Raw genomic sequence first — 278,958 nt, forward strand, 5'->3', positions numbered from 1 at the left:
CTGGTACCACTCCTTCTGAAACTATTCCAAACAATCCAAAAAGAGGGACTCCTTCACAAATCATTTTATAAGCTCAACATCATCCTGATACCAAAACCTGGCAGAAACTCAACAAGAAAAGAAAACTTCAGGCCAATATCCATGATGAACATAGAAGCTAAAATCTTCAATAAAATACTGGCAAACCAATTGCAACAGCCCATCAAAAAGCTTATCCATCATGATCAAGTAGGCTTCATTCCAGGGATGCAAGACTGGTTCAATATAGGCAAGTCTATAAACGTAATTCACCACATAAACAGAACCAAAGACAAAAACCATATGATTATCTCAATAGAGGCAGAGAAGGCCTTTGACAAAATTCAACAGCCCTTTATGCTAATTTTTAAAAAGCCTTTTTTTAATTGTTTTAAGATATGTTCCTTCGATACCTAGTTTATTGAGATAAACTAGGTATCGAAGGAACATATCTTAAAACAATAAAAGCTATTTATGACTAACCTGCAGCCAATATCATACTGAATGGGCAAAAACTGCAAACATTCTCTTTGAAATCCAGCACTAGACAAGGATGCCCTCTCTCACCACTCCTATTCAATATAGTATTGGAAGTTCTAGCCAGAGCAATTAGGCAAGAAAAAAAAATAATGGGTATTCAATTAGAAGAGGAAGTCAAATTTTCTCTATTTGCAGATGACATGATTGTATACTTAGAAGACCCTATCATCTGATCCCAAAATCTCCTAAAACTGATAAGCAACTTCAGCAAAGTCTCAGGATACAAAATCAATATGCAGAAATCACAAGCATGTCGATACCCCAATAACAGACTAAGAGAGCCAAATCATGAGCAAACCCCCATTCACAACTGTTACAAAGAGAATAAAATACCTAAGAATACAACAACAAAGGATGTAAAGGACCTCTTCAAGGAGAACTACAAACCACTGCTCAAGGAAATAAGAGATGACACAAACAGATGGAGAACATTCCATGCTAATGGTTAGGAAGAATCAATATCGTGAAAATGTCCATACTGCCCAAAGTAATTTAAAGATTCAACACTATCCTCATCAAGCTACCAGTGACCTTCTTGACAGAACTGGAAAAAACTGCCTTAAACTTCATATGGAACCAAAAGAGAGCCTGCATAGCCAAGACAATCCTAAGCAAAAAGAACAAAGCTGGAGGCATCATGCTACCTGATTTCAAACTATACTACAAGGTTATAGTAACCAAAACAGCATGGTACTGGTACCAAAACAGAGATATAGACCAATGAAACAGAACAGAGGCTCTGGAGGCAATACCCCACATCTACAACCATCTGATCTTTGACAACCCTCACAAAACAAGCAATGGAGAAATGATTCCCTGTTTAATAAATGGTGTTGGGGAAACTGGCTAGCAGTGTACAGAAAGCAGAAACTGGACCCCTTCCTGACACTTTAAACTAAAATTAACTCCAGATGGATTAAAGACTTATGTAAGACTGAACACCATAAAAACCCTGGAAGAAAACCTAGGTAAAACCATTCAGAACATAGGCATAAGCAAGGACTTCATGACTAAAACACCAATAGCATTGGCCACAAAAGCCAAAATAGATAATTGGGACTTAATTAAACTCCACTGCTTCTGTACAGCAAAAGAAACAATCATTAAGAGTGAACCAGCAACCAACAGAATGGGAAAAAATGTTTGCAGTCTACCTATCTGACAAAGGGCTAATATCCAGAATCTACAAAGAACTAAAACAGATTTATAAGAAAAAAAACATATAAACCCATGCAAAAGTGGATGAAGGATGTGAACAGACACTTTTCAAAAGAAGACATATATGAGGCCAACAAACATATGAAAAAATGTTCATTACTACTGATTATTAGAGAAATGCAAACCAAAACCACATTGAGATATCATCTCACATCAGTTAGAATGGCGATCATTAAAAAATCTGGAGACAACAGATGCTGTAGAGGATGTGGAGAAACAGGAACACTTTTACACTGTTGGTGGGAGTGTAAATTAGTTCAACCATTGTGGAAGACAGTGTGGTGCTTCCTCAAGTACCTAGAAATAGAAATTCCACTTGACCCAGCAATCCTATTACTGGGGATATACCCAAAGGATTATAAATTATTCTATTATAAAGACTCATTATTATAAACACGTATGTTCATAGAGGCACTGTTTACAATAGCAAAGACCTGGAACCAACCCAAATAGCCATCAACGATAGACTGGACAAGGAAAATGTGGCACATATACACCATGGAATACTATGCAGCCATAAAAAATGAAGAGTTTGTGTCCTTTGTAGGGACATGGATGAATCTGGAAACCATCATTCTCAGCAAACTGACACAAGAACAGAAAATCAAACACCGCATGTTCTCTCATAGGCAGGTGTTGAACAATGAGAACACATGGACACAGGGAGGGGAGCATCACACACTGAGGTCTGTTGGGGGGGCCAAGGGAGGGACAGCAGGGGCTGGGGAGTTTGGGGAGGGATAACATGGGGAGAAATGTCAGATGTAGGTGACAGGGGGATGGAGGCAGCAAACCACCTTGCCATGTGTGTACCTATGCAACAATCCTACATGATCTGCACATGTACCCCAGAACCTAAAGTACAATTTAAAAAAAAAGATAGGATATTTCCTTAAATTCACCTTGAATCTCTTCACCCAAGTCTGTACACAACGTTGGGACTTTTTAGGTCATTCAAAGAGCCCTTATGGATAAGGCCCCATAACAACCCTCACAGGACAGCTCTTATCTTCCTGCTTGTAACTCTTTAAACTGCCACCGTTGCCCTCATACCCCCTGCTCCTACTCCTTGTCCTACATATAGCAACAAAGTCATGAAAGAAAATAAAGAGGTATGTTTGATAACAATTGCTCGTACAATTGTAATTGTCTCAAGCAAATGGAGAGGTTTTCTTTCTTTTCCACCTGGACTAATTCATCCCCAACTTCTCCATATTCTTACTTTTTGATACTTTGAAATGTAAATATATTCCTATGTCTACTCTTTAAGCATTTGTTCCTTGAAGAGAAGTTTTCAAGCACCTATGATGTGCCCAGCAGGGTTACTGGGACCGGACCAGCAGCGGAGCCAGGCTGTAGCTGTGCCGGCCGTGACGGTGCTGACACTCTGAAGGTTACGAAGCCATGCTGTAGCTGTGCCATGCTGTGATGGTGCTGACACTCTGAAGGGGAGGCGGGCCAAGGGATGGACAGTCATGCAAATAGGTGTGTATGTTTAGATTGTACTGTGAGTGTAAAGCAAAAGCACAAGGGACGTGAGAATGAATGCTGTGGATATCCTCTTTAAACGGAAGTGCAAAAAAATTACAGCTTCTTTCCTGTGATTTTATAATTTTTCTTTTTGACAAAATTTGTACTTTTCCAGAGGGATGTTACTGTTCTCTCAGAATAAAATTTTCAGAAAAAGAGACATAAAATCATGTCTCCACATTGCCTGAACTTCCTCCTCTATAAAATAGGTCATCATAATACTCCTCAGCCTACTGACCTCACGTAGGTACTTGGTGGATAAAATAAGGCCATAAATGGGAGGTTGCCTCCAACATTTCACATATTATTTAGAACTACTACTAGAATTTATATTGAAGTAGACTTTAAAAAAAATAGTAAGAATAACAACAATACATTTGGAAACATCTCAACAAACTGAAAGAAATGTTATGTCTCACCACAGGTTTTTATGGCAATTAAAGATGCCCACTTTCTAAAAATGTAAAAAAAACTTAGGATTTCCAAGTGAGCCAGCAAATATGCCCCTTTTAGCTTCTGTGCCAGTATTCTAGACTCTGTCTTTAATTTTGTTTAACTGTAATAAAAGCTTATCATGCAGCCAAATCCCCACAGCAATGGACTCAAAGGTTCTGCATGTGGAAGCCTGCTACCTTTCAGCTTCTCCGTTAAACACCTGTTCTGGGCTTGGGCCATGCTTCTGGTTTCTCATTCAGGTGGAGAGTCTTGCTTAAGGGGACAGGCAGGTATTTTTGCTGTCACCAAAGACAGCTAATTTGGGAAGCCTAATCTCCCAAAGGGGCCAAGTTTCAGCTCTCAGAGTGTTAGGTTTAGAGTAGAAGGAACTCCGCCCAGAAATGCAACCCGAACCCTCCCCCTTTGCCCCTCCCCTGTCATTGCTGAGAATCCTCTAAATAACTGACACGCTTTACAGATTTCAGGCAACCAGGCCTGCAGTGGGTAGCTCCCATTCTTTCCTGCCACCTGACAAATTTAATTCTTTCCTCCTCAGGTGGATATAGGACTCTTGACAAGCCGTTGCCTTGTGGTTTATTCCCGTTAATTCAAACACAATAAGAAGTTGATAAATTCGTTCTGGGGATTGAAGGAAGAATTTTACAGGTGTGAATTTGTAACCATGTCCCATCCGTATATTTCCAGGGGAATCATGCTAAGCAAATTCCATCTCCCCACCTTCCAGGACCCTGTATCTCTTCATAGAAAAAGATGTCTTTTACAGGCAACAATTTTGCAATTTTGTTTAACCATAAGGATGAATCTTTGCCTGCCCTCCTTTCCAAATCACTACTATAGAATAAAAACCAAGTTTCATTCAACAGTTTATCCGATAATAAGGGCTGGTGACGCCAGTCGCTGATTTCATTTCCAAACTGCGACTTAAAATGCACAGCAGTGCTGGCAACTGTTGATCACCTTAATGCTGGTGAGAAGCAAAGGCCATTACGCTCTGTCCCAGACCATTTGGATTTTAGAATGGGGAATTCTGTGCATAAAATATTAGCTTGAAGGATTTTGTTATTAAAGTTTTGGAGAAAGAGCAAGTAATGTCTCGAGTACCTGCCTATTCAATCATAATCACTATTTCAGAGGTAGGGAAATAAAGTCTCAAAAACTTGTGCATGATTTTTATGGCTCCCCAAAAATTTTGATGGAGGATTAGCCTTGAGAACAATTACAACTGAGAACATGGTTGGACTCTAGATATACATTTATCTACTATATTCCAGGAACTCTGGATCATCTGTGAACAAAACAAAGATTCCTGCCTTTATAGAGCCTACATTCTTGTGGTTTTCAGGAATAATGTCAGTATATTTTTAGGTAAGCATGTTTCTATTAACTGTTTCACTATGTGTTTTGGTCCAACACTTCAGGAAGATCAAGCCAACACCCCTGAAATTAAACATGTGTGCACATGCACACACACACACACACACACACACACACACACAATGCACTAAGTACACATGAGCATGTTTATAAGAACTGGAGTAAAACTGGAGTGATGAGAACCTCCTAAAATTAATCAGGAAAAGTCACAAGGTTTAGCAAGGCTCCATCCTCTGGTTTGTTGGTTTGTTTGTTGTTTTAAGAAACAGCTATTAAAACAGGCAGGAAAGAGAAAAAATGTCCCAGGTGAGGAAACAAGAGGAAGCGCACACAGATTGGAAAGAGCACAAATCTAAGAAACAAAGGTAACTATTTACAGATAAAGCCAGAATTCAAAAACAACCTGTTGTGGAACTTCACCTTGCCCCTTTTCTTTACAGAATAATTAACAGAAACTTTATATATCGACAAATTATAGGAAGTCTTTTTAAGAAAAAAGTATGTTTCCCAAACAGCAGACATGGTAAAAGCATACGTGGAGGTCAATCACAAGTCAACAACAGGCTTTTGTGAGATTAGAGAGTTTTCTGGAAGAGTTAACAAATCTTTGTTGTCTTCTCAGGCAATTAGAACTTAGATTTTGATTATTTACCTCAGTCGTTTATTAAGTTGAAAAGATTTAATATGCAATGAAAATGTTTTAAGGTACCTAATACGTGTGTTGTAGGGTCACTACAAGAGATGTTTTCACAAAACGTTAACGTCACCATCCTGCTAACCAGGGAGATGCTTCATAAACGGTGATCTGTAAAAGGTATCCCCAGAGTCCACTGGCCCTATCGATTATCATCAAGTAAGCAGATGCTTGAGAAATTGCCAGTGATTTTTCTATGTTTCCAACAGACCAATCCTTTTTAATTCTAAAGAAAGCACCCCAGACCCCAAAAATGGCAGCCATTGTTTGATCATGACTATGCAGACAGTATGTGGTGCTTGTGTCTATTCCAGAAGCCCACACTTCTGCTGTAGAGACATGGAAGCCAGTTAGCGGACGGTGGCCTCTCGCCCACCCCACCTTTCTGGCTATCACAACGTTAGCACAACTATGTATCCGGCATAAGCTGTTCTGCTTTTATCTGCTAACTAGGAACGCTTGGGATACACCAAGTAAAGGTTCATTGGTATATAAAACTTGATTTTCTTATCCCCGATTATATAAACATCTATTGAATAAAAAAGAATTTTTCCTGACCCAGGTTTTGGTTTTAAAATGATGTTAAATAGAAGCCCGGATGGATGGTTCATTCATCCTAAAAATACACGTGAAGGACACTGTGTCTTCTGTGCATTTGTATTTCCAATAGTTTTTACGAGGTTACCTAGGTTGTAGAAAGATTCAAATCTTTACAAAATTTTCAGAAAGGTTCCAACACCATGTGACGAGACTATCACATGGTATTTCAAGTTATTTCCTAGAAAGGCCAAGCACCCTATGGAATGTCTCTCGATAATTTTTTTTAAAGCTGTGTGTTCAACTCTGTAGCTCCGCCTCACTCCCTAATGTGTTCCATTCTGCCGATTCTCTTCACTGTGGCCTGAAGCGGAGGCAAAGGTGAAGGCTGCGGTCTGGTCCTCAGGGCCCACTCTACTATTCACTATTTATGTATATAACGTCGACTCTCTCTCTTTCTCGCAATCCCTCTCCCTGTCATCAACCCTCAAATGGCATCACAGTGAATCACATCTGGAGCTCTTTCCATCTCTGCTGCTAACAGCCTCAGTGTACATCCCCCTACGGGTCGTGGAATGGAGACTCAGGATTTCCTCCTGCTCCTACACCACCCTGGCTCTGTGTCATCAGGTGGGGGCAGATTTTTTTTTTTTTTTTTTTTTTTTTTTGGCTACCAAGGTTCGCTCTTTTGCCCGTGCTGGAGTGTCGTGGCTAGATCTCAGCTCACTGAAACCTCTGCCTTCTGGTTTTAAGCGATTCTCCTGCCTCAGCCTCCCAAGTAGCTGGGATTACAGGGGCCCAGCACTACACCTGGCTAATTTTTGTATTTTTAGTAGAGACAGGGTTTCACTGTGTTGGCCAGGATGGTCTCGAACTCCTGACCTTGTGATGCACCCACCTCAGCCTCCCACAGTGCTGGGATTACAGGTGTGAGCTGCCGCACCCGGCCAGGGGCAGATATTTACCTGCCAAACCTCCCCTCTCCAACACCTCCCTCGCTAATTTAAAAATGGTAAGCCTACTAGGAAAAATTAGAAAAAATAAACAACAATATAAGTGATATCTCACTAAAGCTTAACACTCAGTGCAAAGTCATCTATGTTGCATTTGAATCCTATAATGATTAGTATGTTTTTAACTTTATGATTGTTGCAGATAAGCAACTCTATTCACCTTATTAGGCACCCCCAGCTTCAGCTTTCAGTTGCAAAAGGGCACATGAGCAACCGAGTTGGGCCATTTCTGCTGAGTAACATTTGCTGTCCTCTCATGATCATGTTGCTGTGGCCTTGCCATCCCTGATCACGACAAAACGGTGTCAGCTCACTGAAGAAAGGACCATCAAGCAGTACTCCAAGCTACGTAAAGGAATTGTTCAAAACTCCTTTAAAACCAAGTGAGCCGGACATGAGGGCTCACATCTGTCTGCCATCCCCGGCATGTTGGGAGTCTGAGGCAAGAAGACTGCTTGAGCCTGAGTTCAAGACTAGCCAACATAGCAACACCCTATCTCTACAAAAAATAATATTTTTAAAAAATTAGTTAGGCATGGCCATGTACCTATGGTGCCAACTCAGGAGGCTGTGGCAGGAAGATCGCTTGAACCTCAGCGATTGAGGCTGCAGTAAGCCATGATTGTGCCATTGCACTCCAGCCTGGGTGACAGAGTGAGACCCTGTCTCAATCAATCAATTAAGCAAGTAATCAATAATCTAAGTGAAGGAGAATAATAGAGCACCACATGTTTTTTTTTATGGCATTTTAGGTTTTGGGGTACATGTGAAGAACATGCAAGATTGTTGCATAGGTACACACATGGCAGTGTGATTTGCTGCCTTCCTCCCCTTTACCTGTATCTGGCATTTCTCCCCATGCTATCTCTCCCCACCCCCCCTACCCCCCTGTTTCTCCCTCATTTCCCCCCAACAGACCCCAGTGTGTAGTGCTCCCCTCCCTGTGTCCATGTGTTCTCATTGTTCTACACCTGTCTATGAGTGAGAACATGCGGTGTTGGATTTTCTGCTTTTGTGTCAGTTTGCTGGGAATGATGCTTTCCAGGTTCATCCATGTCCCTACAAAGGACATGAGCTCATCATTTTTGATGGCTGCATAATATTCCATGGTGTATATGTGCCACATTTTCCCTGTCCAGTCTATCATCGATGGGCATTTGGGTTGGTTCCAGGTCTTTGCTATTGTAAACAGAGAGCACCATATCTTAAAGAAGGGAGCTACAGTCCTGTGTCACAGATCAACGTTAGCTGAGTGTTTGGAAGCCACTGGACTTATGGGAAAGCTGTGAGCTTAAGACAACGCCTAGCTAATGTTAAGTTCAAATATGAACATGTTTTAATGATATTGTTTGCCCCTATTCCTTCTATGTTCATGAAGAAAACTCGCTGTAACTAGGTAAGCACCCGTAGTGCCATTCAGATGTCTTCAAAGAAAAATCTAGAAATTACACTTAATTGCTCTCCCCCTCCTCTCCACCTGTTTAATTAAGTCTTTAATTTTTAGTAAGGCACCTCCCTGGCTTTGTCTTTCTGCCCCAGGACATCCTTGAAAGATGTAACTACATCTCAGAGGAGGTTCCTTGGCAAAGTATCAACCCAGGGACTAGCATTTCACTTTCTTTCTTTCTTTTTAGGTTCCTTAGGAATTGAGCTGTTTCTTGCTCCCCTGGAGCTTTCACCCACTGCTGACCGCTGAGGGACCTCAGCCTGGCTCTGCAATCTAGAGAAAGAGACTGCAGGAAAGCTCAGGTCACGGTGGGCAAAGCACCACTGTGCAATGGTGTAGTCTGGAGAAGGATCCCTCCTCCTGCAACAAAACCTCAGGCCAGTCTGTTGTGACTGCCACAGAGTTGATGCCACCAAACAGACTGAGGAAAGAGTTGGCCGCCCCAGTCTCACACCAAATGTCTACTCAGTCTGCCAGAGACCCACAGCCCACGGGAGCAGGGAATGACAGTGGAAGTAAGGATACATCCCCTTGCCCCTCTAGATCTCCAGCTAGGATGCCCAGATACTCAGGCTGCTGAGTTTCTTTAGTTTTGCCTTAACCAAGACTTTCTACGTCTAAGAAAAGGTGGGAGAAAACTGCCAAAGACTTTTTGGACACTTTAGACTCTTATGAAAAATCCATTTTATGGTTAAGTGTAAATTAAATAATGGAACATGTGGCTTGAATTTTCCTTAAAATACACAAGGGTTTTACAATTAAGTGGAAAATTCTCCTGCAAAATGCATTTAGAATTTTTTTTTTTTTTTTTTTTTTTTGCCATGGTCTAAATATTTGAAACAGGGAAAGGTCTGAAAACATATTTAAAACTTCCAAGAAACTCAAAACAGAACTTTATTCTGGCATCCTGGTATTAATAATTCTACTACTACTCTTTAGAACATAATACTGAAGCAATATTCAAGAGTCTTGTTGTAATTCATTATGAAATTTAATTATGCATGTATTAATTTAACAAATCTTTACCAGTCACTTACTCTGGCTCAGGCACTGTCCCAAACCTTTTCTATCCAGATCTATGAGGTGACATTGCATCCTAAGAGTATTTTGATGTTGGAATTTGCTCTCAAAAGGATGAATCTAAAAGATGTACATTAAATACTGGAGTAAGTTACAAAGGGACAGGGGTTGTGGTGTTCTGAGAGAGCTTTGGCATATTTTGAGAAACCTTTGGTAGATTTGGTAGAAACTATCACTTTGATAAAGAAAGCATTAGGTTAGAGGCAGGGAAATAGCTAACATGCAATTTTCTTGCTTTTTTTTTTTTTTTTTTTTTTGAGACAGAGTCTTGCTCTGTCACCAGGCTGCAGTGCAATGGCACGATCTCGGGTCACTGTAACCTCTGGCTCCCAGGTGATTCCCCTGCCTCAGCCTCCCAAGTAGCTGGGAATACAGGTGCACGCCACCACACCAGGCTAATTTTTGTATTTTAGCAGACACGGGGTTTCACCATGTTGGCCAGGATGGTCTTGATCTCCTGACCTCGTGATCTGCCCGCCTTGGCCTCCCCAAGTACCAGGATTACAAGCATGAGCCACTGCGCCCGACCATTTTCTTGCTTCTTAACTGCAACTGCCGATGACTCTGACAAGGGAACAGATCACTTGCTGTGGTCAACACAGAGATGGACCACTCAGAAACCATTTCAAGAAAAGTGGTTGGTAGCCAGCTACAAGCACGATGGTGAGCTGACACCTTCTGGCTGGAGGCTTCCAAGACTGGCCCAAGTGTTAGAGCTGAAGTCACACTTCATTTAGGGGTCCCTTGGCCACTGACTAAGGCAGTGACACGAGGTCCTGGGCCAGTAAGACAAATTTCAAGTGGGACTCCTCTGATGTGCAGTCTCTACTCCAGAGCTCCCTGCTGGGTTCACAGGGCCTCTGTCAGGCTCATGGCACAGTCTGATGCCTCCCCCTGCCCACACCTGCTTCTCCCTTTCCTTTCCCAGGGTTGGCTGCCTGGAGAGCCCATCCTGCAGCACTTCAAAATATTTTTTGTTTGTCAAAACAGATATTTAGGGTCCAAATCCTAATAAAACTGTTGTCATTAAAGAAAATTTCATTCCCTACCCTGTAAGCACCACATTTCTGTGTTAGAAATTAATAATAGATACCCAAGCATCTGTTAGATGGGGGTTTTTCCTTTGCATGTCTCTGATGTGCAAAGGAGAAATTCCAGGACTAGCATTCAAAAAACCCAGCACTAACCTGACAATGACCACGTGGGCAACTCAAAAGAGTATAAGAAACAAATAAACCTCTCTATTTAGTCACATATTATGATTCATAGGAAAGACGAGGAAAGAGAAAAGAGGGGGAGAGGAAGGACAAAGAAATCGGGGAGGAGAGAGGGAAAGAGACGGGGAGCACACCATGGTCAGGAACACAAGGAACTTGTATTTTTCTTCTGAATTTAACAGGAACTCAGGCCTATTATTTTCCTTTGCTTGTCATAATTTCTTAAAAGTGAAAAACCTGTACCTTCACTGTAAAATGTAATGAAAGAGTAAACCTTTTGGCTTCCCTGGGGCAAGTATTTTATATGTCTTGTAAGACATTTTACGTAACTATAAAACATGAAATTAGGCCTTTTTTTTTTTTTTTTTTTTTTTTTTTTTGGAGTCTCACTCTGTTCTTCAGGCTGGAGTGCAGTGGCATGATCTCACTTCACTGCAACGTCAAGCAATTCTCCCACCTCGGCCTCCTGAGTAGCTGAGACCACAGGTGCGCACCACCACACCCAGCAAATTTTTGTATTTTTAGTAGGGACAGGGTTTCACCATGTTGGCCAGGCTGGTCTTGAACTCCTGACCTCGTGGTCCTCCCACCTCAGCCTCCCAAAGTGCTGGGATTACAGACATGAGCCATTGTGCCTGGCCTTATTAGGACTTCTTAAATTGCCTTTAATACCACCTTGAAGTCACGAAACATATAATACTGATCACACTTATACAATCTTGCACTAGTTGTTTGAATTCTTCAGGTAGAGCAGAGGGGGTGAAGGACGGGTTGATAACGTTACCTGCAATTCATGTCTATCCACATGCAAATGACAAAGACAGTAAGTCACTGACCTCCTCTTATTCGCTCTTTACTTTCTCTTCTGTCAATGATTCTTCTCAACCTTTGCACACTAAAACCGCATTCAGGGGATAGGCGGTATCTTAGAAAATGCAGATGCCTTAAAAGGGCCTGAATCAAGGTGTCTTCAGAAAAGATATACAAATGGCCACCAACCACATCAGATGTTCAACACCATGACTAATTACAGAAATGCAAATCAAACCACAATGAACTGCTACCTTAGACCTACTAGGGTGTCATAATTTTTTTAAAAAAAGGACAATAACTGTTGGCAAAGATGTGGGAAAACTGGAACCCTGGTACACTGCCAGTGGAAATGTAAAATGCTTCCAAACCATGGAAACAGCGAGAATTCTTCAAAAATAAACATAGGATTAAATAAATTAAATAAATAAATAAATAAACATAGGATTGCCATATGACCCAGCAATTTCACTCCTGTATGCCCACGACAATTAAAAAACAGGCTCCCTTTCCTCAAGGGTCCCACATCCACCGATCTCTCCTCCCTGGCCGCCGCGTCCTTGGCTGGCGTGAGAAAAATGGCTACAAGCTTCCTAGTACAGGAGAAGCTCTGGTTCGACAAGCTCAAATATGAAGATGCAGAAAGGAGATTTTACGAGCAGATGGACGGGCGTGTGGCCGGCGCCAGCGTGACCCTCCGCGACACTGCAAGAGCCAGAGAGAACAACCAGAAATTCGTGGCCAGAAGCTCAGGCCCCGGGGCCTCCAGTGGCCCCCGCGGAGACCACAGCGAGCTCATCTTCCGCATCGCGGATCTGAAAGTGGAGAACCAGAGCCTGGCGCCCCGCGGCGTGGTGCAGGAGCCGCAGCAGGCCGTCTCCAAGCTGGAGGCAGCCTGAACCTTCTGGAGAGGAGCTTGCCCGACCCCCGGGCCACAGCCCCGCAGACCCAGCCACGTGTCTCTCACGCATGCGCCAAGTGGAGCCCCCCAAAGAGGCAGCCACAGCAGCAGAGGACGAGGACATTGACTCACCTGGCAGCGAGGATGAAGAGGAGGAACAGGAGGCAGCACAGCCGAGGGAGGAGCGGCTGCCGCAGTCCGCGGAGAAGGCCAAGAAGCCTGGGCTGGTGGCCGAGTCCTCCATCCTGCTGGACGTCAAGCCTTGGGACGATGGGACGGACATGGCCCAGCTGGAGGCCCGCGTGCGCTCCGTCCAGCTGCACCGCCTGGTCTGGGGAGCCGCCATGCTGCTGCCTGTGGGCTACGGAATCCGGAAGCTGCAGACTCAGTGTGTGCCGGAGGACCGCAAGGTGGAGACACACTCGCCGGAGGAGGAGGTGCCGAGTTTCAGGAGCACGTGCAGTGTCCACACCGCAGCTTCCAACACGATCTGAAACTTCAGTACGTGCGAGTGTGTGTGCGCAGGGGCGTGAGGCTCTGTCATGATTAAAAACCGAGACCGGCAAAAAAAAAAAAAAAAAAAAAAAAAGGAATTAAAAACAGGTGCTCAAATACATGAACACACGTGTTCACAGAGGCACTCACTAATTACAACAGCCAAAAGGTACTCATAGCCCAAATATTCATCAACAAATAAATGGATAAACAAATTATAGTATATCCATAGAATAGAATAGTATCCAGCCATAAAAAGGAATGAAGTGCTGATACGTGATACAACATGATGAGCCTCAGAAAGATGATGCCAAGTGAAGGAAGCCAGACACAGAAGGCCACATATTGTATGATTCTCTTTACACAGAGTATCCCAAAGAGGTAAACCCATAGACACAGAGCGCATGTTGGTGGTTGCCTGCAGTTGGGGGAGGATGGGAATGAGGAGCATCTGCTTAACGGGCCTGGGGTTTTATTTTCTGGTGATGAAAGTGTTTCAAAACTAAACAGAGGGGGTGGTTTCTCAACATTGTAACTATACCAGATGCTACTGAATATTTCACTTCAAAATTGTTAATTTCATATTATATGAACGTCATCTTAATTTAAAAAAAAAAAGAAAGAAAGAAAAAGGAAGAAAGGTGAGCAGTTCAAAAAGCATATATGGGTTCCTGGTTCCTGCCCTGGATGAAGTTAAGTAAAACCTCTTAAAGCCTAAAATTCAGTAATTCAAAAAGTTATCTTGGTGGTATTATTGTGCAGCAAGGGGTGAAACTGGCCTTAGTTGTAGATTTATTAAGATGACTCGCCAGATATTTGAAATCTTCAAATTTTAGATTTTGAAGGTTACTTTTTTGGGTCATTTATTCAAAAAATTAACAGAGCATTTACAATGTGCATCACACTACCTGGTACTTTAGACAGATACCTACAAAGAAAGAAAGTCAGAGAAAGAGAATTCTCTTTGTGCTTTCTTATTAAGCACAAGAGTTTTATTAAGTAAAATGACTACTTATACTATTTATATACTTCATTAAATATTATCTCAATGAGTCCAACAGTTACAGTTACTTTGGGAGTCACTGAGCTAATATTTAATAAAGTACATAAATATCAGTAAAGTAGCTCTCTTCACTGATCAGGAAAAGGAAGCTCAAAGAAGTTATATCATTTTACTAGGGCCCACCATCTGTTAAGGGACAAAGGAGAGGTTACATTCCATTCTTAAGTGTGTAACTAATAGCATCCAGAGGCTCCTGGCACAAAAGGAGGTCTATATCTACCTACCTGGGGAGTCAAAGTCCCTGTGAACTGTGGATGAAAGCAGAAGCTCTAGAGCAAAACAGCCCTGGATTAAAACCCAGGTCTGCTTCTTATTCATCCACCATATGACAGGAGCCAGGCTAAATAACTCAGGTTTAAGGGGATAATAATTTCTACCTACTTTATTGTTGTAAAGATTTAAATGAGATAGTATCTGTAAAGCACTTGACACACAGCACACTCTGTATAAGCACTCAATATATAGCATTTCTTATTTTTTAATTTAATTTTTAGTAATGCTGCTTCTAGTTCCTAGGGAAGAATGAACTCTGACCCCCTAGCCATCCCTTTTCATAGTGAACAGTCAGTGTCACCAGAAATGGACACTTCACCATCCCACTTATTTTCTTCAGGACAGCCTAATACTATTGTTCTCTCCTATTGTTCTATCCAAATGCTAATTTCTCAGAGACTTTAAAAAATGTAAATAGCAGAATTTACTGGCACAAGTTGATCATAAATTCAACAGACATAGGAACTAAAGACATGCATCTATTTTAGGGATAAACAAGCTAATTCTAGCCTAATTTTGCCCATTCTTATAAGCACACTTTTTTTTTTTTTTTTTTGTAATGCGAACAGATGAATTTTACTGCAGGACTCATTTTATTTTCTTATTAAAGTTTTTTTTTCTTTTTTGAGATGTGCTAAAGGACACATTCCAAGAAGCAAGAGTGTAATTACAGACTTAGCATCTCCTGTATGGCCTGACAGAAGTCTCCCATCAGTTAGGAAGCCATTACAGCATGTACTTAATGTCAGCTTGAAAGAAAAAGCACTTTCATGGGTTCTCTTTGATTGACACATTTGAAATGACATCAGTTTCCAGCTTTAAAACCTACTGTTATTAGGTCTCTGTTGCTATTTATGTTAGAAATATGTGCACGTGTGTCAAAACAATGTATCAACTTTGCTGATTGGCTGCACCTAGATTCTGTTGCCAGGGGTAACAGAACAATTGCTTTTAATCTTTCCAAAATTGCTTCATGTGTGTGTATGTGTGTGTGTTTAATACTTGGGGATTTCAGGGTTGTTGTTTTTTTTTCACCCCAGAGCAAAAATAAAGAAATTCTGTCTAGCGAGAAATCAAATACACATTGTCTGTTTGTACCAAACAGAAAATTAGATACAAAAAATGTAGTTGTTATTATGTGCAAATTTGTATAGCCATCTATTATAGATACTGTGATAGTCCTAAATCCTTAAAACTAGATTGACTAGGAAAAGGCAATCTTTTCTTCCAAATGATCCAGCACCCAACCATGTGCCCCTCAGGTTCAAGGTCTTTTCTCTTATGGTGGAAGGCCAGCTTCATATACTTTATTGAAGGGTAGGAATGTAGATGAAATAAAATAATGTGTCTTCAAAGCTTTGCACCATCTTTCCTGCCTGATTGACTGAGCAAAGGGTCATGAGCAACTTCTTATTGATTATGAATCCCAATGCCAGCCTCCGAATGTTTAAAAGATGGAGAAAATTGATCTACATGCTCGCATGCCTGTACATGGTATGCCTCTCGACTAACCAGATTATTCTGCACAATGTTTTGTTGTTTTAACAGCTCAGACTTCATTAGGGTATCTGTTAGAATGGTCCTGAATATCAACTTACACTAATTTGGGATCACTGGGACTGTGATGGGGCCCAGGAATTTGCGTTTTAACCATTGATTCTGAGGCACATAGTCCAAGGTCTATGCATGAAGAAATACTGCTTTGCTTTGCACTTTCCAAATAGCATATACTTTCCTAAAACAATTGAGCAAAGGCTCCAATTACTATGCTTAGTCCGGTGCTTAGGCAAAACGACAAACACCTTCACAATAAGATTCTCTCAAAAGCACCATCCCCTAGCCCTTATGCCTAACCTCTCTCCTGAAAAATTAATCAACTCGATCTAAATACCCCAAAGTATCTGCTTGATGGTCTCTCCCATCCATTTTTGCAATATTTGAGACTTTAAGAAAATGCAAGTAGGCTTGGGAGGTATAACACCTCAAGGTATGATCTATCAGCCTCCCTTGAATGTGTTAGAGGTCTTGGCATAATAAAGAAAGATGACAAAAAAAACATAAGAAAACTGGATACCTGATGCTGTTGGTTAAATTGTGCCCTCCTAAAAACATGCTGAAGTCTTAACCCCCAGTACCCAAAAATGGCATCTTATTTCCTTACTTTGAAAACAGGGAGATTGCAGATGCAATTGGTTAAGATGGGGGCCATTAAAATGAGCCCTAATCCAATATACCGGTGCCTTTATTAAAATAAGAAGTGTGGACCATGCTTATCTATAGAGAGGGGAAACAGTGTGAGGACTCAGGGAGAGTACCATCTACAAACCAGGGAGAGAGGTGTGGAACAGAGCCTTTCCTCACAGCCCTCAGTAGGGACTCACACTGCTGACACCTTTAGTTTGGACTTTTACCCTCCAAAATGGTGAGAATAAATTTCTGTAGCTTCAGCCACCCAATTTGTGCCGCAACTTAGTGGCAGCAGTCCCAGGAAACAAACACACCCGAGACAAAACGTCAGCAGAGGAAAAGCAGAGCCAGGGATGACTGCCTGTGAAACGAACCCTTCCTGTTTATGCTGTCGCCTCTGCCTGTAGCTGCCTTGCTTAGCAGAGTGAAACAAAAACAGCATTTCTAGTCAGCTTCCCCCATAATCCTAGAAATGGGGAAATTCCTTCTTACCAAGATGTAACCTAAAAATCGTAACTTTAATAAGTTATGTATTTCCTTGAGGGTGATAACTGTCCAGGCCATACCACCCAAGGCAGCATTTTAAGATATTGGCAGCCAGAGTTTCATATAAAAATAAAACAAGTTGTTTAAAATCTGGTGAAGGCATGGGCTTTGTAAAAGAGAAATAATTGCAAACACAAGCTGCAGGAACCAGATTCTCATGGCAAACATTTCATTTCAGCAAACACTGAAAGAAATCATTTGGAGTTTCCAGGGTATCTCCACAGGAATCAAATTTCTCTGAAATTGTTGTTTGTGTTGCCAAGTCTGTTTTTAATGCTGTCTCACCACTGCTTCTGCTCCCTTCCCAGATATGTCTGTTGTGGCACAATACTTGGCTTACTTGGCCAAGAGCTGATATAATCTCAACCACCAAACTCAGACTGTGATCCGTCTGCATAAACTTTCAGACAGAATGATTTCAGGAATAGTTTACTGGGAAGGAAGGGGGAAAAAAAAGAAAGCAAAGGATTGAGTTATAGACTTAAAAACAAAAGAGGGTATAAGATATGCCATCACACATTTCACCAGTGAAGTAATCAATGTGAAAACCTGGAGTGAGAATCCTTTACTGTGATAGAACGAGGCAGAAGAACTGTGGTAATGGACTTCCTATTTCCTAATAAAAAGAAGAAAACAGTCTAATCAATCTGATCAACATGCAAAGAGTGATAATTAAAATGTAATCACATGTGGTCTTTAATTATAATTTGAGGAGTTGAATGGAATAGAGGACCAATTATATATTCAACAGAGTAGTAAAAAGATGTCAAGCTTGGAAGAAAAAGAGAATTTAAGTCTCATAAAAAGAAGAAAGTGATGAGGAGTGAGAAATATGCTAAAACATTTGTCCTGTTTCACAAGCTTAGAACAGTTCACAGCCTTTTTATTATACCCCCAGATGTAACTCTGGTGTTTGGGGCTCAGAGAAGCAAGTTAGTGTCAATGCTCAATACATTTACACTATCACCTTTGCATGTGGCATGGAGTCCATTCCAGAAAGAAAATGATAAACCGTGGTATTTAGTTTTTATGTCCACTACTGAACTGCAAAGAAATAAAAAAGAACTTACTTAACCCCTTCCTACTACAGAATTAATCCTAACCATTCAAATAGAAATCTTTTTCCCTTTTTCAGAAATTACATTAAAAAAAATAATAACCCGAACACCTGGAGACTCTTCCTTTTATAATCAATTTGATTTTGTTGCTCATTATGGCTTATTGTGGAACAAGATCTAAATTACATTCGGCTGGAACAAGTTCTTTGACTTTATTCCCCCTCTCTGCCTGTCAGTCACTCTCTCTGCTCCTTCCTCTCTTTCTGGCACTCCCTCCTTTATTCGTCCCCCAAATTCACCTTCAGATTTTAAACTTACCCACGTGGCCAACATCATAAAGGACCTTCTACTCAATCTCTAGTTTTGTGGCTGAGGGTCTCAGTGGCACAAGGTTGTCATGAGGATTAAATAAATCCTCATGGCACAAGGTTGTCATGAGGATTAAAATAAATAATGGATAAAGTGTGCCATGTAAAGCTTCCACAGTAGAAAAAGCTCTCAGAATTATCATTATCGTTTCGAGTTTTGCTTTCTCTAACGTTTCCCTCCAATGCTTGAGTTTGTTTCTTCAGATCCAGGTTTTGTGATGTTTGCCTGAGACGTGGACTGGGAGGGAGTGGGGAACAGGAACAGGCCAAGCAAAAACGCCGTCACGCAGAAGGGGGAATTGTTCAGTTCAGCTATTAAGGCATAAAGCAAAGCCAGCCAGAAGCAGGCACAGTGAACAGAGGCAAGTGACCAAGGCAGGAGCCAACGTTGGGAGCTGCTGGTCAGAAAGAGACCACAAAGGGTCTGATGGGCTGGGACGTCGTGATTCATGGGAGACAGAGGAGGCAGAGGTAGGAGCAACAAGACTAAGTTTTGAGGTAAAGCCTGAAACATTAATTTTTAAAAGCATGAGTCCCAAGTCTTCGCTATTGTGAACAGTGCCATGGTAAACATACGTGTGCACCAGTCTTTATAGCAGAATGATTTATAATCCCTTTGTGTATATACGCATTAATGGTATTTTTAGTTCTAGATCCTTGGGGAATGGCCACCTGTCTTTCACAATGGTTGAACTAATTTACAGTACCACCAACCAATCTATATGCCCATCAGTGATAGACTGGATAAAGAAAATGTGGTACATATACATCATGGAATACTAGGCAGCCATAAAAAAGGATGAGTTCATGTCCTTTGAAGGGACATGGCTGAAGATGGAAACCATCATCCTGAGCAAACTAACACAGGAACAGGAAACCAAACACCGCATGTTCTCACTCATAAGTGGGAGTTGAACAACAAGAACACATGGACACAGGAAGGGGAGCATTATGCACTGGAGTCTGTCGGGGGTGAGCGGCAACGGGAGGGACAGCATTAGGAGAAATGGCGAGTTGATAGATGCAGCAAACCACGATGGCACTTGTATAGCTGTGTGACAAACCTGCATGTTCTGCACATGTACCCCAGAACTTAAAGTATAGTAAACAATAAAAACAGGAGTTGCACCAAAATAGATATGCTCTGAATGTGACCTTTGAGAAGAGTAATCCAGGGCTTCTTGGGGCCCTCCACCCTGGGCATAGAGGACTCCAGGCCCTGGGCATAGAGGTCTATGCTCACTGGACATCTGCTTCTGTTGTCCAAAAGCTTGATTATTTTTCAGTCTTTTATTCAACTCTGAAGGTAGAGTGTCCCAAGTCCGTCTACCTCCTCTACACTCCATACCCTGTGGGGCCTTGACCATAACCACTTTCCTTGTTAAATATTTGCAGTGTCTGCTAATACCTGACTCATAATGTGTGGTCAGAAACAGTGTTCGAATGAGCGAATAAATGGACATCATGAAGTCCTTCACACATTCCTCTTCTCTGTTCTATTCCTCTTTTTTTGATAAAAATCTAACGCAATCTCCAAAACCCTCTAAGCATCAGCTTAAGGAAAGGTAAGCTGTCTTTCCAGGCTATGCCTCTGAGTCCCTGAGGGGAAAGTGGTGTGGTCAGTTGGATGAGCAGAAACTTTGAAGTACTCACTAATACAGAGTCCTACCTCTTAACATGTTCTAACATTAAATTCTCTCATCATCTCTCCAATGTTGATAAATTTTCCCATTTTTACATATTGGAATATGCAAGAAAAAGGAAATTAAATAAATTGTTCAAATCCACACATTTCATGATAGAGCCTTTGGGGAGTAAAATGAGGAGATTAATAAAATCTGTTAATATGTCAAAGATCATATCACATTTTAGAGATAGACCTGCTTAATCGGGGGAAAATAGGCTTGCAGCAAAACACAGAATCAATACTACAAAGACAGAAAAACAAGTAAAACAACAGGAACAGCCCAGTAGCTTAGTGTGACATTAATCTAGACACTGACCTTACATCTTCCACAAAAATCAACTTAAAATGGGTCGTAGACCTAAATGTAAAATGCATAACCATAAAATTGGACTATATCAAAATTGAAAACTTCTACTCTTCAAAAAACACGGTTAAGTGAATGAGAAGAAAAGCCACAGACTGGTAGGAAATATTTCCATAACAGATATGATAAGGGATGTGTATCCAAAATATACAATGAACTGTCAAAACTCAGCCAAAAGAAAACCCAATAAAAAGTGGGCAAAAGACTCGAACAAACACAAAGAGGATAGACAGCAAATAAGTGTAGGAAAAGCTATTCAACAACGTATGTTATTAGGGGAATAGAGTTAAAACAACAACGAGCTATCACCACATACCTATTACAATGGCCAAAACTGAGAATGCCGGCAACCCCAGTGCCGGCGAGGATGTGGAGGAACAGGAACTCTTGCTCATTACTGGTGGGAAAGTAAAACGGCACAACCACCTTGGAAGGCAGTTTGGCAGTTTCTTACAAAGCTAGACATCGTCTTACCGCATGATTCAGCAATCATACTTCTAGGCATTTGCCCAAATGAATAGAAAGCCTATGTCCACACAAAAACACCTGCAAATTTTATTGCGACTTCATTCATAATGGCCACGAAATGGGAAGAAACACAGGCAACCTTTCACAGCAAATGAACAAACAAGCTGGGAAACATCCGAATATTAGGATGTTATTCAGGAACAGAAATAAGAGCGCTGTCAAGCAGTGAAAAGACACGGAGAAACTTTAAATGCTCGTGGCTTCGTGGAAAGAACAAGTGAAAAGATCAAAGGTTGCCCGGGGCTGGAGGAGAGGGAAGGGACAAAGAGGCAGAGGGGGATGTTTAGGGCAATGATTCCTTCTGTTTAATACTCTAATTATAGACATGACATTATGCTTTCCACAAAGCCCACGGAAGAACACAAAGAATAAACCCCAATATAAACTGTAAACTTTGGTAATGGTAATGGTAATGCATCAATGTTGGTTCATCACTTGTAATAAATGTAGCATGCCAATGCAAGGCATTAATAATAGGGAAAACCGGTGAGAGAGAAGAGGGAGAATATGAGAACTGTCTGTACTCTTTACTCGATTTTTGTGTTAGTGTAAAACTGCCCTAAAAGAAATACCTATTGATTTCAAAGACAGAGAGAGAAACCAATTGGAGTTAAAGCCTAATTTCTTTTGCTCGATTTCAGTTCTAGACAGATAATGCGGTTTGCAACACTTGAATGGAATAAGAGCTAATACAAGATTGTTATTCAGTAAGTTATCAAAAACATATCCAGGCTGCCAGATCTCTCCCCATGTTCTATTAGAATAACATGGTGGGCCAGGCATGGTGGCTCACACCTGTAATCCCAGCACTTTGGGAGGCTGAGGCAGGCTGATCACCTGAGGTCAAGAGTTCAAGACCAGTCTGGCCAACATGGCAAAACCTTGTCTAAAAATACAAAAATTACCTGGGTGTGGTGGCAGATGTCTGCAATCCCAGCTACTCGAGAGGCCAAGGTAGGAGAATCGCTTCAACCTGGGAGGCAAAGGTTGCAGTGAGCTGAGATTGTGCCACTTCACTGCAGCCTGGGTGACAGAGCAAGACTTCATCTCAAAAAAAAAAAAAAAAAAATGAATAACATGACAATACATGATGTATAAGCAGAGGCCTAGTACAAACCCGGAAGCAGACATTCCTACAGGACTATCTACAAGTGGTATAGGAAGAGGAAGTAAGGCGAGCAGGAGCTGGGCTGTGTATGTGACTTTCTGGAATTCAAGATTCTGCTGAGGTCACTGCTGGGCATAACTGCACAGTGGAAGCCTTGGCCTGAGATGGGCAGGGCTGGCTCTCCTGGCATCCATATGTACAAACAGTGTCCTGCACACAAGGATATACAGGACACCCCGGCAGGTTGCTGCTGAAACACATCTTCCTGTCCTCATCATCCTCATTGAGGGCTGGGCCTGTCCAGAGTTGGGGACAGAGCAAAGTGCCAATAAGGCAAAGATTGAAATCTGAGTTTCTCTGAGCCTGAAGCCCTTGCACTTTCTCTCTCAACAGCTTTCCTCTTTGGGGCTCTGTCTTGAGCCCTCTGTGTTTCTCCTCCCCATACCACACCCAACCAACACGAGAGAGGCCCACCTCTTTCTGTATCTCTCCATTACATGGTTTTAACATTTAATACTCCTTTATTAAGTAGTAACTTTGTGCCAAGCCCTGTTAAGTGTTGGAGACACTGAAAGAGGAATCCGATTAGACTCAAGGATCTCACAGTCTAGAGATAAAGCGAGACACGTTAATTACAGAGGAAGAAGCTATTAAGTGCCATAAATAAAGGGGAAAAGTTTCTTGGAACCACAATAACCCAGTACTTTGACCTCTACTGGACATTATGGAACTCTGTTAAAGTCCACATCGTCTACATTCTTTAGTACTTCTCTATCTTCCTATTTGCCAGAGCCTCACATTTAAAACTCCTTTTAAACCTCTCCCTCCGATTCATATTCTTCAGTCTTTTGTTTCTTCCTCAAGATGGCTAACTCTTGCTGATTTTCCGGTTTAGTCAAACTGCTAGGCCACTTTATGCACATTCATCCAACATAATCACTGTGGTTCTTTCACCTGCAGGAAAGGAGAAATGAGCTTTACCCAAGGCACACTGTCATTAAGCAGGGGGATTACCAACGTGCCACCTCCAGGCCGCATTCCACAAGGAGGGTGATGCAGCCAGAAGCGAACATGGCGCTGTGGAGTCTAGACGACGGAGCCGGCCGGCTCTTTCCCACTGCCAGCCCCTGTGTCAGGGCCAAGCTCCAAGGTGGCACAGGGCAGGTGAAGAGCAGTGGGCAGCTCATCACAAGCCCCACGTGTTGGGGCTTTTCTCTGCTGGCAGACAGGACAATGAGCCAGGTGCTGACCGCTTCCTGCTGCTCACAGGCAGGCCACATCACGCTCTCTTGTCTTGGCACAACTTATCACCAAACGCCTCGCACAGAACCTCTGCCTACTTCTCTGCATTCCTTTCCTGCTCCTGACCAGATCCCTAGTCTGCATTTTAGTCATATCAAGAGAGGAGCTGCTCCTCACAGCCACCCTGGATTCCTGGCTTTCTGCCTCAACTCGAGCTTTTCCTTACCTCCTGGGAGCTCCAAACCTTCTTCTTCACCTACCTTAACCTCTACTTCCTATTCATCTGGCCTGATTTAGATCTCCTGGGATCTTTCCTCAACCATCTTCATTCCCACACATCCTTCCTGTATAATCTCTTTGTAGTGAATTAATCTGTTTTCAGTTCTGAGCCTTTGCTAGACTGTGGGCAGTTTCTAGTCAGGAGAATTTTGTCTTCCCATTCCTAATGCCTAGCAGCACCTGGAATTGTGTAGACAACAATATATTTGTACTACTGTCTCCTTCCTAATGTGTAAATGTGTGTGATGTGGCACACAGTGAAAAGTACACGTTTCTGAACTATCCCGCCTAGGTTTGAGTCCTGATTCAGCAATTTACTAGCCATTTACTCTGGATTTGGGGGCTGCACCTAATGTCATTCCTCCTCAGTGTCCTCAGATGCGAAACAGATAGATAGGTTTTTGAGTGCTACCTGTCACATATTCAGAGCTGGATAAACATCACCTACCGTCACTGTCGTCATTATCATCAGCAGGTTTGCAGTCCTGACGATAGAGCACCGCACAGCAGGGCATAGAGCTCTCGGTTCCTCACAGTGCCTTTCTGGAGATTTCCAAAATACCTGCCTAGATTTATCTGACTTCCAGATTATTCAGAATAAATGGCTAATACTGACCCTTCATGTTCAGAGCTGCAGACACAGCTCTGCTCCAGAGAGGTTTCTGCTGATTTAAATGAGTAGAACAATGTTGAACAATACCTTAGACAAAACGACAAACACTTCTCTCAAATAGCATTCTTATTAAAGAATAACTAGCTATTTATAAGGAGGGAAAACCACCAGAATAGAAGATTTTTTTAAAAGAGGGGAAAAAGAGAAAATTGCGTTATTATTGGTAATGACCTTGGAAAGATAAGAAATGTTTCTTAAAAGGAAAATTCGCGTGGCTGTTAATTTTAGAATATTACATTCAAAATGCTGAATTTCTTTAGAATGATACAGTTTTTGAAAAGAAAAATGCTAAAGAGAAGAAAAAGAAATTTAAAAAAAAAAAAAGCTATCCAGGGAACTGCAAGAAACTCAAGAAACTCAAGCCAATATGTAGCTTGCATCTGCTGGCAATATCCCCATCAAAGAAGGAACTAAGATACAAAACTGAAATTGCTATTCAAAGAAAACTTGATAAACAAAATAATCCATTCAACATAACAGATGTCTTCACAATAATATGTGCCATGACTAAAATATCTGACCCACCCACCTACCCACTGGCATTGCTACCAAAAACATCTCTTTAAACTGGGCAACCTGAAATGTGCAAAATAAAACTGCTGTAACTACCATGTCCGCAAAATACATTCACGCTGAAAAGAATGGAAGTATTCAAAAGGCGTCATCTAAAAAGTGTGCTTCCAAATGCCATCCTCTCTCTCCTTGGCCAAGGTAAACACTCTGTCCTTATGACGTTTTTACCTCTAGCTCAGTTAAGTGGTTCTGTAATTTTAACAACCTAAAGGAAGCTATGCTCAATCTAGTTCACCTCAAGAGATATTTGTTAATTCTCCTGTCCCCCCGGGCCAGGGACAGGAGAAGATTGCTGAAGATACTCAAACAAATGAGACATGTTCCAGGTCTGGAAGAGTTTACACTCTAGTGCCATATCTGCTCAGGAGGAAACTAAGCATCATTTTGAACCTATTTGAGTCTCTGCAAATCTGGAATCACTAGATGAATGGTTCGTATTGATCTCTTTGATGGAAAACAGTCAGATGTTCTGGACTATCATATTTACATTAAGAACATGAATGCCAGGTACCTAGTCAGAGGTTGCTATTATAGACTAGTCTAAAAGATTTGGTATAAGCCAAGAAAAACTTTATCACTTTGTAATCCAAATCTGATCAGTAGGAAAGTTCCTTTTTATTTTTCATGTTTTCATATGCAGAACTGAGACTTGAACAGTGGCTTTTTACACTCACTGTGCCTTTCATGGATACTGTGAATACTACCAGGGTGAAGCAATTGTCACATTTCAGGGGGAAAAAAAAAAAGACAATGCACAAATAAAAACTGTCAAAACAAAACAAATCATCACATTTTTCTGTTGCCTAATTTCTTGATTAACTTCTGATGGCCCTCTGAGACAATGAATAAAAATGCTCAAACATAAAGGACCTTAGAAGAGGTGAACTTTCATTGCACGGTATTTCTGACAGCTTGCTCCTAAGCAAAGCAACTGGCGTCCCTGGGGACTCATTCAACATTCATTCGAATCATGGAGAAAGAGACCCAGTTTAGAAGATGTTTTTCTGCAGTACAGAGGGGGACTTTGATCCTAGCTCAGATAACAGCTGCTATCCCTGAGAGGATTTTCTCGTTGTTCTATCCCTCAGGCCAGGTAAGTCTCAAGGGAGGTGTCTAGTTGACCTCAGAGCTCAGCCAAGCAACTGATACCTGAGGGAGGGTCTTTGAGTGGGCAAGGGAGCCTGGCATCGAGTGTTACCATTCTGTCGGTCTCTCCCCCGGCTGGAGGCAGAGCACACAGGAGAGGAACTCCTAACCGGAGTCACAGCTCACCTGGATTTTTCCCCTCATTGTAAAATTAAAGGAAGGCAGGAAGCCAAAATACCATGACGGATTTTAGTCTCTGCCATTATGTTTTCTCACTATTCCGGAATTGTAGCAAAGTGTTTCCTTTGTAATTCCTGACCCCTAGCTTTTAAATGCAGAAGGAAAGGTGAATATGTTTGATTAGCCTCTTAGGAGAAAATAAAATGTGTTGTATAGTTAACCAAGTAGCATGGAAGAATATAAGACTACATCACTGCATCACTTCATCACCTTGTAGAAAACCGTTTTTCTTTTTCTTTTCTTTTTTTTCTTTTTCTTTTTTAGAGAGGGGTCTCACTATGTTGCCTAGGCCGGCCTCAAACTCCTGGGCTCAAGCAATCCTCCCTCCTCAGCCTCCCAAGTAGCTGGGACTACAGGCATGCATAACTGCACTTGGCTCATTTTTCTTCCAGAATTGGCTGTATTTGAGAAATAATTGTAGTATCCCCTTTAAAATTTAAAAAATTAATCTACCTATTGGCACTGTGAGGTAAAATTACATCTTGGTCATTGTATTAATGATATGGAACATCAGGGAAATCACAGAAGTTACAAAGACATTAAAAAAACACTTTTATGATAATCTGTTTGAAAAGGTGGCTATCAAAGAAAACTCCAGGGTTTAATAAGCCTTTATTTTTCATTTAGGTACTCCTTTAATAAATAAGGGAGTTAAGCACTTATTTGTTAAGCATTTATTATGTGCAAAGCATTGTTTTAGATGCTATAGGGAATAAAGGTATCTATCATGGTCCCTATATTTAACAGGGAGATTAAGACTGTACCTGACAGAAAATGGTAAATGCCATAGAGATGACATGAACTAGAGGAGTTTAAAAAGTCTCCCAATGACCACCAGTCCCATACACAGTTTTGATTTCAACTATTAATTCAATTCAAAGCTAGTTTCAGGATATTTAGCCAGTATCTCCTCCATCACAGAGGGAAAATGAATCTTGTACAGCCAGACTTGATGGAAATAAATGGTCCACTGTAATCAGTTTGCCACAAGGTAGCTGGCTGATCGCCCCTGGGAATTGTGCCATATTGGGGAATCAGTGTTAGTCTTTGTTGCTGGCAGACTGGGCACTCAGCAGTGGGCCACAGTCAGACTGGCCTTTGAGAGTAAAAATCCATGTTGCTGAGCTCCATTGATTGTTTACAAGATGTTTGTTTGTTTGATTGTTTCTTTGCTTGTTTACAAGATATGCCCTGGTCTTTTCCTTGTCTACTTTTGATACTTTGTCCCATTAAGTTTTTTTTTTTTTCTCTTCATTATTGCCATTGTCAAGTTCAGCTGGTAAGTTCAGTGATCACCTTCGCCATCCCACCTCAGGGCTACCACAACTCTCCAGCCAGCCTTATGTTATAGTTTATTTCACACGGGCTTTCCCTCTTCCCATCGCAGGACATCACCCAGGTCCATGACACTGACGACATTATGCTGATCAGACCTTGCACGTAAGACATGTCAAAGGGTGGGAAATAAAGCCTCAAATGCAGAGGCATTCCACCACACTCAGATTTCTAGGGGCCTGGTGGTATGCAGCATGTCAAGATATCACTTCTCAAGTGAAGGATCCGTTGTTGTGTTTGTCCCTCCTACAACTAAGAGAGAAGCCCAGTGCCTACTCGGCCTCGTTGGATTTTGGAGGCAACATTTTCCTCATCTGGCTGTGTTACTCCAGCCCATTTGCCAAGTAACCCAAAAAGCTGCTCGTTTTTAGTGGAGCCCAGACAAAGAGAAAGTTCCGCAGCAGAGTCAGGCTGCTGTACAGGCTGCTCTGACACTTGGGCCACATGATTCACCAAATCCAGTGGTGCTTAAAGGGTCAGCGGCAGATAAGGGATGCTGTTTGGAGCCCTTGGCAGGCCCCATATGTGAGTCACAGTGCAGGCCTTAGATTTTAGGGTAAGACCCTGCCATCATTTGCAGAGAGCTACTCTCCTTTTGAGATACAGGTATTGCTCTGCTACTTGGCCTTAGTAGAAACTGAACATTTGATTGTGGGCCATCAAGTGACCATGCGACCATGAACTTGGTGTTGTCTGACCCAGCACGCCATAAAGTTAGACATGCACAGCAATAGTCTATCCTCAAATGGAAGTGGTTCACACATAAGAGGGCCCAGCAGACCCTGAAGGGACAAGTAAGGGGTGTGAAGAAATGGCCCAAGTGCCGGGAACCCCACTCCTGCTATACTCACTTCTCTCTCCCAGCCTGTGTTTCTGGCCTCATGGGGAGTTCTCCGCAATCAGTTGGCAGAGAAAGAGAAGACTTGGGCCTGGTTCACAGACAGCTCTCCACAACAGAAGGCATCACCCGGAGGTAGGCAGTTGCCACAAACACTACAACCATTCTCTGGGCCGTCCCTGAAGCAGAGCGGTGAAGAGCAATTCTCCAGGGGGCAGAATTTGGGGAGCACACCTGGCTGTTCACTTTCTTCAGAAAGAGAAATGGCAAGACATGCAATTAGGTATCAATTCATGCGTTGTGGCCGCTGATTTGGCTGGATGGTCAGGGAAACGGAAGGAACATGGTTGGAAACTGGTGACAAAGAAATGTGGGAAAGAGGTGGGTGGATACACATCTCTGAATGCACAAAAAAATGAAGGTATTTCTGTTCCATAAGAAATGCTCACCAAAGGGCGACCTCAACAGAGGAGGGTGATAATAATCACAGGGATAGAATGACCGTTCTACGGATTCCAGTCACCCTCTTTCTGCAGCCACCTCTGCCACTGCCCAGTGAGCTCATGAACAGACTGGCTGTGGTGGCAGGGATGGACTTTATGCATAAACTCAGCAACACGGACTTCTACTCCCAAAAGCCAGTCTGACTATATGGCCCACTACTGAGTGCCCAGTCTGCCAGCGACAAAGACTAACACTGAGCCCCCAGTACAGCACAATTCCCAGGGGTGATCAGCCAGCTACCTTGTGGCAAACTGATTATAGTGAACCGTTTATTTCCATCATAGAAGGGGCAGAATTTTGTCTTTACTGGAATAGCCACACTAGATAGAAATGTTTCTTTCTTGCACACAATGCTTCTGCGAAAACTATCACCACGGACTTACAGAATGCTTTATTTACTGTTGTGGTATTCGATGCAGCATCGTTTCTGATCAAGAAACTCACTACATAGCAAAAAAGAAAGAAGAAAGAAAGAGAAAGAAAGAAAAAGAAAGAAAGAAAGAAAGAAAGAAAGAAAGAAAGAAAGAAAGAAAGAAAGAAAGAAAAGAAAAGAAAGAAAGAAAAAGAATAAAAAAGGTGTGGCAATAGACCTATGCCTGTGGAATTCACTGGTCTTATCATGTTTCCCATTATCCTGAAGCAGGCCAGATAGAACAGTGGAATGTTTTTTTGAAGATTCAGTTAAAGTGCCACCTAGGAGACAATACCTTCTTGTACTTGGGCAAAGTTTTCCAGAAGGCTGTATATGCTATGACTGACTCAGCATTCAGTACGTGATGCCGTTTATCCAATAGCCAGAAGTAACAGGTTCAGGGATCAAAGAGTGGAAACAGGAGAGGCACCACTCATTATTATCCCTTGTGACGCACTAGCAAACTTGGGCTTCCTATTCCCATGACTTTACACTCCACTGGCCTAGAGACCTTAGCTCCAGAAGGAGAAATGCTGCTAGCAAGAAACAGAATAATTCCACTGTGCTGGAAGTTAAGACTTTCACCCAGCTACTTGGGGCTCCTTAAGCCTCTGAATCGACAGGAAAAGAAGGGAGTTACGGTGTTGGCCTGAGTGAATGATCCAGAGTATGAAGGGGAAACTGGACGACTCCGCCACAAAAATAAGGAAGAGCATGTCTGGTAAACAGGAGATCCCTCAGGGAGTCTTTTAGTATTCCCACACCCTGTGGTGAAGGTCAATGTCACACAATAACAACCCAATCTAGGCAGGGCTAGTAATAGCCCAGCACCTTCAGGAATGAAGGTTTGGGTCACCCCATCAGACACAGAACCATGACCAGCTGACATGCTTGCTGAAGGCAAAAGGAATACTGAATAAACAGTAGCAGAAAGTAGTTATAAATACCAGCTATGATCATGTGACCAGTGACACAAATGAGACTTTGAGACTTTATCATAAGTATTTTCTCCGTATTTTTATGAATACCCTTGTGTGTATACATATACGTACATACATTAAGCAGATATCTTTGTTTTCTTTCTGTTCTTATTCCCTTATCATGTAACATAAGATGTATTGACTTTACAGCAGCATCTAATTACTGTTAATTTTATATTATTGTGTTTAAGGGATATCAGGGGAAGAATAAACACCACTCAAGAACTTTTACTTCCTCTTTTGGGGAAGAGATTACTGTCAATACCTTTTCCCTTGTATTCAAGATATCATGTTAGGCAAAATAATGACCTTGTTATTATCTTTATTTGGAGATTAAGCATGATTTACAGAGATGCACGTGGGTACCAAGTTGACAGTGGGTGGACTTGTGGTGGTTAATTTTATGGGTCAACTTGATCAGGCAAAGAAAAGCCCAGGTAGCTGGTACATTATTTCTGCATGTGTGTATGAGGATGTTTCCAGAAAAGGTTAGCATTTGAATTGGCAGACTGAGTAAAGACCATCCTCACCAATGTGGGTAGACTTGACCCTGTCTGTTGAGGGACTGAATAGAACAAAAAGGTGGAGAGAAGGTGAATTTCCCGTCTGTGCCTGAGCTGGAACATTCGTCTCCTCCCTCTCTTGGACATCAGCACTCAGGGCTCTCAAGCCTCCAGACTCCGACTGGGCCTCCCACCATCCCCTCCCCTGGATCTCAGGTTCTCAGGCTCGGACTGAAACTGCACTACTGGCTTTGCTGGCTCTCCAGCTTGCAGACAGCGGATTGTGGGACTTCTCAGCCTTCAGAATCATGTAACAATTCTTCGTCTATTTATCCACCCATCCATCTGTCCATCTATCTACCTACCTATCGCTCCATCTGTAGTCTATTGACTCTGTTTCTCTGAAGAACCCTGGAGAAACCTAATGTACCTTTTATAAGGGTGTTACTTTTCTTTTTCCCTTTCTAACATGATCCTTCTTTCTGGAGAATTTCAGTGTAAATATCTTTTTAAATCACACCTACATCACAGCGCTTTTCCACATGTGTTCACCTCCCTATATCTACATACATGTAAAGGTGTGCGTGTGTCTGTCATGCTATGGCTGCAGTATCAGCATTACCCTTTATTCTGTACAGACTCCTCTTGTTACACAGCCAAACAGAATGTCCTTGATTGCTTTCTAGTATGGATATCCGATGGATATGTAATATATTGCATATAATTAGGAGTATATGATACATATAGCATATACAATGTTTTCAAGATGTACCCTTGCCTTCCTTTTCTACTCTGTCTGATTTAATTTTTTTTCATGCCAGTTACGGTGGCATGTGTCTGTAATCCAAGCTACCCAGGAGGCTGAGGTGGGAGGATCACTTGAGCTCAAGAGTGCAAAGTTGCAATGATCTATGATCGTGCCACTGCACTACAGCCTGGGCAAGACCTTTTCTCTAAATAAATATGTATATACACACTCACATAAAATATTTTTTCTCTACTCTCTGTCACTACATTGTCAAGTTCAACTCTATTTCTCAGCATGAGGTCACCTTTTCTTAATTTGTCATTAGTAATATGTATTAAGGAATTACAGTGTTTACAAAAGTGACTCTCTAACATTTTTAGAGTGGGCATTAATAAAAACATTTCTGATCTGATCTATTCTTTGATATTGTTCAACAAAGTACGATAATGAACAGATTCAATCCTCTGAAAATTCCCCTACTGGTCTGTTTGCAAAGATAGCCCATCCCACACTTGGCAATGTGACTTCACCTGCGCCTATAGCAAGGTGAAATCCCTTTCCCCCTCTTTACATCTGGGCGGGCCAAGTGGCTGGCTTTGGCTTAAACACTGCAAGTGTCTCTGTGCAGGCTTCTGGGCTCAGCTTCAGGAGACCTTGTGACTCCCGCGTTCATTTGCTTGGAACTCAGTAGTTACTATGCTGTGAAAAAGACCTGAATGGAAGACCGTGTGGGAAAGGGAAGCCAGCGGCCCCCGTGATTCCAGGCATTGCAGATGATACTTCAGACATGCGAGTGAGGCCCTCCTAGACTTGCTGAGCCCCAACTGAGCCCCCATCTGATTGCGGTCACAAGAATGAGACCAGTTGAAAAAAGCAAAACAGCCTGGTCACCATGCTGAACAATGAGAAAAAATAAATTGCCATTGTATTAAGCAGTGAATTCTCTGGTGGTTTGTGACTCAAGAATACCTAATTGATATAATCTTCATTACACCTAGGACACTACTAATTCACATTAGGTACTCATAAAACAGGATTGAAAATATGTATGGTAAACAGGCCACTAGAGATGAAAGGACCACTACCTTTGAGTTTGTTCATTTAATAGTTATGGATCCATATATATGTATCCATAAATACATTGATATCTGATGCATACATTTATATAACATATCCATCATATACAGATACATATATACATTGACATCTGATGGACATATTTATATAATCAATAATATATAGTACATATGATATATACAGTCATATATACATATAATCATATATATATATTAGTTATATCTACAAAATCAGGCCCAGTCCTCACGCTGGAGTACAACACAAATAAAATTATGTCCTTGCCATCTGAAGTCTTATGATCTACTGGAACGTGGCACAAATGAAATGAGTAATTATACAGCTCCATAGAAAAGTCTGGCAGAGTACTACAGGAACACAAAGAAAGGAGTGATTAATCCTGACTGAGAGAAGAGAGGTGTGGGTAGGAAAAATTGAGAAGAAAAAAATCACAGCATAGTTACTAAGTTAAAAGCGGAGACACTGGCACAGCGTGGAGCTCAGAAACATCCTTAGGGGAAGCAAAATGTGCCAAGCTGCTGGTCCACGCACCACCTGCTGCCATAAGGACTCGGAGTCGAACTATTTGAAAAGGAAATCACCTGAACTTCTTTTCATGACATCTTTGCCCTCTCTTCCCTTTCCTATTTCAAACTTTATTCCTGCAAGCTTTTTTTTTTTAAATTATTTTTCTTTTTTTAAACAGAGTGTCACTCTGTCACCCAGGCTGTAGTGTAAGTGGCATAATCACAGCTCACTGCAGCCTCAACCTCTCAGACTCACTTCCACCTCCCTAGTAGCTGGGAATACAGGTTTGTACTACCGCACTGGGCTAACTTTTAAAAATTTTTTAGTAGAGACAAGGTCTCACTATGTTGCCCAGGCTGGCCTTGAATTCCTTGGCTCAAAAGATCCTCCCTCCTAAGCCTCCCAAAGCACTGGGATTACAGGCATGAGCCACTCACAAGCTTTCTTTAACACAATATGATTTGCTTCTAATACTAACCAGATGAATCTTGCTATTGGTTAGTACATATTTTAATACAAATTTTCCATAATATAATATGCATCGATTTATCCAATTGGTATGCTAGCTATGTACTGCATCAGGTACCCAGTTAGGCCACAAGTATCTTGAACTCAACATGTCCCAGACTGAATTTATTTTTCTCTAAAATATGCCCTTCCAATTTTCTATCACTGTAAACAGCAGTACTACCTACACGGTCACTCCAGCCCATGAACCTGAGCTTGTCCTGAACTCTTCACTTACAAGTTTCATCCCCATGCCAGGGTAACTCTGACATCTGATAAATCATCATTTCCGGTTTGTTCCTACTTCCTAAATACCTCTCAAGTCTACCACATCCTCTGAGTTCAGGACTCCTGACTGCTTTCTTGGGCCATTGCCACAGCTCCATGATCTATCATTCGGCTTCCACTTTTGCTTTCCTCTATTCCATCCACCACACCACCATCGGAGGCGTCTTTAGAAAGTGCAGATGGAATCATATCCGTTCTCTGCTTGAAGGCTTTCCATGACTCCCCCTGCTTCAGAATAAAATGCAAACTTCTAGGCATAATACACGAGGTCCTTTATGGTAAACCTTCCTTTATGATCTCAGCTTTCTACTCTCCCATCCCCAGCATTCACCCCTTACCTTCCAGCGATATGATTATTTGCAGCTCCCTTTGCTCGCTGAAAAATGGTTCAAGCTACCACTTAAGCCTCTACATTTTTCACATCAGCAACTAAGTACTATTTATATATTTACATCCTGATCTAGGTACAGAGCAGCAACTCACTGTTGGAGGTGTGTCCACCTCCTCTGGAAGCCTCTCCTCTGCCTGCGGTCCTCATTCCTTTGGCTCAGTAGTGCAGAGTGGACCACTCCTGCCTCTGTGCCCCAATTTTCTTCTGAACATACTTGTATCATAGCACACAGTTAGATTGCACTCCATTCCCTGTATTTGTTTATGTCTCTGCTTCCTTCCCTCCAATCCTGCCAGCACCAGACTGACCACATCTTTCTAGACAGAAAACATCTTTTATTCCTTTGCTATTTCCATTATGTCACACATTGCCTGGCTCATAGTAGGAATTCCATAATGAAGATGAATATTTTCCAAATAATTTAAATACAATAAATTCAGACAAAATTTAAAACGATACCAAACAGAACTTAAATTTGCTTTCTTAATTGTGATTTTGTTAGCATTATTTTAGTTGCTTGGATTACAAAAGGGCTTACATTTTGGACACATGAGAATTTTGTTTCTTTTCCAGTTGGTATATTAACCAAGTCTTTATACAATAAGCAAGTTAGTGCTTCTGTGGAATAGAGATTTGCAAGATTTACAGTTACCATTTGAGTGTCCAGAAACCAGGTATCTGGCAAATCAAAAGCCACCAGCCAATGCATAGCAAAATGTCTCAAAATTCTTACACTAAAACACACGCATAGTAAACCACCCTCTTAGAACTTTGTATTCCAAACCTGCAACAGAGTACAAGCAGCAAATTAAAATGAAAGCAAGGAACTGCTACCAGTAAACCCAAAAGCTATAGTACAAAATGACAGCCGTTAGCCAGGGAGAAGACACAAAATTAAGAAAAGCAGATCTGTGACTTCAGAAAGGACAGTTATCCAGCGCCAGTGAAAGTAGGATAAACAGTAGCCTCTACCTTAACTAACCTGTGAACATTACTAAATTATTCCACACAGTTAGTATACAGCACATAGTGTATGGTTATTTACATTGACTATACTGGGGACCATAATTTTTCAATTAAAGTTATGTGCAATATACTCTACATAAAAAAGAGGAATTATGTAAACAAAATAAGAATTTTTTAAAAAAACTATTAAGAAAACTCTTTAAATCTTTATCCAAGATATTCAGAAATACCCATCTTTAAGTCTTTAATATGACTAAATACTAAATAAAGGTACCATTTATTTAATGACTTAGAGCTATACATGCTACACTTTACACAAGAGCTTAAAGGATAAGCCTTATTATCTCCATTTTATAGATGAGGAAACCAAGGCTCAGAAAGATGAAATAAATCACCCAAGATCATATGGTCAGTAAACAGCTGAATAGACATTCGATACAAGTTCCTTAGCATTCTGGTAATCATTGACACTTCAATGACTGAGAGTTCGTAAGATTATTAATAAATGGATCTATAGTTCATCTTAAGTGCTTACCTTCCATTCACAAATCTGCACCACAACTGAGTGTCCTTTCACAGCGAAAAAAACATTTAAAATAATTTCTTTACCAAGATAACCTCAGCAAAAGCAGACATCATCCAGGATGAAATGTTTATTACATAATGCCATGCCTACTTACTAATAGGGATATAAGCATTTACTGGAGTAAACTGTTACAAAAGCTCATGTTACTACATAAAAATATTGTCCTTTCTCACAGGCAGTCAAGAGTTGAACAGATTTCATAGTTAAGGTCTAAAAAGTTATAGCCACCTAGAAACTACCATCGTTTTTCCAAATAAAGACGTACAAAATACACTAGTGGGAAACATATAAAAGTCAAAGCGGCTGCTATAACTGGTATCTCTAAAAAAATGAGGGGTGGGTAATTTTAATTTTAAAAAATAGATGAATATTAACCTTTTAAACTGTTAGTATAATAGTTAAAACACAAGAAATGCCCCCAAGAGCTATTTATTTAAGAGCTCTGTTCTTGAAAGTCATTACATTATTCCAATAAAGATGAAAGAGGTTATTTTATCTAAATTATTTAGTTGTAAGAGTTAGCCTTCAGACAGGTGTTCTATTTATGCAGATGGCAAAATAAATTATTCAGAAATAGAGACAGGTAAAACAGATGGAAAAGCAGGGTAAACCAAGGAAGCCGTGAGCAGCTGTCTAATGGGCCCCCAGTAAAGCACCCAATTATGTGCCGTGGTCTGAGTTATCTTGTTAGGAACAGCTCTAGATACATATACTGTCATTCACATCTCGAAAATGCCTTTGGGATCTTGTATCCACTTCAGTGATATTGTTCTTGTTATTGTTATTATTAAAATAAGTCATCTAAAATCCTTTATGAAAACTTAATTTTAAGTGTCTTCACCTAAGCCATAAAACATTCCCTTGGGCAGTTTTCCTACCAGATCTGAGAGTGAGTTGCATTTCTAAATTACTTGAGGCTCTTTTTAAAAAGTAGTTCTTAAATTCCAAACAAGAAGAACTATATTAGGCTTCCTCCTAGCATCTTTCATAAACTGATGGAGTTGCCTTTTAAGATCCCCTTTTAACAATCAAGGTCTGTTCTTACTTCACTGATTCATCGATTCAACCCCTACGGGTAAGATTGCCAGAAAGACCTACTTTTTTGGTAAATTCTGCTCTAGGAGAATATTACAGTGGAGTGCCATTATACAGCATGGTTATCTTCTGAAGAAATTTGGGGAATAACTGTTTACAAAAAGGAACCATTAAGGGGAAAAAATGTTCAGGGTTGTGTGTCCCTGCCTTGGTTTAGTTCACTTAATAATGCAAACAATTTAGAGACTGCCCACTTAAGGGAGGAGGTCAATTCAGGCATGGGGATTACAGGAACAGAGAGGAAGGAATGCAGCAGGGAAGAGCAGCAGCATTCCCCAGAGTGATGCATTCTAGCCTGAATGCCAGGAGACCTGGCTCCTAGTTCCCACTCTGCCTTAATTTGGCCTTAAGACCAAGGCAAGTTAACTTCTCTCAGCTCCAGTGTTTTTATTCACTGAATGAGAAAGTCAGAATATTACCAAGGTCCCTTGAGCTCTTGTGCTCCATAGGTCTATACGAATTTGGAGACGGGAAAAAGGTAGTCATACATCCATAAATAAAAGCACTTAACGTGCATTGCATGCATTCGTTTTTAAACTAACGGTTATTCCAGAGGACAAATTTTTAGTTGAAAAGAAACAATTATACATGCTTTTCACAAATAGAGATAAGAAGAGGAAGGCTATGATGTAAGTTAAAGATTCAGTCTTCTAAATGGTTTCTATGAGTTGGATGTTTGGTGCTGAGAAAGCTGACCATTCAAAAACTTGACTGAATTTTTCACTTTGTACTGAAACTTTTTTTGTATGATGTAGGCATTGCCTTAAAAAAAAAAAACCTGTTTTGAATCAATGTCCAAAATGCATGTTTGAATACTCACTGACATATTTCAAATGTTGCGTATTAAAGATATCTTTATTGTTATTGCCATGTTGTCTAAACACCATCTCAGCAATGAAAACTATCTGAGGTCCTTATCTGGGCAATATCCAAACTGAATATTTATGACTTCACTCACCCCCAAAATATTTTAATTTTAGCACATGGCCAGCACTGTGAAAGGACCATTACTTCACTAGAGGAACTAATGGTCTAAGAGGAGAAAAAAAGATGTAAGCAGAAAATTACAACTCAGTGGGACAGGTGTGATCATGGTGCTGGCTGTGTGATGCCTTTAGGTCTATTTCTGCCCTTATTTAATGTTTGTCTTTAAATAAACTTGCTATTATAGCCTGATATGTTTACCTCAGAGGTATATTTTATATCATTTCTGCATATGGAAAATCAATAATAACAAGTCATATACATTAAATATATAACCACTGAAGTAAATATATTTGCTGGTAAATCACCACAAAACCTCCTGTACACTGCCGGCAGAATTCATAGGACAGAGATTGGCCTTACTGATCATGCTAAAGGTCCTGGGCTTTTCCTTAAAAATATTCTTTCCTTCATTTAAAGAATAGATATTGAGTACTCATTAGGTGCCAAGCACTATTCTCTATGGTGATAACAATCTATTTAGGGTCTTCAAACAGCAAAATAGAAACAGTTCTGCATTTAGACAGTTCAGTCTCTAATTTGGTTTGGAAGATGTATTGAAAGGACGTTGAGACTAAGAGGCCAGGGATTAGTTAGGTGCGTATTACAAGTCCAGACAAAATAAAGACCCAAATAATGAAAGTGATGGTCGCCATGGAGATGGAGATAATCACTTCAGGGTATGAGTAGGAGGTGAAGTCAATAGGACTTGGGGACTATTTAGTTGCAGCGAGTAAGGAAGAGGAAGGCGTCCAGATGATCACCAGGTTTCTGGCTTCCCTGAGTGAGTGCAGCCTGGTATCACATTCCTGACTCATCTCGTAGTTTAGTGGATCATTAGAGGTTGGCAATGTTTAGTGGATCATTAGAGGTTGTAATCTCTACCTTAGAGATTTACTGATGAGATATTATGGTATTAAGTTTGCTATGCACTAGTATAAGGGTAAGTCTACCAAAATAACTATGTGAATATTGGTGGGTTGGGCCGGAAGATAAATGGAATCAATTGTCTTAAGACATGAAGTAGACTCCAAACTGCATTTTGGCTTTCTGAAAATTGAATTCACTCAAAGACTTTCTGAAGAAGCCATCTAAGATGGCCAGAGACTGAAGACTAAACTCACTGGACTGTCCACAAAAAAAAACAAAAATCCAAGACTAAATAAATAATGTGATCTTTGACTTGCTCATTCTCCTTTTAAAGAAAAAATACAAATTGTTGCAAATGATGAGAAACACATGGTAAAATCATCAATATTCCAGATAATGTCATCAGAAGCATGTCCGCATCCTTCAGGTGTAGCCTCCACTTCTGCTGCCTCGGTCAACAATAGGTATTCCTGGTGAGGCAACCAAAGGTATGAAAACACCTGATTATTACTCAGAACAGAGATGTCAGTCAACACAGCAAAGAGAACCACGTTGACCTTCCGTCAACATGAAGAGAATCCTGTTACACTCGCTCTTTCCTGCACAGTCCAGCAGGTTATGATCCAGCCATTCTTTAGGGTAACAGGAAACAAGTCAAAAAACGGCCACTTTCAGCAAATTGACATAAATTACGGGACACTATGTGCATACTCATAAGGTAATTACTTCCATCATTGCAAAAGCATCCTTTATACTCCCCTAGGTAAGGGATATTGAAAGTTGGAGATGTGTGGACACGATTGATAGAGTGGAAAGTCACAAACCAGGAGAATGCTAAGGCTGTTTAAATGTTTAGGATCTCAGTATTTCTGAAAGGCTTTTTCTATAGAGATGAGATCCAGAGAGGATAAATGACAGGTATAACTAGGAAGTGGCAAGATTTGGGGGGAAGACCCAGACATGCTGACTTCTAATTCATTTCACACTAACAAAAAGTGGTTTTCCTGAATGTCTCCAGGCATGCATCCAGCTTCTAGCAATTAAATTCAAACATATATCTACTCTTTAGGAAGACCGGAGCCTAAACCCATTGCCCCAGGCAGTCATCTCTCACATATGGCTCCAATAGCATTGTTGGGAAAACAGCTCAAAGCGCCAAAGACATTTAGGCAGGATCCAAAGCCTCGCCTTTATATAGAAAGCACAATGCACTGAATTTTTTAGTGTATCTATTAATTTCGACAGGGAGTTCTTAGAATTTCATTGTAACAAAATCGACACTTCACCATTAATGTAAGAATGACTTTTAAGTGAATCTTTGATCCAGGAAAATCATTCTGGTTCTGTGAAGGAGCTCGTGTGCATAGGTTTACAAAAATGAACCTGATATTGAAACACTTCATAGAATCTCACTCCAGAAAGTGGGGCTCAAAGTGGCTAATCAGAAATGTTTTCCTCCCATAATTGCCTTTTAAAGAAAGCGAACCTCAGTTTCCACCAACTTTTTAATGCTAATATAATTCAGAAGCTCTTCTTCTGCAGGAGAGTTAGAAGTCTATCTTAATAGTTCCTGGGGCTAGGGGGTTTAGAAATTAAATGTTATTTAGATACCTCTGTGAGCAAGAAAAAAGTACTCTAAATACCCAACTGAATTTTTTTAATCTTTGAAGAAATGTATGAGTCATAGCAAATGCATGTATATGAGCTATACATAGGTATACACACACACACACACACACACACACACACACACATGCACACACACACACACATATAAATTATATAGTTACATAACTACATATATAAAAGATTCATTAAATGTTGTTAGCAATTGATTCCATTTATCTTCTGGTCCCAACCAATATCCACAGTTATTTTGGTAAACTTACCGTTATATTAGTGCATAATGAACCTAATACCATAATCTCATCAGTAAATCTTTAAGGTGGAGATAATAATCTTTAATGATCTTAAAGTTATATATAAAAGATTATATATGAGATATATGTAAAATTGTATGATTATGCTATATATTTGTAACTATAATTAGGCTATCTATAGTTATACTGTATATCTATAAATATACAGTAATGCTATATATGGTATGTATATTTGCTACAACTACCGATGGTTATAGATATGTACATAGCATAACTATATAAAATTTAATATCACAGTTCTTAGACAACTACAAAAGCTAGATCATATCAGTTTCATTTTGTTGAATCAATGTATGAGAGCCTAGTATGTGCCAGTCCTGGTGCTAAAGAATAATAGAGAAATCAAGAAACATGATCACCAACTCCCAAAGCCTTTACAATGTAATGGAAAAGGCAGCCATGGCAATAAGAAATAGAAAGAGTTACGAACACGAAAGTGTTCACATTCTGCCCTAGATCCTTATTAATGAGACCTCTCTTGATCTGGAGACTGGAAGAAAGTATTTTGAAATCCTCTCTATGTGCAATAAGTCATTTGTTCAATCATTTAACCATTCTTTGAGCAAATATGTATTGAAGATCAACTACATGAACAAAATGAAGTGCCTAGCCCAACAAAGCTTTATTGCAGTGAAAAAAGACAGATGATAGGCAAGCAAACAAAACAAAAGACAAATTATGTGAATTTTGTTTTCAGTAACAATATCACGGAAAAACGTCAATAGGGCAAATAGGATATACAGCACGCAGGAGTGTAAGAGCAGGCCCCATGCCGAGCCCTGCGCTGAAGAGGAGCTATCAAAGGAGCCAGCCATGCGGGGATTTAGGAAAACGGTATTCAAAACGGCAGGTACAATAGCCCAGGGACACATCGGGAAGGCCCATCTGTGTGGTGCAGAATGAGCACGGAGCAGAGCGGTGGGAGGTGAAGTTAGGAAAGTGACTGGAAAATTTACACATCTTCACCAGCAAGGGCCACTGACTTGAATATTAGGTCATATGTTTACCTGGATTTTCATTATGCCTGGTAGGCAACCGGTAAATTGGTAAAATCACAACAGATATGCTTAGAAGACTTCAGGGGAAAAGTACATCAGAATTAATATTTTAGTCCCTAACAATCTAGTTGTCCCTTATAGAAGAGTTGACTAAGGAACAATGATTAATAAACATAGACAGAAAAAGAAAAAGATGAATAAAATGTGATGCCAGCTTTCAGGAAATTCTCAGTTCAGTAGATTCCTCTAACCCTTACAACCACCTAATGAATGAAGTATTACTACCCCCATTTTTAACTGAGAAAACTGGTATAAGTGGCATGCTCTAAATTACACACATGATGGACAAACCAGAATTTAATACCAAAATCTTTAATCTCCAAGTCTTGTGAATATTCATTCTAAAATGACCTACTTAAAAATATCACTTTTTCTCTTGGCCCTACCTTTGTAGAAATTGATTTAAACCAATTCACCTTGAAATAAAGTCTTGTAAAACATAACTTCTGTAACTGTGTGCTTGTTTATAGAAGAATGAGAACTAAAGGTAGAATGTTTTAAATTGTGTCTATAAGATCTTAGTTTGACACTGTGAGAAAAAAAGCCTCTATATTACATTCAAAAGTACCCATAATTTGTTGCAGAAAAGTTTATTTTATTATGTAAGAAAAAAAGGTGGGAATTTTTAACTGTCTAGCAATTTTCATTGGTTGAGCAATTTATATGGAATGAACTCTTTTTCAAAAAGAAAAACATTCAAACTAGCAGAAGTCCACTTTCCCACTATCTTTTTTAAATAATCCCTAAGATTTGCTTTTAAATATCAAGAAAACTGTTAAATAATTATTTCCTAATATTCTGTGCTGTCCCACAGAGGACCTGATTAGAAGGTTTCAGAGAGAAAGCAAGTAAGTGAAATTAAGAATGAAGGTAGATTTTACTTAATAAGCTCATTTCTTATAGTCTATATTATTGCAACAATAAAATATGTATAAAGTTAAAATTAACCTTCTTCTGTGCACCTTCCTGCAATCTCATGGGGCAGGGTGCCTCAGGAAGAAGACATCACTATCTTTTTTAAAAAAAATTAATTTTTTATGTATGTGTTCATTCACAACTGTTACGTCACCAGCTCCTCCCTTGAGTAGCTGCAATCTCCCCTGCAGTTAGATGTTCCCCTTCTCTTTCACGCTTTGTCATCAGATAAGCAAGGGAGAACACAAATGTTCTATCCCAGTCCCGGGGCTGTATCCGGGCGGAAAAAAAGCTACTCTCTTTGCTTTAGCTTGCCATATGCATTTTCACATCATGAGTTCTTCACTGCTGGAAAAATTAATGAAGGTGAGTTCCTTTAACTGGCCCTGACTGGTTGAATTCAGGAAAGGCACCAATGACACAATATTTCTGATTTACAGAGTTCACAAAGTACACATTGTCCGAGAAACAGTCACATTTTATTTTCTGGTTTGCTTTTAAAGATGTATATCTCTAAGCAATAAAAACATCTCAGGATATTTTTATTAGGTGGTCCTTGACTCATTAAATGTGTTTATTGTTCAGAACGCCGTAGAAATACTGGCTGGGAAAGGGAGGACCCAAATTCTAGTTTCCTCATGGTAAAGTTAGTGATGGCGGCAGTGGTACGTCTATAAGGCCCTCTCCAGATCTAAGATTCCCAAAGCTGTGCTGGCCACTGATGAGCTTCTTGCTCTGAGGTCTAGCTTTGCCATTTAACTATAGCATTATCATGAAGCAATGGTGAACTGTTTTACTGAATCCTTGTTCTAGCATTTCTGGAGACTATTCCAGTTAAGCGGCAGTACCATTTAACAGGGAAAAGATGTGGCTACTTGCTGTTATCAACTTAGAGAATTTATTTTTATTCAATTACTTCCTAAGATGATACGCACTTCTTTCTAACTTTGGGAAGGGGGATATAGAAGAATAAACCTTATATTTTAGCTTTTAATCCCTCCAAATGTAAATGTAGGCACATTTGTATCTCTGTAAACTTTCTAAAAAACATTCTCATTATTTCCACAATTTAATTTAAAATATGTTTTGGGGCAACTGTTCCAGATATGACAAAGTTTTCAGTCATTCTCTGACATCTTCAACAAGCGTACACCCACAAGGAAGGTTGAATTTGGCGTACTCTTTTGAAATCACAGCTGTCTTGAACATGCTTTAAATCACCTTGACTACACAATGTCCTAGTGCAATGAAGTCAATTCTGCAATCCCAGTGAAATGTCCAAGTTTTCTATCTTCTTCTAATCAGCTTTGAAGAGCCGTTTATATTTTTTAAATGAATAGGTGACTTTTTTGGCCATTATTATTATTATTGCTTTATAATCAGAGAATATGGTCTATATGAGTTCTGCTTTCTGCAATCAATTGAGATTTTCTTTATAGACCAACAGTACATGGCTAATTTTCTTTGCTATTTATGTTTGACAAGACAGTATATTCATTCCTTTTTGGATACAAAGTTAAACATTAAACATGTTAACAGTGTTATTTAAAACTCTAGAGCCTTTCTTGTTTTTATCTAATTGTTCTGTTATTTTCTAGGGCACTATCTTTCACTATAATAGAAAATTCATCATTTTTTTTCTTTGTATTTTTAGCTGCTGTTGATTTACCTCCTTTAAAGCTATACTGTTAGGTACAAAATGTCCATGACTGTTATATTTTATTGGGGATTTTTCCTTTCCTCTGCGTGAAATAACCATTTGTCACTTCGGCTTTTTTACCTGACTTCTGTTTTGTCTTATGTTAATTTAACAATACTAAAACTTTACTTTTGTTAGTGTTAACCTGGCATGTGTTTCCCTTTTTTTCTTTTATTTTTATTATTTTTTAAATATATATATAAAATTTCACTTTCGGCTCTGGGGTACATGTGCAGAACAGGCACGATTGCTGCATAGGTACCTACATGGCGATGCGCTTTGCTGCCTCCAACCCCTGTCACCTGCATCTGGCATTTCTCCCCATGTCATCCCTCCCCACCCTCCCCACCTGCTGCTGTCCCTCCCCTATTCTCCCCCAACAGACCCCAGTGTGTGATGCTCCCCTCCCTGTGTGCATTTCCCTTTTCATTCTTCTAAGTGATCTATTTTGGTTATCTGTTATCAATAAAATATAGATTTTTTTAAAACTCAAACTGAGAGTCAAAGTAATAGGAATACATTTAGGATAATTTTTATGTGCGGACTTCTTGCCATAATAATTTAAATTTTGTTTGTCATGTTTTGTTGTGGATTGGATTTTTCTCCATATTGCTGTATTGATTAAAGCTGTTATAAATTATTGTATTGATTTGGAGATAGATTTGTTTTACTAGCTTTTCTACATGGTTCAAAGATTATCCATTCTATTTCAACGTGTCCAGGCTTTACCCTTGTATTTCTAACATATATACTCAATGTATATTTTCTATCAGTGGCAAAATTTAATTATAAGTGAGAATCTTAACATACTTTCATGATGCTCTTCAGGTCATCTTATTTTTTTTTTTTTTTTTTGAGATAGAGTCTTGCTCTATCACCCAGGCTGGAGAGCAGAGGCATGCTCTCGGCTCACTGCAACCTCCGCCTCCTGGGTTCAGGAGATTCCCCTGCCTCAGCCTCCTGAGTAGCTGGGACTATAGGTGCAGGCCACCACTCCCGCCTACTTTTCTTTTCTTTTCTTTTCTTTTCTTCTTTTTTTTTTTTTTTTTTTGGTATTTTTAGTAGAGACAGGGTTTCACTATCTTGGCCTCCCCAAAGTGCTGGGATTATAGGCATGAGCCACCACCCCTGGCCCAGGTCATCTGTTAAGTTTTTTTATTGTGACCTCAATTTTGAAACACTTTTATTTTTTGAATTGATAATATAGCACATAGAAAAAATTTAAAAGGTACAAAGAGGAATAGAATCAAATCTGTCTCTCTTCCGTATCTGCCTGTAGCCTTCCAGCTCACTTCCCCAGGGGTGATGACTACTACTAATTTCTTGTGTATTCTCACAGAGAGAGTTTGTGCATTTACAGCCTTGTAGTCAGGCTTTTATTTAAAACAAAACAAAACAAACCCAGTGGTATCATCCTCTTTTGTGTATATATTCTGCTTTTGTTTTCAGTTAGCAACATATTTTGGGCATCTTTTAATGTAAACACATAGGAAACCCCTTTTTTAGTCTGATCATTTTTTGCTTTTCATTTAAAAACTGTTTTCAAAGAAATATATTTATTAAATAAGTAAGACATTCATATGTTTCCTTTTTAAAAAATTAAGACACGCAGTGAAAACGCTAGCTTGTACTCTCTGTTTGTCTACTTTCCAGCACCAAACTAGGAAATCACTATTTTTATTTTTTTGCACTTTTCTGTTATTCCAGAGTTTTTCTGCACAACTATAATAAAAATGTATATGATTTCCTCCTCCTTCCTCACAAAAGATAATGTAATAGAGTTGCTCTTTGAACAACATAGGTTTGAACTGTGTGGGTTCACTTACATGCAAACTTGTTTCAATAAATACATAGGAAAGCTTTTTGAAAAATCTGTGACAATTCAGAGACTTGCAGACAAATCACATAGCCTAGAAATATTGAAAAATTAAGAAAAAGTTAAGTGGTGAATGTACAAAATATACGTAGAAACTAATGTATTTTATTACTAACATACACAAATCTATTAAATTAAAATTGATCAAAACTTATGTCCACAAACACCTACCATACATAGCACCATTTGCAGTGCAGAGATATGTGAGCAAATATAAAGATGCAGTGTGCAATCATAACTGCATAAAGTCCACCACAGTACACACGGTACTGTTGTGATTTCGCTGCGACCTCCTGTTGTATTGTGGTGCACTGAAGCTGCTAATTACTGGTATTTATTTCAGATGCTGTGTGCTGCATGATGCTAATCATCTCCACTTGAAAAGTTCCTCCCTCCACTAAACAGTGTGTTGGAATAAAAAGTGATCTCTCACAGTTCTCAGGTATTTTTCTTCATAGTTAGTGCAATACTGTAAACTTTGAATAACACTATGGGACCCATACAAAGTGCCACTAGTGATGCTGGTCATGCTCCCTAAAAGCAGACAGAAGTCACGACATTGCAAGGAAAAGCCCTAGCAGACATGAACTGGACGGAAGTTGAGGCTGTCAGCACGCTACCGATGAATATCACACAGTACTGTAAACATGTCTTCTCTTCCTTGTGATTTTCTGGATTACATTTTCTTTTCTCTGGCTTATTTTATTGTAAGGTTACAGTATGTAGCATACCAGGTATGTTTTAGTTGATTCTTGATGTGATAGGTAAGGCTTCCGGTCAATGGTAGGCCATTAGTTATTAAGTCTTGGGGAAGCCAAAAGTCATACATGGGGAACAGAAAACCAAATACCTCATGAACTCACTTGTCAGTATGAGCTAAACACTGAGTACGTATGGACACAAAGAAGGAAAGAACAGATACTGAGGCCGACTTGAGGGAGGAGGGTGGGAGGAGGGAGAAAAACTACCTGTTGGGCATTGACATTCCCTGGGTGGTGAAACAATCTGTACCCCAAACTCCCACCACACCCAGATTTTTTTTTTTTTTTTTTTTGTATTTTTAGTAGAGACAGGGTTTCACCATGTTGGCAGGCCTGGTCTCAAACTCCTGTCCTTAGGTGATCCACAGGCTGGAGTACAGTGGTGCACTCTCACTCACTGCAACCTCCACCTCCCAGGTTCACGGGATTCCGCTGCCTCAGCCTCCGGAGTAGCTGGGACTACAGGTGTGCCGCACCATGCCCGGCTAGGTTTTTTTGGTTTTTGTTGTTGTTGTTGTTTTGTATTTTTAGTAGAGATGGGGTTTCACTATGTTGGCCAGGATGATCTCAATCTCCTGACCTCATGATCTGCCTGCCTTGGCCTCCCAAAGTGCTGGGATTGCAAGCATGAGCCAGCCGAAAATAAAAATAATAAAATAAAATAACGTAAACACACACACAAAAGTTATTTGTGGTTTTTCACCTGTGTGAGGGGTTGGTGTCACTAACCTTCATGTTGTTCAAGGGTCAAGTGTATATACTTACCTTTTCACATACAATATATCTCCAGAGAACATTCGCTATTTTACCAATAGAGTTTCTACATTCATTTTTACAATGGCATGGCACTTGATCATTTCAGTGTACAATGCTTTATTTAATCAGTCTGCTATTAATAAACCTTTGGTTTTTGCCTAACATTTGCAATTATAAAAATGCTTCAATAAATACCTTTTTTACTTTACTCACTTTGCAAGCATATCTGTGCAAATAAATCACTTATGTGCAAGAATATCTGTAGGATAAATTTCCATATGTAGAATTGTGCTATCTTCTTAATGCACAGTTTTTATTTATACAAATGTTCTGTAATTTACTCAACCAGTTTTCTACTGATATATACTTGGATTGCTTTTAATATTGGGCTAATATTAAAAATAATGCAATAAATTTCCTTGCATATACACAAGTGAAATTTTATTTGCATGCATACATGTCTGTAAGGTAACTTCCCAGATGTATGATCGCTGGTTCAAGGTCACTGTGTGACCTGATGTGTATTGCCTAACTTCTCTGACTGCTCTTCATATAGACTTTACTGATCTTACTCTCACCAGGAACATTTAGGAGGCTTATTTTCTCATTCTTTCATCAAATCAGTGTGTTATTAAAGCATTTAAACTTTTTAATCTTACAGGTGAGGAGTGTTATCTAACTGTAGTTTTACTTTGCATTTTTCATAGTATGAATAAAGTTGGATATATTTTCAAATATTTAAGAATCACTTATATATTATTCTCCTTGCCTATTTTTCTATTACATTGTTTGCCTTTTTAATAATTTGTAAGAATCCTTCATATATCCAGGATATTGATCTTTTGTAACAAATATTTAATCTACAAAATCTCTTTATTTATTGTCGATAGATGAAATACTTCCTTCAAGCTCTCTAATATTAATTGTACTATCTTAAATTATTCTTCTATTTGTTCTCTTACTCCAAGAATGCGGGCCAGTCTTTAAAAATTCCTGTTTACCGAAATAAGAGAGGATACAAACAGATGGAGAAACATTCCATGTTCATGGTTAGGAAGAATCAACATCGTGAAAATGGCCGTACTGCCCAAAGTAATTTACAGATTCAACGCTATTCCCATCAAGCTACCAATGACCTTCTTCACAGAACTGGAAAAAAAACACCTTAAACTTCATATGGAACCAAAAGAGAGCCCGCATAGCCAAGTCAATTCTAAGCAAAAAGAACAAAGCAGGAGGCATCACACTACCAGACTTCAAACTATACTACAAGGCTACAGTAATCAAAACAGCATGGTACTGGTACCAAAACAGAGATATAGACCAATGGAACAGAACAGAGGCCTCAGAGGAAATACAACATACCCACAACCATCTGATCTTTGACAAACCTGACAAAAACAAGCAATGGGGAAAGGACTCCCTGTTTAATAAATGGTGTTGGGAATACTGGCTAGCCATGTGCAGAAAGCAGAAACAGGACCCCTTCCTGACACCTTACACCAAAATTAACACCAGATGGATTAAAGACTTAAACATCAGGCCTAACACCATAAAAACCCTAGAATAAAATCTAGGCAAAACCATTCAGGACATAGGTGTAGGCAAGGACTTCATGACCAAAACGCCAAAAGCAATGGCAACAAAAGCCAAAATAGACAAATGGGACCTAATCAAACTCCACAGCTTCTGCACGGCAAAAGAAACAGTCAGTAGAGTGAATCGGCAACCAACAGAATGGGAAAAAATTTTTGCAGTCTACCCATCTGACAAGGGGCTGATATCCAGAATTTACAAAGAACTAAAGCAGATCTACAAGAAAAAAACAAACAAGCCCATTCAAAAATGGGCGAAGGATATGAACAGATACTTTACAAAAGAAGACATACAGGAGGCCAACAAACATATGAAAAAATGCTCATCATCACTGGTCATCAGAGAAATGCAAATCAAAACCACATTGAGATACCATCTCACACCAGTTAGAATGGCGATCATTAAAAAATCGGGAAACAACAGATGCTGGAGAGGATGTGGAGAAATAGGAACACTTTTACACTGTTGGTGGGAATGTAAATTAATTCAACCATTGTGGAAGACAGTGTGGCGATTCCTCAAGGACCTAAAAATAGAAATCCCATTTGACCCAGCAATCCCATTACTGGGTATATATCCAAAGGATTATAAATCATTCTACTACAAGGACACGTGCACACGAATGTTTATTGCGGCACTGTTTACAATAGCAAAGACCTGGAACCAACCCAAATGCCCAACGATGATAGACTGGATAGGGAAAATGTGGTACGTATACACCATGGAATATTATGCAGCCATCAAAAACGATGAGTTCACGTCCTTTGTAGGGACATGGATGAACCTGGAAACCATCATTCTCAGCAAACTGACACAAGAGCAGAAAATCAAACACCACATATTCTCACTCATAGGCGGGTGTTGAACAATGAGAACACATGGACACAGGGAGGGGAGCACTACACACTGGGGTCCGTTGGGGGGAAATGGGGGAGGGACGGGGAGGGTGGGGAGGTGGGAAGAGATAGCATGGGGAGAAATGACAGATACAGGTGAGGGGACGGAAGGCAGCAAACCACACTGCCATGTGTGTACCTATGCAACAATCTTGCATGTTCTTCACATGTACCCCAAAACCTAAAATGCAATAAAAAAAAAAAATTCCTGTTTACCTGTGTCCTGCGTTTACTCTAAGCCAGCTCAGTGATTACGGAGGAAAGAGACTGAACTGTCAGGTACTATTTTGTCTCCTGGGTATAGAGGCTCCACGTCCTTCCTGGGGGGAGAGAAGTAAATGCCTTGGGGAATACTCTGCCCCTCTGGGCCCAGAGCCCCCTCACTTTAGCCTGTGAGTCAGTTCAGCTCTGCCTACCTTAGCATACACGGGTAGGAGAGAGAAGAGCCAGGGACTGCTCCGCCCGTTATAGATTCTGATGTGTGCCTGGGGACCCGTCCTTTTCCTTATAACCACGGACTCTGAGCTTGGGCTTCCGCAGAATTGTTACTACCTAGGGATAAGTACGGGTGTACCTCTTCTTAGTGTGTTTTGCTTTATTGTGCTTTGCAAATGCTGCATTTTTTATAAATTGAAAGTTTGTGGCAACTCTGCACTGAGCAAATATATTGGCACCATTTTCCCAAGAGTAGGCACTGGCTTGGAGTCTGCGTCCCTTTGGCAGTTCTTGCGATGTTTCAGACGTTTCCATGACCAGATCTAGTGTGTGGATCTGTTATCAGCGATCTCTGATGTTACCACTGCAGCTGTTTCGGAGTGCCAGAAGCCATGCTTGCACAAGGCAGTGGACTTAATAGATAAATGTCGTCTGCATTCTGACTGCTCCCCAGCTCGCCCCCTTTTCTTGGACCTCCCTATTCCCTGAGAAACAACAATACTGAAATTAGCCCAACGTCCTCTATGTCTTCAGGTGAAGGAGGAGTTGTACATCTCTTACTTTAAAGCAAAAACTGTGAAGTAGACATGTCAAAAATGAGGCTGAAGGGTAGACCACCAGCCAAAGATTATTATTCACTGAAGGTTCAGACAATCTTTAGCTTTTTTGTTAGCAATAAGGTTTTTTTAAACTAAGGTATGTACTTTTTTTTTAGACATAATGCTACTGCTCACTTAATAGACTATAGTACAATGTAAACATAACTTTTGGAAGTGCTGAGAAACAAAAAAAATGTGTGTGACTGACTTTATTGTGATATTTGTTTTATTGCAACGGTCTGGAACTAAACCCACAGTATCTCCAAGGTGTGTCTCTTCTCTTCTGTGCATGCTTTGGGCCACATTTTCTACAGCTTATTTCTCCCATGATTTTATCCTATACAGTCATTTTGTTTGTTTGGTTGAGGGGTGTGTGTGTGTGTGTGTGTGTGTGTGTGTGTGTGTGTGTGTGTGTTTGCTTTAATATCTAGGAAGCCTCAAGATTTATGGTCTACTATTATCACTTTCTTGATAATAAAAATAAATCAGCCTAGTTACTGATGTTTCAGTCTGAAATACTGCTTCTCTCATTTTGTGTGCGTGTGTGTGTTTTTGGTTTTTTTTTTTTTGAAAACAGGAAAGATGTATGCTTAGGATGCAACCTTAATAAAACCTCCCCAAATTATCTTGAAAACTCAAAAGGTGGAAACAGGACCTACCTTTCCAACTAGACAGCTTTGCTCATTCTAGGCTTCTTGAGGTCAGAGTTGATAATACCTACAACTTGGGATTTACTTAACATAGCGTCTGGCTCATAAGAGAAATTCAATAAATGTTTATTGCATGATGAAAGGAAGGAAAGAAGGAAGGAAGAAAAGAAGAAAGGAATTTTAAGAATTATTTCTATTAGGGTCAACTCAACATGTTTTTATTGAGTATATTACTACATAGTATTTTTAAAAAGTGTTTTATTCAGATACATAATACTTGTGCACCTTTAAGCACAAGTGTTATAAATCTGAATAAAACACATTTCTTGCCCTTCTAAAGCATGTGTGTATGAGCAGGGGGAGATTAGAAGCATGCTTCCTAAAGTCTAAGGTTAATATCCTCAGGAAAAAAATAACTAATATAAATATGGTGTAACTAAATCAGGCTTTAGAGAACAGAGAAGGCAGTTACTTGGTAATCTGGACAAACAGAGAAGCTTATTTCTAAGTGACTAAAACTAGAGGCAGAGGAGGGAGAGAAGAGAGTCTAAAGTCTAAACCATGTGTTTTATTACAGGCACAGGAAAGGTTTTGCAGATGTACGGCCAACTTTTCCATACACTCTCAGTCATAAAAAAAAAAAAGAAAAGCAATAACTGCCTATTTTTAAAAGATGGCTTAAAAGTAAAGTTTCTTGGAAATACAGATGACAGATAAACTAGAGCAGGCAAAAATCATTTCAAATATTAAAATGATCTTTTGAACTTGGTTAATTTTAAAATAAATGTTGCTGTTGAAACACGTTAGGCTTGTGCTTTTAGGAGTGACTCAAAACTAACAAGCAGGAGGTTTGTCCTTCTGGGGGGTGCTCCAGTCTGAAAAACTGAAGGGTTCACTTCTGTTCTCCACCCTGCATAAATTCTCCAGCGTGAACAGTTCTCACCTGCATAGCCTGGCACAAGAGCAGGGACAGGATGCCTGCACCCGGATACTGGGAAGCGGGGGGCGGGGTGGGGGGTAAAAGGAAAGCAGGCAGCAGGGAAGCCCAGATAAGAGAGATTCTCGCTCACCCATTTGAGGTTGATCGTATGATCGAAACGGTGACAATGCCCCAAACTCTAAAAGTGTGCTTTCCGACATCCTCTAAATGCTGCCTTCTCATACTCTACGCCATGTGAGACTGGGTTCCTTCTGAAAAGTAAGCCTATCAGCATGCACAGCCAGATACTGAAAAGCCCAGCAGCAAGGCAGCGGACACAGCTGTCCGGCAATTGGCCATCTCTCTGCAGGATGGTGTGAGATGGGAACAGAGAGGAACTGTAGGTAGGGGGTGGCCTAGAGAACCAGACATCCTGAGGAGTGTCATTAAGTGGCCTGGCCTCTTTCTGCCTCCGCTTCCTCACCTACAACATGGGGGTAATAATGGTAATTAGCTCTTACGATTGTGGTCAGGATTAAACAAAATCACGTATGTAAAACTCTCAGCATAGTTCTTGGCACACAAGGAACATCTGATAGTGTACTCTTTTTATTATGATTAATTTCTTCATACCACCTGGCTGTAATACCTTAAACAGGTCATTCTTAAAGAACATCCCAGAAGGTTCTGGAATGTTCTCAAAGGGCCCACAGGTCAAAACAATTTTTGTATAGATATTATTTTCAAAATAATATTTTCATCATGACAAAAAAATATGACTTGCCTTTTTACTCTCATTCTGGTATGAATTTGCAGTGAAGTTTTCCAGAGGCTGCATGGTACATAATGCCACAAGAGATTGACTGCAGGGGCAGACAGGAGGATCTAGCTTCTTTCTGTGAAGTCAGACATTAAAGAGATTTGCAAAAAATAGAGAACAATGTAACCCTCTGACTAAATGCTTTTGTTTTAGGAAACTATAGTTACTTTTCACGAAAATATGTTACGTTTGCTACTATGGAGGCTGAGGCAGGAGAACCACTTGAACCCAGAAGGCGGAGGTTGCAGTGAGCTTAGAATGTGGCAGGGCACTCCAGCCTGGGCAACAGAGCAAGACTCCGTCTCAAAAAAATAAAATAAAATAAAAAATGTTGCATGCAATTAGTTTATTATTATTTTTAATGAATTAGTAAACACTTTATAAATTTCTTAGTTTAAATGTCTAATACAGTAAATATATCTATATGGAACCTACATAAAACCTCTCTGGAATCCTTAACAATTTTTTTTTTAAGATCGAGTCTCTCTCTGTGGCCCAGACTGGAGTGCAGTGGCATGATCTCAGCCTACTGCAACCTCCACCTCCCAAGTTCAAGCAATTCTCCTGCCTCAGCCTCCTGAGTAGCTGGGATTACAGGTGCACACTACCACACCTGACTAATTTTTGTATTTTTATTAGAGACAGGGTTTTACCATGTTGATCAGACTGGTCTCGAATGCCTGACTTTGTGATCTGCCTGCCTCTCCCTCCCAAAGTGCTAGGATTTACAGGCATGAGCCACCTCACCTGGCCCAGAAGCCTTAATAATTTTTAAGAGTGTAAAAGGGTTCTGAGACCAAAATATTTCAGAACTTCTGCCATAAATCTCACAGGTAATCATCAGGATAATTCCTTTTTTCACTATTTTTATTGAGTTTTAAACTTTTTTATTATTTACAAAGGTGATAGGAAGATTTAGAGCATAAAAATAAGTGAAAAAAAGGATTAAACATCCTATAATCAAACCACTCAGTGACAGGCATTATTAATATGTTAGCCTATATACTTTTGGTGTTTAATTCATGAATATATCATGCATATACAATTAAAATGGAATAATATGGTACACAATATTTGGGGACTTATTTTTAGTTAAGATATATCATAAACATTAACCTATGTCATTAGCTGTTATCCTACAATATCCTTTATAATAACTGTATTATTTATTTAATTAAGCTCCTATTGGAGCCATTTATAGTGCTCACTTTTTTTACATTAAACAGAATGTTACAGTGAATATCCTTTATATGCATACTTGATAATTTCTTAGAATAAATTCATAGAAGTAGAATTTTTGCATCAAAAATATGCTTTTTTTTTTTTTGAGACAGAGTCTTGCTCTGTTACTAGGCTGGAGTGCAGTGGCGTGATCTCTGCTCACTGCAACCTCCACCTCGTGGGTTTGAGTAATTCTCCTGCTTCAGCCTCCCTGGTAGCTGGGACTCCAAGGGCACGCCACCATGCCTGGCTAATTTTTGTATTTTTAGTAGAGATGGGGTTTCACCATGTCGGCCAGGCTGGTCTCGATCTCTTGACCTCGTGATCCATCTGCCTCGGCCTCCCACAGTGCTGGGATTACAGGCGTGAGCCACCAGTCTCGCTCTGCTGCACAGGCTGGAGTGCAGTGATACAACCTCTGTGCATTGCAACCTCCTCCTCCCTCCCAGGTCCAAGAGATCCTCGCATCTCAGCCTCCTGAGTAACTGGGACTCCAGGTGCTCACTTCCATGCCCTGATAATTTTTTGTATTATTTTAGAGATAGGGTTTCACCATGTTGGCCAGGCTCATTTTGAATACCTGAGCTCAGGTGATTTGCCCACCTGGGCCTCCCAACGTGCCGGGATTACAGGTGTGAGCCACCTCGCCCGGCCAAGAAATGCATATTTTAAGGTTCCTGGTATCTGTTGCCGAATCACTCTTCAGAAATGTTGTACAAGCACCTATATTGACAGTTTATACTTGACATCCTTGCATTAATTCGTATCTTTGCCAATCTGATAGATGTAAAATATCTCATTTTTATAATTTATATTTCTTCAATTACTAGCACATTTGACTATTTTTTTCACATTTATACTGGCTTTTTAATATTTTACTTTCTATAAAATGCTTATTAGAATAATGAATTTTTATCGAATTGATGTAACTTCTAAAAGTTACTCACTTCCTTCAAGTATTATATACTGGGTTACACACTGGCTTTTAAAACACCAGTGATGACATAACTATATGATTTTTATATAATTATTAATGTAAGTGAAATCCTGTAGGGTGAATTCAGTTGCCACAAACCCTCCTCACTGTGTTTTGTCTCTATGAAAATTTGAATTTCAAAAAAAACAGGTAACCATCTATTTATATGACCTAAGAATTAGGAGTATTCAATGGAACTGTATAAAATTACAAAATGCTCTTTAAAAGTAAGTCAAATTATTTTCTACTTTTAAAAATTATTTTTCAATATCTGAAAATATTCAAAAGCAAATAAAAATAAATATATTTAGTTAAATGATTTTTGGCCACAAATAATTTCCCAAGCCTAGGATGATATTATCCAAGTCAGGCAACGCTCCCAGGAACGTTAACTGATGAGAAAAGGAACCTCGCCTGGGTAGCACAGGAAAGAGACAGATAGTTAAGGATGGGAGGGTGCAGGGAAGATAACGTTCGTTAGACCCCCAGGGCACTGGCTAACAGTATCCACAGAGGGCTGGATGAGTGTGGGCTGAAACAACAAATTGTCAGACAGTGGGTTAAATCTGGGCTGGCTACAGCCTTCTACTTCCAGCATGTGTGCCCCTTCTCGCTCCTCAACCCCTGCCTGTCCACTATCTGAGACCAAAGTAAGAGAGCCAGGATTATGGAGAAGTCACTGGAAAGAGCTGGGCAGAGCAACAGCCCCCAGATTAACAGGCTCCAACAGGAAGAAAAATCCAGGCTGACTGTCCGGCTCTGTCCACGCATCAGAGGCTAAAGACCTCCGTGGAGCTTGGCTCGTGCCTCACACCAAGTCAGCAACAGCAAGCCAAAGATCCTCCCTGCCCTTGTTAAGAAGAGCTAAACAGGTAGGTTAGAGCAAGGCTGTGAAGAGCTGAAGGAACAGACCGGCTGAACACCAGGTGCTTCTAACTGTAATGCCACTAATCTCAGTGTGTCCCTGAAACGCCAGGCACATCCTGCACACAGTGGAGCCTGCAAATTATGTGGTCAGTGTTCCTAAGAATTTTTGTTAACTCTTCAAAACAAGGATTTTGTTTATTAAAAATAGTGGGGAAAATGAAAGCTTTACTCCCATTTACGTCACTGATCATTTTCTCTACAGCGGGGCCTGCAAATACTTGATCAGTATTCCTAAGAATTCTTGTTAGCTCTTCAAAACAAAAACTTTTTTAACCAAAAAATAGTGGGGAAAATAAAAGCTTTACTCTCATTTATGTCACTGGTCATTTCAGCTGCTTAAAGTTTCCTACTGGGAATCCTCGTAAATGTTTAAGCCATTCCGATCTACCTTGCCAGTCGGTACTTAGGGAGAATTAAGCAGTGGATTACAAGAATAGTTTCTTCAGAAGCTTTGAAGTCTACTGTTTTAGGCTTTACAATCACAGGAATGTCTCATCTACTTCCCTTTCTCCTTTCTTTTTTAATCTTTTGTTTTTTTTAAAAAAATAGCTATAAACACACCAACCTATGTTGCTATAATGATTTTCTTAGTGAACACTGTAGTTAAGGTTACATGCAGGCTTTTATTATAATCCCTCATCTTCACTAGTTCCCAAGTTTTTGAACATATCCCTTTAACCTAAAATTTTCCAGGCTTTGTTCCTTGTTCAGATAAGCTTTAAACTCAGTCTGTTCAGCTACTTCTGAGAAGGGAAAAAACCAAGAGTGTAATGTTCTTTCCATGAGTATTAGAAAGCCTAATTCATAAAAGTTGACATACTCATCAGGGCCACTCATTACTTGGGAAAGGGGTCATCACTCAGGGAATTACCAAAGAATTGAAAGAACAGGAGAGAATATTCAGGTGATGTGTGAAAGGCCAACCGATTTGGCTGCTACTCAGATGATCACAATTCAAAATATATGAAAACCAGCCTATTGATAAGTGGGTATTCCAGATACCAGAAGTTTCTACTCTAAGAATAAATATCATTAACTGTGAGTTTCTAACGCACTTGAGAGTGGCTTTTGTGTACAGCTACTACTATTCAGTGGCTTACTTTGGTTTAAAAATTAATCTTCAATTCACTATGGTTACAAAATCCAAAATTCCTTAAGTATTAAGGAATATTAATGTAAGGCCCGTAAAATGTTTACTAAAATTTTAGTAAACATTTTACGGGCCTTACATTAATATTTTCTCCTTTCTACAGAATTGATTAAATGCCTGAAAATATTCTTAATTGTATTTATAAATTCAATATATCCAATTTTCCTTTAATGATAGCCTTTTGACTCAATAAGCCTTTCCAAAATGTTTAAATAAATCATTTAAAGATAATAAATAAATGTAACTTAAAAATCTCAAACCTAAGCCAATTACCTAATGCCACATTTAAAATTTGAATCATAAGTCTGACATTTACTCTAAGAAGCCAAATTTTCTTTTTTTTTTTTTTGAGGCGGAGTTTCGCTCTTGTTACCCAGGCTGGGGTGCAATGGCACGATCTCGGCTCACCGCAACCTCTGCCTCCTGGGCTCAGGCAATTCTCCTGCCTCAGCCTCCTGAGTAGCTGGGATTACAGGCACACACCACCATGCCCAGCTAATTTTTTGTATTTTGAGTAGAGACGGGGTTTCACCATGTTGACCAGGATGGTCTCGATCTCTTGACCTCGTGATCCACCCGCCTCGGCCTCCCAAAGTGCTGGGATTACAGGCTTGAGCCACCGCGCCCAGCTTGAAGCCAAATTTTCTTAAACTGTAAATGCTTAAATTAGTAACTACGCACAGATTTATTTATGCAAAAATGGTAATACTATAGGTTTGGATTTTATAAACACTGTGTATTTAATTCTGTATTGAGGGGAGTTAAAGGTTGTTTACCAACTAATAAGTAATTATGTCACCCCAAGCAAATGTTAGGGTTACTTCTCAGTCCCTCAAACCCTTGTCTGCTTCCGTTATGCTAATCATTCTTCTTTTCTGAGTTCCTTTCTCCATGTCTTTTTTTCTGGTTATAGTACCCCCCTGCTGCTACCAAAAATCCAGTTACCATTAATTTCTTAATGCAAAGCAATTTAGCCATTCTGGCTAAATTTATCCTAATTGGATTTGGCCTAAGAAGGTCTTCTTTTTCATCCCAAAACTTTTACCGACTTTTTAAATATAATAAGCTTTAAAAAAAAAAAATCCAGTGGTCCTTGAGATATCTGGTGCCTTAACTAATGCTCCCGTTCTAGAATGTGGAAGCAGAGTAAGATGTTTCATTCTAAATAGCATTTATCTTACTTCCAGGTTAATTAAGTGTCACGTGTCCTAAGAACCAAGATTATGATTTTTACTTTTTTATTTTTGTTACCTATTTTTGCAGACAGGGTGTCATGTTTTCCAGGCTGGAGTGCAGTAGCTACTCACAGGCACAATCCTAGCATGCTGTAGCCCTCAACCCCAGGCCTCAAGTGCTTCTCCCACCTCCGACTCCTGCGTAGCTGGGATTACAGGTGCATGCTACCACACCTGACTTTACTGTACTCTTTTTAACTCCACACATACAATTGTCTTCTGACAATGTTTCTGTTGGTTCCTGCAGGCCCAGAAATCATCATGGTCTCTTTTGAGAGCAAATGTAGCAAATTAAAGATAGGTGCAAAGTTTCTGCTACTCATCCCATTGAGAAGTGGGGGCTATTTTCCCTCCCCTTGAATCTGGGCTGACCTTCGTCACTTATTTTACCAACAGAGTGAAGAAGAAGCAAAGCTAGGCCAGCTTTGGTACCTGGCTTATTTCACTTATCCCCCAGGTTCATCTATGTTGCCACAAAGGCAAATGGCAGAATTTCATTCTTTTTTATGGCTGAATCATATTCCATTGCGCGCATATATATATATATATATATATATATATATAGGGCTTTTCTTTATCCGTTTATTTGTTGATGGACACTTACATTGATTCTATATCTTGGCTGGATATAGTACTGCAATAAATTTAGGAGTGTAGCTATCTCCTCAATATACTGATTTTCTATCATTTGAATATATATACCCAGTAGTGGGATTGTTGGGTATATATATGGTACTTCTATTTTTAGTTTTGGGGTTTTTTTTTTTGAGGAATGTCCATGCTGTTTTTGTAATGGCTGTACTAATTTACGGTCCCATCAATCTGTATCTAAGAGTTTCCCTTTCTCTTCATCCTCACCAGCATTTGTTATTTTGTCTTTTTTATAATAGCCGTTTTAACGGGAATGAGATAATAGATTGTTGTGGTTTTGATCTGCATTTCTCTGATGATTGGCGATATCAAGCATTTTTTCATGGACCTGTTGGCTGCTTGCATGTCTTCTTTTGATAAATGTCTATTCAGATGATGTGCCCATTTTTCATAGGATTATTTGGGGGGACGGTTGCTGTTGGGTTGCTGGTTTTTGTTTCTTATATATTTTAAATATTAACCCTTTGTCAGATTAATAGTTTGCAAATATTTCCTCCTATTCTGTATATTGGCTCTTCACCCTGTTGTTTCCTTTGCTTTGCAGAGGATTTCTAGCTTGGTGTAATCTTATTTGTCTATTTTTGCTTTTGTTGCCTGGGTTTTTATGTTCTTACTGAAAAAAATCTTTGCCCAGACCTATGTTCTCAAGTATTTTCCCAATATTCTCTTCTAGTAGTTCCATAGTTTCTGGTCTTACATTTAAGTCTTTAATCAATTCTCAGTTTAATTTTGTATCTGGTGAGAGCTATGGGTCTAGTTTTATGCTACTGCATATAGATATCCAGTTCCCCCAGCATTATTTATTGAAGAGACCATCCTTTCCACAGTGAGTGATTTTGGCACCTTTGTCAAAAATCAGTTGGTTGTCAATTCATGGATTTATTTCTGGATTCTCTCTTCTGTTCCACTGGTGTTTGTGTCTTTTTATGCCAGTACTGTGTGATTTTGGTTACTATAGCTTTGTAATATATTTTGAAGTCAGGTAGTGTGCTGTCTCCAGTTTTGTTTTTTGCTCAGAATAGCTTTGGCTATTCAGGGTCTTTTGTGGTTCCTTACAAATTTTAGGATTGTTTTCTGTAAACAATATCAATGGAATTTTGATAGGGATTGCATTAAATCTGTACAGTATGGTCATTTTAACAATATTAATTCTTCTGGCCCATAAACATGAAATACCTTTCCATTTTTTTATGCGTCCTCTTGAATTTTTAAGAAGTATTTTATAGTTTTTATATTAGAGATCTTTCATCTCTTCAGTTAAATTTATTCCTAGAAATTGTGTTTGTTTGGAAGCTATTATAAATGGAATTGCTCTTCTGATTTCTTTTTCAGATTGTTTGCCATTGCTGAATAGAAATGCTATTGACTTTTGCATCCTGATTTTGTATCTTGAAACTTTACTGTATTTGTTTATTAGTTGTAAGAGTTTTGGGTGAATTTTTAGGCTTTTCTAAATATTAAATTATGTCATTTGCAAACAAGACAATTTGACTTCCTCTTTTTCAATTCGGATGCTCTTTATTTCTTGTTCATGCCTAACTGCTCTGTCTAGGACTTCTAGTACCATGTTGAATAAAAGGGGTAAAATTGGCCATTCTTGTCTTGTTCCAGATCTTAGAGAAAAGGCTTTTATCCCATTCAGTATGGTGTTAAATATAGATTTATTATACATGGCCTGCATTGTTTTGAGATATGTTCCTTCTATAACTAATTTGAGACTTTGTATTGTGACACGATAATGAATTTTATCAAATTCTTTTTTTTTTTGCACCTATTGAGATTATCATATAGCTTTTGTCCTTCATTCTGTTGAAGTAATGCATCACACGTATTGATTTGCATGGGTTAAACCAGCCTTGCATCCGTGGGATAAAACCCCCTTGATCACAGTGTATAATCTTTTTCATGTGCTGTTAAATTTGAGTTGCTAGTATTCTGTTGAAGTTTTTTACATCTGTGTTCACCAGCGATTGACCTATAGTTCTGGGGTCTTTTTTGTTTGTTTGTTTGGGGTGTGCGTGTGTGTGTGTGTGTGTGTGTGTGTGTGTGCGGTGGTGGTGGTTGTGGTTGTGTCCTTCTCTGGCTTTGTTCAATCAGGGTAACACTGGCCTCCCAGAAAAAATTTCGAAGAATTCCCTCTCCTTCCATTTTTCTAAAAGTTTTATAGAATTTAGCAGTGAAGCCATTTAGTTCTGGACTTCTCTCCATTAAGAGATGTTTTATTACTGATTCAATGTTATTACTTTTTCTTGATCTGTTCAATTTTTCTACTTCTTCAGGATTTTATCTTGGTGGGTTGTATGTGTCCAGAAAGTGATTCATTTCTTTTAGGTTTGCCAACTTGTTGGCATATAGCTGTTTGTAAGTCTCTAATTATCCTTTGTATTTCTATGGCATCAGTTGTAATGTCTCCTTTTTCACCTCTGAATTTATTGATTTGAATCTTCTCTCTATTATTCTTACTTAGTCTAGCTAAAGGTTTGTTGATTTTGCTTATCTTTTCAGAAAACAATGATTTAGTTCATGGATCCTTTGTACTTTTGTCTAAATTTCATTTACTTCTTCTCTGATCTTTATGTTTCTTTTCTTCTAATAATTTTTCATTTGGTTTGTTTTTGCTTTTCCTTTCTCATGAAAATGGAAATCATTAGGTTGTTTATTTGAAATATTTCTATTTTTTATATATTTGTTTATTGCTATAAACTTCCCTCTTAGTACTGCTTTTGCTATATCCCATAGGGTTTTGCATATCCTGTTTCCATTTTCATTCGTTTCAAAAAATTTTCAAATTTCTTTATCAATTTTTTGATTGACTTACTAGTCATCTCCAAGCATGTTGTTTAATTTCTATGTATTTGTACAGTTTCCAAAATTCCTTTTGTTATTGATGTTTAGTTTTGCTCTATGGTGATCAGAAAGGATAATTGTTATTATGTGAATTTTTAAAAATTTTTAAGCCTTATTTTGTGGCATAAGAATGTTCCACGTCCTAATGAGAAAACACGTTCTGCAGCGGTTGGATGAAATATTATGTAAACGTCAGGTCTGTTGGGTCTAGTGTGTTGTTTCACCGTAATGTTATATTTTTATTTTCTGTCTGAATGATATGTTGTTTGCTGTAAGTGGAATGGTAAAGCTCCCTACTATTATTATATTGCAGTCTATCTCTTCCTTTAGATCTATTAATATTTGCCCTAGATACTTAGGTGTTCGGTGTTGGATGCATATATATTTACAATCGTTACATAACCTTGTTATATTGATCCCTTTACCATCATATAATGACCATCTTTATCTTTTTTTACAGTTTTTGACTCAAAGTTCATTTTATAGAAGTATAGCTACTCCTGCTTTTTTTCTTTTCTTTGTTTTTTTTTTCATAGAACATATTTTTCTATGTCTCTCTCTTTTTTTTTTTTTTTTTGCACAAAATTCATGCTTATTCCACCTTTGTGTCATATTCCTGGATCCTTCACCAATGTTACACAAGGGAAAAAAACAAAAGCAAAACAAATGAAAAACTTAAATCAGAATCACTAATGTTATCAAGTAGGAAAACAAATAAATTAAAATCTAGCAGCCATCAGCAAGAGTACAGCAAAGACAATGCTGTAAAAGAAACAAAGAAAATTGCTAGAAAACTGTATGCATCATCATCTTCCAAACCAGAAAAATAGGCTCCTGCATCCAATAGAACGTCAACAGAATTTTTTCTGTAATGTATAGAAATGCCAAGCTGTTTTTTGAATATTGTGGATAGGTAAAATGCATATGTAATTAATGGTAATTCTACTTAACTATTAGATAATGGGCCAGGAACACATTTATGGGTTCTGGGGATGTTTACCGTGATTCTTTGATTGGGAGAGTGGACACTGTAGCCAAAAAAAAAAAAAAAAGAAAGAAAGAAAGAAAGCAAAAAGAACACAGAAGTACAAGACAAAGGTGAATGAGACTTCTCTTAGCAACATCTACATTGAAATCAAATTTTAATTCAGTCCACTCTGCTTTTTGAAGAAGCTTTTGTTCAGCTCCCAAATCTCAACTGCTTGACACAGTCTCCTATGAGAATACTCAGAAGGTGTCTTCTTAAAAAAAAAACCTATTTTTAGCAGTGGAGCTGCTGCTGTGTCTGTGTGGGACTGATAACCAATCACTATCTTTGAAGGATCCTAACCTTTCCTTATATACCCTCCCTACCTGTGTAACAGCTTCTCTGTTTTCCCATTCAGTAATTTACATTGCCATCTTATCACCTTTAGCTCTATCATCAACAACAGCACCACATACATCATCACTGTAGTCATCGAAAGATTCTCCAATAAGGCACAGCAGTGTCTCTAGCCGAAAACAACCAAGGTCACTTGGTCTCTGCTGTTTGCTCAATGTAATTAGCTATCATCCTACCTGTCTGTTTTCTCATCTTCCCACATAGGCTCAATTCTGTCCTTAAAAAGTGAGTAGTCACAGCCAGGCATTGACTTACTAGACAACTGGATATGGTTGTACATGGCCCAAAAATCTTTAACAGCATCAAACTCAGAGATCAGCCACAGGTTTGCCTGCCAAGTTTTACTTTCATCATTAAAAAAAAAAAAAACGGAGCGCCCAGACAGGTACAATGGCTCACACCTGTAATCCCAGCACTTTGGGAGGTCAAGGCAGGCAGATCACAAGATTAGGCATTCGAGCAGCCTGGCCGATATGGTGAAACCCCATCTCTACTAAAAATACAAAAATTAGCTGGGCATGGTGGCGCATGCCTGTAGTCCCAGCTACTCAGGAGGCTGAGGCAGGAGAATTGCTTGAACCTGGGAGGTGAAGATTGCAGTGAGCTGAGATTGGTGCCACTGCACTCCAGCCTGGGCAATAGAGTAAGACTCCATCTCAAAAAAAAAAAAAATACAAATACAAAAATTAGCTGGACATGCTGACATGCACCTGTAGTTCCAGCTACTCCAGAGGGTGAGGCATGAGACACTTGAACCCAGGAGGCAGAGGTTGCAGTGAGCCGAGATCACACCACTGCACTCTGACCTGGGCAACAGAGCAAGACTCCACCTCAAAAGGAAGAAAAGAAAGAGAAGGGGAGGGGAGGGGAGGGGAGGGGAGGGGAGGAAAGAAAGAGAAAAAGAAAAGGAAAAACCAGAGTGCCCAACTGTTCTGTGGAGGATGTTTAATATAGTGTTCTGGATTAGCAACCTCCTGAGTAGATTCCGTTTTCTGCCCTTCTGCAGTACGGGTGGTTTCCAGTTCCACAGTTCTCTTCTTTGATCACTCTTTCTCTTCATTTTCAATCTGTGTCCTTACAGGTAAGGTAGTGCCTCTTGTAGGCAGTATATACTTGGGTCTTTTTTTTTTTTTTTAATCCATTCAATTACTCTACACTTTTGTGGTTGTTATTGTTGTTCTGTGAGATGGAGTCTCCCTCTGTCTCCAGGCTGGAGTGCAGTGGCCCGATCTCGGCTCACTGCAACCTCCACCTCCCGGGTTCAAGTGATTCTCCTGCTTCAGCCTCCTGAGTAGCTAGGATAACAGGCGCCCGCCACCACACCCAGCTAACTTTCATATTTTTAGTAGAGACAGGGTTTTACCATGTGGACCAGGATGGTCTTGAACTACTGACCTCAAGTGATCTGCCCTCTTTGGCCTCCCAAAGTGCTGGCATTACAGGCGTGAGCCATGGCACCTGGCCTCCATTCAATTACTCTGCACTTTTAATTGGAGGATTTAAGCCATTTACATTAAAATCCATTTAGTCCATTTACATTTACTGATAGATATGAACTTATTCTTTTCAATTTGTTAATTGTTTCAAGTTGTTTTGTAAATCTTTTGTTCACTTCTCCCTCTCTTGCTGTCTTGCTTGTGGTTTGATGACCTTCCATAGTGGTATGCTTTGATTCTTTTCTTTTTATCTTTTGTGTATCTATTACAAGCTTTTGCTGTGTGGTTTCCCTGAGGCTTACATAAGACATCTTATAACAGATTTATTTATGCTTAGAACAGCTTGATTTTGATTGTGTACACAAACTTACCACTTTTACTTCCCTTCTTTACATGTTTTATGGTTTTGATTTCACACTGTATATCTTTTTATAATATATTCCATAGCTAATTATTGTAGCTTTTTAAAAATAATGTTGCCTTTTAACCTTTATAATACAGATACAAATAATCTATCCACCCATTATAGTATTAGAGTGTTTTGTATTTGACAACATACCTACTTTTACCAGTGACTTTTATACTTTCACATGACTTTATGATACTAATTAGCATCCTTGTCCTTCAGCTTAAAGAACTGCTCTTAGCATTTTTTTGTAATGCAGAACTGGTGTAATAAATTCTCTCAGATTTTGCCTGAGAAAGTTTTTATCATTCCCCTGAATTTGAAAGACAAGATTGTCTGAATATAGTATTCTTAATTGGCAGTCTTTTTCTTTCAGGATTTTGAATACATTATTCCATTCTGTTCTGGTTTGCAAGGTTTCTGCTGAGAAGTCCATTGATTGATTTATAGATCCTCTATATGTCATAATTTGTTTTTATTCGTGCTGCTTGTAATACTATCTCTTTGATTTTGTTGACAATTTGACTATGATATGCTGTGGATCTCCTTAGGTTTGTCTTATTTCTCATCCTTACAAGGGTTTTTTAATCTGTCTTTCTAATTTATTTTATAGACTTAGGAAGTTTTCTGCCATTATTTCTTTGAATATGTTTTGTGTTCCTTTCTCTCTTTCTTTTACTTCTGGCACACCAATTATGCATAAGTCATTCCTCTTGATGGTGTTTGATAAATCTCTTAAGCTGTCCTCACTCTTTTTCATTTGTTTTTCTTTTTGCTCCTCAGATTGGATGATATCCAGTAATTGGTTTTTAAGTTCACTGATCCTTTCTTCTGCTTAACCTAGTTTACTACTACCATTGAACCCCTCCATTGGATTGCTCAGTTCAGCTATAGCATTCTTCAGATCTTTAATTTTGGTTTAGTACTTTTTTATACTTTCTATCTCTTTGTTGAAGATCTTTGTTTGTTCTTGCACTGCTGTCTTGATCGCTGTGAGCACCTTTATGATTGTTATTTTGAATTTCCTGTCAGGTAAATCACAAAACTCCACTACATTTGGGTCAGTTTTTTGAAGACACATCTTGTTCTATGGTTTGGAATATATTCCCCTATTTCTCTCTTTTTTCTTTCTTTCTTTTTTTTCTTTTTCTTTTCTTTTCTTTTTTTTTTTTTTTTAACAGTCTCTGTATTAATTTTCACTGGTGCCGTATATTCCCCTATTTCTTATTTTACTTAATTCTCTGTGTTGGTTTCTGCACATTAGATAAACACCTACCTCTCCATCTTGGTAGACTAAACTTGTACGGAGAAGGTTCTCATCAATGAATCCAGCCAGAGATTTTAAGATGTCTCTCTAACTCTTGTGTTTGTCCACATTGCTATCTCTGTTTTTGATGGTCATTGATATGCTTTGGCTGTGTCTCCACCCAAATCTCATCTTGAATTCCCAAGCATTGTGGGAAGGACCTGGTGGGAGGTAATTTAATCACTAGAGCAGGTCTTTCCCATGCTGTTCTCATGAGAGTGAATTAGCCTCACGAGATCTGATGGTTATATAAAAATGGGAGTTTCCCTACACAAGTTCTCCTCTCTTTTCTTCTGCTATGTGAGATGTGCCTTTCACATTCTACCATGATTATGAGGTCTTCCCGGCCACATCAAACTACAAGTCCAATAAATCTCTTTCTTTTGTAAATTGTCCAGTTTCAGGTATGTCTTTATCAACAGTATGAAAATGGTCAATACAATAAAATGGTACTGGGATTGGGGTGCTGCTGAAAAGACACTTGAAAATGTGGAAGTGACTTTGGATCTGGGTTACAGGCAGAGGTTGAAACAGTTTGGAGGAATCAGAAGAAGACAGGAAAATGTGGGAAAGTTTGGAGCTTCCCCAGAGACTTATTGAATGGCTTTGACCAAAATACTGATAATGATATGGACAATGAAATCCAGGCTGAGCTGGTGTCAGATGGAGATGAGGACCTTGTTGAGAACTGGAGCAAAGGTGACTCTTGCTATGTTTTAGCAAAGAGACTCGTGGCATTTTGCCCCTGCCCTAGAGATTTGTGGAACTTCGAACTTAAGAGACATGATTTAGGGAATCTGGTGGAAGAAATTTCTAAGTAGCAAAGCATTCAAGAAGTGACTTGAGTGCTGTTAAAGGCATTCAGTTTTAAAAGAGAAACAGGGCATAAAAGTTTGGAAATTTTGCAGCCTGGCAATGCCATAGAACAGAAAATCCCATTTTCTGAGGAGAAATTTAAGCTGGTTGCAGAAATTTGCATAAATAAGAAGGAGCTGAATGTTAATCACAAAGACAATGGGGAAAATGTCTCCAGGGCATGTCAGAGGTCTTCATGGAAGCCCCTCCCATCATAGGCCTGGAGGCCTAGGAGGAAAAAGTGGTTTCCCAAGCAGGGCTGTGTGCAGCCTAGGGAGTTGGTGCCCTGCATCCCAGCCACTACAGCCACTACAGCCATGGCTGAGAGGGGCCAACATAGAGCTTGGGCCATGGCTTCAGTGGGTGCAAGCCCCAAGCCTTGGCAGCTTCCATGTGGTGTTGAGCCTACAAGTACAAAGAAGTTAAGAATTGGGGTTTAGGAACCTCTGCGTAGATTTCAGAAGATGTATGGCAATGCCTGGATGCCCAGGCAGAAGTTTGCTGCAGGGGCGGAGCCCTCATGGAGAACCTCTGCTAGGGCAGTGCAGAAGGGAAGCCCTATACAAAGTCCCCACTGTGGCACTGCCTGATGGAGCTGTGAGAAGAGGGCCACCATCCTCCAGACCCCAGGATAGCAGATCCACTGACAGCTTCCACCATGCACCTGGAAAAGCTGCAGACACTCAATGCCAGCATGTTAAGGCAACCAGGAGGGAGGCTGTACCTTCAAAGCCACAGGGGCAGAGCTGCTCAAGACCATAGGAGGCCACCTTTTGCATCAGTGTGATCTGGATGTGAGACTTGGAGTCAAAGGATATCATTTTGGAGCTTTAAGATTTGACTGCCCTGCTGGATTCTGGACTTTTATGGCCTGTAGCCCCTTTGTTGTGGCCAATTTCTCCCATTTGGAATGGTTGTATTTGCCCAATGCCTGTACCTTCACCTGTACCTCCATTGCATCTAGGAGGTAGCTAGCTTGCTTTTGATTTTACAGGCTCATAGGTGGAAGGGACTTGCCTTGTCTCAGATGAAACTTTGGACTGTGGACTTTTGAGTTAATGCTGAAATGATTTAAGGCTTTGACAGACTGTTGGGAAGGCATGATTAGTTTTGAAATGTGAGGACATGAGGTTTGGGAGGGGCCAAGGGTAGAATGATATGATTTGGCTCTGTCCCCATCCAGATCTCATCTTGAATGTTGTGGGAGGGACCCAGTGCAAGGTAATTGAATCATTGGAGCAGGTCTTTCCCATGCTGTTCTTGTGATAGTGAATAAGTCTCATGAGATCAGATGGTTGTATAAAAATGGGACTTTTCCTGAACGACCTCTCTTCTCTTGTCTGCCACGATGTAAGATATGCCTTTCACCTTCCACCATGTTTGTGAGGCCTCCCCAGCCACATGGAACTGTAAGCCCAATAAACTTTTTTTTTTTTTTTTTTTTTTTTTTGTAAATTGCCCAGTTTGGGGTATGCTTTTATCAGTAATGTGAAAACAGACTAATACAGTCCCCTGAAACTTAGGATGTACCATGTCTTGTCAGTATCCCAAGACCAGTTTGAGAGAAGCCAGACCCTTTAGATATAGCTGGAAAGCTTGGGGGATTAGTGTGAGTTCCAAATCTTTCTATCTCACAGTGAGGCTGGGTGCAGGTGTCTGTATCCCACTCTGTCTAGACTAATCCAGGAGAAGATTGGTGGCAAATGCCTGGACTCATGTCCAGGCTGCACCTTCTGATCCTGGAGAGAGAGCTTCTGAGAATAGGCCCATTATACATCCACCTGTTTGTTTTCTATGGCCTTGGGTCACTCCAAATGGCAAAGTTCTCTGAACTTCCAGAGGACGTTTGTTCAGGAAACAGTCCCTTGGGTGGGAGCTATGGAAGTTGTGGCACATGCTGCATGGCCAAATTCCTCCAAGGAAGACTGGATAGGACTGAATTTATCTCTGTGGCAAGCCAGGGAAGTAAAGGCCAAGCTCTGGCTTCAGCTAATGGAGGGCTACTGTTTGCTTGCCTCACTGGCTCCCTGAAGTAAGTTTATTAGAGGCCAAGCTGTCAAGTAGCCACTGAGTGTGGGTGTGGTAAGCCCCTTATGAAGAGAAAGGGAGAGAAGCATGTTCCTGCTTCTTTTCTGCACTGCCCCAAGGGGTTATAGCCCCTGGAAGTATTTGGAAGCCCATTTAAAATCACCTCTTTGTTCTGGGATCAGAGAAGACTCACACGTTTATGTCCTTCTGTTCCCAGAGCTATTAGGTTTAGGATGGAGCCCTTCAAGAGGTAGCTTTAACAACTGTGGCTCTCAGTGTGTGGTCCTAAACCCCTTCTGGTGGAGAAATAGGAAGTTGCATTTTTTTAGGCCCCTTCTCTCCTCCACTCCAGAGGGATGAAGTCCCTGATGGCGTTTGCACGTATGTTTAAAGACACTATCTTTTTCTTGCTATCTGGGGAGATGCGTATTATGCTAGTGTCACCTGGTCCAAGAGCCATGAAATTAATGATACAGTCTTTTAGGTGGATGTGGTAAGAGCTGGGATCCTTAGTATGGACGCAAACTCCTCTGTACTGGCAGTGAGTTACTAACTGGTTGTATCTCTAAATCTACAATGCAAGTTAGTTTGAAGCCAGGCCACTTGCCTGCTTGGCAGCCACCAAAAGACTGTTTGAAGGTGAGAGCAGGCAATGGAGGGCTGTGGGTTTTTTAACACCTTTTCCATGCACTGCTCCTGGGGGATGAAATACCTGGAGGTGTCTGGACACCCATGTAAGACCACCACTTTATTTTCTATAGCCTGGGGGCACACGTGTGTGTCTAATCCCTGCTGTGTGTAAAACGACAGGGAAGCATGAGGTCAAGGCCTTGTATGTGAGGTCCAGACGCTCTTCTCCATGAGGAGAAACTGGGCATTGGAGACTCCTTTTCCAGTTTTATGGCATAGTGCCCAGGGTGAGGTCTGTACCCAAGTGTGCCTTGGCGTCTCCTACCTGTTTTATGTTGTTTTCTTAGTTGCTCAGTGGGTGGGCATCTCTCAACTGGTCTCTGACTTTCTCTCAGAGGGAACTGATCCAAGGATAGATGTTTATTTCATGCATCTGTGGGTCGAGGGAGAGTCAGAAGCTTCTGTTTGCCATGCTGGTGGTGTCACTCTTAGGACTATAGTTTTAAACCTGAACCTTTGGCTTTACTTGGGCCGAAGCCAGTGCTCAGTTGTTGAAATATGCTCATAGTACATTCAGAAAAACATTTGCTTTCACGTGGCCTCTGGACCGTTTTATACTTTTATTCAATGCACCCTGGTACCTGAAGTCTCTTTCTCTCCCTTTCTTTTCTCTCTGTCATTTTAAAATCATTTCGTTTTTTTAATGTTTTTCTTTCTTTCTTTTTTATTCTTTTTTTATGCTTTCCTCTCCTTTCTGTTATCCTCTTTCTTCTATGTCTCTTCCTTCTGTCGTTTGTTAGTATTTTCTTTTATGGAGACAATTCTAAGAAATGATGTTTTTAAAATAAGCAACATTCGCTCTAGCAACATGCTAGTTACCACTGTAGCTAGCATGAATTGGGAACATGCTAAGTGCCGCCATTATCTCATTTATCCCCATTGTAACCCAGTGAAATAGGTGTAAGTAATATTTTCATGTTAAAGGAGAAAACTGAAGCTTGAATTATCATCTGGAATCTTGAAGTTAATCACTCCACAGCGTCATGATGGCATCTTGGAGCCCCTGGTACAAGAGACAGCTTAGTGTCTCTTTATCCAACTAGATGCATTCTCAGTATTCTCTTTTCCATAGTGTGTATTTACTCTTTTAAAGAAATTGGCCCAAGACCATCTCACACTGAGTCCAATGGGCTCAAGTATTTACCCTGTGGTAATTTCTTCAGTTCCTAAGTGCATATATTTATCCTTTTAAAAGGCCTCTCATTGGTCCCCTGACCTATTAAGTAAGAGTTATTAAGGTAAAAAGCACCAAGTGGAAGCTCCCATAATTTCACCCCATCCCTTAGCTAAAATAGCAAACTGGAAGCAACCATATGATCCAGCAATCATGTTTCTTGGTATTTATCCACTTGAACTGAAAACTCATGCCCAGGCAAAAACTTACATATGAATGTTTATAGCAGCCTTATTTATAATTGCCAAAACTTGGAAGCAATAAAGATATTCTTCAACAGATGAGTGGATAAATAAACCGTGGTACCTCCAGACAATGCAATATTATTTAGTGCTAATTAGCTATGTGCATAGCACAGGTAGAAGAGGAAGTCTATAAAGATTCAGGGGTCTGACCTATCAACAAAAGTTTTTTCCTATTATTTTACTATAGACATTTCAAACATACAGAAAAGTTGAAATGGTTTTACAGTGAACTTCTGAGTATTCACCACCTGGATTTTTATTTTGTTTTAATTGTACTTTAGGTTCTGGGGTACATGTGCTGATTATGCAAGATTGTTGCCTAGGTACATACTTGGCAAGGTGGTTTGCTTCCTCCATACCCCTGTTACCTGTAACTGGCATTTCTCCCCATGTTATCCCTCCCAGCCTTCCCACCCTCCGCTGTCCCTCCCTTAGCACCCCCCGGCAACCCCAGTGTGTAATGCTCCACTGCCTGCACCACCTAGATTTTATTGAGAATTTTAAAATTTAAAAATTTTTTAAAAATTTTTATTTCAATAGGTTTTTGGGGACTAGGTGGTGTTTGGTTACACGAATAAGTTATCTAGTGGTGCTTTCTGAGATTTTGGTGTACCCATCACACAAGCAGCTTTCACTGCCCCCAGTGTGTAGCCTTTTATCCCTAGCCACCCTTTCCCCTGCGTCCCCAAAGTCCAATGTATTCTTCTTACGCCTTTGCATCCTTATAGCTTAGCTCCCACATATGAATGAGAACATACCATGTTTTCGTTCTTGAGTACTTCACTTAGAATAATAGTCACCAATTCCATTCAGTTTGCTGTGAATGCCATTATTTCATTGCTTTTTATCACTAAGTAGTATTTCACGGTATGGGTATGTATACACATAGCACATTTCCTTTGTCCACTCATTGACTGATGGGCATTTAGGCTGGTTACATATTTTTGCAATTGCAAATTGTGCTGCTACGAACATGCATGTTCAAGTATCTTTTTCACATAATGATTTCTTTTCCTCTGGGTGGATACCTAGTAGGGACTGCGGGATCAAATGGTAGTTCTACTTTTAATTCTTTAAGCAATCTCCATGCTGTCTTCCATGGTTGTACTGTTTTACGTTCCCACCAACAGTGTAAAAGTGTTCCCTTTCCACTGCATCCAGGCCAACATCTGTTATTTTTTGATTTTTGATTATGGCCATTCTTGCAGGACTGAGGTGGTATCACATTGAGGTTTTGATTTGCATTTCCCTGATAATTAGTGATATCAAGCATTTTTCCATTTGTTCGTTGGCCATTTGTATATCTTCTTTTGAGAATTATCTGTATATGTCGTTAGCCCTCCTTTTGATGGGACTATTTGGTTTTCTCTTGCTACTTTGTTTGAGTTTGTTGTAGATTCTGGATATCAGTCCTTTGTCAGATGTATAGATTGTAAAGATTTTCTCCCACTCTGTGGGTTGCTGGTTAACTCTCCTGATTATTTCTTTTGCTGTGCAGAAGCTTTTTAGTTTAATTAAGTCCCATCTATTTATCTTTGTTTTTGCTGCATTTGCTTTCAGTTTCTTGGTCATGAAATCTTTGCCTAAGCCAGTATCTAGAAGGGTTTTTCCAAAGTTGTCTTCAGAATCTTTATGGTTTCACGTCTTAGATTTCAGTCTTTGATCCATCTTGCGCTGATTTTTGTGTAGGGTGAGAGAGGAGGATTCAGTTTCATTCTCCTGCATGTGGCTAGCCAATTATCCCAGCACCATTTGTTGAAAAGGGTGTTCTTTCCCCACTTTATGTTTTTGTTTGCTTTGTCAAAGATCAGTTGGCTGTAAGTATTTGGATTTATTTCTGGGTTCTCTATTCCAGGTTCTCTCTATACCAGGATCGTGCTGTTTTGGAGACTATAGCTTTTTAGTATAGTTTGAAGTCAGGTAATGTGATGCCTCCAGATTTGTTCTCTTTGCTTAGTCTTGCTCTTGCCATCTAAATTTTATAGTTAACATCCTACTACACTTGTTTTATTTATCTGAAGAAGCATTTAGGGGTCCAAGAATCTGGGACATGTCACAATAACCTCTCTACAATAAAAAATAAGTTGTTTCATGTCGCATTCCCCACCACGAAGAAAAAGAAGGAAAGCTTAGTCATCTGTTTTGGATTAGGAAGACCACATGTACTGCTCTTAGGAGTACTACTATTTATTTGGTGGGTAACTTGGAAGGCTTACAGTTTCAATGGAGTTCAGAGCCAAAAGAAGGCTCAACAGTAAATCTAGGTAGCACTGCAAGCTGCCTTACTCTTCAGAATATACAATCAACAGAATCCATGGCACTGCTGGTAACCATGGTGAATATGTTGATCCATAGTAAACACGTGTGTAGGGTTTCTAGAAAATGCCAATACAAAACACAAAACTAGAGCAGAAAGGTCATTTATATTTTGAAGCAAAACCCCATCTTTGGTGGCATAAAGTACATGCTTTTTTTTTTTTCCCCAAGCAGCCCCTGACTGCTACTGAGCCTTAACAGAGACCAAGTGCCTCAATGAATGGCTATGTAAGTTTTGCTGCCCATGAAGAACTGGCATTTTAGACCTACCAAGTTATGTCAGCCAAATATAGCAGCAATCCATCATAGTATAGAAATGGTTAAAAATCCGGACAGCAGAGCCAAGGAAAATGCTACATACACAGGACTTCTGGTTCGCACATCACCTAGCTCTGTGTCATCAATGCATAAACATCAACGCACACCTAAAATCTTGCTGAGGGCATGGGAAGTATTTCTACAGCCAGCTGATGGAGGAGAAAATATCTTGGCCTCAGTTCACAGCTGGGTTGCATACACTATGTCAGTACAAACTGAAAATGGACTTCTGCTGCACTATAGCACCACTTGGGGATGGGTCTAAATGTCGGTTGTGGGGGACAGTCCTTCTAGTGGACAGAGCTGAGAGCTATACATTTGATTATTTACTTTTTAATGCAAGGAGAAATAAGAAGGATATGCATGGACTCCTGAGTATTGGCAAATAGGTTGGTTGGTGGGTCAGGGTCTGGAAGGAACCAACTGGGAAGATCAGAGAGGAGAAACTTGTCTAGAGAAGAAGCAAGCGCCAGACCCATTGAAGAGGGCACAACGTGGGCACAGATATCATGCTACCGCCCACCAGAGAATATGAAAGTCAGAGGAGACACCAAACAACCAGGATGACTAATCCCATGGATGTCAGAGAGCCACTGTCCTCGACCACCCAATCTGCTTATCCAGTAGGTCCAATAATGAAGTCCCAACCATAACAGGAATAGAGGCTGTGCATGGAAGGACCCAACGATATGGGCTTCCACTTGTTAAGGCTACCATTCAATACCCAACCTGCCAAAGTGTTAGCAACCTGCCATGGATCCTTTGACAGAACAGCAAAACCTAAGGTCAGCCAAACATTCAGCAGCAGGTTGATGACATCAGACTCCTTCCACCCTGGAGGGAGCAATGATTCAGCTGCACTGGAATGGATACTCACTCCCACGTGGCTTCAATATGCCTGCCTGCCATGTCTGACAGCACCACCATTCAGAGGCATATAATGTACCTTCTTGATTATACAGATTCCCACATCTTATCAGTAAAAATCAAGGGCTCCATTTTACAGAGAAAAGTGTGCAATAATCAATGCATAACCAAAGGATTCATTATTTCTGTCAATTAGAGCATCACCTGAAAAAAATTCACCTGCTTATGATGATGGACTTGCTTATTAAAAGTTCAACTCAGGTGCAAACTCAGGGCAAAGACCTCTGTGAAGTTGGAACATTGTCCACCAAAAACAAGTACATAAATTAAACAGATAGTGCTGCTATTCCCCCAGTAACTAAAAGAAACAGGTCTACATAGTTGTTTGACCCTCTCACCATTACTCCCAGTGGATTCTCAGTCGTGTACTTACAGAATCTGTGCTTCTTGTCCCTGCACCTTTAGGTTTTATAGAATTCAGACGTCCCGATATCCAGAGGAGTACTGCTTTCACTACAGGAAATGGGAAGCGTCTCCGTGAGGCAGAAACTGTGACTACTACCTCTGCATCGGGATCCTCGTGCCAGTGACCTAGCAGGTAAAGAAAGGAGTCAGTAAATTTGCGGGAGGTAATCAAATGTAATAATCTTCAGGAGTAGGGTTTCTTGCCTTATAATGAGAACAGAGAGAATCTGGAATACAGGGATTCACTGAGGGGTCTCTGGGTACTTCTGTGCAAGGTGATACTGGTCAATAGCCAATTTTAGCAATCACAACCCAGTAAGGACAAGAAGCTAAGAGCTCAGATCCCTCAAGGGTGGAGATGGCATGCCACCAAGAAAGCAAACTAGAGGAACTTCAGTGCTGGGCAAGGAAATCTAGAGGAAAATCTAGAATAGGTGTTGGAGAAGCTAGATGATGAGTACCAATTACAACCTCAGATTCAGCCGCGGCAGTGAAGATTGCTGCTTGTTACACGAAGCCTTTGCACTACGCTCCTTTATGGAGTGATTGCAGCTGCCAACACTTTGAAGACTCAGTGACAAATTGCTCTTAACCTGTGCAGAGAATGGACTGAATCCAATGCTTCTTGTGTTCTTCTCTCCCCACTCAGTCTTACCTCTGTTGCCATTTACAGCTGTGGCTGTGGTGAACAGCTACATGGTTAAAGGGGTGAAGAGTTCCAGTACTGACCCCATATTTCCTCAGGCATATCATTGGCCTGCTGTGGCATTTTCCTGGTGCTGAAGAAGTGGGATACCCACAGGAGTTTCCTGGGCATGGATGCACGCACAGCTCAAGTGCAGAGGAGATCACACCACCCAAGGCAACCCTCAGTGGGAGACGTGAGCCAATGACAAGTGCTTCTGCCTATGGATTCCGTGGGTCACTTCCCGAATGAACTATCTGAATGCAAGCTCTTTTCTCAGCCTCTCTTTGCAGGATAACCCAGGCTAAGAAACAAGCCAATGAAAGTCTGCACAGCTCTTGCAAATAAGACATAAAATGCTGCAAAGCTGAGCACCATGGCTCACGCCTGTAATCCCAACACTTTGGGAGGCTGAGGTGGGAGGATTGCCAGACCCCAGGAGTTCGAGTTCAACATAGTGAAACCCCATCTCTACACAAAACAAAATTTAAAAATCAGCCAGGCATGGTGGTGCACGCTTGTAGTCCCAGCTATTCGGGAGGCTGAGGCAGGAGGACACCTTGAACCCAGGAGGTTGAGGTTGCAGTGAGCAATGACTGTCACACTGCACTTCAGCCTGGGTGACAAAGTGAAACCCTGTCTCATAAATAAATAAAAAATAATAAATAAAATGCTGCAGAAAACCAATAAGAACTTTCATTCTGCAAACGTGCTGGTTTCAAGGGTAACAGAAAATATAATTTTTGACTCATTCCAGCCAATTCTTCTATTATTATAAGCCAAAAGTTAGGATAAATATATTCCTTTACACATTCTTCCTCACCAAAAGTTATTAAAGAGAAATTACTAAAGGAAAGAGAGTATATTTTGCATTTCTTTTCTATTGCTGCTGCAACAAATTACCACAAACTTAGTGGCTTAAAATGTAATTGATTATCTACAGTTCTATAGGTTCAAAGTTCAGCACAGGTCTCACTGGGCCAAAATCAAGGTGCCAGCAGACGTGAATTCCCTTCTGTAGACTCTGGGGGAGAATATGATTTTTCCCATTCTAATAGCTTATGATGCCTCCCTCCATCCTCAAAACCAGCAACGGGAGATCTAGTTATTTTGCCAGATTACTCTGACCCGTCTTCAATCTTCTTCTTCTACTTTTAAAGACCCTTGCAAGTACACCAGGCCCACGCAGATAAGCCAGTATAACCTCTCAATCATAAAATCACCAAATTAGCAACCTTCATTTTAGCTATAATTCTTAATTTCCCTTTGCCATGTAATGTAACATACTCATGGGTTCCAAGGATTAAGACACAGACATATTTGGGGTAGGGTGGAGAGCGTAATTCTGCCTATCACAATATTAAAGAAAGTTTGTAAATTTCCTGTTAGGTCTACTCTCATATTTACTTCAGACCCAAACTGTCATTCAATTTAATCCGACTTCAATTTCTTGGTTGTATTTAAATTGACTTACAACATTTGATTATATCAGGTCAGTGAGTTCATTTTCACTTGTAGGGGAACAGAATGGGATATGAAAAGCCAGAAATTACTCCCAAAAAAGATGGAGAAGGGAAGGAACGAAGGAGTGAGGGAGAGAGGAAGAAGGGAGGGAGGGAGGAAGACAGGGAGGCAGGCAGGTAGGGAGGGAGGAAGGAAAAAAGAAAGGAAGGAAGGAAGGAGGGAGGGAGGGAGGGAGGGAGGGAGGAAAAAACTTGGATTTTATTTTCAGGTAAGAAAAATATGCTTAGCTACTCAACCCTAAGGTCATCAGGTTGGAGAAGGCTGTCCCAGGAAGAACCACTCATCTGCCTGAAATTAATCTCTTTCAAACTCAAAGTTCTGATGAGAGATCCTGGTTGTCACGTTGAGTCAAAACTCTAGTCAAGTAGGAATTTTTACTAGGATTATTTGTTAAAAATCGGAATGTAAATTACTTGCATCTTGTTTATCCAGTTCAGATTTTCCTGATGCAACTCTTTTTTCTTGATCCTGATATTATGGACAATATTAGAGGGTAGATGGTAGACCATAACATCTATCAGAAAAACAAAAGGTCATGAACTGATCAAATGTATCTTACAGGCATCTTCAGTAACTACCATTCATTGTTCTCATGTGAATTGTTCATACTGTATAACCTCCCAAATCCTTTCTGTTAGATTAAATGTGATGAAATGTTCCAATTGACAACATGTAATATTTTATTTTACTATTGATCTCAATCCATGTGATTAAGAGTAATTTTGTCAGACATATTTCTTTTGAACTAGTAAATCCAACAAAAATGAGAAAGAAATGGCAGGGAGGTGACATCCCGAATATGCATTTGGCACTTCAAAACAAATGGATTGTTGAAAAGTTATTTGAGATTAGTCGAGCATGAGTAGGTATTTATTGCTTTTTTCTTGGCCAGAAACTTGTTAGCGAAATAAGACCCACGGTAGAAATATTTCCTCTTGTAAAGCATAATCATCTCTTCTTGAGAAGATCGGTTTTAAAATATCCTAGTGCTTTTAGATATTGTACCTTTTTGGTTATGCCAAATATCAGTTCACCTTGGAAAGCCAGGTATATGAATGATGATGTCATTCACCATTAGTACAGAGGATTAAAGAGAAAACTGGAACAAGAAAGATGTTTCAGAAAGGGAAATCAGTGTCTGAGTCTACGTTGTGCTCTGCCATCCCCCACCTAATTAAATGATTTAATTCCTTTTGAAACTATGAATTTCCACTCCAGAAAGCATCTGTTTATAAAGAACCATTTTTTTCTGCCTCATTCTCAATTTCTTTGGTTGTCCTTATTTCTATTGGCAAAAAATATCTATTGATATTCAAACAACATTAAGACCAAAGAAAAGTGTTGGCCATATTTACAATTAATCATACTTGTAAATGGGAATTGATGGAGACTACCTGAAACAAAAAGTATTCAAAATTCGAAATTTGGAGAGTTTTTTTTTATGATTTGGAGGATCAGGAAGGAAACTCTTGGGGAACTATATACATGCACAATACAAATGATCTTTGGAGCCTATATTTACTATTCCATTCTTAAAGAACATTTTATCCTTAAAAACATCATCAAATAAACATAGAAAGCAAGCAGATCCATTTCTTATTTACTTAAGGGTCAAGTTCTTAAAACGTGGAAAAAATTAAATTATAATTCATTTTTTAGGTTAAATAAATGTAAAACAGGTAACATTTCAGTTGAGGACAGTGTGTATTGTCCCATTTTCCATATTTCCACAATATAAGCAGTAACAGGTTTTAGAGAAAATAAAATCATGAAAAGATGTGTCATAAATTACATTTTAAAAGTCACTGGTAACGTCTAGTCAATCTGCAGACAACAGTAGCAGCTTTAGCTCTTTCACTTTTCATCATATCCATTAAAGAAATTCTCAAACATGAAGTCTTGACATATATTTGTTCATCAAATTCTAATGAGTATCCTTAGGCACAATAAGTAGGACACTACAATGAGGAGATGTATTTTACCCAGGAAGAAGGCAAGGTACATGAATTTCTTACATGCATAGTGCTCTGTCCACAGAACCCTCTAATTTCCAAATCCTACTTGGCACATTCTACAAACTTGATATCACCATAAAGACACCCCCATTCATAACCACAAAAGAAGCAAGTGAACTTAAGAAGTCTTAGTTACAGCTGGGAGCGGTGGCTCACGCCTGTAATCCCAGCACTTTGGGAGGCTGAGGCAGACGGATCACAAGGTCAGGAGTTTGAGACCAGCCTGACCAACATGGTGAAATCATGTCTCTACTAAAAATACAAAAAGTTGCCAAGTGTGGTGGTGAGCACCTGTAATCCCAGCTACTCAGGAGGCTGAGGCAGGAGAATTGCTTGAACCCAGGAGGTGCAGGTTGCAGTGAGCCGAAATGGCACCACTGCACTCCAGCCTCGGTGATACAGCGAGACTTTGTCTCAAAAAAAAAAGTCTTAGTTACTTACGAAATAAGTCACATTTAAATATGAAACCTGTGTTTTATCCAACTCACTGGGTAATTGCTCAGAGAACTCATTATCTAAAGACACAGTAGCCATTAAAAACACAAACACACCTTAAAAAGGCATAGAAAAAAATCGTATGTAACAAACCCCTAATGGGTGTTGTTTTACATGTAGCTATTTAGTTTCTCCTTTAACATAAAAATAATTTCCTTTATGAGATATTTTTCATGTTTCATAGTAAAAAAACAATTTACCATGTTCTGGTAAAAACCATTACATTTGCCATGTTTATGTTTCATCACTTTTAGCAGGAGAGTTTTTTAAATGTAAGAGACACACATTTCTTGTGGTGAGGAAGAAGAAAATTACACTACTATACATTCTTGATATATTTATTTGAATTAATCATAGTGTATTAGTAATGTGAACATGAAGGATGCCTTAATACCAATACTGACATCTATCATAATATCTGCACTGTATATAGGGGCTTGTCTGAATGTAAAGATCTAATATCATAATCTTCATGGATTCCCATTTCTATTAGAATTATCAGATTAGGAGGCTGGCTGATTTCCATTTCCAAACATCTATGTTAAAAAAATATTTATACATTATGATTACTGCCCTTTGCGGTTGTAAGTTTTAAATTCAGAATAGTATCACCAAATCCCAGCTAGCCAAAACACTGAAAAATGCACACTGCTCTCTAGGATTAATAATCATAAATTCCACGTAATGAGTGTCTTTTACTGAGTGCAAACAGTAGTCAATTTATTTCATTTAACCCTCATGTCCCTGAATAAACTCCATAAGTAGGTATTACTATCCCATTTTACAGATGATAAATATAAAACTTAGCAAACTCATGTAACTGGTCGAAGAATATACAACTAATAAATGTTGAAGCTGGCATTTGACCAGAGTCAGGTAACTCAAAATTCCTGAACCGCTAGTTTAAATTATTAAAAACAAAATTAACATTTCAACAGTTATCATAGAAGCTTTTATAAGAGTTTTATTTACAATACTAAAATGTCATTAGTGTAGCAAGCCCAATTACTTTGAATTTCTCTGCAAGTGTCTTTTACACACTTTGAAACTATCCTCTCTTCTCAGAAGATAGCCTAGTCTGTCTGTATTTTGTTTAAATGACAAATCACGAAAGAACTTCCAAACATTGCGTTCAAAACCGTGTAACAATAGGCGAAAGATATCTTGGCACACATATATAATACACAATACTGGCAGATAGCATTAAACTGCGTCTCATAGTGAATCACACTGATATTAAAGAGGATGATCAGTTGAGAAGGATACAACTCTGCTTTCAAATCACGGAAAACCCATCAAATGACTGCATGAAGGTTTTTGGTTTTTTGTTTTTTGTTTTTGAGACGGAGTCTCACTCTGTCACCTAGGCTGGAGTACAATGGTGCAATCTCAGCTCACTGTAACCTCTGTCTCCCAGGTTCAAGCGCTTCTCTAGCCTCAGCCTCCTGAGTAGCTGGGATTACAGGCATGCACCACCACACCCAGCTAATTTTTGTATTTTTAGTAGAAACGGGGTTTCTCCATGTTGGTCAGGCTGGTCTCGAACTCCTAACCTCAGGTGATCCATCCGCCTCGGCCTTCCAAAGTGCTGGGATGACAGGCATGAGCCACCACGCCCAGCGACTGTATGAAGTTCTGTAGCAAGTGACTCTAAGCAAGATAAAGCATGACCAACCTAAAGAACCCTCAAACTAAATTTCAAAATTAAAATAATCCCAAAGCCCCCATTAGTTGAAGACAGGAACACAGTTCAGCAGAATGAGCAACCAGAGTCTTACCATTCAGTGACTTATTTTTCAGATTTAGAAAGTATAAAAAGATTAGCAATGGGTTTTTCACTCATTTTGAACTGCAGGCCCAGTGTTATGGCTGGCAGGTGTCTCCACGATAGGCATGTGTGAGTTCCACAGCCCCAAGCCCAGACAGCCATACTGCACCTGGCTTTTTCCTCCCAGTGGAGATGAGTGGCGTCTCTCCCGAACATCCCTGAAGATAAGCTCTAGTCAACTGCTGGCCTTAAGTTCCCACTTGGGGGGATGCTGAGGCCTCCCACAGATTGCACTCTGGCCTAGTTTTAAGTAGAAATCTGGAGTCAACACTGAACCCCAAAGACACCTGAAAGGGGTAAAGGGAAAGACAGGGGCAGATGATCTAGGCTCACTTCCTGCGCCTGCCCTTGCTAGTGCTCGTTTTTGGAGAAATTACCCAACTCTTCAGAGTATTTGTTTGCTGCTCTGTAAAATTATAACTGAGTAATAAAAATATAAATGGTATTGTGAAGCTGATCGAATGCCCAAAGACTTGTTCTCAGTGGTTTTTCTTTCCTTCCTTCTTCCTCCTGTCCTTCTTTCCTCCCTCCATACCTGTCACTATATCCAGGGCTCTCCTCCGACCTGCTGGGTGGTAGGACCCAGAAGCTTTAAAGAAAGCACTCTTCTTTCATTTAAACCTTGCCCGCCTCAACCTCCTCATTTGGCTCTGTGTCCACGATGGCAGTTTACCTTTACTACTTCTAACCAAGGAAGTGAAAACCGGCCACCCTCCTTCTCAGTCTTTTCTATGGAGCCCTGGGGTCACTGTGAGCAGGCCTGGGAGGATTTTTTCACTAATGCTGAACTAAATGATGCATTAAATTGGGTGAGGGCTGCCTTCAGGTGAAGATGAAAAGTACCCTGGCTGCCCTAGGAGAGAATGCTTCCCCCAGGATGTTTTCAGCTGCGTTTCCATTCCACTTTAAATAGCACAGGTGATGAGGACTTTGTGTGCATAACCCTCTGAACCAGCCCAGCAGCCCAGTGTCACCTTCCGCTACAGAGAAAGAGAGAAGGGAAGGTTGTGCGAGAAGAGATGCTTTAGCTTTCCTTTCAATTTTTTTTCCTCCTCACTCCCCTATTGGAAGGAAAGAAAATACAAGCACAGAGAAGCTACCACTTATTTTACCAAAACTTCAAAAGGCACCAAATCCAGGTCTCCAGGTAAGTTTCTGGAGTATTCCAGTTATCTATCTTTGATTATAGTTCCAATTAGGATAAATTTTGCTAAAATGAGTTAGGTATTTCTCTGTGCCTGCCGTGGTCCTATAACGGAGATAATCAGGCATTTACTGTACACATCAGTGCAGGACTGAGAGAGGGCTTTTAGAAGATGTGGGACTCCATCTTTCCAAAGGGTCAAAGGGCAGATAATTTCACAATAAAGGGCAGAGAGACTTGGACCTCAAGGTTATGGGAGAAAACCTGCTATCTGATCAGAGTGCAAATTGCTCTAAGGATTGGCTGTCAATCACGGAAGGATAAGTAGACCATTATATTTTACTGTCTGCTGCTTGCATAGACTAAATTAGAGCAGGTTGTATACTTTTTATCACTTTCTTTGTACTTTATGCTGTTAAAAAAATGAATATAGCATATATCCAGTTTTGCCATCAGAGCTTCAAATACAAAGAATATTAACAGAATATTTTTTGTAATTTTAAAAAAAAATCTTCCCTGGCTGTGAAAGAGATAAAGCTGTTTTGTTTTGTTTTGTTTTGTTTTTTGAACCATACAAACAGAGATTACAGAAATTAGCCATAAAAATATGGATACTGCCTACTTCAAGTTTACATATTTCTACAGGTAACTGGTAGAGCAGGGCTTAAATGTGGTTCTGTCCGAATTCATACCTCACAGAAAACTGTGAAAATTAAATATAACAAAATCTAAAAACGAACTTAAAGCAGCACCTGGCATGCAATAAACACTCAATAAAGAATGCACACACACACACGCACGCACGCGCACGCGTGCACACACACATGCACGCGCACACACACGCACGTGCACACTCACATGCACACGTGCACGCACACGCACTCACTCACATGCACACACGCACACGCGCACACGCGCACACACGCGTGTGCATGCACACGCACACACACACGCACATGCGCACATGCACACATGCACACACACTCACACTCACATGCAGACGCACACACACGTGCATGCGTGCACACGTGCACACACGCACACTCACACACATGCACACACACACACACACACTTCACTTCTGCACCTGTTGACAGGGCTCTACTCACTATATACTCCGTAGACATTAAATACAACTACTTAAGTGACACTGTAGCCCACCAGCTGGTCAACCATCAGCAAGTAGAAATGACAGAAGAATGGACAAAGAGGATATAGAGACAGGAAGGAATCGTTTTCAAGGTGTGCGAGCTGGAGAAAAAGAAGGCTCTGTGAGGTAGCCTAGATGAGGACGGGGGAAAACGCTCGTGAAGAAAAACCGCAGGTAAGGGAGGTGGTACCGGCTTACTGGCAAGCAGGAAGATTACAGGATGCAGCGTGAGACTGAGTTCTGCCAGACACTTACAACAGCCTGTCTCTGAGTCTCTTTTTCAGCAGATGGAGGTCATAGGTGAAAAGAGGGTATGTTGAAACTCTAAGTAGAGGCCGGGTGCAGTGGCTCACGCCTTTAATCCCAACACTTTGGGAGGCCGAGGCGGGCAGATCATGAGGTCAAGAGATTGAGACCATACTGGCCAACCTGGTGAAACCCATCTCTACTAAAAATTAAAAAAATAAAAAAATAAATAGCTGGGCATGGTGGTGGGAGCCTATAGTCCCAGCTACTTGGGAGGCTGAGTCAGGAGAATTGCTTGAACCCAGAGGCAGAGTTTGCAGTGAGCAGAGATCGTGCCACTGCGCTCCAGCCTGGGTGATAGAGTGAGATAGAGTACAACGGAAGTAGGAACAAGGTCTCCTCTGTTTGCCTTGGGATGTAGCTGTATTTCCTTCTGACCATATTCTCTGTCTGACTTGCAGACTACTGTACAGTGTTTATATTTTTTTCTTCTGAAATGACTCACAAATGCTATATTATTTTACCTTACACAAATTGCTTTCCATAAGCCAAAAAAGGGGGTCTTGGAGCAATATTATAAACATGGCACATCTGTTTTTAATAAATGAAGAAGTATTATAAAACCTTTACTTTGGGGAAACATCCAGAATTTTATCCTGAAGAAAAATTGTATCCATCTGGTCCCACGAGAGCTGGATTTTACATTAAGGAATATTTGTTGGTTGGGTGATTGGAAGGTGGGAGTGGGGAAAAGGGGGAAGTTGTTAGATCCAACATTCATCGTTAAATGGAGTTAGTTTCTAAAAATGTAGCATCCAGAAACTGGTGAGTAATCCTTCTTCGTAGTGCAATATTATGTCACTAGATCTGCTGAGCCAATGCACAATAAAATTAATCCTCCATTTCTGCAAATGCTGGTGATATGGCAATCACAGATGTGCTGAAATAGAAGCGTTCATGCCAGGCAGAGTTCACGAGCCACAGATCTAACCAGTTGTCACATTTCCGGCCCACACTTCACTCCAAGCCCACGCTATCAGAAGGGAGGAGGGAGTGGCTGAACATCCACTTGCCAGCTTTCCAACCCTATGTCACCTCTTTCTCCAGAGTGGTTATTGCACATTTTTGCACATTATTTTAAAATTTCCAGCCAACTTGGCAACATGCTAGTTATGAAGACAGTGCGTGGTGGGGTTTGGGCAGGAGAAGTGAAAGTAGGGAAGGGCAAAGAACTGACATTCATGCACATGGGCTTTAAATGGGGCCTTCTCAATTTAAACTTCACCAAAACCTTGTGGAGCTGGTGTTACAATTTTAGGCTGGAGGAAACTGCCCACCGAAATCTGTACAAACCCCAAGCTCTTTCCACTGTCTCATGTGGACACGGGCAGCATAAGTCTGTGGTTACATTCTTCTTCTTAATGATCCCTACTGAGTTCCAGAAAGGAGGCACTAGGCGAAAGGAATTTAGGGTCAATATAGTTTCATAGCCCAGTCCAAAGAACGGCAAAGTAAAGCAAAAGTTAGTCTTAACTCACTGGTCCAGTCCATTATGGCTGTTCGTGACTATTATGTGACGTCAATGTGGTCTTCTTTTCAGAATCCGGCCACATGCTCATGGAATCAACACCCAGCACCTCAAAACTCCAGGAGAGAGATTCTGATTGGTGAAACTTGGGTCACAAGCCCTCTTCCTGGCTAGAGAAAGACAGAATCCCTTGAGCAATATAAGACCGTAAGCCAGGAAGAATTGGGTTGCTGTTACCAAAAAGCCAAAATAAAAGCCACTGGAAGGTACTTTTAGAACCCTGCGGTCACCCCGCCTGCTGTTTGAAAGTCGGGTTACCTCTCCCTCTCGACAGGAAAATGGGAAAGTAAACACCAGGAGGCAGAGGTATTGTCTCTCTTGTTCCTCTCTGGAAAGCAAACTTAGCACAGAGCCTGGTACGTGCAGGGCACGTAGTAGACACACGTCTATTATTCGAATGGGTCAGGCAAGATTTACATGGTGCCTGAAAGTCTCATCCTGAAACACTAAATGAATTGAGTCTGGTGCTTACTTCAAAGCAAGTGACTTGGAGGGCCCCTGTGAAACTCATTCTTCTATCAGCTGAATCTCAAAATTTATCATAAATCCTAGCAGGCCCAGCAGCAGTGAGGAAAAGCTCTAGCCCTTCCACAGAAACAACCCTCACCGATTCTGAGGGCTTGGATGGCCAAACCCCCGCCTCACTTAGGGATTTCCTCTAACTGTTTAGGGGGAAGTTCTCATTTCACCGAAAATCATTAAACATCCTCTATTTTTAAATAACTTCAGAATCTTAGCGACCACAAACAAGGCGATATCTCTGTCTCATGTATTCATGACTGCTTTAGCTTGTCTCTGAATGTCACAGAAGAAAACCTCTTATAATTGGGAGGCTGACATACTTTTTAAAATGAAAATCAGAAAGCAAGGATTTCCCCCACCTCATTTTTATCAACCCACTACCTACCGAAAATGTCATGTTCATGTTTCTTCTTACTGCCTTGCTCTGACGCTCTTTGAATTAACAGAGAATGACTTATTTGCTGTTCTATCCATAGCACCTAGCACAGTGACTGGCACACATCTGATGCTCAATAAATAGTTGTATTTCATGAATAACAACATCAGTGTGCTTTTTCTTTAAGTCAGTATCCAATATGTACAAGAATTGTTGAATGCCAACTCCGTGCTGATCAGGGCACTGTGAGGAACCTAGAGAGAATGTGCACTTGACATTTTTGTTAACCAACATAGCTTTTTTTCCTCAAAGACACCGTCAGTAGAATCTACAATGAGAAACATTAGTAAGGAAAAGAACAGGTTTTTTTCCTTACTAATGTTTTCTTTTACTAGAGAGTGCTTTTTACTGGCCTCGGACTCCCAAAGTGCTGGGATTACTGCAATTACTGCAGTCCCCAAATGGTGCTGAGTGGGAGTGCTTGGCAGGTTACATGTCTAGCAAAGTCATTTAGCTTGCCAAGCACTCCCCACTCAGCGCCATTTGGTAAGTGGCCTCTGGGGCAGGACCGTCATAGGATGACTTTCATGGGCTCTAGGCATTCTGTCATCGTCCCTTCTTCCAGAAAATAATTAAAAGTTATACTCTACAACTGTACTAGTGTAAAGATGAATATAAACCAGGCTGAATTCATCATCATATATTTATTATTATTAGGTTCATTTCTTTTTCTTTGTTGTAAATGTAATTTAAAAATTAAGTTGGGTGCGGTGGCTCACATCTGTAATCCCAGCACTTTGGGAGTCCGGGGCCGGTAAATCACGAGGTCAGGAATTCTAGACCAGCCTGGCCAACATGATGAGACCCCAGTCTCTCCTAAAAATACAAAAAATTTTCTGGACATAGTGGCAGGTGCCTGTAATCCCAGCTACTCCGGAGGCTGAGGCAGGAGAATTGCTTGAACCCAGGAGGCGGAGGTTGCAGTGACCCAAGATTGCACCACTGCATTCCAGCCCGGGGGACCCAGTAAGACTCCGTCTCAAAAAACAAAAAAATCAGAAGTATCACGGACCCCTTCTTAGACACTGCCTGCTGCACCTAATGGATAACTCAGCCCTGCTTTGGGGGTCGCTGGAACAGTACTATTTCCCAACCAGACCAAGTTCTCCTCCTCCCACCTTTTCTGATGGAATAAAGTTTCAGCCCAAGGAGCTGATGTGGGCTTTCTAGCTGGAATCCCACAGAAACTCAGAAGACCTCTCCTTTCCTTGTCTAACATGAGAATACTAGGCTGAGACCTACAGGGGAAAGCCCTGCCTGCATTAACCTTCTGCCAGTCCCGAATCATGCTAACTCTTATCTTTTCTGTTGCTAAGCTGTGGGACTATTATGCCTCCCCAACTCCCCAGAGCCTTCCTCTTGTTTATGTAGACTCCAATTAAGCCAGAAATAGAATTTCACCCTGCAAACGTCGTTTAAAAAAAATGTTAAGACATTCAGGCCTGTGTTCCTGTTCATTATTCTCTGCTGAAACCTAATATTAGTAACAGCATGTACCAAGGATCTGGACCAGGAATTAAAACTGAAGTGCTTGTACTGGAAAATCTGTGAACACCTAGCTACTTTATTTGGCAGGCACCTGTGGGAACAGGAGTTTGCTCTGTCTTAGACAGCACTGTCAGTGAGAGTTTCGCAGGAGAAAACTAGAAATCAGTTCTTCCCAAAGGATTACCTGCAGGGGAAAAGATAACCAGACGTTAACCTACCACCCACACTCCTCCCTGCTCCGCTGCCATAGACACAGGGCCCCTCTGAAAAGTTCTAGTCCAAAAGTTCTTCCCTCAAACTTTGACTTTCTTCAAGTACTTAGTCCCGTGGGTATTTTAACATGTGTAACATCAATTATGTCTTCATCTACTTTACGCCAACACAGATTACAACCTCCTAAGGACAAAGAAAGACTTGTATCTCTATCTGATCTCTAGAAAATGTGGGAGAACAGTTACGAACAGAGTTCCTAGACTAAAGCCAGTGTAGACTGAAATTCTGTCTCTATGGCTCACCACATAATCGAAGTGTGATCGCGAGCAAATCATCTGTCTTCTTTGACCCTCAGTTGCTCCTTCTGCAAAATGGAATCATTACCTTCCAGAGTTAATGTGAGGATCAGGATAAACGTAGCATACTTGGTACAGTATGGTATGCGTGAGCACTGTGGAAATGGTGGCTGTTACCATCATCATCATTCCTCATTACCTTCCTGTATCCCTGTCCTGCAGCATGGTAATTAGCACATACTAATGTTTACTGCATAAGTCAAGGGACACGGTTCACGGAGTTATTTGATCCAGGAAGAAGGATGATTTGCTTTGTTTGTTCGCCTTGGTTTTTGACAAGATTAATTTTCTTTTTTTTTTTTTTAATTGCATTTTAGGTTTGGGGTCCATGTGAAGAACATGCAAGATTGTTGCATAGGTACACAACGAGATTAATTTTCACCTGAGTTTTCTCCTTCTTCAGTGCATCCTCCCTGCTTCCTGAAGCCATTTTTAAATACCTGATAACAATGTATCAAGGATATTTTCCAGTAGATTTTCCACTTCTGATGTTTTTTACTTCGCTGAAACAAATTCCCAGCCAGAAACTATCACAACACCTCTTGTAGCAATCAAGAGAAATGTCAACCTGAACATGAAAATAGGTTTGTGTGCAGAGGTGTCAAGCTTCTGGTTCTGTATATGTTGCTACAACTTTAAGGATTATTTGGTTTATTTCTTGCAAAGCAGCTCACTCACCTGTCCCCTAAGACCAGGTTTTTTGTTGCTTCCTGCACACGTGAAAAGAAAATGCCTTTCTACATCTGCAGAAAACAAGTAGTTGTTGTCATCACTGTACTTGCCCTGTGAAACCTTAGCACGGTGATAGAGTTACACATTCCGTTCCTTTTAAGAAGAGCAGAGCGTTTCAGCTCCAACGATGGGGAGTTGCATCCAGTAGACCTAATAACCTCGGCTTTTAAGTTTTGTGGATTTAGACGTTAAACTATGTTTTAAAATAAAATAATTCAAAAGTTTTAAAAAATATTTGAAACAGTTTTCAACACCAAAAAAAAAAAAAAAGGTAAAATAAAAATTAAGGGGTTAGAATGATCTCTGATGAAAACCAGTTCATAGGGAAAGGTCCAGTTTCTGTTTTCGTTTTCTTCTAGGCTATTACATAACCGATTTGAGTATGTGGTACAGGAAATCATTTTGCCCATGCACCTGCACAGAAACACCCAAATCGACGAGTTTGCTGCAGCCATCAATCTGTGGGACCAAAAGCTAAGCCTGAAAGCAAAGGTGAAATAAAATACGAAAATTGCACAGCAGCCGCAGAGGAGTCAGCTATCCAGAGGCCCTGCTGAAACCCCATCTTTAGGGTAGAGTTTCAGACACATTTTGATGTTTTAGTCACCTGACCCAAGCTCTGGAGCCCAATTGGCCTCCAAATTTACAGGCTAAGTAATGATGTAACTAGAGTGTGTGGGAACCAGGAGGATGAGACAGATACAATTTTTCCCAGTCGTTTATTAGACTTGGCTACTAATTCTGCTTGTTCTTCAGTTTGACTACTGGTTATCAGGAAACTCGAACTCCTTAAAGAACATAATGAGTTCATCTATAACTGGGGCAGAATGTAGTCACATTTGTGTAAAATTAAACCACAGTTAACAGAAAATAGTAATTTGTGAAACTCAACTATTTATAGTTGAATTTGATAGCAGACATATTTTAATGTATCTATATTTTGTTTTTCTGTACTCTTTCTTTTTAACTAAACATTATTTACAATATCACTTATAATATCATTCTTATGTTGCCTATGAAAGAAATCCATCAAAATAAATGTGTTGGTTTATCCATGATTTTTCTAATCCTTTCCTTAATCTTACAGCATTTTTGTCCACACAGAATAAATGTTTATACTCAAGTAATTTGTCACTATGGTAACTTTGGCCTTTAAAATGCTGACACTATATCAGAGGCAACCAAGAGAAAAAATTATCCTTGTATGACAAGAATCAGCAGAACCAGTTTGGCAAACTCCAGGATGCCTAGGGATGAAAAGCGTTTGTTGTTCTAGCAAATACTACCTCATGTCAGGAAAACGAGAGCATATCCTGGTTTCATGACAGAAACAGGAGCTCTATTGCTGACAGCAAAACTTCAGATTTAAGATGTTTTTCCTCTAAATTTCCTATAACACTTCCCTCCCCACCCTCAAGAAACCATGTAATTTCTAATACTCACACAATATTATCTTTCTTATGCGTAGATGCGAGTTCGTAATAACTTTTCTGACTCATAATCCTACATCTCTTGAAGATAATCGCACAGTTGTACCTCGCAAGACCTTATCCACAGTTTTATAACAGAAAACGTCTCCAAATGGAGACATTACAAATGGCTATTTATAATGAACTCCCTGCATACTTTTAAATTAATTGAGGTTATATTTTGGTGGCATTCATACTTATAGAAAGTATTTCCCAATCTCAAAATATTTAATCTAGTTAGCAAATGTCTTTAGGGAAGAAATCTCCACAAATCCTTCTCTAACCTTCTCCTTGTTTAAGTGTGTATGGTGCCAACCACACACACCCGTAGATGTAGTGTCTGACGTCTCCTGAAAGCTGTTGGGGATGATATCAAATATTAATGGGATTAGTGTTAGAACTGGTGTACACATAAAGTGCATACTCACATTTCCATATGTTATGCAGTAAGCGGAGTCATTGAAGAAGGGAGGTACTCAGGGAGATGCTGTTTGGGTAGTCAGTATTTGGCTGGTGAAAAGTAAAGGCACGCTGGATGTATTCACTCCATAGCACCAGCATATAGCTATCTACCTGACCCGTCCTTCGGCTTCTCCTCAAGAGACAAGTCAAGTTTGAGATACGCAATTTCACCACACAAAGCTTCCGAAACATAGATTAAAAAAAATGATTTCGTTCTTCCAGGTGCACCGTAATTCTTGGCAGAAAAAGTTAATTCCAGGTGTGTTATCTCCTAAAGAAATCTGTTGTCAAAGCTGGATAAAACCATCACATTAGAAAAATAAAAGTTCACCTATGAACAAAGTGTAAGGTACAGCTAGGAAAACTCTCTACTCCATGCCGAAATTACAGCATAAAAGTGAGACTCCCTTTTACTTATGTAAACATCGCTGGGGCTTGGGCAGCATTTCAAAAAAGGTAGAGCTGAACATGCAGGAGCATATAGAAATATGACATACTCTTGGTGGGAGGTTTGGGGTGGGGTTCTGGTGCCACGCCAGACTCCAATACACAGACAAAGGAAGAAAGAAGCTGCATTTTATAGCTTACAGATTTTTTTTTCTTTATTTTTTCAAGCCTCTGAACCAACCAAATAATTCAATCAACAACAACTAAACAGAGATGGACCACAGAGTGGAAAATGTTATAACAGCTTGAGTAACAAAGCGGGCCCCAGCAGGGATGGCAACGCCGGTGGACGGTGTGGGGGAGAGACCCCGTGTTACAGAATATTGAAGCTTTGTGATTCACTGCACATTTATTAGTTGGCTTCTCTTTAAGAGACACTTGTTTATGACAGGTTTACAAACAATATAGCATGTACAGCACTGAAGTTCTTCCATGGCTTATTTTTATTTCCATATGTTTAGACAAAATACGCATCACGTTTAACACGGGTACCAGCAGCTCCTGAAGCGTTTGCCAATGCTGCACCTTGGGGAGTTGTTTCCAACAGATTAATATCCTGTGGGTCACTTAATTTTTAAAAAGCAGCATTATAGAGTCATTATGTGATTAGATGTACTGCTTTTACCAGCCAGTTGGGGTGTGTCCTCTGCGTCTGGCTCAGAAAGGCTGGTGAGGAAAACTTACAGAGACCTCCAACCTGGAGTCTCTGAGCATCCAGTGACTGTGCAGACACACGGACAAGCAGAGAAAACCGAGTCCTCTGTCTACCATCAGAAACTGCCTTGAAGACCCGATCTAAGAGGAACAACTTGCTTAGTCAGAAACCCAGCCTGAACGGCTGGCAGGAACTGGATGCTTCCGAGAAGGAAGGGCAGTGCTGTCGTACCCTGCACTGGGCCTGCTCGTCACCAAATGCTCACAGCAAATAAACAGGCACGCTATTTCCACCCCATGCTATCGAAACCAAGTTCTACCCATCAGGGCGTACTTTACTTGAGAATTTAAAATATGCTCTTCGTTTTCTCTGTGAAACACTTTCAGGTCTGAGTATTGGGAAGACCACCCAAAAACAACAGGGAGCATGCTTTCTGAGGGAACAAGAGGAATTTGCCACTGGCTTCAAGGACACTTGGAGCAGGATGCGTAGTATTTCCTGCAGGAGTTTCAAACGGCATCCATCAGGTGCAGAGGCTCCAAGCAGCATGGGAGCATCCATCATCATTTATGGTCTACTCTTGATGACCCACGAGGAGGTAATTCACTCAGGCCAGGCCCAAAGAGGTCGCAGGCTACCAGGAGGAAAAGAAAGCCTCAAAGGCGTCCAGGTGAGATACCTGTATGAGGTAGGTTGTGAGTATCTCTGGTCCCATTCACAAGCAAATAAAAATGATTCCGTCCTCCATGAGAACGAATCTAATTAGAACAAATCCCCATCCTTTACAAATTCTGTAGACTGAAATGCTTGTTTTAAAAATAAAGACATTTGGCCAGGAGTAGTGGCTCATGCCTGTTCTCCCAGCACTTTGGGAGACTGAGGCAGATATATCACCTGAGGTCAGATGTGCCAGACCAGCCTGGCTAACATGGCGAAACCCCGTCTCTACTAAGGATACAAACATTAGCCGAGCGTGGTGGTGCATGCCTGTAGTCCCAGCTACTTCAGAGGCGGAGGCAGGAGAATAGTTTGGAAACAGGAGGCAGAGGTTGCAGTGAGCCAGGATTACACCATTGCACTCCAGCCTGGGTGACAAAGTGAGACTCCGTCTCAAAAAAAAAAAAAAATACAAATACAAAAATTAACCAGGCATCCTGGCATCCACATGTAGTCCCAGCTACTCCAGGGGTTGAGGCAAGAGAATCACTTGAACCTGGGAGGCAGAGATTGCAATGAGCCGAGATCACGACATTGCACTCCAGCCTGGGCGACAGAGCAAGACTCCATCTCAGTAATAAATAAATAAAAACAAAGACATCTGTTCAGCCCTTCAAACTGTCCATGAGTATGTTCTTGAAAAGGTTCTTTGTCATCAAATATAAATTGTAATGATCAAAGGCGAACTACCTATCACTATGTGACAGAAAAAGAATTTGCTAGGAGCCTCCATTGGAGGAGAGGAACTGGACAGCGCAGAGGTGCAGCTCTGGGTTTGTCAACGCAGGAGAATTCTTGACGGCCTCCCCAGAGGTACAGCCAAGTTCTTACGCCCCGGAGCGGGGCGAGATCTTAAAGAGAGGCATCTGCAGGGATCACTTCTGAAGTCCTGTTCACAGGGGTAAGCAGTGAGACTCACACGTCCTTCTGCTCAGATACGACCATCCAGGTTTGCCCATGATTTTTTAAAGTGACACAAACGAAAGAAGCAGGGGTGAGAACGGGAGGCGTAGGGAGGCAAAGCCGCTCACCCTGTCCTCACCGTGTCCTGTTCTGCCACTTGGCACGTTTCTAAAATACCAAGATTCCTGGGCATAAGAGGATGCGTGAACATTTTGTTCTTTTCTTTTTTTACTCAGTACTAATAATTCCCAAGAGCTGAATCATTACTGAAACGATTTCCAGTTTCTCGGATTTGTAACTTTAAATCGATAACGGATGGAGACCTGATTCGAACTGACCTAGACACTTAGAGAGCCACCCCCAAGTAGGTCACAGAGCTTCTCTGTGTCCGTTTCTCTATCTGCAAAATCATATTGTATCACCTGTCAGAATCACAGATGGTTAAGAATTAAGTAAGTTCATGACTATGAAACACCTTTAAAACTATGAAGCACTAAAACCAATTCAGTGGATAGTGGTGGTTACGAAGACGATGATGATGGAAATGACAGAGAAAACAAATGAAAATTCTGTACATTTATGAAATTGTGGCTTAGTATTTGTCATCTGAGAATTTCAGTGTTTTTGGATATGCAGGACTGGGATAATAAAAATTTATGAGCATAATGGCAATCCTCAAATAAAATCCGTTTTAAATGCACAATGTACGCTCTCCTAAAGAAAGTTTGTGATGTGCATATTTATATATTTACTAGCACTATCCAAAGTAGCAAAGGCATTAACACTAAGCGCTGGGCATTCTGCATATTCTGGAAGCCATTCTTCCCTGCTTTGCCTACAGCAGTCACCTCCCTTGAATGCTACTTAGGAAGGCCTGGTCACGATCATCTTTAGTCCTCTGATCTGACTGAGATAATGTCTCCGATGAACGTGCTGTGATTTCCGTCAAAGGGTGGAATAAGCATTTTTCTCAGTATTATTGTCCAAGAGATTTTACGTTGGACACTCTGGGTCTGTCTCAAGTGTCTGCTAGGTGGTGGAGGCTGAAGAAAAGGACAGTGTAAAACCTGCGGGGAGAATCAAAAGTATTCCCTAAAAGAAGCTAAGTGTTTTGGGGATGAAGATAAAGATTTAATTTTGCAATATTAATTTCTACTGCCAATATAAAACTTTATCTTTCTAGGTATCCATACATGTCTCTGTCCAAAGTACCCTCCTGCTACTAAGGCAAAGGAAAAGCATATTGATTTTTCGGCAAACTCCCATACTTTTCTTTCAAGTTGGCTGCTTGGAAATCTATTCCAGTTGGAAACTATATCCCGTTTTGGTAGCTGAAGTTGACAGCAGAGCTTTAATTAATAAGGCATTCAAGGACAAATGTAGCAGGCCCAAACCAGATGCAGGGGCATCGTCCTGTGGCTCTGAGAAGAACAGCGATCATTTCTCCTCTACCTTGGTGCTCAGACAGAAGAAATAAGGCTAGAGCATGAAAAGCAATGATATCTACCAAGATATGAGAATTATAGCGTTCTGGATGAACAGAGTGGTATTCTCCCTGCTTTCAGATAAGTAAACCAAGAAGCAGAGAGTATGAATCACTCTGCAAATGGAGGTGGAAAGCGTGTGCCCTATTTTCTCGTCCATCTTCAACATCCTGCGCTGGGATTTCAAGAACACTTGAACACTTGAAATCCCCTTGCTTTCCCCCTTCTGCCCATTATACTCCTTATCTACAGTGGGCATTTTCAAAGCTGCCAACCGTGCCTATGAATCTGCGTTCTAAACGTCAGGCCTGCCAAGGTTTGTTCACCGTCCGGTCTCCCCCTGCTGGCGGATTTCACTACAACCCGAATTCAAAACTCAGCGGGACACAGTAGCTGCTGAAAATGTTTTTCAGGTTAATTCACATCATAAAAGAATAGGTCCGAAGAAGGAAGAAAGCTAGAAGGTGAATTTCCATTGAGAACATAACTCACCGTAATATAAATAAACTGGAGGTCTAATTTTTTTTTTTTAACCAGCCTCTGGGATCAGATTTGTGAAATATGAAGTAGACACGTTGGAATAATTCTTCCCCGTTCCCTTTATGTTCCCACACTCCTTTTCATTTTTGTGGCTTGTGATATTTCCCTTTGTCTCTAAGCTCTAGAATTCTACTTAATAAGTACCAATAAAGATCGTATGTTATCCTTAAACAGTGGTAGCATTCCCCACCTGCTAATTGCTTTATTTGTACTCACCGTTTCCGCCCTCTCATCAACAGGGGCTTTAGTAGAAAGGGCAATGAGGTAGAACGTGATGAGGCGAACAGGAGCCAGCCGATGAATGCTTCTATAATTACACAGTAGCCTGGAGTAGCTCTTCTCAAATCAAATTATGAGCCTGGATTACCTAAAACTCTCAGGACACAGCCCGAGTTTTCACTTGTCTGTAGGTTACAGTCGACAAGCAGCCTTCTTTCCCCTCGACATTATCCTTCACAGAGACGATCAAAGCTCAACGCAAGGGGATGCCACAGACAAGGCCATTTTCTTCAGTGGCTCGCCTGACCCCATGTGCTTTACAACTTACGTTTTTTTTTTAATTTAAAATAAACTTTTTAAAATGTTTATAACTACCTCTGTCATTTGCATATCAAAGTTGACTCCCAGCTGAGCTTACTCATGATTCTTTGGCAAATATTTATGCCTTGTCAATGTCCCAACCGCCCATAAGGCAACAGGAACAAGAGTCAACGTTTGGATCCTTGTTTGAACACCTGACTATACCCTCGGAACTGTGCACTGCACTGGAAATATCATAAAACGAGAGGACCAGACTCGAGGTCAGGCCATCGGGAACAGGGGCACGGATCTGATGCTGGCTAGTTGTGTGGCCCCATAACACCGTTCACTTCCCATTTTCTCCCTCTGAAAGCCAATGCAATTGAACTAGATAATCTTGAAGGTACCTTCTGGTTCTGTGGTTACATAGACTCAGCACAGTACTGCATGGATCACGTGCACAGGAGACAGCACGTATTTGATTGCAGTAGCTAAGCAAAGCAAGATAGCAATCTATTTCTCAAGTGGTTTAAATGTTCATTAAAATCAAGATTTGATGTGTCCAAGATTTGGTCAAAAAGCGAACAAAATATGGTAAGCTTTGGTTGGTTAATGCCTCCTAGAGAGAAAATCCAGGTTCAAATCTTAGCTGTGTGCAGTGTTGGGGTCAGTCTATAAAACTTCTGAGAGGCGGGTGTTGAACAATGAGAACACATGGACACAGGGAGGGGAGCACTACACACTGGGGTCCGCTGGGGGGAAATGGGGGGGCGGGGGGGTGTTGAGGTGGGAAGAGATAGCATGGGGAGAAATGACAGATACAGGTGAGGGGACAGAAGGCAGCAAACCACACTGCCATGTGTGTACCTATGCAACAATCTTGCATGTTCATCACATGTACCCCAAAACCTAAAATGCAATAAAAAATAAAAAATAAATAAAAACTTCTGAGAGGGAGGGGCTCAATGATCTCTAAAGTTGCTTCCAACCTTGAAATTACAGCTCAAAAAGATAAAATTCAAGCCACCAATTCCTGTATGTAATAGTCAGTGCACTTTATTTTCTTGAGAAAAAAATGGCTATTTTTATGAATAATTGTTTTAAAAATTCTCGATTCTGTAGCATTCTATATTAAAGATTTTTCATTTGGTTTAAAATAAGTATTTAAAATGGACATAGTGATAGGGAAGACAGGTAAAAGTATAACCATCATGAAGTTAAGATAATTTTTCAGATATAGGGATGTACTCTGATATCACATGCCAATTTGTTCAGATGGCATTGAGATATCACCAGAAAGGTAATGAGACTTTTGTTTTCATGGATAATATCTTAATTTAGAAAGTTATACCACACCGAAATTAAAATACTATTCATATTTTAATTTTTTAAAAAAGTCATGTTTCCCATACTTTAAAAAAAACTACTCATTAGCAAAAATGTTACAAAGTAAACTGTTTTACATTGTTTCCACTTGAGAACTAAAGGACTTTGTTAATGATGCAAATTTAATTTAGTTTTATATATTATTTTTCTTAACTGAAAAATTATAAGCCTAAGTGATAGCACCTTCTAAGTACTTCTGTACTTTCTTAAAATACAAGTTGTATCCACAGGACTAACCCACCCCACAAGTATGGTATCAATAAAATCACAGTCTTTTTTTCCTTTAATGAGCCAGAGTCTTGCTCTGTCACCCAGGTTGGAGTGCAGTGGTGCAATTTCTGCTCACTGAAACCTCCACCTCCTGGTTCAAGCGATTCTCACGCCTTAGCCTCCCCAATAGCTGGGGTTACAGGTGTGATCACCACTCCCGTTTAATACTTTTTTGTATTTCTAGTAGAAATGGGGTTTCACCATGTTGGCCAGGCTGGTCTTGAACTCCTGACCTCAAATTATCCACCCATCTCATGCTCCCACAGTGCTGGGATTATAGATGTGAGCCACCCATTTGGAAATGCATTAGATAAATAGATTACCAAAGAATTCTTAACTTCCAAGTGCACACCTTATACACAAGTGAGAGGCATTTTAATTCTGGTCGTTCAAGGCAAACTTCAAGTCCTTCTTCCAAAATGTTCCTGAAACATTTGCAAAACCTTTAAACCTACTTTGCAAAGTTAAAAATTTACAAAAACATTGAGATTCGTTCATTTGGGTTTGATCTTAACCAATGTTTTTCTCCTTTGCTTATGGTTGGAGCAAGAAGAGAAAATGAATTTTACCAATAATTAACTACATACTAGTTGTTGCTTTCCAATTATAATATCCTCTCCTTTTACCTTATTTACTTGCCATTAACAGCACGATATCTGACTTGGTCTCATAAACTGCTATGCATACACACACACACACACACACACACACACAATTTTGCATATATGTGCATATATGTACTTAAAATATGTATTTTGTACATATAAAATTATATGTAATATGTATTCAACATTCTGCGCCTACCTACACACAGGCAGCATGCAAAGGGAAGGACTGCTTGGTTTTCAGGTTATTCTGGTTTTTAAAAACAATACAGGGCCGGGCACGGTGGCTCAAGCCTGTAATCCCAGCACTTTGGGAGGCCGAGGCGGGTGGATCACAAGGTCAAGAGATCGAGACCATCCTGGTCAACATGGTGAAACCCCGTCTCTACAAAAAAAAATACAAAAAATTAGCTGGGCATGGTGGCGTGTGCCTGTAATCCCAGCTACTCAGGAGGCTGAGGCAGGAGAATTGCCTGAGCCCAGGAGGCGGAGGTTGCGGTGAGCCGAGATCGCGCCATTGCACTCCAGCCTGGGTAACAAGAGCGAAACTCCGTCTCAAAAAAAAAAAAAAAACACATTGCTTTTTATACCTCCATTTCTAACCAGCAACTTACTCTCAAAACTTTCTTCTAAGTGCGCCTATAAAATATTCTTGTATGAAATACTGGTTATGCACCCAGTGTCTGAAGCCAGACTATCTGGGTTGCAATCCTGGTTTACTTTTCTTTGTCTGGATAACCTCAGGAAGCTGCTTGACTTCACTGCATCAGTTTCCTCATCCATAACATGGAGACCACACGGCATCCAGTTCCTAGGATTGCTGTGAGGATTTAATGAGTTCATAGGCATGACCAGTTTAGAATAGTACCTACCACATAAGCAGCAAACAACAAGATGTTACTATGATTGTTGCTGTTGGTTTAGTTAATACCATGTGCCTACAACTAAACTGCTTTCTTGGTGAAAGATTTTCCAAGTACATCTCTCTTTCCCTTTACCTCCACCATTTTTCACTAACATAGAACAAGGTTTTCATTACTGTTATTTTCCACAAATACTTCTACCAAGCGAAGTTCTCTCAACACGGTTATAGGGAGGCACTGCCCAAGAGAACTCTCTTTGCTGGAGGAAATATGCCATATCTGCAGTGTTCAACACCAGTCACCAGCCACATGTGGTTAATGAGCACTCGAAGTTTGACTAAGGAGTGGAATATCTCATTAAATTTAATTTTAATTTTAATTAAAAGGGCTGTAAGGGCTAATGGTTATCATATCGAACAACACCGTTATGGAGGATCTTACAGTCACACCAAGACAAATACGTGGTTCTGCCCCTTACCAACTCTGTGACATCTCACTTACCAGAGCCTCCGTTTCTCAATATGTAAAACAGAAAGAATAATACGTATCATCTAGGAAAAATGCAATCGTTATAAAGAGCCTAGTTTAGTGCGATTTCTATTAGTTTTCCCATCTTCCTACCCTCTGCTAAACTGGTATTATTTAGTGGCTCTTAGAACAGCCAGACACAGAGCAGAAAGATCCACCTTTTGGCTGTTTTTTGATTTCAAAATCAAAAGCAGTTGCCTCTCCAGGTTTTCACTTGCTCCACTGTAACTTTCAGTCTTCAGTGGAAATGTGATGTTGCCTTTTGTCAGAGGTCCCTGAAAATGTCTGAGCATCTCTCAAACAGCAAGGAACTAAGAGAATCTTCAGGACACTCTCGCACTCAGAGCTGCCTGTGGGGTCCCCAGCAGCTGTGGTCATGGAGCGCTCATCTGCACAAGCTCCCCTAGATGGTACACGACGATCCAGCAGCTTCTTGTTGCTTGAGAGCCTCTGTTCCTATCACCTTGTGATCTGGCATCAATATCTTCCATTATGGAACCCAACTCAGAAGATTGGGGGGCTTCCAGGAGATCCTCTTTACACTGAAAACTCCTCAGAATTACGTTTTTTAAAGGTAGCAAAAGAAATTTTCATGTATCGTGGAAAGAGAAGTGCCATCTCTCCCAACGTCTTCAAGGACATGGTCATATGGGTCCGGGAGACACAACCTCGGGACAAATGTGAGCAGAAAATCACAATCCAGGTCTGCTGTGAGAGGCTTTAGGAGTACAGACTGAAGCACTGGCACTGCTAAAATTGGAACTTGATTTCAGAAGGACAGATAGAGTCTAACCGACTTTATCAGCTGCCTTAGTCCTTTTCTAAAGTTTTAGCCTCTCTGGTGAGAAAACCTTTTACTATCCAACCTCCTCATTGATGCTTTAAAAATGTCTGCCAAATTAGCCTTTTACCAGGTCCTGAGCATAAAGACTTTCTGGATTTCTACAACTGTATCAGAACGATATGTCATGATTATACCAAAAATAGGAAGAACCACACAGCCACCTAACCATTATAACCTGTATGGCCAATGAATTGGGGGTTAAGGGACTGCATGGGTGAGAAATACTGATTTCATCCAACTCTGAGATAATCTATCCTTAAAGAAAAAAAAATGTTCAAATTATGTGAGGTAGCATGGTGCTGTGGCAAAGCTGTGGCTTATTGTCATGAGACCCACTCCTTATCACCCAGGGACTTGACTTGGGATTTGGGTCTGGTTGCTTGACTTTTTAAGCCTCTGGGTCTGTAATACGTGAATAATACTACTTTTTTTTTTTTTTTTGAGGATTGTAAGGATTAATTAGACGACGTTGGAGTGCTTAGCACAATAACTACTATGGGTTGATAGTCAACAAAGATTTAATTTCTTCGCTCCTTAAGATATTTTGAAATGTTATTATGATCATTCGGTTTAGTTTCCACAGCTAGCCCAGTCTATCCAAAGGTATTCACTTTACGTTTTATCCAGATTTCAAAAATGGGTTAATTATATATTAAGCTGGGATATCCATGTCAGCGAACTTTGATTAAGATTTGGGATTTAGTGGTCCTAAGCAGGTAATAAGGATTCTGTTTTTCCCTGAGGCATAAATGAGAGGAGTGAAATGTGCAACATCCAGGCCTTGGGCACCGTTTGCCAGGATTAACACAGTTTAACACAGTTTCTCCACGGACCTCCAGCCCCTCATTGTCGTTACTGCAGAGATCATCGCACTACGGGTTTTGATTACATCAACCCCATTCTCCTCTAGGGCCTGCTGAAGCGGACTGCAGGTGAGGAACCAGATCCTTCTGAGCAGCTTTGGAGCCTCCTCTGGGTCGTGATTACATCCAAGGAAGGCCTCCCTTCCCGCGTCTCCTTCCATGTCCCTTGACAGGCTCCTCTCCTGCTGGCTTGATCAACGTCTTATTCTCCACAAACAAACCCCTGCATTTGCCTCAGTTTTTAGGTGGAATTAAACATACAGTGGGAAGGATTGGAAACAGAATGATTTTTCAGGCCCATTCCAACTCTGCACTTTTGCAACTTTAAAGTTATAAAATCCAGGTTTCTCGGCCATCACCTGTTCTCTCTCCCGTTACAGCTCTCCTATTCTTTTCAACAACTACCAAAATGGGAACACACACCCTCCCCTTGTCCCCATCCTATTTCCTCCACAAAGCTTTATCCAGAATGGAAAGTAAACTTTAGTTTCTCAACTTAAAACTGTAATCAACAAAAAAAGAAATCCTTCCTGATTTCTAGCTATTTAACTCAGAGAACACCCAGACACCACAAATACCTGTTCACCACAAATACCTGTTAATTGATTGACAGTGTTAATATTATCATTCTTTTCACTTCACACACGTGTTCAGTGAGTTACCTGTTGTCTATTTATCCTCCGTGCCTTCTTCCATTGTTGTTTTCTCTTAAACTACAAGCTGCAAACTATAGAAGGCATGTTTCTGTGACTCAGTGTGGATAATAGGCTGCAGAGAGATGCTTAAATGAGCTTTTCAATTGATTGATTAATACAGCGATTGACGGATGGATAGAGGAAAGGGTGAATGCATTACAGCATTCTCCATGTGCTATTCCAACAGGCTAAATTTACCAAAAGGGTCTGGCTCTGACTCTGCCCCCTGAACAAAGCGCCAGAGGTAGGTGAGTTAGAAGGTCAAGGAACAGCCATCGCTACGGCACAAAATAGAGGAGGATGTCTCGCAGAGGATGCGGCTGCTTTGGCTAATTGCTGCAAAACATCTTTTGAAGCAAAGTGGTTATTTTCTATTATCCCTTGGTTATTTTTTCCCAGGGTAATTTGTACTTTTTAAATTTAAAAAAGAAAGAAAAAAAATCCAATGAGTCCTACATTTTTTTTAACCCCACACTTCCTAACTTCGAGTCACATTAAGTGCAGCTGATTCCCCTGCCGTTAATAACGGATTTATTCATTTTGTTTCCTAGAATAGTACACACTCCATCCACAGACTGCATAGGGTTTACCGGTTTTTTTTTAATAGGTTCCTTAAACCTATAAAAAAAGGAAAAAAGAGATAAGTAAAATATTTCATTCTTTAAACTGCCAGATTTAATTTAGCATACCCGTTATTTGCAAGTGCAAATGAAGGATCTCGGGACTCAAAAAGTTTCCTTTTTTTTTTTTTTTCTCCCTTTTGACCAAATTATTTTGACTAAAGAGAGGAGCAGGCAGGACTAGACACATAGGAGCAGAAGACAGATCGCAGGATTTTTAAGAATTCTGGCTAGAAATATGAAACCATGTCTCTGCTCATGTGTGTTACATCCAATGCAACATTCAAGAGAAGGAGTTTCTTCTGGAGATACGTCCCTGTGGGCATTCCCGGGGCACTAAAAGTCTATTACTCTCTCTGCCACTCAAGAAAATGCAAACTAGAATATAGTTAAGTATATTTTTAAATTGTTCATTCATTCCTCTGTTCCACAAATATGTACTGTCTCTTATGTGCCAGGTATGATGCTAGGTACTGCCGATACACAGGTGAAAAGATACAAACTCCCTGTTCTCATGAAGTTTACAGTCACATTATTTGAACCTTTGTTTGCTAATGGTTAATTAACTGGACACAGCATACTTTGGTTATTCTCATTTCTTCTCTTCGGCTCCTTGGCACTGGTCTGTAGACTGTAGAAAGAAGAGACAGAAGCAGGATGTAAGCTAATGGAGGGAGGTAACTCAATCCTCAACAAACTCTCAAAGTCCACTGGGTAGGGAGGAACTGGCCAGGATGGAGCCTGTGTCCATCCCTTCAGCACTGGGGCCATGACAGTAACGTGGCTCTGTGGTCACTCTAGACATCGTCATTAACCATTCATGGTCAATGGAGACTCATGACTCTCAGTCATCATATGCTATTGTAGAATAATATTTCACAAGTTATGGTCAGATAGATTGTTAACTTTATAAAGCAATTTATAAAATATTATCTGCAGTATGATACCATTTCGGCTAAAAGAAAAAGAGTGTCTCTGCACAGAAAACGATAGCTAGAATATATGGCAACATGTTGGCACTGGATATGGCTCTGGTTAGGACTGTGGGCGCTGTGTGTGCACGTGTGAATGTGCTTGAACGTGTATGCACATGCTTTCGATGCTTTCTAAATTTTCTGCAAGGAAAATGTATTAAAGTATGTAGTGATGGGGAGAAAACTTGTATGCCTCTCCCCAAAAATCTACATCAAATATTAGTGCGACAGAAGGTGGGCCCCAGTAAAAGAGGAGCCAGGCGTCTATCTAGGCAGCCCCCATTGGGGCTTAGGAGGTGATATTGCTTGGCCTGTCCACACTTGGAAGTAAAGCTCTGAAGTTTTTCTTGTCGAATTTTACTTGGAGCTATTAGCCCACAGCAAGGTAGTAACCACAATCTTTCAAACCCCGCTATTAGGTGTAGTGTGTGAGTGGTATTTCATCGCCTATGAATAGTTGGTAATTTTTACAATAACACTTATTCTACCGAAATAAATTATACATGTATCAAAAATGTCATTAACAGAAACTTATCACAATGCTATCAAACACATGACCTTTCAACAAGTAAGATATATATGTGATATATATATATATATATATAATACATATAGCATTTCTAAATCAGCCAAGGTATTATCCCAGCCTAAGACGTATTTATTAAAAAGAAAGAGTGTACTAAAACGAAAACAATGGCATAGCACATTTTCTCCCATTTAACTCGTTTCTTCCAGACTGAATCCCCACACGCTTTGCTTGGAGGAAGTACAAGCCATTCTCCAGTGAGGGAAAAATAAATGATTGTGTAAACTCAGAATCAGCTTGTCACAAATTGGCAAATACAATTAATGGTTAGTTAACTGCAGAGACTTCAGTTCTGTCACTTTTCAATTTTCTGGTCAGCATTCCAAAAAAGAACCAACTCTAATTAGTAAAATCATTCTTCAGGTCTTTATAGAGCCGATTCTCTGCAAAGCTCTGGGGAAAGCATATTTTTGTTTTGTTGTTTGTTTTAAAAGTTAATATAATTCCCTTTCTCCAATATGAGAGACAAGAGCCCTTGCATACTTAACCTACCTTCTAACTAGAAAAAATATTTTCAAAGAGTACTATTTTTTTTAAGCACACCTCTAGGCCCACTGAGTTTCTGCTGCCGTTAGGTAATCTGTGCTGAATGGTAAAAAGAGAATGTAGACTTCACAGACAAAAATCGGTATTCGAAAGCTAATATGAGATTGGCTTCACCCATGTGAATCATCTCGGGATAATAAAAGAATCGGATTGAGAAGATGGTATGTGTAGCTAGCACATAGTCAGAATTACAGACGTACATGTAGATGGTTAAAATTAATTACCGGTTCCATTTAGAAAAGAATCTCCTCTGGACAAAAGAGGTTTGAGTACATCTCCCTGTTCTTCACTCCTCTACCTTTGAGCTTTTGGGGGGCCAGAAACGCTAACCTTAATTAATGGAAGACCCACTAGACCCCAGGCAAGGGTTTGGGTCCCAGGCCCAGGTCTCCCCCTGCGCCTCTCCCGGGAGTAACGAGCAAGCGGGCTTCATTACTGGCAGCTGAGGGGAAGGGTCACTGGGAATGGATTTGCAGGGCCCTCATTGAGCGATCACTCCATGCTGAGAGGAGCTGGCCGTACTCTCGGACACCTGGTCATTAACATTGCTAATTAGCAGCCATTAATCAGGGCGCTCGCTTTTTTTTGTTGTTGTTGCATGTCACCGGCTCAGAGGAACCAAGTGAATAAGAAGATTGTTTCATTACCTCCACAAGAGGTAGAATGAAAGCAGTTCCCATCAGCTCAAGATGAGATGGATTAAGGGAAAGGTTAGACAACAGTTTGAGATGAGCTGGGGAGGGGGCGGACGGAGGGGGCCGGGAGACCTGAGCTGTCTGCTCAGGGAAAATCAGTCACCTATAATTAATGAAATCTTCTGCAACCTAATTCTAATCACCGTGTGAGCGGTTCTTCAGCGACCAAATTTTCGTATTTTAAGAGCTTTATTTGTTTCTGTTAGTACAGGGAATTATCTTTAAGTTATTTTAATTCTGTTTGATACTCACTAGGCTTTAAAGTTGGGTATTTTCGGTCTTCTCATTCTAAATGCTTCATCTCCTTCCCAAAGATTATGAAGTCATTTAAAATTTTAAATAGTTTTAGCTAAAACACTTTTAGAATATCTTCGCTACTTTATGGCTATTTTCCAACCAATGGTCAAAAGTAATTTTTTATATAATTTATTCTACGGATTTTAGAATGGGAATAATAAGACAAAATGGTTTATTCTTACTACTAACTGCACTCAAAAGTCAAAAGGGAATTAAAAGACTATCGATTTGTATGTAATAATACTGAGAATAACATGTCATTAAAAAGGGCCATGGAGTGTGTGTGTGTGTAAATAAGTTGGGTTCTTCTTAATTCAAATGTAATAAATGTGCTTTAATGGAATGTTTCTCTTCTGGAAGGCAGTGCTGTGTGTATATACCATATTACATTTAGCTTAATTTCTGGAAAATGGAAATCTTGGTAACAGGTTGCATATCTCACAGTTGCTTTCGTTGTCGTTTTCTATGTAGAAAAAATGCTGTGAGAATACTTATTTAATTAGCAGCTAGTTAGCTGTTATGAATTCATTCTTTTATTAAAATGTGTTCACCCAAGAACTGCAAAACAGATCTTGACTTACGTGGGAAGGTCTCTTTATTAAAGAAACAGTGAGCACTTTATCCAGCTTTTTGCTGTTTCGCTCTGAGTTCTGTGGTGGGTCACAAAATGTGGTTTGCAGGTGGCATTAAGTGACTAGAAAGCAGAAACTGCCCAAGTATTAGTGTTGTGGCCTCATTTGGACATGTGTAATAAATATATATTTGCACTTTCAAAGCAAAATTATTCATTTAATGTGCCCTACATTTCAAAACAATGAAAGGCTAAACCTGTTTTTTATGTACTCGTTTGCTCTGTTTATGAAGAACTATGAAGTTTTTTGGGGGAAGGAAGCAATATGTAAAATTAATCTGCGGAGCATTTCAATTGGGTTGGAAATCTGTAATATGATTTCTAGGACTTCATGGGAAAGTTGAACGCTCAAGGGGAAATTACACAAAGAACAGCTGAGAAAAAGTTGCATTCTGGCACAGAATCATGCAAATGGGGCACATTCTTCAGTTTTCTCATGACGGATTGCCTCTGAAACCACTGAGCCAAGCTGCAGCAATGCTAATGAGGGAGACGCATCAATGAACAGTGTCATCCCAGGGGCTGCTAAAGGGGACAAGGGGGGAGTGAGGAAGACAAGAGGGACTTGGAGAAGGAGGAAGGAAGAAAGGAAGAAGAGAGGGACACACGGAGAGGGAGAGGGAAAGGAAGGAGAGCAACTGAATTTTTAATAATTAGGCCTAGGTCATTAAAAAACAAAGCCAACTTAGCAGGTAGGATAGAAGGTAGAAAATGAACAGTACTATCATTCCATCCCCTTAAGATTTGAAGGATTTTAAGAAACAAAATAAGATGGGAAACAAAACTTTTTAAACTATCTGCCTGTTGAACAAAACATGAAATCAAAGTTGGAAGCTAAAATGCTTCTGCCCAGAGAATAACTGGTGTGCGGTTTCTTTATTAAGGCTTCCAGACTACAGTGGAAAAGACTAGGGGATCATCTATGCCAGGAAAAAAAAAAAAAAAAGTAGCACTGTTTCAGTCTACACTTCTTTGTGGTTGCAGATTTCTCGCTCAAATATTTTTTTAATTGTAAAAGCATACATTTGTAGCTCATTTACCAGAAACGAAAGACAGTTTGCTTGTCATTTCAATGGTGCTTTGAAAGATTTTTCATCTTTAAAAGCATACACAAAAAGATTAGTTTTATTTAAAGAAGATTTCTCTTGAGATTAGCAAATGATTACTTTTGTAGAGTTCTGTGAGCAGATAGATCTTTCTTGAGTTGCCAAAACCATTCATATCACTTGCTTCCATACCCACCTCTTAAACACAAAATTGATCATTTACTTTGCATTTTACTTCTATTCTGGACTTGGAATGCAGTATGTTTCTGGTGGAAATTAAATCAATAGCTATATATCTAAGGCACTTAAAGGTATTTTTATAAAGAAACTTAAATATATACATAACACAAAAGTTTCAGACCTTTAAAGTGACATTGAGTTTCCAAACATTATGAGTTAACTCCCTTTATAATGACATCGCAGTGACCACAGCCAATTTAGTATTGATATGAATTGCACAGTTTACTTCCAAAATGTCCCAATGAAATGTATTCAGTGCTGGTTCGATCAAAAGTATGGTTAAAATGCATTCTTGTTTTCTCTTCGATATCTTATTTTACGAGCATCTAGCTTTTTAAAAATGTGACCATCAGCTGCGCTCCCTGCTTTCTAGCACTGCCATTTCAGATCCTTTAGCTAAGTAAATAAAAGATTAAAAAAAAAAAAAAAAGACTGCTGCAAATTTAAATTGTTTAAGTAACAAAGAGTATATAAGGAACTCTGCTCTAACACATCAGTATAAGTCGATGCTAGAATCGGATCCTTTTTATTATTTTGCTTAATTTCAACCAATAGGAGTTGCATGATTCAGAATTAAAGCTAAAAAAAATCCCCAACTCGCTCTATTGTGTATTACAGTTCATATGGTATAGTTTCCAAGACCACCCACAGTTCTGAGACTGCTTAATGGAAGATTGTATCAGCTGCTGTACCTAATGACAACTAGATGCGTTAAGAATGAAGTGTTAGCATTCATAGTACTTGTGGGCATAAAACAGATTACTCACATCATTTTAAGGATAACACACTTCTAATCAAGTACATGATCTATTAAAATTAGCTCAAAAATAAATTTCTGAGATAAAAAATTAAAATCTATTGTATTAAAGGATCTGTTAACATGTATTTAGACAAATTTAAATTATACATTAACGGAAACTGCATGTTTCTGCTGTCTCATGAAGTTATTTAACAGCATAATTATGGACCCTGTTATTAATTGATAGTTCACTATTGTCCATCACACTTCTAAGAGATCCCAGAGTGTCTCAAAAAAAAAAAAAAAATTGCCCTCTGGACAACTGCCCTCTCTCTAAAGAAGAGAGAATACATTTAAACCATAAGACACACGTGATAAAGGCGGAGACACTCCCTTTTCTTGCTCTCCTGCCTTCTTTCCAAGAAAAGGCATTTCTTTGAAGTTTCCTGTTTTGTTTATTAAATCCTTGTGGTTTTCCTACAATGTGGCCATGTTAGGTTTCACATAAAAATGGTTTAAATGACTAATTTGCTTGCTTGCTTTTCAATCTTAAAGTAAAAATGATACTGCATTGTGTTAATTCCGCTGGGGGACCCTGTTTTCCAGGGTGAGCGGGTGTGGCCATCAAGCTTTCCTCTTGTCAGAACAAACTCTGGTCCAAAGCCCAGCTGCAGACCCACTGTGTGGCTTTGGGCAAGTCTGTCCTGTGTCTGCTCTGGTTCTCAGTTTCCTCATGTGTCAAATGAGGGAGTTAGATTAGGCATTTGATCTGTAAACGCTTTTCACTATTCAGATGTTGGAATAATTCTGGTGACACATTTTTGGTTTTCAGCAGAGAGGAATGGCTACTAAATGATTCGGGTAGATTAACTCTGTGAATCTTTTCCAATTTAAGGATTTTGAAAGTGTGTGGCCTCCATATGTGAAATGTAAGAATAAAAGCCTACTTACTGTTTTAGCAAATTTAATTCTCCAAAAGTTTAAGTATCAAAACCTGGAAAAAATCCTCCTTGTATATCGTTTTGCTTTTGCATGTTTGGTAAAACCGAGTTAAATTTGAAACGACTAGTCATAACTCTTCATTCATCAAATCTTTTCCTGCAGCATAATTCCAAGAGAAAGATGCAGAAAGAAACCAAAGGACTTCTAATTCTTTCTTTGTTCATTTAAAAAATGTCTAATTTGTACACAGTTAATCCTTAGACTCAGTGTCCAAAACATCCTTAACTATGGCAGTCTGGTTTCTAGCTCAGGCTCTGGAATCAACCCTGGGTTGAAATCCTACCGCTATTATTTAGTTATGGTGTCATTTACCTTCTCTAAGTCTCAGTATTCTCATCTGTAAAATACAGATAATAATAACAAGACCTCATTGAGTCTGGGGGAGAAAACATGAGATAATACATGTCAAGTGTTCTGCACGGTGCTTGCTCCAAGGCAGGTACCTCAATCATGTTACTTTTATTAATACCATTACCAGATGGTGGGAACTGATGCTCCCCTTAACATTAAAGGCTCGTTGTCAAGGTAAAACAGGTTCATGAAGCATATTGGACATTTATAATAGGAAAGTAACTCAGCTCACTTAGCCAAATGTTGTCCAAAAAATACCGTCTTTGATTAAAAATCTTCAAAAATACTGTCCTCGATCAAAAACCAAAGGGCTTCCATACTTCCCACCCCACTCCCTGCAGGCTCTCACCCAAGCCATTACCATGGTGCACAGTCCTCTCTGCTGCAATGGCGATGACCTGCACTTTTGCCGTCAGTCCCTGGGGATCATTGCAAGGTCACTGCCTGTCCTAGCTGGCCCAGTGTGACCCACCCTCCGAGCACCCTCAGGCTCAGCTGGTCAGACTCCTCCTCACGCTTCGCCCTCCCCTCTGTGCCATCACCTGTACTTCCACCTCCCCTCACTCCTTTCCAGGGCGGCCTTTCTTCCCAGACGTCAGTCTGGCTCTCCATTTCATCCAGCATCAAATCTGAACTTCTTCACCATGGCCCTTCCACGCATCCTCAGCTTCAGTTTCTGCCTCTGCTCTCCACCCACCTCCCAACCTCCAGCCCTGGTGAGCTACTTCAAGTTCTCAAAACTCCCCATACATACCTTACCTCCAGGCCTTCAGGGGTCCTCTCCTTCCCTGAACTTCTCCCTTTAGACTCCACCTAATTAATTCCTATTCTGGCCTTAAGTTCTCAACCTATGTGGAAGCCTGCGCTGACTTCGGAAGATTTGGTTAGGTGCCTGCTCCAGCGTTCTGTGAAGTTCCAATCCTTACCCTTACGGAAGTTTTTATTAAATATCGTCGCAATAGGCTATGTGTTTGTACCCTCAGCACAGAGATTTTCACATAGTAAGTCCTGAGTTAAATATTTATTAAGTAGGTTTCGTTCATTTGTTTGTTTTTTAAGACAGAGTTTTGCTCTTGTTGCCCTGGCTGGAGTGCAGTGGTGCAATCTCAGCTCATTGCAACCTCTGCCTCCCAGGTTCAAGCAAGATTCTCCTGCCTCAGCCTCCCAAGTACCTGGGATTACAGGCATGCACCACCATGCCTGGCTAATTTTTTGTATTCAGCAGAGACAGGTTTTCACCATGCTGGTCAGGCTGGTCTCAAACTCCTGATCTCAGGTGATCCACTAGCCTCAGCCTCCCAAAGTGCTGTGATTACAGGTGTGAGCCACCGCACCCAGCCTAAGTAGTTTCTTTTATATTTGTCAGAGTACTTAGAACAATGCTAGGATCATCTTCACTTACCAATATAAAACAGACGCATTGATCATAGAAGTCATCTTTAGTAAGCTTCATCAGGCCAGGCGTGGTGGTTCATGCCTATAATCCCAGCACTTTGGGAGGCCAAGGCAGGCAGATCACCTGCGGTCAGGAGTTCAAGATCAGCCTGGCCAACATGCCAAAACCCCATTTCTACTAAAAAAAATACACAAATTAGCTGGGTGTAGTGGTGCGCACCTGTAATCCCAGCTATTCGGAAGGCTGAGGAAGGAGAATCGCTTGAACCCAGGAGGCGGAAGTTGCCGTGAGCCAAGATTGTGCCACTGCACTCCAGCCTGGGCGACAGAGCGAGACTCTATCTCAAAAAACAATAATAATAATAAGCTTCATCAACTTTAGAAACTGCCATTAACTAGCCAACCACGGAACAGGTAACAGGCCTAAAGCAACACATCAGCCCTCATCATTTTACCATATTGTCCGGGACAGTAAAATCATGGATGTTGTAAAAAGGACATTTGACTAATTTTCTACTGAAGAGACATTTTCCAGCTGATTTATGCATCTTTACAGCTGTCCCTTCCATCTGAAGGCTGAAGAACATGGTGTGAGGAGAGTCACGGGGAGCTTAAGACCATATAACCATGAAGAATGACTGGACAGATTTACACAGTGAAGTCATAATGGGCTTGTGCAAGGATTGGGGACATAAATCTTTAGAAAATGTTTTATTTATGGTTAAGAAAACCTGTGAGGTCTACTAACCCTTTTACCTCTGTGGTGTGTGTGGGTGTGGGTGTGTGGAGGTGGGCTGAGCAGTTCTCACCTTTGTGTTTTATGACTCGTGCTCATTAGCTAAGAAGTGCTCTTCTTACTCTACGCTGATTTCACCCAGCGTTTCACCCAGCCACTCTCTCTTGGAGTCACCTGCTATGACACGAAACTCTCAAATGCTTCAGCAGTGATCACAGCTGTTTCTTTTCTGGAATACCCAACTCAGTCCATTTCTGACCGTATTTCACTTTCTCCAGACTTTTGATCCATTTTGGCTCCGAGCTTTAGTTCCCAGTATTGCCGTTTGGATCCTAGAACGTGTTTCTCCTCGCTTTCCCCTGGATATGCTTTAGAACTTTGGTTCCTTACACCTGGTATTTGACTAATCTACGACTAGACCCCAATTCTCCTGTAAGAGCAATTGTTTTTGTCTCTCTCGTACCAGAAATACATATTTCATACATACCATGAGCCAACTTAAAAAAATAAATAGGCCGGGCGCGGTGGCTGACACCTGTAATCCCAACACTTTGGGAGGCCAAGGCAGGTGGATCACGAGATCAGCAGTTTGAGACCAGCCCGGCCAACGTGGTGAAACCCCGTCTCTACTAAAACACAAAATTTAGCCAGGTGTGGTGGCGGGTGCCTGTAATCCCAGCTACTTGGGAGACTGAGGCAGGAGAATTGCTTGAACCTGGGAGGCAGAGGCTGCAATGAGCCGAGATCACATCATTGCACTCTAACCTGGGAGACAAGAGCGAACTCCATCTCAAAAATAAATAAATAAATAAATAAAAATAAATTGCCATCTAGAACCAAATATTCATGGTGGACTTCGGGCCACATAAGCCACAAACAACACAGTGGACTATGTATCCCAAAGCGCAGGGTGTGCACAGCGTGGGGATGTGGCCCGGGAGGAGAGCAGTGTGCAGGGGTACGCGGGCATGGCGTTAAATGCCGCTGGTCCCCAAGGCGAGAAAGTTGTTCTCTCCTCAGTTCTCTTGCAGCCTTTCTGACCACTGTAAGAACACTCTCAGCGCCCGTCATGAATGCCTTTCCTACACTCATGACACCTCTAACACAAAACAGTTGAACACAGTTGTTTGCATTTATTTAGTTTTTATAGTCACTTTGTCTTTAAGGTAAATTGTGTTTGTGTACCATCTACAGAAGCGATGTTTTTGTAGCAATTGATTTCTTTTGCAGGTAGATGATATTTAACAGGAAAGTCCATGTAAAGAAAATACTATTTAAACAACAGCTCAGGTATTGGTAGCATGTGGCTGTGATAAAAATCATGATGGAGGTTATGGATAGCTGGATTTTGAGAAATAATGAAAAAGGCCAAAGTTGTAGATCAAAATTACAAATTATACACAAGTGTCAGTAACGGTTTAGATATTTTCTGACTCTCAAAATATCAGATTTTTTAAAACCAGCAATGTAAGTAGTTTTGATTACTTCTCTAAGCATTTTTAATGTCATGAAAAAAATCGACTCTCCCCATGTTTCCATGCCTCCCCCTTTCATCCTCAAAACCGTGAAATGATTGTTCATAGACTAAAGCACTCATGGGTAAACCAAAAAAAAAAAAAAAAAAAAAAAAAAGAAAGAAAAAAGAAAAAGGATCTTTTAGTCTCATAATTACCAAAGGAATAAGCAGAAGCTTGAGAAAACAAGCTGGTGTGCAAGAAAATAATTTCCATGGCCAGCACCCAGCCACCGGCCCCTTTCTTAAGAAGAGGATGAGGCCCACAGGGTAATAAAAGGCCCTATAGAACCACATAAAAGTTCCACATGTGCTGCTCCCTGAGTGGCCTTCAAGGGGGTTAGGGCTGGAGGGGGCCAGGGGACGGGGCTCAGAGCAAGACAAAGAAAAAAAAAATCTTGCTTCCAGAGAAGCAACTCATGTTACACAAAAACGAATTAGCATGACGGTTTCCTGTTTGCAGAAGATATTGTTATCGGCGAAAAACAACAACAATAATAATTGTGATAATAATAATAATATGAGCCCTAGCAGTTGGGGTTTCTGCAATTACAGTGTGAATTGCATGAGAGGATTATATGAAGTGCTCTTGGCTTGGAGGGCGAAGTAAGACGCTTCAGCTTGCAAGTCACAAGCAGCTGCTTGGGGGCCGTGCACCTGCCGGTTCCAAGGCTGTTTTCACCTCGAAAGGAAAACAGGCCCCTTCTCTTTCCCATTCACAAGCCCCAATCCAAAAACCACAGCAAAGAAGGAGGGAGAAATGGAGAGGAAAATGGAAAGGAGAGAAGGGCAGAAAAAATAAAATAAAGCTCAAGATGTTCATCCACAGCAAGCAAGTCTCCCCCACTCAGGAAGAAAATTGTGGGGCTGGAGAGCAAAGGGAAGGGCAGCAGGGAAGGGGGCAAGTGGGAGGGGATGACTTCATTTTAATGCAGCAACAGACAGAGTGCGATCTGATATTGGCAAAGTTTCAACGAAGATGGGGGGCGAGGGGGTGGGAGGAGAAGAAAGGACTCTTTTACTGTTTCATGCTTCAAGTCTTCCCGAGAAGCATAAGCTCCGCTCGACATTCTGGGAATAGCAATGAGGCACACACAACAATCAAAACACACTAAATCTGTTTGATGATTCAAACACATCATGCATCTGCACCCACAAAATAGGACTTCAATTAAATAACCTTGCAGATTGGAACAGAAAAAGAAGGGAGAGCGTGAGGGTTTGTAATTAGTAACTCCGAATACAAGCAGTTTTGTAGAAATTAGGTGTTTGCACACTACACTCCATTCTAAAGTGAGTTGTGAGCGTGTGCTCCCAGAGAGCTCCGGCAGCTCCTCCCTAACGTTTGCTTGAAGTTGTGTTTTCTGTCCTCACCAAGAAAACTATAGGAAGTTGTTTCAACCAGGCCCTTACCAAAGAAGTGAGAAAAGTCTAAATGAGGCTTTTTTGTATCCACATTCACACAAATAAACACACATACACAGACTATTCCCAGTATTACAGTAAAGCCCTATGTGGTTCATGGAAACAAAACAAAACACACACCCACACACACACAATAAACAGAAGAAGAATAAAAGCCCCACATCTCAGATCAGGTCATATTTAAACCACAATTTCTGTTCCCAAGAATTTTTGCTTCCAGGGATTTCTATTTCCCAGTACGGGCTAAGTTATTTCGTTACACAAATGTGATTTGGTCCTTGCACATGTGACCCATCATATGTGTTTGCATCCACACTGAGCAATGACACACACAGTCTGCTGTTAGCGACGTACTGGAGTGCCCCAGAAAAGGCCTTTTTTTGTTGTTGTTAGAGGAATCCAGATTCACCTGTTTTCAGACTGACCTCCAGATAAGCTTGGCCTGGTCTCTGCTTGCTTTGAAAAAATCAAAAGGAAATAATTCATATTGAAAAGTGGGAAAGTGTTTGTAGGGCTCTCTCTCTCTCTTTGGACTCTTAGAAACGCTTCTCTTTTTTATTGAAAATTTATTCTACCCAGCAACCTAAACAGAAATTTGAAGGAATAGGAAGAAGATTGTGAAACTCGGTAGCACTATGCTGCCTCCTGCAAAATGGCTCCAAATGCCACCATTCTCTGACAAAATGTAAATAAAATTTATTTCAAATATAACCATTTTTCTCAGTCTTCATCTCTGTGATTAATCAAGAGACTGTTTGGCACAACAGGAAAGCCAAATTTGTGAATTATTAAGACATGAGAATTAACTAAATCATTCTTTGGGGTCTGAAAATATAAACGAATCACTGGAAGAGAGGCGAGTTCACGAATGGGAGCACGTAGCTAAAGGGGCTCGGCACACAAGAAATTATTTGAGCAACTGGGGAATTTGAGCTGTGGGGGGGAGGCTATCTTTTTTTAGAAAGCACACGACTTTTGGTCAAAAACAGAGTTTAGAAGGAACTCAAACAAGGGACCTTGAACATGCTCATCAGTCCCAGTGAAAATATGCCCGTTTTGAAAACCTGCGAGCCTTGCAGACCCTTAAAACTGAAAATTTTGTTAATAATGGAAACAAACGTACCTGCACTCATGGGAAGTTAAGGAGAAAAGCTAGACAGCATGTTCTTTTCCCTCTGCCATGATTAAAATCCTCAAAGTGCTGAATCCCCAATAACTCACAGCTACAGTGGAAGCTCTTGAGAAAGGAGAGAGCATGGTCAGTCTACTCACAACTCCTTCCCCCGACTTAAAACCCTCACCCCATAGTAAGGCACTAATGTTAATTGGAGTGTGTCCTATCAGATGGTAGAAGGAAAAAAAAAGATGAAAAACCATGATGCCTCCTTACCTCCCCCCAGCCAGATTTCATCTATCCTGCAAGCTTCCGTTTTCCTGCAAAAAGATTCTGCGGCTCATCCCACATTCATCTTTCTCCTTTTCAAACTGATACCATGTAGAGTTTAGCACTCATCTGGTATTCATTGTACTTTGTGACATATTCAATTTAATTTTATTTATTTCATATTTTTATTTAACTTTTTTTTTAAGATGGAGTCTCACTCTGTCACCAGGCTGGAGTGCAGTGGCACGATCTCAGCTCACTACAACTTCCGACTCCCAGGTTCAAGTGATTCTCCTGCCTCAGCCTCCCAAGTAGCTGGGACTACAGGCACACGCCACTATGCCCAACTAATTTTTGTATTTTTAGTAGAGACAGGGTTTCACCATGTTGGCCAGGATGGTCGCGATCTCCCGATCTCGTGACCCACCCACCTTGACCTCCCAAAGTGCTGGGATTATAGGCGTGAGCCGCCATGCTTGGCCTTTTATTTAACTTTTAAAGTAGCTTTTGCTCGAGTATATTACTAAGTGTTTCTTAACATGACTTTGTGGTCAGAATCTAGGATAGCTCGATTAAACAAAGTTGAACAAATTTTACAGTAAAAATATTTCAGAGCAATTAATTAATAAACTGATGTACATCCTGACACTCCAAGAGGCATAGGCAGCAGTCAGTCTTCCCATGATTATTTAAATTAAAAAACCGAAAAAAAGCCTTTAGCAGAAAAGATTTTCCAATCTCCAGAACAAGAGTTTCACTTAAGAATTAAGATCCAGGCCGGGCGCGCTGGCTTATGCCTGTAATCCCAGCACTTTGGGAGGCCGAGGCGAGTGGATCACCAGGTCAAGAAATCAAGAGCATCCTGGCCAAGATGGTGAAACTCCATCTCTACTAAAAATACAAAAAATTAGCCAGGCGTGGTGGCAAATGCCCATAATCCCAGCTACTCGGGAGTCTGAGGCAGGAGAATCACTTGAACCCAGGAGCTAGAGGTTGCAGTGAGCCGAGATCACACTACTGCACTCCAGAGCGAGACTCCATCTCAAAAAAAAAAAAGCGAATTAAGATCCAAAAGTTTACTTATCTGTTTGATCATTCATGCCACAAATATTTACCACAAATATCTGCTTTGCATCAGGCACAGCTATGCTAGGCGTGGAGACAGCACATGGGTAAGTCCCAGGCCTGCAGTCCAGCGGGGTAGACATAGTAACAGCTATCATAATGCAGTGTGATGAAGGTAGTGACAAGGGCTATGCACAGGGTGATGTGATGTCAGTGGAGAAGTGCCTACCTGGTAGAAGAATGATCAGGAAGCTAGAGAAAGGTTTCGCCATGGGGTGACCTCAAAAGGGGGAATGGCAAGGAGCGACCGAATTCCTGACATAACACTTCACAACGTATAACGTTTTCCTCATAGATTATTACCACTGCCTTTTTCATATCCCCTTGAGCGCTTGCAATATATTTGATATCCTGAATTTATCTGTGCTTTAGCTTACCTTTCCAAGAAGGTAAATTTCCTTTAGTGTTTTCTCATGTATATTTTTTTCTATCTGTGAAATGCATCTATCCAACCTCAGCCTCCAAGCTGAGGTCACAGTAAAAGACAAATTAAGTTTGGGTCTCCCATATATGTCTTTCTGCCGTATATCCCTTAGGGCAAACATTTTTGAGTGCTATCCATTAAATTCTCAAGAAAAGAATAGGGTAATATTTTTTCAAAAGAGCGAGGTTTAAACATTAAAAGGCTGTGAACAGTTTAAATCACATGAAGAAAGTTTGTTTGTTCCTAACGAAGGTCTATTTGGAATTCTGTGGTGAAGTACAAAAGGGGAGACCTTGAACCCCAGAGGAGGCTCACTTGACAAGCACAGAGTAGGGGCGTCTATGGAAACCCTTGAAGACATTGCCACTGAAGATGGCACCGAGACTCACCTCATTGACTAATGGGCATTGTTTACCTTTCAGCCCACGTGGTAATATCATTTACAGCCCGTGTTTCAACCATCCAAATCTAGCTGATAATAACCTGTCATTTATTGACATTCAGTGATACACAGTTATCAGTTCTCATGATGTGTCATCTACAGAGGTGGCACCTCTTATTGCTCCTTTAAAATAAAAATTTAAGACCACCTAATTTTCTTCACTGGCTTGTTAGACTCATGACATAACAGCCTACATTCTTCCTTCTTTAGAATAATTTTTGAGAAAGAATATAAGGTAGGACTTTCCCATCCCTACCAGGTACGGGAAAGAAGGGATCTTTCCCTCTCCCTCAGCCCTGCATGTCTGTGTAGAGAAATCTTCTATAGATTTTTTTAAATCAATTACAGAAACTTGGTGGTGGGAGCATGGGGTGGTGGGAGGCAGGGCGGCATGTGAGGGGCAGAGCGATTGCCTCTGTGCCTGGGGCCACGTCGTTCACTCTGCAGTGACGGGAGCAGAGCTAGAAGTCCAACAGCCTGAGTCCTAGCCTAGCTCTTCCTCTTAGTAACTGTGTGACTGTGTGACCTCCCTGCTCTAAAGCTTCATTTTCCTTGTCTTCAAATGGAATGATAATGCCCTGCCAGCGTCATCCCCGGGGTGCTTAAGAGAGGTTCAAATGAGTCAAAACAGGTGAAAGCACTGTGAAAAGTCTAAAGTGCCAGGTGCTGTACCCGAGGCCTCTCTTGATTATGTGCACTCTTTGGGCAAGAGCTTGGGCTCCAGGGTCGAACCCATCGGAGTTAGAATCCTGGCACTGCCTCCCGTCAACGGCATGACCCTGCACAAGTTTCAGCCTCTAAGCCTCGTGTTCTTCATCTATCAAATGGAGAGCACTCGCCCTCAAAGAGCTGTAAGGATTTAATGAGATCATAAATGTAGCACCCTGACGGTGTCTGGAATAGAGATTTCTCCATGGATGCTGGCTCGTATCATTAGCGAAGAGTGAGTGCCATACGGATCAGATCACCCTTTGCTGCAGCGTGGGGGAATGAGACTCATCAAGTGCGCTTGGAAATCCCATCAGATATAAAATTTACGCTTTACTTACATGTGTCCTCCACTAGACTCTAAGACACTTGATGCTGGAACTCTGTACTACTCATCTCAGAGTCGTTCGTGCCTAAGACAGTGCCCAGCTCACAGTAGGCACAGCTCACAGGAGGCACTTAATAAAGGCTTTGGAGTGGGATATGTGAATACATACTATTCTGCTGTTAAGTCCTCCTTCAGATAAGCGATGGAGGCATCAACACGACGTGGCATGACACGGGAGAAAAGCAACATCCTCAAGGGTCAGTAGAGCATTCTCTGCCACTCTCTGTAGTGTCAACTCAGACAGATCTGGTGGCTCTGCAATGCAGTTCCAGCAAATATTCGTAACTCGATTATTTTACTAGCCTCGTAAAACCAATAAAAACAAAGCAAAACAATGCTGGAAATGAATGTTTAATGTTCAGTTAACTCTGTATTCCTCCAGACTTTGTATCCCTGATAAAATGTCACAAAACCCTAAACTCCAAAAAGAACAAACAAGCTGTCAGAATCAGGAAGCTTAAGGCAGGGGCTGGTACTAGATGAAGGAGCTGTCTTCCCACACAGTGTGATTTCCAGATGTCACCACAAGACGACCCTGGCCTCTTCATCATTTCTTCCCATACATCTTTCCCTACCTTCCTGTCTAGCCTGACGTTCGTTCCATTGCAAGTTTATATGAGTTTGCGTGTATGTGAGGTGGGGCAGAGATGGGCTAGCTGTAGCATCTTCAGAAAACGCTTGCAAAAATGCCCGCTCTCTTCTCACTCGCCTTTTCCCATTAGCATATTAGCATCATCCATGGGAACGTGTCTTATAATCATAACTATTATTACTATTGACACAGAATGATTTATCAAGTCAGCTTTCGGTCCCACTGAAGACAGCTTGGCCTTTAGGGAAAGAGATAAACAGGTGGGTGTTAATCACAGGCCTCAGACTGCTTTGAGCTTAGAACCAGGTGCAGCCTGGAGAAGGCAGACCAAGGGAGAGGCGACTTAATTAGCGCCTGGGCCCTGGGCACCTGGGCAGAAAGCACCATCATGGAATCAATGCTGGTATTGGAGATTGTTGTCCCTTGAGGCTACTAACATTCCGTCTTGTTATTGTTGTTTTCGAGTAAGGCTTCTTGAGCACTGTATGCCAGCACAAGGATGGGCTTTCCGTGCTGTGGAATGAATGCTTCTCTTCTCCTAGGAGACTGACCCTACCACTGCTTCAACCATATGACTGTAATAGATAGTGACAATCACAGTTCCTCCAGCGCCCATTTGGATCAATCCAGTCCCACCTCCAGAGTTCTCTCATTGGAACTCGGAGGGCACTGGCCCCCTCTCTAGTGGTAAAGCTGGGAGATGTGGGCCTGGGAGCAGTAGAAGGTTATGACTCAAGCCAAGTAGAAACGGGGCTGAGAAAATACAGTCAGTATCCGGACGTGGTGGCAGGTGCCTGTAATCCCAGCTACTCAGGAGGCTGAGGCAGAGAAATGCTTGAACCCAGGAGGCGGAGGTTGCAGTGAGCTGAGATTGTGCCACTGAGCTCCAGCCTGAGCACAGAGTGAGACTCTGTTAAAAAAAGAAGAAGAAGAAGGAGAAGGGGAAGCGGAAGGGGAAAGCGGAAGGAAAAAATCCAGTCAGGGATCTAGGAGAAGAGAGGAGAAGAAAGACCAGTAGTGTTCTGGTGACAGTCCTCCAGAGAACCCCCGTTCCCAGGCATCCCCGAGCCAGCCTGCTGATTGGAAAGAGGAAACGATAAATCCCCCTCTTGCCCAAATTAGTTCATGCGGTGGTTTTGCTACTTGGAACCAAATAATCTCCAATATGCTAAATTCGAATGCCTCCTGTGAATCTTTAATCAAGTATAAGCCACTGCACCGGGTTCAGGGTTACTAAAAAAGAAGAAAGAAACAAGCTAACACACACCGAATGCCTGCTGCGTTCTGGATAGTATAGGTAAGTTACTATAGTCTCCTTTACAGCAACTCTAAGAAACAGGTATTGCTTTCAGGAAATTGAATCTGAGTGTGGTTGGTAACTTAGTGTAGAAGTTACCAGCCGCAATAATTCTCACAGAAAGTAAATAGAGACAAAATTTTAACATAGATATCTGATTGTGTATCCGTATCCTATTCCTATTCCTCCACCACACATTGACCTTTATGGAGTCTTATAAAACAATTCAGAAAAGAGGAATTTATGCCAAAAAACGTAATAAGATATGACATGATGCAAATGAGAAGGGAGGAAGCACTGAGTATGCATGGGCCCACTGTCCAAAGGAACACTCAAATTCTAGGTGCCAAATTAGAATCTGGAAGCCCTAGTGCTGCTTTTAAATCTTGTCCTTGCCGCGAACCTACACATGTCATTGTTACGAGACGAGAGCCTTAGTCAAGGCTTTTCACCTAAATATGTTCGGATCTGTACATTGGAGGTAGAAAATAAAATCTTCAAAGACTTCAAGAATTTTATTGGGAGAGGAGTAATGTTTAACCAAGTCGATAATAAAATGTAGAAAGATCAGCAAAACAAGGCCGGGGCGATGGGTCTAAACCAGGCAGCAATCACTTAAGTTCTTCAAATGGGAACGCTGGTGGCTGATAGTGAGAGCCGTTAAACAATGAAATGGGTTACCAGGGCAAGCTAAAGAATCTCCTCATCTGGAGGCCTTTAAAATAGTAAAATTTTCTTGATCTGAATGGCTTTACGTGTGGTCTTCCTTGAGGCGGGGTGGGGTCAGAGAGCTACAGAGGAGGGATGACCCCTCCAAATCCTTTCCCAAAGCCTGGGATTCTCCCTACCTGACTGTCATCACCTTTTGGGGGGGTTTTGCCATTTGTCAACTACTCCCCTTTCTTAGTTCTTGGCTACCTCAGTAATGCACTAATTCACAACTGCTGCAGAAATGATTGAAATATTTAGACATAATAGGGGAAGTTTAATAGGGTCCAGTGGGAAACCCAGGTGTTTAGATCAGCTTAAAAATAATAACCACCTCCCCTGCCGGGGGGTTTTCATTCACAATCAGCTCCGCTTTTATTCTTAACCATAAAGGCTACCTCAGACAGGAAATTATTCACGTGATTGGTCTTTACAAGTGCTGTTGGGTTTAAACTGAGGGCTGTAGAGGTCATTAGTGGGCAGCCATGTGATTAACCTTTGCTAGCCTGTTGCTTTTCACACTTTGTTAACAGCTCCCATTATTGCCCCTCTGAGTCTTGAGGAAGCTGTTTATTGACAGTATTAAAAATACATTGCTACAAATTCTTAAGAGTCTTGTGTTAAAGAAAAAAACAGCCTCCCAACATCTTACAGCCAGCCGACTGGGGAAATGCGAAACCTCTAATTTGCCAAAAAGGTTTATCAAGAAGCACGAAGTAATAGGACATTTAAGCCAAAGGTAGCACCTGACGTCATTTCTTGTCTGCCTTAGGTATATGTGGTGGTGACAACAGAGAATTGGAGGAGTGGGCTGCAAAACCTCTGGGCCAATTGGAGGCTCGGACTCTGTTATTTTGAAGGAATTTAGATTGTACCTAAGTTTGGGGGAGAGGGAGAGAAAGAGGTTTATAAGAAAAAATGTCTCTCTTGAGGAAAAATACAGCCCTTGCCCACTTCAAATGACCAAGCGTTTCAAGAAGAATGTGGAAGTGTGAGTCAGCACTTAACCTGATGTGCGTGAATGATGGTGGTTGCAGTTTTTACCCAACTCCTACCCGGCCATGAAGTGTTTTGGGAGACATTTCCTATAATTGTTTAGGCAAGATAGACCATATGGATGTTCCTCTACCAGTGACGTGCTTAAACCTACTTAAAGGACGGCATTCTTCAAATGATCCTTGCCCCGTGACCCCTCCCACTGCCCCCATGAACTTCCTGTAAGAATTCAGTGGCCTTCCCGTGACCCCCTACCTCAGCATAAGATTTTTTTCCCAGGCACTTTCCTTTTACTTTCTGAATTCCAGGGCAGAATCTGACTCCTTGCTTCAAACGTATCTAAAGCTTTCCCCTCCTACATCAGAGTCCATATCCAAGGAGGTGGAAGTGGATGACCCTGCTGTTACATGCATGCATCTGTACACATACAAGATAGATACATAAGGAATGCATGGGAGAGGAAAACATCAGAATCCCACATGAAACTTCTGTGCTTACAGGATGAAAGGAGACGGTGTACAAGAAGAGAAATCACCAACTCTCCATCCACTGCCCTGACTCTGTTGGTGTTCTATTCTGATAATGTTGTTCCACTCATTTATATGCTGTTTAAAATATGTAGCTACAGACGCAGATATTTTTCCTGGGAATGATGACATGGCAAGTATTATTTCTCTCGAAGAAAAATATAAATTAATGTTCTTAAGAGGAGCACAGGAAGTGAGGCTACTCCGTTCTAATGACCTCTGTGTTTGTGTGAAATGTACAGTAGCTGAGCTTTAGTTCTCATATACACACTCTGGTCAACAAATCCCAAACAAACAGTCACAAAAGGTTCAATTCCCTTTTAAGGTGCCTTTATAGCTTTTTTAACTGACAAGCTACATATTCCTGTATCTCACGATGGAAAGCTAGAGAAGAAATTTTTGCCAGAATAAGATTCTGTATTTTATGTCAAGTTATACCTGGAAGCTCATTTAAAAAGTGGAATTATAAACCGCCCACCCCCCAAAAGCAAGGATTTCAGATGCAAATGCCAAAATAACTTTAATTATAGGTTTGTTGGGGGTGTGACATTAAAATATCAGTCAGCGGAAAACTTCACATTGTTAACACGTCACTCAAAAACTTTGAAATTTGTGTTATACCATTACTATTTATTTGTACATTCTTGGTCTCCAATGCACATACGTGCTATAAAGAGCCCAAGTCATTATAACAAGTGGTCCGACATTTTCACATTTATTTTAAAATTAGAGTTGAATATAAATTGGTGTTGGCTTGTTAATACAGAACCTTGGTTTCACTTACCGCAGATTTTCAAAATTAGGCTGAAATCATATGTAATTTTTTAACATATAAAATAGCACATTTTAATTTGGCCTATAATCTGTTTTTCTACAAAATTTAAAATAATATTGTGGTACTGGGAGAAAAAACATACAGTAACCTCTAACATCAAGCTAAACTTATTGTAGACAATAACTGGTTTTCTCCACTCCATCTTCCAAACTGCGTAAGAAAAGAAACCATGGCAACTGGGCCACCGTAAAGCAAAGCTTTCTAACCTCAGCTGAGCTCTCCCTGAGCCTCAAAAATTGTTTTGCACATCGCTTGTTGACTAATTATTGCAGGGGGCCACAGTGGCTATTTTAAACATTCGTCACCCTCCAGGGCCCACCCCTTAACTTCCTTCAGCTCAGCGTCACTCCTGGGAGATGGCCTACGGGCCAGTTTCACTGAGGAAGGCCAGGCAGCATGAGCTCCTTGTGCTGGTGCCTGACCAATCTAGACCTGGGTTTCGGGCTGGCCGGCTGGCCTGGCTGGGCTTAGGAATATAACCGGCTCAAGTCCCCCCTGCCTACATGCCTGCTCTGATTAGCAGCCTCAGCCTGACAGTTCATCTTTCTTACGGCTCACATCCTGCTGCCTGGTCCCAGCTAACCTTGATGGCGAGTCCATCACAACTTTTTTATTTATTTGTGTGTGTGTGTGTGTGTGTGTGTGTGTAATTGACACATAAGAACCATACACATGTGTGGGGTATGGTGTCATGTTTCAATACCTGTATGCATTGTACAAAAAATCAAATCAGAGTATTTAGCATATTCATCTCAAACATTTATTTATTTTGTGTGTGTGTGTGGTGAGAAGATTCAAACGTCTCTCTTCTCGCTTTTTTGAAGTTTAAAATGCAATACTGTTAACCATAGTCACCCGACTGTGCACTTTTAACAGCATTTTCTCTCTTCTGCCAGTGGCCCCATTCCTGTGTGTGAGAACACGGCCAGCTCTTCCTCATCCTTCCGAATTTCCCTTGAGGATCTTCCTCCACCATCACCTCCGCGGCTCTACGGCTTTACCTTTGGCTTTCGTCCTCAGTTCTGTTTCTTCTGAGGTCTCTGTCTTCACTGTCTTCCATAGAAATCTCAGTACAGATCAATGGCAACATTTATCAAAATGAAGAAGTTGAGAAGAAGCACGAGTCTGATGAGGAAGGAGAATTTTAGCCTCTGGGACTAATTTCTCTGTCCCTAAACTCACGTTTCTCACTTTCAGAGCCATCAGTTAATTCCTCAAACTAAATTATTTTTCCCCGATCAGACTGGCACTTCTTCTCAGCTTCCTCATTTTGATAAATATTGTCACTAATGTTCCAGACCCACCAGGGTTCTTTCTCTCTCCATGGCACTTAAATTTCCATCACACTTAGAACGAAATTCAAACTTCTTTCCACGGCCTAAAGCTCTCTATGCGGTCAGACCCCTTTTCCATCACCTGGCTGGCCATGATCTCGCCACTCTGGCCTTGTTTCTGCTTCGCAAACATACCAAACTTGCTCTCTCCCTGGGATTTCATGTGGCACTTCTCTCCTCCAGGTAATTGCTTGTCAAATGGCCAAAATGTCACCGCGTCAGAGAGATGGTCCCAGAAACTCTGTTACCTCACATCGTTTATACTTTCCCCACCACAACTCTCATGACTGATATTAAATGCTTGTTTATTTATTTTTATTTTTTTATTATACTTTAAGTTCTTGGGCACATGTGCAGATCTTGCAGTACTGTTTCAAAGGTATACACATGCCATGGTGGTTTGCTGCCTCCATCCGCCCCCCACCTGCCGTCACCTACATTAGATATTTCTTCTAATGCTATCCCTCCCCAATCCCCCCATCTCCCACCACACCTCCCCTAGCCCTCCCACCACCCAATAGACCCCAGTGTGTGATGTTCCCCTCCCTGTTCCATGTGTTCTCATTGCTCAATACCCACTTATAAGTGAGAACATACAGTGTTTGGTTTTCTGTTCTTGTGTCAGTTTGCTGAAATGATAGTTTCCAGTTTCATCCATGTCCCTGCAAAGGGCATGAACTCATCCTTTTTTATGGCTCCATAGTATTCCATGGTATATATGTGCCACATTTTCTTTATCCAGTCTATCACTGATGGGCATTTGGGTTGGTTCCAAGTCTTTGCTATCGTAAACAGTGCCACAGTCAACATGTGTGTGCATGTGTCTTTATAACAGAACCATTTATCATCCTTTGGGTATATACCCAGTATTTGTTTTTAGACTTGCTTATTGATCACCTCTCTTCTCTAGAATCGAAGCTCCCTGACACTAGGAACCTGTATGTTTTGCTCACTACTGCAACTTTGTGGACATCGGTGTCCTACAGACCTCAGTAACTCGTTGTTCTACAAATTAATAAATAAGTGAAGTCTGATGGATTCAACTATCAAAACACCTCTCAAATCCATCCTGCCTTTGTCTTCCCACTGATAGCACCATAGACCAAGTCCTCATTATGCAACACCTTGGCCCTGCCTGAGACCTTTCTCCTCTGATCAGCACTCCATGCTACCACTAGGTTAATACATGAGCAGCAGTTCTGATCCTATTACCCTCTTGATAAGTGTTTAACAAACTGAACATTTCATAAACCCAAATTAAGTATAAACTTATCACCATAGTTTGTAATATCCATCCACTTATTCAACAATCATTTTGGGTACAATTATACACAGAAGACATGCTGTGGACTGTTTCACATGTGAAGATTAAGTATGCCACAGTAGAGAGTTCTATTATAGATATGTGCCCCAGATTTGAAGATGAGCAGAAGAGGAAACTCTATTAGCCTGTAGGAAGTGATGCTTCAGCTGACTCTTGACCAGCCAAGCAAAATACACAAGTGCGTGTGTGAGAAGTGGGCAACTATTTTCTAGGAAGAGAAAATAGCATATGTAAAATTGAACATAGCATTATAAAGCTATATTTGATGATTTTGACAATTGGTCCAGTTTGGCAGGGGGTATGGGGAGATTTTATCAGTAGAACAAGCAGCGAAGCAAATTGGTCAGCAGAGACCAGATCAGCAAGGACCTTGAATTCTGTGCTAGCAACAAAAAGGCAGAAAAGAGTAGCAGTTATAAGTATATGCCCTGGACGAAGACTGTCTGGGCTTAATTTCTACCCCAACTGGGCAAATTTATTACCCTTTCTGTGCCCTTGTTTCCTCATCTGTTAAGTGGAGATAAAAATATAATAACAGTTACCTATCTCATAGGATTATTGTGAGAGTTAACATCTGAATTGATATATGTAAAGCAATTAGAGCACTACCTGGCACATAATAAGCATACTATTTTCCATCGTTGTTCTATAAATAATGGGAAACTATTGAAGAATAATATGCAGAAAGTGACCTAACATTAATATGTCTTACAGATCATTGTTACAGTAGTATATAAAATGGGTCTTAAGGAGAAAGAAACTGGAAGTAAAAAAAAATCAGATAGGATTTAAAAATGATGAGTAGCTAAACCACAGCAGGAAAAATGGGCAGGCAAAAGGAAAGAGGGACCTGAGAGTCATTTCAGAAGCGAAATCAGGAGAATTTGGTGACAATGATGCATGTGGTAAAGAGTTACAGAGATTTCCACATTTCTGACATAGGGAATCAAGTGTATGGTAAGCAGAATCAGAAATACAAGAGGAAGGACTGGTTCTAGAGGAGAGACAATGAATTAAGCACATCAGTGATGGGCTGGTGTTGTGATATCCACAGAGCACACAAAAGGCTTCCACGAAGCAGTTGGAATATGGGCCCAGAGCTTAGAAGAAAGCATCTGAAACTGCATGAGTAGAAGACATGGAGTGTGAAAAATAATATCAGAAGAGGTACCTAGGAACCACCAAGAACACCAACATGAAAGGGAAGAGACTCTCATGAAGCAGGAGGACAGCAAGGTAAGAAGGAAATTGTGGAAAGGAGTTTTAAGAATCAGAGAGAGATCAGCAATATCAGACCTTAGATGTGTTGCCTAAAACAAGACCTTTAACATGCTCTCTTTGTGTCATTAGTGAATTCAGTGAAAGCAGTTACAGAGCCAAGGTAGAAGCTCACATCAGACCACAGTGGACTGAACAGTTTAGAAGCCAAATGTGAGGCTAAGAAAGGGACTTCAGATAAGTCTCAGGAAGCCGAGGTATGAAAGAGAAAAGAGAAAGCAATAATTAAAGAGGAATACAGGATGGAGGTAGGTTTTTTCTTTCTTTCTTTCTTTTTAACAATTTTACTTTAAATTGGGGGATACCTTGTTACATAGGTATACATGTGCCATGGTGATTTGCTGTATCCACCAACCCATCATCTAGGTTTTAAGCCGCACATGCATTAGGTATTTGTCCCAATGTTCTTCCTCCCTTTGACCCCCACCCCCACGACAGGCCCTTTTATGTGATGTTGCTTTCACTGTGTCCATGTGTTCTCACTGTTCAACTTCCACTAATGAATGAGAACATGCAGTGTTTGGTTTTCTGGTCCTGTGCTGCTTTGCTGAAAATGATGGTTTCCAGTTTCATCCAAGTCCCTGAAAAGGACATGAGCTCATTCCTTTTTACGGCTGCATAGTATTCCATGATGTATATGTGCCACATTTTTTAATCGTACTTTAGGTTCTGGCGTACATGTGCAGATCATGCAGGGTTGTTGCATAGGTACTTACATGGCACTGTGGTTTGCTGCCTCCACCCCTCCCATAACCTACATCTGTCATTTCTTCCCATGATATCCCTCCCCAACCTTCCCACCCCCCACTGCCCCTCCCCTATTTCCCCCCAACGGACCCCAGTGTGTGACGTTCCCCTCCCTGTGTCCATGTGTTCTCATTGTTCAACACCCGCCTATGAGTGAGAACATGCAGTGTTTGATTTTCTGTTCTTGTGTCAGCTCACTGAGAATGATGGTTTCCAGATTCATCCATGTCCCTACAAAGGACACAAACTTTTCATTTTTTATAGCTGCATAGTATTCCATGGTGTATATGTGCCACATTTTCCTTGTCCAGTCTATCATTGATGGGCATTTGGGTTGGTTCCAGGTATTTGCTATTGGAAACAGTGCCACAATGAACATACGTATGTGTGTGTCTTTATAATAGAACAATTTATAATCCTTTGGATATATACCCAGTAATGGGATTGCTGGGTCAAATGAAACTTCTATTTCCAGATCTTTGAGGAATTGCCACAGTCTTCCACAATGGTTTAACTAATTTACACTCCCACCAACAGTGTAAAAGGGTTCCTATTTCTCCACATCTTCTCCAGCATCTGTTGTCTACAGATTTTTTGATGATCGCCATTCTAACTGGCGTGAGATGGTATCTCAATGTGGCTTTGACTTGCATTTCTCTAATGACCAGTGATTATGAGCATTTTTATGCTTTTTGGCCTCATATATATCTTCTTTTGAAAAGTGTCTCTTCATATCCTTCACCCACTTTTGAATAGGTTTGTTTTTTTCTTGTAAATCTGTTTAGTTCTTTGTAGATTCTGGATATTAGCCCTTGGTCAGATGGGCAGATTGCAAACATTTTTCCCCATCCTGTTGGTCGACAGTTCATTCTAATGCTTGTTTCTTTTGCTGTACAGAAGCTCTGGAGTTTAATTAGATCCCATTTGTCTATTTTTGCTTTTGTTGCCAATGCTGTTGGTGTTTTAGTCATGAAGTCCTTGCCTATGCCTATGTCCTGAATGGTTTTGCCTAGGTTTTCTTCTAGAGTTTTTATGGTGGTAGGTCTTATATTTAAGTTTTTAATCCATCTGGATTTAACTTTAGTGTAAGGTGTCAGGAAGGGGTCCAGTTTCTGCTTTCTGCACATGGCTAACCAGTTTTTCCAACACCATTTATTAAACAGGGAAATCCTTTCCCCATTGCTTGTTTTTGTCAGGTTTGTCAAAGATCAGGTGGTTGTAGATGTGATGTACCACATTTTTTTTCCAGTCTATCAGTGATGGGCATTTGGGTAGGTTCCAAGTCTTTGCTATTGTAAACAGTGCTGCAATAAACATACATGTGCACTTAGCCGTGTTGGTGTGTTGAGGAAAAAAAAAAATGGCAGACTGAGACAGACTCTCAAGTTCTTTCTAACTGACTATCCCAATATTTCCAGCTTTATCTCACACTTCTATCTATCTCACTCCAAATGCTCCCAAACTGGAACTATGACATTGAAAGAAAGCTCTGGAAGGGGAGGAGGCAGACAAGAAACCAAGAATCCCTGCCTCATCATTATGCCTCCAGCCAGTGCCAAATACCTGAACTGCAACTGATGGATGATTCAGCTATTTCTCCAGGTGTGGTGTCACATGTGTACCCCGCCCAGACTGAATGCCATTTGGGATTCAGAGGGTGTGTAAGGAAATGTGCATGTGCCTTGGAAGAGAAAATGCTCTAAGTGTCTTCAACTTAAAATGATGAAGCTTAATCTCTGCCCCTACCACCACAAAAAACTTCTCCATTCTAAACAAACATGTATCTATACATTGAAGATTCTTAGTGCACTTGAAATAAATGCCTAACATTTAGCTACAAAATTATTTAATGCTCATTAATATAATTCCCATTAGGGAAGGGAAAAAAATGAAAGAAAAACTAGTCTTGTCAAAGAAGTCAACCTTCTTCTTTCTTGCTCTCCTGACACCTACGCTTCTCATAAAAGCATTGTAATCTTATAATACTCTTCTACCTTGAGCCTTCTGGAGTTCAGCCTACTTAATTAACTCTGAAATAATAGCTACCAACATGGCACCTGAAGCAGATCACCTTGCTGTATTACCTTGAGCAAGTCATTTTACTTTTCAGGGTATAAAATTATTTAATCAGTCTACTTACAGCTCAGGTACATTGCAGAACAAATCTCACGTTAGATCTTTATCACCAGTTCCACTGCAGGTGAGGCATACTGCAAATCTACTGAAAAAAAAAAATCTTTTAGGATAGGTAGGAGAAAGCCTTTTCCAGTTTCCACGTCGCAGCAGAAAGTTGAAACTTGCAGTTTTTGGGGAGCTTAAAAGGTCATTCTAAATAATGGAAAGATCAAATAATGTTACTGCAAGCTGCTATTGTAATTCATTCTTCCATAAACATTACCTCTGTTGTACTAGCCAGTTCAGCAAGACCTTGGGTTATCAGCCAAATAAATGCCACTCCAGTAAGTTATTGCTGCCTGGGGCCAGCTTTAACTTGCATCGTCAACTTTTTTCCTGTCTAAAGTTCTACTGTAAGTTTTGCATTCACAAACCATGTTCCCTCTTGGCTTGCCCCAGTGACTTTTCCCCTCCTCCTGGTTACTAAAGAGAATCCCATTGTGTGCACTAACACTCAAGAGCTTCACCCAGTGACGTCAAAAAGTCACATTCAAATCATTTTTGGGGACAGAACAAAACACAAAGACCCGTCGAACACTTTCTTACTCTGTGAAAATTGCTGCCTGTATTCTTGCACCACACTGGTGGGAATTTGATTCAAAAGATATGTGTTCAGAAGTATATGACTGTGGCTCCCATGTACGATCATGAGACAGTAGAGGAAGAATAAGCTTTGTGATGATTTCCAGACTTATGGTTCTTTGCAAAATGTACCAACTTTCCATTACTTGAACTGAATTCAGAATGGATTCAGAAAATGTGGGACTAGTCTAAAGGAAAATAAATGATAAGTTTTGTTTCAACGGTCTTTCCCCCCGCCTTTAAATTGATGGTTAAGTGTATAACAAAAGGAGAAGACAAAAAATAACATATATGTACTTGTCTGAAAAGGCCAACAAATGCCACCCACATACACAGAATACCACACACAGTCTCTTTATGAAGAAAAGTCAGATGCCATATAGGGTGGGTAACTATTGAATGTTGATGACATTTTTTCAACTCCATACAAATTAATCCTGCTAAAGTGCATCCAGCTTGTTTTTGTAAGTTTCTCTCCATTTAGTTGTCAAGTGTAGACTCAAGACACATCCTAGGAATGTCCTTCCTAAGAACTTTTCTCTCAATGCCACTTAAACACGTACATGCTCTGTGTCATTGGGCTTTGATAATCAGTAAAGTGTCTTTGTTTGAAGAAAAATGAATAGAATAAGCCTCTTCCAGGAAAAATCAATAGGCATAAATAGGTAGTGGAAATTGAGAGCATAAAGCCCAGAAATCTAATGTGAACTCTCTTTAAGGTCACACTGTTCTCCTGTATTATGAAAATGCCCGACCTTGCCCTAGTACGTCCCCCATGCATCCTAGATTGTTCTAGAGCATCTTTCACTAAGTTACTGGAACTGATGGCTTTAAAGGCATCACCCTAGTCCCTCACGTCAATAAACACAAGCCTGGTTAATCCACACAAGGCAGATTACACTGATTTGAGGAAGGAATTCTTTTGTTGTTGTTGTTGTTTGTTTGTTATTATTCTTTAAATTCTAGGGTACATGTGCAGAAGATTCAGGTTCATTACATAGGTCTACACATGCCATGGTGGTTTACTGCATCCATCCCCGTCACCTACATTAGGTATTTCTCCTAATGCTATCCCTCCTCAATCTCCCCACCCCCTGCTATCCTTCCCCTAGCCCCCTACGCCCCGACAGGCCCCGGTGTGTGATGTTCCCCTCCCTGTGTCTATGTGTTCTCATTGTTCAACACCCACTTATGAGTGAGAACATACTTGCCTGGAAGCGGAGACACCATGATCACGAGGAAGGGATTCTTATATCAAATAAGAGAGTGTGCCTAGAATGTTTGGGAATGGATAACTCAGCAGAGTTCTCAGCAGAGAAATAAAACCATGCTGTGGAGTTTGGTTGTGTTCTCCACTTTGCCTCCTTTGCTTCACGCATTCTCTCTTTCCAGCTCCATGATAAGCATTTATTTATTAATTCTACAAATGTGTATTGAGCACTAACTTGTGCCAGGTACCGTTACAGGCCCTGGAAATACAATAGTGAACAAATAGACAAAAATTTCTGCTTGCATTCTCCACCACTCAGACTTATGCACCAAGCCAAAGCAGAGCTCTTTTCTCCCTCAAATCTTGCTGATCTGCACTTTCCCTGGGGAAGAGGGTGTGCTGTTTAAGAAAAAGAGTGCTCTCATTTATTACACAAAGGTCTTCAACAATTATTCACTCATTCATCCAACAATTGTTGATGAGCATCATGTAGATGCCAGGATCTGGGCTTCATACTGGGAGCAGCAAGATAAAAGATAGTCCTTGGCTTAACAGCAATTATATATAGATATATTTGTAATGTCTTTCATGTGAACAAATTGACCACTGATAGTCTTCAAATTAAATTTGAGGTTTCAAAGTCTGCTGATAGGAGGGAGTTCACTGTTTTTCCTTTTTCCCAGGCCAAGTGTTTCTCCTGATGCACTTAAGTATAGACTCTGGGGATAACAGCCATGTTTTGAAAATATGCTATTGCCCAGCTTGAAAGGGGTAAGTTAGACTTGGACGTGCATCTGAGTGTTCTCACTCCATTTTTATAGTCAGAGCTCTGTCTGTGTTTTCAATTAGCCACAGTAACTAAAAATAATATTGTGTTACACTTTTTTGATTGTGCTTTAATTTAACCAACAATAATAATCAGTGCATAAAATAGCCCTAATCCTTTGTTTAGGATTTGGTGAATAGAACCATATGCCTGACCTCAACCCTTGGGGGAATGGACATTCAGACAGTATTTTCATGGCCCCTCAACTTTTTTGTTATTTTCCTGTTGCTTTTTTGGTCTATGTGACTTTGTTTATTCACTCTATGTGGGAGATGAGGGTGGAATTAGAGGGTTTTACTTTACTTCTGGAATTACAGCATTTGAGAATGCTGCCCATTTGTCATCTATTATTCCTCTTTTCTGCTAAGTGTTTATTCCAGAAGATTTTGGTCAAGTTGTACACAGAAATTAATCCAATTAATCCATTTTTCTTCTCTTTTTTCCAGTTGATTATGGGTGTGTGTATGTATGAATTAGCAGATAAATAGACATACTTCAAAGTGTTGATGTCTAGATATTCCACCTAGAGCAGGTGTTTAACTGTCTATAATCCAAATGTCCTATGGGAGGCATGCAGGACCCTGTTAGAAGGTCTCTGTCATTCCTCACCAGGAGATCATACGATGGATTTCAGCCAGACACTCTTGAGAGAAAATCTTGGCTGTCCCTCTTAGCAGTGTGTGGCTGGTCAAGTTACTTATTAACCTCACTGAACCTGTCTGCTCATCTACACAATGAAAACAATAAATGTTCCTGAGCTTGCTGGCTGGGTTGTAAAGATTAGAGATAACACGTGTGTTGAACACAACGTAGAACCTCTACGATAGGCATTCAATAACTGGCAGGCATCATAAACATTACTGACTTTATTTCCTCCTCTTCCTGCATTCTTTTCCTTGCTCTCATCACCCAACCTCTCCCGTTTCCCTTTTTCTCTTTCTTCTCGCTTTCTCATTATCCTGTTCTTCACTCTTTCCTGCCAGTGTCTCAGCTCTGTGAGTGGTGTCCACAGGCACTGTACACCCACCAACCCAACTCAGAGACAAAGGTATTATGGAATCTATTCTATGTGATCATCCAAAGGAGAAACAGCCAGAGAGAAAGCCATCCAGAAAACATTGTCCTACGTGGAACAATGTCCAATATATTCAATCAAGGCAGCACAGATGAAATTATCCTGTTGCCCAACAATGCAGATTTTTTATATGGGTAATATCAATCCTCAGAAATTTAACTGATTTATTTGTTCATTTATTTATTCATTTATAAAATCTATTAAATATATATGATGTGCTGGATTCTCTACTAAAGTTAAAGCTGTGAAAGGTGCTTTTCTTATTCATCTTTGCATCAACTCACTGTATTGATAGTTGTTGAACAAATAGCAACTGAATGATGAACAATCCAAAGCTTCCAGTTTTGAATACACTAAAGAGAAAAAAGTGAAATTTTTATTCATGAATCTAGGTTATATATATTACAGCTTCTTTTTCAATAAAATGAGTCAGCAGCCTCTACAAGTCAGGCTCTGAGTTGGATGCCAAAATGCAAAGATGAAAAGACAAACATGGTCTCTGCTATTCATTCATCCATTCATTCATTCATTCATTCATGCAGTAAATGTTTTCAAATGCCCACTTTGTGCTGGAATTGAGCTAGGGGCTGCAGATACAACAGCCCTGACCAAGACTGATTGTACCCTGGTCTCATGAATCTTGTTTCCTAGTATGAAAACTGTAAAAGAAAACAAATGAACCAAAACAAAAGAAATAAAAGAATTACAAATTATGAGAGCCATAAGTGAGGCAACAATGGGCTAAGATGGACAGGACATCTCCTATAGATAGCTTAGTAGGACATGGGATGAATTATCTCATTATTATAATTCAGTATTTGTTTCTCTACCTGAACCAACAGGCTCGTGATTCCCTCCTTCACCCTCAAAAAGTTTTGCAGAAGCAATAAAATATTCTAAGTTCAGTAAAGAAGCACACAATTCAATATGAACATGACTGAATGAGCAAACAGAACTGTGTGGGGTCTCAATGTTAACCCAGAAATACAAGACAGCAAGGAATATATTATATTTAGAATAAAGCCCAAAAGCACCAGAACAAAAGGAACAGTAATAGGGGTGGGATTGGTGAGGAGCCATCTTCTAGCCCAGGCCTGTGCCGAGCAGCAGCAGCCATTATTAGATATTGTCGCCAAAAGCGTCACTGCAGCACCAAGACCCTGCATGTGTGATTTCTTTATTTTTTTTCAGACAGTCTTGCTCTGTCACCCAGGCTGAAGTGTACTGGCACAATCCTGGGTCACTAAAACAAGGAACTCAAAACAAATCAGCAAGAAAAAGAAAAAACAAGTGATCTCATCAAAAGGTGAGCAAAGGATATAAATAGACAATTCTCAAAAGAAAATATACAGTCAACATGTGAAAAAAATGCTCAAAATCACTAATTATCAGGAAAATGCAAATCAAAAACACAATGAGATACCACCTTACTCCTGCAAGAATGGCCATAATTAAAAAGTCAAAAACAACAGATGTTGGCACAGACGTGGTGAAAAGGAAACACTTTTACACTGGTGCGGGAGATGTAAACTAGCATAACCAGCATGGGAATCAGTACAAAGATTCCTTAAAGAACTAAAAGTAGATCTACCATTTGATCCAGCAATCCCACTACTAGATATCTTTCCAGAGGAAAAGAAGTCATTATACGAAAAAGACACACACACACATGCATGTTTATAGCAGCCCAGTTCACAATATCAAAGACATGAAACCAACCTAGGTACCGATATAAACCATGGAATACTACCCAGCCATAAAACGGAATATAATAATGTTGTTTGCAGCAACTTGGAGGGAGCTGGTGGCCATTATCCTAAGTAACTCAGGGATGGAAAACCAAGTAATGTAACCAAATTCTAATTTACACATGGGAGCTAAGCTTTGAGGACACAAAGGCATAAAAATGATATACTGGACTTTGGGGACTCGGGAGGAAGGGTGGGAGCAGGTAAGGGACAAAAGGCTGCACACTGGGCTCAGTGTACAATGTTCGGGTAACAGGTGCACCAAAAGCTCAGAAATCACCACTAAATAACTTATCCATGTAACCAAAATCCACCTGTACCCCCAAAAACTATTGAAATAAAAGCAAATTAATTTTTTTAAAGTGTTAGTGTTAAGAGCTACCTGTATGACATATAAACTGTTATATGCCTATTTAGCTATCTGAGACTCTAGACCTCAAATACTAAGTTTGATCAGAAAGGAGAATCTCTCAAACTATTAATCATTTTTTAAATCAAATTTTTAAAATGTAGTTTTTCTTATTATGAAAATAGTATATGCTTATTAAAGAAAATTTTGAAAATACTGGAAAGTAGAAAAAAAAAACAATTACTTTTTATCTCATCACCTAGCATTAATGACTGTTAATCTTTTGGAAATATTTCCTTCTGAGCAAATATGAGCCAAAAGAAGCTGATAGACCTATATGAATCATATAAAATAGACTTTAAGGTAAAAAGCACTGTTAGAAATAAGAATGGTCAATATACAGTAATAAAAGCTTCAATTCACAGGAAACATAACAATTTTAAACTCTTAGGTATGTGTTATGGCTTCAAAATGTATAAACACATCACTGAAATATCAGTTAAGGGAAAGTTATAGGTTCACACACTTTAACACACTTCTCTCAGTAATTGATGGATCAAACAATCCAAAAACAGCAAGGAGACAGATTTGAGCAACACAAAATAACAAGCCTGATCCAAAATAACTGCATCAAACTACTTGTCAAACACACAAGGGCTATTTACCAAAATTAACCATGTATTAGGCTATAAAGCAAGTCTAATAAATTTCAAAGACTCTCTATACATCACATCCTCAGCCCACAATGTAATAAAGATAACTTTCCAAAAAGAACATAATAACAATCTATTTCATTGGAAATTTTTTAATACATTTTAAATAACCCATGGCAAAAAAGGAAATCATCATGGAAATAATACTATTATATAATATTTTAAATAAATTATATATGAAAAATAAACATCAAAACTTAAGGGATACAGCTAAAGTATTTCTTGGAAGAAAATGTATAGTTTTGCATGCCTACAGAAGAAAAAAAAGAAAATAATTAGGTTTAAACAAAGCCAGAATGGAGTCATTGAAAAGACTAATAAAATTGAGAAGTTTTTAAACAATGTTAATGAAGAAAAAGAGAGAACAAATAAATAAACAATACTAAGAATGATGAGGCCATAACTACAGATGTTATATAAATTGAAAATGATAAATTAATAGTGTGATAACTATGCCAATACATTTAAAAACTTAGGTAAAAACCAGGCGCGGTGGCTCAAGCCTGTAATCCCAGCACTTTGGGAGGCCGAGGCGGGTGGGTCATGAGGTCAAGAGATCGAGACCATCCTGGTCAACATGGTGAAACCCCCGTCTCTACTCAAAATACAAAAAATTAGCTGGGCATGGTGGCGCATGCCTGTAATCCCAGCTACTCAGGAGGCTGAGGCAGGAGAATTGCCTGAACCCAGGAGGCGGAGGTTGCAGTGAGCCGAGATCGCGCCATTGCACTCCAGCCTGGGTAACAAGAGCAAAACTCCGTCTCAAAAACAAAATAAAAATAAAAATAAATAAAAATAAAAAATAAAAACTTAGGTAAGACAGATATATTTCTACAAATACATAACAAAAGTTAAAGAAGAATTATTTTAAAGAAAGAAACAGGTAAAAACTCTTAATAGGTCTATAACATTATTACTTACCCCAAAAATGCAAGGTTGGTTTAATGTTAAGAAATATTACATTTCAGACAATGCAAGTACAATAAATGAAAGAGGACAAATAATCTCCACACGTGAAAAATACCATTTGAAGAGATGTAGAATAAATGTAACAGTCATTTATGATTTAGGAAAAAACTCTTAGCAAACTAGAAATAAAAAAGGTCTTTCTTAACCTAATAGCGGATAACCACAAACATCCACTGCAAATGTCATACTTAATGGTGAAACGTTGGAAATATTCCTTTGAAATATGTTCCCATCACTATTGCAGTATTTATCTATGAATTGTAATGACCTCTTTAAGTGTTTGTGTCACCTTCCAGCTCCCGCCACCCTGCCCCCAATGCTTAGTACAGTTCCTGGCACACTGCAGGCATGCCACTCATGTTTGGCAAATGGATGGATGAATGAATAAAGCAGAGTTCTTTAGTGATAATATGCAGGTTAAACAAAGGTTACCCAGTGAATTCTAATATCCAGTTATATCAATTTAGCATTCAAGAGCTCTTTAAATAACATTTGAGAACTGCAAATGTATTTCTTTGTGACACTTAAGACATTCCAGATGACTCTTGTATCTCCCTAACTTTATTGGGTAAACATTATATTCCCAACTTTGTTTTCCTTTACTTCGCCTTTCTGAAAATCCATTCTCTCTCTGTAAATGGGAATAATAATAATAATATAATAATATGCTTGACTCAGAGTTGTGAGAGTTAAATGAATGCTTGTGAAGCAGTTAGCACAGTTTTTGTAATCTAATAAGCATACAGCTTATGTTGGTTTTTGTTGTGTGGTTGCAATTATTAGTGGTAGTTGTGATTATTAGTAGCATTAAGGCTATTTCAGATTTCCATGGCATCTAGTATAATGCTCACTCATAAAAGCAACTTCTCAAAAAATGTTTGCTGAATGAATGATGGATCTGCAATGCTGAGATATACTAATGGCTTTCAAAACAACCTGCATTGCCTCATTCATTCATTTATTTATTCAATAAAAATAAACTGTATGCCTGCTATGAGATGCTATACTAAATACTGAGAAAACAGAGACGATTGATGATTAAGACATGATTCCAGCCTCGGAGGCGTTCATAGCCTATCTAAGAACTAGATAGCATGAATTTATTTTAATTTGAAAAATTGACATTGACAGATCTCTACTTTTATGCCTATCTCTCATGAACAAGATACATTGACCCTTATCAACACAGAATCAGCATGGAGAAAAAGCAAGCTATGTCAGAGCAGAGACCCTCTCAAAATAATTTGATTCCAGTACTAGAGTGACTTCATCTGGTTGAAGTGGTTGATCTTAAAGAACAGAGAATCAAGGACATGATATTCAAAGGGAGTCATAAACTGAGGCATGGCTCAGAAGTTATTAGCAAGTGACAGTTCCCTCTAGAGCAGGCGTCCCCAAACTATGGCTCGCGGGCCACATGCGGCCCCCTGAGGCCATTTATCCAGCCCCCTGCCGCACTTCAGGAAGGGGCACCTTTTTCATTGGTGGTCAGTGAGAGGAGCACAGTATGTGGCGGCCCTCCAACGGTCTGAGGGACGGTGAACTGGTCCCCTGTGTAAAAAGTTTGGGGATGCCTGCTCTAGAGGCTGGGCTGTGGACACTAGCAATACAGAATCCCAAATGGAAGTCACCATTAGAATACACATTCCATGCATTAATGTCCCCCCAATACAGGGGAGAATGAATTTGAGAGAAGATACAGTGTAAGGGGAGTGATAAGGAGTAAGGTCCTTTGTTAGGAAAGAGAGACATCAGAAATGGCCGGAGTGGTCCAACCCCAAATCCCAGAAAAAGCTTTCACATCCTACTATGTTACCAGACAGACTTAAATAATTGGCATAATCAAGATGTATTGTTTAATATTGGCTAAAATTAAAATTGTAATGCTTACAGAATAGAATACATTTTGTCATATTGTCTGTAGCTCGGCTCCTTTTGAGAGTCCTTGTAACATTTGGAAAACTTTCTGCCTTATGAATCTTGACTTCTCAAAGCAGAAGCCAGAAAACAAGTCTCCCCAGCTCCCTGGCTCCTAAGGTGTATGCATGAGACCTAGGATCTGCCAATCAAAGGCAGCCATGTGAGACAAATTCAAAAGTAAACCATGCAAAGAAGGTTTGTGAAATTCACCTTGCAGAGCACATGTGGTAAACACATCCAACTCTTAGAGGGCAGTGGGGGCAAAGCTCCTGGTATCTATTCCCTTATGTTATCAGTGAGAGCTGCCCAGTGTTTGTTGAGTCATGGAGTTGTGGCATGACACGTCAGGAGCACTGTTTTTGCCAGTAAAGGCCCTTGTAGCATAGTTGGTCATTTTTATTGGTTGTGTAGAACTTAAGCCAGAATTTCCACCCCACTAGAATATGGGGGTTCTTTACCAGCCTTACCGGATTCTTGCAAGCAACAATCTTGACACAAACACTGGGTTAGACTGACAACTGAAAAAGGATCAGCCTGAGAGGAACAGACATGGGTACCTAGGGTCACACCCTGGGTCACTAAGTGCCATCTCTCCCTGGTGATAAAGGAGACCAGGAATGTGGTTGTTCTATCAATTGTGCCTTGATCACCAAATTCTCTTTCTGCAAATTATGGCTTAACTTGTGTACTATTTTCTCCTTTCCAGAAGGCTCAGAATTCGGGCTAGCCTGCAGTCTGTTGGTTGAAGACCCAGGAAAAGAGAAGAAAATGAGAACATGGGGAAGTGGGACTAATTAGGGCTCCACCTACCTTTCAGAGCTAGCGAACTTCTCCCCATCTGAATTCTATGTTAATACCTGGAGAGTTCTTCCTGAAACCAGGTATTTCCAGGAAAACTGACAACACTTAGAAAAACAGGAAGAGGAAGAAGAATTTTCTCACTTACTACCAGAGAACTGTCCTTATTGCTTTTAGAAAATTAATGCCACATTGTGATACCATCTCAGGCCAGTTAGAATGGCGATCATTAAAAAATCTGGAGACAACAGATGCTGGAGAGGATGTGGAGAAATAGGAACACGCTTACATAGTTGGTGGGAGTGCAAATTAGTTCAGCCACTGTGGAAGACAGTGTGGTGATTTCTCAAGGACCTAGAAATAGAAATTCCATTTGACCCAGCAATCTCATTACTGGGTATATATCCAAAGAACTATAAATCGTTCTACTACAAAGACACATGCACACGTATGTTCATTGCAGCCCTGTTTACAATAGCAAAGACCTGGAACCAACCCAAATGCCCATCAATGATAGACTGGACAAAGAAAATGTGGAAGATATACACCATGGAATACTACACAGCCATAAAAAACGATGAGTTCGTGTCCTTTGTAGGGACTTGGATGAATCTGGAAACCATCATTCACAGCAAACTGACACAAGAACAGAAAGCCAAGCACTCTATGTTCTCACTCATAGGTGGGTGTTGAACAATGAGAACATGTGGACTCAGGGAGAGAAGCATCACATGCTAGGGGCAGTTGCAGGGGTAGGGGAGGGACAGCAGGGGGTGGGGAGGGAGTGGAGGGTGGGGAGGGATAACCTGGGGAGAAATGCCAGATATAGTATGCGCCTAAAGTAAAATAAGTAAATTTTTTTTACAAAGGAAATGAATGCCTTGCTTTCTGCTTATTCCTGTGGCTGCTGTGAACTTTCAAGATACATTTGATATGATAAACATTGCTTCATTTTCATTTCTGCACCAGCATTAAAAAGCAAGATATCAAAAGTCTAACTGCTTATACATCTGTGATAGAAAGGCTAATGGCTTCCCTTCTTGGAGTAACCCATGAGCTTAACACCGGGATATAAAGATGAAGAAGGCCTAGGTTCTAACTTTTAAGGAGCTGGACTGAGAAGGAGACACATAAATATAATGAAATAAGGCATAATATATACATAGACAAAGTATTATGGAAGCTATGCTTGGCTTCTCCACAAGTGGGGAGGGGAAAGCTTCTGAAGGCTTCACAGAAAGAGGTGACATTTTGGCCTTTATGCATGAATAGAATTTTGATGAGAAAAATGAAGCTGTCCCAGAAAGAGGCGGCAACACAAACATAGAAATGGAAGTACAAAATTGCAAGTAGTTTCCAAGAAACACTGAATACTGTCTGGATTCGAGCATAGTTCATGTTTGCAATAAAGGAATGAAGTGATGGGAAGGACAGACTGCTTCCTTGGCTTCTTTCTAAGTTAGAAAGGAGCTGGACACTACGCTTGTTGATTTTTCTGCTCTTCTCCCTCCTCCCACCCTCCACCTTCAAGTAGGCCACAGTGTCTATTGTTTTCTTCTTAGTATTCATAAGTTTTTTATCATTTAGCTCCCACTTATAAATGAGGACAGGCAGTATCTGGTTTTCTGCTCCTGTGTTAGCTTGCTAAGGATAATAGCTTCCAGCTCCATCCATGTTTCTGCAAAAGACATGATCTCATTCCTTTTCATGGCTGCATAATATTCCATGGTGTATATGTACCACATATTCTTTATCCAGTCTGTCATTGATGGGCATTTAGGTTGATTTTATGACTTTGCTATTGTGAGTAGTGCTGCAGTGAACATTCATGTGCATGTATCTTTATGATCGAATGATTTATATTCCTCTGGTATATACCCAGTAATGGGATTGCTGGGTCAAATGGTAGTTCTGCTTTTAGTTCTTTGAGGAATCGCCATACTGCTTTCCACAATGTTGAAATAATTTACACTCCCACCAACAGTGTATAAGTGTTCCCTTTTCTCTGCAGCCTCACCAGCATCCGTATTTTTTGACTATTTAATAATAGCCATTCTGGGAATGCTGGGAAGATGGCCGCCTAAGAACAGCTCAGGACTTCAGCTCCCAGTGAAAGTGCAGAGGGTGAGTGGACGCCGCACTTCCAGACGAACTCTTATTGCCCACAGACCAGGAGATACCCAGGCAGAGGGGTCGCCAGCGTCGCAGTCCCAGCCGGTGCGGCTGTTTTGGCCCCCGTGGGGCTGATTCCGCCCGCGCGGCTGCTGTGACCACTCCCTGTTGCTGCGGTTCTCCATACAAAAGCCACTGGTCTGGGAGCCCTCTTAGCTGGCGAGCAGAGCCCTGAGACAGCAGAGCTGCCCAGTCAGCTGAAATAGCGAGTCAGGCCAGGAGATTCCTAGGCAAAAAATCCACCAGGAGCCGGCGCCGCAGTTCGAGCCGACTCCGTGAGTCGCCTTTTCAACAAGCGACAGGAACGCGGGGTCATTCAACTTAAAAGAAAAGACTCTGAGTCAGGGAGCCAGGTGATCAGGCTCGGTTGGTCCCACCCCTCCACCCCCAACAACAACGAAAACAAAAACAGTAATTGGAAACCCTCTGGGTTGAGCCCTTCAAACCAAGCACAGCTGAACCGGACGGTCCGGCTCGGTGGGGGAGGGGCTTCCGCCATTACTGAGACTCTCCACCGCTATGGAGGCAGGCTGCCGTTGCCAAGGCAACCCGCCGTTGCCGAGGCAACCTGCCACAACAGAGAGAGTCCGCCATAACAGAGGCGGGGCCACCGTTGCCGAGACAGTTCTAACTACACCCATAGAAAAAGGACTACAGGGAAGAGCTCAGGGCAGCTGGGCGGAGCCCACAGCAGCTCAGCAAAGCCCCTGCGGGCAGGCAGTGGCTAGGCGTGCTGCTAGCTGGGCGGGTCAGACCTGAAGAAAAATCAAAAAAGGCAGTAGTGCAACGGAAACTCATAAAGCTCCAACTCCCTGGGACAGAGACAGACAACAGGTGGATAAACCCACAAAAATGGGAAGAAACCAGTGCAAAAAGGATGAAAACTCCCGAAACCAGAACACCTCTCCTCCTAAAAGGGATCACAACTCCTCACCAGCAAGGGAACCAGACCGGATGGAGGAGGGTGATGAAATGACAGAATCAGACTTCAGAAGGTGGGTAGTAAGAAACTACAATGAGCTAAAAGAACATGTTCTAACCCAACGCAAAGAAAATAGGAACCTTGAAAAAAGATTGGACGAACTGCTGACGAGAATGGACAGCATAGAGAGGAGTATAAGTGAATTGATGGAGCTGAAAAACGCAACACGAGAACTTCGTGAAGCATGCACAAGCTTCAACAGCCGAATTGACCAGGCAGAAGAAAGGATATCAGAGGTCGAAGATCAACTCAATGAAATAAAAAGAGAAGGCAAGAACAGAGAAAAAAAGCACAAAAAGGAATGAACAAAATCTTCAAGAAATGTGGGACTATGTGAAAAGACCTAATCTACGTCTGATAGGTGTACCTGAATGTGATGAAGAGAATGAATCCAAGCTGGAAAATACTCTTCAGGATATTATCCAGGAAAACTTCCCCAACCGAGCAAGGCAGACCAATATTCAAATCCAGGAAATACAGAGAACACCACAAAGATATTCCTCAAGAAGAGCAACCCCAAGGCACATAATCGTCAGATTCACCAGGGTTGAAATGAAAGAGAAAATGCTAAGGGCAGCCAGAGAGAAAGGTCGGGTTACCCACAAAGGGAAGCCCATTAGACTCACAGCAGATCTCTCAGCAGAAACCCTACAAGCCAGAAGAGATTGGGGGCCAATATTCAACATCCTTAAAGAAAAGAACTTTCAACCCAGAATCTCCTATCCAGCCAAACTAAGCTTCATACGTGAAGGAAAAATAAAATCCTTTGTGAACAAGCAAGCACTCAGAGATTTCATCACCACCAAACCTGCCCTACAAGAACTCCTGAAAGAGGCTCTACACATATAAAGGAACAACCAGTACCAGCCACTCCAAAAACACACCAAATGGTAAAAGAGCATCAACACAATCAAGAATCTGCATCAACTAACCAACAAAACAGCCAGGTAGCATCAAAATGACAGCATCAAATTCACATATAACAATACTATCCCTAAATGTCAATGGACTAAATGCCCCAATCAAAAGACACAGACTGGCAAATTGGATAAAAAGCCAAAACCCATCAGTGTGCTGTATCCAGGAAACCCATCTTACATGCAAGGATACACAAAGGCTCAAAATAAAGGGATGGAGGAAGATCTACCAAGCAAATGGAGAGCAAAAAAAGGCAGGAGTTGCAATTCTCATCTCTGATAAAATAGACTTTAAAGCAACAAAGATCAAAAGAGACAAAGAAGGACATTACATAATGGTAAAAGGATCACTGCAACAAGAAGAGCTAACGATCCTAAATATATACGCACCCAATACAGGAGCACCCAGATACATAAGGCAAGTTCTTAATGACTTACAAAGTGACTTAGACTCCCACACAATAATAGTGGGAGACTTTAACACCCCATTGTCAATATTAGACAGATCAACCAGACAGAAAATCAACAAGGATATCCAGGACCTGAATACAGACCTGGAACAAGCAAACCTAATAGACATTTACAGAACTCTCCACCCCAAATCCACAGAATATACATTCTTCTCAGCACCACATCACACCTACTCTAAAATTGACCACATAATTGGCAATAAATCACTCCTCAGCAAATGCAAAAGAACAGAAATCATAACAAACAGTCTCTCGGACCACAGTGCAATCGAGTTAGAACTCAGAATGCAGAAACTAACTCAGAACCGCACAGCTTCATGGAAACTGAACAACTTGCTCTTGAATGTTGACTGGATAAACAATGAAATGAAGGCAGAAATAAAGATGTTCTTCGAAACCAATGAGAACGAAGACACAACATACCAGAATCTCTGGGACACATTTAAAGCAGTCTCTAGAGGAAAATATATAGCAATGAGTGCCCACATGAGAAGAAAGGAGAGATCTAAAATTGACACCCTATCATCAAAATTGAAAGAGCTAGAGGAGCAAGATCAAAAAAACTCAAAACCTAGCAGAAGACAGGAAATAACTAAGATCAGAACAGAACTGAAGGAAATAGAGACACAAAAAACTCTTCAAAAAATCAATAAATCCAGGAGCTGGTTTTTTGAAAAGATCAACAAAATAGACAGACCACTAGCCAGATTAATAAAAAAGAAAAGAGAGAATAACCAAATTGATGCAATAAAAAACAATAAAGGTGGTATCACCACAGATTCCACAGAAATCCAAACCATCATCAGAGATTATTACAAACAACTCTATGCACATAAACTAGTAAACCTGGAAGAAATGGATAAATTCCTGGACACCTGCATCCTCCCAAGCCTAAACCTGGAAGAAGCCGAAACCCTGAATAGACCAATAACATGGTCTGAAGTCGAGGCAGCAATAAAGAGCCTACCACCCAAAAAAAGCCCAGGTCCAGATGGGTTCACAGCTGAATTCTACCAGACATACAAGGAGGAGCTGATACCATTCCTTCTGAAACTATTCCAGACAATCCAAAAACAGGGAATCCTTCCCAAATCATTTTACGAGACAAACATCATCCTGATACCAAAACCCGGCAGAGACTCAACAAGAAAAGAAAATTTCAGGCCAATATCCATGATGAACATAGATGCAAAAATCTTCAATAAAATACTGGCAAACCGATTGCAACAGCATATCCAAAAGCTCATCCACCATGATCAAGTAGGATTCATCCCGGGGATGCAAGGCTGGTTCAACATACGCAAGTCCATAAACGTAATTCACCACATAAACAGAACCAAAGACAAAAACCACATGATTATCTCGATTGATGCAGAGAAGGCTTTTGACAAAATTCAACAACCCTTTATGCTAAAAACCCTCAATAAACTAGGTATTGACGGAACGTATCTCGAAACAATAAAAGCTATTTACGACAAACCAACAGCCAATATCATACTGAATGGGCAAAAACTGGAAGCATTCCCTTTGAAATCTGGCACTAGACAAGGATGCCCTCTCTCACCACTCCTATTCAATATAGTACTGGAAGTTCTAGCCAGAGCAATCAGGCAAGAAAAAGAAATAAAGGGTATCCAAATTGGAAAGGAGGAAATCAAATTGTCTCTATTTGCAGATGACATGATTGTATATCTGGAAGACCCCATCATCTCAGCCCAAAATCTCCTGAAACTGATAAACAACTTCAGCAAAGTCTCAGGATACAAAATCAACGTGCAAAAATCACAAGCATTCCTATACACCAGTAATAGACTTCAAGAGAGCCAAATCAAGAACGAACTGCCATTCACAATTGCTACAAAGAGAATAAAGTACCTAGGAATACAACTAACAAGGAACGTAAAGGACCTCTTCAAGGAGAACTACAAGCCATTGCTCAACGAAATAAGAGAGGATACAAACAGATGGAGAAACATTCCATGTTCATGGTTAGGAAGAATCAACATCGTGAAAATGGCCATACTGCCCAAAGTAATTTACAGATTCAACGCTATTCCCATCAAGCTACCAATGACCTTCTTCACAGAACTGGAAAAAAACACCTTAAACTTCATATGGAACCAAAAGAGAGCCCGCATAGCCAAGTCAATTCTAAGCAAAAAGAACAAAGCAGGAGGCATCACACTACCGGACTTCAAACTATACTACAAGGCTACAGTAATCAAAACAGCATGGTACTGGTACCAAAACAGAGATATAGACCAATGGAACAGAACAGAGGCCTCAGAGGAAATACAACATACCCACAACCATCTGATCTTCGACAAACCTGACAAAAACAAGCAATGGGGAAAGGACTCCCTGTTTAATAAATGGTGTTGGGAAAACTGGCTAGCCATGTGCAGAAAGCAGAAACAGGACCCCTTCCTGACACCTTACACCAAAATTAACTCCAGATGGATTAAAGACTTAAACATCAGACCTAATACCATAAAAACCTTAGAAGAAAATCTAGGCAAAACCATTCAGGACATAGGTGTAGGCAAGGACTTCATGACCAAAACGCCAAAAGCAATGGCAACAAAAGCCAAAATAGACAAATGGGACCTAATCAAACTCCACAGCTTCTGCACGGCAAAAGAAACAGTCAGTAGAGTGAATCGGCAACCATCAGAATAGGAAAAAATTTTTGCAGTCTACCTATCTGACCAGGGGCTGATATCAAGAATTTACAAAGAACTAAAGCAGATCTACAAGAAAAAAACAAACAAGCCCATTCAAAAATGGGCAAAGGATATGAACAGATACTTTACAAAAGAAGACATACGGGAGGCCAACAAACATATGAAAAAATGCTCATCATCACTGGTCATCAGAGAAATGCAAATCAAAACCACATTGAGATACCATCTCACACCAGTTAGAATGGCGATCATTAAAAAATCTGGAAACAACAGATGCTGGAGAGGATGTGGAGAAATAGGAACACTTTTACACTGTTGGTGGGAATGTAAATTAATTCAACCATTGTGGAAGACAGTGTGGCAATTCCTCAAGGACCTAAAAATAGAAATCCCATTTGACCCAGCAATCCCATTACTGGGTATATATCCAAAGGATTATAAATCATTCTACTACAAGGACACGTGCACACGAATGTTCATTGCGGCACTGTTTACAATAGCAAAGACCTGGAACCAACCCAAATGCCCAACGATGGATAGGGAAAATGTGGTACATATACACCATGGAATATTATGCAGCCATCAAAAACGATGAGTTCACGTCCTTTGTAGGGACATGGATGAACCTGGAAACCATCATTCTCAGCAAACTGACACAAGAGCAGAAAATCAAACACCGTATATTCTCGCTCATAGGCGGGTGTTGAACAATGAGAACACATGGACACAGGGAGGGGAGCACTACACACTGGGGTCCGTTGGGGGGAAATGGGGGAGGGGTGGGGGGGTGGGGAGGTGGGAAGAGATAGCATGGGGAGAAATGACAGATACAGGTGAGGGGACGGAAGGCAGCAAAGCACACTGCCATGTGTGTACCTATGCAACAATCTTGCATGTTCATCACATGTACCCCAAAACCTAAAATGCAATAAAAAAAAAATAATAAAAAATAATAGCCATTCTGACTGGTGTGAGATGGTATCTCATGGTGATTTTGATTTGCATTTCTCTAATGATCAGTGACATTGAGCTTTTTTTCATCTGCTTATTGGATGCATGTATGTCTTCTTTTGAGAAATGTCTGTTCATGTCCTTTGCCCACCTTTTAATGGGGTTGTTTGCTATTCTTTTGTAAATCCATTTAAGTTCCTTATAGATTCTGGATGTTAGATCTTTGTCAGATGCAAAATGTGCCAATATTTTCTCCTATTCTGTAGGTTGTCAGTTTACGCTGTTGATACTTCTTTTGCTGTGAAGAGGCTCTAGAGTTTGATTAGATCCCACTTGTCAATTTTTGCTTTCGCTGTGATTGCTTTTGGTGTCTTTGTCACAAAGTCTGTGCTCATTCCCATGTCTGACAAAACTCCTACCTTTGCTTGGTAAACATGAGTTTGTTTGTGTTTTTTTTAAGTGGGAAATTCTTGGTTAAGATTTTTGAAGGTATTTTAATTCAGTAAAAAACTGGCATCATGATGATGGCGAGGAAAGCCTAGAATTGTACCATGAAGAGAAAGAGAAAGAGCTCCTGAAAGGAAAATAATCAAACTCGAAACTCTGGACCCTGAAATGGCTAAATGTTCAGATACTCCAATTTCCTCTTGACTGGTTCACACACTTCTAGTTCCTTCCCTACCTCACCTAAGCCCTCTTTGCCTCCCAGAAAGTGGGAAATGTCCCTCTTAAAGAGATCAAATGAAACAAGAAGAGAAACTATATATTTTGTCTGCATCCCCGATCAGCTCGGAAAGAAGGCAGCGTTGACCTAACTTAGCACCATAAACCTCCCCTCTCAGCCGGTACCTTTGTGCACCCTTCCTGATGCCAGCAACTCAGCCCCTGTGTCCTACTCAGCTCCCCCAGGCTTCTTAGAACTCAGATTCCCAAGACAAAGGACAATTGAGGCCCAGTGAGTGCTCAGGTTTACTGAGAATTAAGCCATAGGCAGATACCATCAAAACACATCTCACTTGTGACCTTTCACAGCCAACGAATTGGAAGGATTTTCCTTTGCTAGGGATTGAATTTAAAACGACTTCCCAGGAGCGAAAGGTCAGCCCATGGAACCATGATATCCAGTTAAACACAGCTAAATAGAACATTTTAGCATGACAATAAATGGAGTTATATTTAGCTGATTTGGGAAACTATCTGGCTGAGGGAAAAGATGTACAGAGATTCTTCATCTACCAGCCCGCTCCCCTGGCTGGGAAAGTAATGGAGTGGTACAAAGAAAGCACAAAGGTGAAGAATTTTACCAAGTCTGTCTAGAGAGACCGTTTTTGCTTTCCCAACATCGACCGTGTTCTGCGTAGGACATGTTGGTCGAATTGCATAAAGGCTATATTGTTTTCTTCATGCACACATGAAATTCTTATTAGCGTGGCTGGAGCAAGATGGGCTCCAAAGGGAGAACATACCCTCAAATAACTCTCCAGGCAGCTTTGATTTCTAGATACGTATGAGGTGAAGGCACATTAGCCAAACTGGCTTTGATAACAAATGCATTCTTCTCTAACAAGGAAAGACGAAAGGGAAAAAATAGTTGGCACCCTTCTCCCTTAACTTGAAATGCCCCATGCCATTTTGAAATAGCCTCATATTTTGCTGTTGTTAACTAACAGATGGTTTTGTTAGCCGGTGACTGTTTCTCTAAATAACTCCTAACAATAAAAGGCTGTGACACATGAGAGCAAAATGGGGACCATAAGTGGTAGCCTTTTACCTCAGAATCTTACCTTGTCGTTCATTCTGAAACTTGATGTGTGTAATTGCAGCCACTGGGAAGGTGGGGAGTGCCATAGCATCACAGATCTGCCAATAGTTAGAATAGATTAAAGGTGTATGTTGTTTTCTTAGAAGGAAAAAAATATATTTAATTGAAACCAATTTAGAAATCAGGATCCCCATGAGTTTAGAGTGAGAACGTTTTCAATGAAACACTGTTTCATCTTGGCTGTGAGAGACTCAGACCCATTCTCTCCCAGGCTAAGTGTGCTATTTGATAGGGAATCCACTGTCTACGCTTGTCCTGCAAGACCCTCTCTAGTGTACAATGAATTGGTACTTTCAGTAAATATAATCCCAGGGTGATTTAGCAAAACCCTTCAGCCTCAGCCTCAGCCTTGTGGATGCCATCTAACATTTAGTTTCATTTGTAGCGGCTGATCTCTTTGCTAACAAAGTCTTTCTCATAGAAAGCTGCCATCTTCCATCTTTTTAAAAATTTCACCTCATCTAGCTATCTGTACCTTTGTTACTAATTTTTTATTCTGCTTTTGGAAAGTCCAAATTAAGCATGACCCAACCTGTTAGGGCATAACAAGGCCACTTTTAAATCTCTAGGTAGGGAAAAGGTATAGTAAAGAGCTTACTGAACTCATAGAACTGATACTCAGGCGTCAAGCCCTTGGCTCCTGAGTGTCTATACCAGCCTAGCCACTTTGAGTCCACTCTCAACCTGGAAAGACCTTGATACCACATAAACAATTCTACAGTCTATACACAACAAACATGTCCTATTTAGAACCTGCTGTTAAGAAAGTAACCATCTTACTTCTCCAGTGTTATTCTGGTCTTTTCTCATCTATTGCTGACCTCCCACAGATCTCTTGATACCTTTACCCAGCCTCTAAAGCATGAAGCTCTATTCTGTTATGCCTATTCTGCTGAATGATTTAATCTCTTATCCTTGGTTCAAAGAGTTCCAGTGAGGACTTTAGTCCGGCACTAAAACAAACTGTGCCAATCTGTACTCTTCTCTAATAGAGAGTCTCTCACCCATTCTGTGGCAACCATTAACAGCCAGTTTCACTCTGCTCTATACCCTCTAGGGCCCAAGTCATCCTCAAAAGCCCTTGGCTCCAAGAGGTCCAGTTATGCATAAGTAGCATGAGCTATTTCCTCTCAGCAATCCCATCACTGAGGTCAGGAGATGATGCTGCACTGAACTGTGGTGGTAGCAGTAGGAAGAGAGAAATACTGTCGTATTCAAATGAGATTGTGACAAAACTGGCTAATTGACAAAAGGAAATAAAAAAGAGGGAGAAATCAAGGGTGACAGTCGGATTTCTGACGGAGAAGGTACTGGATGCTGGACGGGGTAAAAAGAACAAGCAAGTAAATAGTAAAGGAAAACAGTAAGATCGTAAAAAGTAAAGAATAAGCAGGTAAAAATGATAAAATGATTGAAACAAGGGCTACATAGGCATATGTCTTGTTTATATCCCACTATTTATCAAGGCTCTTATTTGTTTTGCCAAGTAGACGGCTCTGTGGAGAAGAGGTTATGATCACTCGCCGGCAGAAATAGCCAAGTGCTTATTTACATCGTGTTCGGTGTGGCATGTGTTTGAGTGAATCTTCTCCAGGCCCTCATCAAGGCCAGCCATGGTTAAGTGGTGGAAAGAGTTCTAGATCAAGTAAGGTAACTCATGGTTTAGAATTTGAATCACTACTTAACGAGCCAGGAGATCAAAGGCATTAAGTAAACAGAGGGTTCAAGAAAGTGACACTTTCCAATTCCAATATTTTATGACTATGATGAAATGCAAGAAGACTAAGCAGAGTTTTTTTAGTGTGCATCTAGTTCTTAGCACTACAATTCCCAGCCTTTGTTTATTTTGTTGCTTCTCTCCTATCTAACTCATAAATAATGAAAAGGAAAATATTTGGGAGACAATGGTGGAGTCAGAAATGGCAGGCCAGTTGGGTGCAGTAGCCTACACCTGTAATCCTAGCACTTTGGGGAGCCGCAGTGGGAGGATCACTTGAGCCCAGGACTTCAAGACAAGCACAGGCAACATGGTGAGACTCTCTCCAAAAAGAAATGCAAAAATTACCCAGGTTGGTGGCATGCACCTGTGGTCCCAGCTACTTGGGAGACTGAGGTGGAAGGATCACTTATGTCTGGAAGGTCAAGGCTGCAGTGAGCTGTGACAGTATCAATGCACTCCTAAAAAGTTTTAGGCAACACAAACACTTTAAGAACTGGGTTCCTGTATAAATAGGATTCACCTGCAGTATTGGCTTTCAGCAAGTATGCACCCACTAGAGAAGCATAGACATACTGTGAAACTCTGTACAAATTTGCAGGACCAGGGCATACTTCATTTCAATAACTACTAAAATGTAGGGCACGGGAATTTTTGATAAAATCTTCATGAGATCACAGAACTTCAAATTCCAGTTCTCTTGTTACCATATCACTATCAACCCAAGATTTGGGTGAACATAAGCACACTTTTTACAAAGCACCCACTGTAGTCCCTGGCACCATACTGAATAAATGGTAGCTGCTATTGTAGTTGTGCTTTGGAATCATATTAAAATCTAAAGATTAAGTCAGGCAATTTAAAAACCAAAAACTGACCAGGTGTGGTGACTCACACCTGTAATCTCAGCTCTTTGGGAAGCCAAGGCAGGCAGATCACTTGAGGTTAGTGGTTCGAGACCAGCCTGGCCAACATGGTGAAACCCTGCCTCTACTCAAACTACAAAAATTAGCAGGGTGTGGTGGCACACACCTGTAATCCCAGCCACTCAAGAAGTTGAGGCAAGAGAATAGCTTGAACCCAGGAGTTGGAGGTGGCAATGAGCCGAGATCATACCACTGCACTCCAGAGCCTAGGCAACAGAGTGAGACTCTGTCTAAAAAAAAAAACCTGAACCAACAATGGAGTGTTGAAGAATGCAGAAGGTACCCAACCTAGACAGTGATCTCATGGAGTCACAATGATTATTTATTGTTTACCTAGCACTTTAGCCCAGCAAAATTCAAGGTCAGTTAATATTGTCTACAGAACAGAGGAAATAAAAATAGCACTTCACAAATGGGAAAAACACAGCCCCTTGCTGGTAGGAGTCATATAGTTCAACTTATACAAGTTCAAACACTCGATGGCCCAAAGCCATTGTCAATAACCATCCCAAAACATCAAAGAAAAACAACCCAAAAGTACCTCTGGCCTTTTCCCCCATGAAGACAGAGGCTGAGTAATGATGTTATAAATACAGGATACGCAACCTCAGATAAACTCCGGGCTAGGGCGGTGAAGTTACGTAGGCTTTTCCCTCCAAGGTGGCCTTATGCTTTCTCTTTGTGAAAATGACAAATTATGAGCAATCTATCATTTTCATATAAAAATAAATAAAACACGTAGAAAAGCAAAGTGAGCTTCAAGAAAAAAAAGAACATGTTTGGTGCATAAAAACAACCCGCATTTTTCCCACACACTTTGTCATTGACTTAAATCTTTGTTCAATGAACTGATGATGCAAATAATTTTCAAAATAATTTGCCATAGTTACAGTATAAGCTATGGACACCCATATACCCATCCACTAAAATGAGTGTCTCAGTTAGAATTCGTTGGTGGGAGGTCACAGAAATGGACCTCAGTTAACTTAAGCAAAGTAATAATGAGCATAATAATCATTAATGATTAAAAAGTTACAAAATCTAAAGAAAAAAGTGAACACTCAGGCTTTGGGAAGAATAAGATCAGAGATACTCCAGGAAATTAGGAAATGGGTATTAAAAGACTATCTCTTTTAGTCTTTAGGGAACAGCCATTGGAAAGACTCCTATCAGCGCTCTGTGTCAATGTCCAATCAGTGAGTGTTGAAAATTCTGAGCAGGGAGGACAGTCTCACTTCAGACATGTGTCTAGGAGGCTGGGGATAGCACACATGACCACCCCGTTAGAAAAGCATGGGGGGAGGGATGAGAAGTCCCAGAATAAAAAATTGAAGTACTACTTACAGAGAAAGGAGGACGGGCTGCTGGGCAGACCAACACTACAGATTCCTTCATAGCTAATCTCAGAAAATATTGGCGCTGGACAGAAACAATCCATGGTTTACAAAATCTACTGGCGCAATTTTATTTATAATGTCCATGCAGCATGAAAACTATGATTAAAATTTTTAATTGGAAAAAAATGTGCCAGAGGCTCAGACTCTTAAAGTTTTTCCCGTTCCTGCCACAACAGCAGCACTTGCACGCGTGACGCGCCGTCAGGAGCACTCGTAAGGCACGGGTTCTGCTTTCAAATCACACTCAACGGAACCAGGACTTCATGAAAAGCACCTGGCTTCATGTTTTAGGGCAGGAAAAATGAGGACGGCAAGGGTATGTCTTGTAGTTATCGATCAGCATTTTTTCTAGGATGACAGGGGATGTGCTAAAAAGACAACAAATCCAGCTAAAGAGCTACTACTCATAGCTAGGATAATTCAAACATCCAAAGCAGACAAAAATATCATGGTGATTATGACTAATGAGAAGTCAAATCTGTGAAAGGTAGAATTCATTATGGCCCTGAAAAGAGAAATGTTTACTTCAAAGGTGTATAAAAGTCATTGTAATATAAAGACGGCATTTTGTTAACAGTGAAATGTTGATGTACATGAACTTTTAATTATTTCCATACATATATGTGTGCTTTTAAATCATAGCTATGTACTTGTTTTTATCTATGTGTACAGGAAAGAGTGAACACAGGAAGCCATGAATAAGTCAAATAGATCCAGAAAAGCTCACAGTACCACCAACAGGACGGGGCTACTTAACACCAGAAGCCACAGATAACAGCCACGCAGGAAAAAGACTATCAGTTGGTCAGTCCCAGAGATCACACACAACAGAAATTCAAAAGAGGCGCTCACAGTGTGTTACACAATGAATAATTAAAACAAAATCCCAAAGAAGAGAATTAACTGAGCAAATTTGATCCCATGTTGTCTGTGGAGAAAACCTCTGGGTGACTACTTACTAAAATCCAATACTTACTTGATATATAATTTGATTCCAGTAGTGCTAAAACTAGATAAACATATCACAATGGTAGCACAATACCGAATTATAAACAGGGAAGACTCCAAATTCCAAGAAAAGTAGAAAGTAAAGAATTTTAAATTTTCTATTATTAACCACCAAGTAAAAACCACCATAAAAAAAGATTTCATCCTAATGATCATAGACTTGAGTTTCATTTAAATTGGGCCATGCGGTTAATTACTGTCTCACTGTAAGAATCAATTTGAATCCTGCAGCCTAAACTAGTCTCAATTTTTTTTTCTTTATTTCTGGTAACATTACTACAACTAGGATGATTACTGCAACCCTAGAAATAGTATCTTCTTAGTTACAGTAACCGGGAAGGCAGTGTTGAGAAAGGTATAAAATTAAAATTAAAAAAAAAAAAAAAAAAAGAATAGGCCAGCACGGTGGCTCAAGCCTGTAATCCCAGCACTTTGAGAAGCCAAGGTGGATGGATCACGAGGTCAAGAGATTGAGATCATCCTGGCCAACATGGTGAAACCCCATCTCTACTAAAAATATAAAAATTAGCTGGGTGTGGTGGTGTACGCCTCTAGTCCCAGCTACTCCGTAGGACGAGACAGGAGGATCACTTGAACCCAGGAGGCAGAGATTGCAGTGAGCTGAGATCAGGCCACTGCACTCTACTCTGGCGACAGAGTGAGACTCAATCTCAATTAAAAAAAAAAAAAAAGAATAAAGAGAGATATAATGGAGAAACAAATGCAAATCCATTCCATGGTATTAGAACTTTCGTAAACACTTTTAGTGTAAGTTTTTACAAGTTTTGTAATCACTCTGATATTTTGTAATCATGATATTTTTCATGTTTGGTTTCTTTGGAGACACGTTTAAAATATTTAAGGGAGTAATATATATTAAATTTTGTAGATTTAATTAAAATCAAAGAATGGGATTAAGTATGTAATTAATTTTTATGGTTCAGTACACTTATTTTGACAAAGCCATAAGTATTTTCATAATAGCTGGGTCAGCAGTGTGAAAATATTTAGAACAGAAGTCAGCAAACTTAGTCTAAAAAGGGCCAAATAGTAAATATTTTAGACTTGCAGGCCAGACTATCTCTGTCACAATTACTCTACTGTTGTAGCGTGAAGGAAACCATCGATAATACCTAAATGAATGGGCATGGTGTGTTCTGATAAAACTTTATTTACAAAAATAGGCAGGAGGCTAGATTTGGTCTTTTGGCTATATTTTTTTCAACTTCTAACTTGGAGGAATAGTAATGATTTTATTTCTTAAATACTTTTAAAATCAATTCAAAACTAGGCATTAAACAAGATACAGATGGTATACTGAATATTTATTCCACATACAAAATTCCCTGAGATTTGAAAAAAATCAATCCCTCTAACCCCAAGTCCAATCCACAGCCAACCATAGATTTTTAGAGGCCCAATTCCCGCTTCGTTCCCACTATCCTGTGTTGATAACGTATCAGCATTCCTCCATTCTGCCCAAGTTATGAGATATGCTTTGCCTGAGATACGCTACTCCGTAAGTCACAGTCTCCAGATCTACTTCCATCCGTGTTTTCTTTCATTATACACATATATTATAAATTATTCTGACAGAGGAAAGATGGATGAAAAGTCAAGGATAAGGACGTGAAAAGAGTTTTTGAGACACCAGTTTGCTAAGAACTGGAAAATAGTCATGAGCTACACAACCTCGTGGAATGCTGGATACATGTAAAAGAATAATAATTTAGTTAGTGCTGTTATCATGTATGTTCTATTCAAAACATCCATTTTATCTGCTTTGTTTATTCCTGTATCGCTAATGTCTAGCACTGAAGTGCTTTGAACATAGAAAGTGCTCAGAAATATTTTAAAATAAGTCAAATAAATGAATGAATTCATGAGTGTGGGTACTTGGGTCCAAATATGCCGTAACGGTTGGTCAATATAGCAGCAATTACAGGAAGGAAAATACTTTATATCACAATGCTGACCTAGCACCTATGAAAAGAAAGCAGGAAGGAAGGAGGTTTGAGTAGGAGAGATTCAAACAGCAGTGTAGTTGGAGAAAGTCCAGCCAGGCCAAGGAAAGCCCCAGAACAAAGACTGCCTTTTAGAGGCATCCCTCCCTGGGCAGAAGCAGCCCATCTCAAAGAACCCCACCTGGGCCCAGTTACTCACCAGGAGCAGCTCTAAAGAGCACAGGCTCAAAGCTGAAGGCTGTGGTGGATTCCAAAGGTACAGCATTTGGCTGATGGTTGCACTCTTGAGCAGGCTGTGTCTGGAGGGAAGGGCTGCGTGGCCCACCTCCATGACCACAGAAACAAAAACCTCCCTCTTTCTAAGGGTGAGCAGATCGGAGCCAATTCCAATATTCAATTTTCTCTTCCACTTTTTACCATGAGCTCTGTGAGCTTTTTCCTCTTGAATATAGGATGTTTCTTGCCACGTGACTTCACCATTGGTGGTGTAGCAACCCTCCAATCAGTTGAAGAAGGGAAAGCCAATTAAAACGGGTGAAGGTTTTCTTAGAGCACAACGTAGGGGCCGGGTGCAGAGGCTCACGCCTGTAATCCCAGCACTTTGGGAGGCCGAGGCAGGCGGATCACGAGGTTAGGAGTTCGAGACCAGCCTGGCCAATATGGTGAAACCCCATCTCTACTAAAAATACAAAAATTAGCCAGACATAGTGGTGCGCACCTGTAGTCCCAGCTGTTCAGGAGGCTGAGACAGAAGAATCTCTTGAACTCACGAAGCAGAGGTTGCAGTGAGCTGAGATTGAGCCACTGCACTCCAGCCTGGGTGACAGAGTGAGACTCCGTCTCCAAAAAAACAAAGCCCACAATTTAGGGAGGTGACAGGTCTAACACATGTCTTTCTTCTCATTCAAATGTAGGCCTGGATTGGAAGCCATCAAAGACTACAAAGCCATTCCATCACCTGTCAATATGCTCCACCTAAATGCTAAGTTTCCAGTAAATATCCACAGCTATCTTGTAAGCCAAAGCTGGCAACCCTTTGCTTCTATACCGAATTCTGAGATACTTCTTCCCCTCTCTTAGTCCAAATAGTGACAAAGTACACAGAAAAGCAACTATATATTTTATAGAAATATAGTTATAAAATTATGCTAAATGTATAACAATCATATACTACCATTATGTGGATAGTAAAAAGAGCTAATGAAATGCAAATCAATGCTATGGATGTTTAAAAAAAAAAAAAAAAAAAAAAGATTATTTCCAAGTGTGAAAACTCTCTGAGGGAGAGTTTCATGGAGAAGATGGCATTTAATCTGTGCCTTGACAGACGAGTGAGATTTGTACACACGAAGATGAGGCCAATGATCTTGACAGACAGAATCACAGACACGGAAGCAAGGAGCCAAAAAGCACAATTTAATTTTAAAAATCAAGGCAAAGTAGTTTTCATGACAGCAGGATTGATTAGCTGATACATTTCAGGCAGCTCTCTGGTTCCTATATTTTAAACCTGAAGACACGGTAGACATGCCAGTCACTGAGAGATACACCATTATTGTTATCTGTCCGTAAGTTTGACATCAGCAAAATTCGCTTGAGCATAGAAGATTGTCTCTTGGCCACAACAGCCATTCCACCTTGAAGATATATTTTGCTAGCAGGTATGACATATGTTAAAACAGAACTGAAGACACTCATAAAGTACAGCTATTGCATGACAGACGGTATTTAAAAATAAGTTTAAGAGGGTGTCATTAGTTCAAGTGGTGGTTCTGACGCCAGATAGCTGCTCTTTGACTGATCTAAGAATGAGCACATTCCCTCTGTACGGTGTTCCATTAGTGATTTTTAATTGCATGCTAAGCTTTATAATTCGTTGCTGTCATTGAGGTTCATGTACTGTACTAATATTTATTCTCCATATTATATAACACCTTATTAAGTTTATTGCCCGCTTTCCATAAACTTTTTCATCTGACTTGCACGTGAGGAGCTAACTTACATATCTATTAAAAGTAGTGCTTCAGTTACTGGTCCTGTTAGTATTCTCAACAGTTTTTTAACTGTTCTAAGTCTCTGAAAGGAAAGAAAAAGGATAATTTGTTTTCTACGTTTTAAAATTAACTATATTTACACTTTATTATATGATATTTATGCTCTCAGGACCACCAATAATATGAATGGTAACTACATAGTTGGCCTTTTACACCCGCTGACCACCCCCACCCCTGCCATGGCACTGTTTCTGACAAACGGGATAAGAATACATACCCTCCTTTAACCCACATCCAGTAAGTGAAGGATGCTTTATTGTAAGTGCCCAGCACAACGTCTCAGACATCGTAGATAATTAAGGTTTAATGAAAGAAATAAAATGCAATATATTAAGAGTTGCTTTCTAAATATCCTCTGCATCACATCAGATCTTATGGTTCATTCTCAATAAATCACAGTAGTGGCAGAGACACAAATCTAGGAGATAATTACAATGCAACAACAAATTCCTCACCATCATCTCACCACGTGTCCTTGCCTCTCCCATCGACCTCCTTAATCCTTTCTCTACTTTTGTCTAAACCTGAATCTTTGAGGCATCAGCTCCTGCTCAACATCTGCATCTCAATATTAAGAAAAATGTGTGAGCACTCAAGAACATTTCTGTGAGGCTTCTCTCTTCTTCCCTCACTTTCCTCCAATCTCCTTCTTGAAAAATATCTCCAAAACATCAGTAGGTGAGTCCACAGATCCTATTCTTCCCACCAGAGAAGAATAGAAATGTTTTTATTCATGATAGGCCAGAGATAATCACCGCATGACATGAGAGTTCTAAGATGATAGGTGGTCTTCCCTCACAAGTATAAGTTTTAAACTAGATGAAAGTCTATGAACAGTAAACACGGTATATTTACGCTCTAGCGATAATGTGATTATTTTGGAGACGCTGATGCAGTGATCACTTTTCCATAATTCTACTGACCTGCTCAAAATATCATTCTTACCTTCACTGACTTGTTTGGCAAAAGCAGGGTTCAATGACAGAGAATGGGCCAGCTTGCATGACTCCCACCAATAAAAACAAAATGTGTCACTGCTTCCCTGGTAATAAGGGCTGTGGGCACAGAACAAATATGGGCTCTAGAGTCAAGTTTACCTGGTTTGAATCCCAGCTTTTCTGTTTAGTATGTCACTCAACCTCTCTGCAACTCTGGTTCTGGAAGGTATGAAATAAGGTAGTAATATATACTTGACAAGGCCATTGTTAGGGTTAAATGAAAAATGTATTATGAAGTGTCTGGCACAGAGCACATACTCAATAAATGGCTGTTTTCATTTTGAAGTTATTTTGTTTCCTGTCCTTATTTTCACTGGATTCCTTTAAAATTGCCCTTTAGAATTGCCTAGAATAAAACCGCCTAGAAATTGGCGCTGCACACGTGCCATGGCAGCAGTCCTGGAAAGCTCTTTCATGTCACTTCCGCATTGCTAGTGTAGCAACCCTCGGATCCGTCAGAGAAGGGACAGCCACTTAAAACGGGTGTAGGTTTTCTTAGAATACAACTTAGCAAGGTGACATGTCTATCACAAAGCATGTGTTTCAGATGAGTTCTACCTCTTCAAAGAACCCAGAATCTAAATTATGAAGAAGATACTGCTACTGAAATCTTTTTTTTAAGTCTTGGGTTTCTTATCATTTCCGACAAATAAAAATGCTAAACAAGTGGAGTGTTGACAGGGAAGAAACTGGATTCATGGCATTAAGTTGTGGTCCCGTTTCCTCTGCTGCTGAAGAGCAAATTCAACAGAGAACAGGCAAGGAAGTACAAGAAGAAGAAGTGCCTTTGACCTCTTGTGGCATAGCAAGATGTCAGTATCTAGCTTATTTTTTTCAAAACTCATTGAAAATACCCATCATTAGAAGATAAATATAGTCTTTATTATCGAGGAACTCATAAGAAATAAATTAATATTTTTGATCAATGTAAATATGAAGATGCGTTCAGTGGAGAAGCCTAGGTTAATTTCTCACCCCCGATGCTGCACACATGATCAGACAGTGGAGAGTGAAACAGAGAATATTTCAAGCCTGGCTATCTTCTCAGTTATAAACCTAGAAGCCTCTTGAGCATGTCATATACTCCAGTGTAATTTCTCCAATACGTACATTCACGTCATGTCATTTTAAATCCATACTAAGCTGCTGAGAGAAACAACAGCTTGGCTTAATTTGAACAAGTCTAAGTTGGTTGATTGTCCTTCCTTGTGCTTTGAGGCAAAAAGAAGAGGCCAGACACAGTGGCTCACGCCTGTAACCCCAGCACTTTGGGAGGCTGAGGCAGATGGATCCCCTGAGGTCCAGAGTTCAAGATCAGCCAAACATGGTGAAACCCTGTCTCTACTAAATTTACAAAATTATCCAGGTGTGGTGGCACACACCTGTAATCCCACCTACTCAGGAGGCTGAGGCAGGAGAATCGCTTGAACCCAGGAGGCATAGGTTGCGGTGAGCCGAGATCGCGCCATTGCAACTCCAGCCTGGGCAACAAGAGCAAAACTGTCTCAAAAAGAAACAAAAAGGTAAGTAGATGTTTGGAAAAATTAAACTAGTCACTAAAATCTTCAAAATGAGACGACTTCATATGTTTGTTATCTTGGTGGTTGTTTTATGCTCCTATTGTTAAAAAGGGAAATCTATTTTTTAAAAGATGTCCAGGATGATCTGAGAGTGACTTAGATCAGTTCAGCTAAGACCTCATTACAATGCAACATAATATCTTCAAAGAAAACTGCCAGACACACCTAGCCAAACCTTAGGGGTTCTTTGTTCCAGAGGGTGGATTTGGCTGTGATGGTAAAGAAAAACAATCTGTATTATCAAGGCCAGTGAAGCAGAGGTGCAGATACAGTTACTGATGTGTTTTTACAACAAATTCTCATTTTTCCTTTTAACCCTACTGAGACCACAGTCATTTCCACATTTCCATATTTGGTGCTAACCTACCAGCTATTGTGTGTTTTCAAATGGAATAGCTAAAGAATTTTAGAATAGAGGCTCTACCACAATGCAGCTTTTAAATATACTTTCAACTATTGTTTGATCTTTTTGCAAGGAAAACTTCTTATGAACTCTAAAGTGTTCTTTCATCTATTCTACTTTAGGCGACCTGTTCATTTTATTTCTACCTTCATAATGCACAGCCATCACCAAAAGTATATGCTTTATTTGTTTTATCAAGTCACAGAATTTTATTTTCAATTGCCTGATTGTACATGATGTAAAAAAAAAAAAAAAGATGTACTAATATTTACATGTCTTACCTGACTTGCAATTAGGGTTATTAGCAGCACTATATTCAAGAAAGATTGTGCGTAAAATAGGTTCTGGGCTCCTGGGTAACAGATTAAAAAAAAAGAAATCCAGGACATTTCCTTCACAACAATCTCCTTCCGTCTTCTTGTCTTTTGTTGGATCTTTTCATTTTAGATTTTCTTCCCCAGATAGTAGGTAGATATGACTGCCAGCATCCCTACAGCCTTTTGTTAATACAGTAATGACAGAAGTAGACCATTCAAAGGTGTGCTTGAAGTATGCAATTTCCAGTTCCTTTTGAATGGTTCAATCTACACCCTTTGCTTTTAATTCAGACTAAACACTATCAAAAGTATACCTTCAGAAATTGCTGATGTTACGCTTTCCAACTCCACATTTCCCATTTACGTTGAACTAGAAATCAGGAGCTTATCAATATTACAACAAGGAAAATGTGGGAAGGAGGGTTTATCCCTTCTTTTAAATAGCATCTAAGAACTCTACTATATTCATGGTGGTTTTTCTTTATGCCATTTTACTAGGATTCCAAACCACCATGATCCTACTTCACTGTAACAAAGTAGCCAAAGTAAGGTGAAGCGTCTAGGAGACACATACTTATTTCATGTTACCAGAGTAATTTTTCCCATCCAACATAGACTTGGAACTGGAGAAAGTAGAGATGGCATGTTGACTCTGAAATGCATTTTGCTACATATTTCTAAGTTCTTCAAAATCTAAGACTTAGTTCTGCAAATTAGCCTGCAAATCATTTTTCATTAATGATTAGAAAGAATACATAATAAATGAATGCAGGATTCACTTTTTAAATCTCTGATTTATTTTATTTCATTTTATTTATTTTTGGTTAACTAGATTATTCTCACATTGAAGAAAATGACACTGACTACTGGGATCCCTAGGAGGTCCTAGGCAAAAATATTCTCCTCTAAATTGAGGTTTAATATTTATTTGGTAAAAGATCCTTCTCCTAGCTCCTCAGTGGTAACAGTTTATACAACTAATAGTCATTAAGACTGAACATGTTTTAGAGGATTTTAGAGAAGATTTGGCAAAGAAATGGGAAATAAAACATGAATGCACTACAAAATCCAGGAGGCCTGGGAAATTGGTGTTGCTGGTGTAGGAGCTCCTTTTTCACCACCAATGGATGATGATGATGATGATGGTGTGTGTGTGTGTGTGTGTGTGTGTGTGTGTGTGAGATCTACCAATCATGACACAGGATTCTCTATAATGTAATGAATAACTAATCCAATATTCTATTTGAATGTTTAATAAAGTTTGCATTTAGGAAATTTATCAAGTCCTGGTGAATTTTAGATTAGCAGTATGTGAGAAGACTAAGGATTGAAGATTATTTAATATCAAGAGTTACTTAATTTTCCATTTATTAAGTCAATTCTGATCATTTAAATTTTCCAAAATGACTGTTCGCTTTAAGATTTCAAAGTTATTGACTTAAAGTTCCTATTAGTCAGGTTTTTTTAGCTCTATAATAAATATCTCAACTTTTGTCCTTAGTATTATTTAACTTTGTACCTTTATCTTTTCATTTTCTTGATTCATTTTTCCTGGATTAGTCTGTTTTTAAAGTATGTACTTATAAAACATAAAATTTCCCATCTAGGTTACATAGGATACAATAAAAGTAGAAAAAATTGATATCATAGAGAAAGTGCTTGGAAAATAACGTACTCTTTGTGAGGTGCAGAAGCCTATTTCTGTATATTACATAAAGTGTTAATTCTATTGTCTGAAAATGCGTTTTGGCCCACTTGATTCATCAGTGTCTGACAAGGATATGGTAAATCTCTCACTCTGAATGAAATTTCCTTTTTAATTTAGTACATACAAGTTCATGGCTAAAATATTTCTCTTACTAGAGTGTTCCATTTATCTTTTGCAATTCCCCTCCCTCTTTTTTTAATATTTTAACACATTTATTTTAAGTTCCAGCAACATGTGCAGGAGGTACAGATTTGTTAGGTAAATGTGTGCCATGGTGGTTTACTGCACCTATCAATACATCACCTAGGTGTTAAGCCCTGTGTGTGTTAGCTCTTTATCATGATGCTCTCCCTCCCCCTATCCCCCTGACAGGCCCCAGTATGTGTTGTTCCCCTCCCTGTGTCCATGTGTTCTCACTGTTCAGTTTCCACTTATAAGAAAGAACATGCTATGTTTGGTATTATGTTCCTATGTTGGTTTTCTGAGGATAACGGCTTCCAGTTCCACCCATGTCACTGCAAAGGACATGATCTTGTTCCTTTTCGTGGCTGCATAGTATTCCATGGTGTATATGTACCACATTGTCTTCATCCAGTCTATCATTGATGGGCACTGGGTTGATTCCATGGCTTTGCTATCATGAATCATGCTGCAATGAACATATGCATGCATATATCTTTAAAATAGAATGATTTATATTCCTTTGGGTATATGCCCAGTAATGGGATTGCTGAGGCAAATGATATTTCTAGTTCTAGGTCTTTGAGGAATAGCCACACTGTCTTCCACAATGGTTGAACTAATTTACATTCCCACTATCAGTGTAAAACTGTTCCTTTTCTCCACAGCCTCACCAGCATCTGTTGTTTCTTGACTTTTTATTCTGATTGGTGTGAGATGGTATCTCATTGTGGTTTTGATTTGCATTTCTCTAACAATCAGTGATGTTGAGTATATGTTTTCTGGCTGCATAAATGTCTTCTTTTGAGAAGTCTGTGCATGCCCTTTTCCATTTTTTAAAAGGATTGTTTGTTTTTTTGTTGTAAATTTAAGTTCCTTGTAGATTCTGGATATTAGACCTTTGTCAGATGGACAGATTGCAAAAATGTTCTCCCATTCTGTAGGTTGCCTGTTCACTCATGATAGTTTCTTTTGCTGTGCAGAAGCTCTTTACTTTAATTAAACCCCATTTGTCAATTTTTGCTTTTGTTGCAACTGCTTTTGGTGATTTCATCATGAAATCTTTGCCCATGCCTATGTCCTGAATGGTATTGCCTAGACTTTCTTCTAGAGTTTTTATAATTTTGGGTTTCACATTTAAGTCTCTAATCCATCTTGAGTTAATTTTTGCATAAAGCATAAAGAAAGGTCCAGTTTCAATTTTCTGCTTATAGCTAGCCAGTTTTCCCAACACAATTTATTAAATAGGGAATCATTTCCCCATTGCTTGTTTTTGTCAGGTTTGTCAAAGATCAGATGTTTGTAGATGTGTGGTCTTAATTCTTAGATCACTAGTCTGTTCCATTGGTCTATGTGCCTGTTTTTGTACCAGTACTGTGCTGTTTTGTTCACTGTAGCCCTGTACTATAGTTTGAAGTTGGGTAGCATGATGCCTCCAGCTTTGTTCTTTTTGCTTAGAATTGTTTTGGCTATATGGCCTCTTTTTTGTTCCATGTGAATTTTAAAGTTGTTTTTTCTAGTTCTATGAAGAATGTCAATGGTAGTTTGATGGGAATAGCACTGAATCTATGAATTTCTTTGGGCAGTGTGGCCATTTTCATGATATTGATTCTTTCTATCCATGAGCATGGAATGTTTTCCATTTGTTTGCGTCCTCTCTTATTTCCTTAAGCAGTGGTTTGTAGTTCTCTTTGAAAAGGTCCTTCATTTCCCTTGTTAGCGGTATTCCTGAGTATTTTATTCTCTTCATAGCAATTGTGAATGGGGGTTCATTCATAATTTGGCTCTCTGCTTGTCTATTGTTGGTGTATAGAAACGCTTGTGATTTTTGCACATTGATTTTGTATAATGAGACTTTGCTGAAGTTGCTGACGAGCTTAAGGAGCTTTTTTGCTGGGATAATGGGGATTTCTAGCTATCCCTATTTCAATAAATGCCTTTGTCTTAAATTATTTTTCTTTTGATATTCATGTCACTACACTAGCTTTCTTTTGGTTGGTTTTTTGGATGTATGTTGTTTAACATTTTTTGGTGCGGGACAGGGTCTCACTCTGTCGCCCAGGCTGGAGTGCAGCAAACCTCCTAGGCTCTTTATTCTTGCATGTCTTTGCTGAAATCGTTTCTTTTCTAATATTTTCATTTGCTTCAAGTGTGTTTGTGGTTGCTTACTGAAGGATATTTTTCATGGCTGCTTTAAATTTATTTTCAGATCCTTCTAACATCCCTGTCATCTCAGTATTGTCACCTGTTCATTGTTATTTTTCACTTAATTTGCGTTCTCCCCAGTTTGTTGTTATAATGAATGATTTTCAATTAAAACCTGGACTTTTTTTTTTTTTAATACAAGGTCTCACCCTGTTCCCCAGGCTGGAGTACAGTGGTCTGATCATGGCCCACTGCCTCCTGAACCTCCCAGGCTCAGGCAATCTTCCCACCTCAGCCCCCTGAGTAGCTGGGACTACAGGCATACACCACCAAGCCTGGCTAATTTTTTGGATTTGTGGCAGTTACAGCCTCTTACTATGTTGCCCAGGCTGGTCTTGAGCTCCTGGGCTCAAGAAATCCTCCTGCCTTCACATCTCAGTGTGCTGGAATTACAGGCATGAACCACTGTGCCCAGCCTGTTTAACTTTCAGCAGGTTTGTGAGACTTTGATTTAATTGTATCCCTTAAGGAACAGGTAAATGGATTTTTTGAAATCTACTTTAATATTCCCTATCTCCTAATATTGAAGTTTAATCCATTAACATATAGTATCATTACTGATATATTTGGTTTTATTTCTACCATTTCATCTTGTGTTTTCTATTCATGATTCTTTACTTTTGCTTCCATTTTTTCCTCCAATCCTGCTTTCTATTAAAGTGATATTTTTTTCTGCTCCTAATGATTTAGTGCTTACTCTTGATTTTTTACTTCCCCATTTAAATATACAATTTTGTAATCATTACTAAATATATTAAACATGCTTTTCACTTTTCCCACTCAGTTATTTATTGTCTTGATTATAAAATACCATTCTCCTGTTGACATTTTATTCGCTAGTGTTTTAGTTTTACACATTTGAGTTGTTTTTGCTTTGTTTCATTTTTTACTTGCTATAAGCTATTAAATTTCCAAATGTAATTTAATCAATGTCTATGTTCATTTTTCTCCCTTGTATCCCAAGCTTTCTCTCTGAATTCACTTTTCTTTTTATGGAAATACACATTTTACCAGATTTTTTAGTAAGGATGCATGGGTAGTAAATTCTCTTGGACTATGTCTGAAAATGTTTTCATTTTTCTCGCATTCCTGAATTTTGTATAATTGAAAATAAATTATAATTTGACTGTATTTTTCTTCATTATTCTGAATATGTTATTGTTTTAAAGACATTTCTCTTCTATCTTTCGTAGTCTAAAGTTTTACTACAATTTGTTCAGGTGTAGATTACATTAATTATATTTCTTGATATTCAGAGGGAAGTTTTAATCTAATGACTCATATCCCTATTCAGTTTGGGGAAAAACTGCATGTGTTTACTCTTCAAATCCTGCTCTTCTGCTTGCTCTTCTGTCTACTGTTCTCTTCTTCTGGGATTTCTACTGTGTATGTATTAAAGATTTTTCATCTGTCCGCCATGTCCCTTTTTTATTTCTTTCCTTTCTCTCTCCCTAGTTCCCTCCTCTGTCTTCTTTCCTTCTTTTTTTAAATCTCCTTTTCTCTCTGTGCATTTTATTGGACAAATTACTCACCAGCAGTATTAGAGAGTTCCAGTTGCTTTACATTTATCCCAGTGTTAGGTATTGTCCAATGTTAAGTATTCTTAGATTTTAATTTTTTTTTTTTTTTAGACATGGGGTTTTGCCATATTACTAGACTGGTCTCAAACTGCTGGGCTCAAGTCAAGTGCCTGCCTCAGCCTCCCAAATTGCTGGGACTACAGGCGTGAGCCACCACACCTGGCCAGCTTTTAAATTTTAGTCATTATAGCAGGTGTGTGTCTTCATTGTGGTATAAATTTGCATTTTTCTAATGATTAATTATGTTAGATATTTTCATTGGTCATGCACACATCTTCATTGACAGTGCCTTTTCAAATATTTTGCCTATTTTATATTGAGTTATTTGCCTTTTTATTATTGAATTGTAAGTTTGCTTTTTTATTTTTAGTTCTTTATATTCTGGTTATGAGCCTTTTTAATGCAAGTTTTATAAAATGTCCTTCCAGTTTGTAGCTTGATTCTTCTCAATGGTGACCTAAAACCAGAAGACTTTCATTTTGTTAAAGACTTTGATTTGAATCATAAAACACTAATTTTATGATTAGTGTTTTTCTACGTCCTGCGTAAGAAATCTGTGCCTATCTCAATATCATGAAGATTTTTGTCTATGTTTTATTCTAGATTTTTTTTAGTTTTAGGTTTTATGTCAGGCTTGTGATTTGAGTTAATTTTTATATACAATGTGAAGTAGAAGTCAAGATTTATTTTTTCCAACAGAATATCCAGTTGTTACAGCATAGTCTGTTGAAAAGACTTCCTTTCTCATTGAATTATCTCACCATTTCTGTCAAAAATCTATTGACTTCATATGTGTATATCTATTTCTATGATCTCTTTTTCTGTTCAGTTGATCTGCATGTTTATCTTTGTGCTAATACTATACTCTCTTGGTTATTTTAACTTTATAGTAAGTCTTAAAACAAGGTAATAAAAATATATCTGCATATCTACATTCATATATGTTTTAGACTCAGTTTGTCAGTTTTTTAAAAAATGGCTGAGTTTGGGGGATCTTTTGTTGAATCTGTACATCAATGTGGGAGAACTAACACATTTAACAAAATTGAGTCACTTGATTCATAAACATGGTATATCTCTTTAGTTAGATATTCTTTAATTTCCCTCAGTAATGTTTTATGGTTTTCAGTGTACATTTTTTAAGAGATCTCTAAATATTTTGTGTTTTTTACCTATTACAAACAATATAGTTTTTATAATTTTCATTTTTAATGATTTGGTTGCTAATATTTTTATATTAAATTTTAATCCATGACTTTGCTAAACCTATTTATTGGTTCTAGCAGTTTTTGTGGATTTCTTAGAATTTTTGCATATATGACCATACCATTCTTGAATTTTTACTTCTTTCTTTCAAAAATATATGCTTTATATCTTTTTTTCTTGCCTGCTGCACTGACTAGAACCTTCAGTAAGTAGTAGGAAAGCAAATGTGTTTGTCTTGTTCTTAATCTTGGGAGGAAAGCATTCATTCTTTCCCCATGAAGTATTATGTTAGCTCTAGATTTTACTAGGTGCCCTTTATCAAGCTGAGAAAGCATGTTCTTATCTTAGTTTGCTAAGAGATTTTAGCCTGAGTGAATGTTACATTTTGTCAAATGCTTTTCATAAATATTTATTGAAATAATTATATAAATTTTCTATTTTATTCTGTTAATATGATGAATTATATTGGTTATTTTTGCATATTCAATTAAATTTGCATTTCTCAAATAAATTCTTCTTTATTATGATATAGTATCAATTTTATATGTGGAAATTCAATGTTAGCTATATTACTATATTTTAAAAAAATTGTTTCATCTATGTTGCAACATAGATGAGAAATATTGACTAAAATTGTCTTTTCTTGTAATGTCTTTGTCTAATTTCAGTATCAGATTCATGTTTTCATCAAAAAAATGTTGAGAAGTCTTCTCACGTATTTTGAAAGTTTGTTTAAACTGATACCATTTCTTTCTTAAATAGAAGGAATTTATCAGTCGAAAGAAGCTAGGTCTGCTGGTTTTCTGATATGAAAAAAATTTAAATCATGAACGCAAATCCTTTAATAGGACTTCTGATATTTTCTAATTCTTCTTGTGTCCATTTGGTAAACTGTGTCTTTCAAGGAAATTTGTTTTTACATACAACTCATTGAATTTATTGATACTATTCTGATTTCTTATTATAATGTTAATGTCTATAATATCTATACTGGTGTCTCCACTTTCATTTTTGATAACTGATAATATATGTCTTCTCTCTTTTAATCTTGAACTTTGCAGTTAGAGTTTACACATTCAAAAAATGTTTTCCAAGTACCAGCATTTAGTCTCATTGATTTTTCTCTATTGTTTGTTATCTATTCACCAATTCTACTACCTTTTTTTCACATATTTGCATCATCCAGAGATTTAACTTTCTTTATTGCTTTCTTTTTCTACACACTTGGCTCTTCTTTTTCTAGTTTGATTTGCTCTTCTTTTTCTAATTGTTAGAGCAAAAGCTTTGAAGCTTCTGCAGCTTCCTTTTTTATATTGTAAGTACTTACTGATATAAATTTGTCTCAAAACACTGCTTTACCTACACCCTATCAATTTTGAAATGTTGTGTAACATCTTACTTCTTTTGTGACTTTTTTGACCCAGGAGTTGTGGAGAAATGTGTTGTTTAATTTCTAAATATTTCATAATCTTCCAAATATGTTTTTGTTATTCACTTTCATTTTAATTCTGCTATGAGCAGATAACATATTTTACATGATGTTAACCCTTTAAAATTTGTTAAAGTTTGTTTTTTGGCCCAGAATGTGATCTATTTTGGTTAACATTGCATATGAATTTGAAAATAATGTATATTCTGCCATTACTTGGTGAAATGTTCTTAAAGTGCAAATTAGTTGATTAGTAGTATTATTCAAGTCATATATATGATTTCTAATTTCTATTTATGCTAGCAGTTACTGAGAGGGACTCTAAAATATTCGACTGTAATTTGGAATTGCCTTTAGTTCCAAGACTTCTTTTATCAAGTATTTTAAAGAACTGTCATTAAGCACATACATATTTAGGCTTTTAATGTCTTCCTGATTAATTGACCATCTAATCATTATGAAGTCTCCCTATTTATTCTTGTAATCAAAGTGCGTAGTCCACTTATTGATATGGCTGGTCCTAAGTCTGCCATATTCCTATTTGTTTTGCATTGATCTCATTTGTCTTCATTATTTATGATTTCTGGAGGATTAATTAGCATCTTTGTGATTTCATTTTGTTCCTCTATTGGCTTCTTAGCTTTAATGTTTTTAATTCTTAATGTTTTCTCTTTTGAAAAAAGTCAAAATACACATGTTTAACTTTTCACAGTCTGCATGCAAATATATTATATCACTTCATATATAATATAAGATCCTTACAATAATAACCTTCCACTTACCACTGCCTTGTCTTGTTTTGTGGTACTGTCATATACTTTACTTCCACATATGTTATAATCAATCTCCTTGATATATTGCTGTTATTTTTGCTTTAGACATTACCTTATCTTTTAAAGAGATTTTAAAAATGAAAATGTCTTTCATATTACCCACATATTCTATTCCTGGCAGAATATAAATTTTAGAACAGAAAATATAAATTCTTCCCTGGTAGAATGAAATTTTCTACCAGAAACAGAAAATATGTGGATAAAAGACATTTTTATTGAAATGTTTCCTTTAATATTTTCATAATGCTCCTGTAATATTTTATAAGGCTAGTCTGGTATCAATTCTCTCACTTTTGATTTTTGAAATATGTCTTTATTTTACCTCCTGTTAAAAGATAGTTTGCTTTATATAGAATTCTAGGTTGGTGTTATGGATTGAATGTTTATGTCAGCACCTCTCCCCCACTCCCCCTGCCACACACACACACACACACACACACACACACACACAATGCATTTGTTGAAGCACTAACCTCCAATGTGGCTATACTTGGAGATGTGTCCTTTAAGGAAGTAATCTAGATTAAATGACATCATAGGGTGGGGAGCCTGATGTGGAATGGCACAAGAAGCACCTAAATATTACAAAATGACACAAGTTACAATGATAACTTTCCCCACTTTATCCCCCAAAGTAAACTAGTACAAGGAAACCAAACTTTGCTTTTAGTCTTTATCCAGTGGAGATCTTTGGCATAAAGCAATTTTAAAATGTGTCATACTAAGTGTTTAAGAAGTGTGCAGACACGAATGTTCATTGCAGCACTGTTTACAATAGCAAAGACCTGGAACCAACCCAAATGCCCATCGATGATAGACTGGAATGTTCACTGCAGCACTGTTTACAATAGCAAAGACCTGGAACCAACCCAAATGCCCAACGATGATAGACTGGATAGGGAAAATGTGGTACATATCCACCATGGAATATTACGCAGCCATCAAAAACGATGAGTTCATGTCCTTTGTAGGGACATGGATGAACCTGGAAACCATCATTCTCAGCAAACTGACACAAGAGCAGAAAACCAAACACCGCATGTTCTCACTCACAGGCGGGTGTTGAACAGTGAGAACACATGGACATGGGGAGTGGAGCTCTACACGCTGGGGTCCGTTGGGGGGAAATGGGGGAGGGACGGGGAGGTGGGGAGGTGGGAAGAGATAGCATGGGAGAAATGACAGATACAGGCGAGGGGATGGAAGGCAGAAAACCACATTGCCATGTGTGTACCTATGCAACAATCTTGCATGTTCTTCACATGTACCCCCAAACCTAAAATGCAATTTAAAAAAAGAAGTGTGCAGAAAAAAATTTATTCTAACATTTGTAAAAGATAAAAAAGTTATGAAAACTAGATCATAAGAACATAAAATTTCTTTGGTTGGAATAAGTAAGTTCTAATGGAAACCGTCAATAATACTGGCAGGGTGGTATGTGTGTGTTTGTATGTGCGTGTGTTAAGCCTGCTAATAATGAACAAATTCCAAGCAATGTCTCCACTGTGACTAGCATGGCTCACTAGCACATGACTAACAGTAACTCCTTAAAATCTTTCAATCATCCCTTGTTTAACACTATGAGAAGCTTTTGTCATATTCATATTTCATCTCTGCAAAGAGTTGTCCATATAAGATCGGAATAAGAAGCAAATGATCAGAGGAAAAGCAAAGATGAAATATGATACTGGGAAGAACCAAAAAGGATAATGAAATATTTTTAGAGATGCTATTTGCTCTATTTTTGAAAAAGTCTGGAAAACCAAAGCTAATTGGAATAATGTAAAAGGTAAACCACCATTTGGGGAAGACTGATAGAACTAGGCTCAGACTATCTGGATTTCAAAGGTTGGCTCTACGTTTAATATTTGTGTAATTTTGGCTGAATCACTCAACTTTGCTTAAATTCTGTTTTTTTATAAAATGATAAAGTAGACAAAGGGCTAGTATCCAGAATCTACAAGGAACTTAAACAAATTTACAGGAAAGAAACAAACGACCCCATCAGAAGGTGGGCAAAGGCTATGAACAGACACTTCTCAAAAGAAAACATTTATGTGGCCAAGAAACATATGGAAAAAAAAGTTCATCATCACTGGTCGTTAGAGAAATGCAAATCAAAGCTACAATGAGATATCATCTCACACCAGTTAGAATGGCCATAATTAAAAGGTCAGGAAACAATAGATATTGGAGAGGATATGGAGAAATAGGAACACTTTTACACTGTTGGTGGGAGTGTAAATTAATTCAACCATTATGGAAGATAGTGTGGCTATTTCTCAAAGATCTCGAACTAGAAATTCCATTTGACCCAGCAATCCCATTACTGGGTATATAGCCAAAGGAGTATAAATCATTCTACTATAAACACATATGCAGACAAATGTTCATTGTGGCACTATTCACAATAGCAAAGGCTTGGAACCAATGCAAATGCCCATCAGTTTAGACTAGATAAAGAAAATGTGGCACACATACACCATGGAATACTATGCAGCCATAAAAAAGAATGAGTTCATGTCCTTTGCAGGGACATGGTTAAAGCTGGAAACCATCATTTCAGCAAACTAACACAGGAACAGAAAACCAGACACTGCATGTTTTCACTTATAAGTGGGAGCTGAACAATGAAAACACATAGACACAGGGAGGGGAACACCACAGACTGGGGCCTGTCGGGGGATTAGGGAAATGCAGAGGGATAGCATTAGGAGAAATACTGAATGTAGATGACGGGTTGATGGGAGCAGCAAACCACCGTGGCATGTGTATACCTATGCAATAAACTTGCACATTCTAGGCAGGTATCCCAGAACTTAATGTATAATAAAATTAAAAAGAAAATAAAAATAAACTTGTTTTTAAGATATAAAACACAAATAAATAATAAATTAATTCATTAAATGACAATGTATTAATGATTTTCAAACTGCTCTATGGAGGCCTAGGAGTTTTTGGCAACAATTTTTTGGAGTTCAGTAGGAAGGAGTGATAAAGTTAAGAAGAAGTCCCTAAGCATCCTCAACTTCAACCAAAGAAGCTCTACTTTCTCAGGCATTGGGCTTCCAAATTCAATTTTTTTTTCCAACAGTATTTTGAAACCACTAAACTGGCAAAGGTAAGGAAAAAATCAGCAAAGAATTACATATCTGGATTGAAGAAGAGCTACCACAGTGCAACGACAGAAAATCTAGATGATCTCAACATGTAAGTGCCAAGAATTTCTGCTCTATGAAGATGCTGAGATGGAGACGTCATGCTGAGCTCCAGCTGAGACACAGAGACGGCTCCAGTAATCAGTGTGGGAGAGGGAGCTAGCTGGGATGGAAGAAATGAAAGCCACTCAGGAAACTCTTCTGTTTAAACATTTTAAATTTTATAATAATGCAGAAATAAATTCTTGTAAAAGAGTCAAATAATATATAAATACATAAAATGCAAAATTTCCACTTTATTCGCCCATCTCACAATACCACTCTTTCCACCATAGGTAGCCACTGTTTTCATTTGGTCTGTGCTTTCACAAACCTCTTTTTCTATGCATATGTATTTTATACATGTGCATATACACATAAATCTTTTGTAAAAAAAATAAATAAATGAAACCATATGCATTGCTGTGCAATTTGCTTTATTTACTTCTTAATATGTCTGGGAAATTTTTTGTATCAGTACATGTCTATCTGTCTTATTCTTTCTAAAAGTATTTTATTGTATTTCATAATATATATAAACCATATTCATTTAATGATTCCCAAATGAATGGGCTTTAAGGTTGTTTCCAATTTTTTATTACTATAAACAATGAACATCATTGTACATAAATCTTTATGTACAAATGTGGATTCTTCTGTAGGATAAATTCTTAGAAGTGGAATTATAGTGTTTAAGAGTGTGAACAAAATTTAACTGCATCTATTTACACAAACACCAATAGGGTATTTCTATACGTATTTTCCAACAATTAAATTTTCTTACTTTTTATCAAATTGATAAATAAATCTTGATATTTTAATTTATATACCTCTGATTACTAGTGATATTGATCATTATTTCATCTATTTGTTACCATTTATGTTTGCATTAGTTCAAGAAAGCACTAACTATGGGAATTTAAAGACTAGGTTTGGTGCCACATTTACAATTAGGTTTGCGGACTTTGATAAACTAAACTCACCTGTCTGGACCTCCTTTCTTAGTCTAACAAATAGAAATAATAATTCTAGCTCTGCCTAACTTTAGAAAGTTACTGTGTTTATTAAAATAACGGGTAAAAAAGCAAATATAAAACCCTAAAATTCTAGAAAAATGGGATTTCTTTTAGTTTTAAACATGTGCAACATTGTGGAAATATTCTGTAACTAGGAGTTTTCTAAACAAAAAGTGGTTGATATGTGCAGCTGCTCATTCACAGACCAACTTCAGTGTCTCCTGAGAAAAGTTCATGAGCAGGTCCAAAATTGCTTCCCATCCGACTCGGGCCAGGATGAGCACAGAAGAACGCTTTCTCCATATGAGACTTTCAATCTAACTTTGGAGTTTCAAGGAGTTTGGGTGGATACCCTCCCGCTTCTTCGGTTCATCCATCAGCAACAACAATGCCATCTGGTTACCGGGGACCAGTGAGGCATAAAACGCCTAGAAAAGCAGCTGTCTTCCCCTTTACCTGTGTCAGAATTACTAATTAAATAAATTTGCCATTAGCAATAAATGAAATTTTGTGCTGCTGAAACGAGTGCAGCTCTTACTCTTTATTAACTATACTTTTTTTGTAACTACAATGCTTCCCTTAAAAGAAATGTGTACCTCATTTAAACAAGGATGAAAATTCCCATCTGGCTCTCTTTTTCCTTTCTTTTAGGATGATGTATGAGTAATTTGTATAAACTTTTAAATGTCTTCTTGCCTTTGTGTTTTACCCCAAGGTGAAACCAAATTGCCTGTTTATGCTGCTTTCTTTCCCTAGTTTGGGTTTCTAAGATGGCACAAGACAGAATTTTCATTTTCATTTTTTGTACCACTAGTTCAAGTTACCAATGTGTCACATATACCTGGATGGGAGGGTGGTATGACTGAGACTTTAGTCATGTTATCCTTCAGAAACTTTGTAAAATTTCATATAAATATAAATAGGCTACCTCATACTCCCAAAATGTCAGCACTAATATTAGTATAATTCATTGGTAAATCAGGAATTACAAAATCTGAATTGGATTAGAGTTTAGATACTTTTTACAATCAAAAATTCTACTCAACAGTCTAAATATTTTTGACAACTCATATGCAAAAAAGAGCAATACATTTTTGAATGTCCAGCACAAATAAAATTATTTCACAAATGTCAACTTCTCCATGGGTAGCAAACTCTTTCACCTCATGTTCCAAGTTGCAACTCTAGTTTTCCTTACACCTTAATGGAAAGTTAACAGAGTCACAAAAACCATTAAAATAATATCTCCTTCACTTCTAAGGTTTTCTCCTTCTTTGTGATAATTTTGGGTGGACATCCAACCCTTGGATGACCAGAATCAAAAGGATGCCCTCAAACTATCTTTTGTTATTGCCTTGAAGACCTTCTCTGTTTGGTAACTTCCCTCAAGATGGGAGAAATTCGGATCAGACTGTACCTTTTGTGATGTGAGCCAAATGCATGGAGTCACCAAGGCACATTTCCCCTCTGTGATTTGTGTTATATAATTATTGAGCACTTTATTTTCCCTAGAAAAAGCAATGCTGTGACCCTTTAAACATACTGCAACTACAGGCAAGGGTTACCAATTCAATACAAATATTTACTGAGCTTTGGTTACGATAAAAAGTTCTGAGTTAGTCAGCTAAAGAGGATACATATTAGTACTTTACCCACTTCAGTAAGTTTTTTTTGTTGTTGTTTTCTTTTGTTTGTTTTTTGTTTTTGAGATGGAGTCTTGCCCTGCTGCCCAGGCTGGAGTGCAGTGGCACGATCTCGGCTCACTGCAATCTCCACCTCCTGGGTTCAAGCAATTCTCCTCCCTCAGTCTCCCAAGTGGCTGGGACTACAGGTGCATGCTGCCATGCCCAGCTAATTTTTTTTGTATTTTAGTAGAGACGGTATTTCATCATGTTGCCCAGGCTGGTTGCAAACTCCTGAGCTCAGGCAATCTGCCCAGCCTCGGCCTCCCAAATTGCTGGGATTACAGGCGTGAGCCACCAGGAGGTTTTTTATCTGACAAGAAAAAAAAAAAAAAAAAAAAAAGCTGTCCTGTCATACATATATATATATATATATATATTAACTATACTACACGACAATGTAGAATTTTCCCTAAGATGGGTGACAACAATATGCACAGCATAGAGCAAGTCATCTGATCATCTACTGGGTCCTGTGGAACTACTGGGTCGTCCTGTCTGTAAACACCCGTTAGTGCTTGGGTCGTCTCTAACTGCTCCAGTCTCTTATTTTGCTCCTATGACTCAGCCTCTAAGTTCACCTCAGTCCTGTTGAGAGTGGGGAGTGTTCAATGATGTTTTAGAGAAAGTCAGTAAGAAGATTCCTATCTTCTTCAGCTAGCACTCCCAACAGGAAGCAAATCATTAAACCAAAAAGATTTACAATGCTTCTCAAACTTCACTGTGCATGTGAATCATCTTAGTAACTCATTAAAATGAAGATTCTAATTTAGGAGTTCTTCGGTGGAGCCTGAGAGTCTGTGTTTCTTAACAAGCACCCAGGTGATGTCAGTGCTGGTGGTCTGCAGCCCACACTTTGAGCAGCAAAGATTGGAACATTGCTCCCACAGCTGCAGAAGATGCTGATCATGACAGAGAAAATGTTGTCAAAGACAGCTCAGACTGAAGAGAAATGGAAGAAGGCAGAACCTGCCGTCACTACTATGAACAAATAAAGCCGCAGTCAACATTTCACACACTTAATGGGGGCAAGCAAAGGCTTGTACACAAATCAACTGAAAAGGATTCAGTACTTAAAAGCTACATTTCGGGCAAAGACATGGGCAAACGTTCAGAGCAATTTCATCATTAGAAATACAGCATGTGAAGCTAAAAGCTGGCATCCCAGACAACAAGCCTATGGACACAGGAAAGATCATTTCAACTGTATCACAACAATTTTCCCCACCGCAAGTTTCCAAGTCTCACGAGTTCCCTGGTAAGCAAGAGTCGAAGCCTGACCTGAGAACGTACTCTACATCCTTACACACCTATTGTGCATATGTGGAGTAAACTTTACAGGATTGTTATCGAAGAGTGAGGAGTCAGTAACGTTTGACCAATTGTTTTTCTGTCTTCATGAAGTACTGAGCTAAAGAACCTCCTCTGTAATTAACACAGCGATATGAACTTGGTAGACTTTAAGTACTAAAAATAAAGATCTTACTGCCCAGATTATCGATCCGATATATTTGTGTTCACATATGGCTATTTACTGCAAAAACAAGAAAATTAAAATAAGATGTTTTTAGATCTAGTCTTTTTGTTCTAAAGTACATGACAAAGCAAAAGGATCTTGTAAGATTCTTATAGTGCTAAGGAAAAAGACCATCGCAAGGCCCTGGAGGTGGATATTACAACCAAGTTGCAGAGTAGCATATTTTCTTAATGATAATAGCTACTATGCCTGGTTGCTAACTCTGAGTGGAAGTCAAAGCCAGATAAAGCAGAGCTACCGTCTTTCTGAAGGGAGATTTTAATCAATATTATTTTCAGCGTAGAGGCAAAGTATGATCTTCAGTTGAATTCTGAACTTATTACCCAGTAGACTTAAGGTTTCTCATACTACCCACAGGTTGAGAGTATTTTATCTAATGTGGAAAAATAAAGGGACAGTTATATCCATCTCAGATTGCTTTATTTAAGACAACTACTTTAAAAATTCAATTTAATAGTTTCAATGAGAACTGGCCCATCATCACATTCTGCTGAAGCCTTTCGACCTCCAATTTACAATGGGTGTTATGGTTTATTCTTTAATGTACATTAATTTGGTTCAAGCAGGATCCAGACTGCCCATCTCAGCATTCTACTTGAATAAAGAAGAAAGCATTCAATTCCCCTCCACAGCAAATTCAGCCTTCCACAAGTCAGTTCTGCCAGTCAGTGATGGCTGCATTGCAAAAACTGCTTTGCGAATGTTTTGCTGGGTTTTGTTGCTAGGTGATGACTGGGAAAACTTTGCAATTCCTGCTGAGAGGTTTAAAAAAATGTGCCTGTAACCAGTTTCATATTAAAGAGGAGGAAAAAAATAGGGCAGCCTGTACCTTAACTCCTCAAGGTTTACTCCTTGCCCTACACTCCCCCTTAGCTGCCACGTAGAGAAATTATGACCATCAAGAAGTGTATATATACAACACTGGAGGGAAAGAAAGAAAGAAACAATATTCAATTTATCGCCAACCACATCAGAGTAGAGTTAATAATACAGAACTCGTCAAATGTCTTCCTTTTACTCCAAACAAGAACATAAATAATGGGATGGGGGAGGGAGCAGCAGAGGAAGCGGGTGAACATAACACAACTAAGCGGTCATCCCAACGCTCTTTTCTATTCTGCACATTAGCAAAGACCCTCTGCTTAAGAAATTGGCCCGAAGCTAGAGTCAGCCTGTACCTGAGCTGTGCTGCAGAAAACCCTCAGCCTGCATGACTCTCCAGCCAAGCAGCAGGGATTCCTGGGAAAGCCTGGAGGCCTGTCTGAGGCCTGGTCCAGTGTCAGTGATTGATGAGGATGAGTGTGAGAGGTGACGCCCTGTGAAATCAGACTGTGGCACAAAGAGTTAATCCTTGGGCTTTTTCCAGAGTGGATCCTTTGAGAGAAAACATAATATTTATTCCTTCCTTTGTGAATTTTGCAGCTAAAAAAGCACTCTTGATATCTTACTCGCTAGGTGAGATGCCGGCCTGCAACCTCCATAAAATTTCAGGAGATAAATACCATACGAGTGGCTGTCATTATTTGTCCTGTGTCATCATCATCAAATTATTTTAAACTGCTGATTTCACAAGAAATGTATTATAACCAATAGAAAGAGAAGAGCAGTTGTTTCTGCATACAAATTTCTTTCCACAAATTAAAGGACCTATAAATCACAAGAAAGAAAAAAAAAACTGAGAAATTACAACTTTGCCACCTTGGGCTTCTCTATTCTTAGAAACTTGGAAACAGCTTGGTAGGAACAGCCCCCTTTCTCTCCTGCACCAACTCATTCACTCTTCCTCACTCCCCACTGGGTTCTCTCCTGGGAGGACAGGGAAGGCCATGTGTGTTTTTGACCTGGCTGCACAGGCGAGTTTCTTGTACTTTCGCACCCTCCACAGCAGATGCACAAACTTTAGCAGAGTCTTTTTAACACTTCATTAATTATTGAGCTGTGCCAAGAGTAATTATTGGGCTATGCCAGGAGTCCTTTTCTCCCACATCAGTAAACAGTAATTTAGAGAAGGGGGGTTATAACCTCAGGGTGAGCAACGTTTTCCCCCCACAGCTGTGTGGTGAGCCCAGTAATAATGCATATGCTTCAACAAATGAGGTCCACATCCCAGCCTCTGTCACAGGCAGGAAATGTGATGGCCCAGCAAAAAGAACCCACCATGCTAATTCTGTGACGCAAAATTTGGAACATCTCATTTGCTAACAGATCCAAGATAACTGTTCTGACTTTGTGCTTTTTCCCCTAATTTAATAATAATAATAATAATAATATCCAATAACAGCGAGGGAATTGACTTTCAGGATATTCCCAATAGGTTGTAATGGAAACATGCTAACACTGATATAACACTTTCTCTTAATTACTAAGATTTCTTTTCTTTTGCCATTATTCAGTAAAATTTTAATTATCTACATTTCCTTCAATTAACGAATGTCATTTCATGGTCACTTGACAACCCTAACCAACTCTGAGACTCAGCAAAATAGAAATGCCTGTTTTCAACAGTTTAGAAGACAAATCAGATGCAGGAAAGGCCAGTTTGAGCTCCCGTTCCTCAGGCTACTTAAAGAAGCTGTGAGAGGCTGCGGTTTGCATTTCAGAAAAACAGAACCATGCGGGTAGAAGGTTACTTAGCGCAACACTCTTCCCATGTCAAATCATGGTAAAATTCTCTCCAAATAACCCCCCAAAATGTGGTTATCCAGTCTCTGTTTCAATGGAAGATAATTCCTTGCTGTAAGAAACAACTCATTCTACTTTCAAATGGTCAGCATTGAAGTTTTGGTCATTCTCCTAAAGTAAAATGGATTTGTCTACTTTTAGCTTCTATTCATCAACTCCTTAGTGGAGATGTAAAAGAACTTTGTAAATATTTCACGTCAGCTAGCCATCCTTAAATCAGTAGTTTTCAAACCTAAGGGTGAATGAGAAACACATACTGCTAAAAATGCAGATTCCAGGGCCTTGTAACCTAGAGGTTTGACTGTAAGCGTTCTTCAGGTGGTCCATAATAACACCTTGAGACACACCACTCTTAGACTTTTCTTCACAAGGCTAGATCTCTTTTAATTCAGAGGAACTATGGATCACCAAAGAGATCACACTGCCATATCCAATGATCAGTTTTCTGTCTCGTCTTACTCATGCTGATCATTCTGTCCTTGAAATGCTTTGTTCACTTTTCCCCATATCACCGTCTACTAACATATCACAATGGCTTCCTACCCTCTAGAATGTATGATGCAAACTCCCACCTCAGGCTTTTGTACTTTCATTTTCCTCTGCATAAAATTTTCTCCTTCCATTTATCTTCTATTTATGATGCCCTCCCTTAGATATTTAAGGTTTCTGATCAAATAGATAACTCTTCAGAAATGGCTTTCCTGACCAACTTACCTGCTAGGGCTCCTGGCCCATTCTCTATTCCCTTACTCTGTTTAATTCTCTATCAGCAGTCATTGCTGACATGATACACACTTATTTACTCATGTGTTTATTTTTATTTTTTATTTTTTTGCCTCTCCAGTGAGAAAAATATAAACTACAAAAAGGCTGTTTCGTAAACTGCGATTTCCTCAGTGCCTAACACATGCCTGCACATAAGCGTTCAAAAAAAAAAATACACGTCAATAAAATGAAAGGGAAGTGGTGCTGAGGCCTTTCACTGGTCTGGGGAAGCCTGTCTATGGCCCTCCAAAGGTGTGCTGCCCAGAACTCCTCACTAACTCCACATGTGGTCTGGTGAAGCCTGTCTACGGCCCTCCAAAGGTGTGCTGCCCAGAACTCCTCACTAACTCCACATGTGGTCTGGTGAAGCCTGTCTACGGCCCTGCAAAGGTGTGCTGCCCAGAACTCCTCACTAACTCCACATGTGGCCTGGCCAGAATAAAATGGAATAATCTATCCCCTTGTTTGGAATACTAGATTTGTACAAATATGGCATCCGTTTTCATTCTCTTTTAGGGCAGCTATGTCACATTACTGAATCACATTGAGCTTATGCAGCTGCTAAGCCACATTGCCCTGTGCAGCTGGATATTTGGAACCAAGCTAGAGATTTCACATGCATCCCCTGTTAAATGTTCTCTGATTAAATTTGCTCCAGCCCATTAAAATTCTTTGGGATACTAATTCTGTCGTTCAGCACGCTCCCACATCAGTAGCTCTTCTGCATTCATTTCATATGCCTACTGACGCATTTTCTTGTTCTAATCATTAATGAAAAACCTAGGCAGTGAGGAGGAGTTAAAAACCAAAGTTTGTATCTGGGCCCATTTACTAGCTGTGTGACCAACCTTGGTCAAGCTAATTAAGTTCTCTGACTCCCTTTCCCTCATATATAAAATGGAGATAATTCTAAGAAGGTTATTGCATTATTAAGATTATACAATATTTAGTACAATACCTGACATGTGTAAGCCAGTGTTATCCTAACATTCAGTGCAATGCCTGACGTGTAGTGTGCACTAAATAAACTTTTGTTGGTTTTTGACCAGGACAAGGACACAATCTAGGTGGTAGGACTCTAGAATTTTATATCAATTGTATATCGGGATTATCAACTATTCATTAATTAGCATGTTTTGACGTTCAATTAGTTCCTTGACTGGTTATGAATACATACCCTGGTGCTATCATCCTATTTGCCTTTCTCCGTTTTATTTTTAAAAGTTCAAGAGAAACAGCCAAATGCAATCTTGAAGTAAGAATACACTATGTTCAGTGCAGTCTCCAGAGCTACCAAACACACACACACACACACACACACACACACACACACACACACACAAATTTGATGGACAAGTTCAGGAAGTTCCTAAGTAGGGGTCCCCAGCACTCATCCTCCCCCATAAAAGAGGACCAAGACAAAAAATAAAGAGCTAAGATTTGACTGTAGTGGTGAAGGGATAGCACTAGAGTGCAGTGGAGGGGTAAAGACTCAGGTTCGGCGACTGGAAGCCCAGAGGGCACCATGAAAGCACTTGGCCTCTGCAGCACCATTTACCCTGCCTGGACCAGATCTTCCCGGAGTCAAGAGGGATGAAGGAACACATCAAACAAGGAAATGTAAGCAGAAGACAGGTCTTTAGAAATAACACAGGCAAACAAAACAAAAAAGAATGAAGAATGAAAAAAGCCTATGAGATTTATGGGACATGGTTAAGTGAACAAATATTCACATTATGAGCATCCCAGAAGGAAAAGAGAATGGAAAAGGTGTAGAAAAATATATAAAATAAAATGGTCGCTGAAAATTTCCCAAGTCATGGGAGAAAGATGGACATTCAGATTCAGGAAGTTCATTCTCCACAGTTCACTATGTACTAAGCTAGCGTAGTTTTTCCCAGTGCCATGGAATAGGTAGCCCAAAATAGGAAAGTAGTACTTATCTGTTGCCACAGAGATGCTTCCTTACAAATTTCACATAACTGAAGTTTCAGGAGTCTCTTACCAGTATCTTTCCTGCATTTGTTAGTTTAATCCCAGCCATTTCTAAGAAGAGTATGTATCTACACTGGCACTTCAAGAATACGTATAAGAGAAGCAGAGTTTGTATAGTATGAGCTTCTCTTCTCCTTCTCATCATACTTCAAAAACAGGAAGGCAGAGATCTTCCTATTTTTGTGAATAAATATTTTAAATACATAGCCAGAATTATTTGTTCCATTAACTGAGACTTAAATCTTCATGCCAGGCTGCATTGTTGAACAACTTCTCTACCCAGAGACAGGGAAGATTCCTAATTGCTTTGGTAGTAATCCTCCCAGATCCGGGCTTTTCAAGACTAATCACTTACTGGGTGATATTGTTTGGCTGTGTCCCCACCCAAATCTCATCTTGAATTGTAGTTTCCATAATTCCCTCATGTTGTGAGATGGACCCAGTGGGAGATCATTGAATCATGAGGGTGGTTTCTCCCATACAATTTTCTCAGTAGTGAATTAGTTTCACAAGATCTGATGGTTTTATAAGGGGAAATCCCTTTTGCTTTGCTCTCATTCTCTTCTCTTGCCTGCCACCATGTGAGATGTGCCTTTCACCTTCCACCATGATTGTGAGGCCTCCACAGCCACGTGGAAACATGAGTCATTAAAGCTCTTTTATTTGTAAATCGCCCAGACTTGGGTATATCTTTATCAGCAGCATGAAAATGGACTAAAACACTAGGCATCCTATAAATGTTAGTTTTTATTAGTAGGACTAACTAGTCTTTAGAAAACTGAATATTGCTCTCTCCTAAACTCTCATAACATTTTATCTACACTTCATTGAGAACTTGGTCCAATATTCTTTCTATATTGTAAGAGCTTCAAATACAGAGACTGTATTTATTTATTTTATTATTTATTCTTTACACTAAAAAAAATCCATTAATAGGTGAATCCAAAAATGATGACTGTGACTTTAATAATACCTTTATTGTCTGCAATAACTAAATGCTCCTAAATTATCTTAAAGGATATTCTGTCTTTGTTTGCTTTAAGCAGATAATCTTCGTTTACTTGGTGAATAGTTTGGTTACATAGAATGCAAAAATTAAATTTTAATTCAAGATATTCTGAATTACAGTAACTGTTGGAGGGCAATGGACTGCTACTGCCTACAGTTTATTTATTTATGTGGCTTTTTAAAGGTGTGCCCATTCAGCCTCTGGGATCACCACCAGAGAATGCGAATTTTTGTCAGTTTGAAAATAAATTAAATGAACTAGGAGGATAAAAAAAGTTTTCCATCACCATGTGGTAGCTTTTTTATTCTTATTAATGGATTTTAACTTTGATAGAAAATAATCTGTATGTTTTATTGTACCTCTCCATAGCAATTATGAGCCAATTTATGAAAAATGCTTCTTCTCTTAGGTCATTGATAGCCATGTAACTGCTGAGAACCTATATTTCTAGGCAAGATGAACAAAACATGCATATGTATGAGCAGTCAGGTTCACCTCAAAGCACTAACAAAATTCTGAATGATGTTTCTATGACTGTTCATTGGTTTGTTCTTTGGTTGATTTTACTCTAAAGCCAAGGACCTTCTCACTATACCACATTAGCACTCTCAAAGAATGCAGCATGGCCTCTGCCCACCAGGAGCTTCATTCATCCACAACAGCATCAAGAAAATGTGTTAAAACACATCAATCAATGGGATAGAATAGAGAGCCCAGAAATAAACCCACACATTTGTGGTCAATTGATTTTTGTTAAAAATGCCAAGAACACACAATGGAGAAAAGACAGTATCTCCAATAAGTGATGCTGGGAAAACTGGATATCCACATGCAGAAGAATAAAATTGAACCTTTAACTCATACCACACAAAAATTAAGTCAAAACAGATGAAAGACTTAAATGTCAGATCCGAAACTGCAAAACTACTAGAAAAAAATACAGGGGAAAATTTTCACAGCATTGATCTGGGCAACAATTTTTTTGACATGATCTCAAAAGCACAGGCAACAAAAGCGAACCTAAACAAATGGAATTGCATCAAACTAAAAAGCTTCTGAACAACAAAGGAAACAACAGAGTGAAGAGACAACCTACAGACTGGGAGAAAATACCAGCAAACCATACATCTGATAAGGAGTTAATATCCAAAGAACTCAAACAACTTAATAGGAAGAAACAATCCAATGAAAAAATTGACAAAGGGCCTGAATAGACATTTCTCAAATGACATACAAATGACCAAGTGTATGAAAGAATACTCAACATCAGTACATATTCAGGAAAATGCAAATTAAAATCATAATGACATATGACATCATACCTGTTACAATGTCTGTTATCAAAAAGATGAAAGAAAATAAGTGTTGGTGAGGATGTGGGGGAAAAAGGAGCTCTTATACACTGCTTATAGGGATGTAAATTAGGACAGCCATTATGAAAAATAGTATGGAAGCTTTTCAAAAATAATAAAAGTAGAATTCCCATATGATTCAGCAATCTCACTACTGGGTACATATCCAAAGGAAATGAAATAATTATCTCAAAGAGATATCTCTACTCCCACGTAGATTGCAGCATTATTAGCCAAGATATGAAATCAACCTAAATGTCGATCAATGGATGAATGTACAAAGGAAATGTGGTATATATACAGAATAGATTACTAGTCAGCCTTAAAAAAAGAAAGAAATTTTATCATTTACAACAACATGGATGAAACTGCAGGCCATTATGCTAAGTGTAATAAGCCAGGCTCAAATCTCACTTATATATGGAATCTAAGAGTAACTCATAGAAGCAGAGAGTAGAATCCAGTGGGAAAGAATGGGGAGATGTTGGTCAAAGGGTACAAAGTTTCAGTTAGACAGAAGGAATAAGTTTTTGAGATCTATACACAACATGGTGACTTAGTTCAAAATAATGTAATGCATATTTCAAAATTGCTAAGAGAATAGATTTTAAGGATTCGCACCACATAAAAAGTATGTGAGGTGGTGAGTATATGTTAGCTTAATTATTTTATGCTGTATACATGTATCAAAACATCACATTGCACCCCATATATATATTACTTGTCAATTAAAAATAGAAATTTTAAAAGAAAATCTGTGAAAATACGCCTTGTTCTTAGCAAAAATTACTTAATTTTATGAGAAAAAAAAGTTACACTATTTAAACACACCCTTCAAGATGCAGATATATGGTGGCGTGTAGTAATTTGAGATTTTGCGTTGTAGTTATGATGTTTGCAGTAGTGAAAAGAATTGTGTTTTCACTGCTTTTCTTACAGTTAGAATTATGGTTTAAGTAAAATCTTGCATGCATTGACATGAACAAAAATCTTTATAGAGCCTTATGAAAAATCTGGAGAAAGATGGCCAAGTGAATCAGGATCACAAAAGTTTCCTCTCCCAATACCTAATAGCTTAAATGAAAAAAAAATGTGTAAAAGAATATATATGTATGTGTGTATGTATTATCAGTGCATATATGCGTGTGTATGTGTGTGTGTGTGTGTGTGTGTGTGTGTGTGTGTGTGTGTGTGACCAACAGCTGCCAAACCAACAAAAGATTTCACCCTTCTGAACTAAACTTAGAGAATAGTGTCCAGGAAAGGACATAGAAATTCTAGTTTAACAGAGGCTCAGTTTCTAATCCTGTATTCACAACTTCGAAACTTTTACAAGCAGAACAGGAGAAACAAAATGTTTCAACAAAATCTTGAGAATTTTGAACAGTTCTCTTGGCACAAAAGAGACTAAGGTAAATAGATATACCTAGGAAATTTCAAGCAGACTCCTAAGAGGGAAAGTTTCTTTATAATACCCCAGGACCTCTACTAAGCACAAGTAGTGGCCTGAGCAAGCCATGTGCTAGAATTCTGCATTGGGTTACAGGAGCAAACTGAAACTTGTGGGATTATAATGTATCCTTCACAAGATGGAGTGAATCCTGGTAGGGAACATTCAGTAAGTTCTCAAAAGACAACATATCCCTGAGCCCCCAGGAAGTGGCTATAGTGGCCATCAAGAAAGGTTGAGCCACTTCACCCATCAGGCTCTAAGAAGCTGCATAGAAAAAAGCACTCCATCCCCACACTGATCAGAAAAGGAAAGATCAAAAAAATGGAAGGGAATGGTGTCAAGAAAATATCAGAGTAAATGCAAGATCTGAACTGAGCTTCCCATATTACTCTTGGGTAATTTGAAAAGTATGTTATGCTGGTAGGGTCTAAATGTATGTGTCCTCCCAAAATTCATATATTGAAATCTGCCCCACAAGGTGATTACCATTGGTAGAGCCTTTAAGAGGTGATTAGGGATTAAGGCCTTATAAAAAAAGGCTTAAGAGAGCCCCCTTTGCTCTTGTTATGATTTTACAGTATCGGAAAGAACTGTGTCTTCACTTCTTTTCTTACAGTTATAATTGCGGCTTAAGTGATACTTTGCATGCATCGACATAAACAAAAACCATGCTCTTCGGCCACATGAGAACATAGCAACATGATGTCATCTATGAAGCAGAGACATATAGATAGGAATAATAACATGAAAAAAAAACTACATCTGAAGATCAAAAGGGCACATCACATATCAGAGAAAACGGACGCAAGATCATCTGTATAAAGATACATCATGATTAAGTTATTAAACTTTATGCCATCTAGGCAGAAAAATGAAGTCACCCATAAGAAGAAAAAATATCAGCCTGGCTTTCAAGGACTATAAAACATTATTGAATGACTGAAGAATGAAGAGAAAGCTGCAAAGTTGAAGGGAAAAAATATCAATGACCAAGAATATTATATCCATTCATGTTATCATTCAAATAGAAAGTTTGCAGGCCATATATATTTAAAAATGAAAGAACTCAGGAAATAAAATACTCATAATATAGTGTGAAACCTAAATGAAGAAATCATCACTAAATAAAATATGGCAAAAGGAACAATGGTACTATTTTAATTCATTTAAATGTATAACAAATGCTATTCTTTTGGGGAAATTTGGATGCAGAAATAAATGAAAATATTATAAAATAACTGACATTGTGAAAATTAACATCTAGATTCTGTTTTCAGTAATAACAGAGTATCTTGTATCAGACTAACCCTTCTACAGATAAAATTACAAAATCTAAGCAAAAGTTATTTTAATTAGTTTAATATATTGAAGAGGTAGGAATAAACTAGAAGTGAGTTGATCTTTGATAAAAGGAAAATTTGCTGGGTAACATTTATATATAGCTTATCACTTACTATCACATCTGTTCTACAAGGACATCACAACTATTTCTAAGAAGCCACCATCTTCCTGGCTCAAGAGTCAGAAAATGGAGTTTGAAGCTACCAAACCAGCTAAAAAGTAAAGAAGTGAGTGGAGGGAAATCCAAGAAACTGGATCACAGAGAAATGCCCCCATAATCAGCACATAAACTCCACTGAAATCTTTAGCTGACCCTGGACCACACATAAACCAGGGAAATTCCAAGGACAAAATTTAAATGTTTCACTAGAAACCTGATAGAACATGATAGTTGGAAGGCTGAGGAAACTGAGCAGAGGTTCCATCTGGTGTGTAAACTATAGGGGAATCATATTTTCAAGTCTGAGGTAATTGAAGTTAATAGCCTGCTAGAACAAAAATCAGTACACTTTAAAAGTAATTAGTAGACTACAGAATCTTTATAATATAGTATCCACGATATTCAGCATACAATCCAAAAATTACTACACATGAAATGAAAGAAAAATATGACCCATAGTCAAGGAAAAATTGTCAATAGAAATGAACTCTGAGTTAACCTTGATGCTAGAATCAGCAGATCAGTAGTTTAAAGTAACCGTTATTCGTGTATTCAAGAATGTTAAAAAATATTGGGCTGGGTGTGGTGGCTCACACCTGTAATCCCAGCACTTTGGGTGGGCAAGGCAGCAGATCACCTGAGGTCAGGAGTTTAATGCCAGCCTGGTCAACATGGTGAAACCCCGTCTCTACTAAAAATACAAAAATTAGCTGGCATGGTGGCACGCACCTGTAATTCCAGCTACTTGAGAGGCAGAGGCAAGACAATGGCCCAAATCCAGGAGATGGAGGTTGCAGTGAGCCAAGATCATGCCATTGCACTCCAGCCTGGGTGACAGAGCAAGACTCCATCTCAAAAATATATACATATGTATATTCAAATAAACATATAGATAGTCTCAAGTATATAAAGTTATTAAAATTATATACATGCAAAATTCTAAAATGGCGAAAATGCTATATCTAAAATTAAGTCACCAGATAAACTACTAATAAAAAAAAAGACATGAGTATAAAAAATTAAGATAGAGCAATAAAAATTATCCAATCAGAGAGACCAAAAAAAATATTGAGAAAGGTGAGCAGCTCTTTAGTGACCTGTGGAATACAGAGAGAATGGAGGTGGGGCAGGGGGAAGAAAAAGAAAGTATCACCAAAATTTTGCCAAATTTAGTAGAAAACATAAACTTACAGATTCAAAAGATTCAATAAAATTCAAGCAAGGTAAATACAAAGCATACAGCTACATAAATTATAATTATACAACTGAAAACTAAAGACAAATATAAAAAACAGACGGAAAAAGCACACTGCATAACAGAGAGAAACGATGATAGGAATGATAGCTGACTTGTCATCAGAAAAAAGGAAGGCCAGGGGAAGACTGTGGAGGACTGTGGTAGATGAAAGTTGGCCAAAATGTCTTTACTATTCCTCTCACTGAGAGATTCTCTCCCTTTTAATTTGTTCCAATTTTAGTACATGTGCTGCTGAAGCAAGCAGTCTCCCTTTTAATTTGAGTGGATTATATGACAGCTTCACCAAAAGAATGTAGTGTAAATGATGCCGTGTCAGTTTATAACCCGGGCCTTAAGAGAGTGTCAGCTTCCTTTTGTCCTTTGAAACACTTGCTCCTGAACTGTCAGGTAAAGGTCCCATTACCCTTCTAAACGGATCGCGTGGAGAGGCTATGAGACTACGTGAAGAGGGAGAAATGTGCAGCTGAGCCTTAGTTTCAATGTATTTGACCAAATGACAGCCATTTTAATGAAATAATTTTGTAGCATTTGGAGGGCCCCATCTACAGCTGAATACCACGTGACCACAATCAATTCCATGTGGAGAAGGATCACTCAGCCAAGTCCTGCCCAAATTTCTGCATCACAGAATTATTAGATATAATGTAATAAATTAGTCGTTTTAAAACACTAGGCTTTGGGGGAGTTTGTGAGGTAGGAATAGTTAACCAGAATGACATCGTTAGTAATTAAAGAAAAATCTTTAAATGTTCAATTCAGAATTACATATCAAGTAAACGTATCCATTAAATATGAAAGTGAATTTAAAACATTTTCAAATAAATAAAAAGTGAAAAAAATCATTGCCAGTATACCTAAACTAAGGGAACTGTTAGAGAAAGTTCTTCAGGCTGAAGGGAAATGATACCAGATAAAAACACAGATTTGTAGAAAGGAATACAGAGTACTATAAATAATAAATATAAAAGTATATGTTTGTTTTCATCTTAATTTCTTTAAACAACATGACTGTTCAAAGTAAAAAATTGTAACACTTCGTTGTCTCATTTCATATATAAATGTAATATAATTGACAATGAGAGAAACATAGGAATAAATGAATAGAAAACAAAAGCACAAAATAGTAGACAAAAATACAGACATATTATGCTAAATATAAATGGACTAAAAATCTACTTGTAAGGCAGAGGTTATCTTATCAAATAGTATAACAAAACAAAACCCAATTATACGCTGCCTATACTAAATGTCCTTTAAAAATAAATGCCCTTTAAAGATTATATATATATATATATAATACAAATAATAAGTATCAAAATATGGAGTGGCTATATTAACATCAGGCAAAATTGACTTTAAAAACTTTAATAATTATTACCAAAGATAAAGAGATACATTTCATAATGCTAAAAGGGTCAATGCATCAGAAAAATATATCATAGATGCATATGCACATAATTTACAGACATGCAAAATACATGAAGCAAAAACTGGTTAGTTGAAGATTTTAACATCCTACTCTTAATTATTGAAAAAACTGCTAAAAAACACCGTAAGAATACAAAATGTATATTTGGAGGCTGAGGCAGGCAGATCACGAAATCAGGAGTTCAAGACCATCCTGGCCAACATGGTGAAATCCTGTTTCTACTAAAATATAAAAAATTAGCCAGGTGTGGTGGTGCACACCTGTAGTCCCAGCTACTCAGGAGGCTGAGGCAGGGAATTGCTTGAACCCAGGAGGAAGAAGTTGCAGTGAGCTTACATCATGCCACTGCACTCCAGCCTGGGCAACAGAGCAAAACTCTGTCTCAAAAAAAAAAAAAGAATATAAAATGTATAACAACACTATCAGCCACCTTGACCTAAATGATATTTATAGAATATCTCAAAATATCAGAATATACATACTTTCAAGTACATATTCTACAGACTATACATACTTTCAAGTACACCTTCTACAGTTACCAAATTAGACCTTATATATTGAGCTATAAAATAAGTCTCAGTAAATTTCAAAATCTTGGAATCTCACAAGGTATATTTTCCAACCATAAAAGAATTAAATTAGAAATTAATATTAATAACAATATAGTTTGGATGTCTGTCCCCTTCAAATCTCATGGAGGTATGATCTCTAATGTTGGAGATGGGGCCTAGTGAGAGGTTTTGTGTTTGGATCATAGGGGCGGATCCCCCATGAATTGCTTGGTGCTGTCCCCAGAGTAATGCACGAGTTCTCACGCTATTAGTAATGCATGAGATCTGAGTGTTAAGAGCCTGGCACCTTCTCCCCCCTCTCTTGTGCCTTCTGTCACCATGCAACATGCCTATTCCACTTTCATCTTTTGCCATGAGTAAAAGCTGCCTGAGACCTCATAAGAAGCTGAGCAGATGCCGGTGCCATGCTTTTACAGCCTGTAGAACCTCTTTTCTTTACAAATTACCCAGTCTCTGGTATTTACTGACAGCAATGCAAACCAAACTAACGCAAATAAGCTATCAAGAAAAGCACCAAATATTTGGAAACTAAACAACATACTTCTAAATAACCCATGAGCTAAAGAAAGTGGGGGAATTATAAAATACCTTTAAAGGAATGAAAATGAAATTACAACATACCACATTTGTGAGATGCAGCTAAAGTAGTGCTTAGATAAAAAAGCATAATGTCAGAAATTTATATTAAGAAAAAGTTTACAAACCATGACCAATTTCCTATCTTAAGAAGATTTTTTAAAAGCAAGCAAACTAATACCAAATTAAGTACAACAAAGGGAAAAATAGCAGAAATCAATGAAATGAGAAACAAATATTTGAGAAGTTCAACAGAGGCAAAAGTTGGTTCTTTGAAAACATTAACCAAATTGAAAAATCCCTAGCTAAAAGATGTAAGAAAAAGGAAAAGCAACAAAAATTATTAATATCAGGAGTAAAAGAGGTTACAACTACAGATCATATAGACATTAAAAAATAAATTTGTGCCAATGAATTTTACAAGGCAAATTAAATGAATAAATTTCTTATAAAATAAATAAGACAGGAAGATATCTAAAATCTGAGTAACCTTTACCAATTACAGAAATTGAATTCATTATCAGAAAACTTCCCACAGAGACAATTTCATGCCTACATAATTATACCAATGAATTACATCAAATATCTAAGGAAGAAATAAGACAAACTTTATGCAAATTATTTTAGAATACTAAGGGAAAGGGATGAGTTTCCATCTTATTTTATCAGACCACTGTAGCCATTACACCAAAACCTGATGAAAAATACTACCAAAAAAAACTGAAAATTACAGAATCAGTCAATCAAATAATAAAACACATACAAAAATGGTGAAAAAATATTGGCCAAAAATCTAGCAACATATAAAAATGCAGTAATGCATCCTGACCCAGCAACATTTATCCCTGGGATAAATGGTTGATTCAACAGTTGAAAATCAGTCAGTGTAATAGACCGTAATAGCAATATAAAGGAGAAACTCCATATAACAATTGTAATGGATACAGAAAACATTTAACAAAAATTCAACACTTGGCTGGGCACAGTGGCTAATGCCTGTAATCCCAGCACTTTGGGAAGCCAAGGCAGGCAGATCACGAGTTCAGGAGTTCAAGACCAGCCTGGCTAACATGGTGAAACCTTGTCTCTACTAAAAATACAAAAATTAGCGGGCATGATGGCAGGCACCTGCAATCCCAGCTACTTGGGAGGCTGAGGCAGGAGAATTGCTTGAACCCAGAAAGTGGAGGTTGCAGTGAGCCAAGATCACACCCTTGTATTCCAGCCTGGGCAACAGAGCAAAAACTCCATCTCAAAAAAAAAAAAAAAAAAAAAAAAAAAAAAAAAAAAAAAAAAATTCAACACTCATTCATAATAAAAGCTCTCAGCAAACTAGGAAAAGAAAACACCTTCCTAAATCTTATAAATCTTTAAAGTTCATCTGCATAAAACCTATGGCTAATGTCATACTTGATGAAATATTGAATGCTTTTCACCTAAGATAGGGAACAAGGGAAGGATTTCATCACTTTTTTGTGGGAGAAGCAGGATGCTGCCAATCCCCAGGCAGGAATTTTTTTTTTTTTTTTTTTTACTTTTAATTTAAGTTCAGGGTTATATTTGCAGGTTTGTTATATAGGTAAACTCTTGCCACAGGGATTTGTTGTACAGATTATCTTATCAACCAGGTATTGAGTAATGAAATAACCCATTAGTTATTTTTCCTGATCCTCTCCCTCCTTTCACCCTGCGCTCTTAGGTAGGCCCCATTGTCTGTTGTTCCCCTCTATGTATCCATGTGCTCTCATCATTTAGCTTCCACTTACAAGTGAAATCTTACAGTATTTGCTTTTCTGTTCCTGTGTTAGTTTGCTAAGGATAATGGCCTCCATCTCCATCTACCTTCCTGCAAAGGACATGATTTCATTCTTTTTATGGCTGCATAGTGTTCCATCGTGCATATGTACCACATTTTTTCTATCTAGTCTACCGTTGATGGGCATTTAGTTTGATTTCATGTGTTTGCTATTGTGAATAGTAATGCAATGAACATATGCATGCATATGTCTTATAAAATATTGTACTAGAGTGCTTATCTAGTGCAACAAAGCAAGAAAAAATAAATGAGGTATACAGATTGGAAAGGAAAAAGTAAAATTGTCTCTATTATTCACAAATAACCATGATTTTGCATGTAGCAAAATCTAAAGAATCTACAAAACTATTAGGTTAGTGTAAAAGTAATTGCTATTTTGCCATTAAAAGTAATACTAAAAACCTTTAAGTGAATTTAACAAGGCAACTGATACATGGAACAATATGCGTGACTCTCAGACGTTAGCCACATTTGTGATAGAAGCCAAACATACAAATTTACATAATGTATGATCCCATTTACATAAAGTTCTAGAACAGGCAAGAATATGCAATCATTAAAAAATAAAAAAGACGTTGCCTTCAGAAAGGGGATTAACTGTTAATGTGCATGAGGAAACTTTCTGGAGGGACAGCAAGGTTTTATGTATTAACTGAGGTGTGGACTACAAAAACGTATGCTATTTATCAACACTCAAATCATGTACTTCAGATCTGGGTGTTTCATTTTATTTACCTTTTACCTTAAAATAACTGTAAACAAATTTAACTCTGGTTAGCGTGTTTACTTGGCTCAGCGGTATGGATTAGCAATTCTTAAATTAATGTGTCTGAGTTTAGGCAACTGAGTAAATATGTTGATCATAATGAGAGCCAGATTTCTTCTTACCGTTAAAGGGAGTGATAAATATGAAAAGTAGGAAGGCAAGAAGGTATTCTGAGGTGTTGGGTTAAGACTCGGAATAACAGTATGACCTCACAGGGACTAGATGAGTAGATTAGAGAGAGAAAGGAACAGCCAGAGACAGGGAGTCAGATGGAGAAATAAAGACATCTCCTAGCTGTGGGGCAGTGGAATCACAAGGTGAGCAGGAGCACCTTGTACCAGAAATTAAGGAAATACTAAAAAAAAATATGGGGTCAGGTCGGGATAGCATTAGAAGAAATACCTAATGTAGATGACGGGGTGACGGATGCAGCGTATACCTATGTCACAAACCTGCACACTCTGCACATGTACCCCGGAACTTAAAGTATAATAATAATAAAGAAAAAAATAAGTAAAAATAATGGGGTCAAGGTATAGGATGCACGAACCAGCTTAAAAGAACTTCCTCTGGCAAAATCAGAGGCGATTAGTGCACCAAAATAAATAAGGTTGGTAATTGATAATAACTATCTGAAGAAAAAAAAAATCTGTAAGCACTATAATAATTTTCTGGATCTGCCCTAACAAAGCACTACAAACTGGATGACCGAGAACCACAGAAATTTATTGTCTCACTGTTCTAAAGGCTAGAAGTTCAAAATCAAGGTGCTGGCAGGACTATGCTCCCTCTGCTATCTGTAAGGGAATCCTGCCCTGCTCTTCCTAACACCTTTCAGGGTGGTTTGCTGGCAGTCTGGCATTCCTGGGCGTGTAGACACACCACTCGAATCTCCCGTTTTCACGTGGCATTCTCTCTGTGTTTCTTCCCATCTTCTCCCCTCTGTGGCTGTCTGTGTCAAATTTTCCCTTTTTATAAGGACACTAATCATATTGAATTAACCTCATCTTCACTTGGTTAAATTTGCAAAGACCTTATTTCTAAATAAGATCACATTCTGAGATACTGGGGGTTGGGATTTCAACACATCTTTTTTGGGGAGACGGGGGCGAAGAGATATTACTCATTCTATTAGTGCATACTGCAGTGAAAACAAAGGTAAATGATGGATAAAGTAAAACTCTTCTTTGTAGTAAAAAAGGCAAATAATAAACATACAAGGAAGGATGGAATAGAAAATCATCAAGGGATGCTAAAACTAGAGGGCAACATTTTGATGAGTCATAGAACATAAAATAATCTCAGAGTATTTCCGCTCAATCTACTTAATCATTCGAAAAGGGGGAATGTTACTTTTACAGAAGAGAAACTTAGTGAACACCAACATAGTTATGTCATCAAAATTAGCATTCCGAGCGCTAAGACAAACAGACATCTTCTGCCTGCTAATCTGATGTCCTGAGAAAGACACATTGGCTCATGGTATTCTTGCCAAAAATACATAACCTGAATCTAGTAATGAGGAAACATTAGACAAATCCAAACTGAGAGACATTCTACAAAATAACTGCCCTGCACTCCTCAAAAATGTCAAGATCAAGAAGACTGAAAGGTGGAAGAACTGCTCCAGATGAAAGGAGAGGAAAAACACACAATAAACCAGCAATGCATGGTCCTAGATTGGATGCTGTATGAGGAAAACACGTCAACAAACAGCACGTTAGGACAAAGGACAGGATTTGAGTATCAATGGCAGCCTCCAAAACAGTGTGGTAACAATGGAAAATTTCCTGCTTTTGAAAATTGCCCTGTGATTATTTAAGATAATGTCCTTGTTCTTTGGAAATACATAACTACGTATCGAGTATGCTTCAGAGTAAAATGATATACTTTGGTGTAAAATAGAGAGAGAATAATAAAAATGGGGCAAAATGTTAAAAATTTATAATCTGGGGTAAAGCATATGTAGGAGTGCCTTTCATTATTCTTACAACATTGGAGAAAAATTAAATTATATTAAAATTGAATAAAATCAGAACAAAAAATACAGGTGAACCAGTGAGAGGTAGAAGGTAGGGTAAAAATATTAAAGGCTTTCTTTTTCACGGGAGGAAAATGGGAACATTTCCATTCTAAAAAGTAATGTTGCTGATATATTAATGGTTTTTAAAATCTTTCTTTAAGCTTTGGATCTTTAAGGAAGTAATATGTCTTGAGGAGAAAAACATCAAAAACTCAAAAATCCTGCATTTCAAATTCTAGTAAATTAGGATAAAATTAAATGTATTTTTACTAGCTGGTAGACTGTGATTCTATTCTTAGGAAACTATTTCTGTACATGTATATGTCTCTATCTATTGCTCCATCTATCAATGCATCTGTCAATCTCTATATGTGCATATAGGTTTGACTGCAGTAATGTTCACCAAATTTTATATACCAAATCGTATTTCTAAGTAATTTTTTTCTTTGTACTTTTCATACTGCTTAAAATTTTGAAAAGTATGTATTATTTTTATAAAAATAAAGTGTGTACTCTAACATATATAAAGGCCCTTACATCACATTTACATTATGATTCTTAAAACATAATGGTATTAATTTTAATTTGATAAAATATTAACATGCTAAAGCCATTTCCAGTTCTATAAACAAACTAAAAACCCAACACAAAGTATCTGCACCACATTTCAAGAGTAATGAGTTCAATCATGTTAAGGTTATAATTTTGTTAGTCTGTTCATTTTTTTCCTCTCAATGCAACTAGAAATTAATTCTTTGTCAGTCTTAACAATTAGTGTTCTTATCTTTTTTCTGAAATAAAGATGACATTAGATCAAAATCTTTTTATTTTTCTTCTTTTAAAAAATTCACTGTAATAGCCTAGTCGTGACAAGCATTTGATAATATCATCTGCATAGAGAAATGAAATTCAGTGATTCTACAATCATTTCTTCCAACTACTGCCTTTGGTATATAGCTAAAAGTTCTCTCTCAGACTCATCTTCAAGTTCCTTTATTTGAATTACCCCATGTCTATGTAAGCTACAGCACACCTTTTTCAGTTGTAATTTCCTTCTGCACCCACCTAGTGCATCTGATGAATTTTCACTGGATTCTAAGTTCCTTGAAAGGAGGTACCTTACCATAATCATGTCTATGCCCCCAGAAAATTAACATAAATTGTGACATTGAAAGACCTCTTTACTGGTTCACCAAGAGCTGTCTGCTTGCAAAAACTAACAGACACAACACCTCTATGTAACCCCAGTGTTTGGGCCAAATTTATGTATCTGCCTTCCATAAAATTAATATCACACGTGTGGGAACTATGTCCTCCTAAACAGATCAGAGAGGTTTGAGTGACCATTTAGTGCTTCATTTTGTGTGTGTGTGTGAGAGAGAGAATCTTGCTCTGTTGCCCAGACTAAAGTGCAGTGGTGTGATTGTAACCAATTTCAGCCTCTACTCCTGGGTTCAGGCAATCCTCCCACCTCAGTCTCCTGAATAGCTGTGCCCAGCCTAATTACTGCTTTTATGTTCAGCCCAATAAATAATTGAATGTCCACTGTATACCAGGCACTGTGTAAGACACAAGGAATATAGCTATAACTAAGAGTACTTTCCCAGAAGGACTTCCAGGCTGGCAAGAGAGCTAGGTAAGTAAAACAGTTGTCCTGACTAGGTCAGAGCCTTAAATGGCTCCCTCACTGCCCATAAAGGCTACAACCACCCTTTAATAAATAATTGTGTTTGCCCTCTGTAGTCTAGGAAATCCTAGAAATTAAGCAAGGCCCGATAACGTGACTCATTCAAGAGTCACCTGGGATGTTCAGTGAATCCAACAGAGCCTTGGAAGTTTTATTACAGCCTCTACCTCCTACCTATATCCACATTCCTTCCATTCTCTCCCCAATTCCTCTTAGATTCATTTTCTCTTTTTCTTTCCCACTGATACTTCACAACTTTATAATCTTGTATCTTCATCCCTTTAATCTTTCCATGGCAATGTAATGTTCATGTTTCAATTCACCCTCAAAATCTCACTACTAAAGAAGAGGGCCCGGCCTGCTTTGTCTCTGTCCCCTGACAGAGCCTGTTCCAGATTCCTGTGTGCTGTAAGCATTTCATAAACTCTGTTGAATAAATCAGAATTCTAATATAATGTCATCTCCAATAACCAGTATTGATTATGAAGCTAATCAAAAAAATGGATTTGTCCAACTGGAGTCACCTTGAACATTTACAATGACCCCAAATATGAGAATTACCATGTGGACTGCTAGGCAACCATAAGATCCAGCAAGCAAAAATCATCCAAGCTGCCTCATGACTCATAGCTCAGTCCGCCAGTAGGATTGCATCTTTGTGTACTCTAGTTCTTGACTCACTTTCATCTCTGGATATCAGATTATTGGCTCCCTTATAAAGTAGCTTCTAGTATCTCTTCATACGATACTCAGAACCCACTGACGTACAACTATGACACTACCTCCTGGATCCTGGCCAAATCCTGATGTTGGAAAGGATACTAGGTGCCAAATCACCATGCCCCTGTATTTTATTTCTGTCGCGTTCCAACTCTGGTTTGCACTCATTGATGAAAATTGCACAGTCTTCAGTTTTAAATACTGATTTATGTGTCCCATTAAAATCTTCTGGGCGAGCATAGTGCTTGATGATATAGAACATAGAATCTTCAAATCAAAGATCTTTCATCAGAGTTGAGACAATAGTTATTTTCTTCACTGATGCATACTTTTATTTATAAAATTAATTCATGAAGAGGTACACATATAATCTCAGAAATATAGAGAGTAATAGTGAGTGTCCACTTTCACTTTCCCTCCAGTCAATCCTATTCCCACAGGAAACCACCAATAATAATTTAGCATGTAGTCTACCAAACATTGTTCTATGCATTTAAATATGTAAATGAATATTCATAACTATACATGCAACCTACTCTACATAACTTGTTCCTATATAGTTATTTTATACAAATATAGTAATATCATAGATTATTCATTCATTCATTCATTCAACATGTTACATTGGTTCCTACTATGTGCTATGTACTGCTATTGGCACTGAGATACAACAATGAACAAAAGCATGCCCTTGGCCTCAAGGTTTACATTCTGTTCAGCATCCTTACACACTGAAGTATGCTTACATGATTTATATACATATTATGAATAAATGGTTTTCTACCAAAATAGATCATACTACATCTTTTTTAATACTCTTGGAGCTCTTTCAGAGCAGATCAGCTCTATCAGAACAGAAAGTATATATACATCTACATCACTGTAAATAAATAATAGATTGATAAAAAATCGTATCATATAAAGTAGACTAAGATTTTTTATATCCAGAATATGTTTAACTCCTACAAATTAATATAAAACTATATAAATAAAAACAGGTAGAAGCAACCTAGGTGTTCACCAATGAATGGATAAAGAAAATTATATAGGTACACACATATATAGGGAGAGAGAGAGTATACATACACATATATATAAATAAAAATATATAAAACATTTATATATGGTACACACACACACACACACACAAGTGTGTGTGTACAAAAAGTCTCCAAAATAATGAAACTCTGCTATTTGCAGCAACATAAATGGAACTGGAGGTCATTATATTAAGTGAAATAAGCCAAGCCCAAAAATGCAAGTATCACATGTTCTTACTCATATGTGGAAGCTAAAAAAGTGGATCTCATAAATACAGAAAGTAGATTGGTGGCTACCAGAGGCTAGGAAGGGCAGAGGGGAGGGAGGATAAAGAGAGGTTAATTAATGAATGCAAATATATAGTTAGATAGAAAAAATAAGACCTAGTATTAGATAGCTCAGTAGGGTGGCTATAGTTTGTAATAATCTACTGTATATATCAAAAGAGCGAGAAGATGGTAATTTAAATGTTTCAATCATAAAGTTAACTATTTAAGGTAATGAATATCCCAGTTACCGTGATTTGATCTTTACACATTATATGAGTACATTAAAATATTGCATGTACCCCCAATATATGTACATCTATTATATATCATTAAAATAAATATATGAATAAAATTTAGAAATGAAAAAATAATTCAAATTTTTAAAATTAAATATATAAGTCTCAAAAAATACCCAACATTACTAGAAATAAGGAAAATTAAAATCATAACACTTGGAACCTCTACTTCTAACAAAGATGGAGTAAGAGGGACCAGAGTTAGCCTCTGCCCAAAACAACTTTAAAAACTAGACAAAACATGTTCATGTAAAATGACAGCTTTCAGACATTGGAATCAGGTAGCACAAGAAAGATGGGAAATAAGGTAAGCCCAACAAGCATCCCAGCTTACTGGCTGGAGGAAGATTTCAGGTCAAAGTGCAGGGAGAACTCAAATGTTGCCTGGAAATCTTCCTGAATAGAAGACAATGAGAAAATGGGATTGACAGTCTGGGAGATCAAGGTGAAGTACAGAGAAGAAAGCTGAACAGTGAGAGAACTCTAGAGATCATCCGAGGGTCCCCTTTGAGTCTTTTAGCTAAGTACTGATCAGCACATACTTGTGAGGAAACTGAGGCCAGAAAAATAATTGCTTGAACTGATTAAAAGGTATAAGTCCAAGAACTTACAAACAGCTACGAACAGCTCCTGTTCTCATCACCAGATTGGATTAAAACAAATCCACCTAACCATTATCTGCAGTAAACTTGCTTTGAATAGAAAGATACAAGTAGATTAAAGTAAAATGATATACCATGCTAACCCTAATTGAAAGAAATCTCGAGTCCCTACATTATGGACATAATAATACTAAGTGTTTAGACACCTAATAGAGCTTCAAAATATGTGAAGTAAAACTGATGGAACTAAAAATAAATAAATAATTTATAAATAATTAAATAAATATTTTATTTATTTAAATGTCAAACAAATAAATCCACAATATAAAATTTGTTTTAACAACTTTGTTTTCAGAATTGTTAAAAGAAGTAGATAAAAAAATCTTTAATGACATAGAAGACTTCAGCAACACTATCAATCAATTTAATTTGATTAACATTTGTAGAAGAGTCCAACCAATGAAAGCAAAATAAATTTTTTTCAAAGGCATACACAATGTTTACCAAAATAGATCATATTCTGTGCAATAAAGCAAGTCTCAATACATTTTAAAAGGTTCAAATCATACAAAATATGTTCCCTATCTAAAAGAGAATTAACTTAGAAATCAACACATAAAGACAACTGAAAAATCCTCAAATATTTGGAAACTATATAATATACTTCTAAATAATCCAGCTATCAGGAGAATATCAAAGGGGAAGTCAGAATGTAATTTAAACTGAATGAAAACAAAAACATGCCATATCAAAATTTGTGGTATGCTACTAAAGCAGAACTTAGAGAAAAGTTTACAAAACTAAGCATCTATATTGAAGGAAGAAAGATGTCAAAGAATTAAGCTCCCATGTTGCAATGCATGAAAAAGAAAGGCAACTTAAACTCAAAATTGGCAGAGAAAAATAAATGATAAAGAAAAGAACAGAAACAAATTAATCATAAACAGAAAAATGATAGAAAGCCATCAATAAAATTAAAACCTGGCTATTCTTAAAGATAAACGAAATTAACGACATTCTAGCTAGGCTGACCAGGAAACAGAGAGAAGACACAAATTACCAACAACAAGAATTTGAAAAATGATGTAACTACACATAGTTTAGATTATAAAAGAACAGAAAAGGAATGTTATTTTAAAAAATGTCAATAAATTTAATCATTTTGATAACATGGGCCAATTCCTTGAAAGGTGCAAACTTCCAAAGCTCACTCAAGAAGAAACAGGTAACATAAGAAGCCCTATATCTACTAATAAAGTTAAGTGGATAGTTTAAAACCTTCTCACTAAGAAAACCCCAGGCACAGAAGGCTCCACTGGTAAAATCCACTGATCATTTAAGTACTCTTCTAGAAAATTAAAGAGGAGGTAACGTTTTCCATCTTATGCTATGAGGCCAGCATTGCCATGTCATCAAAACGTAATAAAGACTTTGCAAAACAAGAAAATGATATCGCTATCCTTCATTGACATAAATGCAATCATCTTTTATAAAATTTTAGCAAATTGAACCCAATATAAATAGAAGAGATAGCATATCATGGCCAAGTAGAGTGGGCTTATGCCAGGAGTAGGAAGTTGATTTACCATCCAAAGTCAATCAATGTAATTTATCATATTAACGAAATTTTTTAAAAGACCATATAATCATTTCAACAAATGCGAAAAAAAAGAATTTGTCAAAATTCAACATCTACTACCGATTAAAATGTCTCCGAAAACTAAAAATAGAAGAGAATTTCTCCAATTCTCAAAAGGGCATCTATGATAAATCTATAGCTAACATCATACTTAATGGTGAGAGACTGAATGCCTTCCCCGCAAAATCAAGAAAGAGATAAGGATGCTCACTCTTACTACTTCTAGTCAGTATTATACTAGATATTCTAGACAACTCAGTAAGTCAAGAAAATGAAATAAAATCTTCCACATGGAAAGAAATTTACCAAAAAAAAGCTACTAGAACTAACAAGTTCAGCATGGTTCACAGAGACATGGTCACTATACAAAAATCCATTTTATTTCTATATACTAGTAGAGAAAATCAGAAACTAAAATTAGAAAAACAGTTCTACTGTTGCTGTAACAAATTACCACAAACTTTGTGGCTTATAAGAACATAAATGTATTATCTTAAAGTTCTATGTGTTAGAAGTCGACACGGGTCTCATTTGGGGTAAAATGAAGATGTTGTCAAAGTTGTTTTCCTTTCTGGAAGTATGAGAAGCAAATCTTTTCTAGCTCAGGAGGCTTCTGATTCCTTGGATTGCAAACGTCATTCTCTACCTCCAAAGCCAGAAAGTGACCTTGGGTTTGGCAATGATTTCTTAAATACAATACAAAAGGGCAAATATGAAAGAAAATAATAAAGTAAATTTGATGAAAGTTAAAAACATTTTCTCTTTGAAAGGCACCATTACAAAGAAAGAAGACAAGTCACAAATTGGAAGAAAATACATGCAAAACTTGGATCCAACAGAAAACTTGTATCTCAAATGCATAAGGAATTGTTACAACTCTGTAATAGGACATACAATTGAATAAAGCAATGGGGAAAAGATTCAGATACATCACCAAAGAGGATATATAAATGAAAATAAGCACCTGAAAAGATATGCAATATAATTTGTCTTTGGAGAAATACAAATTAAAATGACAATGACATACCACTACACATCTACTATTAATAGAATAGCTAAACTTTGAAAGATTGAGCATTGAAGAGGATGTCGATCAACTGGAACTCTCACTGTGGGAATGTAAAATGTTACCATCACTTTGAAAACGATCTGACGGTTTCTTTACAAGTTCAACATAAACCTGCCATAAAACCCAGCCCTTTCACTCCTGGGTACCCGAGGGAAATGAAAGTACATGGACACACAATTCTAATAGCAAGGAGATTTGAAAACAACCCAGATGAACATGAATAGGTGAGTGGAAAGTAAATCGTGGTATATCCATACAATGGGGTACTACTCAATAAAAAGGTATAAACTATTAACACACATAATACGGATGAATCTGAAAATAATTATGCTGAAGGGAAGAAGCCAGACTATCAAGAAAACATAAGATTTGAATCCATTTAAAGAAAGGCTTGAAAATAGAATAGTGACAGAAAGGAGATCATTGGTTACCTGGGGACAGTGTGGGGAGGGGAAGGAGGAAAGAAGGAAGAATTACAAAAGGTACAAGGAAACCTTTACAGGTAACAGTAATGTTTATTAACTTGATTGTGGTCATGTTTCTCTCTCTCTCTCTCTCTCTCTCTCTCTCTCTCTCTGTTTCCTGCACATAGACACACACACACACACACACACACACACACACACACACACACACACACTGGCAAGTCAAATTTACTGTATGTCAATTATACTTCGATAAAATTATAAACAAAAAATAAAACTACAGGAAGCTGTATTCACTCATCAAATGATCAAAACCTGAGAGTCCAGCAGTGGAGAATATGAGCGTGTGAAGATTCTTATGCTCTATTGATGGAAGGTTAAATCTCACAAAATCTGTCAATTAAAATACACAATTCCTTTAAAACAGCGATTTTGCTTTCAGAATTGAATCTTATAGAAATATTTCCACCTGGGGGAGAGAGATCCAAGATGGCTGATCACTAGCAGCTCGGGATTGTAGCTCCCAGTGAAAACGCAAAGAACGAGAGGACGCCACACCTTCACATGAATTCTTGTTGCTCACGCACCAGGAGATTCCCAGCGGAGGAGCCCCACGGGTCGCCAGTGCGACTCTTGTGACCGGCGAGGCGGTTTTGCCGGCACCTCTGAGCGTCGGTTCTTGGTGCAGAGTCAGAAAAGCACCATCAATCTTAACGCCGCTGATTTAGTCGGTGCAGTGGGTTGCTCAGATTTCGGCGCTGAGAATCAGTAAGTTGGACGTCCACTCAGAAACCCAATTACAAAGACGGTAATTATAAAGACCACAGATGGATATATCTACAACGAAGGGAAGAAAACAGTCAAAAAAAGACTGAGAATACCCAAGATCAAAACGCCTCTTCCTCAGCAGGGGATCCCAGTTCCTCATCAGCAACAAAACAAGGCTTGATGGAGAACGAGTGTGTTCCAATTACAGAAGCAGGCTTCAAAACGTGGATAATAAGAAACTTCTGTGAATTAAAAGAACTTGTTTAACACAATCTAAAGAAACTAAGAACTTTGAAAAAAGGTTTGACGAAATGTCAACAAGAATACAAAATTTAGAGAGGAAAATAAGTGAATTGATGGAGCTGAAAAACACAATACGAGAACTACGTAAAGTATGCACAAGTTTTAACAGCCGAATTGATCAAGCAGAAGAAAGGATATCAGAGGTCGAAGGCCAACTCAATGAAATAAAACTAGAAGACAAGATTAGAGAAAAAAGGATAAAAAGGAACGAGCAAAGTCTCCAAGAAATATGGGACTATGTGAAAAGACCTAATCTACGCTTCATAGGTGTACCTGAATGTGACGAAGAGAATGAATCCAAGCTGGAAAATATGCTTCAGGATATTATTCAGGAAAATTTTCCCAACTTAGTAAGGCAGGATAATATTCAACTCCAGGTAATACAGAGAACACCACAAAGATATTCCTCAAGAAGAGCAACTCCAAGGCACATAATCATCAGATTCACCAGGGTTGAAATGAAGGAGAAAATACTAAGGGCAGCCAGGGAGAAAAGTCAGGTTACCCACAAAGGGAAGCCTATCAGACTTACAGCAGATCTCTCAGCAGAAACCCTACAAGCCAGAAGAGAGTGGGGACCAATATTCAACATCCTTAAAGAAAAGAACTTTCAACCAAGAATTTCACATCCAGCCAAACTAAGCTTCATAAGTGAAGGAAAAATAAAGTTTTTTGTGAACAAGCAAGTACTCAGAGAATTCTTCGCCACCAGGCCTGCTTTACAAGAGCTTTTGAAAGAACCACTACACATAGAAAGGAACAAACAGTATCAGCCTTTCTAAAAAATACCAAAAAGTAAAGAACATCAATATAATGAATTTATATCAACTAATGGGCAAAATAGCCAGCTAATATTAAATGGCAGTATTAAACTCACATATATCATTATTAATTCTAAATTTAAATTGACTAAATTCCCCAATCCAAAGACAGACAGGCAATTTGGACAAAAAACTAAAACTGTATGCTGCATCCAGACCCATCTCACATTCAAGGATACACAAAGACTCAAAACAAGGGATGGAGAGAGACTTACCAACCAACCAGAGAGCAAAAATAAATAAATAAAAAGCAGAAGTTACAATTTTTGCCTCTGATAAAATAGTATTTAAAGCAACAAAGATCAAAAGAAGCAAAGAAGGACATTATATAATGATAAAAGAATCAATGCAACAACAAGAAGAGTTAAAGGTCCTAAATATATATGCACCCAATACAGGAATACCCAGACATACAAGACTTATAAAGAGACTTAGACTCCCACACAATAATAGTGGGAGACTTCAACATTAATATTAGACAGATCAATGAGACAGAAAATTAACAATGATGTCCAGGACTTGAACTCAGATCTGGAACAAGTGGACGTAATTAACATTTATAGAGCTCTCTACTTTACACAAAATGTACACTCTTATCACTACCACATCATATCAACTTAGAAGTTTAAACGAAATATTAGTTGGCTCCTTGTTTGTTACTCTCTTCCCTCATTTTCTTTCATGTCTCCATTATTAAGGACAATTATAGGCATACCCATATTTAGACAGCATTCTAGCCCGGGCAACAAAGCAATACCCCCATTCTCTCTCCCTCTTCCTCTTTCTCTTTCTTCCTCTTCTTTATTCTTTTTCTTATTATTCTTTTTCTCTTTCTTAAAAAAAAAAAAGAAAGAAAGAAATATTTCCACCTGGGTACAAATAAATATACACCTGACCTACAATCATATAATAGATCACTCTTAAATGTCCATCAATAACAGACTGGTTAAATAAATTATGAACTACTAGATGATGGAAAACAATTCTTTTCTAAAATAGGTTTTCTTTTACTTCACTATATAAACACCTATTTTATTTTTATAGGCGTTGCATAACTAAATTAGTTCTGTCCCCAAGTTGGATTTTACTAGGTGAGGTGTGTGTGCGTGTGTGTGTGTGTGTGTGTGTGTGTGATCAAATTTGATTTATCTAACAGATATAAGTTACTTGGAAGAGCTCATTTTGATTTATTGGACACAGAATAATTTGCTTTTCAAAAAAGAAACATGCATGTGTATCTGCTTGACAGATTGAAACGCTGCACAGCCAGCACTTTTTTGATATATATATAAATGTGCTCCTGGCCTAATCATTGAAATAAACCCACATAAGTTATTTCAGCGTCTTGAATAAATATCACCCATTTTATAACTTTTCATTAAAGAAAAATATAAATATCACCTACACATTGCATACATCATCTATAAACCTGTAATTGGAGTACAGATTTATGCAAATTATGTACAGTCATGTATTCATACCTACTATCAAAAAGCCAAACAATAGCTAGAACGTAAGAGTGAAATTTTCTTTTTAAATTCTGAGGCTTGTATCACATTTGTTTTTCCATATTGTTTCTTCTATGCTATGTCTCAAGCTGCCAACCGTGTAAATTTTGCTTTTCTTCATTTGCATCACCAGACTTTGCCGTTTGATGAGCCTTAATATATTTAATTATATGATTGCTCTTCCTGAGGAAGGGTCAAGAGAAAATAGCACACTTCCTGATTCACTAATTTCTTGGAGAAGTGGTGGTGAAATATCCACGATATAACCGCAGTGGAATTGTACTTGAGATGAAAGTGAACCTGTCTTCTTAGCCTCTGCTGGAATTTAGCTTCACACTGTTTTTCTGGATGCCCCGTTTCTCCAAAATGTGAGAAACAGCCCTAGAGAATCTTTTAAGACCTGGTAGTAGGAAGAAGCATCAAGGAGAAAGGACAAACCAAATTCAAGACAGATGTGAGAAGCAATGACTGAAACAGATGCCAAAGCCTGGGGCTTAGGGCACGTATGAAACCCAAAAGATTCCAATGACAAACTGGAGGGCAAAGCCACTGTAATTCAGCTCTGTGGACTCAGAGGTGAGACACCATAGTTCTCCTAGCCACACAGAGCAAGACAAGGTAAAGTAAAGTGAGGCTCAGAAAAGCAGCTCCGAAGGTCACTGTAGATGAGTAGCTAGAAGTCAGGCAAGACAGAAGGGCAGAGTTCCTCATTACGTATATTGAAGACAAAGGCAGAGCAATGAGTATTAATAGGTGCATACTGGCACCTTTCCCCAACCAGGCGAGGATTCTGGAATTTATTTATTCAAATATTTATTGAGCATCTCTTACATGCCAGGCATTCATCCAAGCACAGGAGATACAGCTGTGAACAAAACAAAGGCTGTGCCTACAGGGAGCCTACTTCCTTACAGAGAAAGATAATGAAGTGGCTCATGCCTGTAGTCCCAGCACTTAGGGAGGCCAAGGCGGGCAGATCATGAGGTCAGGAGTTCAAAACCAGCCTAGACAACATGGTGAAGTCCAGTCTCTACTGAAGATACAAAAAATTCGCTGGGCGTGGTGGTGCACACCTGTATTCCCAGCTACTCAGGAGGCTGAGGCAGGAGAATGAACCGAGGAGGCGGAGGTTGCAGTGAGCCGAGATCACTGGGTGACAGGGTGAGAGTCCATCTCAAAATAAGTAAACAAATAAAAACAAAGATGTAAACAATCCAAAACCATTTTTTTAGAAGGTTAACAGTGATTCATACTAGAAAGGAAAAATACAGGATAATTTGAATAAGAGTGACTTTAGATGAGGTTCAGGAAAGGCCTTTCTGAAAAGGTGAGGTTTGAGTTGCAACCTTGACTACAAGGCCGAGGCCGTCATGCCATGATACGGGGAAGAGCATTCTGGAAGAAGGAAGCAATAAACACCAGAGCTTTGCTGCAGGAGAAACCTGACCATTTCAGGGAGGAGAAGAAAAACGGCATGGAATGATGCCAGAAAATGAGAAGCGGGTAGATGAGGTGGGGCCTGGGGATCAGGCGAAGGTGTTCAGATGTTATTCTAAGTGCTATGGATAGCCGCGGGGTTAAAACAGGAAATGATAACAATCCTGGCTGATTTTTGCTTTTCAAAGAGCACCCTGCCTGATCTGGAGAACAGACTGAGGGAGCAAGAGCAGAATCAGAAGAAATGAGTTAGGAGGCTAGTACCATGGTCTAGTGGAGAGACAAGGGTGGCTCGGACCTAAGTGAAAGGTAACACATTGGAAATACGTTCTGGGTAGAGGAACACCAGGACTCACAGGTGGACTGGAGATGGGGGTAAGGAAAAGAGAATAATCGAGGATGATTCCTTGGTATTTAACCTGAGCAGCTAGATGCAGCTATTAACTAAGAAAAAGAAAAGAACAAAACCATTTTGGGGAAAGAAAGCCTATGTTATTTTTAAGCTAAGTTTTTAAGCCTAAGCTCTTTTTAAGATGGCCATTCTAACCTAAGATGTGGATTACGAATTTGGCTATATGCATCTGAAGCTCAGGAGGAAGTTTGAGGTTAAAGATACTACATGAAGAGACATCAGTGTGTACAGATGGGATTTTTTTAATATATATATGCAGTGTCTTGCTCTGTTGCCCAGGCTGGAGTGCAGTAGTGCAATCTTGGCTCACTGCAACCTCCGCCTCCCAGGTTCAAGCAATTCTCCCTGCCTCAGCCTCCCAAGTAGCTGGGATTACAGGCACCCCCTACCATGCCCGGCTAATTTTTGCATCTTCATAGAGACAGGGTTTTACCATATTGATCAGGCTGATATCGAACTCCAGACTTCAGGGGATCCACCTGCCTCAGTCTCCCAAAGTGTTGGCATTACAGGTGTGAGCCACTGTGCCTGGCATGTACAGATGGGATTTTAAACCCTGGGGCCAAAGGAGAGTGCCTAAATGGAGAAGGGAAGGAAATAATAATAATGAGACAGGCTTAGGACTGTTTTGTGGTCTCCCCAGCCTTTAGAGAATGGGAAGAAACATCTAGTGAGATTGGGGCAGGGAGAAGAAAAAGATAGTGAGGTAGGAAGAAAACACGGCAGTTTTGGTGTAGAGGAAGCCAAGAAGGGATGACAGTGATGGCAGCCAATCGGAATCCAAAAGGGCCATCTGAACAGAACTTTAACCCTGCGTCCTGAAGAGAGCAGAGAAGAGTCTGCGACTGAGGTGACAGATATGTGAAGCCCAGGCTTGCTCTGAGAGAAGCCGTTCGTGGGTCTCTGAAGCCTAGGAAAGGAGACTCTGTGAAAATGGAAACCCAGGCATTATAACATGATGTCCAGCAGTTTCGCTGTGACAGCAGGACTTTAATAAACTTAGGCATGTGCAGTTCAGGGAGGACTGCTTACATCCATCCTGCCTCTGTGCACATCAGCTTTGGAATCGGGCTATGTTTGAGCCTATGTTAGTGGTAGGGATTGGGGGCAGGAGGGCCAGCAACAGCTAATCTGATTGCCAAAATTCAGAGGAATGAGATAGCGGGTAGCAAAAAGGAACCAGAATGTCTAAGCCCTGCCCAGGAGACACAGGAGATTGGCAGGAGTGAAGACAGAAGAACAGGTGGGCAAGCCTCCTGGCAAACACCCAGGTGCCAGGTAGTGCTCAGAAAGAAAGGGCAGTTACCCAGTTGCCTGAACCTGAAGTTCTGGAATGAGCCCAAGAGGGGAAAGAAAGCCTATAATCAGAGTTGGGAAGGAAGAGACCACAATGGCCAACATGCAACGTGTAGCACAGTGCCGGGCACATAGTAGGGCTTCAGTTCATGACAGTCACATCATTAATTATCAGTATTGTTTTAGTTAGAACAAAGTCCCCCTATCCACAGGATAATCACAGATTTCCACCCTACCTGGTTTCCGTATTTAAAGCCTATAAGAGAATAGCCTGCCTAAGATTTTGACCCCAAAATTACTTTCTTTACAGAAAAAAAAAAACTTTGAAATTCTATTTCAGAGTTCCTACTGGGTCACTGTGTGCTAAGAACACATAAATATGCCCATGCTCTCTTCAAAGGTTAAGAATTCTCTTCTTCCGGCCGGGCGCGGTGGCTCATGCCTGTAATCCCAGCACTTTGGGAGGCTGAGGCGGGTGGATCATGAAGTCAAGAGATCGAGACCATCCTGGTCAACATGGTGAAACCCCGTCTCTACTAAAAATACAAAAAATTAGCTGGGCATGGTGGCGCATGCCTGTAATCCCAGCTACTCAGGAGGCTGAGGCAGGAGAATTGCCTGAACCCAGGAGGCAGAGGTTGCGGTGAGCCGAGATCGCGCCATTGCGCTCCAGCCTGGGTAACAAGAGCGAAAACTCTGTCTCAAAAAAAAAAAAAAAAAGAAAGAAAGAATAATTCTCTTCTTCCAAACATACCTCCAACTTTTCATCCAGTGCCTAACCATGTTGCTGGGGAAGAAGATTAAATCTACAGGCACTGGTGAACCTTGAGGATGACTTACAGATTTCATCCATGAAGCCTCTATTTACTCCCATTATGACTAGCAGCTGAGAGCCCCCTGCTCAATATGTTGCGTGTATGTCATAGGAGCCTTCTAATGTTCTAATGGGCCAAGGAAAGAAACCCAGGACTTGGTCGCGGTGGAATTTAACAGTCTTTCGTTCCACTGTACATATGTATTTTGAAAGACTGCTAACTAGGGTGAGCCGCTAAGCTTTTCTCTGCACAGTCTTAAAAGGCCTCCCTCTCTTCATGCTGACCTACAGTATCCCTTTAATAGTCTTCCTCTACAAATAGAAAATAACAATGTTTAGTTGTTTTTTTTTTTTTTTCTAAGACAGAGTCTTGCTCTGTCACCCAGGCTGGAGTGCAGTGGTGTGATCTCGGCTCACTGCAACCTCCGCCTCCCGGGTTCAAGCAATTCTCCTGCCTCAGCCTCCTGAGAAGCTGGGATGACAAGCATGTGCCACTATGCCTGGCTAATTTTTGTATTTTTTAGTAGACATGGGATTTCACTATGTTAGCCAGGCTTGTCTCAAACTCCTGACCTCATGATCCTCCCGCCTCGGCCCCCCAAAATGCTGGGATCACAGGCATGCACCACTGCACCCAGCCAACAACATTTAATTTTAAAAGGCAGATTTCTAAGCTCCTCCAAGGACTAGCAAAATCAAATTAACATTGAGAATCTTTTGGGAAACAATTTCTTTGTAGCCAAACTCTCAGTCTGAAATACTACCCAGATTTCTGTTTGATCATGTGCCCAAGGCTTGAACTGGATACAGAACTGTCTTCTCTGTTCTGTGACTATCAAAACTCCAAGGTGTCATTTAGTGCAATGCATTTAGCCTATCGGCCAAGCATAGCTAAATAAAGTAATGGCAAAGTCAAGGTGAGCTACGTGTCAGGAGGCATCTGAACGACTGTATTTGTCCAGCAAAATGTAGAATCGCTTAAACCCAGGAGGCGGAGGTTGCAGTGAGCTGAGATCGCACCACTGCACTCCAGCCTGGGTGACAGAAAGATTCAGTCTCAAAAAAAAAAGAAAAGAAAAGAAAAAAGTATGTGGATGCCTAACACCCCAGAGAGGAGAAGCACAAAGGATGTGGAAATAGCTGAGGGGGAGGGCGCCAGGGACAGCTTCCCCAACCTAGAAAATTCACATGATCGTTAAAAGGTAGCAGGTTGAGAAAGTTTTGAAGTCAGCATTTAGCCTTTTTTCTAAATCCTGCTGATAGCGAGCAGAGTGGTAGGAAATCCTAAAACAGCCACTATTTTCTTTATGTTGGCATTAACAGACAACATGAAGGGTTTAAGAAAAACTTTGTTGGAAAATTTCCACTTTGAACAGCAAGGGATTTGGTGTCTATTCCAATTTCTTTCTCGACCCCTCCCTTTCTGAGAGGGGAATTCACTCTTAAGTTGAAAAGCAAACAGCCACAAAAGCATTTCCAGGTACAAAGGCACTGGGTATGTTCTAGCCTTTTGGTAGAGTCTCCTAGGTCTCTAACCACGGTTGGTTTTATGTTCCATCATCAATCCATACTCATGGTTGTTACTGTACACCTGTATGTCATTCGGAGGTTCACCCAGCTCAAGCAAATTATATTTTAAAACTGCACTGATCAAAAAAAAAAAAAAAACCAGGGGAAGGGATTTCCTAGCTCTCAAATAAAAATGTGCAATGGAGCGCTTACTAAGTAAACAGAAAACATGGGCAGCTGAGAAATCAATTTAGCTGAACAAACAATGTTCCATGTAATGAACTACTAATTATCCTTTTATGCCATGTCAGTCTGAGTGATTACAGAGCTGTGCAGTTTAATTTGACGTTTGAGCATTGCCTTGCTCCATTAGCTTCATATAAAGCTACAACACATTCAAAAGCGGTGGAGGGGGGGGATGGTGGAGGGGGTTGGGGGGTTCTGTATTTATCTGAAACTAAGTAAGCACCTGTATTAATAATAAGACCAGAATCTCAGAATCTTGTATAAAATAAGCTTTTAACATGAGGATGGATAAAGCATGGAGGACCCAAGGGAGTGTGAGGATCAATCAGGTGCCTTTCGGTCAGTGTGGAAAATATTCGGAAGCAGTGGCACTCACTGGGCTCACCGCAGCAGCCCCAGCCATGGAAAATGCCACCCCTCCATGCCGAAGCACCACTGATCCCAAGCTCCAATCAGCTGCTGGGCTGGGAGGCCGAAAAGACAAGAAGACACAGAGCAGGGTTGAAACGAAGAAGGAACTCTTTTTCAATGAGACGCACTAAATTATGCAAATCCTAAAAAATTGTACCCTGTGTTGTAATGAGAATATGACTGCATGGAAAATGTGGGTGACGGCTCTTGGCTTTACCTGCTTTTCACATATTTTCACATAGGGAATAAAATCGCCGTAGGAGGAAATGGCAATCTGGGATTTTTTTTTTTTTTATTCCATCCAATTCAACAAATACTCATTGAGTTCCCGCCAGGTGCCTGGCCTGTGCTAAGTGTATGGTGGAGGAAGAGCAAAGCAAAAATGCAATGCAAATGCTTCAAGGATTGGGCAGTCTTTATATCTGAGCCTCGTTCCATTTCTTTACCTTGCTGAGCAGGAAAAAATGGCCTTCTAAGGAGTGGTTCTCAAGCTGCCTGCACATTGGGACGACCCGGGGACCCTTAAAGAACTCAGAACCTGGATTCCATTTCCAGACATTGTAAGTTGATTGCTCTGGGAGAGTCATTATTTTTAGAACTACTTAGGTGAGTCCATGAGAAGCCACTACGGCGACCCACTGCCATGTTGACTGGAGTTTCATCTTCAAATCGTGCCATTTACTCAACCCACAAACATTTATTGAGTACCTATGAGGCACTTACACGGCACTGACACTTGTGAACCTCTGTGCAGTGTTTTTATCTGAGCAACAGATTATACCTCCAAAGGGTCGGCTGTGGTCCCTAGACCACTGAAATTAGGCTTTCAGTGAGCAAGGGTTTCATAACTCACTTTTTTAGCCCCAAATCAGACGATGATTAAGAAAACAAATTCACAGCTTAGCACTCAGTTTTCAAGCCAGTTTTTTTAAAGTAAGTAAATAGAATAATACTGTCAGTTAAATCTATGATAAAGAGCCATAGGAAAGATACAAAGCAGTGATACAAAGATTCCCCAACCAAGACAGGAAAGAATCACCCACCTTTTCAGAAAACGTTACAGCCGGAATCACACCGCACTTCAGAAAGAAAGATCTCAGTCAGTGTCCACAGGTATTCCTACCCCTATTTAACAGCTAGACAAATGGGGTTGGCAGGATCCAGTGGCTCCCTTGAGGTCAAACTAACAGGGATTTTAACGGCAGTCTTGGGCTGCACATGGTGGCTCACGCCTGTGATCCCAGCACTTTGGGAGGCCAAGGTGGGTGGATCACCTGAAGTCAGGACTTTGAGACCAGCCTGGCCAACATGGAGAAACCCCATCTCTACTAAAAAATACAAAAATTGGCCAAGCATGGTAGCAGTCACCTGTAATCCCAGCTGCTCGGGAAGCTGAGGCAGGAGAATCGCTTGAACCCAGGTGGTGGAGGTTGAGTGGACATCGTGCTATTGCACTCCAGCCTGGACAACAAGGGCGAAACTTGGTCTCAAAAAAAAACAGGCAGTCTTCTGACTCCTTGAATCACAGAATCTCAGAGCCGGAGGAGATATATCTTGACCTAATTCAAACCCTTTCTGGTGAGTTCCAAAGAAAATCAGTGACCTAGTCAGCCAGTGGCCCAATAGCATTTAAAATCTTAAGACTGACACTCTGTCTCCCAGCTCTCAGGGCAGCATTTTTATCTGAGCAATAGATTATCTTAATACCTCTGACGGGTCAGCTCTGGTCACTAGACACTGAAATTAGGATATTCAGTGATCAAGGGTAACTCACTCGTTTTAGTCCCAAATGAGATGACGATTAAGAAAACAAATTGCCTAGCACTCAATTCTCAAGAAAAGAAGTAAATACAGTAATACCGTAAGTCAAATCAATAATAAACAGGCTTTTTCAGGATTCCAAATCCCAAATCTTTGCCCGATTTGTGTACCTGGAGCCTGCCGCTTCTCCATGACGGTATCTGGGACACACAGGCAAGCGTGTTCTTTATTACTAATTAAGTCTGAAGTTCTCCGTCCAGGCTGCCCATCAGAATCACCTGGTGTGCTATTTTAAAATATCTATGCCTGGGCCACATCCCCAGAAATTTTGATTTAATTGGCTTGGTGGGTTCTGGGCATCAGTATTTTGAAAGGCTCCCCAAGTGATTCTGACATGTAGTAGGGTGAGACTACTAACTCCAGGAGTTGCCCTCAAATCCATGGGGCCAACTTTGATTCCAGGTGCTCCTCCTCCCCCTGAGCAGACGATCAGTGTGGGAGGAACTCAGTCTCCTCCTCCATTCCTTCTCTCCCCGAAAATCTACCAGGATTCTTTTTTGGCCTTTTAAGACTAGAAATAACTTCTCCCAAGCAAGGAATGATCAGGCCTCATGTTAAAAGAGACCTTTTTTTGAAATTCTAAAAATAGCTGGCCAATTCTCCTTAAAATTGTCAAGGTCAGGGAAAACCGGGCAAGACTGGGAAACTGCTACAGACCAGAAAGGACTGAGGAAATGTGACAAATAAATAAAACGTGGCATCCTGATTGGATCCTGCAGCAGAAAATAAAACACATTATTAGAAAATGGGTGAAATTCAAAGGAAGTCTACAGTTAATAGTAATGTACCAAAAAATTGGTCTCTCACTTTTGATAAATGTACCAAGATAATGTAAGATGATCGCATAGGGGAAGCTGATTCAAGGGTAAAAGAAAACGATCTATACTATCTGTCATTTTTTTTTTGTAAGTATAAAACTATTTCAAAATTTCAAAAAAAAAAAAAAAAAGCTTATTAAAATAAAGAGGGAGCAGCCAGGTGCAATGGGTCATACCTGTAATCCCAGCACGCTGAGGTGGGTGGATTACTTGAGATCAGGAGTTTGAGATCAGCCTGATCAATGTGGTGAAACCCTGTCTCTACTAAAAATACAAAAATTAGCCGAAGTGGCTATGGGCACCTGTAATCCCATCCCAGCTGCTCGGGAGGCTGAGACAGGAGAATTGCTTGAACCTGGGAGGTGGACGTTGCAGTGACCCGTGATCAAGCAACGACACTCCAGCCTGCACGACAGAGCAAGACTGCCTCATAAAAATAAAAAAAAAAAAAAAGGAGCAACTTTTTTAGGTGCGTGAAAGCAATGATCTTCAGGGGCTCTTCCCCCTGAGCCCCTGGTCAGTATGGAAGGATCTCTCTCAAACATGAGAATATGAGAGATCATTTACCTCGCCTGATTTTAGTGACAATCGCATTTTCTCTCCCTCCCTCTCAAAGCTTTACCCCTTTGCATAGCTGATTGCCTGTGTCTGAGGACTCCATTTAGTCCTGAAACTATCCCATAGCTCCAGGAGACCTGAGTTCTCCCCAGAGGTTAGAAGCTATCACAGACAATTCTGGCAGTGTTGTGTATTAGTCACGTGGGAAAAGCAGAGGATTCTAGCATTATACCGAATTTCAGCTGAGAAGCAGCCGGCCTGCCTGCCAGGCTGAGAGGTGAAGCCACGTGGTGTAGTCATCGTAACAGTGTTTCCATTGTGTTAGCAGCACCAGCTCCACTGCTATGTTCTGACCACATTCACATGCGTATTTTATGATCTTACTGAATGCAGTGTGTTCTGTACATATTACATATGTAGTCTCCAAGCACATTAAAAACAGCTGCCGCCTGGCTTCCTGTCTGTTTTCCCAGCCTATAAATCTGGTTCCCAGGCTGACTTCCAAGACTCTTCTCCATCACAAAAAAATGAATGAACTATTAGCAAGTGATACTTGGCCATCAGATCTTCAGAATGATCTTCATAGGAGCTTACTGAAGCCGAAAGGAGTATAACTTCCTAATGGAAGAAAGAGAGCTGGCTCCCTTCATTTCTACTCAAAGAGAAACCAGCTCATGGCCAGTGTAGTAGTTTTGTTACTAAAAATACAAACCCACTTGGTTCTGATCTGACACCCACTAGAATTATGCTATCTGTATCCCACGGGCAAAGAATGTCCTAGGAGCTTGCTAGACAGTGTTTCTTGGAGGTGAAACAAAAAGAAGAGGCTGGGAGAAAAAAAAAATGCCGAAGTGGGGCCTTAAAATGAGGCTCTTTTATCCAGTCAAGTCTGTTCTGCTCACCCTAGAGCAGAATAGGGTGTTTTCACTTTAATGAGGCTGAGATCGTGTTTTAGATCAAACCTCTCCATTGGGCCAGCTTCTGACTTTCCATCGGCCAGGACAGGGCTTCTGCTGCACTGCGTTCCAGCGTGGAGGCCAGAGGCTAGGTGGTGTGTAGCTAGCCAGCACACAAATTGTCTCTCCACTCAGCCTCCCACATCCCTGCACTGCTTCGTGTTGTGCCTGTCCTTCTCCACTAGACTATCAATCCCCATGAAGGAAAGAATCATGATTAATTTTTGTGTCCCTTACTGTGCCTACCACAGTGCCTGTCCAGTAGCGAGTGTCCAACACATGTCTGTAAAATATGTCTTCTAGTTCCTTAAGTAGCAAAGCTTCCTAGGGGGCTTGTTTACAGCGGCAGTCAGGGTTTCTGCAGTCACACCAGCAGGAGAGGTCGGGCAATGCTCACTCAAAACTCACATGGAGGGCCCGACATGTCATTGCCCATCCTGGAGAGAGTATGGGTTGATTTCGTGGAGACTAAAGGGAATGCTAGAGGCAACTCCGAGGCATGCACCATGGTCACAAGTGTTTTCTCATCTTTAAGCCAGAGGGAAATCATAGTTGTAATTTTACTCCGTGGTGTAGAATTCACTACCCGAAACATAATGTGACCACTACATGTCATAAAGGAGACACAGAACACAAGGGCGCTGGGGACAAAGGCAGAGAAGAGACAGAAGCTCTTTTAGCACGATGGCATACAGACGACTTGGAAGCAAGAGGTGGGGGGATATCGTCCATCACCAGCTGGATTTAGAGGAATGCACGCAAAACAAAACCAGGAGAAAACACACTCTTTTCTTGTTAAGTCGGGGACATCATCCAACCTGAGTCCACGAGGGATACAGATTAAAGAAAGGCCCTTCTGTTCTATTGCACCCATGTCCACCACTTCAACTAGCATAAAGTTTTAGTTTTATACTTTAGGATCTTCCCAAGAAGGCCCCCCCTCATAGTCCTCTCCTGCAGAGCCACCCACCCAGTCTTTTTTCTTCCACACCTCTTTGGCTTTAAAAATATTTTATTTCCTCCCACCAGGCCTCTACCTTGGGCTAAGCATCCAGGTGGCTTGTCAATCACCAGCAATGTGTATTTATGTTGCTGGACTCTGAAGGTGGAAAACTAAAGAACAGAGAGGACTCTTCGTAATTACCTGGCCTCAGGATAGGGTATTTATAAATCAATTACACCCATCACACTGACAGGTTAGCCTCTTGCTAGCATATCTCCTTTATGTCATGAAGCTGAAAAAGCATCAGATCCCTTCCTTACTTCAAATCCTGCTTCTTTCTGGTGTTCAGGCACTCCCCTGGTATTTCCCGTGTACATATCTATGTTGCTTATTTAACTGACTGTAAGGTTGTTTGAGGGAAAAACCAGGTTCCCAATGTTTATTCTAGATTTGGTATGTGCTGGGCCCCATAAAAAAGTGAAATGTTTTGGGAGGCCGAGGAAGATGGATCACCTGAGGTCGGGAGTTTGAGACCAGCCTGACCAACATAGTGGAACCCCATCTCTACTAAAAATACAAAAATTAGCCAGGCTTGGTGGCAGGCACCTGTAATCCTAGCTACTCGGGAAGCTGAGGCAGAAGAATTGCTTGAATCCAGGAGGTAGAGGTTGCAGTGAGCCAAGATCATGCCACTGCACTCTAGCCTGGGTGACAAGAGCTATTTGCCATCTTAAAAAAAAAAAAAAAAAAAAAAAAAAAAAAAAAGTCCAGGCGCGGTGGCTCAATCCTGTAATCCCAGCACTTTGGGAGGCTGAGGCGGGCGGATCACCTGAGGTCAGGAGTACGAGACCAGCCTGACCAATATGGTGAAACCCCATCTTAAAAAAATAATAATTTTTAAAAATAAAAAAAAATAATAAAAAGTAAAGTGGTGAGGAAGAAAAGGAAAAATACCTGAGCCATTCTGTGCTTTTATTCCAAATCCTTCATTTTGTATATTTTTTAATAAATCCTATGTAAGATGCTTGTAAAATAATCTTGGCCATTTTGGCTGCCAAAATCCAACAAAGTCTGAGTCATCTTGTTATGTTCATGTGTTAAAATTCTTCCCTACACACAGGCGCAGGCTTGCATGTGTATTCTTCAGCCAACCTGGACTAGTTTCTCTTCTCACTTGGCCTATCCTTTCTGGCCTTGTATTTCTGCTGAGATTATGCTGTGTAACAAGCAACCCCCGAAACCTCAGGAATTCATAAACACTAACATTTATTTTCACTCCCAGGTATGTCCATCTGCTGTCATTTGGCTGATTTCACCAGGCTGATCTGGGAAAGGCTGGATTTAGGCCAGAGTGCTTTAAAGTTTGCCTCCACGTGGCTTCATTCCAGACCCCACGCTGAAGGAGCCACCATTCCCTGAGATGAGCTGTTCTCAAGACAGAGGGAAGAATCTTCAAGAGGGCTGGCAGAAACTTATCAGGTGACTTTTGAAGTCTGTACTCACAAATACCATGCTACTACTTCCACCCATATTCCTTTGAAACTTTCCATAAGAAAGTTACAGGGCCAAGCCCAAAATTACTGGAGGTAAGGGAGTATGCCCGTCCCTGAACAGGGTGGAAGAAGGGAGTATGCCCCTCCCCAAACAGGGTGGAAAATAAGATGAATATCTCCTGTTTAGTGATCTTATCTATCACAAGCCTATCTGATTTTATGTTTACTATTTCATTTGGCTGAAATGCCCCTGCCATCCACAAACCTACCCATTTAAATCTAGCCCATCCTTCAAGTCTCAGTTCAGTGTCACCACTTCCATCAAACTCTCTCTGTTGTCACTGGACAAATATAAGCATTCTTTTATTCGAAACTCCAAAATCTGTATAGCTCTGGAAGAACCGCTCTGCGGTACTCTTTATGTATAATATCTCCCATAAAATCCTAAACACCTTAAAAAAGGGAGGGGGGGCTGTGAGCAGTTCATCTTTTCATTACCAACATCATTTAATGCCTCTAGCATGGTAGGCAGTATATGTGACATAAAGAAATTAATATGGGCCAGGCACAGTGGCTCATGCCTGTAATCCCAGAACTTTGGGGAGGCTGAGATGGGAGGATCATGAGATCGGGAGTTCAAGACCAGCCTGGCCAAGATGGTGAAACCCTATCTCTACTAAAAATACAAAAATTAGCCAGGCACAGGGGTAGGCACCTGTAATCCCAGCTATTAGAGAGGCTGAGGCAGGAGAATTGCTTGAGCCCAGGAGGCGGAGGTTGCAGGGAGTCAAGATCACGCCACTGCACTCTAGCCTGGGAGACAGAGCAAGACTTCGTCTCAAAAAAAAAGAAAAAAAGAAAAATTAATATGTATGCCTGTGTATACACATATGACTGGAGGGTGTGGAGTGTCTACTTAAAAGAGGAAAAGTAGCAATGATTAAAGATTCCAGCTCTGGCATCTGGCAGATCTCAGTTCACATCCTGTCTTCCCCTCTCCTTGGCTGTGTGCTTGTGGAAAGGTGGTTAACCTACTTGTACCTCAGTTTTCTCGGCCATAAAATGGAGATTATAATAATCCACATAAAAGTTGAATAAAGGATAGGCACCTAACAAGTGGGGCCATTATATTATTCCTATATAGATTATGGTAAAATGTTATTTCTCTTATTATATACAATGTGATGAAAATATTTTTTAAATAAGTTCATAATGACATAAAGGGATTAAACAGGAACATGTGTTAGGGTAATGGGATTGTAAGAAAAACATCCTCCTTTTTTATTTCCTTCAGGGATAATATGGTTTTTTGTTTTTATAATTTAAAAAAATTAAACATCTATTTTCCTTGGTATTCAGCCAACTCCAGGGTGGTGACATATGGACCTACCCTGCTCCGCAAAATGACTTTTTGAAGAGATGCTATGTGCCAAGCCCATTATAAATCTTTTTTCTCATTCTCACATTCATCATGCAAGGTAAATAATATGCCCATTTTAAAGACGAGAAGGGTGAGATTGTGAGAGGTTATTTGTTCAGGGTTCTGCAGTGAGTAAGTGGGAGATATGGGAAATAGATATTGGGCCTGACTCTGAAGCTCAGACTTCCTTCTCCACCCCACATTTCTATCCAGACTGTTTCACAGGTGGTTTATAGCATGAAAAACAAACCAGGAAAACTACGCAGATCCTGGCTTCTAGTACCATTCTCTAATAAAAGAAACCGGGGCTCCTTAGAGAAATGGCTGATTCTAAAACTATAGCAGGAAAAACACAAGATCAGCCTGAATCATCCCGTAGGGCCAAAAAGTAAAGAAGTACTGAAAAAAAAAAGTTTTGAAGAACACACACACACACACACACACACACACACACACACACACTTACGTCCCAGGGGCACAAGAGCCAACTGAAAGAGCTTCTAGCCAAAGGTAGAACAATTTGAGACACAAAGTTAAATAGTGTTGGATTATAGCCCAACGTGTAAAATAAATATCTGTGAGTCAATACTGACATAAATAAATGATTGAGTAAAGAAATAAATGAGGAAGAATAGACAAATTTCCCATGCAGGAGACTGACAAACAACTTGTGTGGACACTCCACGCTCAAGGAGGTGAAACATAACTCCTTAAGTACAGACTGCACATGGTAACTTCCTTCGAAAAGCACAGTGTGAAATGGGGTGGGGCAGAGTAACTTTACAGTGGAGAAACCTGAAAAACACTACCTCAGCCAGGCAATTAAGGTCAACATCAACAATGATAAGTCATGTTGATAGTAAGTACCCTTGATATGATGTCATGAGAATGGCACTTCACCTCTATAGTTTTCCTCCCAAAACCTCCTAACCCCAGCCTAATCAAGAGAAAATTACGAGGGTCCCCTAGTGAGACAGGCTACAAAATGCCTGACAAGCACTTCTCAAAACCGTCAAGGTCATTTTTCTACACATCGAAAACTATTCTAAAATTCAATTTTTATTTTAAAATATCCAGAGCCTGAATGTAAAAATGAGTATTGACTCTGGAGTTGGCCCTGGAAGAATCTTCAGCACAGGCCAAAAAAAAGGATTTTTCCATTTTCTTGGAAAAGAAGTAAGTACCAACTGACAAAACGCTTGCATCCATCACATTTCACAGCTGACTTCCTAACCTAGCAGCTATCTGGCGATCCCAAATGAGGAAGCAATTTGCCAAGTCATAAAGTAATTTATTCCATGGTTATCTGATGACATCTATCAAAGTCCCCCTGTTATCTTTCTCGTAGCACACATTCTTCTCTTTCAGAACTTACCCCTTGTGAATAAGTATTTCAACAATTATCTGCTCTATGTCTACCTTCCACAGCACACTGGAGTTTTAAGGGGAAAGAAACCTTTTTCAGCACTGTATTTCCAGAACTTAGCAGAGTGGTACTTACTACTGAGGAGCTCGCTAACTATTTACTGAATGCTTGAATCCCAGTGCAGTCTAGAGGAGCAGTGGTCGGCACTGCTAACCGTGGTGCAGGGTGAATGAGAAGGCTGAGCTTTCTGAAGACTGAGGGGCCGCTGGGACAAATGGAGCTTCTCTCTCAATCTTTTTCCACCTCTTAGTTCACACTCCAAGTCACCAAATACAATTATTTCTCTTTTTTTAACTTAAGTTCACGAGTACACATGCAGGTTTGTTACATAGGTAATTATGTGTGTCTTGGGGGTTCGTTGTACAGATTATTTCATCCCGCAGGTATTAAACCTAGTACCCATTAGTTATTTTTCCTGATCTTCTCCCTCCTCCCACCCTTCACCTTCCAGTAGACCCCGGTGTGTGTTGTTTCCCTCTCTGTGTCCGTGTGTTCTCATGATTTCGCTCCCGTTTATAAGTAAGAACATGCAGTATTTGATTTTCTGTTCCTGTGTTAGTGTGCTAAGGGCCTCCAGCTCCATTCATATCCCTGCAAAGGACATGATCTTGTTCTTTTTATGGCTGCATAGTATTCCATGGTGTTCATGTATCACATTTTCTTTATCTAGTCTACCATTGATGGGCATTTAGGTTGATTCCATGTCTTTGCTATTGTGAATGGTGCTGCAATGAACATATGCATGCATGTGTCTTTATAATAGAATGATTTCTATTCCTTAGGGTATATACCCACTAATGGGATTGCTGGATCACATGGTACTTCTGTCTTTAGGTCCCTAAGGAATTGCCACGCTGTCTTCCACAGTGACTGAAACAATTTAGACTCCCAACAGCAGTGCAAATACAATTATTTTGAAGGCTTTCAAACAAGATCTAAGAGTGAAATATAACCTGTTTAATCAAATCTAGTCCTAGAAAACACTTGTTTCCTAAAATGCAAGGAAATTATAAGACCCACATATTTTCTTTGACATGGCTCATCTATGCCCTCAGAACTGAGACTAGGGCAGGCATCACAAGGAAAACCTAGTCTCCTAAAAACCACGGGAAACATGTGGCCAAGAGCGCTGTGGGGGAAAACCAAAAGCATAAAACAGATTTCATTAGGGACACTTGGTGTTAAGTCTCTCTAGTACATCAATCTTCATCGTTATTATTTTATTCTATAAGTGCATTCCAGATCACAGCAAGTGAGTAGTTTTGCCATATCTTTCACTGCCTGGCTTTATGTAAGCGCTGCTAAGAATAAAATTAAGCAGTGGGAGAAAAACATCAGTTTGGTGTCTAAATTTAGAAAACTTGATGAATAAATCTATTAAATCCATTGTGGGGAGAGAAAGAGCAAATCACTTCTTATTGGAAAGATAAAATAAATAGAAAATAAAAGGTGATTATCTTTATAATTTAGAAAAACAGATTTAAATGTAAAGCCCCCACACACACTCTCTTTTATTTACAAATGAGTACATTGGCTGGTTGTGTATTTTCAGTCACATAACCCTCAACTTGAATTTTTTAAAAGATATACTGTGAGGCGAGAAGCCATGCAGAGGATCATCAATGGAGCCCTGAATTCTGTATTTACTGGGGAGGGGGAGGACCTTTATGAGATCCTCCTTGTGTGATATAAATCATCCTCTGAAGATCATGGAAAGCAGGTGCCCAATATTCTGCACTGTGGACATCTGGCAGGCTTTTATCCTCACACTCCACCCTCCCGCTCAACATCTGGCAGCCCCTTCATCCCTGGTCCCTACCCCCAGCCCCAACTGCCTCCCAACATCTGCCACACACTTCTCTTAACCTCAGAAGCAAATCCAGTCCAAAGCTCAAAGGCACAATGTTCCAGGGGTGGTGACCTGGAGTTACACGCTGGGTGGGAGTGAAGCAGGGTTTGTTTTTATTTTTTTCCTAAACTTTAAATGAATACACAATTCACTCGGAAGTATGCTTTTATGTCAAACCGGTTCTCACCAAGAAGCTTGTTTAAAATTGAAATCCAACGTTAATATGAACCTCTTTATAAGTTGTAAATCACCTTGGGAATTGAAGGGTACAATCAAAAAAGTATGGGGAGAATAATGATGCTGATGATGCGCATCCTATGAGCAAAGGGAATTAATTCTGATTGGGGAAAAATGGACAAAATTCTTATGGCTTGTCTATGAAGTACAAATCGCTTAAAGGAACTGTCTTAAACCTAACCCAAAATGTTTTGAAATCTATTTAAGGAAGTGAGTGCCGTCTGCACCCCACGTTAGTTTAGAAATTCCTCCTTCCAGCGCTCACTGGTTTATAGAGCCGGCTCACCTACAGTCTCCCTTCGGTTCTAAACAGGCAGGCATCTTCCTAGTGAGGGCTCGCCCTGAAGTACTTCTCCTCACCTGAGTAAATCACCTGACTTAACACTTCCTACTAACAAATTTGCACTCCGGCTACAGCACTCTGACAGTTTGCTCTTAACTATTTCATGGTATTTACCTTAGGGTTACCTGAGTGAGTAAACGCCGGACTATTTCCTCCCACACCCACTCTCAACCACCCATACACACACAATCCTCCTTCCCCTCCCTGCTTTAGACCAACCCCTGTTTCTTTCCTTTAAATGAAGACATGCTTGCTGTCCCTTTTTCCAGAGAAACATGAATAAAATCACATAACCCTCAGGGATCCCGGCACAGGTGACTTCCTGAGGTGGTCCTGGCTTCCGATGAAGTAAACTTTACTCAAAGCCACTCTGGGCCTTGGATGGCTGCCAAGAGGCTGGATGTATCACAGAGAGTCTGCAGGCCAGAGCTCTATCAAAGCATTTTATCATTTTATTGCACACTTAAATTAGTTATTACTTCTGGGATGTTATTTACATTGTTGCAGTGTGCAAATTTCTTGTTTAAAAGTTTAAATCTGTTGAGTGACTATTGCTTATTTGAAATTTCTTGCACTATGTTTGTCTGGGTTTGTTGTTTTTTTTTCCCCCACTAGCAATCGTTTATTTTGGTTTCAAAGAATGCTAGAACAAAGAGATATATCAACACCGTTTTCTCTTTTGATAGTTACCTGCAGGAGGGAACTTTTTATGCTTATCAAAATCACAGGGGATAGTAAACTAAGTTAGGTTGGAAGTAGACTAGAATTGTTCATGGCCTTTGCATGCTGACGTGATTATTACCAGGATGACGGTGACAAAAACGAAGTCTATAGAGAGAGCACAACAAGCCGAACTGAAACATGGTTTACCAGAAAAAGCATGGCAATGGGAGACAAAGGACTTGCCCGCTGGTCCCAGTCTCCGTCTTGTTAGCTCTGTGATCTTTGGGTCTTGGTTTTTCTCACCTAGAATTATTAAGTTTGTCTAAATATGTTTTTCTTAACTTTGTATTACAAAAAAATCTGGGGTAGCTGCAGCACTAGCAAGATGGCAGAGCAAGAGAAAAGAAAAATCCCTTCGGTTTCAGAGAATCTCCTGAAAAAGAGGAAGGCTTATCAACCCTCAAAGCCACCCAGGCAAAGCAGGTGCTTTTAGCAAAGAAGGAGCAGAGGAAAAGAAAAGGGCCAGGTTTAGGTGACCGGAATCATTCCTACATGATTCCTGGTGGCAGAAACGTGACAAGGTGCATCTCGGAAAAACTAGAAGTGAAACCCCATGTCTTGGTATTGACAGATAAACATTCCTTGGCATTTGTTGTATGCACGGAAAGGATTGATGGTGTGAGTTTACTGGTGCAGAGAACCACGGCAAGACCTTCACCTAAAGAAAATTTTGAGTGGTGTCTTTGCAAAAGTCACCCCCTAGAACCTAAAAATGCTGCGTATAGTGGAAACTGATGGGACCTGGAGATTTCCAAATCTGAAGTCTGTCCGACACTCATTTTGAAACGTGGACAAACTAAGGTCAACAGTAAGAGCATCCCTCCGACAGACGACATGGTGAGGAGCACCTGGAGAAGTTTGGTGTCATTTGCGTGGAAGACCTCATTGATGAAACGGCCTCCCCAGGGAAGCATCTCCGGGAGACCTCATGGGTCTTGCGCCCTTTCCACCTCTCAGTGGCCCATCATGCTACTGAAAATAGAGCGGGCTTCCTCAGGGAAATGGGCACACTTGGCTATCAGGGCGAACGAATCAGTCAGCTCATCCTCCAGCTGAACCAGACTCAGGTGCCAAACTGTAGGAAATTTTTATCAATGAAGTAGAAGCATATGTTTTTGGTTTTGGGGAATTTTTATCAAATATCTTCAGAGAAAATTACTTCCTGCTTTATCTTCAAACACTGGAAAGGGAGGGTCAAAGAAAATACAGTAGCTTATTTTCATGGCAAGCCCCTCTCATCACAGTCTAGCTCCAAGGAAAAAGGCAGCGTGTTCTACGCTGGCCGCTGCCCCATCTGAAATCAGCACATTCCATGGAGGAAGGAGCCCCGCTTTGCTGCATCCCCTATACTAGGGTTTAATGTTGGTGAATGAGTAACTCTAGCATTTGTGAAAGGCTCCCTAAGACTCCTGCAGCAGTCAACCAAGCCCAGGGACATAATTGAATCTGGAGATTCCTGGGGCCTTGTTTTGAAAAAAAAACGTTAAATACACATAGGAAGAAAGGCACAGAAATAAATGTTCACTTGTCTCCACAAAAAGAAAGAAAGAAAGAAAAGAAAAAACCTATTTATAAAAGTAGAGGGAGTAATATAAGTCATCCAGCTTCAGTAATTATCAATATATCTGGTTTCATCTCTATTGCTTTAATCTGCCCCTCCTTTCCTGCTGTTTTTTAAAGCAAACGCTAGACACCATAACATTTCATCTGTAAATATTTGAGTATTTCTAAGAGATAAAGATTTTGCCTTAGCCACATTAATTCAACATTACATCAAAACAAACGAACTGACAAGACCAAAAACAAAAGAATAAAACCACTTAACAATAATTCCTTCAATCCCTTTCAACTCAAACATTTCCAGACCCAAAGCTTACAAGCTAGACCTGAGTCAGTTATAGCCACAGAGTCCTAAGAACTGACGCTTTTTACTCTATTCTATAAATGACTAAGAGTTTTAGCATTTTTACCTGATAGACTTCACTGGTCTCCAATTCTGGACTTCAAACCAAAGAGGAACATGAAAAATATAGAGAACATTGAGAACATTAAGTAAAGAGCCAACCAAAAGGTTTTGGTGTTCAAAAAGAAGGCAGATTCCTTATAAAACTTGAAAGAACTGGAATTATTCTGACTGAAAAGGAGACATGACAATGGAATACATTAGAAGCAAAAATCATTCATTCATTCATGTACTTTTTCATTCATTCATTCATTCAATGAACACTAATTGAGGGACAATAGTAAGTGATTGGGATTCGATGACACAAAGTGTCACCTACAGGAATTGTGGCAATAAGCTAGCCTCCATCTTCAATTAGGGAAAAAGTAACACCAATGGGGCTATACACGCAGCAGGAAGACCAGCAAAATATTAAAGTGGGTTTTCTTGGGGTTTTTTTGGAGATGGAGTCTCACTCTGTTGCCCAGGCTGAAGTGCAGTGGTGCAATTTGACTTACTGCAACCTCCACCTCCAGGGTTCAAGCAATTCTCCTGCCTCAGCCTCCCGAGTAGCTGGGACTACAGGCGCACGCCATCATTCCCAGCTAATTTTTGTACATTTGGTAGAGACGGGGTTTCACCATGTTGTCCAGGATGGCCTCTAACTCCTGACCTCATGATCCGCCCACCTAGGCCTCCCAAAGTACTGAGATTACAGGCCTGAGCCACCGCGCCTGGCCTGAAGTAGGTGTTCAAGGGACACTGGGAATCTTCTCTCAGAGACAGGAGAACTTCATTTTTGTTTGGGATGTTTTAAATATGCATAGAGGATAGAAAACACTTTTTGGATGTTATAGTATTTTGTACACCCCCGATTTATTCTTTGTCAAGAAAGGTATAAAATACAGAATAGATGCCATACAGATTTCTATTACCTGATCTTTGCATCTGTCTGGTGTTGGGAGTTACCCTGTATGTAAAGACAAAATTAAAAAAAAAAAAATTGCTTTGCAAAAAAAAAAAGACAAAATCACTCTATAAATTTAGGTTTGCTTCTCTCTAAAATTAGAAATGTGAAATATAACTTAACTTCACCTCTCTGAACAGAAGTCGTAGGTGTGCGAAACACAATTGGAAGATAGAGAGGTCCATTAAAATTTATTTCAGCCTTATCTCCCCTCAGTGCTCCTGCTACGAGGATACCACGCTCTATTATCTGACAACTGTAAGATCTATAAGTCGCTGCGTCACCACAGTAATTTTGATATTGGCAATTTAAAAGCCCAGTGACTGAGAAAGACCACCTGAAATAACTCAGACACCTGCAAAAAGACAGCCCTGAGCCAAACAGTGAAGTGACTGCCCCCTTATTACTGTCCCCTTTTCTCCCACCCCATGGCCATTCACAACCTCCCTTAGATAAGATTCTAGCTCCAGACTTCATTCTTCCCCTGCCTCCCACCTACCCCAGCCTAAGAAATGCCTCTACCTACTTCCCATTCACCCGGAGTCATCATTTATCATAAAATCGGTGTTTTTAAAAAGTAATGTGAATATATAAAAAAGTGAATTTGTTTGCTCTCTCAAAATGTATATTTTCACTTTTATGTAGACCTCCTAAACACATCTATTGGTCAGTGAGGTAAAATGGGTGCGTACATACCACTGAATTCACTAAGAGCTTTCAGATGCATCATCCAATTTACTCTAATCTCCACAGCACCCCACCGCCCCCCAATCCAGATTTGTAGCATTTTACAGATGAAGAAACTGACATCAGACTAAGTTGCTTTTCCATGATCACTCAGAACTAAGAGACAGAGTCATTCCTGCCTCAACATCTGGAAACCCGAGCGCTTCCGTCTTCCTTGTGGAGTTCAAGCAGGTCCATCACCTGCTCAACTGAAAAAGAAGCAACACGCAGCCCTCCCCCTCAGGTCTGACCCTTCGCAGACCAGTGCTTTAGATTTCTGATTGCAAATGCTTTGCTGTTGTTGTTGCTGCTCATTTATGTCATTTTGTTTCCACAATCTCAGCATCCGTAGTTAAGAAAATATTTTAACCCTAAGAGACTTTTCATTGTGGACATCCTAGACACCTGTGGCCTCCCAGTAGAGGCGAAGCCTCTCCAAATAGCACTAGACACTCAACAGACACCCCAGCCAGCTCTTGACTCCCTGCTTATATATAAGAAGCCAAAGTCAGTCAAAGAAGAGGGAATGTCTCAGTCTTTGGTGCATGAATGGTCAACTGTGGCACCCTTGGCTGACTTGGTCAGTAATTCAGAAAGATCAGTATAAATCACATAGATGCCACATTGAAATGAGTGCCACTGGGTCAGCCAGTGAGTGGAAAGACAAGCAGTCAGACCCCTTCATAAAGCAGCCAGCACTGTCACCATCCTAGAGTTTGCTAAGCCACCTCTGCCTTTCACTACACATAGGGTTTATGTTGAGGGGAAACTGGCTAGATCTACGTATATTCAAATCTGTGTGATAATGCACCATCTTCTCACAGGAATCTCCTACGCTGGGAGTTCAGATGCCTACAGTCTAATCTCAGATCTCAGTAGCTCTGTAATCCTAATAACTCACTTCACCTATCTGGGCCTCAATTCCTTCATCTGTAAAACAGAGGCATGAATTAGAATTTCCGCTTCTAATGTTGCACAAGGGACACGATACTGCATTCTCTTCTGGAAAGATGTAACTTTGCACAAAGAGGCAGTAGGGTGTACTCCACACTGAAGCTGGTCAACCTGCATGTGAATCCTGGTTCTCCCACTTACTAGCTGTGTGTCTCTGAGCAACTTACTTATCTTTTCTAAGACTCGGTTTTGTTATTCATTATAAATAAAAGTAATAATTATTGAGAGGTCAAATGAAAGAATGCATATAAACTGATAAGCAGAGTGCCTGACATACAATAAGTGATCAAAAAAATGTTAGTTCACATGACATTTAAACATGATTCTTATCTTTGTGCCCCAAAAATGTGCATGTGCCTCAAAATGAAAATGATTCATTCTGTTTTTTAAGCTTCCTGGTTTCTGTGTCAACCTCGAAAAATTGTTCATAAGCTCAAGTTCAACTCCAGTCATAAAGTAAAAAAAAAAAAAGTCTGATTAAAAACTCTCTGCCTCGTTGTGGAAAGTCATTTGTTGTAATATTCACATTCAGCCAGCTGTGAGCTGGTCGACTGAGCACCCACTGTGTGTCAGGTACATCTGAAAGAACAGAAATGCTTGAAAGGATCATTTAAGCAAAACCTATATAAAGAAATATACTCCTAACTTATTTTTGACACTGTTATTTTACTTCTTGACCCTTAGACACAACCACTGAAATTACTACAGTAAGAGAGTGTGTATGTTTTGTGTCATTCATTTGCTCAAAAAATGTGTATGACCACATAGTCTGTGCATGACACTGTGCAAATCTGAGGCAGAGGCAGAGGATCTAATCCCCAACACCTGGGAGCCTGCAGTCCTGTAGAAAAGATGCTACATACAAATATATGTATCACCCAAAGCAGTATTCATGTGCCATTAAAAAATACAATGTAAAGAAAAATGAAAAAAAAAATTTCTAGCTGGCGACAGAGAAGAAATAGGGTGAACCCTTGGAAGAAGCTGGTATTTATACTGGTCCCTTAGTGGTGAGCAGGATTTCAATGATTAAGAGATAGGTTTTAGGGAAGAGAGTCCCTGAGGGCCTCCCAGGACTTAGGAATGACAGGTGCCAGCAAAGACGGGGAGAGTCAGATCCATGACATCCGTCCGTGAAACGTGGCAGAGTCCCATCTGGTCGGCATGTGAGACGCAGCGACCGTGAGCTCAGGCCGGGAATGCTTTGCCTCTGTGGCGTGTAGGCATCATTTGGTACACAAGGGCAAAGCATGGAGGGTTTGAAGGGCAGGGGGAAAACGTGCTCGGAGGTGCTTTAGGAAGACCGATCTGGCACTAGGATCTATTTCTCCTTTCCAGAAGAAAAGCCCCACAACCTGTGGCCCTCAAAACAAATTGTTTATCCTCAGTGTCTCTAAAAAGTGCTACAGCCATCCCTAGTAGCATTTTAACTGTTTAAATAAAAGCATCATGTGAAACCTGCAGTCCTTATGTTGGGGTGACATTCAAGGGGCAAGGCACATGTCACCAAATTAAATAAACTCACAGTCACCTGTCCCCTCCAGAGTCCTGGCTTTAAATTCAGGTTGCCTCATAAATGAATAGGGTTTGGTGGCCTCCCGCCTATCTCCTGGGAACATTTGTTTGATTTACAAAAATACGACACAATTTGACACACTCAGTATAATTAGCATTCGCTGTTTGGGAGAATGCCCCAGACAGCTAGAATTCAAATGTACTGAAGCCAGACCTGAATTTTTCTCTGTCCTCCACTCCCATTTTTTTTTTCTGCTCTCTCTTTTCTTCATCAGAGGACCATGTAAGCTGGAGATTTCGGGGAGCAAATCCCAGATGTCCCGGGTGCTCTGCGCACCAAATCAAGGAACCACATGCATGTTTCAGCCTCTGCTGTTCTCCTGTGCATGCAGAACAGAGGCTGTTCTGACATGGTCTGCTCCCAGAGCTCTTTACACAACTGTTGATTACACAATGTTGGTTTCACATAAAGAGTTTTTCTGGAAGAAGTCCTGCTTCAGAGACAGGAGCTTAGTATTTTGCACTGCTCCTGCTAACAATGATTAAAGTTCTTACTGTTACTTAAATAAAGCAGGGCATAAATACACAGACGACATTGCGGTAACTACTGCTCACAACATATGAAAACATGCTCTTTTCTCAAGCACAGGAGTTTGCCTGTTCATTTTAAATCTGTTTAATTCCAATTTTAGGGGCCCTTGTGACAATCATCCAAAAGCTAGCTGCCAAAATGGTGACTATATTTAGCTGTTTATCACACAGCAACTCAAGGTGGTGCGTGCTGGTAGACACACAGAAAATCAAAGAAAATTGGAACTCATTAGCAAGGGAGGCCAGGAGAGGTTTAGGAAAATTCTGAACTGGGAAATATTTGTTAGAGAATTTTAGTTGTGTTACTTCTAAGGATAAAAAAAAAATCTAAGTTTATAAACAGAAGCAGCATAAATAAGTTAATTTTAAAGTTATAATAGACAATGAAGAGTGAGGATACATAAAAAACACAGACCTCAAACTCCAGGGCAAGTGAATGGAACTTTGATTTCTTGATCCTCTGGCTTGCCATGGTTGACATGCTTCCTGCGGCTCACAGCCCTGGAAATGCAAGAAAAGAAATTCATTTTCTGTTTTTTTTCTATCCAAAAGTTATATGTGTCATTATAGAATCATCACAAGTTTCAACTGGATGGAATCCAAAAAAATGTCATCTTCCTGTGAGTGTGCAGCAATATAGCAATGCAGAGATGGAATCATAACTGACCCGGAAAACAAGGAGGGCCTCTCCAAACCCAGATCCAAATGGACACACCACACTTGGTTTCTTCTCAGCAGTGACTAATTTTGATTAGATTTGAAGGCCCAATTTAAGCTTAGCCTAGAAGCTGCCTCCACTGCCTATTAGTGGTCTGTGCCCTCATTAACTATCATTGAAGAACACGGTGGAAACAGTCCTTCAAGAGCATCTACTCAACTCCACACTCAAAGCCACAACAGTTTATTTTATCCTTTGGTTTGGTGACGGCTTGGGAAGGGGAAGTCAATTTTCCTTCATTTCTTGGAATAGAATTGGAAACTAATTACACGTTGCTCTTAAAATCAGTTTAAAAAATAGTTTGAAACTAGCCCATGACGTCACATAACCATAGGTGACAACTGGCCCCTAATCGTACCTCAAAGTTTAGCCACTGGAGGTTCATTTCTATTTTCCTTCCCAACACGCTTTCCCCCTCCCCAGCACCCCAAACAAAACATGCTACTTTTGAACAAGATTTGTGGAAAGTCCTAAACAGAGAAGCATAGATGAGTAAACAGTGTCACCTAGTGGGCTAGAGGACACCAGGAAAAGAAGAAAACTAGTGAACGTGCACACGTGAAAATAGCTGCCAACTGGCAGCATTGGGCCACATTTTGCCTTCATTTCTGCCCTCTGTTATCATCCACGAGCGAAGAAGAACGTTTCCTCAAGGAGACATTAATAAATAATCACAAACAAGCCCCAAACCCCACAGCTTTCTCTCTCTAGTTCCCTAATAAAGATCTTACCTAAGTAAAAATGACATCTGTCGTTAATTCCGCATGTACGGATTGCCGATAGTTTCCCGAGAGCTTTACCTGGGTCACCTCACTCACTCACCGAAGAGTCCAGTTACTGGTTAGGAAGCTTTGATGACTTGCTTGAATCATAGACTCTGACACAGCCCAGGCGGTAACACCCGCTCTGTAGTACCCCATACACAACAATGAGATCTTAGAGGAACAAATGTATGTAATAACACAACAATCAGATACATACGAAGCATTTACTGTGCCCCAGACTACTTAGGGAATACTATAACGCACTGACATGGATCCTGCCCGCTACTAACTTGTCATTTAAAAGATAAATTTGTAGAGTGCATTAGAGTTACTATCATTTCAAGCTAGCTTCATGTCCCTACAATGTAATCAAGATCCTGATTTTAGAAATGAGGTTTTGTGATTCATCCAAGTTCACACAGGCAAGAAGTGGCAGCTGTGGCCTTCTTACATAATGAGGGAACCAGGGTGTGGCATACTCAGGGTGCTTAAACTCACTTAGGAAAGCTAAAAGTGAGTTGATCACTCCACCTCTTGCTGCCTCTTTCACCAGCGCAGCTGCTAGAGATCTCTGGTTTCATGACAAGGTATGGAGGCCAAAGATGGCAGAGAGCTGACTCAGGGAACAATTACCACAGGGTTCAGGGTTCAGGAGTGGAAGCTTCTTTCCCTCTACCAACTCCAAACCAGGGTTCAGGAGTGGAAGCTTCTTTCCCTCTACCAACTCCAAACCATCCCAGGCCTGACAGGAATGGCATAAATCAAATCTCTTGATAGATCAGATTAAAACAGATAATTTACATTTTATGGATTGAAAGAATGAGAACTATAGGGGAATTTTCTTAATTTAAAAAGGGGTGCCAGGCACAATGGCTCACACCTGTAATCCCAGGACTTTGGGAGACAGAGGTGGGTAGATCACCTGAGGTCAGGAGTTCAAGACCACCCTATCTAATACGGTGAAACCACTTCTCTACTAAAAATACAAAAATTAGTGGCACATGCCTGTAATCCCAGCTATTCAGGAGGCTGAGGCAGGAGGATTGCTTGAACCTGGGAGGCAGAGGTTGCAGTGAGCCGAGATCCTGCCACTGCACTTCAGCCTGGGTGACAGAGCAAGACTAGGTCTCAAAAAAAAGCAGGCGGGGCGTGGCATACCTGAGAAACTTACAGCAAACATACCTAATAGTAAGAGACAGCATGCTTTCCCCTAAGATCAGTAACAAGGCAAAGATAGTCTCTTTCACCACCCTACTCAAGGCCCTAGCTAGTTCAGTAAGATAAGAAAAAGAAATAAAATGTATACACATTAAAAAGGGACAAGTAAAACTGTCTTTACTCACAGATGACATGATTAGGGAATACTGTAACGTTTCCTCAAGGAGACATTAATAAATAATCACAAACAAGCCCCAAACCCCTTTAAAGTAGAAAACACCAAAGAATCTTTACAAAAAATTCTTGGAACTACTTACTAAGCAGATTTAGCAAGGTTACAGGATATAAGGTCAATATACAAAACTCATTGCTTTCCTACATACCAGCAATAAAAAACTAGAATCTGAAATTAAGGAACAATACCATTTATAATACCACCCAAAAAAAGAAGAAAAGTACTTGAGCGTATATCTAACAAAATAGAAAGAGGATCTGCATGTAAAAATTATCTTCAGTAGGGAGAAAAAAATTCCTTCTAGTATACAAAAATAGGTTAACAGAACAAGGAACCATGTATTATTTTTGTACAGACTGGGAAATTCTTCCAGAGGCCAGACTCCAGATTTCAAAATCCTGGGGTAAATAGCCCACCTGGGGCCACCTGGGCACCTTCTCTCTTCTGTGGTCTTCTTACATCGTAAGGGAACCAAGGTGTGGCATACTCAAGGTGCTTTATCTCACTTGGGAAAGCTAAGAAGAGAACAAAGAAGTTGGGGGAGGGGGGAAAGAAATAGGGTTTTGTTTTTGTTTTTGTTTTTTCATTAAAAGCCTTAATATCATGAGATGACAAAAAAAGAAGCAAGAACAGCCTTTCTCCTGGCTCCAAGGACCTAATGTTCTGCCACTCTTCCTGCAGTTATGATCGAAGTCTTTGAGGACCCTTTTCAATTAGAGAGATCATTTTAGCTTACTGAGTGAAGCTGAGAGACGCAGCTAAAGTTTTTGTACTTAATTAATGAGACTTGTATGATGCTTACTCTGTGTTACTCTGAGCCAGGCACTTTACGCTAATGTACTTTACACCTATTATCTAATTTAATCTCAACAGCTCTATGAAGGAGGTGCTATCCTTAGTCTCATCTTAATAGCTAAATAAATTAATAGCTAACAAATTTTTTAACATTGCAAATTTTCTTTTAGAAGTTTTACTTTGGACTTGCTTATATGGCCTACAACTCATCATATATGTCAACTAATATATATGTATCATAACAGTCTGACTGCTTCAACACTTCAAGAAGCTACTGTTTGTAAAAAGCAAGGTGTATTGGAGGGGTAGGATCCTGGTGTGGAGGTCGAGAGGCAGGGAGGGTGACTGAGATCAGGAGCATCTCTGTGATCCCAGTGGTGAGCTGGTCAGTGTTCAACAACCAGCTCTTCATTTAAATAAAAGGAGGGAGGGGAGGAGAAAAAAAAAAACAGCATAGGTGACCATTGTTGTGGTCGCCTATTTCTGTGTATGAATACTCTCACCATTGCCAATTTTGAAGCTCACAAAGTTCCTGAGAAGTTTTAAATGGGCTTTCGACCAGCCAGTAGGGGCCGGTTCTAGAACACCTGCAAAACTCCATGAGGACAGAGTCCATGGCTGTTTTCTTCAGCCTCACACCTAGCCTAGTGCCTCGCAGGGAGCAGGCAGTTAAGACATATTTGCTGAATGACTGAATGAGTGTATTAATGAGATGTAATCAATTAAATCAAACAGGGGCAGGTGCACTGTCTTCCTCTGGCTATGCTATAATCAGAACCTAGCTGCTTCAAGGACATCACGGTCTCGATTTCTCATGATGGTTGTGATTTGTGCTACAATTCTGTGGGGGAAAAGGAATGCTATCTCAACATTGGGCTTGGTTAATCATAACAGAAGTGCTAAGGGAGATAAGACTTTTGAAAATATGTTTTCAAAAGCAGGCAAAAAGAGACATTAGATTTGTTTTTATTTGATCAGAGTATACTTATAATTTTCAAATGTTATTATTTAAGCTCCTGTTTTTAAAAAAAAATTCTGTTATATGTATCTGAGACTCTAGCCTCTAACCCCTTGAAACAATAATTGACAATTATTTTGATAACCAAACATTCTTCTGGTTATCAAAAACATTTTGGTCATCAAAATACTGTTTCATTGGAGCTGAGCAGATGGGACTAGCTCTCTACTGCCCCCAGTTTTCCCTGCTCCTGGAAGTGACTTTCTTGTAGCACCCATTGGACGAAATGTTAGGAGGGAATTTGTTATTCACACGTTTGTAATAAGTAAATTTATTTCCATCTAACACAAGTTGTGTGCTCAAATTCCAGAACCTGTAAGAGAGGAGTGCAGACATTGTAGGAAATACCATTGAGCTTTTTATTGTTGCTGTTGTTGTTGTTTGTGAGCCACCAAGCAGGGCTATTTATTTATTTATCTATCTACCTATCTATATAGATTTATTTAGAGGCACACTTCCATTTATTTATTTATTTATTTATTTACTGACGTACTTGCTTATGGAGAAGCAGGTCGCATTTATTTTATTTATTTATTATTTATTTACATATTTGGAGGCAGGCTTGGATTTATGTATTTATCTATCTAGCTATCTAATTGTTTAGAGACAGGCTCACATTTACTCATTTATTTATTTAGACCCAGGCTCCCAACATTTATTTATATACTTATGTATTTGTGTGCAAATTTGCATTTATTTATTTACTTATCTATCTGTATATGATTTAGAGGCAGGCTTGCATTTATTTACTTAGATACAGGCTCGCATTTATTTATTTGTTGACTGACTGATTGATTGATTGATTGATTGATGTGTTTTAGACTGAGTCTTGCTCTGTCACCAGGCTGGAGTGCAGTGGCGCAATCCTGGCTCACTATGATCTCCACCTCTTTGGTTCAAGCAATTCTTCCGCCTGAGCCTCCTGAGTAGCTGTGACCACAGGCGCATGCCACCATGCCTGGCTAATATTTTTGTATTTTTAGTAGAGATGGGGTTTCACCATGTTGACCAGGATGGTCTCGATCTCTTAACCTCGTGATCCGCCCATCTCGGCCTCCCAAAGTGCTAACATTAAGCTTTTAAATAGCAAATGAACAAAAGTAGCAGACCCCGATATAGCCTAAATTGAGATTCAACTTAAACTGATGTATCTAAGCAAATAGACTGGTGGCTCCCAACCTTAGCGTTGCCAGATAAAATACAGGACATGCAGTTAAACTTGAATTTCAAGTAAACAATGAATAATTATTCAGCATAAATATTTCCCAAGCACAGTTCCCAATATGGCATTGGACATACTTGGACTAAAAATGTATTTGTTGTTTATCTGAAGTAAACATATGTATTTTAATTTGTGAAATCTAGTGACCCTATCTAAACAACATATTTGCTTGAAATGGTTTAAAGAGGAGTATGAAATTTCAAATATATTCGATATTTAAATGTAAAATAAATAAAGAAAAATTTGTGAGAATTTTTTTATAACCTTGAATGTTGAGAGCCCTTCTAACTAACACAAAATCCAGAAGCCATGGTAGAAAAGACTTTATAAGATCCACTCATTAGGAATAAAGACTTTTTTCTGAAGAAAAAAAACTAAGCCAAGTAAAAAATAAATGACAATTAGGCAAAGATATTGACAACCTGAAACACAAAGGGCTAATGCCCCACACATATAAAAAGTATCTACCAATCCCTAAGAGTAGAAGAAACACCATTCATCCTATCACAATGCTCACAAAGACATGAGAAGATCATTCACAGAAGAGAATAGAGATATGTCTCCTAAAGAAGTGGAGAGAAATAGATGTGCAACTTCATCTGTGGTAATGAACATACAAATTAAAACTAGGTGAAGTTACTCCCCACTACCTATCAGACTGACAAATTCCAGAAGTTTAATAATAAATTATGTTGTAAGAGTGCATAAAAATAGCGTGTTCTATATTGTTGGTGAGAATATGAATTAGCAGAATTCTTATGGTGGGCTATCTAGCAGTATGTACTAAAGCTTCAACTACATACCCCATTAACCTAGCGATCCTACTTCCAGGAATTTATGCTACAGATATACAAATGCTGAAATGAATTAAGTATGAAGAACCTACCTACAGTATTGTAATTAAAAATTTTGACAACAAACTCGATGCTCATCAACAGAGGACTGAATAAGTAAATTATGGAACATCTACACAGTGGAATACTGTGCAACTGTAAAGGAATTAAAAACTATTAATGTATTAATATGGAAATACTTCTAATTTATACTAATTAAAAGTAAGGTATATATAGCATTTTTCTATTCCTGACAAAAGAGACAGAAAAGAGATATGTGTATTTGTACTGACTTCTATTTGCATTTAAAAAATATTTCTAGGGCTGAGCATGGTGGCTTATGTCTGTAATCCCAACACTTTGGGAGGCCAAGGCAGGCAGATTACTTGAGGTCAAGAGTTTGAGATCAGCCTTGCCAACATGGTGAAACCCTGTCTCAACTAAAAATACAAAAATTAAGCCAGGCACAGTGGCTCATGCCTGTAATCTCAGTTTGGGAGGCCAAGGCAGGAGGATCACAGCAGGTCGGGAATTTGACACCAGCCTGACCAACATGGTGAAATCCCATCTCTACTGAAAACACAAAATTAGCTGGTCACAGTGGCAGGCACCTGCAATCCCAACTACTCAGGAGGCTGAGACAGGAGAATAGCTTGAATCAGGAGGCGGAGTTTGCAATGAGCCGAGATTGCACCACTGCACTCCAGCCTGGGCAACAAGAGTGAAACTCCATCTCAAAAAAAAAATTAGCTTTGGATGGTGGTGCATGCCTGTAATCCCAGCTGCTTGGGAGGCTAAGGCAGAAGAATTGCTTGAGCCCAGGAGGCAAAGGTTGCAGTGAACCAAGATCACACCACTGTACTCCAGCCTAGATAACAGAGTGAGACGCTGTCTCAAAAAAATAAAGATAGACAGATGATAAGAAATCAGTCATAACATTACCTATCAGAGGGATAGGGATAGTTGAATGAAGGGGTGGTAAGAAAATAGAGTTTTTTAATGAATAGCTTTTATACATTTTGTATTTGAAACATGAAAGTATTACCAATTTAAGAAATTATAAAAATAAAATTAATACACTGTGGTTATTCTGATACTAATGTCATTCAAAAATAGGAGGACTTAATTTTTTGACTGAGGTAAAAATACTTTTTTGAAACTCCGTAATCCTTCTTCTTATCCCACTGTGGTGAACTAATGCTCCAAGTATTGTTTTTACTCTGCAGAAAAAAGGTGTAGAGATAACAGGGTTCCAAGACCTGACTCAACTATACTCAGGCTGTAACTATTACAAACCCTTAAAATTCCTCATCCAACCCTTGCCTAGGTTATCAGCAATAGCAAAAATAAATAATTACCGAGCACTAGCTATGACTAAGGCATTGTGCTAGCTTCTCAGCTTCAGAAAAACCTATCAGCCCTTGCACTGACATAGGAGAATGGCATTGTGTATAAATTAGAAAGATAAAAGTTTCCATGAATGGTATAGACAAAAAAATGAAAACTGGAAGAAAATGTTATCACTGTACTTTGTATAGGAAGCTTCAATATGGACCTCAAAGGATGAGAACTCCGAGCAAGAAGAGGAGTCCAGAGACATTTCAGTCAAGGAAACATGATGAAGAAAGGCACAGAAGTGGGAAAATGTGCACCATGTTCAGAGCAGTGGGCAAACTCCGTCCTCCCCACAACATGTATGAAGGGGAGGGACGAGAGGAGAAACAATTAAAACGTGAGTTAAAACCGATGGCAGAGACTGCTGGTTCTCTGCCCCAAAATACATTGTTCTCCTGCTTTTCAAAAATAGAGTACTGATTATTTTGGCTAGATATACGTAGAATAAAAGACCACATTTTCTCCCTTGCAGCTAGAGGTAGCCAAGGGACCAGGTTCTGGCCCATGGAATGTGAGAGGAAAAGCTCTGTGAGACTCTGGTGGTCTCCTTAAAGGGAAAAGGAACGTCTCAAAATATAAACACACAAACAGGAGCCAAAAGTCTGTAAGAGTTTTGGTAAACCACCTAGAGCAAGCTATGGGAAGATGAAGAACAGACTCTGCCTCCACTCAGCCCAAAATGCCAGCTGTGAGCCTGTGGGAAAAGGGCTTCAATTAGAAGACAGAAGGGTTGCTGTCACGAGGATTTTGTGCAACATTGGAGCACAGAAGGTGTTTTTTTGATGACCAAGTAACAAAGGTTACTTCCACATACTGAGGCAGGTGCACTTTCTCCTAATTACTACATGAGGCAGTGTGGGTCTAGAGCAGTGAAAGCCAAATGTGCTGCCATTTTGGCATCTCATAGGTTTGCATCTTGGGAATGTTCTAGAAGAGAATCAGCAACAATCTCATGAAGATTGGCAGAGAACAAGGAGCCACTTGTACATGGCAGAACCGGTTATGAACTCATAAAAGCCCCCATGAAGTAACAGAGAAGAAACTGAGTGGTCCCCATGCTATTCTGGTGATCGTAAGTTTTCACGAGATCTGATGGTTCTACAAGGGGCTTCCCCCTTCATTTGGTTCTCATTCTTCTCTCTCCTGCAGCCCTGTAAAGAGGTGCCTTCCACCACGATTGTAAGTTTTCTGAGGGCTCCCCAGCCCTGTAGAACTGTGAGTCAATTACACCTCTTTCCTTTATAAATCACCCAGTCTCAGGCAGTTCCTTATAGCAGCGTGAGAACGGGCTAACACAGGGAGCAAAGAAAGGGGTATTTAGTGTTAAAGACAAGGCTAAGAGGATGGGGTGGGGGTGGGGAGAGACACTGAGCACAGCTGCTGAGTGAAGCCGGGGCCACAGAGGCCAAGCCCCAGTGACTGCTTTATTGGATGGTTAGAGCTGAGCTTTAATAGCAGCCTTGATAATGTCAATGAGGGAACTCACTACCGTGGAGTCTGCGCCTGGGTCAGGCAATAGACGGGGGATGAGAAGCAAGTCGTACATGTGGTGGTGCATACGTGCATTCTGTGTGTGTGTGTGTGTGTGTGTGTGTGCATGTTGAGCATGAGCTGTGTATGTGTGGTTGTATGTTCATAAAATAGCTGTGATTTCATGCAATTGTATGGACGTTAGTTTGTTTGAGCCAAATGAAATTGCCAATAAAAGAGCAATTTCATACAGTTGAGCAACATATATGCACAAGTGGATGACTATAAATCCTGTGAATAGGCGAAGCATAGATGGCTATTGCATGAGTTGACACTGCCTGTGGCACAGTCTCAGTATGTATGTTTATGACATTACAAGTGGGCATGAGCTAAGGTGACCACTCACGTACATGCATGTGGTGCGTGTATGTACACATGGTGCATGTGTGTTGTGCTCAGGAGAGGCTGATGAATGTGTCAAGACTTGTCTGCCACATTTGGATAGTGACGCATACCCTCTATAATAGAGAGAGTGGACGTGCGTCTTCCAATAATTAAGTAAGGGACATGTGCTCTCTGGTAACTGAGGGGCCTTCATTTTAACCCAGGGATCAGATGTATCTTGCAGAATGCAATGGACGCCCCCAATGCCCCATCTTGTGAACGTAGGAGACAAGCTGCTCCTTGGGTTCTCCAGATACTGTCTTTGAATTCAGACCTTGTACAGTACACATTGCCTCATCTCACATAGCCTTTATGCCTACCATTGCAGGGACAGCACTCTCTGGTGGAAAAATCCCCAAGCAGTCAATATTACTTGCTTCTGGAAAACAGGAGGAAACAGGCTGGCAGAAGTTAAATAACCTTGGAATAGCATAAATAGTCATAGACATAATAAATAGGGTGTAATTTTCAGAATCGAATCCTGGATCTAGCCCTTACTAGCTGTGTGGCTTTGGAAAACAATACTTAAATTGATTTTCCATTGTAAGTTTTACCTAGCACAATGTTTTAGACATCATAGTACTCTTTGCCATAGACTCTGGGGTTTGAAGTATTTCCTCTTATGCAAAAAATACTATTAAATGTCTACTATGGGAGTTATTTTTGGTATTCACCAGTATTTCTGGTTTTTGGTCTCTTGGACACAGGATGGGATTGAATTTCCCTTTCTCTTTGAGTTCAGATGTGCCACAGGGCTTGTTTTGGCCAATGAGATGAGAACAGTGACATGGACCATTTTTAGGAGGAAGTTTTAAGAGCTAGTGCATTAGGTGCCATGTTTTCTTTCCTCTGCTTTGGCAAAGGGAAGTCCTGGAGGTGAAGTCTTTCTCAGCCTGGGTCTTTGAGGGAGGAGCAGGTGGAGCTAGGCCCAGCAGACCTATGACATATGTGCTGTGTTGAAGACATGAGCTGTTGTTTCAACCCTGAAATTTTGGGGTTGCTACTGCAGCGTGACCCGGCTTAGTCTGCTGGACACAATATGTACTGGATTTTTCCACCAGTTTCGCCTTTCGATTCACCTGTATGGTAAATACTCATCTTCATTTTGCAAATGGCAAAACCGGCCTAGGATGTGTTAGGTTTGTCTTGGGTTAGTCAACAGGATCGACCTTTAAAAGAAAAAGAAGACACCAAGTGATACCAGAAGTAACTGCGAGAAACTTGGAAAAGAGGGTCTGAAGACTTGTGTTACGGAGGAAAACATAAAATCAGCCACTGAAGTGTGAATTGTTGCTGTTAATATCAACTTGTTTTCTCTGAGGTTATTGGGACGCAGTGACCACCTGCTGCTTAAGTGTCAGTGTTCCTTAGATGAGAGACCCACTGAAGAGGCAAAGAACAGCCAGAAGGATGAGCCAGGACCTTCCCATGGTGTTGAGCTTCCCTTCCTGGGGATGAGAGGGTGATTGGTCAGTAATGGTGACTCAGAAAAGTGAGAGTGATGAGCAGTGGTGACCTCAAAACAGAAGGCAGCTACATTGTAAGGAAAGAGCCCTGGACTGCCTTGGAAAATCCAGACCCTGGGAAAGAGGAGAGACAGACATCAGGAGCCTCAGAGGGGTTTTTGGCACCTCAGAGAAGATGAAAATGTACCTTCATCTTGACAAGTAGTGGTCATATCTCCACACAAATTGATTTAACACCCTCTGTATTCTCTAGAGCAGGAATAACTTGAGATTTCCAGAGCCACACTCAGACTGCTTGCAAGTCAGAAACACGTTTCCCCATAACCCTCAGCGCAGAGAGGTTCATGGGCCCACCTTCTTTGTCTACTACTTTGCTACAGCATCTGATAAAAACTTGAGGGCTCCTGACTGCCCAGTCACCTCCAGGAGGGACTGCAACTTGATCTCACAGGACTGAGAGTCACTTCTTATTTGCTATTAATTTCTGTTTGTTTAGTGTGCCATTCCTGGTAATCATCTTAAGTTTAAGGTTTTTGCTTATGGTTAGAAAGGAAAGCTATCGTTAAGGATGTGGTTATTCCAAATTTAATTTTAAACTCTTTTTTTTGAAGTCTGGTGTTACAAGGTTATCTGTCACTCAAGGAAAAGGGGGAATGGGAAAAGGAAATGAATGAGTGGGAGGGAGAAAGGGAAAAGAATTAGTGGGAAAGCTATGTGTGATTGTACCTGGAGCTATAGAGAACTTTCTCGCAAGGTACCACACCCTGAGTTGTACATGACTCTTTAAGTTTCGACGTTCTGCACAGTATGAATATGCTGCATAATAATATTCTTGCATTCATAGTATTCTTATATTTTATATGAACTTTTGTCAAGCTGAAAGTAGTTCACATTTCAAAGAAGACTTTTCCAGCATTCTGTTCAATTCAGTTAAAAAAACTCAGCTAACCATTTCAAACTTCCACAAAAGAAGTTCAGTGTGCAAAAACAGAGTATTTGATTTTCACTGTTTACATTGGCTCTAACTCTGTGTACCACTAGAGTGGGCGAATGGGAGGAAGCAGAATTTCACAGTTGGCGCCTTATAAGGTTCTGGTGAACCAAACCAGATTAAACATGAAATCGCCTTTATCATTCTCACCCTAACGTTTTCCACATTCAAACAGAACCCTCAGCTAACCGAAGAAAGCTACGTATTTTTTGTGCTTTGATGACATCTAAGCGTATATGTAACTAATCATTTATTAGTGATTCTCAAAAAACCTTTTAGGCCACATCTAGGTATCTAAACAACTGGAGTTTACTTTATTTTTTTTTTAATTATGTGGGCACACAGTAGGTGTATATGTTTATGCACCTACTGTGTGCCCACATAATTTTAAAAATTTTTTTAAAGATGTTTTGATACAGGCATGCAATGTGAAATAAGCACAACATGGGAAACAGGGTGCCCATCCCCTCAAGCATTTATCCTTTAAGTTACAAACAATCAAATTGCATTCCTTATTTCAAAATATACAAGTAAGTTTTTATTGACTATAGTCAACCAATTGTGCTATTAAAAAGTAGGTCTTATTAATTTTTTCTCATTTTTGTGCCCTTTAACCATCCCGATCTGTCCCCCGAGTCCCCACTACCCTTCCCAGCCTCTAGTAACCATCCTTCTACTCTCTGCCTCCAGGAGTCTGATTTGATTTTTAAATCCCACAAATAAGTGAGAACATGTGATATTTGTCTTTCTGTGCCTGGCTTATTTCACTTAACAAAATGATCTCCATTGATCCATGTTGCTGTGAATGACTGGATCTCATTCTTTTTTCTGGCTAAATGGTAATTCATTGTGCACATGTACCACCTCTTCCTTATTTATTCATCGTTGATGGACTCGGGTTGCTTCCAAATCTTAGCTGTTGTCAACAGTGCTGCAACAAACATAGGAGCGTAGCTAGCCCTTCAATATACCGCTTTCCTTCTTTTTGGTTACGTATCTAGCAGTGGGCTTGCTGGATCCTATGGCAGCTCAATTTTTAGTTTTTCGAGTTTGGAACCTCCAAACTGTTTTCCATAGTGGTTGTACTAATTTACATTCACACCAGCAGTGTACGAGGGTTCCCTTTTCTTCACATCCTCACCAACATTTGGCATTGCCTGTCTTTTGGATGTAAGCCTAGCCAGGCCAATGGAAAGCCATCTGCCTTTGCCTCTCATCCAGACATGAGTCACTTCACCTGCATTTTTTTGTTCATTTAATATATTGAGCAGTTAAATGCTTCCTGTGGCTCTGAGTGGATGAGGACAGCCAATTTGGAATGGCCACTCACATTCAGGCTTAAAAACTGAAGGGAGTGAGTTTGATGTTTGTCTCCGTGGAGATAGCTCTGCAGCAGAAGGGACAGGATCACTCATTGCATGTAACAGGTAATTTAAAGCAGTCTCTTAGGCAGATCTCATAGGTGACACCTCTGGCCTGTCAGAACACCTCCCTGCATGACCACATGGCCAATTTACAAAACGGGGAAATAATGTTTTTTAGATTCTTACACTGAACTTGTAGATTCGTTCAAATCCATCTCTTGTATTCTAAGGGTAACCTGAGTCTATATGCAATATTAGAGTTCAAGGCAGGCTAAGATCTCAACGCAGAGTTAAAGTGTTCAGTGTACTCCTCCAACAACCCTCCTTGAAGTGCTTCAGAGAGTGTAGGATCAGGAACTGGAAAGTTCTCTTCTTTGCTCTGATGCTTGATGTGTGGTTTCAGAGACTCCACATTGAAAATGCTGGGACAATCCGCAGCCACCTGGACTTTACAGGACTGCCGTAATAACCAAAGAAGTTGATGCATGAGAAAGTGTTTCTAAATGCAAAGTGAAGTTGATGTATGAGAGATGGTGGTGGTGGTGGTGGTGGTAATGGTGGCAGTAGTGATGGTGGTGTTGATGGTGATGGTGGTGGTGGTGGTGATGGTGGTGATGGCGGTGGTGATCGTGATGGTGATGGTGGTGTTGGTGGTGGTGGTGATGATGGTGGTGGTGATGGTGGTGGTGATGGCGGTGATGGCGGTGGTGATGGTGGTGGTGATGGTGGTGGTGATGGTGATGGTGGTGGTGGTGGTGGTGGTGATGGTGGTGGTGATGGTGGTGGTGGTAATGGTGGTCGTGATGGTGGTGGTGGTGATGGTGGTAGTAGTGATGGTGGTGTTGATGGTGATGGTGGTGGTGATGGTGGTGGTGATGGTGGTGGTGGTGGTAATGGTGGTGTGATGGTGGTGGTAGTGATGATGGTGATGGTGGTGGTGGTGATGGTGGTGGTGCTGGTGATGGTAGTGGTGGTGGTAATGGTGGTAGTGATGGTGGTGTTGATGGTGATGGTGGTGGTGGTGGTGATGGTGGTCATGGTGGTGGTGGTGGTGATGGTGATGGTGGTGATGATGGTGATGGTGGTGGTGGTGATGGTGGTGTTGGTGGTGGTGGTGATAGAGGTATTGATGGTGGTGATGGTGGTGGTATTGATGGTGATGGTGGTGATGGTAGTGATGGTGGTGATGGTGGTGGTGGTGGTGGTGATGGTGGTGGTGGTGGTGATAGAGGTATTGATGGTGGTGATGGTGGTGGTGGTGGTATTGGTGGTGGTGATGGTGGTGGTAGTGGTGATGGTGGTGATAGTGATGGTGGTGGTGGTGGTGGTGATGGTAGCGGTAGTGGTGGTGGTGGTGGTGGTGATGGTGGTGGTGGTGGTGATGGTGGTGGTGGTGGTGACAGTGATGGTGGTGGTGGTGATGGTGGTGATAGTGGTGGTGATGATGGTGGTGGTGATAGTGGTATTGGTGGTGATGGTGGTGGTGGTGATATTGATGGTGGTGGTGGTGATGGTGAAGGTGCTGGTGGTGGTGATGGTGAAGGTGCTGGTGGTGGTGATGGTGATGGTGGTGGTGGTGATGGTGGTGATGATGTTGATGGTGGTAGTGGTGGTATTAGTGATGATAGTGATGGTGATGGTGGTGGTGGTAGTGGCAGTGGTGGTGGTGATGGTGGTGTTGGTGATGGTGATGGTGGTGGTGGTAATGGTGGTAGTTACAGTGGTGGTGGTGGTGATGGTAGTGGTGATGGTGATAATAGTGATAGTGGTGTTGATGATGGTGATGGTGATGGAGCTGGTGGTAGCAATGATGGTTGTGGTGCTGATGGTGGTGGTGGTGGTGGTAGTGTTGGTGGTAGTAGTGATGGTGGTGTTGATGGTGATGGTGGTGGTGATGGTGGTGATGGTGGTGGTGGTGGTAGTGATGGTAGTAGTGATGGCAGTGTGGTGATGGTGGTGGTGGTGGTGGTGATGGTGTTAGTGATGGTGGTAGTGGTGGTGGTGATGGTGGTGGTAGTGGCAGTGGTGGTTGTGGTGATGGTGTTGATGGTGATGGAGGTGGTGATGGTGATGGAGGTGGTGATGGTGGTGGTGGTGGTGGTGATGATGGTGGTGGTCATAATGATGGTGGGTGGTGGTGATGGTGGTGGTGATGGTGGTGGTGATGGCAGTGGTGGTGATAGTGGTGGTGGTGATTGTGGTGGTGGTGATGGTAGTCGTGATGGTGGTAGTGGTGGTGGTGATGGCAGTGGTGGTCACAGTGATGGCGGTAGTGGTGATGATGGTGAAAATGATGAAGGGGTAAGACATGTCCCAGGTCCACCAACTGAATAATGTTGTTCAGCAAATTATTTTGTCACTCTGACTGCATTATCTCTCAACTCTAAAGCTTATTTCATTAAGTGTTCTAAGTGCCAATGTCAGCCTTAGAAACCAAAGAGTAAACCACAGTGTATCCCTTTCTTGGACTCAGATAGCAATATTCTGAGGGGTTAACAGTTACCAATGAGGTCACTGAGCCCAGTATATGTGCCTATAGATATGCAAAAAAAAAATTATGAAAGCTTCAAACAGAAGAATCCCAAGGCCACACAGGTTGCTTAAACTTTGTGCCACAAGGGTAACAGTTCGGGGAGAGAGATCCAAGATGGCTGATCACTAGCAGCTCGGGATTGTAGCTCCCATTGAAAGCGCAAAGAAGGAGAGGACGCCACACCTTCACATGAATTCTTGTTGCTCACGCACCAGGAGATTCCCAGCGGAGGAGCCCCACGGGTCGCCAGCGCGACTCTTGTGACCGGCGAGGAGGTTTTGCCGGCGCCTCGGAGCGTCGGTTCTCGGTGCAGAGTCGGAAAAGCACCCTCAATCTTAACGCCGCTGATTTAGTCGGTGCAGTGGGTTGCTCAGATTTCGGCGCTGAGAATCAGTAAGTTGGACGTCCACTCAGAAACCCAATTACAAAGACGGTAATTATAAAGACCACAGATGGATAAATCTACAACGAAGGGAAGAAAACGGTCAAAAAAGGCTGAGAATACCCAAGATCAGAACGCCTCTTCCTCAGCAGGGGATCCCAGTTCCTCATCAGCAACGAAACAAGGCTTGATGGAGAACGAATGGGTTCCAATTACAGAAGCAGGCTTCAAAACGTGGATAATAAGAAACTTCTGTGAATTAAAAGAACTTGTTATAACCCAATCTAAAGAAACTAAGAACTTTGAAAAAAGGTTTGACAAAATGTCAACAAGAATACAAAATTTAGAGAGGAAAATAAGTGAATTGATGGAGCTGAAAAACACAATACGAGAACTACGTGAAGTATGCACAAGTTTTAACAGCCGAATTGATCAAGCAGAAGAAAGGATATCAGAGGTCGAAGATCAACTCAATGAAATAAAACAAGAAGACAAGACGAGAGAAAAGAGGATAAAAAGGAACGAGCAAAGTCTCCAAGAAATATGGGACTATGTGAAAAGACCTAATCTACGCTTGATAGGTGTACCTGAATGTGACGAAGAGAATGAATCCAAGCTGGAAAATACGCTTCAGGACATTATTCAGGAAAATTTTCCCAGCCTAGTAAGGCAGGATAATATTCAACTCCAGGTAATACAGAGAACACCACAGAGATATTCCTTAAGAAGAGCAACTCCAAGGCACATAATCGTCAGATTCACCAGGGTTGAAATGAAGGAGAAAATACTAAGGGCAGCCAGAGAGAAAGGTCAGGTTACCCACAAAGGGAAGCCTATCAGACTTACAGCAGATCTCTCAGCAGAAACCCTACAAGCCAGAAGAGAGTGGGGGCCAATATTCAACATCCTTAAAGAAGAGAACTTTCAACCCAGAATTTCACATCCAGCCAAGCTACGCTTCACATGTGAAGGAAAAATAAAGTTTTTTGTGAATAAGCAAGCACTCAGAGATTTCATCACCACCAGGCCTGCTTTGCAAGAGCTTCTGAAAGAACCACTACACATATGAAAGGAACAAACAGTATCAGCCTTTCTAAAAAAATTATCAAAAAGAGCATCAATATAATGAAGAATTTACATCAACTAATGGACAAAATAGCCAGCTAATGACAGTATTAAACTCACATATATTATTATTAATTCTAAATTTAAATTGACTAAATCCCCCAATCCAAAGACAGGCAATTTGAATAAAAAACTAAAACCCATCAGTATGCTGCATCCAGATCCATCTCACATTCAAGGATACACAAAGACTCTAAACAAGGGATGGAGAAAGATTTACCAACCAAACAGAGAGCTAAAATAAATAAATAAAAAGCAGAAGTTACAATTAAGCAACAAAGATCAAAAGAAGCAAAGAAGGACATTATATAATGATAAAAGGATCAATGCAACAACAAGAAGAGCTAAAGATCCTAAATATATACGCACCCAATACAGGAATACCTAGACATACAGGACTTATAAAGAGACTTAGACTCCCACATAATAATAGTGGGAGACTTCAACATTAATATTAGACAGATCAATGAGACAGAAAATTAACAACGATATTCAGGTCTTGAACTCAGATCTGGAACAAGTAAATGTAATTAACATTTATAGAACTCTCCACTTTAAATATACAAAATATACACTCTTATCAGTACCACATCATATCAATTTAGAAGTTTAAATGAAATCTTGGTTGGCTCCTTGTTTGTTATTCTCTTCCCTCATTTTCTTTCATGTCTCCATTATTAAGGACAATTATAGGCATACCCATATTTGGACTGCATTCTAGCCTGGGCAATAAAGCAATACCCCCATCCTCTCTCCCTCTTCCTCTTTCTCTTTCTTCCTTTTCTTTATTCTAAAAAAAAAAAAAAAACAAAAAACAAAAAACAAAAAACAAAAAAAAAAAAAAAAAAAAAAAACTTTGTGCCACAAGGCTTCAATCCCCAGGGAGTGGCAAGATAAAAAACAACTGTAAATTCTTGCTAGCAATCTAGCTGCCAGGCTGTGTGTTCAGCTCGTGTGAATGCCCTTTATTGGGAAGTGGAATGGGCTGACCTAGTGAGACACTAAAAAATGGCCTTCCTTCATGGAGCTCTCACCGTAGACATCTGCAGTCTTTGGTTTTTTCCTAATTAAAAAAGCTAAACCCTTTCTGTCTCAATCTTATGATTTCCACAGTTGGCTCTAAGAAACTGCAAATAAAACCCAGAGGCCTCCTTAAGCTAAGACTTTTAAAATTGGCTTGCTTTTCCAAAATCAGCGGGGGAATAGAAAGGGTGTGAGGGACGCTGGGTCGTTAGCGGATGGGACCACAGATAGAATTCCCTGGAATAACATTCTTACATAATGAGACGGCTGCAAGACCAGAGATTGTATAAGACATAAAAGACGTGATTCCAAATCAAACCACTTTATTTGTCAAAGTAACTAAAATCATTATTGAAAACACACACGCGCACACATGCGCCCGCACGCACACACGCTGCTTTCTAAAGCGTGATGTTTTCTGCCCGGGCCTTTTCTTCTCGCTTGGCAGCCCTGTTCTGTACACGATCCCTACAGGAATGCAGAAAAACCACCTGAGGGAGAAAATTACTAATCACTAAAAATTACTAATCACTCTCTCACACTAAACAAATCCCACCGGGAGGTTTTTAGTTACACACCAGGATATGGGCTCTTTTTTTTTCTTCTTCTTCTCAGGTTAATGATACAAAGGCATACAAAATTTTAAAAAGGAAGCGTGTCACATCTTAATATGCACTAGCGGGGATATTTTTACATGATAGCATCTAGGTCTGAGTCCAAAGAAAGGCAAAGTAGACTGAAAGTCTCTACTGCTCACCACTGGATCTCTCGGAAAGAAAGGAGCCCAGAGAGAACCGACTTCCCACAGCATTGAATACAGCACCCCTCATCCCCCGGCTGTCACCCCGTCGCTTTCTCTAACATTCGACGACCTCCTTTTCCCATGATATTCAATTCGCAAAGGCCATTGAGTGCCTATCATCTATTATTTCATTAACTAGATTAGTGCGTTATTTATGGCAGGCCTCACCAAGTTATATCATATCTTCACATTGTTTGTCTCATACTTGTTTAGCTTTTACTGTTTCTTTAGTCCATTGTAAATAGTCTAGGCCCGTGTCCCTACTTAGAGGATCTGAAGTTGAATGTATCCCATTCAATGGTCATGTTACAAATGAGAGAAATTAGTAGAAGCAATAGAATTAAGAGTTTCATTTTAATGCCCCTTGGATTTTTTTTTATTATTATCGTTTTGACTGATTATACAACATAATGCCATTCACTATTAAAAACATGTTTAAGCAAGTGAAAAGAGCATCAAGTACAGAGTGAGTTTCTTCCCCACTGACCTCTTCCAGTGGAAACCATTGTATACAAACACATTCTGTATGTATCTAAGTATAGATATAAACATAAACATGTCCATCGAAGTGTAATAGTGCTAAACATACCATTCTGTAATTTTATTTTCACTTAACAATGTATTACAGCTATCTTTTCATATCAAAAATACGGAGCTACAATCTCCTTTTGAACAGCCACTGAGTATTTATTCCATCTGGAGTTATATCATAATTAGTTTATTTTCTATTAGTGGACATGTATCTTATTCCCCATTTTTCACTCTTATTAATAAATCTTAGAAAAACAAGTCAGGCGCAGTGGCTCATGCCTGTAATCTCAGCATTTTGGGAGGTTGAGGTGGGTGGATCACTTGAGGTCAGGAGTTTGAGACCAGCGTGGCCAACGTGGTGAAACCCCATCTCTACAAAAAATGCAAAAATTAGCCAGGTGCGATGGTACATGCCTGTAATCCAAGCTGCTCAGGAGGCTGAAGCAGGAGAATCACTTGAGCCCAGGAGGTGGAGGTTGCTGTGAGCCAAAATTGCACCACTGTGCTCCAGCCTGGGCAACAAAGTAAGACTCTGTCTTGGAAAAAAAAAGAAGAAGGAAAAGAAACTTATAAATACGTCTTTGTTCATGTCTTTTGATGAGGTGATCTCTTTTCCAGAAATTTATTCTTAGGAGAAAATTAGAAAGGTATTCACAGACGTATTTATAAGTACATTTTGAAATGTATTGACGATGCACCTTGCAAAAAAGTTAATCCAGTACACCCACATTCTCATAAACATTGCATATAATCGATATTTTTTGTCTCTGACAATCTGATAGATACTTATAAAATATAACGTCATTATTCTTTCAGGTGTATTTCCTTGATTGTTAGTCAAATGAAATCTTCTCAGATGTCAATTTCACTAATATTATAATGAAATCTAATTTTTTGAGGTGGAAATTCTTCACTTTATTTTGTAAATTGAAACTATCCATTGCTTTTATTGACTCCTATCCATCTATCACAGCATTAAGGAATCATACCCATTTTATAGATGAAGAAGCTGAGTCCAAAAAAAAGTAGATGGTTGAAAGAAAGTAAATAGTTGACAAACATTTTCATGCTACTTCTTAAAACAACAATGAGTAACCACAGATGGAGCATACTCTGTGCTCCAGATAGGATGTAGGAAACAGAAATGAACTCACATTTATCCTTATTCTAATCCAAGCCAGACAGAGGGGACTTGCAAATGCATATACAAAAAAAGAAACCTAACTGATAAATCTTTTCAGTTTTTGCTCCAAAACACCAAAATGTAGGCCCCTTGATCTGACCTAGAAAAGAACATGTAAGAAAGGGTGCACCTCAGAGAGAAAGTGTGTGTGTGTGTGTGTGTGTGTGTGCATGCGCACATGTGTGTGTGCGTGCGCGTGTGTGCATGTGTATGTGTGTCTGTGTGTGTCTGTGTGTGTGTGTGTACTTGTGTGAGCATGCACATGCATGTTAAAATGTGATGTCTGGCCTTGTAGTGACATTTCTGCATTCAGACTAATTAAGCAACACCTGCTAACAACCTGTCAAAGGTGTCTCTTTTCCTCATTCCAGCCCCAACTCCGCATACACCTGCTCCTCACCCCACACACCTTTATTTGGTCGGGTTGGGAGCCTGTTGAGACCTCCCTGTCACCACCTGTGTGCCAAAACCAGCCTTCCCCAAGATAAGCTGCTCTGCAAGAGTGCACAGGTGTGTCCTGGAGAAATCTCAGCATTCTTGTTCTTCACTTAGACAGAAAGAAAACAGAAAGGCAGAAGATTAAGTGATACACAGGTACAAACAGATGAGAGAGACGCCAGGAGAAGCCATGTAAGCTACAACCACATTAGACAAATGCAACTGCAAGGTTCATGGTGATGCAGTCGAGCTCAAAATAAACCTAAAAAAATACAGAGGCGCAGAACTCTTACTTTTATGTGACAGCGCCAATTACTTTTAGTTGTTATGGCAATAAAAATTCTACGGTAAATATGATTATATTATTGGAGGAGAAGATTAGAATAGAATTGACATGTATTGAATACATCTATTATGTGCCAGGTAGTATTTATGCCAAGAATTTTGATGTTTTTCTTAAAAGACTGCACTTTTCCTCCAAGATAGAAAATACATGAATCTACAAAAGTAAGGCTCTTTGCTATCTTCTCTTCCCGCTGTGGGCAGTAAGAAAGTTCCTTTTCAAAGTTTCATTTCTTGTTAAAGGGTAAGTGTGCTAATAACTTTGTGAAGCCCTATCCCATGTAGCTGTTAGACACGCCATGCTTACAGGCACGTAGTACATTCTGTGTCCTTGTACTTTAACCAAGATATCTGTGCTGGACGTGCTCACAGGCATGTCCCAGCTCTCCACTGCTTTTACCTGTTTAGAAAAGTTCTAAGTTATTAGCCAATCAGGTTTTAGTTTAGATCGTGAGGTCTGACTCCAGCCAAAGGAGATTAGACATAGCAGTAAGGATGACCCCAAATGTGTAAGGAATAAATTTGTATGTTTTCCTTTGTTCGTTGTACTCTCGTGGCATGATGGTGCCCTTCCTGCAGTCCAGGAAGTAAAAACTGCATTGCTCAAAGATCCTTTGTGTCAGTGCTAATTTTTCTTTGTGGCACCAAGCATCTATTTCCAACACCCATCACCAGTTAGTTGGCAATTCCTGGTGCCCCAGATCTGCTATCTTTCAATGTGAAAACCTCTCCCTAATCCTGGCTCACTCTCTCGCTCTTTCTCTCTCTCTTACATCGTGATAATAATAATGAAAATGTTGCACTCTTAGGAAGGCACTACACAAACCCAAAACTCACTGTGTCCTGCTGATACTTTGTGTCATCCAAACAGATGATAACTGAGGTTTCGTACCTGTTGTGTTGAGGGAAGGCAAATTAAACTCCTTAAAGAGAGAAGACATTTTTCAGGAGAGGCCAGGTGGCTGCTTTATTTGTTTGTTTATTTGTTTACTGACTGATTGATTTGTAAGGGGCTGACTCTTATGTTGCAAAAAGACTTCCACAACTTTGGGCAATCAATCAAAATACTAGTCCTTAGCTACAGAATGAGTAACATGCATGCCAGGACATCAGAACATCACAGAGAAAAAAGCCGGAGCAATTAATTTTTCTTATGTCTATAAGAAGGGCCGGGCGCGGTGGCTCAAGCCTGTAATCCCAGCACTTTGGGAGGCCAAGGTGGGTGGATCACAAGGTCAAGAGACCGAGACCATCCTGGTCAACATGGTGAAACCCCGTCTCTACTAAAAATACAAAAAATTAGCTGGGCATGGTGGTGCGTGCCTGTAATCCCAGCTACTCAGGAGGCTGAGGCAGGAGAATTGCCTGAAGCCAGGAGGCGGAGGTTGCGGTGAGCCGAGATCGTGCCATTGCACTCCAGCCTGGGTAACAAGAGCGAAACTCCGTCTCAAAAAAAAAAAAAAAGAAAGAAAGTGATTCCTTCTTTGGCCGGGCGCGGTGGCTCAAGCTTGTAATCCCAGCGCTTTGGGAGGCCGAGGCGGGTGGATCATGAGGTCGAGAGATCGAGACCATCCTGGTCAACATGGTGAAACCCCGTCTCTACTAAAAATACAAAAAATTAGCTGGGCATGGTGGCGCGTGCCTGTAATCCCAGCTACTCAGGAGGCTGAGGCAGGAGAACTGCCTGAACCCAGGAGGCGGAGGTTGCGGTGAGCCGAGATCGCGCCATTGCACTCCAGCCTGGGTAACAAGAGCGAAACTCCGTCTCAAAAAAAAGAAAAAAAAAAAGAAGAAGACAAAATGTCTTACACAAACAACCTCAGCCAATATGGATAATCAACAACAGTGTTTTAGAGAGGCGTTCCACTCAAGGAAACTCAAGTTTGGCTGTGTTTCTGGGTTTTTAATTCCTGAATATAAAGATAGTGATATCAAAACTAACATAAATCTATTTCTGTTAGAAATTTGCCCTTGCTACCTGTTGGCAGGATGCTTCCAACAAGCCAGGTGTAGGAGGCCTGAGCTCAGACGCAGAGAAATGAAGAGCAGAAACACACAGGTCTCCAGGATGCTGCTGCCACGCTGAGGACAAATGACCTGACCATGGTCCCCCTCAGACCTTAGAGCTGCTCTTGAGTTATGACAAGCCACGGAAGTAAGAGGAACTGAGGAGGAGGGGTTGCGGGGTTGGGGGCGCATAGCTTTGTGTTCAGGAGCACAGGTGTTCTGGCAGCTGGGGTTCAAATTCCACCCAGCTCAGCTACTTACTAATGCCATGACTTTGGGCAAGTTATTTAACCTACTTTACGATCTCTTCATCAGGAAAATGAGCACAGTAATGGGACCTCCTTCATGAGTTTGCTGCTGTAACAGAATGGGATGATGCCTATTACGCTCTTAGCTGCACAGTGCCGGCGTCGTGGCTTGACAGACAGCAGGAGTTGGCATTTCCATCCAGTGCCATGCTCCTAGAGACGACACATGACTCGCCCAACATCTCCCAGCTGGTTAGCCAGAACTAGGACTCAGTTCAGCCCACTTCTTTCATTGCTCTGTCATCACTAGGGTGAACCGATTCAAGGAAACAAGTTGATCTTCCATGCAGCCCAGCTCCACCCAGCTCTACTGGCCCCACCTTTAGGGCCCTGCCCTGCCATGCCCTGTTCTGCATTGCCCTGCCCCGCCCTCCCCAGCCACCCTGGCTCAGCCTCAGTAGAAGGCTGCAGATCCGCCAGGCCTGAGCGCCAGTGTACGAGGATAACGAGGCCACGGTCCAGAACCAACACCTTGACCCAGGTTGAAAACTGCTGCCATGGCAAGCCACAAGTGGGTGCTTCCACACTAGGAGAAAGGGAAGCGGAGGTGGACAGGTGGTGCCCCACCCAGCTCTCACCAAGAAGCTATGTGAGAGGTTCACCAGGGTTCTGGCCACAGTAATTAGCCCAAAAAAAAAAACAAACAAAACAAAGACAGACAAACCTTCACTCAAGGGTGGAATGAAGTGAAGGAAAGGCAAAGGGCCCAGGCCATCAGCTCTAGGGTTCCTGAGAAACTGGGACAGCAGTTCAGAAAATGAAAAGCAGCCAAGGAAGATGAGCCACATCGGCCTGAGCAGAGAGGAAAGACTTGAGCATTCGTATTTGCACCATCTCTGCCCCTATCAGGCTCACACAGAGCTCTGTGTTCCGTGCTGGGCACCTGCAAGAGAGGAGAGGTGCCAGGAGATGGCAAACAGGCTAGTGGTAAGTCTTAATACCATGTGGGAAGAGGGGGGCAGAAAAGATTTCAAGGGGATTGTCTGGAAAAAAGATGAGACTTCCCGGGGTGATACGGCAGCATTCTCTGAAGAGCTGACATTTTCCCAGAAGACCCACTTTGTCAGTGTGGCTCCGAAGGGCAGAGCAAGGCTTGGAGAATGGAACTCATACATTGGTAAATTCCAGCACAATCTAAGAAAGCTGTGTCCACCGACATTCAAAGTTGTAGTGGACTCCACTGGGAACGTTGAGCTCTCCTGGTGGTTGTCAAGGAGATGGTGGAAATAGTACTGGCAGGATTCCTGCATTGGGTCCAGGGGTTGAAGAGTTGACCTTTGACTGTCAAGGTCCCTTTTGATTTCAACACTGGTAAAATGGGGCGAGTCAGAGAGCACACCTAGAGCTACTTTTTATTCAGAATAAATGCCAATTTATGTGTCTTCCCATCCTCCCACACTTGGCTTTTTTCTAAATAAGTAAAGGGACATAATTACTCTCTAACCTTGAGATTCAATAATATTTAGAAGTTGGTTATTAACTCCCTGAATATAAAATGCTGGATTACAAATCTTTCTCTCTTTCTCTCTCTCTCTCTCTCTCTCTCTCTCTCTCTCTCTCTCTCTTTCAAATTCCAGTGTGCTGGAAACAGGGAAATCAAGAAGTGATAAATACTTAAACAAACATTTTTAAAAGTTCAAGACTGAGGAATTCAACTACAGCTATTTTTAATATTCTGTATGTCAAATAAACGGAAAACAAAACTAAAAGAGAAATACCTTGAAAAATGATAATTTTGAAACAAATGAGACTAAAGAATACTGTCTAAATACATGAGTGGTTTATATAAATCAATATGGAGATAATCATAGCAACAGAAAAAAATGCAAAGGGAATGAATAGAAAATATCCAAAAGGAGATATATAAACGACCAATAAATATATGAAAAATGTTCAAAGTAGCCAAAGAAAAGCCAGTTAAAACAATAATGAGAATTATATTGTACTGTAATACTGCTTTGTGCTGCTTTATCAAAAATCCAAACAGATCTGGATCCCTGTTTTGGGGGTGAACAGACATAATGGGTTTCTACATAAGAGTGTTTGCTACAAAGTGGGGAGCATTCTGACCCCTTTCAAGTATTAAAGTATAATCTCTCTTTAGATGGAAACAATTGGAGAATTTCAAGCACAGCTCTATTACTCATTTCAAGTGGACTCAGTGGATGATCTCTCTTCTGGTTTTTTGTTAAAACGTTAGAAAAGAAGCTGGCACCATTTCTGCAGAGAATGCCCTCCATAAGCGTTACATATTTTATTTTGCTGAAATGTAAAATTTATCTTTTTGAGAATGGTGCAGACAGGTCTTGGTGAAATGTACCAGGAAACCCTAGATGTGAGTCACAGTTTGCTACTTCCAGCTCTTTGCAAGAGAGAGGTAAATATCTTATTAAATGTATGGTGAGCTTCAGGGCCCTTTAGGTCCATAACAGGAAATTTGACCAAAGGTCTCTGAAACACAATTTCAAATGGCTAATTTAAACACACACACACACACACACACACACACACACACACACACACACACTGAAATTTCATTTTGATGCCTGTAAAAACTTACAAGAAAAGTTTGGTTTAGGAACGTTTCTAGGTAGTAACTGAAAAATGATCCCTTAATATCTTTAAAATTCCCTTGTGCTTTCCTTCTCCCCCACTAGTGAGGAAAAAGTCAGGGATAACTGAGGGGAAAACAGGGAAGAACACTGTGATGAGGAAGGTGTGAAAAGAAGAAGCATGGAATAATCTTCCCTGAAAGATACTACTGTACTATAGTGACTGGGATGATGTTCAGGAGGGCAAGGATGGTTGGTTAAAAGTAGAAGGAAAGGACGAAAAGGTGTCTTTAAAAAGGAAATAGAAGTAGGAGACAGGAAGGCCAGAGGGGAAAATAGCATGAAAATAAACTCAGTACAGCCAGCTGAAAGACTATCTTTCTTGGGGCTTTTCTATGGGCAATTAGTCTTCTGGGTGTTCATCTCCTTGAAGGCAGGGAGATAAACATTGGAATATACCCAGGAGATGGCAAACAGGCTAGTGGTGAGTCTTAACACATGTGGGAGGAGGAATAGAGAAAATATTTCAAGGCGATTTTCTGGGAAATCTTTTTTTTTAATTGTTTTTAATGTTCCTATTTTCCAGCCTCATTGGTTATGGAATGTTGATTGGAATTGAATTCAGAGAATATTGAATTTCTCCTTGTTTTCTTTTCTAAATTTCAATAACTTTTTATTGTCATATGTTAATTGTAGGAAATTTAGAGAATACAGAAGAAACAGAAACAGTAAAATAAAATTTGCTTTTACTTTTCTCTCACAGGTAACACTATTGGGCTGAAGTATAAATATCCCTGTCTTTTTACCATTGTTTTTATTTACAAAATGAGGGCTGGAACCAATGAACAATATCTGAATGTTGCACAATACTGTTTCAGATAAATAAATTTTTTAAAGAGCAGAAGCCATTTGACATTTTCTAGATTTCTCAACTGTATAAAACTTTTAACTCATTTTTTCTTTAAAAAAAAAAAAAAAAAAAAAAAAGGTAAGGAGAGTCAACTCTGATTTTGTCAAGAGCTGACACCAGAACGTAGATAGCCAAGGAGAGAGAGAGGATAAAAAAGAAATTTGTCCTATTCAAAAACTGAGTAAACTACTTTGAATAAGCAAATAATATAATGTATAAGTTACTTTCCATTTATGTAAAAAAAAATAGCATATCATGTACTTAAAACAAATGTACAGTTGAGTAAGCAAATGCCGTTACTCTACAGAGTTTTCAGGGTAACAACTTTCACTTCAGTCATTATTAGTCTGCATTGCATCCTAACACTTTTTTTCAAACCAGCCAAAGGACCTCAGGACAAACCTCCCAAGATATGCCACGTGAGCTGAGACCTGAGGGATGTGTAAACAGATGTGAGCAAGCTGCCAGGCAAGCCTGGGGCTATGGTCGCAAAGTAAGCACATTTCAAGTAGAAGGAATAGTGTGTTCAAGAGGGAAGTGAGCATACCACCTTCTAGCTTCTAGAGGGATTCAGCATGGTAGAGGTGGAGCTCCAGGATGATGCGTGACGTGAGATGGAGAGAGAGATGGGGTCCGATAGAGCACAGACTTGCGTAGCCCCTCACGAAGCCTGTCACCAGCACTGGTTCCACATAGGAAATATTAGGCATAGAGGCTTTTTGTGAGCCCTAAAGAATATTCTTTGTGGGCTGGGCACGGTGGCTCACGCCTGTAATCCCAGCACTTTGGGAAGACAAGGCAGGTGGGTCATGAGGTCAGGAGTTCGAGACCAGCCTGGCCAATATGGTGAAACCCTGTCTCTACCAAAAATACAAAAAGTAGCCGGGTGTGGTGGCGTGCGCCTGTAATCCCAGCTACTGGGGAGGCTGAAGCAGGAGAATCTCTTGAGCCCAGGAGGCAAAGGTTGCAGTGAGCTGAGGAAGAATGTTCTTTGTAGGGAAAGGCACTGACTTAATAGCTTCTGCATTGTAGCTCTCGACCATGGAGCTCACCACTGCCACCAACAGGTGGTTCCTGCAAGTTCTACCAAGGCTGGTCAAAATCTGCTCGCAGGTGCACTAGCCAGCACTTCCATAGCACTCAGTATGGTTCCAGGCGTGGTGCTAAGAGCTGTGTATGAACTGACTCATTTAGTCTGTGACACAATCTTATAAGATAGAGTCTATTCTTTTTCCCATTTTATTAATTAGAAAACTGAGACCCTGAGAGGCTAACGTACCCAAAGGCACAAAGCAGGCAAGTGGAGAGGCGGGAAGTCTGGCTCCAGCAGCCCTGCTCCTAAGGGTTACCCCACACATCCTCTTGGCAAGTATTAGGTGCCTATCATATGGCCCGCACTTTGCATCTGTGTGAAGCAAAAAACCAGCATGGGGGATGTGCCCGGGTGACAAGAGGCCTCACTCACTGCTCTGCTACATAAGACAAAACTGTTGGGCATTGCAGGCATTCATCAATAGGTGTGCCTCCTTCCATGGCAACAGAGGAATAATGATTCTCTCTGGTATTTGTATAACACTCTGTCACTTGCGGAACACTTCCTCGTGTCGTCTCTGGGTTAGGGTTGTCACAACAACCCCGTGAAGCCAGAAAGACAGGATTATCCTGAGAATCAGACTCTGAGGAGGGAAGGGACTGGGGACCTCCTAGACTGCTGACCAAGGAGGTGCGTCCATCGAGCTCCACCACAGCCCAGGCCAGTCATTCTTCCCCTTGAAGATTTGAGTCATTCACATGCAAGAAAAATGTTACTGTATGAGCTGGATTGTGAGCTGCAATGGACAGACAGAGGCTCTGATGTTAGAACAGCTCTGCTTTTGACTCCTGGCTCTGCCAATGCATACTATCTATACAGGCTTGGATAATTTTTCTTTCTTTAAGATGGAGTCTCGCTCTGTCACCAAGTCTGGAGTGCAATGGAACGATCTCAGCTCCCTGCAACCTCCGCTTCCTGGTTCAAATGATTCTCCTGCCTCAGCCTCCTGCGTAGCTGGGATTACAGGCATGCACCACCACGCCCGGCTAATTTTTGTATTTTTAGTAGAGATGTGGTTTCACCATGTTGGTCAGGCTGGTCTCAAACTCCTGACTCATGATCTGCCTGCCTCAGACTCTCTAAGTGCTGGGATTATAGGCGTGAGCCACTGCACCTGGCCAAGCTCAAATGATCTTTTTTAACTTCTCTTAGTTAACTTTATCATTTACCAAATGATGATAAGAAGGTAAAACAGAACTAATATAAAGGCATGTGAAATAGTCATGCGATTTTTGGTGTTACGAGTGTTAGCTGATGCATTACTCTGCTAGTCTGTTTTCCACTCCTGCTCTCTTCTACCCAACTCCTTAAAAGCTCCTGTGCACCAGCCTCTACTACAGCCCTCCATTTCCACTGCCTTATAGCTTAAGTCTCACCACCCTTCCCTTAAAGGTGAGCTTGATTCCAAAGAATAGAGTAGGAAAAGCTGAACAGAGTCACTTCGTGGTGGAGAAGTCTGGCAAACCTATCTCAACAACGTGATAAAGTTAATATCACTATGGATGAGGTACCTGTTGATATAATGTGATAAGAAGGGCACTCACTTCCGTATTCTTTCTGAAGACTCATCACCCTAGTTTGATCGTGAGAAAAACAAAAGACAAAATCAAAATAATTCTTGATTTTCTCTTGTTTCCAAAGTCCCAATTTTTAGTAAACCACAGATTTGGAAAAACTGAGTGATCTCTTCTTTATGCAGAAGTTCTCTCACCTCGGCCTCCAAGCCCTTTAGGAACAAGAACCTTTTACAAGCTGAGAGAGTGAAAAGAACAAGTGTAGATGCTGGTTTGAAAGCCAAGCTCCTGCCCTTTGGGGCCAACTCCCATTAAGAAAAGCTGGTGCTGGAGGAGGGAGATGATAGAACATGTGTGTGGGTTTCAGCCTCCCTGAAGAAAGAGGGCTTGAATCTCACTTGCTCTGAGACAGTCTGCTAGTAGACTTGTAGAGTGTCGAGCCAGAATTAGGAGACATTGCAGGAAGGATATGTCATCCTTGGGAGAGCTAAGGATGCACTTATTTCTTGGGAAATGGCTGCTGTCGAGGACATACCCAAAGACTGAAACAACTAGCTACATCTCTTGGGAAGTGGACGGAGATCTCAACCAGTCAGAATTGAGAAGGGCATGCCATGCTCTCCTCCAAATCCAAAGTGGCTTATTCACAAATCTCTGCCGTTTTTAGGATCAGTATCAGGAAAAAGAATAGGAAGAAAAAGGAAAGCCCACATTTACGTCAGTGTAAATATGAAATCCCTAATGTGATCACCAGAGGCACTGAGTTGACACAGATAAAACTGAACTAAGTTTTTTATATCATAAAAAATAGTTTATGATAAAATTTAAGTTCATGCATAGAAAAATAGGGAGTGCTACATTCTTGCTTTTTTGTGGGCTTTGAAATTCACAGGAAATATGAATACACTTAAGAAAAATGTAAATACACTCACAACAAATATAAAACATCTAAAAAGGGATCTCATCCATAGGAGGTATTAAAGAAATTAGCTTCCCTAAGCTAGATTATCTAAATTTTTATGCTAATACTTATCTCTAAAATCTTAGACATTTGTAGCTTGGTTTCAGTAGTGAGTTAGGCTTACTTTGAAAATGCAAACAAATCTATCAACAATCTTTATAACATCCAACAGTAGAAGAGCACTATCCTTCCAGGAAGTGACACTGTAATTAGTAAAACAAAATAATGTCCATCATTACTAACGGCCATTGCCCTCTTGGCAGTGAGGACAGAACAGCAATATAAAAACCATAGGCTCTATCTCCCCAGCACACACAAAGCTCAACCACTTCTCATTTCCATGACTACCATCCTATCCAAGCCACCATGTCTCACCTGGACACTGCCCAGTCTCTCTGCTTCTGCACTTACCCCTGTAGGCTTCTCTCAACATAGAGTGACCCTTCCTTTTTAAAAGATAAATCGGATTATGTTATTCTCCTCCTTAAAACACTCCCAAGTAGCTTAAGTCTCACCACCCTTCCCTTAAGGGTGAGCTTGATTCCAAAGAATAGAGTAGGAAAAGCTGAACAGAGTCACTTCGTGGTGGAGAAGTCTGGCAAACCCACCTCAACCACGTGGTAAAGGTTAATATTACTATGGATGAGGTACCCGTTGATAAGATGTGATAAGAAGGGCACTCACTTCTGTATTCTTTCTGAAGACTCATCACCCTCGTTTGATCCTGAGAAAAGCAAAAGACAAACCCAAATTGGGAACATTCTATGGGATACCTGACTGCTACTCCTCAAGACAGTCAAGGTCATGAAAAGCAAGAAGACTGCCAGAGACCAGGGAAGACCAGGAGACTTGGCCACTAAGTGCAACGTGGTGCCATATATTGAATCCTGGAAGAGAAAGAGGACACTGATGGAAAAAACCAGCAAAATCCAAATAAAATCTGGCATTTAATAAGAGTGATAAGCCAATGTCAATATTCTAGTTTTAACAAAGGTGATATATGATGTTGGCAATAAGGGAAACCTTATAAGGGATATACAGCAACTTTCTGGATGATCTTTGTAACTTTTCTTTAAATCTAAATTGTTCAAAATAAAAAGTTTTATTTTTAAAATTCATGCAGAAATGTAATTTTCTTTATATTTCTGTAATTAACTTTAGTGTTTCATACTTCATTTTCATAAACAACAAAAAACCTTTAGTTTTATCATTCTGGTACATTCCAGAATAACATTTATTCATATTTAGTTTAAAAAGAAAAAAAAAGATCCCAAAAGACTCCACACATCTCTGACAATCTCATTTCCAAAGTTCTTACCAAGGCTAAGAATGTCCCAGGTGATCCAACCACCTGGCCACTCACTCTTCCTTCTCCAGAATCCTTTCCCCTCTTCCTCCCCTTGCTATTCTTGAAAAGCTTCAGGTGCATTCTCACCTCAGGCCCTTTGCATTTGCTATTCCCAGAAACCTACATGGTCCCATTTTTCTCAAACCTCTACTCAAATATCAGTTTTTTTCTTTGTTTAAAAAAAAAAAAAAACAGGTATATTTCTATTAGACTACCGACACAGAAAATCGTGTGGTATGAATGGACAGTATGAATGACAAATAATACAAATATATTTTATTTAAAATAAACAAAAATGCATATGCAGCTCAATGGGTCACTTGGAAACAAACCCTTGCGTGACTGTATTCAAAAGGTTTTCTGTGACTACACTTTGATAACACTCTGACCCTCATCCCCATCACTGTCTAGCTCTTTATTTTGCTTTATTTTTCTTCACACTTCAAATTACATGACATTATATTATAGTCTCATTTGAGTTTGCTTTTTTGGTTTTTTGTTTTGTTTTGTTTGTTTTGTTGTTGTTGTTGTTGTGTGTGTGTGTGTGTGTGTGTGTGTGGTTGCTTTTCTCCATGAGGAAAGGGATTTTGTCTGTTTTGCAGTCAAATGCTCTACCCCAGAGCTACACCCCCAAGATTTTGTCTGTTTTCATCACTGCTATAATCTCAGTACCTAGCAGTTCCTGGCACATGGTGTTTAATTTGTTGAATGAATGAATGAATGAAAATAAAATTGGAGCAGTTTTTGCTGCAAATCATGTCTCTTCAGGTGGCTTTGGTCCATTTCAGCTAGAAAACTGAGATTGCCTTCTGGGCCCAAAAGATACCTGATGATGGACATATTTGATGTAAATGAAAAAAAACCTCCTGCCTTGGACTAATTATAAGAAGCTATCTATAATTAGCTCATTGTTAAATTAATCAGCAAGCTGTTGCTACCTCAGGAATAAAGTCTAATTTCCCAAATGATTTTGGCAGTGCTGATAAGCCCATGGGCAGTGGACAATATTTAACTGCCGGCAGATGTCAAAGAAAATGACTTGTTTGACTAAGATGCTGGTAAAATGTATTAATGAAACCTATCTTTTTAACTTATTGGCATGAATAAGCCAGATTCCTGACTGTAATTATTTTTTGAATCAGAAGTCTACATACCTCAAATTACGCCCCCTAGCTGAGAGAACTTTCTGAAATGATAGAAATGATTGGTGTGGTGGTTACCTAGGTAAATACATTTATCCAAATTCATTGATTCACTTAAAATCAGTGCATTTAGCTGTGCATAAATTTTACCTCAATTTTTAAGTATATTCCTATATTGTTGGTAATTCCACGGTCTACAACTCATCTTAAGAAAATTCATTTTGTAGGAGAAATGCATATTTTTATAGATAACTATCAGTTATTAAGGGAATGTGTATATCACAGGAACCAACCTTTGAACTGTATTTTTTGTTTGGAAGTATCTAACTAAAAACACTACATTCATATTTCCCATTATTATCATCATTAATTTTTTTTTAGTTTACACACAAATCATCTTGAAAATATGTTTGCTGTCTTCAGGCAGCAAAATGAAACAATAGTTGCAAAATCTATGCTCCCCAAATCTAAATATTAACAGCACAATCTCAAATGGAGGCAAAATTTACTTGAATATTTCCAGTTGCAGGGAGAATCTGCATAGAAAAAAAAAGGTAATTTTTTTTTGAGATGGAGTCTCACTCTCGTTGCCCAGGCTGAAGCGTAATGAATGGCAAGATCTCGGCTCACCGCAACCTCCACCTCCCAGGTTCAAGTAATTCTCCCGCCTCAGCCTCCCAGGTAGCTGGGATTACAGACGTGCACCACCACACCCAGCTAATTTTTATGATTTTAGTTGAGACAGGGTTTCACCATGTTGGTCAGGCTGGTCTCAAACTCCTGACCTCAAGTGATACACCTGGCTCAGCCTCCCAAAGTGCTGGGATCAGACGAGAGCCACTGCCACCTGGCCGAATAAAGGTAAAAATTTTAATTGGAATTAAGTCAGGTGAAAACCGTATTCCTTATTGGGGGAAAAATAAAAACACCTGCAGGTAATTAACATGATCATTAACATAAAGGGGAACACAGGTAATGAACTACGACTACAGGCACTCAGCTTGACTCGGCAATATTGTAAATTTGAAATTCCAACAGTAAATTCACTTTTAAAATTATTCCAGAACAATAACTTTATAATATACGTTTCTGTGTCTAAATTGCTAGGAACGGACATCAAATTTTCCTAAGAGGTGTACTCCTATTTTTTTTTTTTTTTTTTTTTTTGAGACAGAGTTTCGCTCTTGTTACCCAGGCTGGAGTACAATGGCGCAATCTCGGCTCACCCGCAACCTCCGCCTCCTGGGTTCAGGCAATTCTCCTGCCTCAGCCTCCTGAGTAGCTGGGATTACAGGCACGCGCCACCATGTCCAGCTAGTTTTTCGTATTTTTAGTAGAGACGGGGTTTCACCGTGTTGACCAGGATGGTCTCGATCTCCTGACCTCGTGATCCACCCACCTCAGCCTCCCAAAGTGCTGGGATTACAGGCGTGAGCCACCGCGCCTGGCTAGAGGTGTACTTCTATAAAAGTAGAATAAACATTTGCAAGACTTCTACCTCGAATATCACAAAGCTGACCTAATTTATTATCCACTGCAATATAAAAGGGTTTTTTCACCTGAAGCCTCTCCAGGTGACAATGGGATGTGTGACGCTGGTATCCTTTCTCTCCTCAGTATTTGCTTTGACTACCAGCTCTCCTAACTTTATCCATGCACTTCACAGCACTTCGCACCCTCTGAAATTACGTCGTTCATGTTTGTTGGCTAGTTGATGGGCAGCCTCCTCCATTGCCATGTGAGTCCTCAGAGAGTGGGACCTCGGTTCTCCTGTCTCTGCTGTGCTCCAGCATGTAGAACAGTGGCCTGGCACATAGTGGCCCACTGAATCACCAGATTCAGCCACTCGAATGATGTGTACAGGCCCTGGGAGAATGGCAGCCCCAGGGAACACAAAGAGATCTGCGCGACCTCACCCCAATGACTGTATCTGGAGCCTCTGCAAAGAGACTCAGCCAGGGGAGCAGTGCCAGGGCCAGAGGAGCAGTGGACCGGAACAGGAGTGTGTGACTAATGAGGGGAGGGGAGGAGAGGAAGGGAGGGATCGTCAGAGCCACACAGAGTGGAGATAATGCCACAGAGAGCAGGGTGCCTGCACTGGCTGAGGTCTAGGGACGGTGGCACACAGCAGTTCTGGAGTGGGTGGCCTGGGCAAAGCAGACAGAAACATAGCATACAGGCAAATGATGCAGCAGCACAGAGAGGTGATGAGTTTGGGCCCGGAGCAGAGCAGGGACGTAATACGAGAGGTAATGTGAGGCTCAGGGCGCTAATTGACAGGTGCAGCCGAAGGACATAGTTGCAACCCACCTGCGCTGCGCAATCACTATTGCTGTGTGGGTATTGTCACTCACGGATCTGTTGTCATCCACAGACTACACAAATATATTCTATTCTGGAGAAACAGCATAGCTACTTCCCCTGGGTTCCTGTACTGCACACACACACTCCCCAGGCACGCCCTCCAGAGTCCCACCTGTGTCTGTCTGCACTGTCCCTTCTGCCTGAAATATCCTTTCCATATCCCATTTCCTATGGCTAAACTCCACCTGCTTGTCAAAGGTCTTCTCAAACATTGCAGCATCACAAGTTAAATTACTTCTTATGTTCTTTTAGAAGATGGGTCTCTTTGAGGATCGAGATCAGTTGTGTACTTGGAAAGAGGCAGGGAGGTGTGATAGTTTTAGGTTTGAAGGTTGGGCCATCTGAGTTTAAGCCAGCCAGACAAATCACAGTGGTGCTCATTTTGGCAGCATGTATACTAAAGTCGGAATGATACGGAGATTAGCATGGTCCCTGCACAAGTACGACATGCAAATTGCTGAAGCATTTGGTCATTTTGGCCGGGTGCAGTGGCTGATGCCTATAATCCCAGCACTTGGGAAGGCCAAGGCAGGAGGATTGCATGAGCCCAGGAGTTTAAGACCAACCTGGGCAACATGGTGAGACCCCTGTCTCTACAAAAATTCAAAAAATTAGCCAGGTTCGGTGGCACATGCCTATAGTCCCAGCTGCTTGGGAGGCTGAGGCAGGAGGATTGCTCAGCGCATAAGGTCGAGGCTACAGTGAGCCAAGATCACGCACTGCACTCCAGCCTGCCCAACACTGCATGCAGCACCAGGGCCTCTGTCCGCTCCATTTCCCTCCCGCCCTTAACCACAGATTGAAGAGCTAATCAGATGGGATTGGTGGTAAATTTAAGTTCCTCACACAGTCTTGGTGGAAGCGTCCTCCACTTCTCACTATACCTCAGTGTGAGAGAGGTTGGTTGGGGAAGAGATTAAGGGAAGAAGGGAGAGACTCATTGCAGTCCATGAAAATCATGCCCGCAGCCCTTCCTAAAACTAAATCCTAAAACTTCATCATTCCATTTTGAAACTATGTGGTACATCCTGCCGTTTTCCCACCTCTAGGCAAAACCATTGCAATATTGAGGCCAACTGACACAAAGCACAGCCCCAGATTTGTGCCTTAATAATGTCAGACGTTTCCAGCAGTCCTCTAATGAAGGTGCACCAGTCTGAAAGGTTCTACTTAACTCTCTGCTTTTTCCACCAAATCTAAGGCAAACCACATTACCCCTGAGACCTTCCATATGTTCTGATACAATTGCATCTGCAGCCTGAGGCATAGCAATGTCTTTGAATCATAGGCAAATTGCCCTGAATGTATCTATTACAGGCTTGGGGCAGCAAGAATGCCAGGAGGAGCAGGTGTCCTGGGCTGTGTACTAGAATGCAGCACGAGTATGAGGCAGGGGACTCATGCCAGCATCACATGACAACCTCTGAAAGGTTCTGAGGCCTAGAGCTGAAGTGCCTGCTCCCGAGAACCCAGGCACTGAGGCCAAGGCCCTCCTGAAGCCACCCAAGAAGGGCTCTATGCTCCCCCAAAATATTCTGCAGCTGTAGGACTGACTGGGGCCAAAGGGAAAAAGGGCCCAAATCAGACACCAGAAGGAGCCCCCTGGAAACACCCGGATTCCGGGGATACCTGTCTGACCTCACTTTCCTGTGGCTTCACAGCACTGAGGTCAGTACCCCAGGGGAGGACGAATCTGGGAGCCAGGGAGGTACAAAGAACCAGGTCCAGGTGAGCAGGTAGAGAACAGGACAGAAGGCACAGGGCAAAATTAACAGCAAATAACAGGCAGTACCCGGGAAAGCTTCCCGGGGTGAGGCCCAGAAGAATCCAAAAGTTGATACAGACAACCAAAGTTGTCGATAGGATGACTGTGGCCCAATTAGGGAAACTGAGTCTATTTAGACAAGTAATCATAAATGCCAATTCATCTTCACGCTGTTTCCAGCAAAACTAATATTGTCTTTGGCCTTAGAAGGTAGATAGCAAGATGTATGTGTGCCCAATGACAACTTGAATTGAGTTTCCTTTTCACTTGAGAGGTGTAAGTATTCAGGATATATATATATATTATTTGTACCACACATCCTACATACTATATATATATAAGTCAACCACATATATTATATATAGTCAATATTATATATTTTTGACTATATATAATATATATTATATATATTGTGTGTAAGTTGGACAGAAGTGGCCTCATATATATGTAATATAGAAAATTCACTATATATAGTATATATCATATATAATATATACAATCAACTATATATAGTATATATCATACATATAATATAGTCAGCTATATATTGTATATAATATATAGCATCATATATAGTATTATACTATATATAGTTGACTATATATACTATATAATATATAGCTGATTATATTATATATGATATATATAGTTGACTATATATAGTTGATTAATATATATAATACATAATATACATTATATATAGTTGACTATTTATATTATATGCATATAAGAGGCCACTTCTGTCTATCACTAATGTACACACAAGTCTGAGAGATAGATACATAACACATCTAAAGGTATAAGTCTTTGGTTGATGGAGAAATAAGGAGAAAGACATAGAAACAGAAGGAGAGACTGGGAGTTACAGAACAAGAGAAAGAGAAAATGAGAGACGCTTTCAGAGATAGAGTTCTTGGTACAGGAAGAAGCCAAAGCCTTGTTTGTTTTTTGAGGGGGTTGGTGCACTTTGGATTTGGAACGCCATGTCATAAAAACAGTGTCCACATGTCTGGATTATGTTTAGGTTATCTGCACCCTCCGATCTTAGTGCAACAGGATTTGCCAGCAGACCATATCCACGGGAACAAAGACACAAGAAGGATTCGCATTCCTTCACACACAGTGTCACACTATGACCTCCAGGGTCCAAGGGCCACTTCTGTCTGTGACACGCCCATCTCCTGTCATTAGGCCTCCACGCCTTCAACCATGAAGAGTTTACTAACAGAGAGAAGGAAAAGGAGCGGGACACCTTCTGCAGGCCAGTAAAAGCCCCTTTGGTGGTTATGTTTTCCTTAGTATTGCTGTTTTCTATCTTTGTTACCTAAGGCTGCACTTGACTACAGGTGGGCTGAGGCTGCCTTGGTTGTGGTCATTAGGCTTCAGGATGTCATTGTTTGTTGATATGTAGGAGCACTGCTCACCCTCTTCCTTTGCTAGATACAATGCCTGTGAGTGAAGGGTCCTAAATGCTAGCTAAAACCCCCACTGAGTGTCAGAGTGCTGAGGTATGCATGCTACTCTCCAATTTGGGTCACTTCAAAAGATAAATGCCGGAGGATATTAGATCAGCTTTGCCTGAAATTCTAGCTTTCATTTGTATAAGTAAATGTCATCTAATCCTTACCAACAGCATTGAACTAAAATGAATAAGAATCTTGGGTTTCAGACAGAAATGATCAATGGAAATATTTGCGTCAGTGGATAAAGATTGTTAGAACTCTTCCATTTTGCTTTTGTTACAAAGCCAAACCTGGTCAAATACTGCCTACCTGTCAATGTAAAAACAATTAGTGGAAGAAGGGTCAATGTGCTATCAGAAAGATGAATTTTCATTTTCATAATTGTAGGGGAAATTAATTCATTAGAAATGAGTTTAAAAGACAAATGAGCTGATTTCCACAAGCTGTCCATAATAACCCATTACTTGATAATTCATGAGAATATACAAAAGTAGTCTGATATAAAGTATCTACCCTTCATCCAGACAAACATTCCTTTCTGCCCTGATTTCTTCCTCCCATTTATTATTTCTAACTAGACAAGGTATATAATTATCTACATAGAGAATTTGTGACCCCAAACTGTCTTCTGAGAAATCCCATAGGAAGGTGTAGCAGCACTGAATGTCTTTACTTATTAAGACTATTCCTGTAACCCACAATTAATCTATTCATTCAGAAAATATTTACCAATAACTACTATGCTCCAGGCATTGATTCTGCTGAGAATGCAATGGGAAATAATATAAACAGGCTCCCTGCCTTTGTGAAACTTACAGTCTGCTAGGAGAGAAGCTACCAATCATCAAAAAATTATATAAATTGGCCAGGCACAGTGGCTCACACTTACCATCCCAGCACTTTGGGAGGCCGAGGCTGGCAGATCACCTGAGGCTGGGAGTTCAAGACCAGCCTGGCCAACATGGTGAAACCCTGTCTCTACTAAAAATACAAAAATCAGCCAGGCATAGTGGTGTGTGCCTGTAGTCTCAGCTACTCA

The 278,958-nt window shown here is 40.0% G+C and overlaps 1 long non-coding RNA gene, 1 other non-coding gene and 1 pseudogene across 2 annotated transcripts; 2 read left to right on the forward strand and 1 right to left on the reverse strand.

Moving 5' to 3' along the window:
- Window positions 1–12,433: 12,433 nt before the first annotated feature.
- On the forward strand, window positions 12,434–13,329 carry LOC101038325 (elongation factor 1-delta-like; annotated as a pseudogene).
- Window positions 13,330–105,247: 91,918 nt separating this feature from the next.
- Window positions 105,248–238,762, reverse strand: LOC141585265 (uncharacterized). The gene is made up of 4 exons (XR_012518662.1): window positions 238,676–238,762; window positions 153,534–153,609; window positions 133,349–133,426; window positions 105,248–105,554 (listed from the first exon to the last, which is right to left on the reverse strand). It is a non-coding gene; the product is annotated as an uncharacterized LOC141585265 (long non-coding RNA).
- Window positions 238,763–275,064: 36,302 nt separating this feature from the next.
- Window positions 275,065–275,168, forward strand: LOC120367637 (U6 spliceosomal RNA). Its single transcript, XR_005581967.1, has one exon. It is a non-coding gene; the product is annotated as a U6 spliceosomal RNA (small nuclear RNA).
- The last annotated feature ends 3,790 nt before the right edge of the window (window positions 275,169–278,958 follow it).

The sequence above is a fragment of the Saimiri boliviensis genome, chromosome 8, assembly GCF_048565385.1.
Source record: "Saimiri boliviensis isolate mSaiBol1 chromosome 8, mSaiBol1.pri, whole genome shotgun sequence".
NCBI classification, from domain to species: Eukaryota; Metazoa; Chordata; class Mammalia; order Primates; family Cebidae; genus Saimiri; species Saimiri boliviensis.